The sequence below is a fragment of the Apodemus sylvaticus genome, chromosome 3 (genome assembly GCF_947179515.1).
Source record: "Apodemus sylvaticus chromosome 3, mApoSyl1.1, whole genome shotgun sequence".
In the NCBI taxonomy this organism is placed as follows: domain Eukaryota; kingdom Metazoa; phylum Chordata; class Mammalia; order Rodentia; family Muridae; genus Apodemus; species Apodemus sylvaticus.
The window spans coordinates 134118623-134368016 of NC_067474.1; the positions used below are offsets into that span (position 1 = coordinate 134118623).

The following is a 249394-nucleotide window of genomic DNA, read 5'->3' on the forward strand; positions in this document are numbered from 1 at the left end:
GTGAGTTCCAGGATAGCCAATGCTACACAGAGAAACCCTATCTCAAAACAAAAAACAAACAAACAAACAACAACAACAAAAAAAACAAAACCACTCTCCTTGGGTAATACATGGAGAATAATCGTTGGGTCAGGAATGGAGAGAGACAACCAAAGCGGTGCTCTTGAATGATCAGAGGGAAAGGAAGAGGGCCTGGGCCTGGGCCTGGGCCAGACCCAAGCAGGAGTGGTAATGGCTTAGATCAGTTCCACAATGCCAACAGGAGGTTGTCATGAGGTATGAGCAGAAGCGTCTGGAAGTTGAGCCTCTAGATGGGGACCCCGGGGCAGAAGGTGAAATTCAGCAAGCTGCTGGAGGAAGGGGACTGGAGGAAGCTGGGTTGCTGTCCTAAGGGTGAGACTGAGGGGCATATCGCTGGTGTCTGAAACCAGAGAGGTACACAGAGAAGTTAGAAGACATCTATCTCATCTAGAAGTGCTTTGGAGAACAGCAAGAGGGGTGTGTTCCGGCCCTTACACAGGCATTTCAAGAGGAAGTGAGCAGTGTGTTAGGAGTGAGTGTGCACTGTGGCCCTGAGCACAGCCATGTCAAAGATCCAAGTGCCTCAGACCCATGGGAGTGGCAAGGCCTGCTCCCCTTGGTCCGAGTACAAGTGGCAACTGGCTGACCTCTAGCTAAAACCAGTACCTGCAAGAAGCAACAACTGCAGATTCCTCATTCTGAATATTGACGGTACAGAGGGTCACCCCCAGAGTCCTTCTCTGAGGTGGCTGTAGCAGGAGACTGCTCCCCTGCAGAGATCCCCTACCAGGATGAGCTAGCCTGCCCTCTTCCTCCTTGTGCTGTATCTAATACATCAGCTGAGTTTCCAAGCCAACCATCAGAGAGCACACAGCTTACTGAATCCCAGGTTCTATATACATGCGTCTGTCATTTCTTCATCCCCTATTTCCCCGGCCAGGTCAATCCCAAAGCCATGCAGATGACAGCAGTGGTGACAAATGGTGTCCAAAGACGGAACAAGCTGAGGGTGGAGAGCCTGGAGTGACAGTCCTTGCCTGTACTTGCCTAGCACTTCAGAGGTGCACAGAGGCCGATCGAAGTTCAGACTTGACCACACAGTGAGTCTGAGGCCAACCCAGTATACATCAGAGGAGAACTGAGGATCTACTTCTGTATTTGACAACAGGGAAGTCAGACAGAATTTCCCAGAGATGTTTTGGTGAGGTGGTATGCACAAAAGATGGCCGAGAGATAGAGTTGGAGGAAGAGCTTGGTAGCTCTTTGCAGGAGTTAGCTCGGTGCAGAGGCAGGGGGTGAACTGGAAAGCTAAGTAGACTGTCTCTCAGACTGAGATAGCGCGCCAGTAAACTGATTCACCACAGGCTCACTGCTGCTGTAACCATTACTGCTTCCCTCTGTCAGACCTGGGTGAAGTACTTGCTGTCTTGAGGCCTAGAGGATACATTAAAAGGCCTCAGAGCTGCCCTGGGCACTGGTGCTGAGAAATATTCCTGAACTTGAAAGGATGTGACCAAGTTGTCTTCTCACCAGGACAGAGAGGTAATTCATGTGCTGAAGCCAAGATGCCCAAGAATACTTGCAAAAGAATTCTTTTTCTTTTCTTTCTTTTTTTTTCCTTTTTTTTTTTTTTTTTTTTTTTTTTTTTTTTTTTTGGATTTGGTTTTTTTCAAGCCAGGGTTTCTCTGTGTAGTCCTGGCTGTCCTGGAACTCACTCTGTAGACCAGGCTGGCCTCGAACTCAGAGATCCACCTGCCTCTGCCTCCCAGAGTGCTGGGATTACAGGCGTGCGCCACCACCGCCCGGCAGCAAAAGAATTCTTATACAGCACCTGACACAGTAGAAGCAATTCCACATTACAGAACTCAGCACTGGTCTTACTGGTGTTTCAGAAGTTTCTGTATCGGGGCAGATGGCTTTTATGATTTCTTTTTGTCTGGCTGGTTGGTTGGTTTTTTGAGACATGGTTTCTCTACATGCTCCCACCGTCCTGGAACTCTCTCTGTAGACCAGGCCTGCCTCAGACTCAGAGATCTGCCTGCCTCTGCCTAGGATTAAAGGTGCACCATTTGTGCCCGCCTGGCTGGCTTTTACAAATTCAACACATGCTAACAGCATGTGTTGAGAAACAGCAGACCGCCTCTATTGAGCTCCCAAAAGGTAAGGTGTTTTCAGTGACAATAGGACAAGGTAAATGTATGTAATTAGGCTAGGAGGCCCATTCAGAAGCAGTGGATGGTGGCAGGGTCCCAGCTGAGACACAACTGCATGTGCTTGGTCTGTGTTTAGGAAAACATGTGATTGTACAGGTCAGCAATAGGAGGAAACTAGCTTAGGATGGAGACAGCCTGTAGGAGTGTCACAGGGCACACGGAGCAACTCAGCAAGCCCAGGGCAGGTATGAGCATTACTCTCTGGTGCTCTGGGAAGGTGCAGATCTGGGGTAGGAGTAGGGGTGGGCACCAGAGACCTGTGTACAGTTTCCAAGGAGTGAAGACACCTTTGGACTGCCCCTTGCACTGAGAAGTGTTCTTGCCCTGGTTAGACTGTGGAGACACCTGAGACTCCTGGTGCAGCCTTGCATTCCTTATGGGCCTTGGGAAGAAAGAAAGCAATTTGCCAAGTGCAGTGGATGGGAAGATGTAGAGGATTATGGGATTCCACTTTGGCCGTTCAACTATGCCTGGACAGGCAGAGCAGTTTGGGGTGGCACAAGGCTGGGCATCCTGCTTTCTTCCTGTGTGGCCCAAGGAGTCATTTCTGTCTGGAACCTGTGGTTGTGTGGGAACTTAACCCAGTTAGGGGTGGTAAAGCTGGCGCCACTTCTGAGCCTCTGACTTCCCATCCATCGCAGCTGTGGGAAAGGTAATAGATTGCAATGGACTGAGGCAGACTCTCTTAATCAACCATGAAAAGGGTGGGGGGCCAGTCTCTGGTAATTCATTACAAGAGAGGCAAAACCTATGACTCTTCATACCAACTCATCAATGATCAACACATCCCGACCAAGGCCGCCCCTCAGTCCAGCAAGATGGTGAAAGAGGTGGCAGCCAGTTCTCGCCCTTAAGCAGTCTGCCATGGCAGGATGAAGTGAAACCAGGGAAGGTTCCACCCTAGAGCCAATACCTTGGGAACAGTGTGGATCAGCCACAGTTCTGACCATTTATGAGCCTAAGAACCTCACGAACCAGATAGGAAATTGGTATCGCCGCCATTTTTCAGTTGAGGAATCAGACTAAGACAAACTGAGGACCTGCCTAGTGTCACACACTTTGCAGTAGCCAAGGAAAAGCCAGTGCCTTCCGGAAGTGAAGGCATTTGATTGATTGATTTTTAAACTGTGACTTGCGTCTACCCCAGGCAGTTCCCATCAGCTCTGAGGAGAGGCCGGGTAAGGAACCCTGAGCCGCATGCCTGAGAGTCACTGGGCTGTAGAACCACCGAAAACTGTGGCTTCCCTGGGGCAGAGAAGCTATGCTGGCTGCACTAGGGAACTGTAGCTTCAGGAGCAGGTCTTGAATTCCAGATAGCTTTGAAACATTGACACAGGAAGGCTACTGGCGAAGCAGAGAATGTTCAGGAAGAACAGACCCAAATCTCAAATGGCTACGGAAAAAGCAACTGAAAGAGCTTCCGGGGATGATATAAGAATCGGGGAAACGTAGCCCGGCGGTGGTGGGCACGCCTTTAATCCCAGCACTTGGGAGGCAGAGGCAGGAGGATTTCTGAGTTCGAGGCCAGCCTGGTCTACAGAGTGAGTTCCAGGACAGCCAGGGCTACACAGAGAAACCCTGTCTCGAAAAAGCCAAAAAAAAAAAAAAAAAAAATCATGGAAATGTACGCTGCATAGTGGTAGATTAACCCAGCACTCTGGAGGCAGAGGCAGGTGGATCTCTTGAGTTCCAGCCCAGCCTGGTCTACAGAGCTAGTTCCAGGGCTACACAGAGAAACCCAGAGAAAAAAAAATAATGGAGGCTCTGGGTTTTCGGTGTCTGGGGATGACCTGAAGGGAAGTTCAGACAGACAGGCTTCCTGCTGCCCCTCGGGCTTCATATCTGGGACACATTAGCTCTGGGGACAGTGACCATCATCCCCTCTACCTCAGCTCTCACATGTCTGGAGACAGGAGTCACAGCTAGTGTTCAGTGTGGCCCTGAGGCTCCAGAACTCAGGGATCTGACCAGCATGCCCAAGGTCAGAATGAGGCCTGTTTCTTCCTCAAGAGAAGTCTTTGCCAGAAGCCAAGGCTCAGCTTTGTGAGAGAGGGCCTTGTCTGGCCTTTCCAGTGGCCAGTGTAGAGTTGCTACCAGTGCAGACCCTCTGCCTCCCCTAAGCTTCATGCCAGCTTGGTGAAACAGTATCTCTTTAATGACGAAGATGCTGCCCCTCCACTGATTAGTAGGGAGCATCTTACGAGGCACTCCCATCCCTACCCCACTCCCTCCAAAAGGCAGAAAGGCAAAGACGTGGGAGGAGGCCATAGGAACCAGCACCGTACACATCCCAGCTACCTGCCTAGCCAGAAGTTCCGCCTTGAGGTTATCCAAGTCTTACTGCCCCCAGGAGTCTTTTGCTTGTATCTCCTGCCTCACTCTGGGCTCTGGTCATCTCCTCTGTTTCCTTTGGTCTTATCTTTCATGGCAGGAGAATTGGAAGTCTGAACCATCTGCTATGTCACCCTTCTGGACCCCACTGGTATTCTGGGGATTGGCAGGCTACTCTAAGAAGCAGGTCCTTGTGTACACAAGAAGTCAGGGGGACCCAGTGTGTAGCACTGTCTACCAAACAGCACTTGCCCCTTACCCAGCTTCCCCCAGGGCCCTGGAGCTCAGAGCTGGAGCTGCAGGCCATACCAGGGGCCCACGCCCTGAGCAGGCACATAGGCTGGCCATTGTCTGAGAGTGCCAGGCACCCACGTGAAGAATGCAAGGCAGCAGGCTGGGGGTTTGTCCTTGCAGTGGGGGTTGAAGGTGTGGGGGAGGAAGCTGGCCATGTCGCAGCTCAGGAAAGGCAGTGGGATGGATGCAGGGGGTGCAGAGAGGCGGCTGGGAGGCTGGAGCAGGAGCAGGGGTGTGACATTCTGCCTGCACCCATGCCAAGCCTGTGGGGCTGAAATGAACGTGAGAGGATTGCTAATGAGACCCAGGGGAGTTAAATATTCCCTGCTCCTGAGGGCTGAGTGAGAAGGGGCGGGCAGGGGTCTAGGAGCCTGCACCCCAGGAATGTGCAGAGGCCACTGCCCCTGCCAGGCTGCTCTGGAGCTAGGGGCCAGGGCCTGCTGTCTCAGGTCCCAGCAGGAGCTGCTGCACCAGCCAGCAAAGGGATTAACTCGCTGGGCAGTTCTCCTTTTGGGACAGATGCTGGCGCAGGTCTCCCCAGCTCCCCACCATAGAGGGAGGCAGGCAGGCAGCTACCACTGGCCCAGTTACTGTGGGTCCCTCTTCTGACTCCTTCCCCAGTTTGGCCTCCCCTATTTTGATAGACATGACTGCCAGATACCCAGGACTCTTCTTCCCGCAGCTCATATTTAACGGAGTTTCTGCACATCTGGCCTTAGAGCCCTGACCCAAAACTAACTCTGTCAGTGGTAGAGTGCTTCCCTAGAATGTACAAAGCCTGATTTCCATACTCAGCACACACACACACACACACACACACAGAACTCTATCATTTTTCCTGCTACAACTAAAATTTCTTTATTTTTCAGTCCTCAAGTCAGTGGGCAAGAAACCCCTGGTTCAGATCAGTCACCAAAGCACAGCAAAGTCAGGCACTGAGATAGTGCTTTCGGAAGGGATTAGGAAAATCCTAGGGCACTGGAATCACTCCTGAAGGGGTTTCCCTGGTTAAAGGGGGGAGAGTGACTCCTCCTAGCCCCTCCCTTAATTACTATTGAGGGGGGCAGGGGTACGCCAGCTTGGACTCTGGGTTCCGCCCTCCACTCCCAAGAAACTGGGCAAGGCCTCTGCTGGGGACTGGCTGTGGGCGGGTTTGGGCCTTTTCCAGCCCCAAGGCCGCCCCCTGCATTCTGGAATCCAGCAGCCACTGCCTTTGCTGGTCAGCCAGCCATCCCCTCTCCCCCTTTCCTCCTCTCCTCCTCTCCTCCTCTCCTCCTGGGCCCCTTAGCTCCCCTTCTGCAGCTGCTCCTCTCACCATGACCACAACGCTCCTCCAGAGCCTGGCCCATCTCTGAGTCCTGAGCCCTCCAACTCCTTCCCACCCGGGGCCATGGCCAACTCAGGCCTCCAGCTACTGGGCTACTTCCTAGCCTTGGGTGGCTGGGTGGGCATCATCGCCAGCACTGCCCTGCCACAGTGGAAGCAGTCGTCCTATGCAGGCGATGCCATCATCACTGCCGTGGGCCTCTACGAAGGGCTGTGGATGTCTTGCGCCTCTCAGAGCACCGGGCAGGTGCAATGCAAACTCTACGATTCCCTCCTGGCCCTGGACGGTAGGCCTTCGGTGGGAGGCAGGGAGGGGGCACTGACCGGGGGCTGGGGAGGTTGTGGGCAAGCTTTCTCCCAGCCTGTCCTCAGTGCTGGGTGGCACACTCCAGCCCCTGTGGGATTCCCTAACTTCTGTCCTGTGTACACCAGAGAGTCCAGGCCAGCCAGGTCTCTAGGCTCTGGGGAGGCAGCTCCCGGTCCTGACACCCACTAACCCAACCCTTGCTTCCTAATGTTCTCTTGTGTAACCAGGCCACTAATACACAGGGCATGGGAGGGTGGACTGAGAGGGTCTGGCTCTATAAGCCTGTTAACATTCCCCACTCTTCTCTCCATATTCCTTATTGACAGACATGTTGACACACACACAACCAGGCATATACACCTCACACAGCTGGACACCACACACATACACACACCACACAAGCACTAGAACACAACCATGTTCACAAATGCACACGTGCACACACACACACACACACACACACACACATGGTCAGACATCATCACAGCTCTGACCTTGAGGACCATCGCGCCTGCACTCTGACAGGGCTGGAAGCAGAACTGCCCACCGGCCAGTCCCACTCACACTGGCCTGCCTCCCTCAGGGATCTAAGTCTCCTGAGCTGCCTGGGGCCGAGAACTGATCAATCACTCATAAGGAAGGAGGGATCCTGCTCCAGGGATGATTGGCAGCTGGGTTTAGCTGGTCCTCACACACTTTCAGCTCTTCCTCTGGTAATCCTGAGTGGTGGTACTCTGCCCCGACTCCTGCTGCTAGAGGGTGTGTCAGGCCCAGGGGAAAGGAGCAGAAGAACAAATTCAAACAACCCCATCACTCAACACCATTCTGAGGAGCCAGTAAGGGCCGGTGGGAAACGTGGTCAGCAGTGACAATGACCTCACTCCCCCATCTCTCCTCACTCTTGTCTCTTCTCACAAGCAAGCAAGTGCTCAGGCCTCTTCAGGCTTCTACCAGAGCCCTTCCACACCGGCTTCCTTCCATTTCAGGTCTAACACCTCCATTTTGCACCCCCACTCACCCTACCACCACCCCTCTCCAAGTTCCCCACTCCTGCCTCAGACCCTTCTCAAACTGCCTCAGGTCATATCCAGTCAGCAAGAGCCCTGATGGTGGTGGCCGTGCTCCTGGGCTTTGTGGCCATGGTGCTCAGTGTTGTGGGCATGAAGTGTACTCGGGTTGGAGACAGTAACCCTACTGCCAAGTCCCGCGTGGCCATCTCCGGAGGTGCTCTCTTCCTCTTGGCGGGTGAGTGCCCGGCTCCCTCTCCCCTCTTGACCATGCAGCTAACCCACCTCTTGTGACTGGCTGGGCCAGGCAGAGCTGAGCACCCCTACTTGGTCCTTAGGTCTCTGCACTTTGACTGCTGTCTCCTGGTACGCTACCCTAGTGACCCAAGAATTCTTCAACCCCAGCACGCCTGTCAATGCCAGGTGAGTTCTGGAGCTGGGCCTCCTCCCTATCTGTCCTACCCTGGCCACGGGCTGTCCCTTGGAAGAGGAAATAGGGAACAGGGCCCAGCTGGTTTCTAAGAAAGGAGAGCCTGAAGTCTAGCTCAACATTCTCACTGGGTGACCTGGATCACTTGTGACTTAACCTTTTCCTGTCAAAACCAGATCTCCTGTGGTTGTGAGGACCCAAGAAGTGATGAGGAGAGGGACTTCACCTAGGGCTCAGAACACCTGGGCTTGTTTTGCTTCTGCTGGTGGCAGCAGGCCAAGATGGCTTCCTGGAAGAGGAAGTTGAATTGGATAGTCGTGGGGGTGGGTGGGAACAGGAGACAGGAGAAGATAGCTAAGATAAGAAGAGTTTGCCCCTCATCCTGGGTAAGGCTGCCGCTGCCCTCTGCTGTGTGCAGAAGAGCAGGGAGGACAGTGCAGCCTACTGGCTGCTGCCTTGTCTCCAGCAGGGGGGCTCTGGCTGAGGGAGGTAGCTTTGGGAAGCAGGCCATTTGTAAGACCGAAGTCATGGGTGGCTGGGGGAACCGGCAGGGGATTTCAGAAGGGCCTGACTCTACTTGGTTTTTCCCTTCTTTTCAGTTCAGGCAAGAGCAAAGAATGATAGTTCCCAGGCCAGATGTCCTGCTGGCTCTGGGGTGGAGGGAGATGAGAAACCATGCTTGGGCTGTTTCCATGACAAGGGACCATGGAGAAGACAGAGAGGAGAGTTCAGACAAGAGAGTTGTACTCTGGGTGGGCAGCTACAGCACCAAGGCCAGCCATACGAGGTCTAACCCAAGGAGCCAAGCTGGGACTGAGACCATCTCTTCAGGACTCTCAGGGCTGCCTAGGCTGGGTCTCGAGAGCGCAGCTGAGCCTGTCTGCCCTCCAGTGCAGATTAAAGAATCCTCCTGCTGTGTGTGTGTGTGTGCATGCAGCATGTAGGGGGTGAAGGGGAACTACAAGACAAGCTCCTCAGTCAGGAGGTTCTATATGAACAAAGAGCTGGAAAGGTGTTCTAAGGGAGGAAGGCCTGTGCCAAGCCACAGAGGTGGAGAAACCCTGGGAGAGTCAGGCTGGCAGGCAGGGATGTGGAGAGAGCAGAGGGCCAGGCAGAGGGGCAACCATCTCCAGAGGGCAGGTAAGGAGCAGCCCTGGCTGGATGCTGTTCTGTAGGCCAGACCACAACCAGGGGAAAAAGAGACAACAGGTTGTTCCACTGTGTCCATCTGATCTCTGCATCCACCAGATGAGGAGATGAGCGGAACTGTCCGCCCGAGGCTTGAGCTGTGTGGTGTGGGCTTGATGGTGAGGGACACAGGGTGAGCACTCACCCTAATTTATGTGGAGAAAAGGAACAGACCTGTGGGGCTGGAGAGATGGCTCAGCGGTTAAGAGCACTGACTGCTCTTCCGAAGGTCCTGAGTTCAATTCCCAGCAACCACATGATGGTTCACAACCATCCATAACAAGATCTGACTCCCTGGAGTGTCTGAAGACAACTATAGTATACTTACATATAATAAATAAATAAATCTTTAAAAAAAAAAAAAAAAGAGCTCTGACTGCTCTTCCAGAGGTGCTGAGTTCAAATCCCAGCAACCACATGGTGGCTCACAACCATCTGTAATGGGACCTGATGCCCTCTTCTGGTGTGTCTGAAGACAGCTACAGTGTACTTAATCAATCAATCAATCAATCAATCAATCTTTTAAAAACATTTTTTAAAAAATAAAGGAAGAGGCCTGTGAACCTGTGAGCTCCTCTCGGTGTGACAGGTGCTGAGTGTGGGAGAGAGGACCCCGAAGAGGCTTGGGTGCAGGCAGGACAAGGATTTGCAGCCTGATACAGTCCTCTCTACTCCTTACAGGTATGAATTTGGTCCGGCTCTGTTCGTCGGCTGGGCCTCTGCAGGCCTGGCCATGCTAGGTGGGTCCTTTCTCTGCTGCACATGCCCAGAGCCTGAGAGAGCCAACAGCATCCCACAGCCCTATCGCTCCGGACCCTCGACGGCTGCCCGAGAGTACGTCTGAGTCTGCCTGCCCTGCCCAGCCCCTTTGACCAGCAACCCCCTTGCCCAGAACTCAAACCAGACTAAACAATACCCTGGGCAGGGCAGATGGGGTATGGATCCCTTGAACTCAGTCTGGGGCTCCAAACACGTGGTCCTCAACTGGGGCTCTGAGTCCCAGACTCAAGACACTCAAAGAGAGATAAGAGGCAAGGCCCAGTCCACACGTGACCCAGTAAGGACCAGGCCTGTTCTGTTTACACCAGAATGAGTACCAGAATCTATACACTAGTTTAGCCTCCGGCTCCTTCACTCGTCAACTTATTTGCTGAAGGACCTGATATAGGTGGGCCCTGAGAGCCTCCCAGCCACAGAAGGATCTCGGTGCCCAGCACTTTGGGCCAGCCAGCCTGCCATACCCCATCCCGTTCTCACAGCAAGCACATAGAAGTCCTCTGGGCTAAGGACTGCCTCCACAACAGACCCAAGGACACTGAGCTTCAGAGACCTGGAGGCACACGGCTCTCCAATCTGTGAGAGCAGGCCTTAGCCTCTGGCAGTCAGTTACTGCCCATACAGGTCACAGGGTCAGAGGTCAGACTGTCACCCCTACCCCTAGAAAGGGGCCCCAGGCAGGGCTGCCATCAGAATCCTGTTCCTGGGCCTGAACTCAGCAGCCTGGCTCCTCAACCTTCGCCCATCCCACTAACCAGCTCTCTCTCTTTTGACTTGCAGACCCGTTGTTAAGTTGCCCGCCTCGGTCAAGGGCCCCCTGGGTGTGTAAAGGCCAGGGTCCCAGCCAGGCCCTGCCCCCTACCACCTCTAGACTGTGTGTTTGATATTTTTGGAAAGAGAAGTGAACATTCAGTCCCAAGTGTGATGTCATCCTATCTGTTCCCATGCGCCTAGGGTGTGGCCCAGACTAGAGAGGCCAGAGCCAGTTCTTGGGGCTACTGAGGTGGGTTCCAGGGTACAGGCAGAGCAGGAAACACTTAGGGTTCCTGCTTTGTATCTCTGCCTGCCCTGCCTTGGAGTCTGGTACCAGAACTTCCATGAAGGACGATCACAGCTCCCTTGGAGGCCTACTAAAGTCTGGCCTAGTAAGGGAGAAGGACCCCAGGGTGAGGGAGGCCCTGGCCTGGAGACCATTCCATAGGTAGAATGTTCTAGGCCCTCTCTTGGAGCCCTCCTGAGGGAAAAGACAGTCTCTGTGAGGCCCAATTGGGGTCTGGGTCAAAGCTGAGTGAGGGAAGCCTGTAGGAGCTCCCTCAGTGAGGAAGGGAATGAAGAGGGACATGGCATGAGGCCGGCCGGCCGTGAGCCAACTCCAAAGCCCTCAGCTCAGCTCTCACCGTACTCCTGCAATGACCGTAGCCAGATGGCAGGGCTTCAGGTCCTGAAGACCAGGTATGACCTACTAGGAAAGGTTAAGTGCTTTGAGGAACTGAGGGGAACCAGGCCAGGTAAGCAATGGGTCAGCAGTGTCCTGCATCCTCAGGCCCCTATCCAGAGAGTGCTGGCCCCAGCCGTCACTCGAAGGCTTTTGCCAGACTCCATCCACGTCTGTGCGTCTCCTGGGACGAGGTGTCCACCACCATCTCTTGCTTCCCACATGCTTCCTAGCTGGTCAGCTAAAGCTGGCCTTTCTACTTGCAGCCTCTATCCACATCTCCAAGTTACTGAATCTCCAGGAGTCAGCTCAGCCTCTTGCTTCTGTGCAGTCTTGAGGGGCGACAGTGGGGTGGGAGGCAGCCAGCAGGTGCCCGAGAGCTGCTATGCTCAGGCAATCATATATCAATTAATCGTCTGGTTAATGGCAGCCTCGGCCCCCAAGGTCACTTCTGATCCTAAACAAGTTTCCCCGAGTGAGAACCACAAAAGAGCCCTCTCCTGATGCCTGAAGCCACCAGGTGACCCTTGGCCTTGGGCGCACATTGGAGTCAATTAGAAGCAGATGCCCGGCCTCCACCCAGACACAATGACCCAGGTGGTCTCCTGGACCCAGGCTTCCAATTCACAGAGCTCCTTCAAAGTGTGTGGTTCATATTCGGGGTAACTCCTAAGGCCCATACTCCTGACCACTCTGAGGGATCTGCAGAGGGTGGAAGGAGCCTGCCAGAGGAGGGTGGGGGAGAGGCAAGACTAGAAAGGAAGTCCCATCCACCTCCTGCCTTTCCGGAGTCCAGGCCACTGGAGGAGACGCCTATATCCTTCCCATCAATGTCCCTTTGTGTTTAATGACTTTGAATCCTGTCCCGTGTAGCCTGACTAACCCAGAGTTTGAAACCTGTGAACCAAGTGTGACACAGATATCCCCTCCCCGGGTCTGGTACTTAGCAGTCCATGGTATTTGGTTGTGAGGCTGGCAAGAAGCCTCATGATTCCTCTTCAGTCTGAGGGTTGGGAGGCTTGAGATTTGGTGGGCGGAGGCGGGTGTAGAGGCAGAATGTGCTGGTTACATCCTGTGGCTGTCAGGAGCAGGCTTGAGAGTGCAGAGTTCTGTGCAAGCACAGGACCTGGCCGTGGGGTGGCATTGTCTGCCCCACTATTAAAGAAGCTCATTCACCCATACTGGAGACTGGAAGGGCACACAGTCACACACCTTTGATGATTTTCACAACTAGTATACACCCTGATTAAAGAACATGAGGTACCGGGGGTGGGAAGGAGAGTGCAGGAGAAACCGAGGGAGTTTAAAGCTAAGTTTGTGGACTGGGATCTCGCAGGCATCTCGTGAAGCAACCCCATTCAAATGTCCAGTGTGTTGTTTACTATTCTAATCTCAAGGCGGAAGGATCCAGGAAAGACCTGGGAAGAGGAGGCTCAGACTCAAAAGGGATGGTTCTAAAGCTACCGCCGTCACTTTTTTAGTCCCAGAAGTGAAACTGGCAAGACATTTTGATTCTAGAAGGACCATAGCTACGTGTTCAGTTCCTGAAGTCCCAGGCCCTGGGGGAACGGACCAGGAAGCCACAGCCTGGGAAATGAGTATGACCTATAGCCGAGACAATTTCAAGAAGTGATTACTTTCGTGTTACATAACACGGTAACTTCGTGTGATAGTGATGCTGAATGTAGGCTTTTTGATCCTTATCTGGCAGAGGTCCGCCTAAAAGGATGGCTGGATTTGCTTTCACCTCTTAGAACAGGTGATTCCTGGGCAAGGAAACTATGATGTTGGGAAGAGCCAGCAGCTGGCAGGCTCCACTGTACCTGTTTGTATGTTTGCTAATGAAAGAAAAATAAGAAATAAAAAAGTTTTTAAAGACGCCCCAGTGTTTGTTGGCTGCGTCCGTCATTGTCCTAACTCTGACCAAGGGACAGAGACTTTCATGTCTCATGCACCTCAGGACCCTTCACTGTGCCTCTCACCATCTAGGTCCCCACCCAGGTCTACCAAGTATGACAGGTGACAGCATGTGAAAGTCTGAGAAACACTGATGCGCACTGCAACATGGGGATTAACTTTGTTATACATAATGAGGTGGCTTCCTGTTTGATTTTTTTTCCTTTTCCTTTTTTTTGAGACAAGGTCTCACTATGTGGCCCTGACTAGCCTGGAACTTACACTGCAGACCAGTAGGCCTCAAACTCACAAGATTCCCAGCCTCCCAGCTGCTTCACTCACTGTCTTGCTAGGCAGGAAGACTTCAGAGCAGCCAGCAAAGGCTTCTGGAGAAGCCTGCACTTTTCTTATTAAAATCACTGACACAAGAAAAAAAACTGTTTTTATTTTTATTCGTGTGCATGTGTTTTCGATGATGTACGGCATGTGAGTGCAGATACCAACAGAGGCTGGAAGAGGGTAGGGCAGTAGAACCGGAGTTTATAGGTTCAGTTGCCAGTACCCAAGAGAAGTGGGTGCTGGCAACCAAACTTGGGTCCCCTGGCAGCAGCAGCCAGTGCTCTTAACCACTGACCCATATTTTTAGCTCAGCCAAATTTTGAGATGGGATCCAAACACTTGTGATTATCCTGTCTCCACACCCACATGTTGGGATTTTAGGGATGTACCACTACACCTGTTTGATGCAGTGCAAGGCACTAGGGACCAGACTCTGGGCTTTGGGCATGCCAGACAAGCGCTAGGCCGACTGACCTGCATTCCCAGCTTCTCCACAAGAAATGTCAACATTGTCTTTGTGTGAAAAATGGCTTTGGGATTCTGATGGGGATTGTGATGATATTGGACATGTTGGACAGGATAGCCATTTTCATACTTTCATATATGCTTCCAATCCATGAGTGCAGGGAAATATCCCTTATTCTATTGCCTTCGGTTTCTCTGTGTTTTAAAGTTTTTATTGCACTTGTCTTTCCATTCTTTGGTAAGTGGCCCTGCTTTCCTGATCTCTTTCTTGGCAGGCTTTTATGTATTTATTTGTATACAGGAAAGCTACTACTTATTGTTAGTTGGCTTTGTATCCTGCTACTTAGCTGAACTGTTTTCTGGGTGGAGTCATTGGTGTCTTTGTTTCAACACAAATGCTACTTCGTGAAAGCAGCCTTCCTAGCCCAGGATGAGACGTTAGCTGAGACTGCAGCCTTCTGCAGACTCTCAGGGAGCTAATTTTATCTTCAGCTGCCCTTACCCTCTAAACTTGCCTGTTGATTTTTCTTTAGATAATGTATTTTTCTGATTACAGATGTTCAGCTGGTTCATTTCTCTACAAGCACTGTCATGTTCTGAGTTATTCTTGAGGGTTAAGACCCAGTGCATGGACACAGTATAGCTCCCACACCTGCCACACTCTTCTGGTTCTCTCTCCTTGCTGGTTACACAATAGCTTTGTCTTCTGACATTGGTATCTTTCGGAAATCCCATGACTCCTTTTCTAATGTTTTTTCCTACTGGGCCTAGTCCATGTCTTTTCTCATAGGTAATGCCATGCCATATGTATGTATCTTTAAACTGGTGCTATATTTGAAAAATAAAATTTATAGAGACAACATATACCTAGCACAACACAATTTTCATTCAGTAACTTGCTTTTTCAATAGGTGCCTGAAGGCAGGAGCAATTCAGAAACATCCTTATTAAAAATTAAAGCTTGAAAAAAAATAAAAAAAATGTAAGCTCCTCAGCTCCTCGGGCCCTTGGATGGCACCACGTTGAGTATCAGCTTAAATGACTAGCATGGAATGTGCATATAGTCCCTAACTCAGCTGGTTTACAAGGCTTGCCGCATTGGTGAGCCTGTATCTGAGTTTCTCCCTCCTCCAGACCAATAACTGGGGTTCTCAGTGGCCCCTGAGAGATGACCAGCGTGTCTAGGGTGAAGCACCTGGAACACCGGTGTCACTTCCCTGTGTCATCATGTTCCATGGTCTTTTTCATTTTTTTATTTTTGGTTTTTTTCAAGACAGGGTTTCACTGTATAGCCCTGTCTGTCCTTGAACTTACTCTGTAGATCAGGCTGGCCTCGAACCCTCGAACTCAGAAATCCACCTGCCTCTGCCTCCCAGAGTGCTGGGATTACAGGTGTGTGCCACCACCACCTCTCTCCTTCCTTCCTCCCTCCCCCTCCCTCTCTCTCTCTCTCTCACACACACACACACACACACAGAGCATATACAAGGTATCTTAGTGGAAGGCAAAAACTGACTCTTGCAAGTTGTCCTCTGACCTCCACATGCACTCGGGGTACATTATCTGCCACATACCCACTCACCCAATCACTTTAGTAAAAATGGTATTTACAGTGGAGCTGTATGAGGCCATCTTAATCTGAAGAGTGAGTCAAGAACAGACATGGCTACAAAGAGAAACCCTATCTCCAAAAACAAACAAACAAGCTTGTATTTGTGAAACCTTTTGTCTGATTTCTTACTTATGTCAGCAGAGTTGTCTCAGCAGTGCCGGAGCTAAAGCCAGGCACTGGTCTTTCATCTGGACATGGGAATCCCGGGAAGCCCTTAGGAAGCTGAGGTTTGGGTCCCACATCGAAAGTCCCAGGACAACTGGGCTACATACAGAGTGAGTTCCTGCCACAAACAAACAAATGAACAAAGTCTGGTGTGGGACATGTGCCTATAATTCCAGCACGTGGGAGGTAAAGGAAAAAAAAAATCTGAAGTTCAAGACCAACCTGAGCCTCTTCTGCTTACTCAGTGGATTTAAGGCCATGCAGGCTCCAGGAGACCCTGCCTGTCTCAAAATCACCACCACTACCACCACCAAAGGAGGACAATGAGAACAATGACTGGACAGGGCTCAGGTTAGAGCATGTGCTGCTCCTGCTCTTGCTAAGGATACAGGTTGAGTCTCAGCATCCACAAGGTGGCTTACAACCATCTGTAACTCTAGTTGCCGGGGATCTGATACATTCTTCTGACCTCTGACAGGAACCATGCACACACATGATGCACATGCATATATGCAGGCAAAGCACAGGTACACAGAAAATAAAAATAATACCCCCCAAATAACAATTATTTAATTTAAAAAAAATAGTACCAGACAACTTCAGAATACATTTTAAAATTATTATTCAATTAGAACAATTTTATTTTCCTCTTTTGTATAACAATTGTGCATTACAATTCAAACCCACAGAACTCTTAGAAATTAAGATACCACCATAATCAGGTTAATATATCACCTCTTAACTTTTAATTTTCTTGAGACAAGGTCTCTCTATATAGCTCTGGCTTCCTGGAATGCACTGTGGACCAGGCTGGACTTGATCTCGGAGATCCACTTGCCTTTATCTTGACTGTATCTGGTTGTCATTTTCTCAGTAGCTATTCTCAATTGAAACAGAATCTTGGAAGTGGGTTTGCATTTCCCTGATACCTAAGAATGTCTGAGTATTTACTAGCTGCTGTATTTCTTTTGAGAACAGTTTATTTAGTTCATGTCTAATATTGTCAACTCGGGAGACTCTGGAATCTCTTAGGAGTCAAGGATCATCTACATGAGGTCATAGGTCAGGTAGGAGGACCCACCATGACTGAGCAGCGACATTATCCTGGCTGTGGTCCTGGACTCGTAAAAGAGGATATGAGCCCAGCACATGCATTCTTCTGTCTTGGCCTCTTGAATGTGCACACAGCGTCAACAGCAAGCCTTCATGTCTGCTCCAGTTACGGCCTCAGGCTCCTCCCTCCATGGCGTGTTGTAAGATGTGAGAAGTAAACCATCCCCTTCCTCGGTTGGTCAGTGTTTTATCTCGGTATTGGAGAGCAGACTAAAGCCTGTCACTCTGTTCAGGTGCTTTGTTGCAACAATGAGGAAAATAATCTATATACTTTGTTGGCATAATTTTTATAGATCTTTATGCATGTTACAAATGTTCCTTCTGTCCTAGGATTAGCTGACAATGCTGCTTCCCTCACCCAAGTGGCTCTTTCCTGTTTATATCTTCCTCATTATACATTTTTCCTATTATTTATTTTTGGTCTACCAGACAAGGTTTCTATGTAGCCCTGGCTACCCTAGAACAAGCTTTGTAGACCAGGCTGGCCTCAAACTCAGTGATCTACCTCCTACATGCTGGGATTAAAGGTGTACACCATTTTCCAGATTCCTTCCGGGTTGGAGAGATGGCTCAGTGGATAAAAGCACTGGCTGCTCTTCCAGAGATTCTGCATTCAATTTCCAGCAACCACATGGTGGCTCACAACCATCTGTAATGGGATCTGATGCCCTCTTCTGGTACTCTTATACAAAAGATTTCTTTAAAATAAAATTCCTTCATAAAATCTCAAAATTTCATTGGAATCTCTAGAAACATGTTTTGTTTCTAATTTTATTAAATTGGGTCTTCTCTTTCAGTTAATCTTACATTCTCAAGTCTTTATACTACTTTTATTCCCATAACTCCTGCCTTGTTTCTTTCTGCTATCCTCTGCTTCTGGGTTGGACTGTTAGGCTTTTAGAACGTGGGGATGGACCTGGGCAGTTCTATGGGGAAGAGTACAATTGCTAGTGACCACATTAAAAAACTCAGTAAGCCGGGAGGTGGTGGCGCACGCCTGTAATCCCAGCACTCTGGGAGGCAGAGGCAGGCGGATTTCTGAGTTGGATACCAGCCAGGTCTACAGAGTGAGTTTCAGGACAGCCAAGGCTACACAGGGAAACCCTGTCTTGAAAAACAAACAAAAAAACAAAGAACTTCAGAAAGCAGGGCTGAGGCAAAGTTTACCACGCAAGCGTGAGACCTGAGTTCACATGGCCAGCACCTGCAGAGAAAAAAGCCAAGTGCAAGGATTCACGTCTGATATTATAAATGTTTATGTTGGGGTATATGTATTTTTGTTGTGTGTCGTGTGCAAATGTGTGCTTGTTAAGATCAGAGGCTACCACTGAGTTATCTGTTCCTCTTCACCTTAGTTTTTGAGACAGGGTCTCTCTCAAACTGGAACTCACTAACCTGACTAGATTGGCCAATAAACACCAGTGATCTTCCTCCCTGCTCCCCAGATGTGATCCCCCTGGCTTTTCTCTCTGCAGGTGCTGGCCATCAGAACTCAGGCCTCACACTCACAACTGTACTTTCCTCTTAGAAGGGCCATGGCTGTAGCAGGCTGTTCTCACTTGGTGTATATTTACAATCATTACAACTCCCATCAACTACTCCCTTTATTATCATGTAGTGAGTGACTTTATCTTCTAGTTTTAGTCGTCTTATCAGCTAGGTAAATCAATTTGTTTTTTAATGAGGTTATTATTGACTTCTTTTTAAAAAAAATATTATGTATACGAGTACACTGTAGCTGTCTTCAGACACAGAAGAGGGCAGCATTACAGATGGTTGTGAGCCACCATGTAGTTGCTGGGAATGAACTCAGGACACCACACCTGGCTCCTACTTTCATTTGAGTTAAATATTTTGAGTCTTTCTCTTGGTGTAAATCGTATGTCCCCCCTCCCCCCCCCACCCGCCCGGGTTTCTCTGTGTAGCCCAGGCTGTCCTAGAACTCCCTCTATAGACCAGGCTGGCCTCGAACTCAGAAATCTGTCTGCCTCTGCCTCCTAAAGGCTGGGATTAAAGGCGTGTGCCACCACTGCCAGGTTCAGCCTGGGATTTATGAGACCTTGTCTGATAAGATGAAAGATAAGTCGTGTGTCTTAAAAAAACACCACCAAGCAGCTATTCGCATGGGCTTAGGTAGCCTGGATCCCAGACAATGTAGCACATTTCACAGCAACTGGACTTCCTTAATTATGTTCCCTGTAGTCAGAAGCCCACATTCCCTCATGAGACAGGAGTCACTTTAGTCCTAGCTGAAATAGAATTCTATCTGTAGACCAGGTTTGCTTGAAACTCACAGAAATAAGCCTGCCTCTGCCTCCCAAATGATGGGATTGGAGTGGGCCACTTCCCCCGGCTCTGTATTTGTCATTTTTATAGCTGTACCTGTTTACAACAGCCAGCATTTATTGAGCCCTAACAAAATGTGAGCTATCATATTAATTCTAGAAATATTCTTTCACAACCTTAAGTAGCTTAAGACTGGGCAGTGGTAATGCCCACCTTTAATCCTGGCACTCAGGACAGAGCCTGGCAGATCTGAGATCTATGCAACCCTAGACTTTATGCAAGTTCTAGATAGGTAAGGCATTTTACAGAGAAATCCTGTCTCAAAACAACACCAGAAATAGGTGTTTCAGTGCTGGACATGGTGACACAGACATAATGCTAGTTTATAAGACAGAGGATGGAAGGTTTGAGGCCAGCTCCTGCTACATAAGACACATTCAGTCTCAAAAAGCAGAGGGCTATGGATGTAGCTTGGTGAGGAAGCACTTGTCATCACATCCATGGCCCTCAGTGAGGTCCTAGCATCACACATATAACACGTACTTGGGGATAGTGGCGTATAGCTTTAATTCCATCACTTAGAAGGTAGCATCAGCAGGTTTGAAATTAGCCTGCTCTATATGAGTTCCATTAAAAAAAAAAAAAAAAGTTGAGCTGGAGAGATGGCTCAGCAGTTAAAAGAACATTGACTGCTCTTCCAGAGATTCTGACTTCAATTCCTAGCAACCACATGGTGGCTCACAACCATCTGTAATGGGATCTGATGTGGGATCTTCTGGTGTGTCTAAAGACCGCATGAGTGTACTCATATATATAAAATAAATTTAAACAAAATCAAAAAGCTACCAGGCAGTGGTGACACATGCCTTTAATCTGAGCACTTGGGAAGCAGCAGGGGTAGATTGAGTAAGGTCAGCCTGGTCTACAGCATCAGTTCCAGGGTAGCCAGAGCTACACAGCAAAGTCTTAACTCTAAAGATGACAAAAGTTAATTTCCCCCATAAAAAGCCTGGAAGTAGTTTCTAATAGAGGCTAACAATGTCAAGACTTGATCTAAATTCCTGTAGTTCTGGCCTTTGTCAGGGTGTCTGTGGTACTCCATCCTGAGAGGGAACAGAGGCTTTTATGTGAGCATTATTTATTGTCATCATTTTCCATTTCTTACCTACCAGGTTTTCTAGGTCATAGGACTAACTCTAGCTGCAAAGGAGTCTAGTAAAGCAAATTTCATGTCTATTGGGTTGCTAGCCAAGAGGTCGGCCACGGCATTCCAGTTCAGCATTCAGTTACCTCATTTCAGGTGACTGGCTGAGCAAAACTCAGGTTCAACTTACTGTCACAAAATAAGTTATGAGCCAGGCATGGTAGTGCATACCTTTAATCCCAGCACTGCACTGCAGAGGCTGGGATCTGAGCTCGAGGAGGCAAACTATACAACACAGTAGGTAAATTGTGTTGTAGTGTTCCTTCACCCCTTTCAGATTGAATCCCCAGTGGCCAGTGTGTGAGTACTTGGTGGTGTTTGGATGCACGTGAGCCTTGGATAATCAAATGCTTCACTTAGCTACATACAAACATAAGAGATTCAATACTAAGTACTGTCTCCCCCCAGCTCTCAGATGACCCACTTAAGAATATGGTCCCTTTGGGTACATTCCAGATCCAAGCCATGGCAGGAAGCCATTTGATTTGGATGAGGTCATAAGGGTGGGCCCCTCAAAGTGGAAGTGGTTCCTCTGCCCCGTGGATACAGGGAAGGTAACCTTATGACTGTAAGCTGTATCCCAAGTCTTACACTGATCGTGGACTAGCCAACCTTCAGAAGTGCTGCTTCTGGCATCTGGTCCATGGCATGTAACAGCCCTGAACTGCAACCACACTGCTGGTCTTCACTTTCAGCTATGGCCCTCACTCCACTCCACTTCCAAACCCATTCAAGGTTATTATTGAAAGAAAATAATAATAGGTTCAATACTTTGTTCTGAACTCAAGCAAACAAACCATAAAACCACCCGCCTCTAAGGAGCTTATGGTCTGTCTACTAGGGACAGACAGTAAAATAAAGTAGTAGATGGTGATCTGCTGTTAGGAATAAGCTCAATTAGAGCAGGAATCCAGGAGACTATGAGAACTTGCACATTGGGAGAGGATGCTACATCTAAACACATTAGAAATGTCTTTCCTAGACCGCAGGCTTTTAAAAACTGAGGGAGAAAGACATTTGGTTATCTGCAGGAACAGTTTCAGGCAAGAGGAAACGCCTTGTGGTGGGGACGGGGCCTCACATGTTCCAGGAAAAGGAAGCTGGAGCAAACAGTGGACACAGGAATGGAGCATGATAAGTCTCCTGTAGGACAATGACTGAGATTTGAAGTCTCCAGACTAGTTTTCCTTTTGAGGCAGGGTCTATGTAGTCCTGGCTGGTCTAGAGCTATGTAGATCAATCAACCTGGCCTCCTAAGAGACCCTTCTGCCCGTGTCCTGAGCACACCACCAGAACTTGGAAGGTCTCTTGCACTAATGTGGCACTTGGGTCTCCAGCTGGCAGTATGGGGATCAAAGTATCACCGGGAATGGGTTTTGATAGCAAGACTTGCAGCCATTTTTGAGTTTGTAGTCTCACTTGTGAATTGATGCAAGCTTTCACAAGGTGAGGTGGCAAATGCTTTTAGTCCTAGGTTAAAGTGAACCTCAGGTAATTCATTCAAGTCTGGTCTCTACAAGTGAAACTATAGAAGTCTATTCTAACCCACTGATACTGTCCAATGCCTACTAAACATTTCTGTTGTAATAAGCAGAGTAATCCCACCCCTTTTCGAGACAGGCTTTCTGTGCAGTCTTGGCTGTTCTTTAAAACTCATTCGAGGCTGGCCTCAAAACTCAGAAGGTCTGCCTGCCTGTCCTCCAAATGCTGGGGGTTAAAGGTCAGCGGCACCACACCCAGGCCACAGCAACATACTCAAAATTTTTGGTTTGGGTTCAACTTCAGAGTCTGAGTTCCCTTTTGGATTACATATTTTTCTGATCACCATTTATGTCCTTGTCTATCAACTTGAGTAGCCACATCTGTCACACAGACTTTCATCAGCATGGATTATGTTTCCATCACGTGTCCAAGCTGGTCTCTGACATCCGTCAACTACTCATTTAATCCCTTCCTATGTTGTATTAAATCATTCCAGCACAGCACACTGTCTCCAAATTCCTTCACCCCCTATTTCCATGTCTACTGTTGATACATATCTAGTTTTACACCCCTTTCTTCTAGATTTCTGTCCCATGTCTCACCTGGACCTCTAGATTTGGTCACTAAAGACTTGGTATGCGGCCTGGGGTGGTGGAACACACCTGTAATCCCAGCACTCCGGGAGGCAGAGGTAGGCAGATTTCTGAGCTTGAGGTCAGCCTGGTCTACAGAGTGAGTTCCAGGACAGCCAGGGCTACACAGAGAAACCCTGTCTCAAAGAAAAAAAAAAAAGTCTTGGTATGCTGAACAATTCTACAATAGTAACCCCTGGGTCATTCTTTCTAATTAGATTAGCTTTTTTGGGGCTGGAGAGATGGTTCAGCGGGTAGGGGCACTGACTGCTCTTCCAAAGGTCATGAGTTCAAATCCCAGCATCCACATGGTGGCTCACAACCATCCGTAAGGAGATCTAACTCCCTCTTCTGGCATCTAAAGATAGCTATAGTGTACTTAATATAATAAATAAATTAAAAAAAAAAAAGGATTAGCTTTTTTGTTTGTTTGTTTTTGTCAGAAATCCTCCTGCCTCTGCCTCACAAGTGGTGGGATTAAGGTGTGTGCTGCCACCCCCTCACCCCAGCTTAGATTAGGTTTACATTTACTATTTTCAGCATTACCATAGGAAGTTCCCCCCAAATGTAGTCCAGGCAGATAATGAATTAATTTTTTTCACTATGCTCTTGGCAACAGAGTATTTACAGTAGTCACCATGGCTGGTATGAGCTAACACATGTCTCTCAGTATGTTTGTTAATAATAGGACTGCTGAAGTCTTCCATCAATTCCTATTAGTTTCTACTACAAAGAATAGCCCTAAAAAGTTGATGGAGAGTAGCCATTACTCTCCACTTCAGTGCAATGTCAGTATACTCTGGAGTTTCTCTAATAGCATGGCCCTACACAGGAAACTTCTCTATCCCTTTACTGTGCAGCAAAAGAAACCCTTCCTACTCAAGCCTCTATAGCGCATTCCAGACAGTCTTTGAACTTAAGAAGTGCTGCTGTTCCCAGCGGGTATCACCAGTGTTACCTGTTATCCTGAAAGTAGGAGACTACTCAATTATGACAAGACTAGACAGACATTATTATTTAAGACCTTTATTAACAGGTGCTTGCAGTTTGTTGACTTTTTTGAAAAAATCAAGTTGTAAACTTTATTACAAATTAAAAATGAAGTTCTTAAAAATCTCAACTTGACCAGATATGAAACAATTTAAAAACCGTTAAAGGTGTATTGAGAAAAACCAGGCCTTTTTTTTTTCTTAAAAAACACTTTGTCATTACCAAAAAGAGACATCTTTAGGTAAAAATAATAAAAACCCCATGCTGCATAGATGATGCAGAGAGTTCTAATGTTATCTGGTCAACGGGCAAAAAGCAAGCACTTAAGGTCTTCAGCTCCAATCTTTGTTCATTTCTTATTGCTGGAATTTCATATTCATTTCTTCTTGTTGGATGACCAAACTGCAAAGAAAAGACTCTATTTACCATCCTGAAGTCTTCAGATCATGGACCACTCACTCGTAGTAGCCACATTTTACCCACCTTCTTGGCTTTAGCTTAAAGGATGATTTACATACAACAGAAGTGGACACCAACATACTCTGGATACAAGCAGATGATCTGATACAACCCCAGAACCACAGCAAGTAAAGTCAAATAAATGTAAGCTAAAGCTAGGCATGACAGACCTCAGATTCCCCAGCTGGCTTCATGTTCAGAGATCTGCCTGCCTGCTGCCTCCACACTTGGATTAAAGATGGGTACTACCAAACCTGGTAACCCAAAGTTACTTTTAAAACCTTCTTAAAATTCACAACACTGTCTTCAGAGCACAGGAAGGCTTTGTTAGCTTTCTGCCAAAATCAGAAATGTAGGCAGCTCATATTCAAAATGTAGTATCTTAATCTATCAGTTTCTTTGGCACTAGAGCTCAGAGCAAAGGAAGCCAAAGGGGCTTACTTACCCGGATGATGGTAGAGATGGTAAGCCGGCATTTACTCAGCCCCGCCCTGCTCAGCCTCGGGAGCGGACGAATTCTCAGCTGGTGGATCGGCTGCTTTTGTCTCTTTGCCATCTTGTGGTTTAGGGTTCTCTGGGCGTCTGCGTCGGTAATTGAAGTTGCGGCGATACCGACGTTGAGGTGGCTGCTGACCCTGGGTCTCATCTCCTTGATTTTCTTTGTCCTCTTCATTGCCATCCTCTCTTGGCTGTCTTTGGCGAGGAGGGCCCCTGAAATGAATACTACATAATCTCAGAAAACACAAACAGCTTTCTTCCTTTAGCCTAACCACAAGTAAGACTTGGTACTTGGGTGCACAGCCTAGCAAATATATAAGTTACTCTTAAAAGCCAAATGTCTAAGTATATTATCTTTCATTCACATAAGTTAAGATCAATAAAGCTGAGTCTGCTGCTCAAATGCTTGGAAACAGAACCATCCTGGTGCCCTTTGACTTTTCTTGCCAGCAACTATTCTCGACCCCATTTTCTTACTTCCCTCCTGTCTTAATATTTCCTTTTATTTGTTCATGAACAAAAAAATTAGAATTTTTCTCATCATGTGCTTATGAGTAGCACCATGTCTCATTTACTACAACACTTAAACCAACAAGCAATCAACTGAGAAGTGACCAATTTGTGGCAAGGTTGGAAAACTCCTATACTTTGTGCAAACTTTAAAGTGAAATGTGTTACCTACCATAAAAGTAATTCATGAGCTGTAAAGTTAAGAATACTTGTTTTCAGAAGCCCAGTGTTTGATTCCTAGCACCCACATGGTGGCTCACAACTAACCCCAACTCTAGTTTCAGGGGAACCCACAAGCTCTTCTGACTTCCATAGGCACCAGACATACAAGCAGGCAGACTTCATACATATATGGAACAACAAACAAAAACTTGGCAAAATAATTTTAAAATTAGATATATTAGCTGTAACAAATCATAAAGCAAAAAGGATCAATAACTATCTTTATAAAAGACAGACATACAACTAAAAATACCACCAAAAGATATTTGCTCAAGATATCAGAAAACTAGGAAGAGATCTTGAAAGCTCTATAGTATAGTATATTAGTATAGTACAGTATAGTATAAAGGCAAACAGAAGATTTGGTTGTTCAAACCTATAATGTATAGACTGCTATAAAAGCATGCTTTATACTTATGCTATAATAGGTATAATATTAAAACACTCAGAGCCATCAACATAAAAAAATGGACAATAGGAATTGAGCATAACAAGGATAATTGAGGATAACACAAGAAAATAATGCCCTTCCCCTGGGGGCTGTCAAGACACCCACTAGTGAAGAGTTCCTGGGTTTTTTTTTCTTTGCTAGGTTCTGTTCTCAACATTCACAACTGTTCTTAACCTCAATACTAAAGGTGCCAGTCATACATGCGTTGGGCACACATACACACAAGCAAAATATACAAATTAAAATAAATCTAAGAAATATATAACCATCCTCTAGGGGGCTGGAGATGGCTCAGCAGTTAAGGGCACTGGCTGGTCTTCCAGAGGTCCTGAGTTCAATTCCCAGCAACCACATGGTGGCGCACAACCATCTGTAATAAGATCTGCTGCCCTCTTCTGGTGTGTCTGAAGAGAGCTACAACGTACTCACATAAATTAAATAAACAATTAAAAAAACAGTGCTACACAGAGAAACCTCGGGGGAAAAAAAAAAAATATATATATATATATATAAAACCAACTATAGTGAACCATCAAAAGGTCCCTAATAATCTTAAGAACACAGGACATTGAGCATGTGCTTTTAATCCCAGCACTCAGGAGGCAGAGGCAGGTGATCTGGATCTGAGTTTGAGGCCAATCTGGCTTACAATGAGAACAGTCAGGGCTACATAAACTTGATCTCAGAACACACAGGGCAGTAAGCATGATGGTGCACACCTTTTAATGCCAGCCCCAAAGAGGCAAGCAATTTCTAAGAGTCCTGGGCCACACAGAATTACCAGGTAAGACACTAACTCAAAAATAAAATCAAGCCAACACACAGAGCAAATAACATGCTCACAGGCACTGCCCACACTGGGTGCCAAGGTAATTTTGCCTTTGATTCTAGCTATTCAGGTCAGGCAGGAAGGCTGGTAGTTTGAGGCTGGCAGCTCAGGCAACTTAATATTCTCAATCTCTTTTCTTTCTCTCCTAAAGAAAACAAACAAACATAATACAGGGAGGAGCTGGGAAACGCCTCACCAAATATAAGTATCACTAATACTATATAAACACTTTGTGGTGATGCCAACACCAGGGTTTCAAAGCAAGGGCTCACTGCCCAGCCAGTCTAGCTCAATCAATAAACTGCACACCCATTAAAAGACTTATTTTAAAAACTGAGGGGAAAAAGTTTAAGAAAGATCACAAATGTTGACACACAAACACCACACACATACACACAATTGGAGGTGGGAGGGTCAGAGTCAGGAGGGTACTCACAAGTGGATCCTGGACAAGTGGACTTACAATTCCCAAATTCTGGGGTAGAAAACTAGCTGCTAATGTAGTCTCCATCTGTAGAGGCACACATAACTCCTGTATCCTCATGGGGTGGTTAACCCCTGGAGACTGGTGCTCCCGGAGCATCCCTCACTGTCCCAGTAGCCCCTTTCCCTAGAATACCTACTACAGTGCTTTCTGTACGTGAGAGTGGGTAGACAGGTCCTACCTGGGTTCATGTATGCTGTGAGTTAGCAGATGCCCAGTACTTACAAGATCAGCCTTACCTTCTTTCTCCCCTAAGAAAGCAAGCTTTAGATATTGTTTGAACTATCCTTACCTTTTTTTCAAGAATAGAAAAATTGTGATTCTATCTATACTCTTGCTTAAGAAATAAAAATAAAGAGAGCTTTAACTACAAAGCAGTGCCAAAATGCAAAGAATACATTCTCTCAGACTGCTCACTTCAGGAAGAGAATGTGTCAGGGTTGGGAATTTAGCTCAGTGGCACAGAACTTGCCTAACAAGGCCCTGGGTTCAGTCCTCAGCTCCGGAAGAAAAAAAAAGAAAAAAAAGGAAAAAAAAAAAAAAAAAAAGAGAGAGAGAGAATGTAAAGATTTAACTCACGAGAGCCCGAGCCGCACGATGCTGGAGAGCTCTAACATCTGGCTGAAGCACCTAACAGAACAGGCTCTGACGGACATACCTGCGGAACCGTGGTCTGTAACCCCGGTACACACTCTGTCTCACTGGTCTACCTTGCTCTCCCGCACCCTGGTTGTCAGCACCCTGGATGGAAGACATCAGAAATTAAAGTCTATTTGATCAATAACAAAATCCCAATCAGGCAAAATCAAACTTTTGTTTCTTTGTTTTGAGACTAGGTCTGTCTACAAAGCCCCTGGCTATCCTGGCACTTCATACATGCAGACCAGGCTGGCCCCAAGTCAAGAGTTCCACCTGCCTTTGCCTACAGAGTGCTGGGGTTAAAGGCACACACCACCACTGCCCAGCTAAACTCCAACTCTTGAGCACAAGACATCTAATAATTATGGTCACACCATACAAGCCTGAAGGTTCGTCACTATCAAAAAAGTGCATCCTGTGGGTAACAGGGTAATTTAGGAGAAAATTTCCAGGAGACAGTCAAGATACAATCTTTCTCAAAAGTTCTATTAGTCTGAGGAGTGTTGATTACTCAGCACTTACTAGCATCTTCAAAGCCCTAAGGTTCAATTCCCAGGACAAGCAAACAAGACTGTTGTTACACTCAGTGTCAATCCTCTTCCCTTTGACACTTACCTCCATCACTTCTCCTTGCACAGGGGGGTTGGAATACTGTGGTCGACGCGCATAGGGTCTCCGCATGTAGTAAGGTGGGAACCTTCGCCTGCGATAAGGCCGGCGTTGTTGGGCCTGGCCTTCAGGAGCGCTTTCCGATCCCTCATTCTTTTCCCCACTCTCACTATTTTGGTAATTTTGCTGGTAATTGCGTGGAGGACCCCTACGACGTGGATAGCGTCTATAATGGTTACGGTCTGCTGCGTATTTACTGCCTTGAACTGGAACTCCACCAGGGCCTGTAACATTTGCTGCCTCCGCACCCTACAAAAGTCATTATTTATTGACAATAACAAAGGAAATCCAAATATTCAACAAATTTCACAAAAGACGGGGAGGGGGGTAAAACAAACCCAAGAGAAAACAAAATGGAGGTCGTGTGCATGGACAAAGGGTGCATAGGAATGACTACATCAGCTCCTCACTGTTCTGAAGAGACTGCTCTCTAACTGCAGCCAGCACTTTAGGCTCGATGCACCTGTGTTCATGTAGTCACTAGAACACATCATCCATCCAATTAGAGCCACCATCCTGACGGATGAGATCTCCACATGATTTCCATACCGAAGTCAAACCTTTACACAAAAAGCATCCTCACCTTTTCTCCTTCAACAACATCAAACTCCACAGTCTCTCCATCTCCTACACTGCGAAGGTACTTCCTGGGGTTATTCTTCTTTATGGCAGTCTAGTAACATCATTCCAAAAATAGATTAACAGGGGAGAAGAATGTGCTTTTTCATTTAAAATGTACCAGCGTCAACATCATTTTTACCTTGGATATATACTTAATATTTGCTTTACTTAACACCAAACTGTCAATAGTTTAGAAAAGCAGGGACCAATGATACCCCCAACCTCAACCACAAGACTCCACTCTTACAAGGCCCCAGCATTTTACCACTATTTACAAAACTAAAGTAATTTAATACTCAAAACAGACACAACAATGTGTAAAATAATGTGCTTTTTGGAAAAGCATCACATGAACAAAATGAGGCCTCCATCTATCCCCCAAAGACTGCACTTAATAGCAGAAGCCAGCCCAACACACGGCCAGTTTAGATGACAGGCGAGTTTAGTTTTTACATGCTTCAACTTTGACCATTAACAACCCTTGTCCCTTGACTATATCAAACTCAATTACAAATGTCAACCAAAATTCCTTCTAGCCTGTCTATGATGAATACTTCCATGGAAATGCATTTCACATATTATCTATACCACTCTTTTTATTTCTCTCTGTCCGGGACTGTTGGTTATTACCTCCCCAGAAAACAGTTAAGTCTTACATTATATAGGGCTTTAAAAAATTATGAAGCCCAAGGTCACACAGCTATTAAGTGGCAGGGGAACTTCTCTAAATCCAGGTCTTGGGACTCCAAATCCCATGTTCATTCATTCCACATCACAGCAGTATCCATTACAGGATCACTCATGCATTTCCATTCCAGAGGAGGCAGGACAACCAACAAAGCTGAGGCCAATTAAGCTCCGGTGCCCAGAACTGCAGTCTACTTGATACACCACCACGACCTGAGCAGCCAAGTCCCAAGAACAACTCCATGTTGAAACCACTTGCAAAATAAGTAGGAAAGCATATTGGTGACACTGTGGGGTGATACGACTGGGTGAGCTGAGTCAAATAATTGATCTCATCTGTCATCTGAACCGCCGTAGTTTTGTATCTTTTATACATAGCCAACTCTCAATTATTTGCAGTCATAGGGGATAGCAGAAGCATGCAATAAAATCCCCAAACACATTAGTATTCGTCTTTAGCCCCTTCTAATCTTTCATGGTTGCCAGTGGCAGTAAGACTAATAATTAGCCTTGTTGCTTGTCTGTTCAAGTCTGCTTATTATTTTCAGTGTGTAAGAGGAAAGGTAAAAGTCACCTTACCAACAAGGACATTAATCTTTTAAAGCATATGAGCAGTTAATTTACATTTAGAATTTAAATGTTTGCATACTTATATTCCATAGGCTTTTAGAATCTATACAGGGATTCTGCTGAATCTCATTTCTAGGACATTTGTAGACGCTACAAAAATGCTAACCTGTTAACCTCCCCTAAGGAGGATGCTGCCACCCAAGCTCTTAAGTTAGCAGAACACTGGGGAAGACAGATTAGGATTCTAGGTCTCTAATCCCTATCACTTAAAAAAAAAAAAAAAAAAAAGTGGTTAAAATTTAAAATAACCTTCACTATAAGTGGACACTGACAGTCCCAGTGAAAGGCTGACCAGGCAGCGATGCATTTTCTAGCCCATTTCATGCCGGTGAAGACAAGATTGATGGGAGCAATGGAGCACTCACGTGACAGCATCTTACTTTAATAAGTCTCAATTTCTACTCAAGATGCAGTTTCTGCTTGGCTAAATTTTCTCCTCCAAAATCACAGGTAGCCAATTAAAGTTATTTACTGAACAATCACAACATGGCTACAATGTTTTCCACTTAATGTTAAATCACTGAGTATATAAATTTCTAGTCAATTCAAAGGTGAAAATAGCATTTAAAATGCTTTATGACAAATGACACCAGTCCTGCCTTACATGGTGCTGGCTTCCTGTTTTCCCAAACAGGCAACAGTTCTGTAGCTCTATCCCATGAGGATTCACCCTCACTAAGGTGGACCTGATGCTACAGTGTCTGCAAGTGTCTTGCCAATGCTCTATGTATTTATAGAAACACTATTCAGGTCTAAGCTTATTGTGGGTATTTGTCTAAGCGAGGGGTGAAAACTGAGTGCCATCAGTTGAACAGACTCAACATTTCATTATTTAAAATTAATTGGGCTCTCTCCAAAGCAATGCTTCACTCTACACTTTAACCATGGTATTACTCTCAGGTTCAGAACTAAATTCACTCATTCCTGGGCTTAGCAAATCTGAGAACATGCTTCTTCTCACAAGTTTTGAGCCAGAAGTGCAGACAATCTATATAAGCACTCACCTGGTGTACAAATACGTCTTCCTTGGTGTCATTCCTGTAAGACAGAAGAGAATAACAAGTGAAGAAAGGGAATGCAAGTGTCACTGATTGAAAAACCAAGCTAAATGAATTCTCTTCAGACTGAACTGTTACAGTGATAAGCCACTCACTACCTTTGAGAGGATAAGCAAACATTTCTAAGGCAATGTAAAAATGAGCCATAATTCAAAGTATAGACGTGACAAGCAACGCCTCGCCCTGCCCCTGCCCTATTAAACATTAACAATGACCCAGCCACACGCTTTATCTACAGTGAACATTACTAACAGTAGAGTCATTTCCACTTCCTCCTCACCACTTCTAACCTCCAGAAAATGCAACAGAGAACACACAATGTAAGCTATGTCCCCCTCACTTTCATGCCTAACACCATTTCTCAAGCACTCCCTTTCACCTCCCACCAGACTCTACAATCCTTAAGCAAGTGAAATTTGCCAAATATATCAGCAAAACTTTCTATTTTCTGATAGTTTCAGTCTCATCTTGAGCTTATGAGCTCTGCCTCAGCTTCCACAGTACTGGCTGCCATTAGTTACAGGGGTTTACCAAGAAAAGAGACAAAGTCTTTCATTAGAAGAATGTGGTGTGATAAAATTTACTGCATAAATAGTGGTTGATTGCCAGGCGGGGGTGGCGCATGCCTGTAATCCCAGCATTCTGGGAGGCAGAGGCAGGCGGATTTCTAAGTTTGAGGCCAGCCTGGTCTTCCAGGACAGCCAGGGCTACACAGAGAAACCCTGTCTCGAAAAAAACCAAATCCAAAAAAACAAAAAAAATTAAAAAAAAAAAATTGTGGTTGATTATAAGGACCTAAATAAGCTGAGCCCAGCAAATTAGGTCAAAGTTCAAAGTTCAGATAGGAACGAAGACATTTAGGCTATCTTTCTTGTGACAAAAATGGAAGAAACTGAAACTAATTGGGAACTGGAAGTGAGGATTCATTAGGAACCAGAAGCACTGGAAAAAGACTTCCTTTCTGTTAGTAGCCTACTCCACCCTCTTCACTACCAGTAAAGCCAGAGAATTCCTCAGTATTAGTTCTAATGTTTTAAATTAATGACCAAAGACACTAGTGGCACACTGCTAAGAAGCAAAGAATGCAAAGAATTCATACAAAATGACTTCAATTTTGATCACAAAGATACATTATCACAACTGGAACCAAACAATTGCCAAATCTTAAAAAAAACAAACAAACAAAAAAAAAAACTCAAATCAACCGTCGATCATGATGTTCACCCATCTGCAATTCCACAAGGCACCTCAGAGACAGGATTAAGAATAGCATTAATCTCATTTGCTCCAGCAACCACTTCAAATCCAGTCTGTATGTAAAGCACAACAAATACTGGTGTAGGGTAGACAAGTCTATAAAGAATTAGGAGGCTGCATTGCAGCACACTTAACTACTGTTCTAAAGTCAGGCAACTCAGAACCAACAGGGGTAGAAGTGGTACTAGGCTTGTTGGATGGCACCTAAAGGTTCAGTACCCTGGCTGGACATGGTGGCAGGGAGAGGTAGAGCCAGGTGGATACCTGTGAGTTCCAGAACAGACATCATCTCAAACATCCCCTCCCCATAATCACTAGTCTACTAGGTTTTTATATTAAGTAAACTTAGTATGTGAATACTAATTTTTTTAACCTAATTAAAACTGTTGTCTATTGCTTGTGTATGTTTGGACAGATAATCTCAATATGCAGACCTCAAGTCAAACCTGGGATTAAAGGTGTGTACCACCTCATCCATATTTGCTGTTTTGATAATGCTGTTATTTAAAATGATGGGGGCCAGTAAGATGGTTCAGCAAGTAAAGGTGCTTTCTTAACAATCCTGACCATGTGAATTGAATCCCTGGAACCCACACAGGGATAGTTAACTCCTGCAAGTAACTCTGACCTCCAAATGTTTCCAATCTCTCAATAAATAAATGCAATAAAATAATGAATGAGCCAGGAGTGATGGTGCAAACCTTTAATCCCAGTACTTAGGCTGATATCTGCATTTGAGGTCAGCCAAGGACGGACAGACGGACGGGGACACACACACACACACACACACACACACACACACACACACACACACGACATAGAGGGACCCTGTCTCAGAAAACAAGAGTATGCTTTAAGTTCCATGGAGGGTATTTTTTTTTTTTTATTAACAACTGCTTCTGGGTTATAAAGGTCATGTATCTAGTCCTAAATATAGTAGGATAGTGCTGGCAATAAGACAGTATTATTTCCTAAGAAATAATTTTGTGGATACACACTGGCTAAAAGCACTTGTTCGGTCAGAGCCAAGCTTGGAGATCAGCACCTACAACCGACACTCCAAATCCAGGAGGCTCAATGCCCTTTGATGGGCTCTGTGGGCATGTGGTGCACATACACACAGCATCCTGTATTACTCGAGATGAAGTGCTAAACATTATACTAGGTTACTTACTATATACACAAGTTAGCCCTCACAACTTGATCATGGGGGCATCACTAATCCCTACCATCTCCACAAAGCACTGAACTGAAAATACAACCTGTGGCCATTTGTTCACAGCACAGATGCAGCTTCCCCCTTTTATTACTACCTGTGCCTCATACTACTCAATATGCTAAGTATTCTATTAGACATCTAAAACATTTTTTTTGGATACCTATCATTCAAACTCTAGCTCCCTACAATCACCAACAAAGTTCTTAAAGTTAAAAAGCAAACTAACAGGAACAAAATGACTGAACTAAAAGAACTGAGCCTTCTCAAAGAAATCATGGTGGTACTGGGAAATGACAAACAAAAAAACCTTAGACGTGTTTCACACACATTACTGCCTTAAATAACACCTACTTAAGTTTAAGAATATCCTCAACAAATTGCTCCACATCTTACTAGAACTACTAAAATCAATTACCAAGCCTTTAAGTTTACCCTAAAATCACAAATCCCACTTAATTCCTTTTTAAGGGTCCAGACAAGCCTGACAGAAGGCCTGGAGTCTATCTGACTTCAACTAGTCTCAGTATAAGGAAAACACACAAGGCTAATGAATGCACTCGTTGCCTTTTCTAAAACATTTTAAGAGTAAATGATTCTACCTGGCAAAAAGCGGGAAAGAACCACAACACGATGATTCTATTCCAAGTTAGTGACTGAGTTGACTTCAGTCATCTTAAGATGGGTGCTTAGTTAATGCAGGTGTACAAGCTGAGAGATCTAGCATTCAGTCAACCTCTTGCAAGTTCCTTCCTTAAACAGTCAAGGAGTCCTTGGGTCTTCTTGTGCAACACCAATTTTAGCAGTATTACAATAGACTCATCTAATTTTGGGGGGATATCTTCTGATCTTTCCTTCTTGCTTTCTCACAGGGGCAATAGAGATGCACTAGCCACTTAAAGGGTAAGTGGACTCTAGGAATGAATGCCACCATTGCATGATCCTTTGGGTCACTGGGCAAACCAAAAATCACCGGGGCAAAAAAGCTGCCATTTTCTTGTTGTTCTTGATGAGCTGGACCCAGCAGAACTGCCTTTGCACTTGAAGCACCTTCAAAGTGGTTAGTCTTCATGGCTGTGCCCAAGTGGGCTTTCTTGTTTAATGTGCCACCTTTGGTCCTATTGGTGACTAAAGAGATTAAGACACCTACCCATCCCATCAGAGTGAAACTTCAGCTAAGTGTTTAATACACAGAGAAACCCTGTTTCAAAAAACTGACCAAGATGACACCACTAGGGTCTGGTGGCACACATTATAATCTCACCAAATCCCTGAAAAGACCCATTCCCTTACTACCTCAAAATTCAAAACCCAAAAAGATTGAGGAGGTCCAATATTTTCTCCTTTAATTCCTCAACTGCATCTCAATTTTAGTAAGGGATAGTCTCACATACAAAGTCTTTAAATAGCTAAGAACAGTCAGTCAGTCATACCCTAAAAAATGATCTGTAACTGTGTGAACAAGCTTCAAACTGAAAATGGCTAGTTTCATACAAATACTCCAGAATAGTTAAGTTCAAATCCTGCTCCTACTACTTCCTGTTTTTATAGGACAAATCACTTAAACCTATGTTTCCAAGGAATAGTACCTAAGTCTCCAAAGTTTTTAAGTCTTAATCACTTAACAAACCTTGAATAAATACTATTCACACCACTGTTATTGCAGTAACTAATTACATACAGGGAAACTCCAAAAGGGAAGACCTCCCCCCAAAGGAAGACTAACACTGACAGCATTAAGTTCTAAAGATACAAAGCTAAGCATGCAACAGTCTGGATCAGGGAAGATGGTTCACCTGGAGAAAATGCTTGCAATGCAAACCTGACAATAGAACCTCCAGAAACCATGTAAAATCCAGATGCAGTCTGTCTTCTGACCGGCACACAAGTGCTTGTAGCAGACAAGCCCTCACAAACTTGCATGTAAACTTTAAGTAACAGACTGGATCAAAGGGAAAAAAAAGGGAGATAAAAGTAATGATTTCTATGTAAAAGCTGAGGTTACAAGTCAAACCTCTGTAGTGTTCTGAATGCCTAACTCCATCACTGAGCCACAACCCAAACCCTAACTTTTGCCATCATAAAAGACACATTCCAATGAAAATTGTTCTGGATTCATGCTTTTCCCTGATTAAGTGTTTCAATATTAAGAATCATTCTGGGGATCTGGGAAAGGGGAAATCATTTGGAATGTAATAAAAAAATATAGAAAATAAAAATATTTTTTAAAAAAAAGAATAATTCTCAACATTTAATAAACTGAAATATTTATTTGCAGAAGGGATGAAAATAGGTTAAGTTACACGCTTTCTTTTTTGTCAACATAGTATATGAATTGATAAAACATAATTTTTTCAATTCATAGATTATTAATGCCTCTATGGTTCTTTTGTTTTTTGAAACAGGGTCTCTGTGGAGCCATGGCTGCCCTTGAACTCTTCTGTCCAAGTGCAGGGATTACATGGGTGTCCCACCTCCTCAGGCATTAAACTTTTTCAAGAGGGTGAGGACAGGGTCTTGATTTGTAAGCCAGGCTGTCCTTAATTCACTTGTAGCAGTGCATGACACCTGACATCCTGCCTCCTGGGATTGCATGCAAGCATCACTGTGCTTTTTTATTTTATGTAGTGTTATGGATCAAACCCAGGACTTTAGGAACACTAGACAAACACTATACCAAATCCAAAGGCGTTACATCCCCAATCCCTTTATTTGAAAAATTTACAACAAAACCAGCATTTGAAAAAAAAAGCCTTAGGACAAAAAATTCTGACCAAATTACAAGAATTCACTACCATCAACAAATCTTCCACATAGATTATAAAATAGCTAAAGAACCTAGAATATATAATCCAGAATTCAGAGCACTGCAATACTTTATCTCCCATTTTACATGGGCTGACCACCTCTGGAGTCAAGTGTTCCCAGTGTTTGGTATTCTATTCATTTCCTAACTAGGACAAACCTTTAGTTCACCAGAACCAGAATTTACAGTGTATCTCATTTTTAAACCACAGCATTAATATAATAATGGCCTGCTTAGAAACAAAGCACATTTTAACCAGTTAAATCAGTAATTGAGGTTAAGGCAGTCTAACAAAGAGTCATCAAAAGCCAATTACATTTAACTTGCCCGGGAGGATGAGCAACTAAGTTGATATTAAAGACATGGTCAAAGATCATAATCTTAACAACGCACAATACAAAACGACCAAGGTATACTCATCTTGGATAGCTTCAAAAAATGTGACAAGCCCAGGAAAACATTAAAATGTAGTAAATGCATACAAAAACTACAACTTACCTAACTGGAAGGGCTGTCAAGGAGGGCTGGCTAGCTAGCTACAGTCGGCTAAGGGTTAAAACTGCCCTTTGGAAGCTGAGAGCAGACTATTCTCAGCATCACCTGGGACCATCAGGATGGAAACCTCAACCAAACCACGAATAATGATCACTTTAAAAGTCACCAGGAAATCAACCACATACACCAAAGCATTACATTTTCTTCTCTGCTCACTAGTAACCCACTGGGAAAAAAAAAACATGGAAAATGTAGCCTAGGTCAGGAAGGCAAACAGCCGGTGACAGGAGGAATCCTAGAGTCCGGAAAAACAAAATGTTTCCCTCTAATTGCAACTGTAGAGAACAGACCATTAAGTGATTGTAATCGCTTTTTGCTTGAGTGTTTCCACGACTGTGTGTGGTTCATCAGTGATCGTTTTTCATCACTCCGTTATTTTTAAAAGCCTAGCTAGCTGCCCATTCAGAAGCGTTCTTTTCCCTCTCTACTTATTTAACGCCTTCTAAGCAAGCATGTAAGAGAGAAAATGCTGAAATGGCGCCAAGTCTCACAGCTGTACGGCCAGGATTGCTGCTGGCACTCGCCGTGCTCTACACCCATGCAACTGCACTAGCCTTGGCAGCCATCTTGAAAAAGATGCCGGGCTCACAAGGGAGCCCAGAGTGCAGGCACTGCCTGCACTTACCACCGCCGTCTATAAACCCTTCTCTGGATCTGTGAAGATGTAGTTTACAACTCTAAGCCAAATACGAGGAAGGCTAACTTCCCAAGGACTTAAGGCCACTCCAAAAAGCTATAACTAGGCTTTAAAAAAATTGATTTGATCAGCATGATTCCCTGACAAGGAAGTAGGAGAAATAAAAAATGAGGAAGAACCATTTCCTTTCCGATGTATTACTTGCCGTTTGGACAAATAAGAGCCCTCTTTGGCTAAAGAAGGTCTATAGAAAATGTGTTCGAGGTACTAAATGAACTGCATATTTAAGTCGTCTAAACAAAGGCAACATAACCTTACAGTACAGATAACATCTCAGGCAATTGACATGTCAAATCACGTTCCCAGAGAGGTTAACAAGGTGAAAGATCACCTGTATGTTAATTAGTGGGTCACATTCTTACATAGCAATTTCAAAGAAGCAGAAAAAGATGTCAAGGTTAAAAGCGTGCTTAGCCTGGAGTTGCCTCGGTTTGATGCAAGGTAACTGTTAAGGCATGGCTCATGCGCCGCGCTTGCCTTGACCTGCTTTGTGCCAAAGCTGAGGCTGGCTCAAGATTGGTACTTAACGGCAACACAAAGCAAGTCTACTACGGACCCACTAATCCCGTCACTCAAGGAAGAAACACGAGGTCCCAATCCCCCACCCTGTCATGCCCGTGGTGGCTCCGGCCCATGGAGATTGCCCATGCAGGAGGCGGACCCGAGCTTTCTACACCGGCATCTCACCTGTTGATGAAACCGTATCCGTTCCTTACATTGAACCATTTTACTGTTCCCAAAACCTTCGTTGCTGGAAAACAAAGCACAACAACGTCCAATCACCATCTGGCCCTGGAAGTCGGTCCAGGATCCGGCCCCAGGCCCGGGCCGCCGCCCTCGCCGCACACGTGGGTGCGCCGGGTAGCGCGGGTCCGAGGTGGGTGTGCGCCCTGGAGGCTAGCACGTGAGGGCAGGGAAAGCAGCCCGCGCTACTCCGGCTGCGTAGGCGGCGGGGCGGGGACCCCGAGCACGAGGCCCCGGGGCTGGTGGGCGCGGGGGAGGGGCGGCAGCGGCCGGAGCAGCGGCGGAATCCCGGTGCGCGCGCGCCGCGAGCCTCGGGGGGGAGGGGCGGCCGCGTAGTCGGTGGTTCGGGCCGCGTCGCCTAACGGTCCGGCCCGCGGCCCCATCCCCGGTTCCCTCTGGCGCTCACCGATGACCTTCTTGTCCCCGCCGGCGGGCGCCGCCGATGTGAGGCCGCCCTGGCCGCCACTACCCGCGCCGCTGCCCGTGGAGCCGGGCTTGGTGTCGGCGGCGCTGAGGGCGGCGGCGGGGGCGGCGGGCGGCTGCTGGGTCTCGGCCTCGCTGCTCATGGTTGCGGTGATGGTGACTGGGGCCGGCGGCGACGGCTGCGGCTCCTCCCGGGTGTGATGGTGACTAGGCCGGCGGCGGCGGTGGGGCTCTCAGGGCTCTCTGGGGTCCGCTCTCCGCTCCCGCTACCGATCGAACTAGCGAGAATGGCGGGACGGGCGGGATAAGCCCCACGGTAGACCCGCCCTTATCCTCCCCCATTGGCCTCCATCGTTGTCCATCTCACCACCTGACCGGGTCTCTACCGCCTATTGGCTTACGCTCCGCGGCTCCGGCGCTTTCATTGGTACCTTTAGCGACTAATTCGTCCGACCCACAGCTTCTCCTGCCTCCGCCGCCATAGAGACCGGAACTAGAATGAGAGCCTCGGCCGTGAGCACCATAGAGTACCGGGAGGACGCGCAGAGGGAACGTTCCCGTACGGGTCGGCTCTCGTCGCGCACGTGGGCCGCGGCCGCAGGGCCTACTCCGGCCTCCTAGAAGGGGCTTCTTCGCACGGCTGGGTGAACGCCGGGGCCTCCTTAATGGGTCAGGCTTTTAGTGATCCAGTCACCTTGGAGGGTCCACGCAAGCGCTCGAGCTGCCACGACTCAGCGTGTTCAGGGCGGGGGTGATCGTTTCTCCCGCGCGTACCAGGAATGTATTTCATTCTGGCTACAAATCAGATTTAATTTCATCCCACATTTATTAGATGTTAGGGTTTGGTTTTTTTTTTGTTTTGTTTTTTGTCATTATTAACTAAGCAGCACTGTAGACCAGGATTGCTATCTCTGTTTTTATACACTATAAAACACACGCTGCTTTCTAGTCCTGAAGTCCTCCGCCTACCTTCATTCATTCTTTATTAAGCATCTACTCTTGACTGGAGATTGAAGTAGTTTGCCAGTGACTTTCTGCTTTCTGATGGAGGAAATTTAAACGCCCAACACTTTCTTAGTTCCATGAGCACACCGTTTAGGGAGTGGAAGAGTTGAGTGGTGACATTTCAGGCAAAGGTAGATTTGTGCAAAGGCCTAGAAAAGGCCTCAAGGAGAATGCTAATCCAATCCAATCGAAGTAGGATTTAGAGGGGGGCAGAGTCAAGTAGGTGTTTTTAACGTGAGAGTCATCCTGGACTCTCCAGTGCGGGAGTGTAGCTTTAGAGTTGTAAGGTGTAGTAGCATCGTTAAAGAAAAGGCTGCTTCTTGGAGAATGGGCTGAAGAGAGAGAAGGGATGGGAGTGGGGGAAAAGTGGGGGTGGGGGGGTGGGAGGGGGACCTGGGACGGCTCCGTGTGTAAAGGCACTTAACACCTGAAGACCAGACCTGAAGACCAGAGTTCTTTCTCTGAACTCCACGTAATGGAAAGAGAAAGATAACCTCTTTCTGTAGCTTGTAGTTTGACCTCCCCATGAGCACTGTGGCATACTTCGCCTAGTTCCCAGTAAATAAATACATGTAATAGAAATACAAAAAGAAAGCTAATGCAGTAATTCTTGGACCTGCCACTCCATTTGGTAAAGACCTTCCTCAGTCAGTTCTGAAAAATACGATCATGAAGCTATTCTGGCTTTTCTGCCATTACTTTTCGTGATTGCCATTGCTTAGAGCAGAACCAGCAAAAAATTTTTTATAAGGGCCAAATATGAAAAGCTCTGGGCTGCTGGGTCAACTTTAGGTCCCAAAGCAGAGGATACCTGTGCTAAGAATGGTTTGTCTCCCCCCCCCCCCCCCAACACACACACACAGGGTTTCTCTGTGTAGCCCTGGCTGTCCTGGAACTCACTCTGTAGACCAGGCTGGCCTCGAACTCAGAAATCCACCTGCCTCTGCCTCCCAAGTGTTGGAATTAACGGCGTGTGCCACACCCCCCACCCCACCCCACTTGCCTTGGTTTGTCTTTTTTAACAGAAAACAGTGTTACTATTTTTATTGGGGATGGGGGGGGCACTGTATGCCATCATGTATGTTTACGCTGGCGAGGAAGTAAGTCAATTCATAGTCCTGGGGCACGGACCTGCGCCTTTCTTGCTGGTGTCAGTATCAAGCACCTTTAGGAGTCCTATCACTGGCTCTGAATTTACTCAGTGTCTCAATCAAACCCAAGGTTGGATGGTATGGTTAGTATTGTAGGCCAGCTTGTTCTGGGGGTCCAGACTCTGCCTACCCCATGTTGAGACAGGGTCTCACTTGGAAGCTCAGGCTGTCTGATAATCATAGTCCTGTTCTTGGTAGTAGCTTTACAAAAATGTGCCTTCGTGATGCCCGACCTTCCCTGGAGCATCTATGCCTAACAGAGAATGTTTCTTAGATTTTGTTTGGTTTTATTTTTGAGACAGGGTCTCCCTATGCCTGGAATGCACAGAGATCTTCCTGCCTCTGTTTCTCAAATGCTGGGATTAAAGATGTGTACTACCATGTCAAGCAATGTAACATTTTAATATATTCTTGTTTCTGTGTTGCCAAGGGTTAAAGTTAACCATCTGTTTAATTATACAGTGTGAAAAATGAATCAAAGAAGTGATTGTGGCTACTGGGCCATCTGGGCAGTATTCCAGGTGAAAAGGCTTGGGGCATCGATGTGCAGCGAGGAGGTGGGTACCAGGGCTGCTGCTGTTCAGGGGTCCTTCCTCACCGTGTCCTGTAGATTGAGATTTCCCCAAAGTTATAAAGACACTTAGAAAATGACAGCATTAGCAACAGAATGTGGTAGCCACCTGTACTCTCCCAGAAGCTGAGAGGATGACGCAGGAGGATCTCAGTGATTCAGAGGCCATCTTGGGCTATATAGTAAGTTCCAAGCCAGCATAGATAGAACTCTTAAGAATAAATGACCAGAGGCTGAAGAGATGGCTCTGTGGTTAGATCGCTTGCAGTTCTGATGGTAAGATTGGAGTTTGGATACCCAGAATAAATGCTGAGTAGGCATGGTAACCCTCTCTTGGGATTTCAGCCTGGGAAGGCAGAGTCTGGATCCCCAGGACAGGCTAGCCTGCAATACTAACCATACCATCCAGCCTTGGGTTTGATGGAGAGACTCTGCCGCCATGAAAAAGGTAGAATAGCTAAGGAAAGTGATTCTGGACATCAGCCTTGGGCTCCACATATGTACATACACATGCAAGAATATGCCCGTGCACGCCACATATAAGAAATGTGGAAGGAAAGAAACGTTGCTGTGGAGAGATGCTGTCGTGAGTTGAAGTACCAATTCTGTCCTAGCTGCCTTTGTTGCCTACGAGTGTCCTGACTTTCTCATGGGGCACTCATCCACTTGCCTCATGCTTTGGTATAATTATAATTTGGTATAATTTGGTATAATTTGGTATAATTAGAATGCACTGCTGCAAACACCTTTACTCTAAGCATACAGGAGGCAGAGGTAGGTGGTCTACAGAGTTGTGCCAGACAACCAGGGCTACACAGAGAAAACATCTCAGAAAACGAAAAAAGCACCTCAGGATCAAAAAGTCCAGTTGAAATTCATTTCCTGTTACAAATTGGGGACTCTCTACTTCTTTCTTCTAGTCACCCCTCCCCACCACCACCTTGGGTATTTACACCTGATAGTATTGTTTTTGTTTTTTTGGATTTGGTTTTTCAAGACATATAGCCCTGGCTGTCCTGAAACTCACTCTGTAGACCAGGCTGGCCTCAAACTCAGAAATGCGCCAGCCTCTGCCTCCCAAGTGCTGGGATTAAAGGCGTGTGCCACCACCGAAAGGCTTTCTACTTTTAAGGAATGCTAGGGGACACATCCCAGGAATGTCCTTTGCAAAATAGCTTCCTCTTCTCCCAACCCCCCACCCCAGGCTCTGCTTTAGAAACACACCCTGACCCACCCTAGCATCTGCCTTAACCCTAGTCAATACATCAGCATTTACATCACAGTCAACTCTTCCAGGCCTTTGTGTTGAAACTGTCTCACGAAGTATCCCTGAATGGCCTGGTACTTTGCAGACAGGGCTGGACTTGAACTCAGAGATACACTTTCCTCTGCTTCCCAAGTGCCTTCAAAATTTTAGTATTTTTGTGTATATGGTGTGCATGTGTTTATGTGTGTGTGGGTCTAGAGCACCATGGCCCCATTGTCTGTCCTCATGTTACTGATGCTGAGAGCTTCTCTCATGCTGCATATTTCAGGTTAGCTGGCTAGCAAGCTTCCCTGGACTGTAACTTCCCATCGTGTTGTTCATGCACTGGGATTATAAGCACATCTGGCTCTTAGATGGATTCTGAGGAGCTCAACTCACACCATCACACGTGTCCAGGAAGCTTTTATTGGAGGAGCCATACCCCTGTCCCTGAAAAGCCCCTCCCTGTTCCAAGTTATTTTAATTTTTAAATTTAACCTCTTCTTCTCACTTCATCTCTCCACTCTACCTGAACCTCTGGTTCATGTAACATATATATTGGACATATATCCAATCTGACTATATGTCCCAGATGTTAGGGACACAGCAGTTAAACAAAAATCCCACTAAAACTAAAGACAGCAGACCACACTTCCTGCCTTTACCACCTGCTTGTCTCTTGTCGTAAGCATAGGCCACACCTTACTCTTCGTACGGCTTCAGCAGAGACTGGCAGGGCAGCTGTACCAGGTGTCAGTGAGCTCAGCTGCACAGCCCATCACAAGAATTCCAGATGGGCACAGCTGCTTTCTCTCCCATCTCATGACAATCCCACCCTGTCCAGTCACTCACAGCCCTCTGCTTAGCATGAATATTTCTTATGCTCTCTGAAGTCTGTTTGCATAGCTACAGGAAGTTGTTTAGGGCTTTTTTGTATTCCACCACCTTGTTCCCAGTACACAGAAAGGGCCCTTTAAGACAGGTTCTGTTCTAGAATTTGACCTGGTTCATCTGCCTATATAGTTGAGTAATCTCTGACCATGCGACGGAAGAAAAAAGAATGGATGGGCATGGTAGCACATGGCTGTAATCCCAGCAAGCAGGAAGAGGCAGGAAAATGCAGCCTGGTCTACATAGTTCCAAGCTACTCATGGCTACACAGCAGACCTCATCCTTCCAAAACAGAAATGAATACAACAAATACCTCATGAAAGTTGCGTCATACAGCTTTCTTTTTGCATGCATGTTTTTGAGACAGTGTCTTGCTGTATATCCCTGGCTTTTCTGGAATTCAGGTTGCTCTTGGAAAGTCAGAGAGCCACCAGAAAGGCATGCACCACCACACCCGCTTAGAGCAGCTCTCTCACCCTGACATTATGATCCATAAAGGGAATCTTTCCATGTTGTATTATTCCCTTTTCAAATAATTTCCCGGTATGTTATTCATATCTGTCCTCTGTGTGTGCTTGTACTTTGAGACAAGGTCACACATAGCCAAAGATAATCTTGAGTTCCTTCTTCTCCAGCCTTCACCTCCCAAGGGCTGGGATTACAGGTGTCACCACACCCATCCATTGTTCTCCTCAGGATCTCATGATATAGCTCAGATTATCCTTGAATTTACTATAATGCCCCAGACTCAGACTCCCTAGTGCTAAGATAACGTATTACTACAATGCCTTCCACTAACCCTAGAGGTAACTATATGACACTGTTGTTTTACTGAGGAGAAAACTGGGATCTGAGGGAATGATAAACTTCCCTTGAGACCTTCATGGCTCAGGGCTGGAGAGATGGCTCAGTGGTTAAGAGCACTGATTGCTCTTTGGGAGGTCCTGGGTTCAATTCCCAGCAACCACATGGCAGGGAATCTGATATTCTCCCACAAGCAGGCAAAATACTAATTCATGTTTATAAAAAAAAAAAAAAAAAAAAAAAAAACTCCATGGGGACCTGGTAAAGATTATTCTACTCCATGATTCCTACTTGATCAAAACACATACCACCAGATGGTCTCCTCCCCTTGAGCAGTGGTGGGCCACAGCTAATGAATCTTAAACCTGCTGGGATATCCTGGACTATCCTGCTGCTACCTTTGTCCTTCAGTGTGAATCAAGAGGACCCTGAAAGTTGGAGGCTCTGATATATACAGCACTTGACTCTTTATGCTGGCTCCAGAGAGCTAGTCCTAGCTGAAGCAGAGGAAAGGTGACAGGATAGCCATTACAGCTGTGCAGAAGCACACACCAATGCTCCTGAGGTTTGGCTGGGCCTGGCCCCGTCCTAGGCCTGACTCAGACATGGCTTTCCTTCTGTTTTCTTTTGAATGCAGGCCATGACCTGAGTCTGCTGTTGCTTCTCCTGGTATTTTGGATTTCCTTAGTTTTTCTCTAAAGCTTTCCACTTCCATCTACCCATTCTCCACAGGAAATGATTCTGTAGGGGTTTATTGCTTTCTCCTCTATTCTTTGAGACAAGGACTCACTATACAGCCTCCGTGAGCCTCAGATTCACAGGCCTGCCTCTGCCTCCTGGTGCTGGGATTAAAGGTCTGTGTCACTAGCCATCTCTGGACGCTTTTCATTTAAACTTAATTTGAATAAACCTTGGCTTTTCTTGACTTTAAACATGAGCAACACAGAGCTGGAGAGATGGCTCTTTGGGAGGTCCAGAGTTCAATTCCCAGCAACCACAAGGTGGCTCACAACCATCTGTAATGAGATCTGATGCATTCTTTTGGTGTGTCTGAAGATAGCTACAGTGTACTCATATAAATAAATCTTTTTTAAAAACGAGTGCTGGGCAGAAGTGGTGCAAGCCTTTAATCTTAGGCAGGTGGATGTCTGAGTTCGAGGCCAGCTTTGCCTACAGAGTGAGTTCCAGGACAGCCAGGGCTACACAGAGAAACCCTGTCTCAAGGAAAAAAAAAAAAAAAAAAAAAAGAGCAACACAAATAGCAACCACAAAACCCATGCATTAAAAAAATTCCTTTATTTACAGTTCAATATTTAAATAGGATTATTGGTTCTGATCTGTGCTACTTCCAGGTTCTGGGTCACAAACTGTGGATACAGGAAGCAAACACAGAGGCCAGTCTAGCTTGTCAGACTTGAGAATGTCACACCAAAACAGCAGAGGACCTAAATGGTAGAGACAGGGCTGTGAGGAGAAAGGGGTAAAGGGACAGGAAGGGGATATTCCACAGGACAAATTCTCCCAACTCTTGACTCTTTTCCCTAGACTTTTGGGTCCCCAGGATCATGTGAAGAGGAATGTAATATTTACCTCTCCCTACTCCATGTAGCATTTATTAACTTTTAAATACATTTACTTATATATGTGAGGACAGGCTCATCATGGAGTTCAGTGGAGTTGTGTGAGTCAGCTGTCTTAACCATGTGGGTCCTGGAGACCCACCTCAGGTATCAGGCTTGGCAGCAAGTGGCATTCATTACCTGCTGCATGGGCTCACCCACTGGCTTGCATGCACTGTCTCCATGCAAAGGGACCACAAGAGTTCCAGGAGGATTGATGACTTGACTAAGGCCACAGTGTTAACAGTGTTGGGGTTTTCTGCGTAGTTCAAGGTCTGTGTCCTCACTGGGCTTTGATGGCTTGCTACACACAGCCTTCTAGGCTACCTGTCCTCAAAGAGGAAGGCATGTCTACACAGGTATCACCACTGTCTTTCTCCTGCCAGTCCTCTTATGGGGCACACCCCTGCTGGGAAACAGTGAGTTCTGGTATCACAATGTAGATTCAGAAAGTTTATCCTAGGCCCTCAAAGTGTGTGAGAATGAATAAGTGCACTGTAATCTGCAACAGGGACAAAGGTCTGTGACACCAGGAACTGTGTTCTCAATATGGTCTTTGCTTCAGGTATTTTCAATCGAGACAAAACCAGACATCTATTTGTGACAGATACACTGTGTTAAGTGCTGTAAGGGTCCCTGGTGGAAACACTGAACAGACTGAACTCAGATGAGCTGGAGGAACACAGGCAAGAATTCTAAACTGATATTAATTCTAAACTGATATGCTTCAGGAGGGAACGTAAAGACTTGGGATATATACACATATACATTCAATGTATGTTTCTATCAGAAGATGTAAGCTCAATGTAGGCAATTCAAACAGAAATAGGACATTAACTAAAAAGAATGTCTTTGCTGTCTCTACTCAGCAGAAGTATCTGCTATTAGCGGTGTGCTAATAGTATATTTATTACTAGCTAATAGCTAGTAATTATAAATAGCTAATAGCTATTTATATATAATATATATTTATATATATTTATTATAAATAGCTATTGGCTATTATAAATAGCTAATAGCTACTTATTTAGCTCCACACAAGGTTCTGAACTGTTCAACAGAGTACTGTGTCTGGCAGCATACTGCATCTCAAGAGTCACTACATTTGGAAATCTTGCCAGTACACACGGGTCCATTCTTTTCTTTTTCATGGTAGAGCTGTGAATGTAAAGACAATGCAGGAGCCTGTCTCTGGACTGAAGCCAGACATTCTACCTCTCAGGTGGCAGTTGCCCACTTTTTGCAGGGGATAGTGCCACATGCCCAACAGGCAGGTCAACACATGTGGTCACACCTTGCAGGTATCTAGGGTGCTTGTCTCTTTTCTGGCATCATTATTATACTTGCTATATTATAGTGTCAGGCAATATCATACAGGTTCAACTACATGATAAAGCAAGCCTGTGAGCACCGGGGTGGCATTTCCTCCTTGGCTGGGTTTCTTCATGAAAGGACACACCCTGTAATGCTCCTTGCTGAGCCTTGCCACTCACTATTACTGGTGAAAATTCACCAAAACCAGCTAACAAATTCTTCTGGGGATTTGAAGTACATTGAAGTATGAGAAAGAACACTCTGCACGGCAATTCATGCCTGCAATTTGGATGCTCAAAAGGTCGAGACTCTGTCAGAGCCGGGCTCCGCTCCCCTCAAAATTCAACTAGACAATAATTGCCTAATAGGTCCTAATATCATCTATATGGCTGTTAACAATTATTGCAACCAAAACAAACCTGAGGTATAATAAAAAAACAAAACAAAAAAACACTTCGGGGTGCTGCAAAGATGGCTCAGTGGTTAAGAACACTCACTGGCTGTTCTTTCAGAAACTGGGTTCAATTTCCAGTTGCCATGGCTCTAATGTCATCTTCCAAGCTCCCAGAGCACCAGGCATGCATGTGGTGCAGACACACACTCATGCAATACACACATATAAAATATTAAACAAACACCCGTGGAGCTTAGAGAAGCTTGCACGTTTTCACCTGAAAAGTAACAGGCTGCTGCTTATTCCTTAACCCTAACCCTAACCCTGAGTTCAGTTACCAGTACCACATAGAACAGATGTCATGATATACACCTGCAATCCCAGCACTCGGAGGGTGGAGGCAGGAGGATCAGAAATTCAAGGTCATCCTCAGCTACATAGCAAACCTGAGGCCAGACTGAATTACATGAGACCTTACCTCAAAATTAAATGTATCTGAGCACAGTGATGCATGTTTATAATTCCTACTTTCAGGAGGCAGAGACAGCATTGTCACAGAGTTTGAGTCCAGACTGGGTTACACAGTGAGTTCTTGGTTTGCCAGGGCTAAAAAATAGCATTTCAAACTCCTTCCTAGCCTATAAGGGGCTAAAACTCCCACACTCTCAGCCTAGCCACAGCAGCGAAGTTTCACACCCTTAAACATCCCTGGCTAACAACTAGCTCTAGTTTTAAGGCACAGTCCCAGCATTTCCATCACTGCAGACAGGGCTGTCCACTGGCCTGTCCCAGTCTAGTGGACCTCTGGAATGTGAATAGCCACTAAGGAATTTGTTCCCCTTGGGCTACAAAAGGAACTTTGACAGAGAAAGATGTAAATGACTTTTGCTAATAGTAGGGAGGCGGGTTAATAATTCATAGAGCCCCACCAAGGCTTTCCAGTTTGTAAAGAACTGTACTAAAAGCAGGCTCCAATGGAAAGACAGGTTTTGGCTTGTGATGCTAGGCACTGAATCTAGGATCTTGTGTCAGACAAACACTCTATCTCCAAGGTACAATCCCTGTGCCCTGAACATAGAGTTCCTGGGCAAACCCATCCCACCCCCAAGCCTCTCCTTCTGAGACAGGGTTTCTCTATCTAGCCTTGGTTGTCCTGGAACTCAACGGTGTAGACAGGCTGGCCTCAAGCTTAAAGAGAACTGCCTGCTTCTGCCTACTGAGTGCTGGGATTAGAGGTTTGTACAACCACTTCCGGTTCCCAACAAGTTTTTAAGTGGTGAACCCTCATGGGATTGAGAGTGGCAACAGCCAAAGAGAGCACTGCAAAACACAATCTCCACAGAGCACTGCAAAACACAATCTCCACAGAGCACTGCAAAACACAATCTCCTCAGGTTTGGCCAGGGACCTAAGTTTTTTTTTTTTTTTTTTTAGATTTATTTACTTAATGTAAGTAGCTCTCTTCAGAAGAGGGCATCAGATCCCATTACAGATGGTTGTGAGCCACCATGTGGTTGCTGGAATTTGAACTCAGGACCTTTGGAAGAGCAGTCAGTGCTCTTAACCTCTGAGCCTTCTCTCCAGCCCCGGGACCTAAGTTTTTAGGTAGGTTATATGATATTTCTTAAATGGTTTTTGAGTCTTTTTGTAATCTTCTATATCTCGTGATGATCAGGGGTCAGCTTATGAACTCTTCATTAGCGACATCGAAGAAATGAGTGAGAACAGGAAAGAATAGCAAGGAGCTCTTGAAGTGGAAGCAGGCTGAGCCCAGGGGAGCCCCCATCGTGACAGAAAGGCTCATGGTATCCATTCAGCCTGAGAAGGAAGCATCTGCCTAGGCACGAAAGGCCCACATGTGCTCCCAGCATGCACTTGTGCTTTCCTGCCTCAGCACTGCTCACTCTCATCCCCTTCCTAAAATGCCTGGCATTCTCTCTCCAGCACCTCATGCAGTAAGTTTTACTGAATGCCTATACACTCCAGATGCTCTGAGCACAAGCCTGTCACAGGTGATGATGAGACGGTCACTGAGGTTGTTTGTATTTGACTAGATCTCTATGGAAAAAGAGACCGGCAGCCCTGATGGAGCATGCCTTCTGTCTCAGCAGGCACGAAGCAGACAGGGCATCCATATCCAGGAGCTGGAGACAGGGTAGACAAGGTAATATCGTGAGACCCTGGCCAACCTCCCTTCTAGTCAGTCCTCCACCCACCAGAGGCAGTAGACAAGAAAGGTTATTAGGTTATGGGGGAAGTGGACTTGTTTAGAAATGGTTCTTTGGAGCAAATCCAATCTGTGTTGTCAGGATATCATCAGTTCAATTCACAAGAATCAGCAACAGAGCTAGAGATGGTTCAGAGGTTAAGAGCACTGCCTGGTCTTCCAGAGGCCCTGAGTTCAATTCCCAGCAACCACATGGTGGCTCACAGCCATCTGTAATGGGATCTGATGCCCTCTTCTGGCCTGCAGCACACATGCAAGCAGAATGCTATATACATAGTAAATAAATAAATAAATAAATACATAAATACATAAATAAATCCTTTCTTTCTTCCTTCCTTCCTTTCTTTCTTTTTGGTTTTTTCGAGACAGGGTTTCTCTGTATAGCCCTGGCTGTCCTAGAACTCACTCTGTAGACCAGGCTGGCCTCGAACTCAGAAATCTGCCTGCCTCTGCCTCCCAGAGTGCTGGGATTACAGACGTGCACCACCACCGCTTGGCAATAAATCTTTTTAAAAAAGAAAGAAAGAAAACAATCAATCAGCAACGGCAACAGAGAGGCTCTGCTGTATTCAGTTTAGAAGTAGTTCCTTGGGACGATTTCAATCTCCAATTGTCAGGATACCAGCTGCCCAGTTCAGGGTAGCAAACACAAATCAGCAGCTATGGCATAACCCAGCAGAAACAGCCAGGCCTCCACTGAACTGGCATTTGAGTCAGCAGGGTTTACCAGAGCTGGCAGGGACATCAAGCAAAGTTCTCTGCCATGCTTCTCTCAACACAGTGAAGATCAGTGAAGACAAAAACGTGTTGCAAAGCTAGCTATGCAAGCCCACCGTCACTGTCCATTAAGTCTTATTTATACTTCCTCCAACAATCAGGTGTCCTCCCACAGAGTTCTGGCTTCAGCAAAACACCACGTGAGTCAGTATCAGCTGACATCACTCTGCCGTTCTGCCCAAGTCCAAGGAAGCAGGAAGAAGCCGCCAGAACCCCACCAGAAGGTTTTTGGTGTATTTCTTTCTGTGCCTGCTTCAGCAAAACACTCTTTCATGTGTCTGTTTAGAAAACATCCTTCTACCTGTGTGCCCCAACAAAACATCATTTGACAAAACTGACTTTCCAAAGAAACCAGAAGTTCCACTTCACCTGTAGATGCTTTGCATTCCTGAGCAGCCCAGCTTCTTTTTCTCAGTAGCCAAGAAGCGGCTGCCCTGGCTCGCCTTGAACTTGTGGCAATTTTACCTTAGCCTCCAAATGCTGAGACTCTAAGTACAACCCTCCACACCCAGCCCTTATAAAACAATTACATTCGTTTATTTTGCACATATGCATACAGTTTCGTGAAGCCACAACATATGTCAGAGAACACTTCGCAGGAGTCGGTTCTCTCTTTCCTCCACGGGGTCTTGGGGATCAAACTCTGGCCCACAAGCCTGGTACCCAGAACCTTTATCTGTCCTCTCTTACACAGAGTCTAAGTTGCCAGGCTAGCCTTGAATTCATTCTAAAGTCCAGACAGTCCTTAATCTTGTCAGACTCTTTTCCATCTCTCCCTGGCTGGGATTACAGAATTATAGATGTGTAGTAGTACCACACTTAGCAAAAAAAATTAAAAAAAATTTTTTTGTTTTCCTGTGTAGCTGTCCTGGAACTTGCTCTGTAGATCAGGCCAGCCTCAAACTCAGAGATCTTATCTGCCTGCTACAGCCTCCTGAACGCAGGGATTGAAGGCGTGCCCCACCATATCTAGCTAGGTGTGGTAATATTTTACCTCAGCAACAGGGAGGCTGAGGCGAAGAACTAGGTATGGGTGGAGAGATGGCTTAGTGGTTAGTGGCACTGACATTCTTACAGAAGAGCCAGTACTCAGCAGCTGAAAACTCCTAGGACAAGCTCTAAGGAGGTCCATGGACTCACACGCACACACCCCCAACCCAGACACATACACAATAAAAAGAAGGGGAAAAGAAGCAAGAGGAGTACTATAGCATGATGTCATTTAAGAAAAAAAAATCTTCCCCAAAACAGACTGACAAAGGTGAACACACCTCACTGACAAGTGACTTCTGGGAGGAAGAGTGGCTTCTACGTCATTATTTTGGTGTTGAAAGTTTTCACTTGGAAATTGTATTGTGCTACTCATGCAATTAAAAATAAACAAGCAGGGGCTGGAGAGACGCCTCAGTGATTAAGAGCATTTGCTGTTCTTACAGAGGACCCAGGTTCAAGTCCCAGCACCCACACAATGGCCTATAAGCACTTATAACTCCAAGAGAGCTGGATGCCCTCTTCTGGTTCTGTCGACACCAGGCATACAAGTGTTACACAAACGTGCATGCAGGGAAACATACACATTAAAACAAACAAATGAAAAAAATCAAACAAGAAAATACAAGGACTTTGGTGGAGGGTTTACTCAGGCTGTTCTCTAAACCTTCTCCGGTGATGCCCCTGCCTCAGCCCTTCAAGTGGCTGGGAGTAGGGGAAGTCTACCAACATGTCTGGCCAGGGTACCTGCGTGCATATTTGCGTCCATCTACAGAAGCGGGACTGAGGGTGCAGCACAGTGGTAATGTACTTTGCTCAAATGCACAAACTTGATTCAGTCCCTAGCACTACAAATAAAATTTGTTTGATTTAAAAGTTAGTCTGGGCCGGGCGGTGGTGGCGCACGCCTTTAATCCCAGCATTTGGGAGGCAGAAGCAAGCGGATTTCTAAGTTCAAGGCCAGCCTGGTCTACAGAGTGAGTTCCAGGACAGCCAGGGCTACACAGAGAAACCCTGTGTGTGTGTGTGTGTGTGTGTGTGTGTGTGTGTGTGTGTGTGTGTGTGTGTGGTGTTAGTCTGGAATATGTACCATGTATTTCAAATGTCATTTTGTTTATTTAGGACAGCCTCACGTTTAGGGGCTCCTTGTGAAGTGCTTAGGGGTGAAGTGTCAGAGGTCTGTAGTTTGGGCATGAGAACAAAAGCACTGAGGGCAGGAAGTTAAGGAGGAGAGGATGTGGCATGGGAACAGAGGGAGGAGACAGGATGTCCACAGCAAATGTCAACCACTGGTCACTCTAGCTGCACGCTTGTGGGTGATTAATCAACATTTCCCCAACATTTCTGTAGGTTTGAAAAAAACCGTAAAAGGCAAACGAAACGCCAGGACTCTTCCCAGAGGTGGACTGACCCATCTCCCTAGTGAGCTCCAGCACACAAGTCACTTGCATTACTAGCTTTCACCTCCAAGAACCCGTCTTCTCTCCCGGGAGTGCTTCTCAGTTCTTTTTCAGAAAGCCCCAAGGCAAAGCAGCCAGTGGAGTATTAGGAGGAAGGCCCTGTGAAAGCAGCATATGAGGCTCACACCTCCAAGGCTGGACACGGTGTCAGTTCTGAGGGCAGCCCAGAACATGTCTCCTGGCTCCCCAGGTTGGTCCCAGTGCAAGGGAGTCCTTTCCAGGGTTACTCTGTGTGAACCAGTAAAAGGGGAGTACTGCCAGTGTCCATCCTTTTTTGCTTCTCACAATGACCCTACGGCTGACATCCTCTCCTGACAGTTGAGAAAGCTTGCTCTAAAGGAGTGCCTGCTCCCAGCACACATGCAGAGGAAATGGACTCAATCCACGTCTTTGAGTGGTTAAGTCTCCCTGAAGCCATGATTCCTTTTCCTAGCCAGGAAGAAGAGAACACTTACCTGGTTCGGTCTTGTCTAGATTACATTTCCCCACACTGGGAGATCACCACTGGCAATTTGGGCTTATTGTTGGGCCCTGTGGGAACATTCTAGAAAACAAAGCACAGATCATGAAATGCACTCAGGCACTTACCCAGTGCCTCATAGAACCTTTCATCCCCTATGGAAAGGCCCAAGAACAGACTGATGTAAGGATCGTGTCCTGACTGACAGTAAAAGATAATAGATCAAAGAGAAAGGAACACTGAGGCCGTAGTCCTACAACGGAATCACGCAGCACGTCAGAAGAACACTGAAGGGACCCAGCTTACGGAGGGGTAGCCACAGAAGAAGGGGCATCTGAGCTGGGCAGGGACAGCAGGTAAGATCCCAAGAAGGAGTTCTTTAGGTAGAGAGAAGCACTGGGGCCCAGGCTCAGGGTGCAAAGCGCAGGAGGCAGGCACCTGTAGGGCCTCCTTAGAGAAGATGCCACTGGACTAAGGAGACAGGGGCTAAAGGTGTCATGGAGGGGCAGGCAGGGTACATGCCACAAAGGATTCTGAATGCAATGTCAAGAAATGGAATGGGTTTTTTTGGTTGGGTTGTTTTTTTGTTTTTTGTTGGTTTTTTTTGTTTTTGTTTTTTTTGGATTTGGTTTTGTTGAGACAGGGTTTCTCTGTATAGTCCTGGCTGTCCTGGAACTGACTCTGTAGACCAGGCTGGTCTCGAACTCAGAAATCTGCCTGCCTCTGCCTCCCAGAGTGCTGGGGTTACAGGCATGCACCACCACCGCCCGGCAAGAAATGGAATTTTATTTAGTGGGATCAGGATCTGAGCCAAAGCCCCAGTAAGTGCTGGGCAGGTTAGTGAATGGGTCCAAGCTGGACCTCTCTCTCCCAAAAGAGCCTGGAACTGTGAACAGTGACAGATGGTCTAGAAGACCAGCTCCTCAGTAATAAGCATGAGACACCTGACCACAAAGACTCAGAGGACACCCCCAGGACCTACCTCGATCTTCCTCATCACTAGAAGTCCATCAATGATTTTTCCTGCAGAAGAACATTAAGTGAGGCTCCCTTCTTGGTACAAGCACAGTGTTTTCCAGCTCCCAGTGACCATGTTCACTCAGCACCTCATCAGATCTCCTTACAAGGTAAGGAAACTACGGTCTAGTGAGGTGAGCTGACTCTCCCAAAGTTACAGGGAATATACACAGGGAACTAGAGTACAGGCTTGAATATGAGTAACCCCCAAACCCCACTCCCTGATGCTGCCTCTGGGGCATTTCTTATTTATTTCACAAGTATTTATTGGGATACTTTTGTCTTTCCCCTGAGTTCTAGCCAATCCCCATGTCCACCTGTCCTACCATCCCCACCATGTCCACCTGCCCAACCATTCTTACCATGTCCACCTGTCCTACCATCTCCACCATGTCCACCTGCCCATCCCCACCATCTGTCCTACCATCCCCACCACATCCTTATGCCCTAGCCTAGAGCAGCCACAGTGGCTGAGCACACAGTGGGTGTGGACACTGTATCCTGTGGCAGGCCCAAGTGATGGATGATGGAACAGGAGTAAGACTTACCAAACACTACATGCTTTCCATCTAGCCAGTCACACTTAGAACACGTGATAAAGAACTGGCAGCCATTTGTACTGGGACCACTGTTGGCCTGATAGAAACAAAATACACCTACAGTAAGTTTCTCTGGACATTGTAGGTGATTTCCCACAAAGTCTGAAGCCCTAACCACAACCTAACTGAGCACCTATTATGAGCCCAGGCCTAGACAAGGACACAGGATGAATAGGACAGAGTCCCCACCCTGAGAATCTAAATGTTTCAGTCAATACACAGTCATCTTAGTGTCAAGTCTTGTAGGAGTCAGGTCTCTCCTCCCAGCACATGGGTCCTGGGGACAGACTCAGGCCATCAGACTGGGGATGAGCAGTCAATGCACAGTCATCTTAGTGTCAAGTCTTGTAGGAGTCAGGTCTCTCCTCCCAGCACATGGGTCCTGGGGACAGACTCAGGCCGTCAGACTGGGGATGAGCACCTTTACCCACAGAGCCCCGTGTGAGGTTTGTAATAGGGATGACTGCTCAGCTAAGCAAACACAGCATTTACTGAAGTTTTTAGGCTAGCATACAAAGTAATAGCTTTAATTATATAAACATTATATAATGTGTATATATACATATTAAATATATACTATATAATAATACATATTATATTAATATTCTGCTCTTATTTACTCTCTTGCGCTAGACCCTCTCATCTCTCTAGCTGGTACCTTTACTTTTCCTCAAATGGTTCCCTCCCTTTTCCTTTTCTCTCTCTCTCTTTCTCTCTCTCTCTCTCTCTCTCTCTCTCTCTCTCTCTCTCTCTCTCTCTCTCTCTCTGAGACAAGGTTTCTCTGTATAGCTCTAGCTATACTGGAACTAGCTCTGTAGTTTCTATCTGGCAAACCATGCTGGCCTTGACCTTCATGACACCAGAGATCCACCTGCCTCTGCTCCCAAGTATTGGGTTAAAGATGTGTGCCACCACCACCTGGCTCTTTTACATTTTTTAAAAGCTGTGTGCTTGTGTACATGTACCTGGTATATGAGGTTAGAAAATGGCTGTGTGGAGTTAGCTCTCCACTTCCACCTTGCTTAGGGCTAGGACAGAGCTTGAGTTCTCAGGTGTGTGCAGCGGTGCCTTTCTTTCGTCTTTACTTGCTGAGCTATCTCACCATACCCTTTTCCCTTCTTGCAGGACTTGATATAGTTAGTTGCAAATTAGTTACAACTGGACTGTACTTACAAATTAGTTACCAGCTAAGGAGACACATTACCTATGAAACCAACTGTTTAAAGTGGTTCTGCAATGTATTAAAATTTATTTACTTGTATATGTGTGTGCCTGCGGTAACTTTGTCTGCACCACATTCATGCAGGATCCTTGGTAGCAGTTGTTAGCAGCCTGACATGGTGCTGGGAACCAAACTTGGGTCCTCTGCAAGAACAGAAGTAATCTTACCACTGAGCAATCCTCCCAGCCCTGCTCTGTCCCAAATCTTTCATTGCTGAATTTTACTTTTTCTTTTTATTGAGGGGAGATGGGGTTGAGACAACGTCTCATGTGACCCAAACTGTCCTGGTCCTCCTGCCTCAAGTGCTGGCTTATGCACCATGCTTACTTCATGCAGCTGGAGACCAGTCCAGGGCGGGCTTCTGGCAAGCTGCTTGGGCACTCAGGCAACTGAGCCCCACCCCAGCCCTGCTGAGAATCTGAAACTTGGTAGCCACATCTCTTCCCCTTTCTTTCCTAGAAACTCTGTTCAGAGACAGGCTCATTTTGTTTTGTCCCCCCGCCCCCCCCCCCAACAAATAGGGTCTCATTTCTGTAGCCCAGGCAGGCACCAAGCCTTCAAACTTGTGGCAATCAGCCTCCTGAGTTTCAGAGAACGAGCTTCCATGACAGCCTTGCCCCTGTATTTTGTGGTACTTAAGGCCTCATTCACACTGGGCAACACTCTACTACTGACTATATGCCCAGTCCTGAGACAGAACAGAATTGCCCTCAACTCAAGATCATTCTGCCTTAGCCTCACAAGCACAGAGATCAGGTATATGCCCCATACCCAGTTTCAAAATACTCTTTACACTAGTGTACTCAATAACATAGTATAAACGAACAGGCTGTAATCACAACTGCCTTTTGCTAAATCCACTTTCATACCTCAAACCTATGGTGAGCTCCTGCAGTGCTGCCTTACAGTGTCTGTGTAACTACACTAAGATTTCAGGGGGAAAGAGACAGGAAATAGAAAGTGAAAGTGCTATCACTCAATGGAACACAAGGCTGGGCATAGGCCCCCATGACTATAACCCCAATATCATGAGACCAAAGGAAGAGAAGCATGAGTTCAAGGCCATCCTGGTGGTGAGGAATAGGTGTCTTGGAACACTTGGAACTGTGGAGACTTCAATGGCAGCCGGGGGTGGGGGGTGGGGGGTGGTATTGACAGGACAGATTTTACAAAACACCACTGCTAAGGCAAGCGCAGAACTCACACTGAATGGGGCACTAGCTTTAATCAAATGCATAATGAATCTGAAACGGCTAGTTCTGTTTAAGCACTGGATGCAGTGGATGTCTGGGGTCACTTCTAATCTGATATCGTATATATCTATATCGTATATTATACTTTGGAAATCCCTGTGATCTTTCTTTTCTTTAACCATGCTGGGAAGTGAACTGGGGCCTTCACACATGGCTATTCAGGAGACAGAAGCAGGAGGATGGAGGCGGACTGAAGTCCGTTTAATCTACGGAGCTTCCAGGTGAATCAGGGCTCCATGATGAGATCATGTCTCAAAAGAAAACGGATGAAAAGAGGAACTCCCTCCTGCCCGCCACAAGCCAGCTAGAGTAGTTTCCTGCCCAGGAACGGGCACACTTCACAGGACACACATTCCATCTACCTCTACTCTGCTGTTCCTACAGATTCATTTGCTAGCACAGACACAGTAACAGTCATACAACACATCTGTGTGGCTGAGGGACCCTCCTGTTCCCGTGGACACATCTTTATCTTCCTTTCTGGTGGTGCAGCTTATGTTCAGGGCCTATCCCTGCAGCAGATGACACAGATTAAGCCCCAGAACTCTATCAGTGGCCGTGTGATCTCAGTTCACTGATGCAGCCTGCCTGTGCTCAGTTTGCTCATTATCTCAAAGGGAGGGGAGGGTCAGTATTAAAATGAATTACGACAGGTAAGGTGCTGTAAGCACCCAATAGCTTTTAGTTGTCATTCTCTGTTTTGTTATTAACTGTTCCGTCGCTCCTCTGAGTCTTTCTGTGGCAGGCGAGAGGGCCTTGAGGTCAAGTGATTTGTCCCTGCCTTTGAAGAACTCACAAGGAGGAGGAAGCCAAGACAACTATGCTACAGATGGTTCTGGTGCAGGCCTGTAAACCCAGCTCCTTTGGAGGCTGAGGCAGGAGGACAGTTGAGCTGAGGATCTCCCTGGGATACAGAATGACTTCCAGGCCATCTTAAGCAGAGGAAGAAGCAGGCAGAAGCTGAGGGGCTGGCCAGAGGGTCAGAGGGCAAAGGCTCCCTAAGCCTGACAGCCTGAGCCTAACCCCAGAATCCAGGAGGAGACAGGAGACTTTCAGAATTGACCTCTGACCTCCACATACCCACACACTGGAACTACACCCTCACCATCATGCACGCCTGTCAACTCACGATAATAAATAATCTGGGTGTGGTGGCCTCACAACATAAAGGCAGGTAGATCTATTTGAGTTTGAAGCCAGCCTTGTCTATATACCAAGTTTCATGGCAGTCAGTTACATGGTCAGGTGCTGTCTCAAAATAAAAAGAATAAAGAGTTGCAAAGGGCTGGCAGGCTATAGCCTATCATGCACGGGACCCTAGGTTCAATCTGCAGCACTATAGAAAGAGAAAAGAATCAAGAATCAAGCTAACGTGACCTGTCCTATCCCTGACTATACCACTGTGTTTCTGTGTGGGCTGGGATTTTTGCAGAGTATATCCACTAGACCTGAACCGCTTTCCTCGTAAGGAGTTGAGTACAGGATTCCTGTAAGGACTCAGATCTTTCTCCACTAGGAAGGCTTCCTCTAGGCCATTAGGGTTCTTTCATGTACCCTGAGGTGCCCTCACTCAGCGCACCGATGGTGTGAACTATTATACACTGGGCTGGTCACCTGCAAGTGCATTTGCTGTTAGACACTGAATGTCACAATGGCTGGTCACCTGCATGTGCGTTGTCTGTTAGGCACTGCATGTCACAATGGCAGGGATCATGCTTACGCCCTTAGGCTCTGCCCAGAGGTCTGACACAAAGCAGCTGCGATGGATCATTTCATAAATGCCTGAAGATGAGTGCAGAGTAGGTGAGCAGCAGCCTCGGAAGCCCACTCAACACTGAGGCTAAAGCCCAGTCTTGGTGCAAACAAAGGCACAAGTCAAGAGTTCATTTTGTTTTCCATAGCTGTTAAATCCTGCCCAACAAAATCAAACCACACTAAGGAAGGAGGGGCTAGGTGCAGGTGAGGCCTGATTCCAAGGGACAGAGCTGGGCCTCAACAAAGCACCAGAAACCAGCCATCAATCTTACCCCAAATCTTGACTGAACCTCACTTACCATGGAAAGCAGGCCTGGAGCCGAGTGTCTAAGTTTAAAATTTTCATCTGCAAATGGGCCCCGGTAAATACTGGCAACTCCAGTACCATCGCCCTGAGTAGAAAAGAGACATATCAGAGGCCTGGAGTGTTACGCACCCTGGAAAGCAGATGAGAAGGCTGGGAGAATGGTCCAGTGTGTAAGGGGAGCTGGCCAACCAGCTGTCCTAGCACAACCAAGCAGCTTCTCATCTAGTGAAACCTTGTCTCCAGGCAGTAAGGTAGTGACTGACAGAAAACACCTGATGTCTTCCTCTAGCCTCCACATCCATGGGCTTGTACACTTGCATGCTCTTAAGCACACACACACACACACAGACACACACACAGGCACATACATACTGGATGCATGGAGAAACACTGTTGCACTTTAAGCCTAGCTTTTTTTTCCTTTTTAAAATTCATTTATTATTATTTAAAAATTTATTTTATATTTTTTGGGGATTATAATCACATCACTGCTCCTTTGCTTTGCACCCCCAAACCCTCCCATGTACCCCTTATTGTTTTTCAGGTTCATGGAGCTGGAGTTACAGATGGCTATGTAGGTGCTGGGAATCAAAGCTGGGTCTTCCGGAGAGTCAACAGGGTTAACTGCTGAGCCATCTCTCCATCCCCAGATTTGCCAGTACCACATAGCTGAAAGGCTGCCTAAGTGAAAACAGGATTCAGCCTAAAACCTGCCACTGCAACCTCGTGTAGGAGTGAAGATCTCTAAAGACTCACAAAAATCTAACTAAATGTACATCTAATGAGTAAGAGCATCTCTCAGACAAAAGGAATTAGTAACATACCCAAATAACAATGTTAACAGTAAGGAAACCGCATGCACAGAGGTGGGTAGGTAAGGAAAAAGCAGTTTAAGAAAGAAATATTCTGAGGCTGGAGGGATGGCTCAGCAGTTAAGATCACCGACTGTTCTTCCAAAGGTCCTGAGTTCAATTCCCAGCAACCACATGGTGGCTCACAGCCATCTATGAGATCTGGTGCCCTCTTCTGGCCTGCAGGCACACATGCAGGAAGAACACTCTGTACATAATAAAATAAATCTTAAAGAAAGAAAGAAAGAGAGAGAGAGAGAGAGAGAGAGAGAGAGAGAGAGAGAGAGAGAGAGAGATTAGGGGCTGGAGAGATGGCTCAGTGGTTAAGAGCACTGACTGCTCTTCTGAAGGTCCTGAGCTCAAGTCCCAGCACCCCACGGAGGCTCACAACCATCTGTAAGGAGATCTGATGCCCTCTTCTGGGGTGTCTGAAGACAGCTACAGTGTACTTATATATAATAAATAAGTCTTTTTTAAAAAATGAAAGAAATAGTCTAGCTTATTGGCCACAACCCAAGTCTAGGATGGGGACCCAGTCAGTCACGGTCTTTTTTGCAAAGAATGGATCTACTGGGTTACCTCAGCGTGTACAGCAAACTGTTAAACCTCCAGTCTCTCCTGACCTGATCCCTTGCTTGCTAACTAGCTTGTGATTAAAACCTTAGCTTCCAAAAGAAAAAGAGAAAGACCCACAAAAGCAACCAAACAAAAAACTTGAGTTTTTAAAACAGTGACAGTAGAAGTGGAAGGAAAAACAGGAGACAGAAGCAGACAGCTGCTTTTTAAGGGAAAAATTGCAGGTAATTTCCAAGTTTTCTGTGAACAGTGAGTGTGAGCCGTCTCAGATCGCCTCTAGGTGTGCCAGCAAAGTCCAGGTTCTAGTTACAAAAAGCTAGGGTTTGGACAATAGATGTTTATGATTCAAGTTGAGTATTGTGATGTGTTCTACAGACACAGTTAGTGATAGCCAGCAACTCTACAGAACACCCCCATGCCCATGCTCTCTCCTAACTTAGCTACTGTTCTTAAATCTCAAGACTAGGGTCCTGCTGGAAAAAAATAACAAAGAAAAGAAGCAGTACTTACATTAACAAAATCTCCACCCTGAATCATGAAATCCTTTATGACCCTGAAACAGAGTTAAAAAAAAAAAATCCTGAGGAAAAATCCAGTGGTTCAGTCACTGAAGTGGTAGATGAGCATTTATTCTGAAGTTCACTGTTTATCACTGAAGCCTAGAAAAGGGTGAGCGAGCACAGTTTTAACTCAGGGGCACCTTTGAGTGTTGATCTTAGGTATATGAGTTAGCACCTGACCATCAGAACGGGGCTGACACCAAGTCACCAAAGCAAAAAATTATGTCAAGGGCTTAATGCAATTTGGGGGAAAAGAACAATAGCAAAGCTATGTGAAGGGACTGCTGCACACCCAGAGACTCGATGGTGTTAGCTAGTACACCAGGTGTGGCCTGTAGCTTTGCTCAGCCTCCGTTTCCTTCCTTGAAAACACATACTACTTGACAAGAATGCTAGGGAGGATTACAGACTGTGGCTTTAAAGCCCTTGACATGGGAGACACGGACAGTTTCAGGATTAGAATGGAGCAACTTGCCAGGCAGTGGTGATGCATGTCTTTCAGAGACAGGCGTATTTCTGAGTTCGAGGCCAGCCTGGTCTACAGAGTGAGTTCCAGGACAGCCAGGGCTACACAGAGAAACCCTGTATCAAAAAACAACAACAACAAAACAACAACAACAAAAAAAACACCAAAACAAACCAAAAAGAATGGAGCAACTTCTGTCAAACTCTAACAAAAATAAGTAAATATAGAAAGTCGGGAGATCATGAAAGGCAGGTTCCTACAGACTGCCCGGTAACAGTAATTACTGCAAAGCCTCTGCTAAAGTCATAACCTGGAGCCAGGGAGATGGTTCAGTGGGTAAAGTGTTTGCTGTGTAGCCTAAGGATCTGAGTTTAGAGCTCCAGCACCGACATAAAAACTGGGAACAGGAGCCATGTGGCCACGCACCTGCTCTGAACAGGTACAGCACACTTTCCTTGGTATTGTTTCTACAATACAGTATTACATAAAGTCAGGGATAGGTAAGGCACTGTGCACAGGCTATGTGGTGCTGAGTACAGAATCCAGGGCCTAATGAATACCAGACGAATTCCCTACCACGAAGCTACAACCTCAGCTCTGAACATTTAAACCTAAGCCATTTAAAACAAGACTTAATCCTCCGCAGGTTTTGTACTCAGGTGTACAGGACTGCCTGTACAGATACCAAGGGATGACTGCATTTCCAGTTTGCCAAAAACCTTCCTTACCTGTGGAAGGTGCTACCTTTGTATCCTATCGGAACGCCATCTTTTCTGTAAAGGAAAAGGAAAGAGACTTGGAATGATGAAAAACAATTGTGGGCCTTTCCCATTTAGGGGCTAAAAGGACTCTCATTAAGATCTGGATGGGAGAAGAGAGATAAAGAACACATCCAAGGAGTCACCCTCTCTCTGCATATCATCATCTTCCATTACTCAAGACCTGTTCATGGTTCTCCAATACCCTCAGCAAACGTTCAGGGCACCCTTCAGGAGTAGGCGGAGAAGTCAAACACATCTGAGACTGACCTGAACTCTCCAGTGCAGAATTGCCTAAAAGGAAACAAAGAGCGAACGATTCAGCCACTGAACCATCACCGCTAGGAGACACTTCTAATCTCTGGGGAGTTCACACACTGGGGCCAGCATGTCCACTAACTAAATGATCGGGCTGGGGTCAGGGCATGTAGACTAGTGATATAAATTGATAAAGAATCGGTCAAAGTCGATTTGGCCAGTGCAACAGCTATTTGGCCAGTGCAATACCCAGACCACAGAGCTCGAAGGCAATGAATAGATGGATAGGGCCAGACATGGCAAAGACTGATCGGAAGGCCAGCTTCAGGCTCAGCTCTGGTTCACTTGAAGTAGATCCTTACCTAAAGTTCTCTGCCGTCTTAGGCACCACGTCTGCAAAGAGCTCGATCTTCATGCGACCAACTTCCTGCAAGAAACGGGAGACGCAATACTCAGCCCACGACCGCTGTCCACGCAGCTCGGAAGCGCCCACCTCCGCCGCCTGGCCCAGCCTGTCTCGGGAGGGCTAGAGGGTCCCCTCGGCTGCCTCCCTTACCCCAGTCCAGCCAGCCCGCACAGACCCGCTAGGTCGCCCGCGCCTCACCTGGCCGCCAATGCTGACATCAAAGAAGACCACTGGATTGACTGGACTTGAATTTGCCACCGCCATGGCTTTGGCCCGGAAGTAGAAGCCTGGCTTCCGGTGCCGGGTCCGAGAACTTCATCCAAAGCGCAGACGCAGTGAAAACAGATCGCGTTTGCGCCCCGCCCCGGAAGTGTGGCGCACGCTGAGGTAGGTGGGAATGGTACTTTTTAGCTGTGCGGGTCGGAGCTGAGGGAAGGAAAGGCAGGCATCTTTGTCAAAGCCTATGGGCGCCTCACTCGCTTGACTATACTCGTGCGATAAAATGAATCTTCTGCAGACATTTCCTGAGCAGTCACACTTGGTGTCCCCTGCCACAGCCCAGGAGAATAGGACCCTCTGTGTCACCTTCCATGTTTTAAAATGGTTTACGTAGCCTGGCTCAATCGGGATGCTGGAAATGTAATTTTATTTTATTTGTGATTGTAAAATTTATTAATTTTTAATTTATTCACTTTACATCCCCATTGCTGCCGCCTCTCCCGGTTTCCCCGTCCCTTCCTTCCCTTTTTCTGAGTTAACCCTCCACGCTGGCACATCAAGTCTCTGAAAGGCTCATCCTCCCACACTGAGTCCAGAGAAGGCAGCCTAGCTAAAAGAAACGAATTCCACAGCTGAGCAACAGCTTTTGAGACAGCTCCTACTCCAGTTGTTCGGGACTCACATGAAGACCGAGTGTATGTGTGTGTATTTATGCTGGGGGAAGGTGTGTGTGTGTGTGTTTATGCTGGGGGAAGAGGTGGGGAGCTAGGTCCCGCCTATGTATGCTCGTTGGTTGGCGGTTCAGTCTCTGAGAGCCGCAAGGGTCAAGGTTAGTTGACGCTTGGTTTTCCTATGGAGTTCCTATCCCCTCTGAGGCCCTCAATTCTCCCCCCAGCTCTTCCGTAAGAGTCCCCGAGCTCCATCCAATGTTTGGCTGTGGGTCTCTGCACCCCTTTGAGTCAGCTGCTGGGTGGAGTTTCTTAGAGGACAGCCATACTAGGCTTTTGTCTGCAGGCACAACGGAGTATCATTAATAGTGTCAGGGATTGGTGTTTGCCCATGGGATGGGTCTCTAGACTTCATTTCTGTCACAAGCTTCCAACTCACTTCCCAGAGAGATGCAGGTTTTAAAAAGACCTTTGTGCTAGTAAATAGTGTGGGGCTTTGCCTATTTAAGACAAGCCCACCTGTGTATTCAAATTGCTATTTGCCACTGCTGGTAGCAAAGACCAGAAAGTAGAGGCTGGCCACTACTTGGCCTCATCTCTCCCACCAGTCTTACCAATTAACCTTTTGGCTCTGTTTTGGAGGTCATTCGATTGCTACACCCTTTAAGGTCTTTTCTGAAACATTTTTTTCACCTTAATTTTTTTTTTTTTTTTAATTTTGAGACAGTCTGTGTACCATAGATTGGCTTTGAATTCACCAACTTCCTAACTCGGCCACCCAAATGCTAAAATTACATACGTGGATTGCCATATTCTTTTGGAACCAGAGCTGGAGAGATGGCTCAGGAGGCCCTGAGTGTCCTAACACCCATGTGTCAAACTGGGTACCCTGCACATGCCTCCCACCCAGCTTCAAGGAGGGTGGGTGCTCACTGGGGTTTCCTGGCTTCCAACCTCTCGGAGAAAATTGGTTGAGGGAGAGACTCTGCTTCAACATAATGGGTGGTAGATGACAGAGCAAGTCTTTTGACGTTCTCTTCTGGCCTCTGGACTTGCACAGGTGTACATACCTACACACATGCATTTACAGAAATAAATATTAATACTAAAACTACAGAATTTGAGAAAGGTATTCAACGCCAGACCTCACCTCTACATGAACATTCACTCTCAAAAAATGTATTTAAATGAATGTTTTATTGCCAGACTATAATTCCAGCTGGGACATGTCTATAATCCCAGAACTCTGGGGGCAGAGGCAGGCAGATTTCTGAGTTGATCTACAAGACCGGGTTCCAGAACAGCCAGTCTGGCTGGGTATTTAAAGTTTTTTTTTTTTTTTTTAAATTCTTCGGGCTTGGAGAGATGGCTCAGCAGTTGAGAGCACTGGCTGCTCTTTTAGAGGACTCAGGTTTGATTATCAGCACCCACACGGAGGCTCACAACTGTCTGCAACTCCAGTTCCAGAGGATCTGATACCCTCACACAGACACATGCAGGTAAAACAATGCACATAAAATAAAAATAAAAATCTTCTCAGGGCTGGAAAGATAGCCCTACAGAGAACTGGGGTTCCATTAGTAGCACCCACATGACACAGCTGTCTACAACTCCAGTCTCTGGAGAATCAATGCCCTCTTCTGGCATATGCACAGAGTACATGGACACACACGCAGACAAACCACCAATAGATATAAAAATTTTAAAACTCTTATCAATAGGTATATCACACAATAATTCCATTTTTGAAAATTTTTGACTGTTTAATAGGCGATTTTGAAGAATCCTTGTTGATGTCCAGGGTGTTCTGTGAGACTTCTGCACCTCAGTTTGCACCTTTATATCCAGGCTCTGAGTTAGTAGGCATGATTAGTGTTGTTGCAGATACCAGTGAGGTCATAGTTCTGGCTTTTGGTCCCCTTGTGTGTTGTATGTCTCTTTTAGAGAAGTCACATTTATATATCCACTTTCTGAATCCTGTGAGCGTGAAAGAGGCTCGGGGGACTTGGGGATTGCTGTTGTGCCTTCCGATTTGTGCAGCTCAGTCTCCTGGAGATTTTCAGCTGACAATACCAATCCTGTCCCTGAGAAACTGAAAAAGGCCACGTATGAGAGCATCAACATACATACAACTTCCTGGTAGAAGCTTAGGGCTATGAGTCTATGGCATTGCTCGGACTTTAGCACTTTACAGCTGTCAGATCAAAGAAAAAGACAAAAGTTACCGGAGGCCTGTGCTTGTGGATTATCGCTGCCTGAGACCGGTATTCTGTAGGACTGAAAAGCCGGTGAGGGCACAGACTGGGTACAGACTCAAAAGCCAAATGTAGGGAGAAAGAAACCCAAAATACCAAAGCTGTGTTCTTTCAAGACAGCCACTCTGAACCAGTAAGGAGCCATCTCAGGTGTGCAGTTAATGACAGTCTTGATGTATGTAACTCACCTGGAATTTTGTAAAGGTAGTATCTTTTTGAGTATTTCAAATGCAGCGTTGTCAGTAATTACTGTTTCCTAAAAGAAAATTATATATCTTTAAAAAGATATAATTAGTTTTGCTTTGTGTGTATAAGTGTGTGTGTGTGTGTGTGTGTCTGGGTGTATGTTATGTGTGTGTGTGTGTCTGGGTGTATGTCATATGTGTGTGTGTGTGTGTGTGTGTGTGTGTGTGTGTGTGTGTGTGTTAGATCCCCTGGAACTAGGGTTACAGAGGTGGCTGTTGAGAGGCCAAACCTACTCCATCTTGGGACCGACCTCCATCTTAAAGAAAAAATGCCTGAGAACTTGACCTGCAGCAGAACCAAGTTGCACCCACACACCAGGAAGGACCCCACGGCTTGTCCTTGGCCAGGGTTACTCACTAGCTACTTCCTAGCGAGTAACAGTTAGTCAAAGATCAGTCTGATTGTTTCAGATGCACTTTCAGACCGTTTATGATTATATGTGGTCTTGCTTCAGAGCACCACCTGTTGGCTTACAACAGACATTCAGTTAGATACTTGTCAGGATAAATGCCCCCCTCACTTACTTCCATTTCCTATAAAACCTTGACCTGCTGAGGATTCGAGACTGCTCCACCTTCCCTCCCCATCCTGATGTGTCTTGGAGAAGAACCCAAGCCTGAGCATGTAATAAAGAGACCCTAATGCTATTACATCGGAAACGGCTCCTTGGTGGTCTTGGTGGTTCGCGGACGCTTCCTGGCACAACACTGTGAGTCACCTGATGTGGATGCTGGGAAGCAAACCCAGGTACCCTGCGAGAACAACAATTACTCTCATCCGGAGCATCCATGGGGGTGCTCCAGCCCTGTTCAGTCTTTAAAATGATAAGCCACTGGCAACAAGATCCTACAATTTATGGTATATAGGTAAAGATACATAAAACTGATTTACTGTCATCAACAGCACAACATACTGCAAGCAATATAAAGTATAAAAGGGTATGGAATGAATACCTGCTCTCCCTCCTTCCCCTGCCAATATTGCCCCCTTTTCTCTCACCTCTCCCCTTTCACCCTTCTTTTCCTCTTTCCCTTTTCTCTCCCTTCTCCCCTCTATCTTCTCACCCTGTTGTCCCATCTCTCATCTCTTTCTTTCTCCCCTGTTTATATATATGTGTGTGTGTGTGTGTGTGTATATATACACACACACATACACATACATGTTCTGCATGTTTACTGCCTTTATTTCAGGAGACTGAGGCAAGCAGGTCTCTGAGTTCAGGTCCAGCCTGGGGCAAAGCAAGTTCCAGATCCAGGCGTGGTGGCACACACCTTTAATCGGGGCCACACCATCTGCTGTAGGCCTGCATAGGGATGTTGGAAGAAGGGAGATCTGCTCTTCTTTATCTAATTGGACTTAACTTGCCAGCACATCTGTTGGAACCTAATTCCAGTTTATACAGATCAGCTGAAGCAACTAGCCTTGTGGGGCTGAGCAGCTACTAGCTTCTTAGACTCCCTGTTCACAGCGGCCCACTTTTGGGTTACTTGGACTACAGACTGTTAAGTCATTTCAATGAATTCTCTGAATATATAAAAACATTCCATAAATTTTGTGACTCTAGAGAACCCTGACTAATACTTATGTATATACTGCTGGGGAGCAAACTGAGAGCCATGTGTGTGCATACCACATAAAGCACATATACCAACTATATCCCCAGGTAAAGCACATATACCAACTGAACTATATCCCCAGGTAAAGCACATATACCAACTGAACTGCATCCCCAGGTAAAGCACATATACCAACTGAACTGTATCTCCAGGTAAAGCACATAAACCAACTGAGCTGTATCCCCAGGTAAAGCACATATACCAACTGAACTGCATCCCCAGGTAAAGCACATATACCAACTGAACTGCATCCCCAGGTAAAGCACATATACCAACTGAACTGCATCCCCAGGTAAAGCACATATACCAACTGAACTGCATCCCCAGGTAAAGCACATATACCAACTGAACTGCATCCCCAGGTAAAGCACATATACCAACTGAACTGCATCCCCAGGTAAAGCACATAAACCAACTGAACTGTATCCCCAGGTAAAGCACATATACCAACTGAACTATATCTCCAGGTAAAGCACATAACCAACTGAACTGTATCCCCAGGTAAAGCACATATACCAACTGAACTGTATCCCCAGACCAACACTTTTTAAAATTTTTTTAAAGATTTATTTATTTTACTGTCATTGTCTTCAGACACACCAGAAGAGGACATTAGATCCCATTACAGATGGTTGTGAGCCATCATGTGGTTGTTGGGAATTGAACTTGGGACCTCTAGAAGAGCAGTTGGTGCTCTTAACCGCTAAGCCATCTCTCCAGTCCACAACACTTTTTTTTTTTTGACAGGGTGGGAGGGGTGGGGAGTGGTGAAGATTGAATCAGGGCTTTGAGTATTCCAGACAAGCATCCTACCACTAATCTATTTCCTGGACTTTCTTGATTTTGCCCTTTCCCCCACAACATTTATTTGTTTATCTGTTTCTGTATGTAGAGGTCAGAGGCTATCTCATTGGAGCATGTTCTTTCCTTCCGCCATGTGCATCCCAGGATGGAACTCAGTTATCAGGCTTGGTAACACGCATCGTTACCCACTGAGCCATCTTGTTGGTTTACTGCTTGATTTCTTTTTCATATACGTCAATGTTAGGGTACTGAAATATTTGATGTCTATGTTGCATTCCTTTCTTGCTCTAATAGAATTGTTTTAGTGGGATTATGGAGTGGTTATTGTTTTCTGTATGCAAGATCATATCAGCTCACAATGACAATCTCACCTCTTCCTTTTCTGTTTGTAAGCCTCTGTGTCTTTACCAAATTACACTGTCAGGGACTCCCAGCCCTTCCCTGAACACAAGTTGGTTAGACCAGAAATGTCTTGTCTTGTTCCTGACCCTGGAATGAAGCCTTTCAGCTTTTACCTCCGAGTTCCATGTCAGCTGTGTGTTTGTCAAACATGGCCTTTATCGTATTGGGTGCATTCCTTCTTTGCATGTCTTTTGTGTGTGTGTGTGTGTGTGTATGTGTGTGTGAGCGTGAGCTTTATGACTTTACACATAAAATGTCTTCCCCCAGAAAAACAGATTAAAGCTTGCCATGGTGGCTCATGCCTATAATCTTAACATTCAAGAGGCTGAGGCAGGAGGATTAGTGTGTGCTTGAGGTTCATCTGTCCTATACAGTGTGTTCCAGTCCACCTATGGCTATAGAGTAGGGGGCTTTGTCACAACCCTTCCCCAGACCAGTAGAGCCAATGATGGTGATAATGATGATGATGACATCAACAAAATAAAAACAGAGATGAACATAGATCAAATTTTACATGGGTTTACTGGCTTCCCTGAACAGGACCACAACTTAACCTTTGATATAGACCAAATAATTATGCAAGAAATTTCCAGGGGGCAGGAGAGATGGCTCAGTGGTTAAGAGCACTGACTGCTCTTCCAGAGGTCCTGAGTTTAATTCCCAGCAACCACATGGTGGCTCACAACCATCTGTAATGGGATCTGATGCCCTCTTCTGGAGTGTTTAAGGACAGCTACTGTGTACTCATATACATAAAATAAATAATTCTAAGGAAAAAAGGAAATTCCCAGCAATTCTGAGGGGAATGATAAGTTTATATATTTTTTTATGTTTTTATTTTTATTTTATGTGCACTGGTATTTTGTAAGTGGAGTGACAGACAGGTGTGAGCTGCCATGTGGGTGCTGGGATTGAACCCAAGTCCTCTGGAAGAACACCCAGTGCTCTTGACTACTGAACCATCTCTCTAGTTCCTCATTTATTGTTTTTGTACAAGAGATAAGATGTTCTAAAGGGAAGAGAAACATGCCATCCTGCAAGGAAGTGCTTTAAATTTAGGGCTTAAACAACCCATAAACTTCAGGAAGTCCCTAAAATTGACCAGATTCACTAGTCTCCTTAGTCTTCAAGAGGATACACTAGAAAGGACTGGGAAGAGAAGCAGTCAGAGCAGGTGAGCTGCCTGGAAGGGACTCTCCAACCCGTTGAGTTGTCTGCAGATTATGTGTTCCAGGTGTCCAGCTTTCATGAGCTGTCACCCACGGTGGAATGGCTTTTGGTGATGCAGATGTCTTTGAGTCATTTCTTCTCCTGGAAGTAACTCTCAACCATGCTCCTATAAATAACCCTAACAAACTCATTGGTTCACTAAATGGACACTGATGGTATCTGTTCTTTGGTCTGTTGTTGATTCCCTTCTGGGATTGTAACAGAACCCCATACCTCAGCACAACTGACTCCATGACAGAAGTGCCATTCAGGCCATAAAAGCCAACATGTAGACAGCACCACCTGCCTAAATAGAAACAAAGGCCTAACCATCACTGTTCATAGTTCTGGGGAAGTGTCAAATGTACTAACCTTGCCTTTTAGCTTCTGTTGTTCCAAGCACAGCTAACTATTCCTATTAACTGACATATGTCAACTGAGGACATGGTTTTTGTGCTTAAAAGCTCATCCTGAGAAAGGCTCAGTGCTATACTGGGATCCCAAATACCCAGTGTAGTTGCCAGCTGGCTAATAAATCCATTTTTTAAAAACTGTTGTTGGAGTGTGGGGTTGTGGGTTCAAGGCAGAGTTTCTCTGTGTAGCCCTGGCCGTCCAGGGACTCATTCTATAGACCAGACTGGCCTGGAACTCACCAACATCACATGGCTTTTTTTTTTTTTCAAGTTAAAGGACTTGGTCCTTTTCCTCCCCCATGTGGATTCCAGGAACTGAACTCAGGTCATTCTTTAGGCAAAGGCTACCCTACCAGTCTAGCCTTCTTGGTTGTTGTTGTGGATGTTGTTGGGTTGCTGTTGTTGTTGTTGTTATTGTTGTTTGGTTGAGGCAGTCTTATGTACCCCAGGCTGGCCTTGGAATTCTTAAGTAGCAGAAGTTAGTCTTGAACTCCTAACCCTCCTAGGTTAGTCCTAACCCTCCTGCCTTAGCCTTCTCCGTTTTGGAATTACAGGTTCGAGCCCCGATGCCCAGCCTCCATATAGTCTTCTGACTTGTAATCCTGCCATGTTCATTCATAGGTATGCAATGTATGCCTTTCTACTGGAATGAAGATATATGAAGACACAGACTCTCTTGATGTTCCAGGACCCAGTCCAGTTCCTGGAGTTAACGGTTGATGAGTGAGTGAATTGAATGAGAAAGGACTCACTCAAGCAAACAGAGAAACTATTGGCAATCAAGCCACACAAACCGGCAGTTCTGCTTCTGGTGACGACTGGGAAACACCTCATGTAGCTTAGAAATAATTACCTTTGTGAGAATAAACAAGATGCAGGTCTTATAGCAGTAGAGCCGATAACCAGATCGGTGGAGAAGCATCTCCTGAAGGGACACCTTGCAGGTGATCACACCAGGGAAAGGAGGAAGTAGTCTCTACCGTGGATCTATCATCTGATTCTGCTTACTGAAGTCTCACTGTTCATTAGCCAGGCTCTGGACCTTGACTGAGCCCATACTATCCCCTGCAATTCTCCTTGGCTATTTGTCTGTTTGGACTTGGAACATCCTTGTTTTTCTCTGACTCAGTTGTTCTCCTCAGTCTTGACTCATTAGCAGACTAAACTGGCTTCACTCAACCTCTCTGAGCCTCAGATTGCTGTTCTCTCTGTCCAGACAGGGCTAAAACAATATGCTGCAAACCAGGTTGTTCAGAAGGAGACATTTAGCACCCATTTATTCTCAAAGCATGAGTCTGTGGATATGGTCAAGTATGAACTATACTTGTCCACAGATACAGTCATGTAAGAGCTATGCCAGTCCCCAGATGTGGTCACCAATGAGCTAGAGTTCTTGCTCTCTGAGACCGCACTGCTAAGTTACTGATTTAGAGAAGAAAAAGGATGACTGCATTTAGAAAGATGCTCAGAGGCATATATAGATGGCTTTACCATCACACAGGATAAAAGTGTTCCAAAAGTTAACCCAGTGATGAGCAGCACTCACCAAGATCAGTCACAGGTCTGCTGTCCCAGGTGCCCCCAAGGAGCCAGCCACTCTGCCACAGCTCACCGTGCAGCCAAGCGTGGGCTGTGGCGGGGGAACCAGCGAACCAAACCTTAGAGTCAGGACCCAATATGAAGTGCACATTTTACCTCTTCCCTGCGAATCTGGATGCTCCTTATAATTTGCTCCAAGAGGCCAATTTGCTGCATGAGCCGGAGGCAGTTCTCCTGCAACTGCTGGTTTTCTTTATCCAGTAAAGACACCCTAAACATGGCACAGATTGGAGGCATAGCTAGACAATGCTTCCCTCCCTTCCTCCCTTCCTCCCTTCCTTTCCGTCTGCCAGGATCAAACACAAAGCCTCATACATGCTAGGCATGTACGTCATCACTGTTACACAACTCCACTAACTACACACTCTTTTCTCCTCTGTGACACTCTCTTTGATACCACTGTGGCTGAACACAGAAGACAGCAGAACAAGACTGACAGGATGGCCAGCAGCACTCCGAGTCTCTAGAGCCACCCATGCCCTAAGTGGGGAGACCCTTCCCCCTGGAGCTAGGGGGCCCCTCCGCTGCACGTACTTGCTCTGGAATGCAGATATTGTAGATTTGTTGCTGCAAATCAGTTCTTCTTGATTTGTGACTTGTTCTAGAAGCTTCCTCTTTTCTAGGAGGAGGATGTCATTTTGGGTCATGATCTGGCCCTGGAACACTTTCTCCTAGGAAGCAAAAGAAGGACACAGAGATGTAAGAGCTTCAGCCCAAGTCTTAACAGTCACTCCAGTAACTCCTGCTTTCTCTTTTTCTGGCCCCCAAATCTGTTGGCACCTGTTTGGCACCATCCTTGATTATATTAGATGTCTCCTGTGTGTGTTGTTACTCTAGGGAATGCATACATTCACAATTAAAGCTACCTTGGCACTCAGTCTCCAGGAAGAAACAGTTGTCTTCCCCGTGTTTTAATTCCAGCAGGTATTAAAACATCAGAAAGTGCAACAGAATTCTGTGCTCAGCATTGGTATCTTCTCCCCAGACACACTTCTATCTGCTTTGTGGATATGTGGTGGTTGTTGTTTTGAACAGAGACTTGTTATATATCCGAGGGTGACACTCTTGCCTCAGACTCTTAAGGGCTGGTGTTACAGGATGTGCCATGGTGCTCTACTCGATGTGTTCTTTTCATTCATTCATTCATTCATTCATTCATTTTTAAACAATTATGTTGGTGTGTACTGCTTGTATGCAGAGGTCGGAGTATAAATTGCAGGAATCAGTTTTTTTGAGGGCCTATGGGTCCTGGGGGATTAATTTAGGGCCAACAGGTTTGGCAGCAAGTGCCTTAGTACCTTTACCCACTGAGCTATCTGGCTGGTCTGTAGTTATATTTATTTTTAGGCAGAGGGGGAAAGATAAGAACTTAGCTTTTTTACCATACCTTACACAAATCAAATTATCAAGTACCTAGTGGCTTTGCACAGCAGGAGTTTATTTTATCACAGTCCTAGGAGGCTAGAAGACTGGAATCAAGATGCTGCCAGGGTTAGTTCTGGGGACCAAGAAGATGTCCCTGTCACACACTGAGGCCGAATCAAGGGCCTTGTGCATGTTCGGCAAGTGCTCTAGTGCTGGGCTACACCCTGAGCCCTCCCAGGGACTCCATTCCAAGCCTCCTCCTGTCGCCTGGCTGCCAGGCGTCCTCCGTGTTCTCTGGCTTCAGACACATCCTCCCCTCTCCGCCTCTGTCCTCATGGGCTGTTCCTTCCCACGGGATGTGTCCTGCTCTCTGCTTCTGCCACTCCTCTTGCAAAGATGCAGGCATATCGGACTTATATTATCAATATATTAATAATATATAATAATTATTATTGTATTGGACATATTGAGTTCACTTGCATTCAGGACAACCTTGTTTTAGCTGACTACACCTGCAAAGACTGGATTTCCAAACTGGCAGGTTGCATCTGATATTCTACAGAAGGACATGAATTTGAGGGACACTGTCTAACCAAGTTCATGTACACAACACACAAAAGTCTATTTTTAAAAAAGGTTTATTTTTAGTGTGTGTGTGTGTGTGTGTGTGTGTACCACATGCATAACTGGTGCCCAATAAAGCCAGAAGAAGGAGTCAAAACCCCTAGAACTGGAATAAAGGATCATTGTGAGCTACTACAGGGTTCTGGGAACCGAACCTGGGTCTTCTGTAAAAGCTGCAAGCGCTCAGGCACCAAGCAGTTGCTGGGATTTGAACTCAGGACCTCTGGAAGACAGTCAGTGCTCTTGACCACTGAGCCATCTCTCCAGCCCTGCTGCAAGTGCCCTTAACCCCTAAGCTATCACTCCAGCTCCAGGACTGATGTTTTCCACTTGAAGGTGAGACAGTTATAAATCACTACTGAGGAATATCTTCAATATCCTATTTGGGTTAGCAACCTTAAAAGTCTTGCAGGTCCTTAAGAGACTGCTCACATTCGGGCTGGTGGGGCTAGCTCTGTTAGTAGAGCGCTTTCCTTTGTAAGCACCAGGCCTTGAGTTTGATTCCCCAGAAGCTGCCTAACAATCCTGAGCATGGCTGTGAAGGTTAACCCCAACCCTGGGTGGTGAAGAGGTAGGGATCCTAGAGGTCAGTCAGTTACGTCTCATTGGTGAGCACTGGCCAGTGAGAGAAGGGAAGCAGGCCCACGGTGCTGCGGGATGACCCCTGAAGCTGTCTCCTGACCTCCACATGCACCTGCATACAAGCAAACACCCCCCCACACACATTCACACCAATGTGCACACACACATACACATGCTTTAAAAATAAAAAGAGCCGGGTGGTGGTGGCACACGCCTTTAATCCCAGCCCTTGGGAGGCAGAGGCCAACAGATTTCTGAGTTTAAGGCCAGCCTGGTCTACAGAGTGAGTTCCAGGACAGCCGGAGGTACACAAAGAAACCCTGTCTCAAGAAAAAAACAAATCCAAAAAAAAAAAAAAAAGAATTCCTCATAGGAAGGGTGGAAGGTGGTAGGAAAACTGAAGGCTGGGAGAGAGAAGCCAGGAATGTGAAGAAGAGCGGGTGCTCAGACTGCTGACCGCCGGCGAGGTCACGGTGCTCTTTTTTTTTTTCTCACTCTCTCTCTCACCATTTCAATTTTCTGTTGCAGTTTCCCAGTTTCATCTTCAAGTTCTTTAATCCTCTTATTCCGTATTTCTAATTCATGAGTTAGACGGTCCTTGACCTTTTGAAGCTTGGCTTTGTGACAGTGGTGTTTGTCTTTGTAGTTTCTATAAAAGCAAGATTCAGGATAAGCACGCTGGAATACAGGTAGGACCTATTGGTCTCCTTTGGATTTGACCTATGGACCTTTAGTGTGGTTGCTGGCTTGCCTCGCATCTCCTAGAATCATCCCCTCTTCAGCCAGCCCTATGAACTCAAGCCTCTGGCTTACCTTGGTTTGAACTGATGACTCTTTAGTGTCTGAGCTTAATTTAGGAAACTCCTGGGCTTTGGGTCCCTGATGTAGGAATTCTGAATCTTGCCCCACTAATGACAATTTTTATTTCTATTTTTCTAGTTCCTGGCTATACTATTTTGTTTTGTTTTGTTTTGAGACAGGGTCTCACCATGTAGCCCTAGCTGACCTGAATGAAGCTTTCTATGTAGACCAGGCTGGCCTTGAACTCATAGAGATCCACCTGCCTCTGCCTCCCTCCCAAGTGCTGAGCCTAAAGGTATGTGCCACCATACCCAGCCTAAGCTCTTTGCATTAAAAAAAAATTATTAGCTGGGTAGTGGTGGCACACACCTGTAATCCCAGCACTCTGGGAGGCAGAGGCAGGCGGATTTCTGAGTTTGAAGCCAGCCTGGTCTACAGAGTGAGTTCCAGGACAGCCAGGGCTATACAGAGAAACCCTGTCTCAAAAAAACCAAAAATCCAAAGAACCAAAAAAAAATTATTATTTTTCCCACAACATATATGTGGAGCTCAGAGGACAACTTTCAGGAGTTGGTTCTCTTCTGCTGCCACGCGTGGGTCCCAGGGACTGTGAGCTCAGGTCTTCAGGCTTCCTGGCAAGTGCCTTCCTTTGCCAGCTGAGCCTAATGGCTGGCCCTTAAGTTTCTTTTTATCATTACAGAAGCCATGAGATTTGGCCAAGGAAGGCTCATCTTGTAAAATAACTAAATTATTTTTCCTTATAGCTAGATTTTCCTAGCTTTCCTTGTGGCAACATATATCCATGTACACTTTAGCTAACAGAATGTAAGGGGAAAAAGTGTGCCTTAAAAGAAACCAGCATGCGCCTGCCTTCTCTCCCTGCTTACAGACTGAAAGGTGGGGACTGCAGTGACTTCTGCAATGTGGAGAAGTTCCACCTGTTAAAGCTACAAGATGCAAAGCCAGGCGGCTGCGGCACTCCAGCTGGGACAGAGTTCAAGGACAGTCTAGTCTGCAGGGTAAGTTCCAGGCCCACACCGAGAAACCCTGTCTAAAAACAAACAAACAAACTGAGCCAAACCAAACCCTGAAACTAAAAAACCAACCAATCACAACGACAAAACAAAAGACTATGGGATGCAGGAGCAACGGCAAGACAGCAGGAGGCTCGGCTTCTGACACAGGGCCCTCCATGTCGGTCATGAACTGCTCATGTCTGCGCTGTCAGGTAAGAGAGAGACGCTCCACATACTGCATGCCTCTTCTTGGTTCTTTAAGGCAGAGTCCCACTGTGGAGCTTAGACTGGCTGGGGACGCACTATGTGGCCCAGACCGGCCTTGAATTCATGATACCAAGGCTCAGGTTATAACAGGTATATGTCACCATGGCCAGTTTTATATTTCCTGCTTTGTGTATGTGTGTGTGTGTGTGTGTGTTCACAAGTATGTGCATTATGTGCAGGTGTGCATGTAGATAAGTATGGAGGCCAAAGGCCAATGCTTGAGTGTAGTTCTCCACCTTGTATTTTGACACTGAACCTGAAGCTCACCCATCTGACTAGGCTGACTGGCCGGTGAGCTCCAGGATCTGCCTGTCTTCCCCCTCTCTCTCAGCACCAGGGTTACAGGCATGGATTCTGGGGATCTGAACTCAGGTCCTCATGTGACTACCAACTGAGCTGCCTTCTGGCCTCTGAAGCCATTTATATTCAGGTTTTCACAGAGTACCCTAACTAATGGCACTCCCTATAGGCAGCTACATTCATAGACTTGCCACAGACTCATTTCAATCCGAGGCCCTTGCACAGCACCTACTACACAGCGTGAAACACTATTGTGAACTGTAAATTGTTTTCAGTTCCTGAGAAGATGATTCCCTCCCATGCCCTGGGGATGCATGGTGGGAGCTATGCCTGGGTATCAGCACCCTGAGAAGCATCAGAGATGGGGCATCTCATAGTACATACAACCCTCCTGTCCTCCTCTAGGCCTCCCAGGTGTTCACAGTGATGCTGATGGATTTTTGATTTTGAGACAATTTTCTAACAGAGTGGCCCAGGCTGGCTTTGAACTCATGATCCTTCTGCCTCCACTTCCTAAGTGCTGAGATTATAGGTGTGTGCCACCACAGCCAGTAAAATCATGATTCATTTTTTCTAAAATATCGTTTCTCTTGTAGCCTAGGGTAGCTTTGAACTTGGCTGCATATCTGAAGCTGACCTAGGACTTCTTTTGCTCTCCTGCATCTACTAATCAATAGCTAAGGTTACAGGTCTGTGATACCACACCCAGTTATGTTCTGACATCACCTGCCACACAGCACAGACTTTCATAAATTTTTCTGCTTATCCTGGCTATCAACTACCCAGTCTTGGACTGGAGAGTTGGCTGAGCAGTTAAGGGCACTTGATGCTCTTGCAGAGAATACATGTTCAGTTCCCAGCACCCACAGGACAGCTCACAGCTATCTTTACCTCCAGTCCCAGGGGATCCCATGCCCTCCTCAGACCTCTGAGGATGCCAGGCATGCATGGGCTGTACTTATCTATATGCAAGCAAAATACTCACACACATAAAATAAAATAAAAACTGAATTAAAGTCTCAAATCTTTAGCTTCCCAACCAAAGAGCAGCCACCTTGCCACTTAGATTAACTAAAAAATTATTTTATTTTGAAAGAAAAGGGATAAATTATAGAGAAACTGGAAAAAATAGCTGATTCCCAATGTTTAGTATTGTCATCTTTTCTGTCTAGTTTATAAAACTGTGCATATGTATATCTATATGTGGGCTCCTGCACACATGATGCCTGACAGCCAGGAAGAATCCAGAGGTTTCCCTGGCTACTGCTGTCTGGCTGCCTGGCTTAGATAATGGTTTAGTCGGAGGCACTAGGTCTGCTTGCCCAAAGAATGTGCGGCTTTTCTGACCTGAATGTGTTAGTCACCAGCCTCATGAGGTAGCACAACACTTAGGGGAAAAATTTTAGCTTGTGTCTAAGTAAAACCTGATTGCTTATTACTTGAGCTTCAAGGTGAAGAATTTGTTCCTCTGGAAAAGCAGTTGGGAAAACATGTAAATATACAATATATCTGTACAGTTCAGGACTGGGATCAGGGAGTCAGACATGAAAAGGAACCTTGTGCTTTGACCTTTTCTTTCATTGTCCTTCACAAATCTGTGACCTTCAGCTCTGGACATGCATTAAAACTGTATGGTGTACTCTGGGAAAACACTGGCTGTGTTTCATAGTCTCCATTAAATTCATGTATGTGAGGACCCACGCACATGCAACTGGGATTGGAGCCATTTTTCTAAAGGTCATGCATAAATAACATGGGGAATTATTCATCCCTGCAGCCGTAACACACACACACACACACACACACACACACACACACACACTCAAAATCCAGTGGAAAATCCTAGCCGTAAGTACACATGTAAATAACGGAATATGTTGGGCTCTTGCTCAACTCAGGCATGAAAAGAACAATGTGCAGAGCCTACTTAGAAATTCCGGGGAATGCAGACAGCACAGCAGTGGTTGCCTGAGGAAGACACAGGGGATACAGCTACTGACTGCACACAGGCAGGAGAGACTCGAGCAGTGGGGACGTGTTCTGCATCACGACTGAGGTGGTAGTTACATGTATATACATGTTTGTCAAAATGCACTGAATTGTCTATTAGTCTTTTGGACATGTATTCTATCTAAGTCAAAAGCAAGAATGTTGGAGGGCGTTTTCCTCAGGATCCCTTCCCCCTTCAAAAGGGACATGGAGAAGCAGCAGCTCCTCCATCACGGTAGCAGCAGTGGAGGGATGCTTCTGGACGTTTGCCAGGGCATTAACGATGCATAGTACTGTTCAATCACGGACCCTGGAGCCATTCCAAAGGAAATCAGGCCTGGGGTGGGCTGACTGGCCAGCCTAAGCTTTCCAGACTGCATTTTTGTTCTTTGTGCTCTCTGGCGCCAAATGCTGGTCAAGGTATGAAATTACATGGAGTAAAATTGCATAGTTTCACAACCACCCTGTACAGGAGTTCTGCAGCAGGTTGGTACCAGTATGTTGGCACTGTTTGTCCATGGCAGTGAGAATGGAACTTGGGTCTGGCCTCACGGAGGTCCCAGGAAGGCTCTGCTATCGAGGCAGGTAACACTGCAGTGATCAGTTAGGACTTTTGCGCACCCTGGTTCTCTGGTGTCTGGAGTCTACATTGTCCAGGCAGAGGGAAGGAAATATAAGAGACAGATCAATGCTTAGGCACCCTTGTTGCTCTTCCAGGGGACACCATTTCAGTACCCGGTACCCACATGGTGGCTTACAACCACCTGGATTTAACTCCAGATCCAGGGGATCTGACGCCCTCTTATGACCTCCAAGGGCTCCTTCCTGCAAGCACATGAAACACATGTAGGTCAAAACTCATATACATAAATTAAAAAGAAATAGTATCTATTAAAGAACATAGGGGAAATCCTTGAAGACAGTGAGAGGGTATACTTGTGGAAAGCAAAATACAAATAGAGAGTTCTGTAAATAGTTATATCCCTCTTCTTGGGAAGGAATTGGTCCCCACATCTTCTTTGGAACTGTGTAAACGGGACTGGGAAATCGCACTGATGGCCCCAGCAGTGTGATTGCTCTGGGGGATGCCAGCAGATGAGCTCCTGTATTCTATTTGTCCACAGTAAACCTGCCTTTTTTTTTTTTTTTACCTCACGTGATCACCAAGTTGCTCCAAAAACCGCCCATGTTCTTGCCACAGAGCTTCCTTTTCTTGCTGCAAGCTAGATAGTTTCTCTGACAATTCCTGGTTGCTCTTGACATACTGAAAAACATGGTGGAGAAAAAGGACTAGTCTGGGTGTGTGCAGCCAAGTCCTCCCATGAACTCCAAAGGGCAAGATTTGATGGGCCTTAGACACTGTTTGGTCTGAGGTTCTAGGTCTAGCAGGGAGACCTGTATTCTTTCACGTGCTGGGAACAGGCTCCCTATGACCTCAGGGAGACAGGACCCTTCCTGGCCTCATCCTATGTGTCCCCTTGTCTGACAGCTTATTTCTAGTCTTTAAAATGACCTTTGTAACAAACCAGGAAACAGGAGTATAGTGATCCCCCTAGTTGGTCAGGAATTCTGCAGGCCAGGCTGGGGGTGTGGCTCAGCTGACAGAATGCTTGCCTAGCACTCCCTCAGTCTTGAGATCCCCAGCCTTGCACACACCCACATGCAGTGGCACTTATAATCCTAACAACTGGTCAAGCGCGTTTTCAGCTACATAAAGAGTTTGAGGCCACCTGGTACTATGTGAGACCCTGTCTCAAAGAAAGAGGGGAAGAAAAAGAAATAATTCCAGAGGCCCAGCCCCTGGGTCTGAAGTCTTGAGGGACCAACTCCTACCTAATTCCATGAGGTCGGATGAGATAGTCTCCAGGTCAATTGTATCAGAAATGAATCAAATCAGAAGATACCCAGCTTCTGGTCACCCAGAGGCATTGCTGGCTTGCCCATAGGCTTCTGCACATTTTCGGGGTCACAGGAGACTCCAGTGTTCACTGGTGTGTGTGAGTGTAGAGGAAAAGGGAAGGCAGCTTGTTTTTTTTCTCTAAGATTTACTTGTTTTATTTATATGAGTACCCTGTAGCTGTCTTCAGACACACCAGAAGAGGGCATCAGATCCCATTACAGATGGGTGTAAACTACCATGTGGTTGCTGAGAATTGAACCTCTGAAAGAGTAGTCAATGTTCTTAGCCATTGAGCCATCTCTCCAGCCCCAAGGCAACTCTTATAAGAATAACATTTACTTGGGGCTGGCTTACAGGTTCAGAGGTTCAGTCCATTGTCACCAAGGTGGGAGCATGGCAGCACCCAGGCAAGCATGGTGCAGGAGGAGCTGAGAGTTCAACATCTTGTTCCAAAGGCAAACAGAAGACAGGCTTCCAGGGAGCTAGGACAAGGGTCTTAAAGCCCACACCCACAGTGACACTTGTCTTCCAATAAGGCCACACCTACTCCAACAAGGTCACACGTCCTAATAGTGCTACTCCTTGGGCCAAGCATATTCAAACCATCACAGATAGGTCCTTGCAATGTTACACATCGAGGTCTATAGCTCCTGAGCTAAAAGCAATCTTCCTGCTTCAGCATTTACTGAATAGCTGGAGCTACAGGAATGTGCCACCGTGTATTTAGCTCCAAAAATTTTAGATTTGGGAGTGTTTGGATTTCTGAGTTTTGGATTCTTAATCTGTAGTCTGAGTTCAGTGTTACTAAGCACCCACAGGAAAAGGCTTGACTACCTTATCATCGAACTGCTGCCCATAGGGAAGTACTTTGGAAGACCATATGAAATACCCCCACCCTAGAGCAATTCTCAACCATCATAATGCTGTGAGCCTTTAACCCAGTTGCTCATGTTGTGACCCCCACCATAAAATTATTTTCATTACTACTTCTGTAATTTGCACTGTTATGAATCATAATGTAAATATCTGATATTCGGGATATCTGATAAGTGACTCCTGCGAAAAGTTGTTTCATCCCAGTGGGTCATGACCCACAGGTTGAGAAACACTGCTCTGGAGGCTCCTGTCAGAGGCCTGGAGGCTCCTGTCAGAGGCTTGGTGGCCTACTGATGGGCTTTGGGGAAACTAACTGGATCCTGAGTCTTCTGAACTAAATAACAGATTAACCCCTTGCTGGATTCACTGAGGTAGGGCCTAGCTAGAGGGGACTTACCCAGACATGGCCTGGAAAGGTATTCAGCCTTTCCCCTTCCCCTTCCTTTCTCTGCTTCCTGGCGGCCATCAGGTGAACAGCGGCTCCACCAGGTGTTCCCTACCATGATGCTTTGCCTAAGGCCCTGGACAGAGACCTCTGATAAGGTGCCTCCTCAGGTCTTCTCATTCAACTAGCCGTGCTGTGATGGAACTGAGAATTCTGGGGTCTGTGGGGTAAGTCAGACATCTCTGACCAAGTCAATCAACGTTTCCAAGAAGAACACTTCCAACCTAGGAGTCTAATTATTGGACCAAGCTAGAGTCAGAGGACCACAGGGGTTAGATGAGATTCTTAACATAGCCTCTCTTGTAGCTAGAAAGCCAGTGCATAACAAAAACAAAGTCATTTCAAACAGATGGCAGGTTGACAGCACAGACTGATGTCATGGCCTTCTTGTGTTTTGTGAAATGCAGGGCTCAGAGACAGCCAGGAAGATCGATCGACATCTGACAGGACCTCGAATCCCATGGCGCTTGATGTAAGCAGCAGCTCCCTGCCACCCCCCCCCCCCCCGAGTCTGCAGAGTTTAAAATCCGTGCTCTGGGCATCTGTATGAATTGCGTCTTTGGCAGGTACTTTGGAAGAAGAAGCCTGTTGCTAGAGATGTGTTTTTGTTGGCAGAGGGCTTGCCTAGCAGGTATGGAGCCCTGGGTTTGATCCCCAGCATGGCACAGACCAGGCATGGTGACAGTGACACAAGTCATTCAAGTACTTGGGAGGTGGGGACAGGAAGATCAGAAGTTCAAGATCATCTCAGATACACAGTGATTTCAAGGTGAGCTTGTTAGGCCAGGGCTACACAGAAAAACCTTGTCTCCAAAAAAGGTGCAGTTGTCCTTAAAAGCCATCTGATTATGACAACCACCACATCTTCCTGTCTATCCAGTCATAACACAGAGTTAGACGCTAACACACTTTGGGAGAGAAGAGGCTGAATATAGGCCTTGACTTACAGAGAAATACGGAACATGGGCAGGGTTTGGCATCTTACAATGCCAGAAGCTTGAGGCATCTGTGGAGGAATGGATTTCCAGGGGGCTAAGCGGCGGAGGAAGGACTGTAAGACTGAACAGGACAAAGTTATTGAGATGGATGTGCTTATTGGAGCTAGAATTTAAATTTATCTAATAAGTGTGTGTGTGTGTATGTGAGTGTGTGTGTGTGTGTGTGTGTGTTTATGCACATAGGTATAGGTACCTAAAGAGGCCAGAATATGGTGCTGAATCCATTGGAGTTACATGTGGGTTGTGAGCAGCCTGAGGTGGGTGCTGGAAGCTAAACTCTGGTCCTCTGTAAAAGCAATTAGTGCTCTTAACCACTGAGCCATCTCTCCAGCTCTGGGATTTAAAATGCTAATCTGAACCTCTAGTAGTAGTTAACCTCTCTTTAAGTAGTTGAGTCTGTTGACTGAAACCTGGACTCAATAGCTACCTGTGTTAAGTAGCATTAGGATGTTTGGGGTTTTTGAGTCTTACTATGTAGTTCTGATTGGTTTTGAGAGATTTGCCTTCCTATGCCTCCTGAGTACTGTTTAAAGGTGTGTCCAGACCTCAAGTTCACTGTCAAATAAAGCTGTAGCGCTTCATGGCGATGCCAGTGGACTGCAAGAGCAAGCAAGTGTGGTGCCTCCTCCCATACGCTGTATCACTGCTGCCATCCATTGTCCTTACACATAAGCATACTATATGTGTACAAAAGAACTTACCATATAATTCTGTAGTTGCTATCATGTTTAAATATTTTATTTCTATTCATGTGCATTCATGTCTGTGTGAATGTATGTGCAAACAGGTGCCCTTGGAGGTCAAAAGAATACTGACAAATCTATGGGAGTTGGAGTTACCAGTGTTTATGAGCCAGCCTACATGGGTGCTAGGAATGCACCTCAGGCCTCGGGAAGAGCAGCAGGTGCTCTTGACTTCTGAGCCCTCTCTCCAGTGGCCTCCTATCGTTATTTTGAACAAACTATACAAGATCAATTAAAATAAAATTATTTTTACTTAGTTTTTCTCTGATGTTCTTCCTTTCTTTTTATTTTAAAGATTTATTTATTTATTTTATGTATATAAGTCTTCCTTCAGCTGCCTTCTGCAGCTGTCTTCAGACCCACCAGAAAAGGGCATTGGATTCTCATTACAGATGGTTGTGAGCCACCATGTGGTTGCTGGGATTTGAACTCAAGACCTCTGGAAGAGCAGTCAGTGCTTTTAACCACTGAGCCATCTCTCCAGCTCCCCCTCATTCTTTCTTTCTGAAATATATTTTATTTCTCTCTCTCTCTCTCTCTCTCTGTGTGTGTATGTGTGTGTGTGTGTGTGTGTGTAAGAGCATGCGCCTGCATATATGTCTGTGAACCATGTGTGTGTTCGTGCTAAAGAAGTCAGAAGAGGACAATGGATCCCCTGGGACCTGAGCTTCATATGGTTGTGAGCTGCCATGTAGGTGTTGGGAATCAAACTTGGGTCCTCTGTAAGAGCAGCCAGTGCTCTTAACTACTGAGCCATCTCAGTGGTTAATAAATATGTATTTATTGTGTGTGCATGTGTCATGGGATGCTTGTGGAGGTCGGACGACAACTTTTAGAAGTCTGAAGCTTGGCCGCAAGATCCTTTACCCACTGGGCCATCTGGCTGGCTGGTTTCTGTGCTTTATGTAGATTCTTGGCTTTTTGTGGGTTTTGTTATTGTTTTGTTTTTCTTCTGTGTTTTTCTCTTGTCTAAAGAACATCTGTTAGCACTGCTGGCAAACCACCCAATTTTTGTCTGAGGAAGTAATTTATCCCCGTGTCTTCTTCCAGGATATTACCCTTATTTGACCTTCACTTTGGGCATCAGAAGCAAACATGAGGTTCCTTGGTACCTTGCTTGGCAGTGCCTGAGCTTTCTGAATCTGAGGCTCAGCATCTGACTTTGGACATCCTCAATCTTTATTCTATCAAGCAATTTTCTCCTTCTTTTACCTTGGTTTTCTGCATTTGCACCATGCATTATACATTCTGTATAGATTATCTGCTCTTTTCTCTTGTTTTCTTTTTCCTTTTTTTAAAGATTTATTTATTTATTATATGTAAGTACACTGTAGCTGTCTTCAGACACCCCAGAAGACAGAAGTTGGAGTTACCAGTGGTTGCTGGGATTTGAACTTAAGACCTTCGGAAGAGCAGTCAGTGCTCTTAACTGCTGAGCCATCTCCCCAGCCCCTGCTCTTTTCTCTTAAAGTCCACTTTGTTTGCTGCTTTTAAGCTTTCTGTTGCGATTTCCAGGATCCAGGATTCTCCCCTCAGCTGTGTGCAGTCTGCTAAGAGCACTGTCACAGGCTGCCGCCACTTCTGCCACTGTAGTTTCTATGTTGTGCATTTCTGTTCTCCCTTAGATTTTCCATCTCTCCGTTTCTCCTTTTACATGCTACCGGCTTTGTTACGATCCGCAATGTATTAATCACAGGTGCTTTGCATTTCTGATAATTTCAATATTCCAATTGTGCTGGGGTCCTGAATCCTTCTTTCTTTCTTTCTTCTTTCTTTCTTTCTTTCTTTCTTTCTTTCTTTCTTTCTTTCTTTCTTTCTTTCTTTCTTTCTTTCTTTCTTTCTTTCCTTCCTTCCTTCCTTCCTTCCTTCCTTCCTTCCTTCCTTCCTTTCTTTCTTTCTTTCTTTCTCCTCCTCCTCCTCCTCTTCGTCTTCTTTTTCTCCTCCTCCTCTTCTTCTTCTTTTTTTCCTCCTCCTCCTCCTCTTCCTCATCCTCCTCTTCTTTCTTCTTCTTCTTCTTCTTCTTCTTCTTCTTCTTCTTCTTCTTCTTCTTCTTCTTCTTCTTCTTCTTCTTCAAAATTATTTATTTTACATATGAGTACACAGTTGCTGTCTTCAGACACACCAGAAGAGGGGGCATCAGATCCTACTACAAACAGTTGTGAGCCACCATGTGGTTGCTGGAAATTGAGCTCAGGACCTCTGGAAGAGCACCTTTTAACCGCTAAGCCATCTCTCCAGCCCCAGAGTCTTGAGTCTTCAGTGTTACTCCGATTCTTCATGTTGTGTCTTAATATGCCTTGTGAGGTTTTCTTTACAGCCAGACACAAACAGGGATGTTAGGGATGGAGATTTAGCGTGTGCTGCCACGGCAAGGGGGATGGATGAACTACGTTCTCTGCTCAGACGAGTAGACCGTCGTCTTTCAGTTAGCTTCACCTTTGAGCCATGGCCCTTACATGTGCCTCTTTCCCTGCCTCCATTTCTTCCCCTTAAAATGGGGATGGAGTGGGCTGATACTGCAAGTTTCTCTTGCCCTGGTTCAGTCAGCTTCTGACAAAGCCCCATCATGAACTTCGAATGCCTCCTTCCCCTCCCCTGCACCCCTCCACCAGGAGCCCAGGGGGAGATTCCACACCGAGTCTCATTGGTTTCGGTGCAGGATTTCCTACCTGGTTCTCACCGGAGCTTCTTCCTGATGCCGTGTTAGTCTCTCTGACCTTGGGCAGCGGTGACCCTGTGACCTCGCTTCTCTGATAGGTCAAGAAGTATTGCTTAAAAATTTCAGCTTGCTTAGCTTTTTATTGTGGTTAGAGTGGAGTAGGGATCGCTTCCAAGTTCCTTTTGTATAAAACCCTGAGCCAGAAACTTCCATAAAATTCCGTGAGGTTAGGAATTAGAGAGCTTGTGGGTTAGTGAACATGTGGAGGTGCAGGCTGGACACATGAACTCTGGGTCACGTCCCACATTCCTGGGCATCACTTCCTTCTGGCTATTTCTGGGTGGCAGCCTGTCCTAATAATGTGGTAACCAAGTAAACACTTTTGAGACTTTTATGTATGTGTGCATCTCTGTGTGTAACACCAGCAGAGGCCAGAAGAGGGCGTTGCATGCCTTGAAGTCAGAGTTGTAGGCAGTTGTAAGCTGCCGAATACGAGTGCTGGGACCAACTCTGGTCCTCTGGGAGAATGCTCTTACCCTGCCTGCCTTGAGCCATTCTAAGCCATCAGGACCAAACCAGATAGTGTATCACAGCAGCTTCAGATTTACAGTTGATCTCCAGAAACAAAGCTGGGAAATCTAGACCAATAACTGGGATGGTCCTGCACAACAAGCCCTTATTTTGTGGGATCTGATGCTGTCTCCAGGCAGACGGTGTCCACTGAGTTAAAACTTTGTACACTCTCCTGGTGCCCACACAAGATTGCTTTGTGTGGAGGAAAAACAGACAAAAAATAACAAACAAGAACAACAAGAACCTGCTCGTTTGGCTTCAGAAGTGAAGTACTGACGTGGTGTGGGCTCACAGGGAGAGCGCAGGCTTGTCTTTCCCTTAGTGTTGCCTTGAACACATGGTCAGAGACTCGGGCAGACAGCAGGCAAGACATCTTTGGTCCTGGAGGAGGCAGCTTTCCTGTGAGCTCTGGATCCTCTGGGTTTGTTAGAAACCCACAGCAGTTCCTTCTGATCTCCCATCCAGCATGTTCACAACCATTTTCCCCTATGTATTAAATACCTTCTTGTTTGTTTGGGAGCTCAGGGTACACAACCCCAAAACCACTGAATCACTGATCAAGATGTACAATGTGTTGGCTAGTTTTATGTCAACTTGGTGAGAGCTCCAGTCATCTGAAACAAGGGAACCCCAATTGAGAAAATGTCTCTATAAGGTCCAGCTATAGGCCACATTCCTTCCTTCCTTCCTTCCTTCCTTCCTTCCTTCCTTCCTTCCTTCCTTCCTTCCTTTCCTCTTTCTTTCTTTCTTCTTTCCTTCCTTCCTTCCTTCCTTCCTTCCTTTCTCTCTCTCTCTCTCTCTCTCTCTCTCTCTCTCTCTCTCTCTCTTTCTTTCTTTCTTTTCCGAGACAGGGTTTCTCTGTGTAGCTCTGGCTGTCCTGGAACTCACTCTGTAGACCAAGCTGGCCTCAAACTCAGAAATCCACCTGCCTCTGCCTCCCAAGTGCTGGGATTAAAGGCATGCACCACCACCGCCCCGGCGTAAGGCATTTTCTTAATTAGTGACTGTACTGGCTAGTTTTGTGTGTCAACTTGACACAGGCTGGAGTTATCACAGAGAAAGGAGCTTCAGTTGGGGAAGTGCCTCCATGAGATCCAGCTGTGGGGCATTTTCTCAATTAGTGATCAAGTGGAGAGGGCCCCTTGTGGGTGGTACCACCTTTGGGCTGGTGCTCTTGGGTTCTATAAGAGAGCAGGCTGAGCAAGCCAGGGGAAGCAAGCCAGTAAGGAACATCCCTCCATGGCCTCTGCATCAGCTCCTGCTTCCTGACCTGCTTGAGTTCCAGTCCTGACTTCCTTTAGTGATGAATTGCAATGTGGAAGTGTAAGCTCAATAAACCCTTTCCTCCCCAACTTGCTTCTTGGTCATGATGTTTGTGCAGGAATAGAAACCCTGACTAAGACAGTGACTGATAAGGGAGGGCCCAGTCCATGGGGAGCGGTGCTATCCTTGGGCCTGTGGTCCTGGGTTTATAAGAAGGCAGGCTGAGCAATTCATGAAGAGCAAGCCAGGAAGCAGCATCTCTTCCACGGCCTCGGCATCAGCTCCTATCTTCAGGTTCCAGGCCTGCTTGAGTTCTTGCCCTGACTTCCTTCATCGATGGACTGTCATCTGGAAGTGTAAGCCAAATAAACTCCTTCCTACCCAACTTGCCCCCCTGTCCCCTCCAAGATAGAACTTCTTTGTATAACCTTGACTGTTCTAGAACTAGCTCTGTAGACCAGGCTGGCCTCAAACTCAAAGAGATCTACCTGCCTCTGCCTCCCCAGTGCTGGGTGTAAAGGTGTGTGGCACCACTGCCTGGCTCCTACTTGCTTTTGGTCATGGTATTCCATCATAACAACAGAACACATAACACCTCTTAGGTGTTACCTCTTAGGAACAACACCTCTTGTGTACTTCCTTAGTGTGTTTTCAAACTTATTCTGAGAAACTACAGACATGAAAGCAGCTCGGAAGAGATATCTTTTGTAAAAGAAATTTACATCTATCCAGGAAATGTAGGTCAGCAAATTTCTATGTCAGGAAGAGGGCTTTATATGCGTGTGTGCGTGTGCATGTGTGTGTGCGTGTGCATGTGTGTGTGTGCATGTATGTGTGTGCATGTATGTGTATGTGCGTGTGTGCCCGAGTGTGCACCCGGGCATGTATACACTCATATGTGTGATGTGGGTATATATGTGCCACAGCTGTCATAGAGATGTCAGAGGATGATGTCATTCTCCCTGTCCTCTGGCCTTTAGATGAGGTCCTCTTTGCTTTTCTACACTGTGCTCCCCAGGGTCCCTGGGCCTTGAACTTCCAGGGATTCTCCACTCTGCCTCCTATTTCCCCATAGGAGCACTGCGATACTAGACACTCACACTGTGTTGGGCTTTTACATGCGTGCTGGGGATTCAAACTCAGGTCTTCATACTTTCACAGCAAGTGCTTGGCCCACTAAATGATGTCCTCGGTCCACATTGGAGAGACTTCTATCTGTATCTGAGATGACCCCTTCCTCACCTTACAATTTCTCCCCACACCTTCTACAACTTTCTTCTACTGTGCTACAGAGGTCCCAGGGCCCTTTCAAGATAGCTCAGGATGCTGTCCAAACTATGATCTGTTTTAAGTCTTTTGTTTTGTGGGACACAGATTCATATCAATGTAATAAAAATTGTTTTACTCCTATTAATTTGCCCTATGTTGATTAATTTTTTTAAAAAAATAAATACATATATTTCATTTTATTATAAGAATGTTTTGCAGGGCAGTGGTGGCACATGCCTTTAATCACAGCACTTAGGAGACAGAGGCAGGTGGATTTCTGAGTTTGAGGCCAGCCTGGTCTACAGAGTGAGTTCCAGGACAGCCAGGGCTACACAGAGAAACCCTGTCTCGAAAAACCAAAAAAATAAAAAATAAAAAAGGGGCTGGAGAGATGGCTCAGTGGTTAAGAGCACTAACTGCTCTTCCAGAGGTTCAAATCAGAACTCTTCCTGAGTTCAAATCTCAGAAACCACACAACATCCGTAATGAGATCTGACGCCCTTTTCTGGAGTGTCTGAAGACAGCTACAGTGTACTTACATATAATAAATAAATAAATCTTTAAAAAAAGAATGTTTTGCCTTCATGTTTGGCTGTGTGCCACACATTTGCTGCCTGCAGTGTCCTGATCCCTTGGAACTGGGGTTACAGACAGTTGTGAGCTACAGTGTAGGTGGCTGGAATTGAACCCACATCCTCTGGGCAAGCAGCCAGTGCTCTTCATCAGTGTTCCTATTAATTTACTTTATACCCTAACCCAGCCCAGATAATACAGGGAAGCCTTATTTCCTTCCCCTCCACTTGGAGATATATCTATAAAATGTCTGTAATCTCCATTGTTTGTATATATTTGTTTTCCCAGCTAAGTTCAGTAGGTAAAGTGCACTCAGTGATAATTAGCTGAATAGCAATAGCTAACGATGGAGACTCATTCCAGTCTGTGAGAACAGGAAACCAGGGAACAGCCCCCACCCTCCCCACCCCATCTGCTACTTTTCTTACCTCTTCACACTTTCTTCTCTCCCTTTCCAGCTGCTTTCGGAGAGCTTCCTGTTTCTGGGAATTGGCTGCTTCCTGCTGTTCCTCCTTATCCTGCAATGTTCTCACTTGTCTCTCGAGCTCATTTATGTCCTGGTCGAGGAGGATCCTGAGGACAAGCAAAGCACAGCAGGTCACTCTGTGGACTGCAAGCGATTCCTAGACCCAAGCTTCTGGGCCAGCACGAGGGAGTTTGTCGTTTCAGCAGAGTGAGGTAGAGTTATATGTCTGCAAGGTAAGGGGACCTGTGCAGGGAACCTCCTACGTAATAGAAGCTCTTGCCACCAAGACAAACCCATGAGGAAGAAATCAACTTCCCCATGGCAGAGATGACTAAGGTGTGGCACCAAGAACAGCCAGGGCGAGGCTGAGGTGTGTTTGGGGGCGGAGTCTGCTCTGGAGTCCACGCATGCACTTTCTCCCCGCCTCTGTGGTACAGCTTAGCCCGCAGTCTTCTAGCTCCAAACATTGCTGACGCTGGCCCTGCTGACAGCCTCAGGAACCGACACATGCTGCGTGATGGGGAAATCCGTACTTCCCGGTGAACTCCATCAGTACCCGCTCTTTCAGACAGACTTGTCAAACTACAGTTCCTGGAAAGACTTACTGAGGATTTCAGACGGAGATTCTCTTCATCCTGGAGATTCATCTTGAGGAATATGGCAACGGGAATGATGAAATAGCATGGATGGGCAAAATTCTCACCTGCGTGCCAGGGCAGTAAGATCCTAAAGCTGCCCAGACAGCTTTGTGCTCTCCAATCTAAGCATTCTAAGCAACCGATAGGTTACTGGATGGTAGACTCCGAGACACTGGCTCAGGGCTCTGCCGGCTCCCTGGGCTCTGCTGGGTCTCGGGGCTCTGCGCCTCTTCCTCTTAGGATCTTTGTATGCAGGCTCAGGCACACTAAAGATTACTGGAGCTTAATTCTTCCCATCACACCTAACCCTCCACCAACTTCCTCGCTGTGGCTTCTGCTTTATCTAAATCTCTTATATGCATATCTGAGAAAGCATGTCTTCTTTATGATTCTGTTAAGTAACCAATTAGAAATTGGCAACCTTAGAAGACACTTGGGATGGACCTTTTCTTCGTAATCAATGGCTTAGAAACTCGAGCATGGGAAGAGTAGTACAGGACAGGGGAATGGCCCCGAGTCCTATCCCTGGCTCTATGAGAAGATGGCACCCTGATAACAACTATCTAAACTGATCTCAGCAGCCCCTGAACCTCACATGATCACTGAATAGCAGGAGGCACTTTGGTAAAAAGTAAGGGCACATACCATGGCATTCTCCCTGGAAGGTCAGCCAAACAGGCCTGTCAGTCACCTGGAGACTTCAGACACAGAACAAATGCTGCTTAAAATGCAGCTGGTGCAATGGTCCCTTGCCGGTGCTGTCTTCTCTGTTCTCTAATAACCTGCCCGTCTTCCACATTACGTTCTGCAGGTCTCATCTGAATCTTTCCAGCAGACATTTCACAAGTGCTGGGGAGCTGAATGGTGAGATCCAGCGACAGCTCCATTCTTAGCTTTGGTTCAAGGGACTAGATGAGAGCCAGGCCCTGGGACTGAGGGGATGCTGAGCTGAAGAACTGAGAAGACCTGGGATCATCTACAGTGCACTCTGGAAGTTCAAATGGAAACTGACAACTAGGAAGTCTGAATGGGAAAGAAATCTTGGGGATTTGCTGGAGGCGACTAAATAAGACAGACACTTCACACAATGCATGGGTTCAGCAACAAAAGACAAGCGGGGCTTGAGATTGACAAGATCCAATGAGATCCTCTTTCCCTGTGGCCTGAGTCTCTGCAGCCATCTGTGTACAGCAGGTAGCTTTCTGCTTGAGTCACAACAGAATCCCAGAACTTCCTCCATTGTTTGTGGTGTTGACAGCTGAACACAGGGTCTCCTGCCTGCTAGGCAAGTGTTCTCCCACGGAGCTACATGCCAAACTCCACATTCCCTTTAATAAAATCCTCCAGTGGTTGCTGACCAGGTGATGGGTGGTGGCAGCACCTTTAATCTCAGCACTCAGTGGGCAGAGGCAGGTGGATCTCTGTAAGTTCGAAGTCACCTTGGTCTACAGAGTGAGCTCCAGGACAGCCAGGGCTACACAAACACTTTGGGGGGAAAAATTTGTAAGTGGCTCCCCCTTGCTCGTATGGTAGCCACCTCTGTGTGAACCAGGCCACCCTGCTTTCTGGACCCATTTTTCTCAGTGCTCTCCAGCCTCAAACATTTTCTTCCAGCTAGGGAACTTAGACACTTCCTCTGTCAGATCTTCTTCCTCAGGGATTCCGTCTGCTCCTCCCACTCTGCCCAGTCTTTCCCCTTCTTTCTTCCTCTGCCCAATGGTCACCTCTCAGTAACCCCAACCCTCCAGCCACCCACTCCTGTTCTAACTGCTTCATTCTCAGCTTAAATATTGCTGTTACTAAGGAAGGCTCTCCCAAGCCCTCAGTCCACAGACGGCCCTGCCAGGTGCCTTCAGAGCTTCCTGAACTTCCTTTAGCTTGATGGGAGCCGCAGATCGATACAGTTAAAGTACCTCAGGACAGAGGAGTTCATCATAGCAGTATTCAAATCTTCCCTTCCGGTGTTTAAATTCCATCTGTTTGTGTGTGAGTGTACCAGATTTACACGTGGAGGTCAGAAGACAGCCTGCAGGGGTTGATTCTCTCCCTCTACCACGTGGGTTTCTGGCACTGAACTCAGATTGTTAGGCTTAGTGGCAAGGATCTTTACCTGCTGGGGTATCCCACGGATCCTCATATTTCCTTTTTTTTTATTATGGGTGTGTGTACATATGTGTGAGCATGTACATGTGTGTGTATATGCATGTATGTGGATGCACCGAGGCCATGGGATGTGTGTGAGTATGTATGTGTGTGTGTACACGTGTGTGTTGTGTACGTGTGTGGGTGCACATAAGCCAACTAGTTAGGATCTAACTACACTATGATAGGCTATCCCATCATCTCTGGAGACATGGCGGTGAGGCAAGGGCTTCCCCATGGCTTCTCATTGAGTGTATTCAGTCTTCCTGCATACAAATATCCAGCCAGTCTCTTACTCAGACTTTAATTCATTCAACAAATATTCACTCAGAGGTGTTTTGTGACAGGTCCTAGCACAGAAGTTCTAGCTTTAGCTAGAAGTAAGATTCTGAGCTACAAAGGTGAACACCTCCGTGTGTTTTGGGTGGATAATTTATCATTCTCAAAATATATATGAATCATTCTGAACATCATACAAATGAGAAGCACCCATCACCGAGGTTCAGAGCCTCCAAAAGAATGCTTTAAGTCAGAATCATAACAATTATTTTAAGAGGAAAAATCGATAGTTCTTATTTGTTAGCAGTTTCTTGATGTTAAAGATGCTGATAAATGATCCAGAAGTATCTGGAAGAACATTAGCTGATGAATAAAAAAATACAACTTCAATGAGGCCTGAGTCTGCACAGATCACTCCAGAGCTAGGCTAAGCCTGAGTCTGCGCTGATGACTCCAGAGAGCTAGGCGAGGGATGTGTCAGACTTCACGGGGGATCCTGTTAAGGCAAGCTGCCAGTGTCCCACGCCCTGGCAGTTGGTCAGTCGGTCCTTACCTCCTCTGCTGCTCCTCCTGGCACTGCTGCTGCAGCCTGGCCTCGAGGCTCTTTGCTTCCTTGATCTCTTCCTCTAGTTGTTTCTTACGCAGCATGCAAACATCTGAAAGGCAGACTTGTCGTGCGTGGTCTAGTTTCTGCTGCAGGTCCAAAATCTTGGTGGAAAAGGTAAAACATTATGAAGGGTGTGACCCTTTTCCAACAACAAACTCTGCACTTCATTGTAGCAAGTACCTGTGGTGGGAGATGGGGCTGGGGGGGCTGGGGGAGCTGCTAGCGGCACTTTCGTATTCCACGTAAGGTATCCTCACGCTTCACACTATAAAAAGGAATCTGTACATGCATGTTGGCAACTTAGCACAAACATGCTGTTGATGGCGTGTGTGTTCTCAGTTAACCATCCCCACCCGCAGTCTAGGTGATGATGAGGAAGGAAGCAAGGATGACGAGGACAGAGTCTCAGAAGCGCGGCTGAGCGCCCAGGCAGAGGGGCCAGCCTGACTAGCAAGTGCCACCCGCTTGCCTGCCCGTCCACCCTTGTTCTGCCTCTCCTATTCCCTATGTAACCTGCTGGCTCGAGGTGAGACAGAAGATGGGTTTTTCAGACATGAATCCACTGTCTTCTAGGACTACCAGCTCTCTAAATAAAAGTTTTTCTGTCTTCTTGTGTAGTTGGCTCAGAACTCACTCTGTAGACCAGGCTGCCCTTAAGATTCACAGAGATCCACCTGCCTCTGCCTCCCAAGTCCTGGGGTGGAAGGTGTGTGCCACCACACTTGACATAAAGTGTAATTTTAAGATTTGATTTCCTTCTTTCTTTCCTTTCTTTCTTTCTTTCGTTCATTCTTTCTTGCTTTTTTTTTTTTTTTTTGGATTTGGTTTTTTTCGAGACAGGGTTTCTCTGTATAGCCCTGGCTGTCCTGGAACTTACTCTGTAGACCAGGCTGGCCTTGAACTCAGAAATCTGCCTGCCTGTGCCTCCCAGAGTGCTGGGATTACAGGCGAGCGCCACCACCACCCGGCTTGATTTCTTTCTCTTGTTCAATGGCTTCTGCAAGTGACAGTGATGAGTTACTGGTGACCTGGTTCACACCCCTCATTCACTGCTGAGGTTACAGCTACCCTGTACGTATACAGCAGCTCCCCTGCATCCTGTGGCAGTGTACAGTGCTTGTCTCTGCTTTTATGCTGTGCAGAATAATGTCTCTCTGAAGAGGAGTGCACTCTCATTTCCTGACATGCATATGCTATTTAGTAGTTTCAAGACAGTAAGACAGACAGCAATAGAGGGAGACATGTACATACACACACACATACACACACTCTCGCTCACTTGCTCACACACATAACTCATATACTATTGATACCTTGTGGTAAGCAGTTCACAGCACAGAGCAATATTTGAAAATTGCCAATTTCACAGCAAAAAGTACTTTCTTAAAAGTATAAAACAGGGCTAGGCATTGGTGGTGCTCGCCTTTAATCCCAGCATTCTGGAGGCAGAGGCAGGTGGATCTCTGAGCTTGAGGTCAGCCTGGTCTACAGAGTGAGTTCCAGGAGAGCAGGGCTACACAGAGAAACCCTGTCTCACTCATTCCCTCTAAAAATTCCAAAATAGGATTGAAGAGATGGCTCAGTGGTTGGAGCACTTGGCTACTCTTGCGAGCAACCTGGGTTCAGTTCCCAGCACCCACATGGCAACTCCATCTGTAACTCCAGTTCCAGAGGACCCAACACCCTTTACCGACCTTCTCAGGCACCAGGCACATGTGGTGCACATATGTGGGTCCTGAAAGACAGTCTGTGTTCTGGTTGAGGGAGGCTTAACTTCGGAGACCCCACAGATTAATTCTGCAAAGGACGGACCTGTTGGCCATGCTCCTAGACACTAGGCTTCTGACACAAGGCCCTCAGCTCCATAATTCTGTTGCTATCAGTAACGTAGGGCAATGCCCCAAGCCCTTAGAATTCTAGGCAAGGACACGACCCAGCAGGAGCTCACCCCTGCCTCTTGGCCCAGGGCCAGATCCCACCTCCCGGAGCCCTGCCCAGTTCTCAGCTCTTCTGAGACATTGAGCCCAATCTGGGTGTCCAAGACTGAGGACCTTTCGGCCTCTCTGAGGCCCAAGGACCCATGAGCTCCGCCCTGCCGGCTCCCTGGGCGACCCTAAGGACTGGTTCTCATCTCTTCCGAGACATCCAGCGGTGTCTGGGATGTCCAAGACTCAGACCCCCAAGGACTGCCCTTTCCCCGCTCCCGGAGCAGGGTCCCACGGCTTATGAGTGCAGTCCAACTACCTGCATCCTACTTGCCCAGCAGCACGAGCTCTGGGTGGGACGCGGGCCATAATCTTTAAACCCACACACATACATACATATATGCAGGCAAAACACTCATGCACACAATAAAATAAATAAGTCTATGTTTTTAAGATAACAAAATAAGTCATATAAACAGTCAATTCAAATAAGAAAATACATTCTTTAAAATTAAAAAGTATAAATATCCTATGGCTTCAATCAGTTTTAAGTTCATAATACAGCTTTAATTAAATATGCATTTGCATATAGAGAGGAGTATATGTGTATGTGCACATGTGTATACATGATAAGGGGTATCCTTCTCTGACTCCCTCCACCTTATTTTTTGAGACGGGGTCCCTTGTCGGCCTGGGGCTCACCATTTCAGCTAGGCTGGTTGACCAGCGGGGTCCAGAAACCATTCTGTTTCTATTTCTGCAAAGCTGGGACTGCAGGCATGCACTGGGGGGTTCTGGGGATCTGAACTCAGGTCCTTGTGCTTGTGTGACTTCACTGATCCAGCCATTTCTCCAGACCCGGAAGCTTACATTTCTAACTTCATGCAGTTTTCAAAAACGTACAAGGTTTATTAGAATGGTTCGGGCAGATGACATAAAATTATTAAAGAGGAGAAGACGGGGGAGGGCAAAGAGAAAAGATTAGCTGTCCCCATGCCTGTACACACCTGTCTTGTAAGGCCCCGGGGGCAGGGCTCCAGCTGTGCGCACTGCTTCCTGAGCTGAGGGAGGTTAGTTACCTTTTCCTGTGCTTCTGCCGCTTTGGTTTTCTCCCGAGCCAGCTTTTCCTGTAGGCCCTGCTGGGATTTAAGGCTCTGCGTCTGCCTAAGTCCTTCCAGTTCTAGCTCCTTGACTTTCTGCTGACAGTGCTTCCACTCTGCCGTGAGTGAGGAGTGCACTCTGGCGTTGTCTAGTAACTTCTCCTGGGCCTGCTTGAGTTCAATTTTGATCTAGAGTTGGGCATAAGTAAAAATAAAAAATAAAAAAAAACAGGGCTGAGGATGCAGTTACATGGTAGAAAGTGTTCCCGAGGCACCGGGTTTGAAACCCATAACATACGAGTGTGACACACACACTCACACTCACACACACACACACACACACATACACACACACACACACACAGGAAGATAAAATTCAACATGGAGGCTGGCAAGAGGGCTCAGCCAGCAAAGGAGCTTGCCACCAAGCTTGAAGACCTAAATTCAATCCCCCGGATGCTACATGGTGAAAGGGGAGAACTGACTTCCAAAAGATGTCCTCTGATCTGTGTGTGTGTGTGCCATGGCATGTGCACCACATCCTTACACATATATCCCACATGCAGTAACATTATAATGAATGATGATAATGGTAATAGACTTCATGGAGTGATCACTATACATATATACTAGATTAGCATGTAAGTTCTGCAGTGTGACACTTCTAAGAACCGGCAAGGAAATAAATAATGCTAACTTTGATACCACAAAGGCAGAAACAGACCAGGTAAGTGTGTGTATAGCCTGGGCACCATCCCTAGAGTTGAACGACCCCACTTTGCTCTCTTCCCAGAGAGTTCCACTTATGTACATTCACGCGCACAGCGCGCTGCGCGCGCGCGCACGCACACACACACACACACACACACACACACACGTTGCTGTACATGTTGGTGTTCTTCAAAAAATAGAAAAACCAGCCAGCAACGCTTACTGTTTATACTACCTAGGAAAGATGCTTCACCTGAGTTGGACATACCTGAAATAATGGGCTCTTATTAAATTTCTAAAGACCAGAGAAATGTTATCTCCAAGGATGTTAACAGACACACACACACACACACACACACACACACAGAGAGTCAAGCCACATGGAGAAGAAAAAAAAAGTATCAAGAAATTACAACTAGCAGCTGGGCAATGGTTGCGCATGCCTTTAATCCCAGCACTTGGGAGGCAGAGGCAGGCAGATTTCTGAGTCTGTTTACAACGTGAGTTCCAGGACAGCCAGGGCTATACAGAGAAACCCTTTCTCAAAAAAAACAAAAAACAAAAATCCCCCAACCTGTCTGCGGAGAGCTTTTGGGGCTGCCTTCTAGGAATTTGGCATGATTTGACTTTGGGCATTGACAAGGAAGCAGGCTCCAGATGAGCACAGCTGAGGAGTGTGTTCTCTGTATCTCGATGGGTCGTGTTAAGACCGTGTTTATGCTTTGCTTGTTCCCTACCTACTCTGTTTATGCCTTGTTTGTTGTGCCTTGGCTAATTTGTTGATGCCTTATGACTGACTATATTCTTTGTATGTACCTAGAGTGATATATAAGCAGGCTGGAAAAAAAAAATAAACCCGCTTCAGCCTCAGCACTGGCTGGAGTCATGTGATAACATTGTCCAATTGTCTTTTCTTTCTTTAATCTTCACTCCCTGAGACCCTGTTGACTGACTGAGTTGGCTTGGTTACCTGTCATTGATGGGTTAAAGGTCAACAGGAAATGAGTTACCATTAGCTGTGTCTCTATGATAAGGTTGAGAAGAAATCCTAGACTGGGCATTATAAACTTCCCAATTCCCAGTGAACACTCACTTTTCCCTCCCATTAAACCAGCCCAATGCCTCAGAGTTCTGCACATCTGGTGCTGAAGCAGGGGCAATGCCTTTGGAGGGCTGGTGGTGCTTTTGAAACATTATTGACAAGAACAAATCTGGTTTTGGCTCATTTCTTCTCAAAAGGAACTCTGGCCTATCAGCAAGCCTAGAGTTCTCATTTTCAAGTACAACCTTATGGCAAGAAAACAATTGCAATAAATTGCAAGAACACACACACACACAGACACACACAGTCCCTGCGTTTGGAAATCTAAGGTCCCAAAATGACAAAATGACTCCGGGCTGAGGAAAAGTGCACTGTGGAAAGTGAAATGCACTCATGTTTCAATTCAGAGTCTACAGTCCAGTCCATCAGCTTTGCGACTCTGCGGAGGTTGATGAGTGAGGAGGTCAAACTGTACATGATACTACTACACGACTGGCTCTAAGAGAGAGGCTTCAAACAGTAAACAGCATCTTCTCTCTTTATGAAGAGATCATTTTTTCCATTTCTGAAAGATTGCCTACTGAATACATATTTATAAGGGGCCAATTAGGATGTGTGTCATTCTGGTCATTGTACCAAAAGAAAGACATAATATTGCTTGAGTATGTCCAGAGCTAAGTTGGATCCACGTGGTGATGTGTGCCTGTGACCTCCGCATTGGACATGTGGAGACAGGAATAAGATGAGGAGTCTTCATAGGAATAAGATCAGTGTTGGCTTCACAGTGGATTCAGGACCAGCCTGGTCTACAGGATACTGTCTCAGAACCAACAAGCCACTCTAAGCGGACTTCCGGTTGACACTCCAGGCTTCTGCTACCTGGAGTTTGGTGGTGCTGGGGACTGACCAGAGGCCTCCTGCATTCTAGGCATGCACTCTCCCACCTGAGCTACATCTCCAGTCCCTGAATAGTGACATTTGGAGCCTCATATAGTTTCTAATATATATAAGAAAACAAGTCTGTAATGTATATTTATAGAACTGAATTGTATCTTGAAGAATACGTTATTAAGCTATACAGAGAAATCCTGCCTCGAAAAAACAACAACAACAACAACAAAAGAATACGTTATTTATATGGTACCTTGTTCTGACCATTTGTGTTTCAAAAAACTGTGAAACATCTGTGAAACAGTCCCCCCTCCCCATGAATACATTTACTGGGGAGAAATACACCTGGCTATATGCAACTAATGCAGGGGGACCAGTCACTGAAATTAAATTAAAAGTTAAAACATTTAAGATAAGGGACTCAGCGGTTAAGAGCACTGACTGATCTTCCAAAGGTCCTGAGTTCAAATCCCAGCAACCACATGGTGGCCCACATCCATCTGTAATGAGTTCTGACGCCCTCTTCTGGTGCATCTGAAGATAGCTACAGTGTACTTAAATAAAATAAAAAATAAATCTTAAAAAAAAACTTTTAAAATTGTTTACTTCTAAAAGGAAAGAAAGAGAGAGGGGGGAGAAGGAGAGAGAAAGAAAGAAAGAAAGAAAGAAAGAAAGAAAGAAAGAAAGAAAGAAAGAAAGAAAGAAAGAAAGAAAGAAAGGAAGGAAGGAAGGAAGGAAGGAAGGAAGGAAGGAAGGAAGGAAGAAAGGAAGAAAGAAAGGAAGAAAGGAAGAAAGATTAGATATAAGGATTTCAACCGAAATCCTTATATTGTGTCACTATACCCTTTTTGTGTTTAGGGACTGATAGCATCTGCACCCTGTCGGCAGCAGGAGAATGACTGAAGTGGGGAGTTAATGAGTAATGCCAAGAGCTGTGATTTAGCTCTCCAGGGAAGGCTGTGCCTGTCGGAGAGTTACCTTGAGATTCTCCTCCTGCAGCAAACTGTTATGCTGTTTCAAGTCCAGGCTCCTGCCCCGCTCGTATCGCAGCTCCTTCTCGGCCGAGTTGCACAGGATCTGCAGGCGGTGCAGGTTCTGCCGCAGTTCCCGCAGTTCTCCTTGATGTTGGTAGCTTGCTTTCTCTCCAGATGTTAGATACTGAGGCAAACATTTTAAGAGAGAAATGCGCTTGAGAGAGCACCACCACCGGCGGTGCGTGGGGACCTGGGACTCACATACGAGGACTTCCGGAGTTAGTTCCTTCACCTACAACAAACGATGCTTCTACACCGTGCTCCACGCTACATCCATGGCTGCTTGGTGGTGCTCCTGTAATTCAAAAGCTTCTACACTGGAGTGCAAAGGCCAGCGAATTATGGGAACAAAAGCAGCCGTGCATGGACGATTAACCTTTCAAATTCTATTATCAATGAAAGGCAGACAAAAATAGAGGATTTTTAGTGTAAAACACTCCGTTTTGAGTCTTAGAACTATAAAATCCTTTAATAATGAAAACAACCAGGGACCCGCACTATTTTCTGGTTTTCTAAAAACAGTTTAAAATTGTTTTATGTTTATGGGTATTTGGCTGCATGTATGCCGTGCACCCCTTGTATGTCTGGTGCCTGTGGCAGTCACAAGAGTGGCAGGTCTCCTGTAACTGGAGATACAGAGAGTTGTGGGTGCGGGGAATTAAACCTGGATCCTCTGGAAGAGCAGACAGAGCTCTTAATTGCTGAGCCACCTCTCCAGCCCCACATTTAGTGTTTAAATTTTTATTGCATTTGTGTGTGCATGCGTACGTGTGTGCGTGTTCATGTGTGTGTGTTTGTGCATGTGCACACATGCATGCCACAGTCTGGCAATCAGAGGACAACTCTCAGGAGTTAGTGAGCCATATCGCTAGTTCAGAGAAAGAAAATTAATAAAATAACGATTAAATACAAACCAAGGAGGGCTCTGGGGAGCCAGTTCGCTATTCTTCTTTGGGACAGACAGTGAGAACTGTTCGCTTTCTGGGGTCTGTTACCTGATGGAAGCCATCAATGCAGCAGCCGAGGATGGAGCTCTAGGTGGGAGAGGTTCTCAACCTTCCAAATGCTGCTGTGGCCCTTTAATATTCTTCCTCACGTGCGTGACCCGAGCTATATGAATATTTTCATTGCTACTTCCTAACTATAATTATGTTACTGTTACACATCCTAATGTAAATCCCTGTGTTTTCTGATGGTCTTAGGTGATCCAAATGAAAAGGTTGTTTGACTTCCAAATGGGTCGAGACCCACAGGTTGAGAACCACTGCTCTATAAGCTGTAGACCTGGGTTTAATCACTTCTGCCACATGGACAAGTACTATCTACCTTGTTCCTAACTAAAACCTCTGCTTCTCCACCTGTAAGTTGGACAGATTATATTCCTATACCATCATATCACTTAATGAACATGGTGGTTTAGTGCAGTACCCACAGCACAGCAATATACCCAAAACGTTAGAAAAACATTTTAAGCCTATCAAGTCAATACTGCTTCTAACTTGGTTCAAGAATAGTAAAAAAGAAAGATCACCTGGGCTAGTGTAAACCAGACCATCAGCACCCACAGCTGACGTCACAGAATACTTCGGACTGATACAGCGCTCAGTCTTGCCCATGTGAGAGGCTACCACAATTCTTTCCCTATTTATAAACATTCGGAAAGATCTGGCATCTGGCCTGTCTCTTGTTAGAACTGTACATTTAGGAAGATTAAGCTAGGGGCCTGGAGAGGTGGCTCGGCAGTTAAGAACACTGACTGCTGTTCCAAAGGTCCTGAGTTCAATTCCCAGCAACCACATGGTGGCTCACAACCATCTGTAATGGGATCTGATGCCCTCCTCTGGTGTGTCTGAAGACAGCTACAGTGTACTCACATATATAAAATAATTTAAAAAAGATTAAGCTAATATAGCACTGTACTAGATACCACCAGGGGTGAACAACACACACAGACACACAGAAAGAGAGAGAGAGAGAGAGAGAGAGAGAGAGAGAGAGAGAGAGAGAGAGAGAGAGAGAGAAATAGTCATCAGTGCACAGATCATGACAGAAATTGTCCAAACTGCACTTGCTTCATTGCTTCCTCACTTCCTTGCGGTGAAATCGAGGGGCTGGAGAGATGGCTAATGGTGAAGAGAACCAGGTTCAATTTCCAGCACCCCCATGGTGGTTCACATCTGCCTGTAACTCCAATCCCAGGAGGTCCGACACCCTCTTGTGGCCTCTTCCGGCACTGCATGTGATTGGTACACAGTCATACATGCAGGCAAATACACACACACATTGAAGAAAGACTGTGCAACAGCTGATGTGGGAGACAGGAAGTTCAAATAGAAATGATCAAGGTGTGGTGGCGCACACCTTTAATCCCAGCACTTGGGAAGCAGAGGCAGGTGGATTTCTGAGTTTGAGGCCAGCCTAGTCTACAGAGTAAGTTACAGGACAGCCAGGGCTATGTAGAGAAACCCTGTCTTGAAAAACAAGACAAAACAAAGCAAAAAGAAAAAAAAAGAAAAAAAAAGAAATGATCAGCCTTCTTTGAGCTCCACGTCTGTCTTTTTTTCTCTTTTATGACTGAGAAAGAGGGGCTTCCTTTCCATACATCTTAGTGTTACACCTGGATATTTGCATACAAGACCAAGGTGGACCCTTTCTTGTAACACACACAGTATTTAAAAAATGGATCCAAGGTTTAATTATAAAGCTAAAAGTATAAAAATAGTTTCAGAAGAAACACGAGAACAAAGCCTTCTCATGCTCATCTAGATAAGATCAGGAGACAAACATTAAAATAGTGTAAGTGGATCTGGGCGCGGTAGTGCACACCTTTAGCCAAGCTCCCAGGAAGCCGAGGTTGGTGGATCTCTATGAGTTTGAGGCCCGCCTGGTCTACAAAGCAAGTGCAGGGCAGCCACAGCTACACAGAGAAACCTTGTTTCAAATGACCAAAAGAACAACCCCCACAAACCCTCTTCCAAACAAAAACCAAACCAAACCAAACCAAACCAATAACAAAAAACAAATGGGGCTGGATGTGGTATTGTACACCTTTAATCCCAGTATTTGGGATGCAGAAGCAAGCAGATCTCTGAGTTCAAGGCCAGCCTGGTCTACAGAGCAAGTTCCAGGACAAACAGGTTTACACAGAGCAATCCTGTCTCAAAACAAACAAACAAACAATTGTAAATGGGGGGCAGTGCCTGGGAGATGGCTCTGAGGTTAAAGCACTTGCTACATAAGCAAGATAACCAGAGGTCAAGTCCCCCAAACCCACATAAATTGCTGGCTGGGTGGGTGGAAGAGGCAGCTTGCCTGTAATTCTTGCCTTGGAAGGCAGAGGCAGAAGATCCTTTGAACAAGCCGATTAGTTAGACTATCCCTATCAGCCATCTCTGGGTTCCATTGAGAGGCCCTGCCTCAAACGTGGAAGACTGATCAAGGATGAGTCCCAACATCCACCTTGGGCCTCCATGCATACATGTGTACATAGGTGTCTGTACTCACAAGGAAGCAAACAAGGAGACATACACCACACACACACACACACACATGAATGCATAGAAAGAAAATTCATAAATGGGTGTTTATATAATAAAAACATATGGATATCAATGGACAGTGACAAGAAAATGAAGAGACAGTTCATTGAGGGGCTATAATATTTGGGTATCAAATATCTAATAAGGTATATATAGAATAAATAATAAATTTTTACAACAGGACAAAAATATAATCCAATTAAAACTAGGGAAAGGAGTCAACTAGACATTTCTCTAATGACAATGTGTAAGAGACTGTAAAAACACTTTAAAATACATCATGTCATTATACTCATTATGAAAATAAAAATCAAAGCCATAATGAAAATATGACAGGGATTAAAATGACCATATATATTAAAAAAAAAAAAAAAAACAAGAGAAGCTGGGCAGTGGTGGCACATGCCTGTAATCCTAGCACTTGGGAGGCAGAGGCAGGCGGATTTCTGAGGTCAAGGCCAGCCTGGTCTACAGAGTGAGTTCCAGGACAGCCAGGGCCACACAGAGAAACCCTGTCTTGAAAACAAAACAAAACAAAACAAAACAAAAACAAAAACAAAAAACCAAGAGAATAATAGTTCTGGCAAACATGAAGAAGAAAAACTGAGACTATGTACAGTATTTGTATGCCCCCAGTGATTTTATTTTGATGGTAATGATGGTATTAGGAATACACAAAGAAGCCGGGCAGTGGTGGTGCATGCCTTTGATCCCAACACTTGGACGACAGGGGCAGGCAGATTTCTGAATTCGAGGCTAGCCTGGTTTACAGAGTGAGTTCTAGGACATCTAGGGTTACACAGAGAAAACATGTCGAAAAACCAAAAACCAAAAACAAATAAATAAACAAACAAACAAACAAAAAACAAACTGGTGCTGGGGAGACTGAGTCAGGAAGCTCTGGGGTTGGGAGCCACCCAGCTGAGGCTCTATAGAGATGCTGACTCAAAGATAATGACAAACAAAGCAGCAATAAGCAGCCTCCAAACCCCAATCAAAGCATGAGATGGATATGCATACATTTCCATAGCATCGCTATTCATAATAATCAGTCAACAACTAATGTTAAATGCGGCCTAACCATAAAACAGTAATCAGCCTAAAACGAAGGATGAGTACTGACCCAGGGCACCATCTGGAATAAACTTTGAAAACAGTGACATGAAAGGCATCAGTCGCAAAGGGTCATCTGGTATACCATTCTAAATAGATGGGGAAGACCCAGAGCAGACAAATCCACGGCGACCGAAAGTAGATTAGTAGTTGTCTAGGGAAAGGGCAATAAAGGAAATAGGGTGTGATGTAAGTGGGAGTGGCTTAGCTTTAACTGACAGTTTGGCCCAGCCCAGAGGCTTTCAAAGAATTCCACCTGAGGAATGGATTGCAGCTGTTTTATTTTCTGACATCTCTTGCTTTCAGAGACCGGGCTTTTGTCTGACCTTGCAGCCAAGTTAATGATATGTCTGGAGATACTTTAAAACTATGCACTTAGCCTGCTGTCCTACTGTGTATTCAACCGAAGTATACGCTGCCTTTAAGAGAACAATATAACCAACCCTACTATGTCTTGGGTTTCCCATGCAATAAACTTTTACTACCTAAGCTAAATGCACAACTTTAATTTTAAGTTATAAACTTTTCCATACCTTGATCTAGAATAATGTTATGGAATGTGTGTGTGTGTGTGCGTGTGCACGTGTGCATGTGCGTGTGCATGTGTATGTGTACGCCACACATCTTTCTGGGAGAGATATGAGAGGAACAGCCTTGGAAAACAAGGAGGGAGCTCTGGCCAAAAGTGAGTTTGCAGCCTTGCCCAGCTGCCGACAGAGATATCAGCACATCCATCCTACCACCAAAGCCACCAACTTCCGGGCAGAGGTGTGGCGTGGGAGCTGGTGTCTCGGTTTTAAAGCTTCAGTGAGGAGGGCTTAGTTCCTGATCTTGCTTTAGAGGTGCCTCAGCTCTCTAGATCATTTTCAGACACTGAGCTTCCCTAATGCACGCATGCACGCATGTCACACAACTCTGGGCTAACAAATACTTGCAGGCAGATGATAACAGCTCTATGGTTTGCTTGGGCAATCTAAGAGGGCTCTGCGCTCACACATACTGATGAGGAACTTTTCAACTTGGGGTAATCTTCAACCCTCTGTGATGTCACCTCCACACTTACAGACTTTTGAGTTTTCAGAAAAACTTAGCATTGACAAGTGGAAAGAGGAGATCTGCTGGACCATCTGCAGCCATCTAGGTGGGCCAAAGGCACGCACGCACCCCATCAGCCTTATTTATCGCGTACCAGGTAATTCATCTTGGTTGAAAAAATAAGGACTCCAACTTTTTTCAATAACTCATGGTCATTAGGGGGAAAGAAAACCTTACTGAACTACTCTAGACTTTCCTGAGGCCCCAGGAGGCTCTGTGGCTGTAAAACTATCTGCCCTTCCACAAAGTGACTACACTCGAAATGTCCTTAGAATTTTTGCATGTTTTCCAGTCAAACTTGCTTTTTGTCATTACTGTGGGGGTGTTCTTGGATTTGTTGTTTGAGAATTCCATACATTCGCATAATATGTTTTGATCTACCCGCCCCCATCGCCTGCCCTCTGACCCTTCCCCCCATCCTCCCTCCACCTCTTCCCAGTTTTGTGCTTTGGCTCTAGGCATTGACTAACAAGGGCTCTAAACAAAGGGGGAAGATAAATTAGACTAACAGATTAGTCAGGAATTACTTTTCAGATGCTACATGTAGGCAAAATTTTATACTCTTAGCTGAGCATGGAAGCGCATGCCTGTTACCCATCAGTCAGGAGTGAGGGCAGCCTGGGCTACATTCTGAAGTTTCGGTCCAGTCGGGTTGCAAAGCAATACCCTGACCCCCCAAATCAAACAAATCACCACCAATAAAGCCTCAAAGGACAACGATGACTTTGTAATTGTTAGGTTTCTCTTTCCACAACTTCCCAAGCCTCTGGCCTGGTGTCCAAGAAGGGGAGGGGGTGGGGGTGGGGAGATAGGGGGTGGGGAGGGGAGGTGTCTAAATGTGAGTTCTTGGCATTTGAACTCACACTCTTCTTTGGGCTTCTGAGCCAAACAAGGTCAGAGTTTTGTATGTGTGCTCTTGTATAATCTCTCTCTCTCTCTCTCTCTCTCTCTCTGTCTCCCCCTTTTCTCTCTCTTGATCTCATTCGGAAGCACAGGCTGTCTTTGAACTCCTGTGTAGTTCCACCCTCTTCAGTCTCTGAGTCTCCTGTGAGTCAGACAGCATTTTTCAGTCTGTGGGTTGTGAACATCGGAAAACATATATTTCCAGTGTTCTTAGGAACCCAGACACCACTCAGTAGCAAAATTACAGTTATAAAGAAGCAATGACAATTATGGTTGGGGGTTTTTAAGACCATTGGGAGTATGTGTTTCCCGATGGTCATGACCTGCAGTTTGAGGAGCACTGGTCTGCAGTCACGAGCCATCAAGCCTGGTTGTATTTTAATTACTATGGCTTCTTCAAATGTTAAATTCCACTTCCAAATCTATGTTTGCTTTCTTCCTTCCCCGCTTCTCATGCTGGAGTCCACCCAGGGCATGCTTACATCTCCAGCCCTTGACTTACATTTTTTAAAAAAAAGAAGACATTTTTGGCTGCTTATGGTGTCCATGCCTTTAATCCTAGTACTCTGGAGAGACATGTAGATCTCGATGATTCAGCCCAGCCTCGACAGACCAGCCAAGATTACACAGTGAACCATGGTCTCAAAACAAAGTGATAGATAATAAAATTAAAGCTCTCTCTCTCTCTCTCTCTGTCTCTCTGTCTCTCTCTGTGTGTGTGTGTGTGTGTGTGTGTGTGTGTGTGTCTGAGCATGTGACTTTGGGTACTCTCACAGGTCAGAGATGTTAAAACCCCTTTGATCTTCAAGCAGCTGTGGGTTCTGGGAACTGAGTTCAGGTTCTCTGTAAGAACAGTGCTCACCCTTAACTGCTCGGTCAACTCTCCAGCCTTCCTTTCCTTAAAGCACACTCTTGACCTCTTTCCCAACATCTTTTTTTTTTTTTTTTTTTTTGAGACAGAGTCACTTACAACCCAGGCTGGCCTCAACATCACAATGTAACAATGTGACTCTTGATCCTCCTGCCTCTACCTCTCAAATTCTGGAATAGCAGGAGAGCACCTGGCATTTTGTCAGCCCTTTGAAGGTGGCTTACTTGCAACTACAATAGTCTTCTAACAATCTCAAAATAATTTCTGGAAAGGCGTTTACAGAAAAATTTTACTCCTAACAACAGAGTCCTGTAAGACTAAGAACCAAACTGTTTCTGGGAGCCGCCCCTTAACTCTGCTAAGGCGGAGCTGCAGGAAACAGCAAATAGCAAGGGCCGCATTTAAAGCAATCTCTCTGAAGCTGGCTTTTTAAAACCTAAAATGAGCACTTGGTTCACTGAGCTCCCTAGAACAGGAAGGATGGCGCATACCCCGCCACCCCTTTTTCCCCATCTGAGGCAGATGTGTTCTTTCTGAGCCTGCCTTGAGCTTACAGCTCAGCGAGGGCGTCCATGCTCAAAACACACAGGAAGGCAGGAGGCAAGAAGCAGCTCCACAGACTTGTGCTGCCCCATCCCCATAATGCAAAAATAACAAACCTTCAACAATAAAGTGAATCAGCAGGTTCAGACTTTGGTTGTAATTTTATTACCTCTCAAGCTGTAACGCTGTATAAGAAACATACTTTAAGAAAGAAGGTTTTTTTAAAAAAAAAAATCGATGCTTATCTCCAGGGCTAGTCAGAAGGAGAGGACCCAGAGCGTGCGTCTGCAGCACCTACCTTGGTGCTGCTGCCATCTGAACTATCACCACAGCTCTGAGACTGGAGGCTTGGCTCGTCTTCAAGCCTCCCAACTTCCTTGGGCTCCACGGCCAATGGCTGTTCATGGCCTCGCATCTGCTGTGACTCCTGCCTCTCTCTTGGGAAAGTGGCCGCCTTCACTGACTCGTCTGGCATTTCCTCCTGTTTACTTTCTCCTAATTCAGAACTTGGTACAAATATAACAACAAAAAACTATCAAACAAATATTCTGTGGCAGAATTGTGAAGAAGAAGAAGAAGAAGAAGAAGAAGAAGAAGAAGAAGAAGAAGAAGAAGAAGAAGAAGAAGAAGAAGAAGAAGAGGAAGAAGGAGAAAGTCCTACATCCTAGGATATTTCCCCCTCAAACTTGAATTGTACAGCAGTGGAATTGTTCTTGTGCATTGTATACCGATGGCTCTTTTGCCCCCCACTCATTCAGGGGAGATGGCCTAGTGTATATTTTCATGTACAGCCCAATAACCAGTTTAAATGATTTTTCTCCTCTCTGGACTTCCAGTATTGCACTGGGCAGATTTGGGTCATAAAGATTTGCAAATGCCGCCACGCGGTGGTGGCGCACACCTTTAGTCCCAGCACTTGGGAGGCAGAGGCAGGTGGATTTCTGAGTTCGAGGACAGCCGGTCTACAGAGTGAGTTCCAGGACAGCCAGGGCTACACAGAGAAACCCTGAAAAACAAACAAATAAAAAAAAAAGATTTGCAAATGCCACTCAAAAGCAGTAGGTGTCTCAACAGGGGCCACAGTGGGCTTGCAAAAGGGTTTATAATTGAGAAATAAAGATGAGTGGATACTAATCAGGCTGAGGGGCAGTATATAGCGTGATGACTCATTGACTGGAGCTAAAAAAGGGACAATACTAAAAGTGTACATAGATTTTGGTAAAGATGAGATCATGGCAAAACAAAATATCCCACAATGGTTTAACAAATAAGTTCTGCAGGGGCCAGCAAGATGGCTCAGTGGATGAAGGTGCTTGCTGCCAAGCCTGATGACCCAGTTCAGTCCTTGGGACTCAGGTGATGGAAGGAAAGAATCAAGCCCTTTGTTTTGTCCCCCTCTGACCTCTTCAAGGGTGCTGTGGCATGATTACATCTTCCACCCTCCAGCAAGTACATTTTTGTTTTTAAATAAAAAAATCACGCCAGGGAAACTGGATGAGAGGCTGTTGTCTCTATCCACGTAATAAATACCAGGCGTGGGAACCGGGATGGGGTCTGGAGAGACTTCAAGGTTGGTGGTCCTGACATTCCTCATCTGTCAGGTGTGGGGGGTGGGAAAGAACAAGGTGACATCTGGATTCTGACTGGGGCAAATGTGCAGATTAATACGGGGTGGACTAGGGAAGCAGGGTATGGATAAGAATGGAGACACGTATGAGGTGAGGATCCCAAGACAGGAGAGCAGGGTAGAAACCCTGCACTGAAACCCAGACACACGGAAGGAGGGCTCACGGAGGAAGGGCTCATCATAGACAGAAGCCAAAGGCTTGTAAAGAGCAAGCAGCATCGCTTGGAAAGCCAGAGAAAGAGGAGAGGGGCTCCTTGAGACTTAAGTCATAGAAACAGGAGGAAGGGCACACCTTCAGCCACCAGGGAATGTGCTGAAGAGAGAGCGCGCGCGCACAAACACACACACACATACACACACACACTGAGTGTGGGGGTGCTGTGTTTTGCTTCTGGTGTCCTTCTTTATTGGTAGGCTGGGGTGGAACTCGGCATGCCAGGTAAGCTTCTGGCCTCTAATCTGCCACTGCACCCTGGTCCCACTTGTACTTCTAGTCCCCCAATCTGAAGTTTGTTTGGGGTTCCTTGGAAGCCAGCCTTGCATGCTCCACAATCGTAGCTACTATCCACGTTCAAAAAGGAGCTGGCATCACAAACGAAGAGCCATGAGGAGGTTAGACTCTGAGTCTGGAGAGATGGATGGCTCAGTGGTTAAGAGCGCTGATTGCTCTTCCAAATGACTTGAGTTCAGTGCCTAGCTGGCAGCTCAGAACCATCTGTAACTCCAGTTCCAGGGAATCTGACTCCCTCTTCTGGCCTCTATAGGTACTGCATGCATGTGATGCACAGACATGCTCGTGGGCAAAATACTCATACACATAAAAACAAACTGTAGAGTCTACAAAAATTGTAAACCATGAATGTAGACTGTCCTGTGGAACTGCAGGTGCTGCTCTGTTGAGCTGTGATGTAACCTGTCTCCACTGTAATAAAATAATTCATAAGAAAACAAAAAGCTCAGTGTGCAATGCTGCTTGTAATTTTATTTAAGACAGCAGCAGACAGGGCTGGTGAGATGGCTCAGTGGTTAGGAGCGCTGACTGCTCTTTCAGAGGTTGTGAGTTCAAATCCCAGCAACCACATGGTGGCTTACAACCATCCATAATGAGATCTGATGCCCTCTTCTGGGGTGTCTAAAGACAGCTACCGTGTACTTACATATAATAAATAAATAAATAAATAAATCTTAAAAAAAAATAATAGACAGCAGTGGACAGAGACAAATAGTTCTGACTTGGATATGGCTTTGTCATTTTCCCCAAGGGGATCCCCTGTGCAAACCTTGTTTGGGCACACAAATGCCCACCTGCGGGCACATGGGGACACGCTCACATGCTCACAGGCTCACACACAGGGACAAAGACAGAAAAAAAAAAAAAAGGACTGAGTTCCCCTTCCTGGCTCATCGGTTTCCAGACTGGCCATATGGTATGACCCCTTCCTGCATGGGTTTCTTCTGCCCAAAGGCCCTTGACAGAAATTTGGGGGCATGCTTCTGAAGCCCCAGGACCATGAGCTAAAGAAAACTCTTGAAGAATTCAGCCTCAAGTATTTTGTCATAGCAAGAGACATGGTCCCCAAATCAGCAAATGAAACAATCAAGCTGGAAGTCAAGTTATTTTATTTATTTATAATTTGTATTACATTTAAATTTGTGTGTGTGTATGTGTGTGTGTGTGTGTGCTCTGTGCATGTGTGACAGAGGACAGCCCGTGGGAGTCAGTTTTATTCTTCTGTCAGGTGTTAGAGATCAAACTTGGGCTTGGAGGCAAGCACCCTCACCTCCTGGGCTATCTCACCGATGCTACCCTTATTGATTTGAGATGGGGGTCTTTCACTGAGCCTAGGCCTTACCAATTTAGCCTGATGAGCTAACTTGTGACTTCTGGTGACACTTCCACATCCATATGCCAAACCAGTAGAGGAACGGGTGGACAGGCACTAGTGATCTGAACTTGGGTCCTCACTCTTGCTTGGCAAGCCCTAGGCTGCCTGAGCCATCTCCCTAGCCACCTCTTATGCTACTTTTAAGCCTCTTCCCATACTCCAGCTACTGACTACTCTAACGTCTTCATCCTGATTATAATCACTAATCCCCAAGTCCTGCTTATTTATGTAATGTTTTGCATATACCAGGCAGAGTGGTTTTCCTAAAGCATGAACCTATTGTTTTGCCAGGCTGCTAAACTCTATAGGAGGTTTGTTGTTGTTGTTGACTTGTTTTTGTTTTTGTTTTTTTATTCTGTAAGCTCCTAACTAGGGTTGTGGGCACAGCTCAGCCCCATGTTTGTTATGGCAAACAAACATCTCCCTGATAGAGGCATCGCATGTGCAGGATCCTGCCTGCATCTCTTCATCTCCCCCCTTCCCTAGAGTTCTTGTTAACTACCACACACAAACATGCCCCTTGAACATCACATCCTGCCTCTCCCTCCCATCTCTCTCTGTTTCTGTCTGTCCCCCACACCCCTTGATGGATTATTGAGACAGCAGTGCCTTGTTATACTGTCTTCTCCCATCAGACCATGGAGACTATAAAGTAAACCGACCTCTGCCCGGGACACCTACCCAGTGGACAAATGGCTACTCTTGAATGTGGTTGTGTTCCATCCAGATCTGACTGATGTGAGGCCATTAGAGATGGGGGAGAAGGAAACAAGTAGCAGATACATGGAGGGAAGATACACGTCAATCCTTTCTGTGACGAGACCTCTGACTATCACATCCCTACAGTCTCTTGTTCTGGGTCAGTGTTTATTTGTGGCTCACAATGAATTAACTGTCCTGCCTGTCACCTTCTGTCTCCACCAGAGGAGATGCTAGAACAACTTCTCTTGAAACCTGTCACGCTATGCCCCGTGTATTCTAGGGTTAGTTTTTCCTGATCCCTCCAGAAAACCTGAACATGGTGATCCAGCTTCTCAGTTCCTGGCTTTGGGCTCACTGACAGAGACACCCTCCATCTTTCCAAAATGTCCTTCCCACCCTGCCCATCACCCCACCATCCCTCTAAGATGCCCTTCCCACCCCACCTATCACCCCACCATCCCTCCAAGATGCCCTTCCCACCCCACCTATCCCTCCACCATCCTTCCAAGATGCCCTTCCCACCCCACCTATCACCCCACCATCCCTCCAAAATTTGTTCCTACCACACATCTCCATTTCCTGGTTGTGAACCTTGGACTCAGAGCTTACTCTGAAGTTAAATTTTTAAGAGAACACAAAAACCAGCAGTGCCAAAATTGGCAAAGCAGTATCTTAGCATACTGATGCAGAAATAAATTTGGTGACACCAAGACTCAGTCTCCACGGTTTGTGGATGAGGGTGTCCTTTTTGTGGGTGTCTGTGGAGCACAGGCGTCTACTGTTTCCTTCTCAGACCTTTAAGCTTTTGCCCACAGCAAGTAATTTGTTGCTATTAACTTTTTTTATCAGATTAGAACAGATCATTTGCCCAAAGTCCCCAAGACTTCTGTGAAGGATAATTGTGGTAAAAATGTGTAAACACAGAGTTAGGGAACAAGATTAAACAAGTGAGAAGAGAAAATGCTCTGAAAACTCAATAATCAGATATAATGTTAAATAAAATCAGCAGAGCAGAAAATTCTTAGAGCACTGCCTTGGATATGTAGAAATAATTTACCTGCAGATGTATGTGCCCAGAGGAGGGATGCCTGAGTGTCTCTCCCCAAGGACAATTATGGGTTATTATAATCCAGTTTTACATGCTTCCTACACTTCCACTCAAAGCACATGGAAGCTTTCAAAGGCAGGAGGGGAAGTTTCACATGTAATGTTAATGCCGCGTCAGGAGGTACCACAGTCACTGCCCTGTCTGCCTTCTGCCCTCTTCCCATGTAATCAACATACAACTGTTTAAAAAGAAAACAAACTCTAGGAAATGCTTAAAACTAATTTTTTTCCCTGGATTACATCTCTTGAAAATGAATGTCAGACTCTTGGGATAGTCAACCCAAATAAACCCTCTAGTTACTGTGCTCAGATTTTCTCAAATTACCAGAAAGCCTGTCTGTCCTCACTCGGGCTCACAGCCTCCACTTCCAAAAGTGGCCCTTTAGACACCAGGTCTTCACAGACGTTTTCACTTGTCATCAAATTAGCAGTTCTGTCCCCTACAGAGCAATGTTTTAACAGTTCCAGTTCTTGTGAAAGCTTCAAGACCTGTGAAGTTAAGTGAAAAAGCAAATGCTCTATTTTGCAGATTTTTATGTATAACTGTGAAAAAGGAACATTGACTCCACCACATGCTTAATTACTCCCTTGAGCTATCTAAACTGCTCCCCTATTGGAAGTCTTATTGAGATTTGGTTAAATACTTTTCAGGTGTCATATAACTAACCCAAGTTTACAGTAGACATAAGGGTATGTAACTTCATGGTTTAACCAACCAACCAACCAACCAACCAACCAACCAACCAACCAACCAAACCAATCAATCAACCAACCAACTAGCCATCCAGCCAATCAACCATTCAACCAAGCAACCAAACAACCAACCAAACAAGGAGGTAGTCTGGTCTTCTGATGTTGGCAGAACATCAGATTGCTATTTATAATTCAGTTGTACCTTTAAACAGGAACAAAGAAACAAAACTCCAGTGATCTCTAAGATTTTACATGATTACCACACACATATGTCCTAAGTTTTAACTGAGCTTAATCAATTCCTAAAAGGAGTAATATATCATTGCCTTGAGAAAATATTAGAATACTACAAGCACATTACAGAAAGGAAGTTTCTTCCAGTCTGATCCTGTTTGTTTGAAAACACTTGAACTTGTAAAGGTACTTTGCTGTGGTGGTTTGAATAAAAATAGTACCCATAGGCCCATAGGGAGAGGCATCTGTTACATGCAGGTGTTTTGAGGCATACTGCATTACGAGATCTAGCAAAATATTCACTTTTGTTTGTCTGCTTTCAGAAGATTTTGTAGATTTGCCATCCTTAAAAGGTTACTTGTTTTTATGTATTATGGAACCAAAGCATATCTCCTTTCAGGAGTAGAAAGTTTGGTTGGGAAATAGTTCTATGAATAGAAGATAGTTTCCATCACAGGACTGAATTAAAAACAAAGAACTGTTTGTCTGAACGGAGAGTTCCTACAATAACTGTGCTTGATTCCAGGGGCCATGGGATTCATCCAAAGCTTGGTTTCAATTTACTTGAAGAGATTCCTTTGGTCTCCGAAGACTTTTCCTCTTGAGAAACTACAGCGAGCGAGCAGTATAAACTACACTCCACATTATCTCTGTTCCATGATGGACCTTGAACTGGCCTTGGAAGACCGGAGGCTGTGGGTGGCGTATTTGAATGGCAGGGGCCGAGTGGTAAAAGACACAACTGACTTGAGTTGTCCTGAAGAGGGAGGAGGCAACAAAATGAGGAGCTAAAGACTGGGGGGGGGGGGGGGGGGAATAAGCAGTGGGGGAGGGGGGATAAGCAGTGGGGGAGGGTCTTCAAAGACAGTTTTAAAAATGGATTTGCATTATTTTTGCAAGCAGGAAAAAGATTCCAAGATGCTACTTAGTTTCCGATTTTTAGTTATTTTGAAAATGCAAGGATTACACAATGATATTAAATGCTAGTTTTTAAAGAGAAGAAGACAGTGGAGCTTGGATTCCATGCTCTAGCAAATTGAAAGCAACAGTAACACAAACGCCAAGCATTTTTTCAGGACCCACATACAACCAACAACGCTGGAATGTCTCTGAAGCAGGTGGAAGCTTTCCTCTTTTTTTTTTAATCAATCAATCAACAGGGTTTCTCTGTGTAACGGTCCTAGCTGTCCTGGAACTCACTTTGTAGACCTCAGCTCACAGAGATCTGATTATCTCTGCCTTCCAAGTGCTGGGATTAAAGGAGTACCACCACACCCAGCTACATTTTTTCTTTTTAAAATTATGTGTGTGTGTGTGTGTGTTTTCGTGTGCGCTTCCACATGAACAGGGTTGCCTGGAGGAGTCCAGGAAAGGAAGTCAGATCCCCTGGAGCTGGAATACAGGCAGTTGTGAGCTGGGATCTGAACCGGGGTCCTCTGCAGGAGCACACAGGTGCTCTTAACCTCAGAGCCGTTGTCTAGCCCCGAAGATTGGCCATTTACAATGAAGAAAGTTATGCCCATTGGCCCTTCCAGGACCTGCTAGGTGTGGGAAAAGGCCAGTTTGCATTTGGCCTTAGTGATAATAGTTCAGTCTAATCATGGACAGAAAGACCACAGGCTGAGAAACTCCACAGAACTTGGCAGTAGTTCAGTCACCCAGGGCCCCTGAGCTCCTGGTGTAAATCGATGGCCTATCACACCTGTTTCTGCTACAAATTACATCACAGAACAAGTGACAAGTACATCACAGAACAAGAACAAAGCAAAACGTCTTTGAAATCAGCAGTTTTGGCAAATCCATCCAGCAGAGCCCACCTTCCGCTGAGCAGGAGGTGCCTTTAAGTGTAGAGCACCTGGTGTTCTGGAGAGAAGCTGGAGGGCTGGTCAAGATGCAAAGGCCCACACCAATCTTTTCATGAACAATAGCTTGATGGACAGGAAAACAGCATCCCAGAGAAGCCATCCATGACATGGTTATCATTGTGAAGGGAAACTTGATTAACTTTACAATGGAGAGATCCAACAGAGAGCACCTCAACCAAACTGACATTAACACAGCAATGACTCTATAGCTCAAGACCTCCAATAAAATGTGTCAGGAAGGAAAGATGTCATTTCAATAGGACTCCTGTCAGGAACAATGGGGACACACCAGACAAACCCAACCTGAGAGATATTCTTCCAAAGAAACAGGCTGTAATTCTTTCAAAATCCATTTAGTTTCATCAACTAAATGAAACCCTTACCCTCAATAAAGCAGTCTCAGGAGGGGGCCTTAGGAAGCAGCTGGATCACACGGTGGAGAGCTCATGATGACACTGGTACCCTTGTAATAACCACTTGGGCTGAGGAGATAACTCACTAGGTAAAACATTTGAATCAAAAGCATAGGACCTTGGTTTTGATTCTCCAGAACCCATGTAAAGCCAAATGCCATAGGAGAATGGAGTTGGGGGTAGGTGGCGGGGTGTGTGTGTGTGTGTGTGTGTGTGTGTGTGGGTGCGTAGTAAGGCAGAGACAGGAGGCCAAAAGCTTGTAGACCAGCTAACCTAGCCGAGTCAGTAGCAAAAAATAACCCTGACTCAAGCCAACTGGAAGGCCACCCGAGGTTGACCCCCACATGTGCTGTGCCACCCTCACATACATGAACGTTCATGTGCACAGATATATCATGTGCATACATACAAAGATTAAAGAGGAGGAGGAAGAGGAAGAGGAGGAAGAGGAGGAGAGAACCAAGAGAAGATGGTTATCTGCAAACCAGAAAGCGGCCTTTGCCAAGCTTGGGATCCACTGGCACCTTGACCTTGGCCTCCCCAAGCTGCAGAGCTGTGAGCAATGAATGCTTGTCACTTAAACTGCCCAGTCTATGGCATTCTGTTAATGCTGCCAAACTAATAACACTTCTTCCAAAACGTCGCAGACAGACAGATAACTGCTGTAGGCAGACTCAAGGACTTAGAACGCATTATAGAACCTTATAGTGTATCTTGGACCAGAAATGTCTTGAGTTGTTATTATCCCCTTCCTCTTCATCTCCTCCATTATTAACCCCTCCGTCCTCATCCTCCCCTTCCTCATCCGCCTTCCGCTAAGGAGTGGGACTGAGTGTTCAGCGTGCTGACCCTCATTAACAAACTCCCATAGACCAAGGCTACTTGTAGACCATGCCCCACACAGCTCCCTGTATTCTGTACGGTTCCTTCCCTGCATCCCATACTGTAACCCATACTCTGGGTGTTTCAGCTGGTAGGAAGCTGACTTAAGGTCAGGGTCAGACACCGACAGCAGGATCCTGAAGACCAGGTGCTGGCTGAAGGGGGAACGTTGCCCTGACGAGTAACCGCGACATCCGTCACCTTCATTATATGCTAGTGAAAAACTCTGATTTCTAATTCTGTTACTTAAAAGTTTCCTGTTATTCTGTCTACATACAAGGCGTGTTAACTATTGAACACTCAAATAATCAATAATTCAGTCTCACCTTGGCTTCTAGTTCAGAATTCTCTCTCAGCAGCAGGTTATATGCTACTAAAAACTGCTCTCTGCCCTCAGCCCTTGGAAGACTCTGAATTTCCTTATAAAGGCACAGGAGTTCTGACTTTGACTTTTGGAATTCCTGTTTAAGAGATCAAGATATTTTTGTGATCAAAATTTTTTTTAATTTAAAAATTGTTTTAAATAAAAAATTAAAATGTAAAAAAAACAAAAGAATTTAAAAACAAAAACAAAAACATGAAGCTATTTTGGTAGGATAAATCAAGCCTATTTTCCTGCAAAGGAATAAAATTTCTAAAAAGGATTCTTGAAATGGTCCTAACAAATTGTTCAATTTTAGACATTAACCGAATGCTTCCTTCTTAGAATTTACCTTTTCAGCTGCAAAGCCTGGGTGTCTACAGTCATTCCTATTTCAAGCAAAGCTTGGATAAATGTAAGATCTTCCCCAGCTCCCGTATTAAATATTTATTTGCCTGAAAAATACAAGGCTGGCAAGATGGCCCAGCAGATGCTCCAGCTCACCATGCACACCTGCTGAGCTAAGTTGGATCCCTGGAGTCAGGGTAGAGGCGAAGGCGGAGACTAGGCCTGCACCTGGGAGCTCTGCTATGGCTACGAGGCCATGTGGCTGATGAGAGTACACTTAAAACCACATCTCTTGGCATTTGTCATAGAACACTGTGCTCCGTGGGACATAGCTGTAGCCTACGGCATTCTTAGCTACTTCTGATAGTAGGGCTGGACAGAACTTAAACACTAGAGAGCTTAAAAAAGCTGATCCCCACGTCTGTTTAACTTCAGGCTCTGCCCTTAACGACAGATCCTGACGTTGTCTGACAGTGTGTATTCAGTGACTCAGAGACCAGCACATCCTCAAATCCTGAGTATCTGTTTCCACCCAGTTCATATATGGTTATATATTTTCCTCACACTTTCACACAGATCACATAGCTATGCAATGGCTGATGGGCAGTCGATGAGGGAATGATAGTTTGCAGTACCCAAGAGCCAAGAGGTCACACGACATTTACTTTAGGAGAGGGGCTACTTGATGTCCTCTGAAAGCCTTGGAGTCAAATGGAAGGTGGGGGTGGGGCTGTAAAAAGGCAGCAAGGGGTAGGGGGATCCCTAAATCCAACCTAATTAAGAGCAAAAGGGTGGAGCCCTGGCCTGACATATTGGGCCACCCAGAAGGTGGCTTCTGTGTGGCCAGGACATCCCAGCCTCCAGGATGTAAGGAAGTAGATTTCCATCTTTTAGGCCAACTGGCCAATGGTACTGAATCGGAGTACTGCAAGCTAAGTTATATTTTTTATTGTGTTGTGTGGCTCATACATGAGAGTGTAGCATGGGTGTGCGGAGCAGGACATTGGATGTCTTCCTCTGTGGCTCTCTGTCTCTTCCTTTGACTGGTTCTCTCGCTGAATGAATGGAAAGCTTCTGTTTCTGCTGGGCTGTGTGGCCAGTAAGTGCTCTTGATTGTGTCTTAGGCCCTCTGTGCTGAAATTTCAGGCCCGCTTAGACACACTTAACTTTTTGTTTTGTTGTGTTTTGTTTTGTTGGTTTTTTGGATTTGGTTTTTTGGAGACAGGATTTCTCTGTATAGCCCTGGCTGTCCTGGAGCTCACTTTGTAGACCAGGCTGGCCTTGAACTCAGAAATCTGCCTGCCTCTGCCTCCCAGAGTGCTGGGATTACAAGCGTGCACCACCACCACCACCACCACCACCATCGCCTGGCCACACTTAACTTTTTATGTGATGCTGGGTATCTGATCCCAGGTCCTTATACTTGCATAGGAAGCTAGCTGTCTTACCCGCTGTGCTGTCTCCCCAAGGCCAAATAGAAACAAATGACCATGTCAAACCCTGAACTGGAAAACCAGGAAGAAACCAGCAGGGGGGATGTGATACCTCACTATTCACTTGCAAGGACTTCTGAATCGCAGTGAAAGCTGATGTCAGATGCTGTCTCTTCTCCCTCTCTTCTGACAAGTCACTGTCCAGTACTTTAATATTTTCTTGGCCCATTTTCAATATCTGTAAAAGTCATTTCCCATGATTCACTTTGTGAAATATTGTACAATAGGCACTATTACCCATAAAATTTAATAACAAGAACTTCCAACTTAACTTAATGTTAGAGTCATGCGGGATATGGACACTTAGAAAAACCAGTTCCTAGGGCACATTTTCCCCTCTATGTTGGTAGATGTAATGGCCACATGTAGTGAGCCTTGTACTTCCTACAGCATAGCCACCAATGGCAGGCATCACACGTGGTTGTGACGACAGCTAAGTGTGTACTAAATATATTTAAATTGTATTATTTGTTTAGTGGGAGGAAGAACACTCACATCACTGTGTGTGTGTGTGTGTGTGTGTGTGTGTGTGTGTGTGTGTGGTGTGGTGTAGAGTCAGAGGACAATTTGTAGGAGTTAGTTTTCTCCTCCATCACATGGGTCCCATGAGTCAAACTCGGTTGTCAGGCTTGGCAATTTACCCTCTAAGACAGTGGTTCTCGGCCTGTGAGTTGTCCCCTTCGGGTGTTGAACGACTCTTTCACAGGGGCTGCCTAAGACCGTCCTGTCTATCAGAGGCATTACTTTATAATTCATAACAGTAGCAAAATTACATTTATGAAGTAACAAGAATAATTATTTGTGGTCACTACAGTGCGAGGAACTGTATTAAATGGTCGCAGCATTAGGAAGGTTGAAAAGGGGCTGGTGAGATGGTTCAGCAGGTTAAGAGCACTGATTGCTCTTCCAAAGGTCCTGAGGTCAAATCCCAGCAACCACACGGTGGCTCACAACCATCCATAATGAGATCTGATGCCCTCTTCTGGTGTGTCTGAAGACAGCTACAGTGTACTTACATATAATAATAAATAAATCTTTTTTTGTAAAAAATGGAAGGTTGAGGAGCATTGCTCTAGCCATTTCCCCAGGCCCCAGATGTAAGGCATTGATGGAATCTTCCCAAATGAAATGCTAATGACAGTTGGGGTAATGGTGGTAACGGCCTGTCCTGCAGCAGACACTATGGTGAAGACTTTACATGAGTTAGCTCACTCTGTTTCTGAAGGAACACTATGGGGTAGGAGTGTAACTATCATCACAGTTTCCCTTCAGTGGGGATGAGTGACGCTCAGAAGTTACATCATTTCCCAGGGTCACAGTTACTGCTGACTTCCAGGTCCACATCTCCCTTACAAGCGCTGTGGTGACTTGACTATACCTGGTCCAGGGGGTGGCACTATTACGTGGTTTGGACCTGTTAAAGTAGGTGTGTCATAGTACATCCATGTAAATTTTTTAAAAAGATTTGTTTATTGTATATATATGAGTACACTGTAGCTGTATAGATGGTTGTGAGTCATCATATGGTTGCTGGGAATTGAATTCAGGACCTCTGCTCACTCCGGCCCAAAGCTTTATTATTATATCTAACTACACTGTAGCTGTCTTCAGACACACCAAAAGAGGGCATCAGATCTCATCACAGACGGTTGTGAGCCACCATGTGGTTGCTGGGAATTGGACTCAGTACCTTCAGAAGAGCAGTCAGTGCTCTTAACCGCTAAGCCATCTCTCCAGGCCCCCTGTACATTTTTTGTTGTGTAATAAAACCTGCCAGGGAATCCGCCTAAAACTCTAAGTGAACACTGAGTAATCGCCTTGTAATGATCTGTGAGGAGAAATGGCTACCAAGGGTGAACACACCCCGTAGGACAGAGCCATGCTTCCAGTGTTTTATCCCCAGTGGTATAAGAGCTGGCCTTGTCATTATTCTTAGCCTCAGTTTCCCCAGATGAAAATCAGGGATAGTGGTGCCTGGACATATATAGACTCTGCTTAGAGACAATAAGCTATTTTGTTCTAAACCCTGGAGAAGTTGGCTTGGTCATCCCTATGGTTCCCACAAGCCTCGCCGACTTCTCCAGGGAGGCTTTCTATAACCTTTTCATCCCAGTGAGCTGGAGCAGGGCCATTCCCAGAGGTGCGCATTCTCCCTATGCCTGTTTTCAGTATTTTGAGCGTCCTTATGTGGTTTGCCTCACATGTATTAGGGAATATAGCTGAAGAATCACCTTTTCAAGCTAGATGTGGGAGGTGGAAGCAGGGGGATTACTTGTTTGAGGGTAGCCTGGCTGGATGAAACCTGTCTCAAGGCAAAGTGCCATCTTTTATTTTCACTTTCTTACCTCGTTAAAATCTTGTACTTTAATTGTCTCTTGGTCTTTCATTCTGGTGTCTCTTCAGTTCTCCTAGGTTAATGAAAACTCAGGCTCGAAGATGGGAATCTCAGTCCACATAAATCACCAGTTAAAAAACCATACAAGTGCCACTAAAATATCTTTAAAATAAGCTATGCTTGTCTAAATTTTAAAATGATTACTCTCTCTCTCTCTTTCTCTCTCTCTCTGTGTGTGTGTGTGTATGTGTATGTGTGTGTGTGTGTGTGTGTGTGTTTATATGCATAAGGTATATGTGGGCACACTTGTAATGGATATGTGGAGGACAGAAGACAACTAATGTGGAGTCTTTTTTTCCCTCCTCCTTTTATGTGGTTCCAGAGTTTGAACTCAGGTCTCCAAGCTTATATGACAAGTGCCTTTACCTTGTCTTGCCACACCCCCAAATAGGCTACATTCCTTTTCATTTAAAAGATATATGTATTCTTTCTTTATGAGTATGAGTGTTTGTCTTTATGTGTGTATATGTGCCACATAGATGCAGTGCCTTGGTGGCCAGAAGAGGACATAAGATCACCTGGGACCTGAATTACAGACAGTTGTGAACTGCTATGTGAGTGTCGGGAATCAAACTTGGCTCTTCTCCAAGAGGAGTGAGCACTGTTGAGACATCTCTCCAATCCCGAGCTATGTTTCTTAGTTATCTTTTCCTGAGGCAAACCCTAAGAAATGTCTCCCAACAAGTTTTACCTTCTTTTTCAGGTTAGACCAACTGTTCTCTCTTATAGTTCATCTTAATTATGCATTGACTTATTATGGGTTTGGGCGTTTGCTATTGGGCAGTGAGCCAAAGCGGACAAGCATTAGAAAAGCGCTACAGCATCCTGTTATGTTAACCAAGTTACTATTTATAGTCCTCGTGTTCAAGGTCCAGAACACAGGAAGCGCAATCTCAGACTGATGGGGTGGAAAGGAGGTGGGATGCTGCTTAAAAAAACAGACACAAAGACTCAAAGGTGGGTTATAATCCCTCCTGACAGCAGCTGGACCAAACACTGAGAGTTGTGTCAACTTACAGCATGGTCCAGGGACAGGAGCAAGGATAGAGTTTTCCCTCAAAGCATCTTCTCCCTTGCCACTATCAACATCTGTCCTGTGAACACTTTGCACACCCGTACAAGACGCTCTGAAGCATCCAGCAGTCAGGATGTTCCTTAGCCATGCCTGCATGCACCTGATGCTTTAATACAAGGCAGGAGAGGCAGACACCTCAAGTCTTAAAACTAAGGACACCCTACATGTCTTTCTGTCTGTCGTCTGTCTGTCTAGCCATGCGTGTATTTATGTAACAACAACTTAAAAAGAGGCCATGAATATGAAAGAAAGCATGGTAGTGGAAGGGATGTACATGGGAGGCTTTGGAAGAAGAAAATGACATAATTAAAAAGTTATGGCTGGGCATGATGGCACATCCCCACAATGGAAGGGTTGAAGAGACAGAGGCAGGTGGATCTCTGAGTTGGAGGCCAGCCTGGTCTACAAAGTGAGTTTAGGCAGTGCTACACAGAAAAATCCTGTCTTAAACAAACAAACAAACAAACAAACAAAACCAAAATGAAACAAAAATTTAAAAAACTACAAACAAAAAAGTCATCTATTTTAACTTTCACTTGAGAGAGTCTCGCCATCTATCTTTGGCTGCCTGATCTTACCGTGCAGACCAAGATGGCTTTCAACTCACAGAGACTTGCTTGCCTCTGACTCCCAAGTGCCAGGATTAAAGATGTTTGCCATCACAAATGGCTATTTTAAAGATAGATTTTAAAAATGTTTAAGATAGCTTTTTCAACTAATATATTTGAAAACTGCAAAAATAATTTGAAATTTATATTTTACAGCAACCTGATTCAATATAGCTTATCTTATATTTGAAAGATAATATATTTGAAAGCATTTGAATAAATTCTACAAATATGTGTTAAAATTTACCATAACATATGGCACATTAGATACAGTTATGCATCTGGGAAATTCACACACTTCAAAGTTTGAAGCTAGAAGATGGGTGTGCAGGATGTGGGGAAGTTGGGGCTACAGAGCTCCCTGGTGGCTAAAGGAGCTCCCCTCACCCGTCAGTCAGCAGCAATTGATCGATCGACCAGGAAAGCCAATGGGCTTGTTGCAGGTTACCTCCCTCACAAGGGCCAGCTGCCAAGGACTTTGAGAAACAGTTAAACGGCTCAGAACGTGGCACTGTCAGAGTTCTGTCCGGAAGGCAGGGCTCACATAACACTGAACTTAACTGTGCCTCCTGGGCACAGATTGACAGTCTCTCTGATGTCACCTCTCCCAGTCACAGACGGCTGAGGGCATCATAGAGGATGAAACAGACCACTCACCTATGGGGAGCAGTTTCTGTACACACCACTGGGCATGCTATGACCTCTATAGGCCTCTCTATAACTTCCCTATATGACTCTCTGTAAGCCTCTACCAGAGTTGGAACTGTGGTGGACAGTGAACTCTAGGGCCAGATAAGGCTGCAGCAGGCTGGCTAACTCTCGCTTTGTTCAAATCCCCTAAAGCTCTCTATGAAGTGGGAATACTGGTGTCTGCTTTGAGGAAGTCTGCCCCAATGATCAGGAGAGGTGCTGCTGTGAGAACCCTGCACGAGTCATGTCATGGGGCTTGATAGACACTTAAAACAGTGACCACTGTCAACCCTGATACATAGCTCACATTTCTCCCTTTCAAAAAAAAAAAAATCATGTTTCTATTTTGTGTCTGGGGGTATAGTTTGTGCATGCCACTACCTGTGGAGAGCAGAGGGAACTTGTGGAAACCGGTTCTCTCCTTCCTCTCAGTGGGTCCTGAGGACCAAACCAGGTCTTTAGCTTGGTGGCAAGTGTCTTTACCTCTGAGCCATCTCATCTTTTCTTCCATTTCTTTTTAAAAAGTGTTTTCTCATGTGGAGGGAGAGTAGCCTACTTATTGATGGCCATCAGAGACACCAGCATGAGTCTAGGAGTCTGATAAAAGGAGGCTTTCTGGATTATTCCTTTAAGAACCAAAGAATATTTTTATTTTCAAGGGCCTTCTTCAGGGACAGGCTGCTACAGAGTACCCAGAAGTGAAGGCTGCTGGGATTGGTGTGGAAGAGGATTGGGAGCTTTGCCTGTGTGTAGTACTAAGGACCACAGCGACAGGGTTTGGGAGGTTTGGGGCTCTGCAGTCAGGCTGAGCCATGACACCGTCCATGGCTGTGACAGGTATGAATCTGTAGCCTTGGTTCCCCAGCCAGGCGACTAACTCCTGCCTTTAGGATTTCTGTTAGAAGTAATGGTAGCGCACAACTGTAATCCCAGCTTTCTGGAGATCGGGGCAGGAGACTAGAAAATCTGGGGCCAGTTTAGGCTATAGAGAGAGACTTTGTCACAAACAAACCAACAAACAGCTACATAACCAGACAAAACAAGAAAACTCCATGATTCATGCAAATCACTAATAGTTGCTACAATATTGCTGATTCTCAAATATCAGCTTCCTTCTGTATTAGGGCTCTCCAGAGAGAGGGGGTAATGGGGGGAGGGGCAAGAGGGGATGAAGGAAGGGGAGAGGGAGAAATTCCCTTCCTTTTTGTTCCATTCATTCCCTCCATTAGATGAGGCCCACCATGGGGGTACTAACCTCTATCTGCAGACTGAAATGTTATCCTACTTTGCAAAGGTAGTCACACCTAGGAATATGTGAAGCCCATTCAGGTCGACATAAAATAGACCTGACAATATCCCTTTACTTCCTTTGTCAGAAAATATAATAAGCAGTGGTCAGGAAAGGACAACTGCCCACCTGAAGGCTGAGCAGTCATGACAGGCACGGAGGGCGCAGCATTCTTGGCAGGCACGGGGACACCGGCTCAAGGCTAAAAAGCAAGCTCCTTGTTAACAGCTTTGCTGCCCTGCTGACCACAGCATGCAGCTGACCAACCCGGTTCCTCTACTGAGAGTGATCCTGGGTTAATAGTTATGGACAGCTCATCATCTGGCTGCCAACCTCAGCTGTCAGTCCAGCCTTTATTTTGTGAAAGAACTTTGAAGGGGGAAAAAAAATCCATGTTCAGTTATCACCCTTCTTCAGGAATTACCTTTAAAAGTCTGTAACTCAGGGGTTGGGGTTGGGGGCTCAGGGGTTAAGAACACTGATTGCTCTTCGGAAGGTCCTGAGTTCAAATCTCAGCAACTACATGGTGGCTTACAACCATCCTTAATGAGATCTGATGCCCTTTTCTGGGGTGTTTGAAGACAGCTACCGTGTACTTATATATAATAAATAAACAAATAAACAAATCTTTTTAAAAAGAAGTCTGCAACTCACATTAGCCACCGTTCACTGATAATGTTTCTTAAGCACTGAGGCATCTCTTTAGCTCCAGGAGGGAATTTTTAAAAAATGGAATTGTTAGAGGACAAAAAAAAATCTTTCTGAAATGGGTAATACCTTGGACAATATAGAAAAAATAATCTTGAAGACCAAATAATAGAAATGATCATGCTGGAGAAACAAACTGGGTTAAAATAAAAAAAAACAACAAAAAACAGAACCTTGAGTATGACGCCAAGGGACCCAAGGAAGATTCAGGCAGACCATTGAAGTGGGGAAACATTCTTTCAAGCAGAGACAATAGCTGAAACTCTCCCACATGTCATGAAAAGTGTCAGCAACAGGAATAAGAAGCCCCATGGTCTTTGTGGTTAGTTGTTATCTTTGTCTTCTTTGTGTTGCTGTGATTAAACATGGAGCAAAAGCAACAAGGGGAGGAAAGGGTCCATTTGGCTTGCAGGATACAGCCCATCACTAAAAGACAAAAAGGCAGGAACTCAAGCAGGAACTGCAGTCGAGGTCACACTGGAACACTACTCACTGGCTATGGTGGGCTGGCTGTGCCTGGCTAGCAGTTTTCTTTCAATTACATGCAGGACCACCTGCCGTGTAGAACCGCCCACAGTGGGCTGGGCCCTCCCACATCAATCACTAATTTAGAAAATGCCCCACAGACTTGACTATAGACCCACAGATTTCTTCTTTCCATCACTCCAGCCCCATACAATTGATGTTTGAGAAAAGTGTCAATGTAATTCAAGAAAGAAGTAGTTGTTTTCAACAACTGCTTCTAGAAAAACTAGATACACTTTAGGAAATGAACAAGAATCTGGGCGGCAGTGGCGCACACCTTTAATTGCATCACTTGGGAGGCAGAGGCAGGTGATTTCTGAGTTTGAGGCCAGCTTGATCTTCAGAGTCAGTTCCAGGACAGCCAGGGCTTCACAAAGAAACCCTGTCTTGAAAAAACAAAACAAAACAAAACAAAACAAAACAAAAAAAGGAAATGAGCAAGACTCAACTCTTCCATCACTGTATAAACAAAATATTATCTTTACTAGATTGTAAACCTAAATATGTAAACTAGAACTATAAGACACTTAGTAGAAAGGACAAAAATCAATTTGTGGCCACAGAGCAGAGAAAAATTAAGTGGCCATATTAGATTCCGTCACAAACCTCATGTGTTCTTCATAAAGCCCTGGAAAGAGAATAATGAGCTGGAGAGTCGCCCGCACTATCCTGAGGACCAGAGTTCAGATCCTAGCACCCTCATAATGAGCTACAAGTTCCACACATCCCTGTAATCTCAGCTCCGAGGGGACAGAGACAGAAGCGTCACAGAGGCTCGGGCTGTCAAGCCTAGTCAAGAAAACAGGAGCTCTACGTTCAAGGAGAGACCCTGCCTCAAAGAAATAGGAGAGATAGATGGAGAAGACATGTGGCCTCCACGTTAGCACAGTCGTGGGCATCTGGCAGACAAATGTGTGTACACATTCACACAAACATACATGTAATAAGTAAGTATATTTAATAAATAAATGTCTTATAAGAAAATGGGGTTTAGCTCAGTGGCTGAGAGTACTTGTCCAAGGCTACACAGAGAAACCCTATTTTTAAGAACCAAAACAAACAAACAAACAAAAAGCACTGGTTGTTCGAGGTGGTGGTAGATCACACCTTTAATCCCAGCACTTGGGAGGCAGAGGCAGGAAGAGTTTGAGCCAGGCTAGTCTACAGGAGTTCTAAGACATCTTTATCCAGTGGATCTGACACCTTCTTCTGACCTCCGTGGGCAGGCACTACATGCAAGGTGGTGCATAGATATACATGCGGGCAAAACATCCATACACATAAAAACAGCAGCAAAATAAACAAGTCCTACATGTATACAACAGCAACAATGTTGCTGTTCAGGGCAAATGCCTAAAGTGAAACAGTAACATTGGCAGGTGTGTTCAAGTTAAAGCTCATCATCTTTGTATCCTGACACGCAACAATTGTCAGCATCAGTTCTCAAGGACCAACTTAGACAATGGGCAGGCTCACACTGCCTGTTGCTATTGGCTACACAACAAGTAAGTTCCAGGGTTAAGCACACTGACCATTTCTCCAAGCACTTTTTTCTCAGAGTCAAGGGATCGAACCCGGTTTCTTAATGCCAGAACTTCCTCGTCCAGCCTCTGGTTATGTTCCTTTGCTCTCTGTAGGTCAGTTGTACCTAAATAGAGAAGAAGGCAGAAGGCAGTTATTCCTCTGGGCCAGTTTTACTTTGGGAGGCACTGGTTCCAAGTGCTCATGAGTGCCAGTCTCTTCTGCTATGTGGCTTGCTGCACAGGACAGCTACCAAACGAGTGTTCTACTCATCTACTGTAACAACACGGGCTGTGTGTTTCTCACACAAGCCTAATGAGCATTTGGAGTATAAAGTTTCCAACAATACAGGTTCTCCTAGAAATGTGAAATATTTCTTTATTTTGTGTGTACATGTGTGTATGTGTACTGGCTGGGTTTGTGTGTCACTTGCCACAGGCTGGAGTTATCACAGAGAAAGGAACCTCCCTTGAGGAAATGCCTCCATGAGATCTAGCTGTAAGACATTTTCTCAATTAGTGATCAAGGGTGGGAGGGGAGGGCCCACTTTGGGTGGTGCCATCCCTGGGCTGGTAGTTCTGAGTTCTATAAGAAAGCAAATTGAGCAAGCCAGGGGAAGCAAGCCAGTAAGTAACATTCCTCCATGGCCTCTGCATCAGCTCCTGCTTCCTGACCTGCTTGAGTTCCAGTCCTGACTTCCTTTGATGATGAACAGCAATGTGGAACTGTAAGCTGAAGAAACCCTTTCCTCCCCAACTTGATTATTGGTCATGATGTTTGTGTAGGAATAGAAATCCTGACTAGGACACTGTGTGTGTGTGTGTGTGTGTGTGTGTGTGTGTGTGAGAGAGAGAGAGAGAGAGAGAGAGAGAGAGAGAGAGAGAGAGAGAATGTATGTGTGAGTGTGGTGTGTGCAAGAGTGATGTGTGCGTGTATGTAAGTGTGTGGGGTGAGAGTGTGACAGGGTGTGTGTGTATGTGTGTGTGCATGCATGTCAGAAGACAACTTACTGGCATAAGTTTTCCCCTTCAACAGTATGTGTCCTAGGAACTGACACAGGGTTTCTATTCCTGCACAAACATCACGACCAAGAAGCAAGTTGGGGAGGAAAGGGTTTATTGAGCTTACACTTCCAAGTTGCAGTTCATCACTAAAGGAAGTTAGGACTGGAACTCAAGCAGGTCAGGAAGCAGGAGCTGATGCAGAGGCCATGGAGGGATGTTTCTTACTGGCTTGCTCAGCCTGCTCTCTTATAGAACCCAAGAGCACCAGCCCAAAGGTGGTACCACCCACAAGGGGCCCTCCCCCCTTGATCACTAATTGAGAAAATGCCCCACAGCTGGATCTCATGGAGGCACTTCCCCACCTGAAGCTCCTTTCTGTGATAACTCCAGCCTGTGTCAAGTTGACACACACACCAGCCAGGACACCAGGCTTGGTGGCATTTAACCCACTGAGCCATCTCAATGTCCCAGGAACTGAAATTTCAAAACAGTTGTGCCTAACTTTAATGATGGAAAATTTTCTTTGGCCCTGTCTTTTAGGTACTTTAGACATTTCTAGACTCCTCCACTTAGGAGTCTTATTAACAGTTTCGAGAAGTTCACTAAGCAATCACCGACCAGTCTATCTTGGTGAGTGCATTCAATTTGACCACCCAACGAGCTGTTTGTATTTCTACATTCATCAGGGATATTTGAGAATACCTGATTTTGGTGTACAGTAATGCTGGTCTCTTAAAATTTGGAAAGTATTCTTTCTTCCTTAACTTTTTGGAAGTGTTTATATAAAACCTGTTTGTTAGAATTCACTTGTGACACTGCTTGACTCTGGAACTTTCTTAATAGATTTCTTTCTTTCTTTTTTTTTGTTTTTTTGTTTTTTTGTTTTTTTGTTTTTTGTTTTTTTTGAGACAGGGTTTCTCTGTGTGGCCCTGGCTGTCCTGGAACTCACTCTGTAGACCAGGCTGGCCTTGAACTCAGAAATCCACCTGCCTCTGCCTCCCAAGTGCTGGGATCACAGGCGTGCAACACCACCTCCCGGCTTCTTAATAGATTTCTAACGACAGACTCAACATCAATTTTCCTGCCTCTGCCTCTGCTTCCTGAGTGTTTGTTTGCTTGTTTAGTGTGTGTGTGTTTGCACACACGTGTGCACAGGCATGTGCGTGTGTACATGTCAGTGCAGGAGTGCAAGGGAGGAGACCGCTCTTTAGGAGTCACTTGTCCCCTCCTACCTTATTCTGAGGCAGGTCTCTGCTTGTCTCTGCTCCTCTCCTGTGTGTGCACTGTTCCACAAGCTTCCTGACAGCTTCCCTGCCCCTGCCTCCGGCCTCCAAACAGGATTGCTGAGATTACAGAGCACCACCGCACCTTGCTTTTCAACTTTTACTCGGGTTTTTTGTGGCAAGCACTTTACCTGCTGAGCCATCTCCCTTTTTTTCCCCCCTTCTTCCTTTTTGAGACAGGGTTATTAAGTATCTCTGGCTGGGCCAGGCTGGCCTTGAACTCACAAAGAGCTACTTGACTCTGCCTCTTGGCTCGGATCAAAGGTGTGTGCCACCACCCTTAACTGGGTATTTTTTTTTCTTTTTTTCCAGAGTTGAGGACAGAACCCAGAGCTTTGTGCTTGCTAGGCAAGCGCTCTACCACTGAGCTAAATTCCGAAGCCCCCTTAACTGGTTCTTAACTCTTATTTTAATAGTTTCATCCTTCTGCTGGTTCACATTTCATTTGCTTTTCTTATTCTGAATTTTTAGGTTGCTTTATAACTTATTTGATGTCTAGTGTAAACATTAAGTACCGCCAGAGTCCCTCAAGCCACTGATTTATCCCTCAAGCCCCGGATTTAGTCCTTGAGCCACAAATGTGGAAAAACTGCTAATTAAGGTCAGAGTCCGCCATGACCAGATGACTTCTGGAGTCCACGAAATATGGGAGACCCCCTTCTTTAGCAAGTTTTCTCCTCTGACCTTGTCTGGAGAATTCTAAGCTCTCATACACACTTCTAACTGAGGAATGTCACGTAGCCTCAATTAGTTTATAGGATCAATTTCCTTTCTCCTGACAAAACCTGTTCAGCCAGCACCTGAGATTCCTGAAATGCTTCCCCATGCTAATGAGAAATTCCAGGTACCCTAAGCCCCCAGCCAATGAGTGGTCTTTGCCCATCCTGGATGTCCCTACCTCTGGTCCCCCAAAACTTTATAAGCCTTCAATAACTCTAAGAAAAGTTGATCTGCCAACTGACTGGGGGTCCTGCGGTGGTTTATTCAACCTGGGTACCCACAGGGCTGATGAACCCCCTGTTCAACATCTCTGCTTCCACTGCCCTCGTGGATTGAATCGGCCTATGATCTGTAAGAGAGGGGAGACCCATACACAAATATCGATAAAGTCATGTTTCCATCTTTGCCAATTCAAAATGTTTCCTGTTATCTCTTATGACATTTTTCTGATGCCAGCTGCCTATATGGAAGCATCTTCTTGACTTTCTAAATGTTTGGGAACATTTTAAAATATATTCCTGCCCCCGACTTCTAGTTTAATCCTGTGTGGTTGGCAATGGGACTTGTCTGATCCTAGTTAACACCATTGTTTGACTTCCTCGGAGTCTTGGCAAATAGTTCATAAGTATGTGAATAGTGTATGCATTCTAGTGTTTCCAAAAGTGCCAGCCAGATCTTCTGTAGTCTTACTGATCATTCTAGTTACCTGATCTGTGGGTTGCCATAAGTAGTTTTGAGTTTATAATCATATTCCTATATGTCAAAAGGAAAGAATAACTAATTTTGGAATTATTTAAAACTGATAAAAATCATTCTGTGAATTATTTTTGTTGTGACCATTGAAAAATATGCTAGGCAGTGGTCGAGCACACCTTTGATCCTAGTACTTGGGAAGCAGAGGCAGGCAGATTTCTGAGATTGAAGCCAGCCTGGTCTACAGAGTGAGTTCCAGGACAGCAAGGGGCTACACAGAGAAACCAAAAAAAGAAAAGAAAAGAAAAGAAATACTTAAATATTGCGACTGCCGGTAGCATTATTAAATAAACAAGGTAGTGTCAGACCAACTCATCAACACCATTCCAAGGCTATTGGCTTCCCAGTGAGCACACGTGAGGTGTTGCTGAATGGATTGCAAGGGCCTTCACTTCAGTGGTCTCAGGACGGTCTTTGTCCTGGTGACAGGTTTTGGAATTGGACATTTAAGAATTCATACATCAGCTGTGATATTTTTTGTAGTTAATGGTAACTCAGTTACCCTTGCCATGACTCAGCGTCCTTATCTATGAAATAGGATGAAAATATTCCCTACTTGATTTGTTGGTAGTCACAAAAGGTTCCTAGCAGAGCAGCAGCTGCTCTGTATGCGGCAAGTGACACCGCAAGCGTGGCAGTGGCTGTAGGAGTGGCACTTGTGATTTTCATTATTGGAGAAGTTTTAAAGATTGTATTATTTTATTCATGTGTGGGTGTCTGTGTACATGTATGCAGTGTCCACAGGGCCAGAAGAGGGTGTCAGATTCCCAGGAGCTCCAGCTACGGGTGGTTGTGAGTTGCCCCATGTGGGGGTTACAACCAAGCTCAGGTCCTCTGCACAGACCTTTATTCTCGAGACAGGGTTTCTCTGTGTAGCCCTGGCTGTCCTGGAACTCACTCTGTAGACCAGGCTGGCCTCCAACTCAGAAATCCACCTGCCTCTGCCTCTCAAGTGCTGGGACTAAAGGCGTGCGCCACCACCTCCCGGCTCTCTGCACAGATCTTAAGTGCTAAGCATGCAGCCCATCTCCAGCTCCCAACTCATATTTTACACTATATATGTCATGCTCTTGTATGGTTTATTATTATTCATTACTATATAAGCTATGGACTCACCACTTTCTCTCAATTTTATCAGATTATCTTTCAGTTTTTCAATTTCCAGTCGGGCATTCTCAAGTGCATCACCTAAAAGAAAAAAGAAAGAAAACATATGTACAAAAAGTAAATGAAGGGCTGGAGAAATAGCTCAGTGGTTAAGAACACAGGAGAGGACTCCAGAGGTTCACAGGAGTTCCTCCAGAGGACTCAGGTTCAGTTCCCACTATCCGCATGGTAGCGAACTGGGGGTCCAGTCTGAGGGGATCTGACACCTCTTCTGGTCTCCTCGAGCTTTGTGCACTTGGGGTGCACAGACATACATTGTAGCAGGATTTTCCCTGTCCAATTAATTTAATTATTAATACAAGAAGCCCATGATTGGACAGGGAAAAGGGAGGCAGAGCAAAGAGTTGCAGAGACAGGGAGCGACACAGGAGAAGAGGTGAAGGAAAATGGAGGACAAACAAGACAATTCAGATTCCATGTGGCTTTAAATAGCCGCAGGTAGCTATAGTATCATATAGGGATAGAATAATTGGGATAGGGTGCTGGAGAGATAGCTCAGTGGTTAAGAACACTGACTGCTCTCCTGGAGGTCCTGAATTCAAATCCTAGCCACCACATGACAGCTCACAACCATCTGTAACAAGATCTGACTCCTTCTGGAGTGTCTGAAGACAACTACAGTGTACTTACATATAATAAATAAATAAATCTTTAAAAAAAGAGAATAATTGGGATAACTTGTCTAATCTAGGTGTGCAGCTTGTATCATTATCAATTGGCTTTGAAATTATTATGTGGGCATCTTATGAATTAAGAATTTATTGATATGTAAATCTGATTAATTATAAAATTCTAGACTTTTGATTTTACCGGGTTACTGGCAATTGTGACAGCTAACTGTGAGGTGGGCAGTCATTGCATGGGGCTGGAGTGGCAGCAACCCTCCAAAGGAACTAGATAGTTGGGTGGAGACATCTCGGGGGAGCTCTGGGCCAGAGAGTTTGCCAAGATGAGAAGACCCTGCTGAAGCCATGTAGCCCGCTGATGCCTGCTGTAGCACGGGGACTTGCTGTTCTTTTTAAATATTTCTTGCAACAATATATCAGGAAAATATTCATACACATAAAAATAAATACTCTCCTCCCTGCCAAAAGCAAATGAGCTGAGCATTGTAGTATATCCCTTTAATCCCAGATCTCTATTAGTTCGAGGCCGTCCTACACAGAAGGACCTAATGGCCCACATAACGATCAAATTTCATACCTTTTTATTCTCTTTGAGCGGTCGATACAGAAACAATTCTGCAAGCTTTCCTGAATTCCTTTCTAGTGTTCCTACCACATCCTATGTTTACTCCTGAACCTCTGATCTCAAACTTGCCATTTCCTAACCATTCTCTTTTAGACTACATGCTGAAGAACTTGGACCACGAATGTTACAAGGAGAGATGGGTGTTTAAGGCAGCCCTAAAACAGCCATGCCTCACTTAACACTGGTGGTGGTGGGGGGGATGTTTGGAGAAACTGTTGCTAGGTAATCTAATCTCATCAGTGTGTAAACATCACAGGACACACTTGCATAGCGCTGAACTGCACACATGAGCAACCACCATCGCAGACACAGAACTCAAATTCTCACACTAAAGCCAGTTAGCGCCACCTTATGCTCACCATGACAGGCAACACGAGTAAGACTTCAGCAAGCATTGCCACGGAGTGTGGAGCAACCAGAGCCTCTTACACTACAGAGGATATCTTGGCCACAAAATGAATCTGATCCACTGTCAACCTTATACAGCGGCGAACCTACAGGGTATATCACCTGTAGCCATCTCAGCTCCCATGTGGCAGCTCAACAACTGTCTGTTTTTTGTAAGCACACTATAACATTCATGCAAGAAAATTGTTCAATGACCCATTTCCCAGAATGACTCCCCAAGGTGGCACATGACTGCATTTTGGAAGACCAAAGGAGACCGTGCCCTCAGTCTCCAATCCAGAGACTTCACTCTTATCAGGATTAGAAATATGTAGATACCCACATGGTAAGTGTGAGAATTTTAATAGCAGCAGAATTGATGCTAGCCCCAAGTGGACACAGCACAAATGCACATCAGCACAAATGCTCATGCAGCCTGGGGCGGGGAGGGGGATACGATCAAGGCAGTAGACTGCTACACAAAATGGTATGAGACTAAGCAGAAGGACAAACTGAATGAATGAAGATTACAGGCAAGACGGCCCCGAGGACAGACCAGCCTCCAAGCTAGACAGCTTGAGTCCAATGGTGGTGGTGACCCACAGGGTGGAAGGAAATGTTCCAATTCCTTCAAGTTGTCCTTTGGCTTCCAAATGTGTGCCTTAGCATGTCGCCCACAATCGAAGCACACACAGAATGAAAGTTTTAATGTGATTTTCTTGTTTTCCTTTTAATTTTTGTTATTGCTTATTTTGTGTTCAATGGTACTTGTCTGTATGTCTGTCTGTGTGCAGGTGTCAGAAGCCCTGGAACTAGAGCTACAGACAGTTGGGAGCTACTGTGTGGGTGCTGGGGAGTGAACTCAGGATCTCTGGAAGAATAGCCAGTACTCTTAACCACCGAGCCACTTCTTCAGCCCTTAATGTGATTATTTATTTATTTATTTATTTATTCATTTATTTATTTATTTTTGAGACAGGATCTCTCTACATAGCCCTGGCTGTCCTGGAACTCACTATGTAGATCAGGTTGGCCTCAAACTCAAAGATTTACCTGCCTCTGCCTCTAGTCTCCTAGAAATGTCACCTGCCTCTGTTCTGAAACTCAAGGTCTGCACACCATGATCAGCTATTTAAAATTTTTTTACATTTTATTTTAACAACGAGGGGTTAGAAAGATGACTCAGGCTCAGTGGATTAAGAGCTCTGGCTGCTCTTCCAGAAGACCCACTTTCAACTTCTAGCACCCCTTCAACACGGCAGCTCACTACTGCCTGTATGTAACTCTGGTTTCAAGAGGTCAGTTATTCTCTTCTGGCACCAGGCACAGACATTGTACACAGACATATATGCAAGCAAACCACCCATACACATAAAACAAAAATAAACAAAATAAACTTTTAAATAAATGATAATGCATGTGGCCAAAACTCAGAAATAGTATTCCAGGTAGAGTGGTGGTTAGTTTTGGTGAGGAAGATGGATGTAGAAGGAAGAAATGGGTAGTTTGGGTGCCCGGACTCTTAGTGGGGAGTGGCACACAGTCTGGGGTTGTGCACTTGGGGCTGGCCAGGCAAACCTGTGTTTCCTGAAGACCTGGGGACCCAGTAGCAACGAGTCTTTTACATGTTCATCTTTGAACCATTTCCCTGTGGCATATCCTCTCAGATGACCCCACTATAACCACAGCGGAATGGTTGTCTGAAGCCACGACTCACCTAACTTTCTCTGCTCTCTGTCCTCCTCCGGGGGCTTCTGGGCTCCCCTGTGGATCTCCTCCAGCGAGGCCTCCAGTTTCTGTGCTATGCACTCCACTTCCCTCATGAGGCAGTCCTGAGGCACTGCATCTTTACTCTGGTCTTCATCCTGAGGCTGACATGAAACTACAGTTAGCGACACACTGACAACAAGAATCCTCAAGACATGAGGCTCCCATCCACGTCTTAAAAAACAACAGAAAGGCAGCAAACAGCATTTCCACCCATGTGCATGTCTTTGATTAAGTTGAACCAAACAGAATCAGGGGTACTTGGGGGTGGTTTTATTTGTAAAACCAATTCACATGGTGCCATCTAACACACTAAGATTAGGTTTATGTGATCACCAAAAACAAGTGTGGTGCCTCTAGTATGTATTGTCAGCCCCAATATGTATTGTGCATCAAAGAGTTTGCAGGATGCTTCCCTTGGTCCATTAACCCCAAAGTATGTGTACTCTTTTAAAGAAGAGTTACTTTTAATATTTTAATATTAATAAATACTTAAGTAATTGTGCATAAGTGTGTGGGTTGTGTGCACAGCCATGCAAGTGCTTGGAAGAGGCCAGAGGCCAAAGGAGTCCACTGGAGTTGGAGTTACAGGAGGTTGTGAGCTAACCATTGTGGGTGCTGGGAACTGAACCCTGGACCTCTGCAAGAATATTATATGTTCTTAACCACACAGGTATCTCTCTACGTGCCCTCCAACTCCCCCAAAGTATATGTATTTGTTTTGTTTTGGTTTATTCTGAGACAGGTCTTACTTTGTAGCCCTGGCCGGCCTGGAACTCACAGAGATACCACAACCTCTTCTTCCTGAATATCTGGGATTAGAGGCCATAATGTCTGGCCCAGCAGGATTCTTTTCAGTACGGGGGCAAGAAACCCAGGCTTTTTGCATGTTCAGGGCAAGCACTTGTTCACTGAGCTACACAACCAGGCTTCAGTGATTTTTTTTTTTTTTTAGAAGATGTAACACACATTGTTGAAAATTTTGATCTATTTAACAGAAGCCTCTGTTTCTTGATTTTGTTAAGGTAAAATTTGAGAAAATCTGGCAGCCTTTGCAAAGAGTACATCAGAGTTACCAGGAACCTGGGTAGCAGTCTAAAAAAATACCTTGGTCAAGTAAAAATTAGATCCCTTTACCTAATAAATGTAGCTAACTATAAGTCATCTTTTACCTAATTTCTGTGTGAATATATTCAGATATGTTTGTTCCAGGGTTGGAGAGATAGCTCGGTAGTTAAGAGTACTGGCTGTTCTCCCAAAGGACCTGTGTTCAGTTCCTAGAACCCCCCATGGTGGCTCACAGCCACCTGTAACTCCAGTTCTAGGAGTTTCACCCAACTCTTCTGGTCTCTCTGCATATTTGTAGGCAAAGCACCTATACACATAAAATAAAACCAAAAAATAAAAAAGATATGTGGATTAATAGTTTAAGATGGATTAAATTATGCATTAAAATATTAAAAACATTATAATAAGTTGGGAAAGATAAAAGATCACATAATAGGTAGTCTTTATTAAATAGATCAAAATTTTCAACAATGTGTGTTACATCTTCTAAAAAAAAAAAAAAATCACTGAAGCCTGGTTGTGTAGCTCAGTGAACAAGTGCTTGCCCTGAACATGCAAAAAGCCTGGGTTTCTTGCCCCCATACTGAAAAGAATCCTGCTGGGCCAGACATTATGGCCTCTAATCCCAGATATTCAGGAAGAAGAGGTTGTGGTATCTCTGTGAGTTCCAGAAGGATCCTGCCTTCTGTGCAAGCACAATTAGATCCTCAGTACCCACATTAAAATCAGGGCTGGCAGCAGGCACAGGCAGATCCCTCAGCACACTGACCAGCTGCCTAACCAAGTCAGTGAGCTGCAGGTTCAGGGAGAGACCCCGCCTAAAGGTGGAGAGTAAGGGAGATACCAACACTGATCCCTGCTCTCTCTCTCTCTCTCTCTCTCTCTCTCTCTCTCTCTCACACACACACACACACACACACACACACACACACACGATGCCTAATTTTAAAAATAGTTGTGCAATAGTGGGATACAAGAATTTCAGTTTATTCTGCTTCTCACCAACACAGACTTGCATACCATGTGGTTTAAGTGTGAAATGCTCCCCCACTCTGCTCCCTGCCCCCAAGTTCATGTATCTGAACACCTGCTCCCCAGCTTTGGTGCTGTCATGAGAGGCTTCAGAACCTTTGGGGCATGGCCAATAGTGGACAGTCTGGGAAGACACAGTCATTCAGATCTAGTTCTTTGCTTCCTGGTCTACCAAGATGTGGCAGATGCTGCCCTGCCCCCTATGCTCAGCTGGCACTGCTCTAACTGAGCCTTCCTGCTGGGATGGATGATACCCATCAAAATCAGGAGCCAAAATAAACCTCTTCTCCCTTAAGTGGCCTCTGTTGGGTATGTGATCACAGAGTGAGGAAAGTAACTAGTGCACGTACACTAACTCATTTCATCCTTACAGCCATTCCGTGCAGGAGCTGAGTTCATAGGTCAGAGGCCAGAGCAGGTCAGATTCACGGGTGAGGTGATTGTGTCTCATGAAAGTCAGCCTGTTCATCCAGGAATGAGTCCAGGAGTGGCCCTGGAAGGGACAGTTACAACATGGCTTCCTGCCTGTGGAACAGAACCACCAGGGCATGGGCCCCCCTGAATGTTGATGGCTGATGTGGATATAAGGCTTGTTTGTATAATAGTGTACATATTTTCATGTACCTCCTTTGGAGGAATGTCCCCTCTGCCAAGGTCACTGACTCCATGATAATCATCTACGGCATGAGTCCAGGGAGCAAAGGTAGGCCTATGCCTCAGCAAATCATAGAATGCTGAGACCTTCAGGACAGCTCTTAAGGCTGTGGGAATGAATGCTGAAAACATGAGTTCAAAAATATATACTTTCTCAACTATGCAAAATATAAGGATGCAATATGAATTGTATAAGGAGCTTCACAGATATTAAGGAACAGAGGCAGCTGCACTATGAGCCAGCTGCTCAGAAAGATTTAGGTCCAGGCATGGTCAACATGGTAATTTGAGTGTGGGGTCCCACCCAGCTATCTTATTGTCTCTGCTTGTGCTTGCAGTCTTTTTCTAAAAAGCAAGGGGCTGGGGTCATGGGATGCTGATTCATGGGATAATTAAAAGGGAACTGGGGGTAATGACTAAATCAATACATAAAATAAAAGACTTTTCTGGTTTGCAAGCTATCTAGAGAGTTTTTAGAATAGCATGAGAAAGCCTCCTTGTGCTGAACAGAACATAGAGAAAGCGGTCTGGAAAGCTCTCTGGAGCAGAACCTAGGCCACCAGTTTGTAACCCACGATTTAACTTCTTTTGTTTCACCCTCTCAAACAGACCTTCTCTCAGAACCCCTCTCCAAGGCAAGGCTGGTCCTCGGCAAGTTCAAACGCTTACAGCTGGCATCCAACTACAAAGGAACGCCATCCAACTACAAAGCTGTATTCTGAAGCATGTAAATGGGTTTCCTGATACTTTAGTGAATGGTCGACTAGATGAATAATGGGGCTTCAGGGGGCCTGCATTTTCACTAATTTATCTAGTTAATTCTAGATTACCTGGGGAAATTCTTTCTGTAGGCTACTGCTTGTATGTCTTCGAGACTCCAGCGTGGAGTCCACAAGTTCCTGGGCCTCTGCCAGTGTCCTCTCTCCCAGTGAGCATGCAGTCTGTTTCCTGGGGCTGCTCAGAGCTAGTCTGGACAAGCCTTCTTGACACATTTGGTTGGTTTCCCTTATTTGGGCTTCTGTTGGGAAGAAATAACAGGAAAGTATAAAAAGAATTGTAGGCAAATAGCTATTGTTTTATAAAACACCAAGAAAATTCTCACTTAGAGTTTAATAATTAATAAAAGTAACACCGACACTGTCCTCTCCTCCCCATCCCACAGGGTGTTTGAAAACTTTCAGAAACAATAACATAAGAGTGGTGGACACAGCAGCACATGCCCAATCCCAGCACTTGAGAAGTAGAGGCAGGAGAATCGTGAGATTGAGACTAGGCTGGGCTACATAGTGAGAACTTGTTTTAAAACAGAGCACTGGGGAGATTGCTCAGTGGTTAAGAACACTGATTGCTCTTCCAGAGATCCTGAGTTTAATTCCCAGCAATCACATGGTAGCTCACAACTATCTGTAATGGGGTCTGATGCCCTCTTCTGGTGTGTCTGAAGACAGCGACAGTGTACTCACATACATGAAATAAATAAATAAATCTTTAAAAAACAAACAAAAAAAAAAAAGAAGAAGGAAAATGGGCTGGTGAGAAAGCTCAATGGCTGAGAGGGCATGCTGTTCATCCAGAGGTCCTGAGTTCTGTTCCCAGCACCTATATAGGGCTGCTCACAACTGTTGGCATCAGGAGCTGGCTTTACAGTAAGGAACCAGCTCTGAATCCAGCAATGATGGTGACGTCACTCCTAGACAACCCGAAAGGACCCATGTGTCTGTTGCCATGGCAACTGCCATAGGTTCATCTGCCCACCCTCACTGCACACTCAACAGTGCGGAGCTATGCATGCAATTACATCACAGGCCAAATAAAGAGCAGAGCTCCCCCTGACCTCCTCTCTCTTTCCTCCTCCTTCTTCTTTGCTGTTCCCTTTTGTCCTCCCCCATACCCCCAATAAACCTCTCTCATGGAACTGTGCTGGCCTGGTGTGATCTGTCCAGATCAGCTGCAATTCTAACACAACAAAACCTTGTAACTCCTTCTTAGTAGTTTAGATAGAGCTTAGATTCTGGCCTCGATTGGGGCTCAAACACATGTGACTGGCACATGTGCACACACAAACACACTAACAAAAGTAAAAATAAAACCTTTGAAAAGAAAGAAAAGAAAGGGTAGAAAGGGAAGGAGAAATGGGAAAGGTGAAGGGAAAGTGATAGAATGAGGGAGGGAGGAAGAGGAAGGATGGCAGGAAGAGGAAGGAAGAAAGGAAGGAATGAGGGAAGGGAGAAAGGGAGGAAGAGAGGGAGGGATGGAGGAAGGGAGGGAGGAAGAAAGAGAGGGATGGAGGGAGGGAGGGAGAAAGGGGAGGAAGGATGGCAGGAAGGGAAAGGAAGGAAGAGAGGAAGGGAGGGAGGAAGAGGAAGGCAGTATGGTAGGAGAGTCTTTGGTCCTCCCTGCCCACTGTCACACTGACACAGCAGTAACAGTGTGGAGCAGCTCCCACTCCATAAACACTTCATTGCCACTACAGCCTGAAGTAGAAATTTCTCATTTCTTTGGAAAGTCAGTTATGTCATATGATGTTTTGCTGGGGCAGACAAGTGAAGGGATGTTTTGCGAAGCAGACACATGAGAGGATACATAATGTTTTTAAAAAGAATATAAAAATGACCCCACAGACAGTGAGCAGGAGGAGGCTCTGGTATTGGTTTACCATACTCCACCTCCCTAGCCTTTGCTGCTGATGCTCTGGTATCGGTTCGCCTTGCATTGCATTGCTGATCTTCGCATGTTGTAACTTCATAGAGTAACTCACAGACTCAGGTCAATTGATGGATTTTTTTTCTGGATCAAACTTCTGTTGAGATTCGTGAGTGCTGATTGCCCAGTGGGCTGGACTGCAGCTGCTGACTGGTGTTGGCATTTTTTGCTAGAGGACTGGACTGCTGACAACAAACATGGGAAAATCCCCCAAAGAACTATTTCTAAACAGGTTCACAACCCCCGTTTGCTATTAACATTTCTTTCTCACTACTTCTGGTGTGTGGTGGGCTAGAAGGGAAGCTGAAACACTTACGAGCCCTTATTAAAGAAGGTTCTGAAAAATCGAAGCCAACAGCAGCTTTTGAAGAGCAAGGTTTTGCACCTTTTAAGGTTTACAGGGACTCGGGTCAGAGTGAGTGCACAGTTATGCTGTTTTCTGAGCACCTACTGTGTGGCAGATGAACTTCACAAGTGGTTCTTTCCATCGTACTGACTCCAGTGACAGAGCAGTAACACCCGTCCTTAAGACATGAAGACTTGGCGAAACAGGAAGCCAAGTGACCTGCCCAAGGTCACTCGACAAGTCCTGACATGGGCGCTTCTTAGTGCTGACAGACCTGGTACACTAGCTTCCCAGTCCTCCAGCAAACCCCACAGGCCTGGCCCTCCGTCCTATTCGGCCTTCTGTAATTTTCTGGCTCTTCCACTCCAGTAAGAACGGCCTCTCACCCGTCCATTCCCACATCCTACCAGGATCCTCTGATCCCTTCCAGGATGCTTCTAGTGCAGTTTCAACCATAGAAATTGTAACACCTGCCAGTTCTCATTTACTGAGTCAGGGTCTCACTATGTAGTCCAGGCTGGCCCTAAACTCCCAGTCCTCCTGCCTCAGTCTCCCAAGTTCTGGGACTGCAGGTGTGTGCCCACATCTCGGCTCTCACTCACTTTCACAGTTTAGAGCCAGGCTGTCGCTGTAATCCGTGCCCCGGGAACACGGCTGTCGCTGTAATCCGTGCCCTGGGAACACGGCTGTCGCTGTCATCCGTGCTCCGGGAACACGGCTGTCGTTGTAATCCGTGCCCCGGGAACACGGCTGTCGCTGTAATCCGTGCCCCGGGAACACGGCTGTCGCTGTAATCCGTGCTCTGGGAACACGGCTGTCGCTGTAATCCGTGCTCCGGGAACACAACTGTCGCTGTAATCTGTGCCCCGGGAACACGGCTGTCGCTGTAATCCGTGCCCCGGGCACACGCTCCCCCTCCCCCACACACTTTGTTGCTTCTGCTTTAGCTGCTGAGCAAACCCTGGTTCTTTTCCTCACGACTCCCCATCTCCTGCCCTCCCTCCAAAGCCAACCAGGGCTGGAGAGCCTTGGCCAGCACTGCTTGGTGTCAGGAGTCTGCTCACCCCCAGTGAAGCCTCACTGCGGCCCAGCTGTCGTCTGGCTTCCATTCCCTATAGAACTAGACCACACCCTCTCTCCCAAGCCTCCATCACCTCCCCTCCCACTGTCACCCTGCTTCTTGCTCCCCAAAGACCCTCCACACTGCCTTACCCACCCACCAACTCCTGCGTTCTTTCCCCTCGAGAAACGAATGAGCTGTCCTTATTCCAAAGGCAAAGCCCCGAGGACACTGGATCCCACCTTTCATTTTGCTGTTGTACAGAACGGTCTATTTCATTTTCAGAACACTAAAACTATCCCCAACAGAAAATCTTTCCTACACTATAATGCTTGACACTCCACAGCCCACAGCAAGCACCTCTCTTTGTCCTCTAGTTTCTGAGGAGTCAGAGTGCCCACTGTAAGTGTAACCATGGGTAACTTCTCCTTGGATTGGCCCATTCCACTTAGCTTCTAGCCATCCCCACCTCAGCTTCTGTCCTCTAGCAATACTCCACGTTCTGCACATAGTAAGTCTATCCATTCATCTGCTGATGGATACTGAGTAGCTTCTATCTTTGCACTATTGTGAAAGATGCTGTTATGGACATAGGCATATGAGCATTGTTATAAGTCCTTGCTTTCTGCTCTTTGGGCTTTATTAACTAGGAATAGACTGGTTATATATAATCCTTTACCAATCATCTACTATAATGGAATCATTTTATTTTCCCATCAGCAATGCAGAAAGGCCGGTTTCTTTTCTTTTTCTTTTCTTCTCTTTTCTTCTCTTCTTCCTTTCCTTCTTTCCTTCTTTCCTTCTTTCCTTCTTTCCTTCTTTCCTTCTTTCTTTCTTTCTTTCTTTCTTTCTTTCTTTCTTTCTTTCTTTCTTTCTTTCTTTGTTTCTTTCTTTCTTTCTTTCTTTCTCTGAGACAGAGTTTCTCTGTATAACCCTGACTGTTCTGGAACTCATTCTGTAGACCAGGCTGGCCTCGAACTCAGAAATTCGCCTGCCTCTGCCTCCCAAATGCTGGGATTAAAGGCATGTGCAACCACTGCCCAGCTAGGCCCCGAGTTCTTATTTTTATTAAACCTCACCAATATTCCCAATTATCTTGTTCCTTGTCCAACCATCCTGAAAATATCAGTCCTGGGAAAGTTTCACTAATCTTTATCTACTTTAGGTTTCTGAGTGCTGGAAGAGAAACGCCAAACCAGCACACAGAGTTAAGCTGCTACAATTAATTCATGGTCTCCATCTTCTAGGTCACTCTGTGTGTTGGCAGCTTCTACTGGAAATCCTGGCTCTTATTCTTGACAGATAATCTCATTCTCCACCCTAGGAAAACAAAGCCCATCTTCTTTCCTTCCCACTCCCACACAGAATACTTCATCTTTAGATATCCTTATCTCTCCTTCCTCAGTGGAAAAGATGTTCACTGTCCTGGTTTCCTTTCTGTTGTGACAAAACACTCGGACCAAGAGCAACTTCTAGGAGGGAAGTGTTTACCTGGAGACATTTCCAGATCAGTCTCACACTGAGAGAAGTCAACACAAGAATCGAAGCAGGAGAGAGGAACACTGCTTGCTGGCTTCTCTTCTAGGCTCCTGCTTAGCTAACTTCTTTATACAGCTCACCACCAGGGCATGGCAACGCCTGAAGTAGGCTGAGCCCTCCTGTTTTGATTATTAATTTGATTATTAATAATCACAGCAATCACTCACCCACAGTCATCCCCACAGACCAAGGTGACCTGGGCAATTGCTCAGTTGGGGCTCTCAGATGATTCTAGGCTGTGTCAAGTGAACAATTAAGGCTAACCAGGACATTCATCCTCTTGACCAAGATCAGTCCTTTTACCTGTCATCTGGGTCCTATTCTCTATGTCTTTTTTTTGGGGGGGGGGTTGAATTTGGTTTTTTTGAGACAGGGTTTCTCTGTATAGCCCTAGCTATCCTGGAACTCACTCTGTAGACCAGGCTGGCCTCGAACTCAGAAATCCACCTGCCTCTGCCTCCCAGAGTGCTGGGATTACAGGTGTACGCCACCACCGCCCGGCCTCTATGTCTTCATTTTCCTTTCCAAACGCACATAATCTTCCTCCCTACTGATATTTGGCCAAGCTCAAGACAACCATGATAGTAAAAATAAGGATATAGGCCTGGGAGTATAACCCAGTGACAAAACAAGAAAACACCCCCTTCTAGCGGTTCAGTCTAGTCCTTTCCAGCTGTTGTCCTCTTGGACAGCATCTCTCTCATACACACTGTTTGGTTTTGGACAATGTACTCAGACTAGCAACTAATCTAGATGCTATTTATCTAGGTGTTGCTATCTAGATGTAATCTGAAATGTTACATCCAACTGGACAGTTTCCTGTTCTTACAGGTGACTTCTATTCTCACCTGTTCACTCTTTCATGAAAGCTTTCTTTAGCTGCACTGTGATGTCACGCTGTCCTACCTGCACTCCTGCCTAGCCTGTCTTACTCAGTGTTCTTCTGGGTTTCTCCTCCTCCTTTTTTTTTTTTACTGGTATTTAAATGTTTTCATTCCCATGAACCCACTTTGACTCTCTGCCCTCCTCTACTGTGATAACAGCTTGGCACAGCTGCTACCCTTGGTTCAATAGATGTCTGCATGACCCTGTGGATGTTGGAGCAACACTGACGTTGGAACAAACACTGGTGTGTGGCTAAGATGTCAGGTGTCCTTTAGTTATGACCTGGATTTTTCCTTCTTTCTCAGAAATAAGGTATTACCTAAGATATTACCTGTAGCAATCAAAAAGCTGCCCTTCATCACTGCTAGCCATATTCCTGTGACCAAGTTCTCACCAAGAGGAGACAAATGGCATTCTGCCCTGCGTCCCAGAATCCCTTTTCCTTCCCTCTTCCTATATCTATTGTCTGGAATTCAAACGATAGCTGAAACTTGAGCAGCCAACTTGATGCCATCGAATGGAAACCACCTGACAAAAATAAGCCAAAAGAAGAAACCCGAACCTCTCACAATTTCAAATACAGCCTACAGAGTACAGGCAATTGCCTTTTTAATTTTTAAATGTTTGTGCGTGCGTGCGTACGTGCATGCGTGTGTTTGCGCACACACATACATGGATTTCATGTACGTGTGAGGTGATCAGAGGACACCTTTGTCACTTCTCTCCTTCCACCCGCCTGAGGCTGTCTCTCTTCCTCACAGCTCTGCATACGCTAGGCTTGTCAGCCTGTGAGCTTCTGTTCCTGTCTCTGCCTCCCATCTCACCATATTACTGCCAGGATTATAGTTACCAGCCACGGCACCCAGTTTTTTGTGAGTTCTTCGGATCACACCTGCCAAGCCATCTAACGCCCATCTATTCTTTTAGACTAAGTGTTTTCCCCTGAGAATTCAAACACGTGAATTCTATTATGGAGCTGTGGTCCCCACCTACTGAAGCCATTATTATTTGAGCATGCTGTTACTACCAGCCAGTTAATTCCTTATTTCCTCAAGAATGTTACCGAAAGAATAAGATGTAAGGTCAGCAGGTGTCATGGTCCACATCTGTAACCCTAGCACTTAGAAGGGAGGAGAAGGTTCAGGAACTCAAGCTCAGCTGACCCTGAGTTCCACATCTGTCTGCTTCTAAGTGCGAAAGGTCTGGTCATGAGACTTACTCTCTCTCTCTCTCTCTCTCTCTCTCTCTCTCTCTCTCTCTCTCTCTTTCTTTTTCTTTCCTTCCCTTCCCCTTCCTTCCTTTCCTCCTTTCCTTTCCCCTTTCCTTTCCTCCTTTCCTTTCCTTTCCTTTCCTTTCCTCTTTCCTTTCCTTTCCTTTTTCCTTTCCTTTTTCCTTTCCTTTTTCCTTTCCTTTTTCCTTTCCTTTTTCCTTTCCTTTTTCCTTTCCTTTTTCCTTTCCTTTTTCCTTTCCTTTTTCCTTTCCTTTTTCCTTTCCTTTTTCCTTTCCTTTCCTTTCCTTTCCTTTCCTTTCCTTTCCTTTCCTTTCCTTCTCTGTGTAGCCCTGGCTGTCCTGGAACTCACTCTGTAGACCAGGCTGGCCTTGAACTCAGAAATCCACCTGCCTCTGCCTCCCAGGTGCTGGGATTACAGGCGTGCACCACCACGCCTGGCTATTTTTTTCTTAAAAAATGTTTTGTTTGTTTGTTTGTTTGTTTTTGACAGGATCTCACTAGCATGAAGCTCCCTGTACAGACCAGGGTAGCCTTGAACTCACAGAGCTCTGCCTGCCTCTGCCTCCAGTTCTGAGATGACAGGTGTTCGCCACCACATCTGGCTTCCTAATGCACGTCTGTCTGGGTTTCTCTGTGAATATGCCCCTCCTCTTGGCAGGATAGTCTTTGTTTACTGCTCATCATCGAGGCTGACAACAGTTCCTCAAGCCCCAAGCCTACACATCCTTTCAGAATAGGCCAATGCTTGGTTTCTCTTGGCTCAATCTTTTGAGACCTTTGGTTCATTAATCAGGTCTCAAGGACTTGGGCCCTCCTCCACGTGGATAGCTCTCAGTCAGTGAGATCAGTCCATGTCCAGTTGTCAACTGAACAGCTTGGCTTGATTCATCCACCATTTTCCCCACTACCTTCTGGATTCCATAGTAATAGTCACCAGCGACCCAGCCTGGCCCGGGGGGGGGGGGGGGTCATCCCTGACTCCTCCCTAGTCATCTTCCCACCACACAGTGCCCAGGGCTGTAGCTGCTTGCTCTTTCCTCACTTCCTGATCATCTCCCAAGCTCGATGGCTTAGTGTAGGCACTCACAGTGCACTCTGAAGAGCGAGCTGGCTCTATCCAGCCCGTGCTCTGTCAAGGCCCCCGGAGGCTCGTTTCTCGAATGCAGATCACTTGCTGCTTAATGTTTGCATTGCTTTCAGGCACCGTTCAGAGTCCTTTGGCATTCGAAAATTCTCCGCAGCCTGGTTTCTGTCTGCTTCTCTGAGTTCATCTTCTGATCCTCATTAGCCTTAGGCTCCCAAGTCTGATGACCAATGCTTCCATTATGCTGCTGACAATTAATTCCTTGACTCTGCACACCCAGGTCCTTCTGCCTGGGATGGTGTTAGAGCATTCCAGAACAAATTTTCTCCCCAGTAGACTCAGACTTGGTGGTTGGGAAACCTTAAAAATCTAATATAACAGATCTCAAGGTGTTTGAGTTATAAATTCTCTGATATTTAAAGTGTACCTAAAACTGCCCCCATTTGACAAAGTTTATGAGTACAGTCTTCTCTCTGAAGCAGATACTGAAGAAATGGTCATTTAGCATCTTAGCAAGTGTAAACATGGTTTTCAATCAAACTTCTCACATCTACAGGGTGAGCTGGTAAGTTGCAGTGTCAACGTAATAACGAATTGTAGGTGGAGAGAGGACAAACAGCATTTCTGCTCTCAAGCTACAACAGAGGGATGGTTTTCTGGCTCTGAGGAAGGGACTGGTTTTGGATCACGTGGTCTATAAGTGATGCTAAGGAACAAACAAATACGAGGCTACAAAACTGGAAGACACTCATGTGACTTTTCACCCTAATTACCCTTCCTTCTACAGAAATATAATTCAAACACACATAACCTTAAACATAAGAATACGATTCACAGGTTGTTTCAATTCCTAAATAAAATATACTTTTAAGAAGGTAGCAACATGAGAAAGGCTCAACATAAATGAAGAGAAAAACTCACAGCATCTATATGTAAAATGCACCCATGTGAACAAGGACTCATAGAGTACATGAAGTCACTGTTGGTTATGTTAGGACGTTTCTTAGCTCTGGCACTGTTTGCACTTTAGGTGGGACCAATCTTTGTTAAATGAGATGTTTTGTATGTGGAAGGATGTATCATGAAAGCCCTGGCCACTACTGACTAGGCGCTAGCACAACCCACGACTTCATGTGACTCCATGCCTTGCAAAGGTCTCATAAATCAAACTCTCCTCACTCCATCCTACCCCACCTCTGCTTTAGGACTGTTAGAGGAGAATAGGAAAAGACAATAATTTAATCTTGTCATAATTTTTGTCTAATACTTATCAGAGGAGGAAGCACCTCGTAAAACAAAACCTAATTGCCTCTGTAGTTTGCTCTCTTTCTTCTTCTTCTTCTTCTTCTTCTTCTTCTTCTTCTTCTTCTTCTTCTTCTTCTTCTTCTTCTTCTTCTTTTCTTCTTCTTCTTCCTCTTCCTCCTCCTCTTCCTCCTCCTCCTTCTTTTTCTTCTTCCCTCCTCCTCTTCCTTGATTCATTTTTCAAGACAGGTTTCTTTTCTTTCTTTTTTTTTTTTTTCCTCCGAGACAGGGTTTCTCTATACAGCCCTGGCTGTCCTGGAACTCACTCTGTAGACCAGGCTGGCCTCGAGCTCAGAAATTCACCTGCCTCTGCCTTCAGAAATTCGCCTACCTCTGCCTCCCAGAATGCTGGAATTACAGGCATGTGCCACCACCGCCTGGCTCAAGACAGGTTTCTTTCTGTAACAGAGTTCTGGCTGATCTGTACTCAATTTGTAGACCAGACTGGCTTCAAACTCAAGAGTTCCCCCTGTCTTTTCCTCCCAAATGCTGGGATTAAAGGAATGTCCCACCATGCCCAGCCTCAGTATGTTTTTTCAAGAAATTCTCCTTAATTTTATTTGATATGAAAAATTAGAAAAGCTTCAGAACACTGTCCTTTCTAACTTAGTACAGAGAACTGAGCTTTTCACCGTTTGGAAATTAGAACTGACCCTCATCATGAGACATCTGAAATACTGCTTTACTTGGTCTGAGAGATCATAATATTATAACCCTCAAAGGACCTGCTTAAAATGTAAATTCACTGCTCCTCAGACACAGGCTTACACTTAAACCCAAACACTGAGAGAACAATATTAAGAACCAATACAGAATGCATATTATGAGACCAATGTATGACTTAAATAATACTTTCCAGGCTAAAATAAAATTTCACTGGCTCTAAATGAGTCCATTTTACACTTTAGAACTTCTGGATTAGTCTTTTTTTTTTTTTTTTGATTGATTCCCTTCACCAAAAGTGATTTCTAATTTAGAAACTGAGATGAAAAATAAAGAGACACACTAACAGTTTCAAGTATCCCCACTCTGGCAAATCCCACAATTCCCGGGTGTTGGATGTACTTTGGCCTAAAAGTCAAAATTCGACTCTATGGTCATTTTCCAACGACCATAGTCTATGGTCATTTTTACAAGTATGAACATATTGCTTAAATTTATATCTAACATACTACTTAACAAGGAACAGAACTTAAACTTTCACATATGGTATGTGTGTATACGGCTGACAAGAAGTACAAAACTGACATTTAAATTTTTTCTATTTTCAAAATACAATAGGTTTGCAACAGCCTAATGTGTTCATTTGCAACGTTTACTTCATCCATCTCAAGTCACCCAAGACAGAGAATTTGCAACAGTGCCGAGAAACGGAAACTCCTTACAGGGGCTGCAGGGCTGAAGGATGACAAATGTGCAATCATGCAAAGCCTCGCTGGAGGGAAGCGGAAGGAGGTGGCCTATAGGTGACAGAATGGTGAAGACATTCAACAATGCACAGCGTGGACAGGGAAGGGTGAGATGGTTGTGGGGTAAACAGGATAAAGGGGCCGGTGCTCGGAGGGTGAGAGAAGTGGATGGAGTTGAAGGCTGAAAGGCAGAAGGCAACTGACTTGATGTCCTCGGATGCTGGTGTCCTCAGAGGCCTGCAGAGCTTCATCCAGATGCAAGGTTGCGCGTGCCGAAGGTAGCCCCGCAGTCCTTTCCCTCGGCCCGCGCGCAGGGCACAATGGTGTTTCTGGGGCCTTTGTGGCTGTCGGGACCTTCGGGGACAGTCACGAGTACGTTTCTCCCGGGCGAACCGTTACCGGGCCGGGCACGCAGAAGCCCGCCAGTACTGCGCGAAGGAGCCCACCGGGGATCCGAAGAGATCTGGAATGCGCACACGGGAAGAGCAGGTCCGTCCCGGGGCAGAGGTGGGATTTTCCTGAGAGAGCGCAGAAGGAGCAGGGGTCTCTCAGCTCTAGCCGCCCAGTCGCTGTCATGGCAACCACGCTCACCGGGAGACGCGCAGGCGCGACCCGGCGGGAGCCATGGAGACCGCACACACTTTGGGTGCTCGGGGCCGTTCTTCCTGTGATGGCAGTGATGGCAGTCGTTACAGCGCACACCATTGGCTTCCAGGATCTACAGACTACCCCATTGGCTCCGGAGACTGCAGTAACCATGACAACAGTGTACCGCGACCATATAACTCACAGGCTGCGAGTAGACATGGGGTTCTAGTTCTCAAATTGTTTCCAAGTTCAACCTATCTCCTTGTTTTTCTGGATGTGAGAGTCCACACATATTAGGGTGAGGTATAATTGAGTTTGGAGCCAGCTAGTGTTATACAGCAGATTCCAGTCGGTCCCCCCTAGGCTATAGAATGAAACCTTGCCTTTAAAAAAGAAAAAGAAAAAAAAAAAAAAGGCAGGATACTGTGCATGTCAGCAGTTCTTTAGGGCCAGAACTTGTCTGGAGTACCTAAGATAAATTTCCACACTTTGGACTCCACTAATTATTGTGACATGAATTACCATGTCACTTGGAGCACACGGTTGAGATGAACTTCAGGGCTAGTTGGCAAAACTTCCAAGGCAACGACAGGCATCGCCATTGGTACAGTGCTGGAAACAATTGACTTTCCTCTCTACACCCACAGCCTTCGGGGCTGACTCATCTGTACCGTGGGATCTGTGCTGCTAGAACTAGGTGAGCTTTGCAATAATATTCATGAGGGATCCACTTCAGATTGTTCTATTAAAGCTTGCCTGGAAAGGCTGGAACCGCTAAGAAAGCTTACTAAGCATTGGTAATTGTTTGGCTTCTTATAGAATGCAAAATAAATATTTTTAGAAGATTTATGTGCATGTAGGTTTATGTTGATAAGTTAATGTGCATCACATGCATGCTAGAGCCCAAGGAGGTCAAAAGAGGACACCAGATCTCTGGAACTAGAGTTATAGTTTAACCTTGGGAGCCTTGTGGGTGCTAGGTGGGAATGGATCTTGGTTTCTTTTCTTTTCTTTCTTTCTTTCCTTTCCTTTTCTTTTCTTTTTTTCCCCCCAAGACAGGGCTTCTCTGTGTAGCCCTGGCTGTCCTGGAACTCACTCTGTAGACCAGGCTGGCCTCAAACTCAGAAATCCACCTGCCTCTGCCTCCCAAGTGCTGGAATTATAAGGCGTGTGCCACCGCAGACTTTGGTTCCTTTTCAAGAGCAGCCAATACTAGTAACTGTGTCTTATTCCAGCCCCAGGGTATTTTTAATGATACATTTTAGGACAGGCTCAACTTAAATCTTCAGATGTTCTTTTTTCAAGATTTTAGGTGCTTGTCAGAGCTGGGTGTTTGGAGGCTTCTGCTTTGCTGGTATCCAAAACACCACTTACATTTCTTGATCTTATTCTAGCAGCCAGACCCTCCTGGATCATCTGGGGACCATCATCTGAATAGCATCCCCTTTTTTCTGTTAGTTCTTCCTTGGCCTTGAAAGTGTTTCCCCCTCTCTAAAATGCTTACCTCCATCACGACCCACACCCACTGATGAGTTTCAGCATCGCCTCCTTAGGAAAGGTTCCTTGGTCCTCCAATCCATATCAAATGCCTTGTTTCCCTTTGCAAGCATTTTCACCTGCTAACACATGCACGAGCCACACACACACACACACACACACATCCCTGGAAATGGGTAAATACTGTTTTTAAGCTCTCAGAACAGACAATAAACTGAAGAGAGAAACGTCAATGAGTCCATAAAATGAGCGATTGTTTGGGGGCTTTAATAAAACAACCTGAAGTGGATTCCACTAGCAGCACAGATCCCACGGTACAGATGAGTCAGCCCCCAGGGCTGTGGGTGTAGAGAGGAAAATCAATAGTTACAGCACTGTACCAGTGGTGATGCCTGTCGTTGCCTTGGAAGTTTTGCCAACTAGACCCAAAGTTCATCTCAACTGTGTGCTCCAAGAGACTGTTTTCACTCCTGGCTGCAGTGATAAACCATCTTGTGCTGGAGGCCACACATCCCAATTTCACTGTTTCTACTTATCTTGCCACTTCTGCTTGTATCATAACTGAAATTCTCTGTATCGTCCCGTCAGGCTACCCTTCCAACTCCATGATGACCTGTACTGTAAAACAGGTTTTTACATCACTCTGAATCATACCCAAGGCTTGCACATGCTAGCCAAGTGCTCAACCACTGCATTTTACCACCATTCCTAACTGAAATTTATGTAGAACACTACTTACTTCTACATAGGTAACAATAGCATTCCCCGCCCCCACACACAACTGTGTTCAGGACTATCCTATGGCTCACTTACTGGAGATCTTCCTGCATTAAGTATATACTCGTACTCCAAAACAGGATAGTGAGAACTTAGGGATAGTAGTGAGTTTCTGAGGGACAGAGTGATCAAATGTGTTGGCCTGATCCATCGAGAAAACGATAATTGCACGAGTATATTGGCTGTAAAGTGCTAGACAGGAGACCAATGAATGCTCTATCTTCGCAATACTGTTTATCCCTACACTGTAGATAATGTAAACTGAGATTAAGTCAAGGGCCTCATTCATGAAACTAGTAGAACGCGGAGCTGGCCATCCAAACCCCACACTTTATCACACTGTAACAGTTCCCTCCCGGCAGAGCAATCATTTAGTTCCTGCCAGGGCCCAAGTAGAAGCCGGGTTATTTACCTGAAGAACAGTTTTTAAATATTTGAAAAGTGTTGCTAAAGGTCTGTGATCTGCAGACTATCTTTAGGGAGGTATTCTGTTTTAGTAAACACATTTTTCTTTTTAAAAGACTCAGGTTTGATTCACTGGCACCCACGTGAAGGCTCACAGCTTCTGAGCCTCCAGTTCCAGAGGATCTGATTCCCTCTTCTAGCCTCCAAAGGTACTGTATTACCATGGTGTATAAACATACATGCAAGCAGAAACACTCAAACACAAAATAAATCTTAAAAGAAACAGTAACAAAAAACCAGAAACCCACCCTTTCCAAATGTCCCTTTATGGGCACACACTTTATTGCACATAAATTTCTGCAGATCCAGTTCCTGAATGAGGGATATTCATTCATTTTCAGACCCTCACAGCTGACAAAGGCCCTGGCACATGGTAGGCACTTGATAAATGCTTCTTCAGAGCAACCATTCATGCACCCATGACCTTACTCCTGTACAGTAGGCTGACAGACAGCAGCTCCAGTCCCGTCTGCTCTGCAGAACACACAATCCCACAGTCGTATTTGTGAACTCTCGTTCACTTCCCAGAGCAAGGTGAGTGTCAAGTGTTTCACTCACAGAACTAAAATCTAGCAGGCATGTGCCTGCACACCACTTTTACTATTTCTTCATTGTATTTATCCGTAACAAAGGATTGGTCTTAGTTCCTATCAGTGGTTAAGAACCCTGGTTTTTGATCCCAGAGGAGCATTTCCTTCAGTTTTTGTCACATATAAAAGCTGTGTGTCGGGACTGAAGGTCGTCTACTATCTTCTCTTCTATCACCATGCCTTTTGCTACCTCCTCCTCGGACAGCAGTAACTTGGTCTCTGAGTCTTTGGTTACAATAATCACAAAGGATTTTATTGACTCCAGGATATTGGCCACCACTACTTGATGCTGGTAAACTTCCAAAGCATTCCGAGCCCTACTAATTATGATATCCGGGTCTGTCTCCAGCTTAAACGAAACTATAAATGCTTTGGGAGCCCAGTCTTTAACCAGAGGAGAAAGCATCTTTGGCACCATCTTCATTGTGATCTGTGTCAGAAAAAGCAAAGTTCAGTAAGCAAACACTGGTCAGTCCCTGCCAGGGACCCAAGCAATCAAAGACTGACTTTTGCCCAAAGTTAAGTGGGCTTTTTTATAGTGTGAAAACTTCTTGCAGCATACTAAATGCCAAAGACTGGGTTCTGTAGGTTTACTTAGGTTTATATTGAAGCCTAAATTCAGAGTCAAACATCTACTTGTATAAGGTTTAATCAAGTTTATTTAATACTGCAAATTTTTTACATTCAGGAACTGGATATGCAAAAATTTATGTGCAATAAAGTGTGTGCCCATAAAGGGACACTTGGAAAGGGTGGGTTTCTGTTTTTTTGTTATTTTGTTAAGTTGGGGAGAATTTTATAATACATTGTATTTTAACCATATTCATCTCTTTTATTTTCTTTAAAGCAAATCTAAAGATAACTATAATCTGTTCGTGAAAAATGTTACTTTGGCAGGAGTCCCGTAATACCAGGTTTAAACCTCTCAGCCTAAAATATGTTGTATGCTGGTGGAGTGGCTACCTATTTATATATATATATACTTGGTCTTCACTTGATTAAACCTTATATAACCAAAGGGGAATACTAAGTCATTCTGGATATTTTCAAGGAAAAAAAAATATGGGATAAACTGGAGATCCCAGGATTTTTGAAGAGTATGAGCTCGGTCTGCAAGTGCGACAGAAAGCGCACACAAGTTCCCACTTGCTCTCTCTTCTTGGCATTTGCCATCTGTGTGCACCAGGGATTCCCCTGCAGACTGAAAGCAACACCAGCAAGTGCTGGCGCATTTCTCTTCCACAGTAACACTTGGCACACAGTAGGTACTCTGAAATGTGTAACTGAATTATCCAAAAGGTGCCCCTCAGATACTTGTTTCATCAATAACCACTACTGATATCAGCCAACCAATGTCTATGATTCCCTCAGGTCCCAAGACACCAAATCACCTTCAGTTCTCAGCAGTGATTCTCTTCTCCCGTTCCTCTGCCTGAAACACAGCAACCCCCATTTATCCCTCTACTTCCTAGTTCCAAAATGCTAGGATATTCTGTACAAACAAAGCCTTTTATTTATTTACTTTGAGATACTATCTCACTGTGCAGTTCTGGCTGGCCCGTAATTCACTAGGTAGACCAGGCTAGCCTTGAAATGACAGAGCCCATCTGTTGCTGGACGGCTGCATTTAAAGGTCCTTGCCTCTGCATCCAAACAAGTATTGTCTTTTCTTCCACCTTTGTGTCCCTGGCCTCCACAGGATACAGTCCAAGGATCTTAAGAAATACAAAGTTTTTGTATACAAAGAGGGAGGCTGCCTCTGCAGCCTTACCAAAGCACTTTGGTTCACAGAATGCTATCCAATCGCAAATTCCAACTTGTAACGCCACTTAGAATAACCCTCCCCATTTGATCAGGCCCTGTGCCCATCTTTTGATGAGTCATCTCCATCACCCTGACTCCCCCATCTCACTACCCCGGGATCTGACTGCACTTTGTACATACCTCCACTACAGCATTTATCATTCTGATCTGTGATTATGGCTGGTGTCCAGGCCCTCACTAGATTGTGAAGTCCTTGAGGGAGAGCAGTGTCTTATTCATCTCTGCATTCCCAGTGCCTAGCTCATACAGAATGCTGAAAGGCCATCCAGATCAAGAGGAAAGTAACCCAAGGTTGGTTATAGGGGGTCAGATCTCTGGAAGAGAAGAGCCCATCACCTGCAGTGGGCCACCAGATGAGTGGATCTTGTGTTCAGGCATTTCGGACACAGGAATATAGAAATCTGACACTGCCGCGGCCAGGTAAAACATCGCAGAAGAGCCTGTGAAGAAAAACGGAGTATAAGAAATCGGGGAAGAGCATGGGATCTTTTCTTTTCAACTCGGGTTCCTTGGCTGTGGGGTTGGCAGCAAGCCTGAGGGAAAAGAGGCTAGGGAGAATGACTCTACAGCCAAGAAACCTTTGGATTCCTTAGAACATTCACCTAATGGATTGAGAGCCAGGGCCGCAGCCTGCAGCAGATGCAGGTAATCCGCCAAAGTGGTAAATTCTACAGCCAGGAAGGTGCCAGCAGCAGCTGCCTCTTGGTAGCTCTGCAATGCTGCAGCAAAGCCCGGGAGTGCATTCTCTTCGGCCTCCAGACTCAGCTTGCCCGACTGGGCTGGGCCAGAGGGCCGAAGGGCTGACAGCCAGGCCTGGGGCGGGAAGCGGTGGGCATAGGGGAAGGCCGAGCGCGCTCGGTACAAGAACAGGACTCCATAGCCGGCAGCCAGGAAGACCTCCGCAGACGCTGCTCCGCGTCGCCCGCTACTGAAGTTGTCCAGAAAGCGCACGGCTCGCGCTTCCAGGGGGACCTTGGTGCCTCCAGATGTGACCAGCACCACCCGCCGGCCCTGCTCGCCCAGCCTGGCCGCAAAGCGAGTCATAACCTCGGCCCAGCGCGCAGCACCCGCAGGACGCGGCAACTCAGCCACCAAGTCCATTTCCGCCATCTGCACCGTAGTCACCTCACGCTGGAACCGCGGCGCCCGGGCACGCCGGGCCGCTGGCGCCACGCCCCCTTCCGGATACCTGAGCTGCGCGCAGCCGCAAATAAGGACTGTGGTCATTCCCTTTCCTACGTCCGCCAGTAGATCATGACCTCACCGGGGCTTGAAATGCTTGGCTTTTCGGACAGAGCCCTTCGGAAAGCGTCAAGAGGAAGAGCCTTTCTCGAAAATCCGAAAAAATGATACTTCCTATGGGTTTCCTAGTCTGGAAAATGAAATGGTTGTTTTTGACCTATACCGGTCACCGTACAGCACTCCCCAAGCTCGTGCTACATAGCAATCTAGTTCTGGCCATTTAACCTTTGAGATTTAGTTTGTGCTGTCCCCTCCCCAGTTGTCGCTGTTAGTCCCGCCCCTCCCCCTTGCCCTTGAAATCCTAACATCCCGGCTGGCCCGTGGTTGTCACGTGACACCTCAGACTTGCGTCTACTAGCCAGGCAACCGTCCTAGAGACTGACGCCGCTGGCGGCACGATGAACGTGATCTACCCGCTAGCGGTGCCCAAGGGGCGCCGGCTGTGTTGTGAGGTGTGCGAAGCCCCGGCGGAGCGGATGTGCACCGCCTGCACAGTCACTTATTACTGGTAGGCCCTGGAACGTGGTGCCTGGTGCCTTTGCTCCCTCCCTGTCTCCCAACCATAGGTCTGGCCTTGTGTGTCAGTTGTAGGTGGCCTTTTCTGCCCAACCAAGTAGTCCTGAGCAGGCTTGAAGACGCGTGTCTAAGACTTCTGTGGCTTCCTCTGCGTCTTCTGCGATGCTGGGTTTTTTTTTGCCGGATGTTTTGCAGGGCTCCTATTGTTACCATGTTGCAAACCGTTCCTGGTGCGGAACATAATGGGGCCATTTCTGTAGATCTCCCCTCTCAAAGCTCGAGCAGAGCTCGGAAGGCAGAGAAGTACATAAATGATAATTCAGGGAGAAATGGCAAGTCAAAGGAGATGGGAGGAGAAATTGAGCAGACAGCTTCTCTGAGAGTAGATGATTGGTCTCTTGTTAAGGAGCTGAAGAGCCAGTGTTCTTGCCCTACAAAGGGCACAGGTAGGGTTCTTAAGTAGGAAAGACTTGAGTCCTTCAGGACTAGAAAGAAGACTAATTGGCCAGTGCACAGCTAAGGGACTTTGAATGTGGGGGAGGTAGTAATTCAAGATGCGAGGAGGTTATATGTATTCACATCAACACCACCCCCACCCTTTTTTATAAAACAGGGTTTCATGTACTTGGTCTCAAACTCACTATGTAAGCTAAGGCTTGAACTTCTGAACATCGTACCAACACCCCTCAAGGACTGGGGTTACAAGTGTGTATGGCCATGCCTGGTTTGTGTAGTACTTAGAGATAGAACTCAAGGCACTGTGCATACTAGACAACTACCAACTAAATCACATCCCCTGCCCTGGATTCTGTTTTGGGCCTCGCAAAACTAGGGTGTTGACCTTCCAAATTTAACTCACACTGACTTTTTCTTTTTAAGCCTTTATTATTCACTGTACATGCTAAATACTGTCACTCCTAAGCCCTGAGACTTCTGAGGAGGGTAACATGGTGACTGGGGCAGTATCTAAAAAGGTTTCTCTGAAATAATATTTGAGTTGAGTATTGAGAGGCCTCTACGGGTTTGCTTTGTAAGGATAGAGAGGAAGGGTAGGTCTTTCCAACCATACAGCACTAGTTTGGACAAAGGGGGAAAGACCTTGGCTGAAAGCTAAGTGGGAAAGAAAGCCTCGTGAAGGGCAGCCAGTGATTTCCACATTTCACACTGGGATGCCGCAAATAACTCACAAGCTGTGTTTATACTATGTAAGTAATGTATATTCATAAGATGCATTTCTTCCTATGAGTTGAGTCAAAACCAGTTTAAAAGTCTGATTGGTTAGGAGGAGTTTAAACCAAAAAGATGCAGGTTTGGGCCAGGCAGTGAGACAAGATGTAGAGATTTGGAATTTATCCTTTAGTGAGCCATGTGGGTGGTTTTGAGCTGCTGTGATACCTGTGTTCATGAAGATGGCAGGCAGCAACAGTGTGGTACAGGGGAGGGCAGACCCTGCCTCACCAGCAGAGGCTACTGGTCATGCTGAGCCTCCCTTTCTCAGGCTGTTCCAGGAGCCCTTCCTCCATGTTGATACATCCATCCTCAGTCTTGGCAAGTAGGCGTGGCCTCGAGTCCATCGTCCCACCGCTCAGTAAAACAGCCTGACATTTGTGTGACATTCTATTTGCTTCTGAGTATTTATGGTATAAACTATGAATTGTAAATATGATCCAACTATATCACCCTATTACTATAGGGTGATATAGGTCATTAAAAAGCAAGACATTTATTTATTTAATTGTGTGTGTGTGTGTGTGTGTGTGTGAGAGAGAGAGAGAGAGAGAGAGAGAGAGAGAGAGAGAGAGAGCACAGTTCAAAAGACAGCATTTAGGAGTGAGTTCTATGTAGCCGTAGGCTTTACCACATTTTGTTCCCAGAAATACTGACTCTAAGACCTAGTTACATATGAATAAATGCCTAGGTCAGTATCTTTGGCTTTGTTCCCCAACTAGCTTGTATCTCAACAATCCAATTCATCCACCCTATGAGTGCCACAAGGCAAGTTGCTGCTCCTTCAGCCTGATGCTTCTGTCTCCATCAGCAGTGCTCGGAGAATCTCCTTCTCGCTCCTGACTGTCCTCAAAATCCTCAATCTATATCAGAACTTTTACCTCCCTATTTCCTGCCTCAGCTCACAGGCCAATAGCCTTTTATTGAAGCTTTCACACATTGGACAAAAGATTCCCTCTATAGTTCTGTTTCAGTGTGCAGGTTCAAGTCCAGTTCATAAGACTTGGTGGGAAGAAATCTTGTTGGCCTGGAATAAAACATTGTTAAGAAGGATAATTTTACAAAAGTGCACATAGAAACATTAATAGTAGATCAGAGAGCCCTTAGTTCGTAGTACAGCAGATCATAGCATATAGATAACAGTAATTTGCAATATGTTCCCTTTAATTGAATGTATGTGATACAAACTTAAAGGCCTTCATTGGTCAGCAGGGAGAGATGTCACGTGATATTTAATGACAAGAAGCAATGGCGGCGATGGGGTGCAGTGGCTCATGCCTGTAACTCCAGCACATGGGAGGCCAAGGCCAGAGGATCACTATAAATTAGGGATGGCCTGGGCTAATAATAGTTCAAGACAAGCCTGGGCTACAGTGTGAATTGTCTCAGAAAGAAAGGAAAGGAGGGAGAGGGCGGGAGGAAGTGAAAGGAAGAAGGAAGGGAGAAGGAAGAGAAGCTTCAGTGGCTGCAGGATGGATGCCTTTCGTGAGACCATCCAGAGGGAGGGTAATAAACCTGCTGATGCCTGAACACAACATGTCTGCCTCATAAACAGCTTCATTGTGATCCCAGTTCCTCCTTTATATCCCAGCCTGTTGTGAATGTTTGGGTGAGCAGCTCAATCTTGATGGTACCAGAAATGTATGAAGAAAGCTGTTTATTTAGAAAGGCAAGCTATGTGGTTTACTATCAGTGGAACAAAGGTCAGGAAGTTGGATACATTACCTTTTCCATCATTCACAGTGACTCAGCCTGTCTGTCCCTCTGCTGTGGAATGTGACTGTTTTTTGATTCCCAGGGAAGTATTTTTGTTAATCTGTTTTCAGTAATTCTCTAACTCACCCCCACCGTTAAACAACAACAACAACAACAACAACACCCTTAAATGCTTTCTATCACTTTCTATGGCGGTAGTATAGTTTGTAAATTAAATACTTGGCAGTATTTCTGTTATCTAAAGAGGAGGAGGGAGAGAGAGTGGTGGCTGCAACCGTGTAGTTCCCATGGCTGCTTTTGTGCTGCATCCAGGAGTTTGAATTATTGCACCTGAGACCTTGGAGCTCCCAAAACATACAGTAGATGTTGTCTGGCAGCAAACTAGAAACACACTGGCAACCTTTCCCCTAGATTGTAGTTACCAATTTTGAAATATGTATAATGTATAACAGAGTCCATAAATGTCTCATGCATATGTGAAAATGTGTCATTAGCAGAAGTGCAAAAGCCAGTAACTGTATACCCTTAACCAGAGCCTCAGAATACACAGAGCTAAAGCTGACAGAGGCAGCTTTATATTCAGGGCGAAATAGTCAGGGCAATAACAGTAACTGGAAGCTCTAATATTCTACCTTCGGGAGTGAATAGAAGCACAAGGCAGAAGATCCTTAAGGAAATGTAAGACTTGGGCCACACTATAAATTAACCAGGCCCAACCAAGTCTGTAGAACACCCTGATGACAGAATGTGCATCCTTTCCAGTGCATATCAAAAGTTCTTCATATGTTAGGTCATAAATATGGAAGGAATAAAATCACAAAAGGTAGGTTAGGTTATGGTGCAATGAAAGCAATAACCAGTAACAGAAGGAAATTTGGTACGTTTACATTCAGGTCAAAAATAACACTCTTTAAAATCCAGTGGGCGAAAGGGAGACTGAAAAATGCTTTGAGAGAAATGAAAAGGAAACAACAACATACTAAAACCATCCTTACAGGGGATCGCTGAATGTGTATTCCCTATGAGTTCACAGCTGTTCTCAGATCAGTAACTTAGTATTCCATCTTTTTTTGGGGGGGGGGGTGTTTCAAGACAGGGTTTCTCTGTGTAGCCCTGGCTGTCCTGGAACTCACTCTGTAGACCAGGCTGTCCTCGAACTCAGAAATCCGCCTGCCTCTGCCTCTGCCTCCCAAGTGCTGGGATTACAGGCGTGCGCCACCACTGCCCAGCTTAGTATTCCATCTTAACCTATTAAAGAACAAACAAAAAATATATTTGTTAACCCATTCATGCATGGCTCTGTGTTAGATGTAGATATGCTAGAAGAAGGAGCAGAGGTGAATGAAATGGAGAATAGAACAAAACTGTAGAAAGGATAAACATCAGTTCTGTGACAAAAACAACAAAGCTGACAACCCTTTAGCTAGAATGGCTGGAAAAGAAGATTCAAATTACTAACATCAGAAATGAGGTTGGTCTGTTATTGCCAGCCTTGCAGAAATAAGAGGAATTATAAGAGAACACTCTGAATACCTGTATATCAAGAAATCAGACAACAGGGATGAAAAACAGACACATTCCTAAAAAGAAACCAAACTGACCTAAGAAACAGTGTCTGACTAGATCAGTAACAGGTGACAGAAACCAAAACCAGGTAACACAGGCTGGCCTAGTCTTTCACCTCTAAAGGAAAATGAGCACAGATTATTTAATTTGTTAAAAGAGTTTCTAACTTATTCTGTAAGACCCATAGTGTCCCAGTAATAAAGCCAAATCAAATATCACAAAATTACAGAACAATATCCCTAATAAACAGTAAAGACTGTAGAAAGGACAAACAGATGCGAAAGGTCTCAACATTTTAGCAAAACAAACCTGTCAGCAAATGTGAAGGATTACATTTTAGGCAATTGGGATTTAGGAATTCAGGATAGGTTGAATATACATATATCAGTCAGTATAAAACACCACACTAACAGAATAAAACACACACATGTTTCATGTGCACATAGCTCTACACACACACACACACACACACACACACACACACACACACGCACGCACGCAATGTCTCACTAGATGCAGAAGAACCATTCGGTAAAATCCAGCATCATAATAAACACACTGGACTTGGGGTGGGACATGCAGGAGTGGGGGGAGGAATTCCTGTTACTAAATAAAAATGACAATGTGTGTGTGTGTGTGTGTGTGTGTGTGTGTGTGTAGAGCTATGTGCACATGAGAACAGGTGTCCAGAGTACAAAGGAATCAGATTCCTCCGCACATGGAGTTACAGGGGGGTTGTGAGCATGGGCTTTGGGAATCAAACTCGTGTTCTCTGGAAGAGTAACTACTGTTGTTAACTGTTGGGCCATCTCGCTAGCACCCATTGTACATTTGTATGCTCAGTATTAAGTGAACCAATTCCTATAATAAATATTGGTTTCCCCTGGAGGACCCTAACAGGCTTGTAATATAGAAACCATAAAGAACTTAGAAAATTATATTAAAACTAAGCAATGAACACAGAAAGACTGCAGGATACACAGAAGTAGTTACATTCCTATAAACTAGCAATGAACAATCCAAAAGTGAAATTAAGAACATTACCTTATTCAAAACAGGATAAAATATTAGAGAAAAACTTAGTGAAGGAACTGCATAGCTTATATACTGAAATACCACAGAAGATGAAGCAGGGGTCAGTGCAGAAAGAAAACTGATGCAATCCTTTTAAATAAGTCCTCCTCTGCTGAGAGGGCCCTGAGGCGAAAGGGAAAGCATGAGACATAAATAATATGATATATAGACATGTAAATATGATGTGGCCTTAAAACAGCCTTTTTCTTTTAGGCCAAATCCTTAAACAGTCCAGAGGTGACTCTGACCAGTAACCCAGACAGAAGAAAGGCTGGCCTTTATAAACTTCTAGGGGTGGCAGGAAGTTCATGTGGAGAAGCCATGTGCCAGAAGTTAAGAGTTGCAGCACAGACTGCACAACAAAACACTATTGAAAGAAATGAAAGACACTGAAATGCTTCTTATTAAGATAGCCACAATCCCCGGATTATTCTATAGACATGATGCTGTCCATCTAAAATTCCAGCTGACCCTGTCCCTAAAATTCATATGGAAACTGACCCTAAAATTCATATGGAAATTTCAAAACTTATTACTGTGCTATACTAATTTTTAGAAAATCTATTTTGCTTTATGCATATAGGCATTTTTCTTCCATTCATAGAAATGGGCATCGCATGCATGTCTGGTGTCATGGATCCTCTGGAACTGGAGTACAGACAGTTGTGAGCTGCTTTGTGGGTGCTGGGAATTGCACCCAGTGCTCCTAACAGATGAGTCACTTCTCCAGCCCCTACAGTGCTCCTGTTAAGGACAGTACAGGAGTGAGACGCTGTGATAAGCCCATAAATGTTTATTGAGAAGTGTTTATTGGTGCTGAGTCAAGCAGATATCCACATGGAGTAAGATGCACTTGGTTCGCCGGGCAGTGGTGGCACACGCCTGTAATCCCAGCACTCTGGGAGGCAGAGACAGGCGGATTTCTGAGTTCGAGGCCAGCCTGGTCTACAGAGTGAGTTCCAGGACAGCCAGGACTATACAGAGAAACCCTGTCTCGACAAAACCAAAATCAAAAACAAAAACAAAAAACAAAAAACAAAACAAAACAAAAAAACAAACAAGATGAACTTGGTTCCTTACCTTCTGCCTCGTTCAAAAGAGTAAGCATATACAAAAGATGTTAACGTTAGCTAGGAAACTTAATAGCAAATTCATGTAGTTTCAGATTTGACATCAAAGCAACCAAAGTGAAACTAGGTGAGTTAGACATCATCAAAATTTAATTTGTTTTCCATGATACACCCTTGCTGTCCCAGAACTCTGTATGTAGACCAGACTGTCTTCAAACTTAGAGATCCCCCTACCTTTGAGAATAAAGGTGCAACACTGCATCCAGCAAGTCTTTCAAAAGGAAAAAAAAGAAAGAAAGAAAGAAAAAGAAAAACCAGTGCTGCAGAGAACATGAGCGGAGAGCTAGGGGCTGTCTGTGAGTGCAGTGTGCAGTGCAGCTGCCTGTGAGGGAGTAGGCAAGTCTGACCACGTGAGGGCAGTGTTGGGAACTCTGGTGGCCTCCAGGGCTGGCGCAGGTGAGAGAGGGAGTCTTTGTGGTCCTGACTTCAGGACTCCTGTAGTTGACACAATCATCCCAAGCCTGTGGCCAGGCTCACATAATGGAGAAATACATCACCAAGCCACAGAAACAGCTTGTTCCAGCAAGAAAAACAAGGCAAGTGTTTGGAAACCCAGTCACCAGGGTTCCCCACAACACAGTGAAGAGTGGAAGAAACAAGGCTCCGCTCATGCTCCCTCTCAGGAGCCTCTTTGGGGAGCCATGGAAAAGAAGCAGTGTGAGGAGTGCGCACTGCCCCTGCAGGAGCCGCTGTTAGACACAGCCTCACCCCACTCTCCACCAGGCACTGAGAACTGCGAGCCTGCTATTGGACTGGTACTCTTCAGCACTGACCATTCCTTCCCGGTCACTGTGTGCCTGGAGGTAACTTCTTTTTCACCATGAAGTATATGGTCACTGAGAGATTAAAATGCCAACAGATACTGGTGCCAAAGAGACTGTCTCATGAGCTAGAAACTTTTTATACCAAGGACCAAGAGGAAGCACAACACACACACACACACACACCCTGACCTGCTACTGCTGTTGGAAGCAGGAGAGCAGAGGGTCTGGGAGGAGCCCAGGCCTCTGTACGCCAAGAAACCATATGAGCCACTGCCTGCCTTGAAAAGTCCCAGTGAGTTAAGTTGACTTCCTTTTTAAGGAAAAAGCAGCATGTGTGTCACCCACTAATCACTTCAAGGCTATAATGGGCTTCCATGCCCCCTGACTGGGGGGGGCGGGGGTCCTCCAGGAAATTCAGCCCCAGTCTTCTCTCAGCTTGGGGTACATTTTTTGATATTATAAAGAGAAGCAGTTTTAGTATCAGGAATGATATATTAGAAAGTCCTCACTCAGACTTGGGTTCTGTGATATATCACTTCCATTCATTAAAATTGTTGCCTTTAATCCCAACACTTAGTAGGCAGAGGCAGGCAGCTCTCTATGAGTTCAAGGTCAGTCTGGTCTACATAGTGATTTCCAGGCCAACTAAGGGTTATATGATGAGACCCTGCCTCAAAAAATAATAAATAAATAAATAAATAAATAAATATTGCCTAGAAGAAAGGAAAAGAAGAAGAGGAGGAAGACAGGAAGGGGAGGAGAAACCCATAGGATGGGAGAAAAGCATACATCTGACAAGTGTCTTATATCCAGGTTATATTCTGAATTCCTAACAATAGTAAAAAGATCCAGTTCTTTTTTTTTTTTTTTTTAAGGAACATAGGATTTAAATAAACCTTTCTCCCAAGGAAGATATAAAAATGACTAATTAGCACAGGAAAAGATGCGCATTAGTCTTTGGGTAACTACAAATCCAAACCACCAAGAAACCCTGTCAAATCCATTAGGACATAAACACGTGTTAGCAGGGCAGGATGCAGATATTAGAGCCTCATACCATGGAGGCCGAGGCAGGAGGATTGCCATGAGTTGAAGGCCAACCTGAACTACATTGTGAGTTCCTCCCTGGGCTACAAAGTGACACCTTGTCAAGCAACCAACAAAAATACATGTATTTTAAAAAGTCTACAAACAAAATTGTCACTATCCTTTCTAGAACACTAAAGACATTGGCTTTGGGGCTTAAAACACCTCCTCTCTTTTTGCTACCTTCTTAACTTTAACAAGATCAAACAGATTTTGTTTTATTTTCAGAGTCAAGTAGTTACACTCAAGAGCATCTCTGACATCACAGCGACCAGTGCAGTCTGCGAGTGCTTGCCCCATCCCAGCTAGTCTGAGGACATCACTAGTGATCCTTTCCATGACACTGACTATAGAAAAACATATGTTTATGAAGTCTTTCTTAGAACCATATCATAGGTAAATTCCTTTCCCTTCCCCAAGAAAAAGATTCTCAAATACAACAACTTCAGTCCTCAGACGTCTCCAGATGACCCTAGAACAATGTAAGGTTGTCTTTGTTATTATTAACAGATGAGCCACAGCAAAAATAACATGATCTGGTGACTATGAAAAGATTCCTTCACATGTCCCCTCCCCAAGCCCAACAGTTTTTTTTTTAAAGATTTATTTATTATATGTAAATGCACTGTAGCTATCTTCAGACACCCCAGAAGAGGGCATCAGACCTCATTACAGATGGTTGTGAGCCACCATGTGGTTGCTGGGATTTGAACTCAGGACCTTTGAAAGAACAGTCAGTGCTCTTAACCGCTGAGCCATCTCTCCAGCTCCAGCCCAACAGTTTTTTGTTTGTTTGTTTTTGTTTTCTTGTTTTTTTGTTTATTTGGGGGGTTTTTTTTTGGTTTTTTGTTTTTTGTTTTCAAGACAGGGTTTCTCTGTGTAGTTCTGGCTGTCCTGGAACTCACTCTGTAGACCAAGCTGGCCTCCAACTCAGAGATCCACCTGCCTCTGCCTCCCAAATGCTGGGATTAAAGGCGTGCGCCACCATCGCCAGGCTTAGCCCAACAGTTTTTATTTGTTTAGTTTTAAATATTTTTTTGGTTAGCATACAAAGAAAAGGGTTTTCTTGTGACATTACACACACACACACACACACACACACATGCGCACGCACACATTTTACTTTGTTCTTTTTCATATCACCCACTGCCCTCTCCTACCTTCCCTTCACTTTCTGCTGGTCCCCTTCCCTACCCCAAAGAGTTCCTTCTGCTTCATGATATATATATTTCCATCACCCTCTGCCGTTCTTCCTTCACTTTAGATACCCTCCTCTTCATTCATTCTGCTTCCCTTTTATGGTGTGTGTGTGTGTGTGTGTGTGTGTTTAAGTATGCATTACAGGTATAAGAAAATGTACTATTTGTCTTCCTAAGTTTGGCTCATTTCATTTAACATAATGGTTCCATCCATTTTCCGTAGAAAGCCATAATTTCATTTTTCTTTGCAGCTAAATAAAACTCCGCTATGTAGACATACATTTCCTTTATTCATTTGACTGTCAATGAGCATCTAGGCTGGATTCATTTCCTAGCTATTGTAAATCATACAGCAATAAACATAGATGTAAAAAATCCTCTTGGTATGTGGACTTACTATCCTTCAGGCGTACGCCAGAGCGGGTATAGCTGGGCCACACTGAAGTACTCTTTTTAGATTAAACATTTAAAATACTTATTTATTTCGTGTTATTGTAAGAATGTTTTGCCTCCATGTAAGTTTGTGCACCACGTGTGTGCCTGGTGTCCTCAGAGCTCAGGAGATGGCATGGATTCCCTGAAACTATACTTATGAATGGTTGTAAGTCACTATGTGGGTGCTGAGACTCAAACCCAGGTCCTCTTAGCAAGTGTTTGTGACCATGGAGTCGTGCACTGGCCTGCATCCCCATCAGCAGTATATAAAGGTCCATTTCCCTACATAGTTCCAGCATGTGTTGTCTTTTTTCTTCTTTCAGATTTCTTCCTTCCTTCTCTTCCATGTAGCCCTGTCTGTCCCGGAACTCGCTCTGTAGACCAGGTTGGTCTCGAACTTCTAGAGATCCACCTGTCTCTGCCACCCAAATGATGGAATTAAAGGTGTGCACCACCAACCACTTCCTGGCCACAGTGCAGTTTTTATCCAAGTATAGACATGAGAGAAAATAGACTTCCATCTCAGAAAAGGCTTTAGGCTCCTGCCAGGTTTGGGTTGAACTGACTTTTCTAGAATTTGGAGCTGGAAGGAGGCAAAGATCAAGCTAACACAGTGTGTTTCTGTTGTCAGCGGTCCTGTGCATCAGAAGGCTGATTGGGGCAGCATCCATGCGAAGATATGCCAGCTGCTAATTCCTCTGCGCACCACCATGCCCTTCTACAACTCAGAGGAAGAGAGGCAGCATGGTCTGCAGCAGCTGCAGAGGCGACAGGCAAGTCCTACAGCCGGTAACGGTGAGGGCAGGGCCTTGGTCTTTACGTTCCAGTCTGGGTCGCTTCCTGTGGTTTCACTGAACACCCACTGGACTGGTTTGCTTGGGTGGCCATAAGGCCAAGCGTGCTACAAGCCACAGACGCTCATCTTCTCAACTCTGCAGGAGACTGAAAGTCCAAGTGGAGGTTTGCACCTCCCCCTCCCCTCTCATTCCATCCTCCCTTGTCCTCTCTCCCCCACCCACGTCCTTCGTCCTCCCCCAGCTCTGTGAATCTTTGGGTGCACACATATGCTTGAGTTGCAGATGGATGCCAGAAGACAACCTCAGGTGTCCTTCTTCAGGAGCTATTTACCTTGGTTTTGACTTTTTGTTTTGTTTTGTTTTTTTTGGATTAGGTTTTTTTTAGAGACAGGGTTTCTCTGTATAGCCCTGGAACTCACTCTGTAGACCAGGCTGGCCTCAAACTCAGAAATCCACCTGCCTCTGCCTCCCAGAGTGCTGGGATTGCAGGCATGCACCACCACTACCCGGCTTGACTTTAATTTTTTAAAACGGTCTCTGACAGGGCTGGGTTTTACCAGGCAGGTTAGTCTAGCTGGACAGTGAACCCCAGGGCTCTGCCTACAGGTGCCCCTTCAGTGCTGGGAGAGCAAGCGTGCCCACTCTGCCTAGCTTTTTTACATGGTTTCTGGGTATTAAATTTGAGTGTAGTTTTAAAAAACCACATTACTGCGGTCTTTGCCCCAGAGCTGCTTTGCTACCAAACCTCCCTTCCCTCCTGACCCCCCACCCCACCCTCCCTTTTGTTCCGCCTGGCTTAGCTCTGGGATTGATCACAAGCAGCCCTAACCCAGCTTTCTTTTGAATCTGGGGATAAAAAATACACTTTGTTACCTTAACTTGCCTGCTAGGCACAATTGCTGGGCACAAATATCTTACCAATTTATTATCTCTGGCTCTCCTTCTGCCCTAAACATAGTAGTAGCTTGTTCCAATTAGCCCCTACCAAACATCTTTGCCCCCCCCCCATAGTAGAGGCTTCAGATCCTAGCTCTTCCCAGGCCTACATGATTGCTACATCCTTATTTCTACAAAGTGTGGCAGAGAAGCCCCTTCTCTCCTTCCCTGCATCTCCTTTTTCTCTTGGGATCCAAAAGTCCCACTTGTACCTTTCATCCAGCAACTGGCTCCTGTCCTTCTTTATTGACAAATCAAGCACCAATTAGGGAACCAGACCTTAGTATCAGAACCTCCCCTTACAGAACTCAGGTGCCCATGCTCATGAGACTTTACTGACCAAGCCATCTTTGGAGACCCAGATTTGGTGTCTTCTGAGACCTCTCTTCCTGGATGATGGATGGCTACCTTCTTGCTGAGTTCTCACTGGGTCTTCCATTTGTTGTACACATCACTGGTATCTCTGTGTCTGTCCGGTTTCTTCTTATAAAGACAGCAGTCAGGGCTGGTAGGATGGCTCAGTGGGAAAGAGTTTTCTGCCGAGCCTGACAACCTAAACTTGATCCCTAGAACCCACATGATCAAAGGAGAGAACTGATTTCCAGCTGTCCTTTGACCTCTACACATGCATTGTGCTGCACATGGACACACACAAAATGTGATTAAAATCCTAATTTAACCACCTCTTTGGATGGCATTTTACCCAAACTGCCATCAAAGCCTGTAGGATTAGGGTTTAAAGCTTCAGCACACGACTTCTTGTGAGAGACAGTTCAGTCCATAGAATCCATGTGTCAAGTACAGTGATAAGACTGTAGAGGAATTTTAATCCAGGAAGATGGTTGCTCTGATGAGGGAATCATATCCAAAGATATGATCTGGTTGGAATGCAGACATGCTCCACACCTTTAATTCCTCCAGCTAGAATATAGACATACCTTTAGTTCATATCTTTGATCCATCTGGCTGTAATACAGACCTGCCTTTAGTACACCCCTCTAATCCTAAACAATCTTGTCTTATTGAGGGTCAGACAAAGTGATGAATCAGAGAAAAATATGACAGAATGAGTCAGAGAAAGTCCAACTCTCAGGAGAACCGATGGGAGAGGCTACTTAAGAGCAGCGAGGGGGAAACAGTTCGGTTCAGTTCAGTCAGTTCAGTTCTGAGCAGTTAGTTTGGTGCAATTCAGAAGCAGTCTTTTCCAAGGAAAGCAATTTAGTTAGAAGCCAAGAGAAGCCAAGCTGAATCAGTCAGCGTGGAGAGGAATTTTGAGCCAACCAGAGTTCAGAAAGAACTAGAAAAAGTAAGTTTATTCAGCAGTAAGTCTCACAGGCTGAAACATTCTAGGCCTAGGTTAGCAGACAGAGGCTGGAAGCTGAAGTCTTCAAGGCCCTGACTCGCAGGAGATTAGATTGGACAGAGCCTAGAGCCTCCAGGCCTAAGCCTAGGGATAGATGGGAACACTCTGGGCTCGACCTAAGCCGTGTATTCATAAAACTTGGGTATGGCTCTCAGCTTATCACTTTCTTTGAGGAAATAAAAGCCACCCCTTTGGCATACCTCTGTCTCTAAAAATATTTACATCATGATTCATAACAGTAGCAAAATTACAGTTATAAAGTAGCAATGAAAGTAATTTTATGGTTGGGGGGGTCACCATAACATGAACTGTATTGAAGTGTTACAGAATTAGGAAGGTTGAGAACCACTGCACTGGCATAATCAGATACTTAAAATATGAGTGAATAAAAAAGACTATATTAGGGTATAAAGGCATTGTCTTGTGTTATCTATAGCTTTGCTGAATTAAAGTTTTATTGAAATTAGTCCAGGATGTACGTTAGTTGGTATGGGCTTGGCTAGCAGGCATCAGGCCTTAGGTTTGAGCTTTGACATCACGTAAAACTGGGTGCTGGCACATGCTCACCCACACAGTGAGTTTGAGGCTATCCTGGACTACAAAGGACTCTGTCTTTAAAAAGTAAAGAAATACAACAATGAAAAGAACTATAGGATTGACGTGTGCTGTTCATCTGAGAGCTCGTGTCCAACACTCCTGTTTGCCGAGTTTTGAACTATAATGAAAGATGTCTGTTTCTGGACCTTGGCCTCACTGTCCCAAGTCTGCATTTTTATCCACTCCACCCCTGACGCTCATGCCCACCTAGTACAGGCAGGCTCACGAAGTCCCTTCAGCCCGACATCAGCTTCACCTGTGTTTCCACCTTGCCTTTTGCCGAGCCTCAGGATGCCTGTTTCTGCCTTCCACAGAAGCACTTGATTGAATTCTGCTACACCGTGGCCCAGAAGTATCTCTTTGAAGGACGACATGAAGATGCTGTGCCTGCGGCTTTGCATTCCCTTCGCTTCCGCATGAACGTGCACGGCCTGAGCTCAGTTGAGCTCGTGCCTGCTTACCTGCTCCTGGCTGAGGCCAGCCTTGGTGAGTGGAACAACTTTAGACCCTGGAGCCTGTTGAAGTGCTGGATTGATCCTGGACAGGGGCAAGACACCCTTTGTGGATGAGGAGGGTTGGGGTGAAGGCTGGCATAAGGGCGTGAAGGCTATGGACACAGCTGACAGAAATCCACTCAAGCTGGGCTTGGTGTCATTCACCTTTAATCCCAGTCCTGGAGAGGCAGAGGTGGGAGGCCACCCTTGTCTACATAGAGAGTTCTAGGACAGCTTGGACTACATAGGGAGACTCTGTCACAAACAAAACAAAACAAACAAACAAAACAACAAAAAGAAATCCACTCAAGCTGACCGGGTCAAAGGGAAGACGGCAGTTAGGTTGTTGGAGTGTCCCTGGGGTGGGTGGGGGTATAGGAAATTGGCTGGGCTCTCATTCTCTCTCCTGTGTCCCTTCTTTTCCCTCTCCTTTTTAAAGTGCCCCTTACAAAAGTCAGGCTGACCTCAAACTCACTAGGTAGCTTAAGGGGTGACTTTGAACTTCTGATTCTCCTGGCCCCCCCCCCCAAACTCTTCCTTCCAGTGCTGAGATTTCAGGCCAAAACTATGAGCCCAGGTCTTCATACATGGTAGGCCGACACTCTACCAACTCAGCCACACCCCAGCCCTCTTTCTTGTCTCTGCTCTGCTATATGTATCTATTTCAGGGTACCTTTCTGTAGAACAATATTAACATCATCTCCTCACTGCAGGAGACAGTTATCCTCAGATATCAGATCTAGATACAGCTGCATGTTCTCTGGATTCAAGTTGAGAAGAAGAGATGGCTTAGCATCTGATTTCTCTTACAAATTCCCAGAGGACAGAACTTTGTTAACTTAGTTGGAATGTAGCATCTACCCTTGTTCTCTGGGGTCAAAGTCATAGTTTAGAAATGGGGACCCGGCCGGGCGGTGGTGGCGCATGCCTGTAATCCCAGCACTCTGGGAGGTAGAGGCAGGCAGATTTCTGAGTTCGAGGCCAGCCTGGTCTACAGAGTGAGTTCTAGGACAGCCAAGGCTATACAGAGAATCCCTGTCTCAAAAAAATCCAAAAATCTAAAAATCCAAAAAACAAACAAACAAAAATGAAATGAGGACCCGCCATCCTGACAGTGAGAGCACAGGCTTAGCAGGCACCTGCCTGGTGGCCACAGATGAGCATCTACAGTGTCTTAGGCACCATGTACATCTCTGTGTAGCTCCGGCTGTCCTGGAACTCACTCTGTAGACCAGGCTGGCCTCAAACTCAGAAATCCTCCTGCCTCTGCCTCCCAAGTACTGGGATTAAAGGCGTGCGCCGCCAACACCCTGCAAGATTAATTATTTATTATTATGTAAGTACACTGTAGCTGTCTTCAGACACACCAGAAGAGGGCATCAGATCTCATTACAGATGGTGGCTTCTGGGATTTGAACTCAGGACCTTCGGAAGAGCAGTCGGTGCTCTTAACTGCTGAGCCATCTCTCCAGCCCCCATGTACATCTTAATAGATATCATTTTGAATATCATTCTCCAGACCAGGACTATAGCTCAGCAGCAAAGCATATTACCTAGTATACGTAGAGTACTAGGTTCAAGTCCCACCTTTGAAAATAAAAAGTGAGGTCAAGCTGTTGTTAGTATAGTATAAGTGCCCTGTCCAAGCCTTACAGTAAACTGTCAAGGGGTCCCTGTGTCTGGAACTCTCTAGTGTACATTTTCCATCAGACTCCCCTATACAAGCACAGTAAGCCTTCCAATCAGGCTTCTCCAAAAGTATGTTTATAGCCCCCGAAGTTATAGAATCCAAAAGAGTCACAACTCAGACACATTTCCTTTCTTACTGCCATTGGTTAAATCTTTCCTCTCTTGGTTAAATCTTACTGCCATTGGTTAAAATAGTCTCTCAGCTTTCCCTTGGCTCTTTTGACATTCAGAGACCATTGGCCAGTCATTATTTTACGGAGCTGGGTGTTTCATCAGCAGGCATGTTTGTCTATTACTCATATTCCTAGTACCCGAGAGTCTCTCTGCCTGGGTCTTCTCAAGGTGGCAGTGCTAAAGAAGATCTCGAGGCTGCGCTGCAACTGCATGTAAACAAACATCAGTCCTGAAGGAAACAGCATGCTGGGGAGAATGCACCACAAGGCTTCGGGTTCAGAGAGCCAGACTAAATCTATAACTAGCAACGGAGTGAGCCGAGCGCTCAGGAAAAGCAGGACAAGAGGAAGAAGTTTCTGAGTGCGTGACTTAAAAAGAAATGCAGAGATGGGCGGTGGTGCACTTGGGTGGCAGAGGCAGGCAGATTTCTGTGTTTGAGGCCAGCCTGGTCTACAAAGTGAGTTCAGGACAGCCAGGGCTGCACAGAGAAACCCTGTCTCAAAAAACAAACAAACAGACAAACAAACAAACGAGATGCAGAGATAGCTCAGCAGTTAAAAAGACATGACATACCCAAAGCAAGACACCCTGAGGTCTATCTCTGGGACCTACACAGAACTTAAGTTTCTAGTGACCTTGTTAGATGTCTCATAACTGGTTGTAGTTCCAGAGAATTTAACATCATATTTCTGTCCTCCCCAAGAACCAGTATGCAGTGCACTTACCCCACCCCACATACACATAATCAAAATAAAATAAATCCTTGTAAAGGCCTGGCACACACCTGGCCTGGTGGTGCACACCTTATTTCCCAGCACTGAGGAGGCAGAGGCAGGAGGATCCCTATGAGTTCAAAGTCATTCTGGTTGACACAGAGTTCAAGACCAGAGCTACAAAGACCCTGTCTAAAGCAAAGCAAAACAAAAAGCCACCTAAATAAATAAATAAGTAAATACATATTGAAACCCTAGTCTCTCTCTTTCTCTCTCTCTCTTTCTCTCTCTATGTTGTGAATATCTATAGAAAGAGAGAATTCACAGTCTGAGAGTTCATCCTTTTAAGGTACAATGTAATATATCAGAAGGTTATATATTCAAAAGGTTGTATAACTCACTACTATCTAATTCCAGAACATTCCATCAGCTTTAAAATTCCATATAATTGTTCATAATTGCTCCTTCTTAATCATGCACACTCCTTCCTCTCTCTGATGTACTCCCACAACTAAGTCCCTTCCTTCTGTGTGTGCCTGTTCTGGACATTTCCCATAAGTGGAGTCTGACAATATGTGACTTTTGGCGGCTGGCTTCTCTCACTTAGCATGCTGTTTTCAAGCCGTCCTCTCTGTAGCGTGTATACAGGCAATATTCTTTTTATGACTAATCACAGTCCACTCATGAGTAAGGTATGCTTATCAACTGATGAGCATCTGCTACAGATGGATTCCTAGGAACATTCATGAGCAACTTTGGGCACCAAAAAATATTTATATCAATGAATGAGCCAATGTATGATAACCCACATATCATCATATATTTTTTAGTTAAAATATGCATTTTATTTATTTATTTATTTGTTTATTTTTGGTTTTTGTTTGTTTGTTTTAGATAATTTCTACAGAGCCTTAGCTGTACTGGAACTCCAGGAACTCCTCCTGCCTCTGCTTCCCCAGTGCTGGAACTAAAGGCATGCACCACCATGCCTGGCTTATACTTCTTTACTAACTGACTTTTGGCAGGTCTGGGCCGGATAGTGCAGGCTGAAGAATATCTATCCCAAGCCCAATGGACAGTCCTCAAGTCAACTGACTGTAGTAACGCCACCCACTCTTTGCTGCATCGGAACCTGGGCCTTCTCTACATAGCCAAGAAGAACATGGAGGAAGCCCGGTACCATCTGGCTAACGACGTGAGCGAGCTCACTTAAAACACTGGGGTATTTCCAAGAAGGGCTCTGCTTAGTGCTTCTCTTAGCTGAGCATTTTCCTAGCACCTACTGCTCATACTGACCATCTTGGAGCAGCAGCAAGAACTCAGCTCTAATGACCCCAGTTCAAGCCTTTCTACCTCCTGGCTATGCAAATGTGGCTAGGCTCCATCTCCCCCCCCCCCTCGTTGTCTGAGGCTAACCAAAAAAGACAGAGCTGCACAGTGCTAAGAGAAGGGTTGTGCTTCTGTTTCCAGCTCTGCTAGTTCTGTGACAAATTATTTAACCTTTCTCATCACATGTAAGACACAAATCATAAACCGGTTCCAACCGCATCAGCACGTTGCAGAGATTAATAATAGAATATTGTACGCACTGGACTTTGTGGCTATTTGTTAAAATAATATTAACGTCTCTTCTTCAGAGTGTGGTTATTGAATTTAAATGAGCTAGATCTATAAGAAAGCACTTACAATCTATAAACTGTACAAATGTGAGATGCGGGAGTCAGGTGAGCTGTTCTTCTGAGTTAGGGAGTTCCTAGTCGAATTTTGAGGCTGGAAAATAGTATCAGACAGAGCTCCTGCACCTGATCCCAATTAGGCGGGTCATGCTGCGCTCCCATGGGCCCTTTCTGGTCTCCACAGTCACCTCTTCCAGGCAGGCAGCCTTCCTTCCCTCTGGCTGCCTGCCTCTGCAGTTGCCTTAGACTCTTCCCTGTACCTCGAGGCCACCTGTGTGCCACCCTGTGCCCTAGGAGGCTAACCTCCACGGTTGTCCTAGATGCCATCTGTCTGACTTTGCTAGGGATTGCACAGCAGGGGACAGGCATGTGGAGACACAGTGGGGGAGGGGCGGGTGGACCCACCCCAGTTCTGGCAGAAGCAGTCAGCTTTCCTCTTTGGATAAAGCTCCTGTCTGGAGGCCGCGGCCCCAGCTCTGGCTGGTCTCTGTTACCTGTGCTGACTCGGCTGGTTTTCTGAGGCACAGGGATGGCAATAGCTCCTTGCCATTGCCCTTCTTGGTGCTCCATTGGCCCTCTTGCTTTTGTGACTTCCACATTTGCAGTCACTCTTCCATTAAGTGACTTCAGGCAGCCCCATGTCATCTGTTTCTATCCAAGCTCTTAACCAATACTTTATTATATAGTCCTGGAATTTGATATGATGACCATACTGGCCTTGAACTCAAAGAGATCTGCCTGCCTCTGCCTCGGGGATGCTGGCCTTAAAGGCATGCGTGGCCATGCCTGGCGACTTTTCCTCATTTATGTTTGTTCTCTACCCTGCCCCCACATCCTTCAGTTAAATAAGTAGAGGCACATTCTGTCTTGTGCTGACCCCACAATCAGAAATTAGATCAAAACCTCAAAACCATGTTTCCTGAGTACACACACACACACACACACACACGTGCACACACACTCACACTTGTTGTTGTTTTCTTTTTAAACAGGGTCTCACTATGTATCCTAGCTGACTTCAGACTCATAGAGATCCACCTGCTTCTGCCTTCTTAGTGCTGAGATTAAAGGTGCATGCTACACTGTCTCTAGACATCTTTTTGAGACAAGATGTTATTATATACTTCAGGTTGATCTTGAACTCAGCACCATCCTGCTTCCGCCTCCTGAATGTTGGGATTACAGATATTTGATATCACACCTATAGTTCTTCCTCCTCCTTAAATGAACACTTCACTGACACAAACTATAAAATCCCCCATTTTCACGTGTCAGCTTCAGTGAGTTTTAGTGCATTGACAGCGCTGCACAACCAGGAGCACATTTCCATCCCTCCAAAGAAGCCCCTCATTTCCCTTTGCAGCCACTGCCATTCAAATCCCAACCCCAGGCAGCCAGCCTGTCTCCATGGGTCTTCCTTCCTTCCTTCCTTCCTTCCTTCCTTCCTTCCTTCCTTCCTTCCTTCCTTCCTTCCTTCCTTTTTTCTTTCATTTCTTCTTATTTATCCTCCTCCTCTTCTTCCTCCTCCTCCTTTTGAGATGGAGTTTTTAGTGTAACCCTGGCTATCCTGAAACTCACTATATAGACCAGACTGGTCTCGACCTCCCAGAGATCTGCCTGCCTCTGCTTCCCGAGGGCTGGGGTTAAAGATGTGTGCTACCACAGCACGTGGTGGCGCATCTCCTTATAGAGGGAGAATTGCAGGCAGAGTCTAGAGTCTCTGACTGCCCTCACCCTGCATAGTGCTTATAGACCATCCACTGCTGAGCCACAGCTCATGTCTTCTGCTGTCAAGTGGCAGTCTATCTTGACTAGGGCACAGGTCATTTGTCCACTCTTGAGACACTGGATGTGTATGCTGTTTCTGCCCTGGGACTGTTAAGAATGACTGTGACAGATGTTCATGAACCAGTCTGTTCACACGTGGACATGTGTGCCCATTTTTCTTGGGAAGGTACGAGTTCCTAGGCCACAGGAATTCCATGTTTAGCCCTTTGAGGATCTGACTAGCTGCTGGCCAGAGACGCTAACATTTTCATCCGTCCCAGCCATGTGTGGGCTTTTATTTCCCCAGCTGTCTTGCCAGTTTCCTTTTGAAGATAGCTGTCCTACTGGCTATGAAGAGGGATGAGACTGCTGTGATTTTGTTTTGCTTTCCTTGAATGACAGTCAGTGTCTCGCACCTGTCACATGCTTATTAACCATCCATGTGTCTCTTAGAGAAACGTCTGCTCAGGTCCCTAGTCCATTTTCACATCAGGCTGCAATTAAGGCTTTTTCTGTGTGTTCTGGTCACAAACCTTCTTTTTCTCCTTTTTTCTTTTCACCAATTAAATGGTTTTCGAGGGACTCAGGTGCCTTCTCTTATTCCTGTGATAGATTTATTTTGCCAGTTGTGCATATGGGACAGAAGATGTCAGGACCTCAGGAGGCTATTTCCACCTGGCCAACATTTTCTATGGCCTTAAGAAAATGGAGCTGGCTGACACACTGTATACAAAGGTAAGCTGGGGGGAATGTGGGACCTTAACCCTGGCACTCATGCCCGGCCACTGCGGAGAAAGCTACAGCAGAGATGCTCAGAGGCTGACCTCAGTCAGCTTACACAGCCAGTCCACGAGGTACTTTCGCTCTGTCATACCCATACGGCCAACAAGGTAGGCATATGGAGGGATACAATAGAGAAGGAAAAATTTAGCTGGGCAGTGGTGGCACACGCCTTTAATCCCAGCACTTGGGAGGCAGAGGCAGGTGGATTTCTGAGTTGGAGGCCAGCCTAGTCTACAGAGTGAGTTCCAGGACAGCCAGGGCTACACAAACCCTGTCTCAAAAAACCAAAAAAACCAAAAAGCCAAAAACAAAAAACAAAACAAAACAAAACAAAGAACCCCCCCCAAAAAAAAAAACCAAAAAAAAAAAAAAAAAAAAAAGGAAAAACTTGATTTCATTTATTTTTAAATTTCACTTTGTTTTTCCAAGACAAGATTTCTCTGTATATCCCTGGCTGTTCTGGAACTTGCTTTGTAGACAAGGCTAGCTTTGAATTTCCAGAAATCTACCTGCCTCTGACTTCCACCACTGTCTGGCCAAAGGTAGAACATTGAGACGATAATGGCCTCTCAAAAGGTCAAAGAACAAGAAAATATTTTAAAATTCATTGTGTGGAATGACTCTACGGATAAAGTATGGTGCCCCCAGGTCTGACCCTGAGTTTGATCCAGGGCCCACCTGGTAGAAGGAAAGAACCAACTCCTGAATGGTGACCTCTGACCTCCCCATGCATGTTGCAGCACCTGCACCCCAGCTCCCCACCCCCTCATAAGTAAGTGTAGATTTAAGTTTTTAAAATTATGCTTTTTTATAGCGTCTATTCCAAATACTCATCGTGTTTTATGTTATCCCTTAGGAAAGGGATTGGGATATATAAACGTTTATAATACTTTGTGAGTATTTTATATTGAATATAGTTAAATATTGTTTCTTTTTTTTATTTGATATATTCTTTATTTTCATTTCAAATGATTTCCCCTTTCCTAGATCCCCCCTCCCTGAAAGTCCCATAAGCCCTTTTCCCTCCGCCTATTCCCCAATCCACCCCTTCTCACTTCCCTGTCCTGGTATTCCCCTATACTGCTGCCATGTAAAAATAAAATAAAATAAAATTATGCTTATATATATATATATATAATATATATTATATTAACTGTTAGTGCCTGTGCGCATGCTCTATGTCACACTGAAGTTTCCCCTCCCCCATGTGGGCGGGAAATGGAGTTCTCATGATCATACTTGGCCGCAGTCACCTTTACTGTTGAGGCTCCTTCCTAGCCTCCTGAGTGTCTGTCTATCTGTCTGTCTGTCTGTTTACCTATGTATTTTACATTCCAACTGCAGTTTCCCCTCTGTTCTCTCCTCCCAGTCCCCCCTCCCTGACCTCCTCTTCCCCATCCACTCCTCCCTTTCTCTTCAGAAAAGGGCAGGCCTTCCCTGGATGTAAAACAGCCATGGCAAGTCAAGGCAGATCCTCTCCAGTTAAGTCTAGATGAGGGAGCCCTGTATGGAGAAAGGTCAGCCCAGCCGGTCTCAAAGGCAGACAGACGGCAGAGTCAGAGACAGACAGTCCCTGCTCCCACTCTTAGGAGTCTCACAAGCAGACCAGTCTACACACCTGAATCATGTGCAGAGAGCCTGGATCAGCCCATGCAGGCTCCCTGCTTGGCTCGGTCTCTGTGAGCTCCTGTGGGCCCAGGTTAGTTGACTCTGTTTGGTTTTTTGTATATTATTATTATTATTATTATTATATCTCTAGTTAGTCTTGGCTGACCTAGAACTCACTATATAGACCAGGCTGTCCTTAAACTCACAGAGATCCCTCTGACTCTACTTGATGAGTGATAGAATTAAAGCCTTGGACCACCACACCCAGCATAAAATGTGTGTGTGTGTGTGTGTGTGTGTAGCTGTGTATGTTTGTATGTAGAGGTCACAGTCCTGCCTTAGGTGTTATTTCTCAGACACCATCCACAGGGTTTCTCTTACCCAGTAGACTACAGTGGTTGGCCAGGAAGCCCCAGGGGTCCTCTAGTCTCTGCTCCCCAACACCAACATTTACAAGCTTGTGCCATTGCACTTATTTTCAGTGGGTGCTGGGATTTGAACTCGGGTCCTCATGCTTGCACAGGCAGTACTTTCTCAGCTGAACTTTCTCGCCTGCCTCCAAAACTCTTTCTATGTAAAAACTTTCAGTCTCTGAAACACCAGTTATCCATTCAGTAATTGTCACTTAGGTGGCAACCATGTCTGTATGGGATGGAGGCCATCATGCTGTGACTGTGGGTTTCTATTTCTTAGGAAAAGGTGCTTTTTGGTGTAGCTGAGCACCAGGGAACTTTGGAGCCAGACAGGACTGGGTATGCAGCCAGGCTGTGCCTTTGTCTGCTTTTCCCTAAAGTTAAGTGTGTTGGTAACTTCTCTAAGCTTCCATTACGTGTAGATAGAAGTAATAAGTACGTGCTTCACAGTAGGAACTGTCCATTGCTGTGAACCAAGGCATCTCTCATAAAGGCAAACATTTACTTGGGATTGGCTTAGAGGTTCAGAGGGGTTCAGTCCATTATTACCATGGAGGGAAGCTTGGCGACATCCAGGCAGACGTGGTGCTCAAGGGGCTGAAAGTTCTCACATCTTGATCCAAGGGCAGCCGGGAGATTAGAATTCCTCACTGGACAGAGCTTAAGCATTAAGAGACCTCAAAGCCAACCCCCACAGTGACACGCCTACTCAAACCAGGCCTCATCTCCCACTGTGGGCCAAGCATTCAAACACATGAGTCTATGGGGACCGAACCTAATTGAACTACCACAGTAGCCATTGATCCTAACCCAGGCAGGGCTGCCCGGATGAGCCTGTCTAGACCTCGTCTGGACTCCCAGGGCTCCCTCTGCTTCCAAGCACAGTAAGAGTGAGAACTGTGAGTTTCAGGAAGCCTGGCCTTGCTCAGCATGTTCCCAGCTGGCTGGTTACTGGCTCACGCTGACCTGACCTGCTGGTCTGATCACCCTGCTTTCCCAACAGGTCTCAGAGATTTGGTATTCATATCTGAACAGTCACTATCAAGACCTCTTACAGGCTCGTTCCCAACAAACAGATTTACTGGGCAAACAGTTTGTGAATGACACCGGCTTGGGTAAGTGGCAGGTCTAGCGAACCAAGAGTGGCTTTTCCTCCCTAACACTCTGTTCTCACAGAGCCTGTCGGCACCACTTTCCCCATTGTAGAGGTGGAGAGAAGATGGAGACATAGGGCTCAAAGAGTTTGAACCAATGTCACACATAATCAACCCTCAGCAGGCTGGTAAGGGCAGACTTAGAGAAAACCCTGGTGGTTTCTGCCTAGCATCTGCTTCTTCGTTTTCCCTCCAGCGTACACAAGCCCAGTGAAGCTCTGCAGAAGTCGCCTGGTTGATTCCTTCTGACAAGGTCTCCCTCCTTTTCAGGGTGTGAGGTCCTCAGTGTCAGGGCAAGACTTGAGCCATCCCCCCACACCAAGGCCCAGCAAAGGGCTGCATATTGGTAGCACTGTGTGTGGCCATTGCCCTCCAAGATGGTAAAGAGAAGGGGGATCTAGTTCCACTCACGAGCCACCCCCCTCCTGGTACAATGATGACACAGAGCGCATTGGCAGCACAAAGGAACAAGTCACAGGTACAGATCATAGCAGGTGTCCCAGAGTGAAGACGCAGAGATCTGTGGGTGGCCCTGAAAGGGTGACTTTGAAGGCAAGACTTTAAGCTAAGGTTTAGAAAGTTAGCAACCTGGTTCAGTTTCCTCATCAGGAAAGTGATTCACATTGTAGTAGAAACATAGCCACACACAGGTAGCCACACACAGGTAGCCACACATGGGTAGCCACACACGTGTTAAGCCATGTTAGCATCATGGGTTTGTGCTGTTTGCCTTTCTCTCCGCTTATTACTTACACATGTGCTCTTCAGTGCCAGCCCATAACGGCTGTACAATAATTGGCTGCACAGAAACAAAAGCTTCTGGGAAGAAGTTGTTTATAATCCCAGCATTTAGGCAGGGGCAGAGGTAGAGGGATCAGAAGTCCAAAGCCAGCCTGGGCTACATAGCAAGTCTGATACCAGTCTGGGTTACATGAGACCATGTTTCAATAAAATATAAACAAACAAGAAAAAAGTCTCTGGGGCTGTTGGTCAGCTGTCTTGACCTTTGGAGGAGGAATTAGCGGGGCTGCAACTGGAGCTGGGCTGAAGGATCCCAAGGAATCTGACCTGACCAATTCTCTGTATTAGAAGCTCAGGGGGGCTCAGCCTCTGAAATAGAAACCTTAGCAGCTTTGGGCGTGGTCCAATACTGACCTGCTAGACAGAGTTCGAGAGCTAAAGCAAGGACAGGGGTGTTAGTGTGTGTGTGTGTGTGTGTGTGTGTGTGTGTAGATGCAGCCTGTCCCATGCAGCCAGCTCCAGCAAGCCTATTTCTGTTCCTGGGGTTACAAGCCATACCTGGTTTTCTGAACTGGGGTCCTCGTGGTCACATTAGCAAGCTTTCTTACCCAGTAAACTACCAAGCCGCCCCCAGTTCGCCCCGCCCCCACTTCGCCCCGCCCCCAAGCCTGCAAGACTTGTGTTTCTTTTCTCCTCTTCCATTGTAGATGAAGCCCAGGAAGCCGAAGCCATTCGGATCCTAACTTCAATCCTGATCATTCAAGAGTCTACTTCCACCAAAGCACCCCAAAAAAGCATCCTTATTCTGAAGACCCTGAGCATACTTTACTATCTGATGTTGGAGTTTTCAAAGGTAAGCTCCCCCAAGAGCAGCTCCTGTCTAGATGGAGATAGCGAAGCATCTAGAAGTTCCATTCAGCTATGCTTTGCCCACTGCCCGGGTCCAGGTTTCACTGGTTGTGTAATGGACTCTGGATTTCCTCTCTGGGGTAGGGGGAGGCATGTTCCAGAGCTGCATGGAGAAACTGAATTGGGGGGCAGTTCAAGGAGGGGACATCTGCATGCAGGAAAGTTCTGAGGATCCTTGTACAGGCTGAAGTGGCAGCTGTGTACCCAGCTCCCTGTTGCTGTGAGCATTTAGGCAGACAGGAACTCCCCTGCAACTGTTAAAAAGGACGCCAGCCACTGGCCAAAGCCCTCTGCATGGCTGGCATGCTTAATTACCATCCCTTCTTTATAGATAAGGAAACTAAAGCACAGAAAGGCTTGGTTATGTTCCCAATATCTTATAAACAGTAACTGGTCTATCACAGGCTATTGATTGATTCATCCATTCAAGTATTTTCTGAGCATCTACCACTTAAAAGGCTTTCTGCCCAGAATGGAGCAGACGGTAGCAAACAATGAGACAAATCAGTTCTCTGTAGAATTTAGGACTTTTGGAGGAAATAAGCTACTATAATTATACATGTAAATGTGTACTATCATCTCAGAAAGTAAAAAGTGCTATAAAGAAAAATAGAGGAGAAGCGGGGGTAGGGGGTATATGTATGGGGTGGGGATGTGTGAGGGGGTGGGGCTGTGTGAGGGGGTGGGGGCATGTGTGAAGGGTGGGGGCGTGTGTTGGGGGGTGGGCCATGTTGAGGGGTGGGGCCGTGTTGAGGGGGGATTGGGGGATGGGGCCATTTGTGAGGGGTGGGGCTGTGTTAGGGGTGGGGGCATATGTTGGTGTGTGTGTGTGAGAGGTGGGAGCATGTGTGGGGGTGGGGAGTGTATGAGGGGTGGGGGCATGTGGGAGGGCATGTGTTGGGGTGGGGCCGTGTGTAAGAGGTGGGGTGTGTGTGAGGGGTTGGGGGCATGTGTGGGGGTGGGGCGTATATGAAGGGTGGGACATGTGTGAGGGGTGGGGATGTGTGAGGCCTTTCTGTGTGGGCAACATGGGGAATTCCACAATCTCCTCACAACTTCATCTCTTCCCTCCTTTTCTTCAGCAAATTTTGTTAAGCACTGGGAACCTGGTGCTCTGTAAAGGGTCTGAAGGAGCTCAATATGGTCACAAGAGTGTGACAGTGAAGCTCAGGGCACTGTGGGAGCACAGAAGAGGGGTGTGAATTCTGGAATTCTGGGAGACATAATGAGTAAGAAAAGTGTCCAACAACATTTCAAATTAACATTGGCTAATAGCCTTTTCTACAGGTCAGGGTCCACCTGGGGGAAGCCATCACACCAAAGCTTGCTAAGGATGTTAGGTTTATTGACAGTGCTTAGACAAAAGAGCCCATCTGAAAATTGAGAGTCAACACCTCGTTTCCTCTGGGTCTAAAACCATCACTATCTAAAACCTCAAAGTCCCCGCCCTCTTTGTTTGATTCCTGTTGCTGTATCAAAGCACCATGACCAAAAGCAACTTGGTGGAGAAGAGGGTTTTTATTTCAGCTTACACCTCCAGTCACAGTCTATCTTCGAGGGAAGTCAGGGCAAAACTGAAGCAGAAACCATGAAGGAATGATACCTCCTGGCTCATTCCCTTCTACAGCCCAGGCCCACCTCTTCAGGGATGGTGCTGCCAGTGGCCTGGGCCCCACATCAGTCCCCAATCAGAACGGTCTCTCACAGGCAGGGCCACAGGTCAGTCTGACCAAGGCCATTCTTCACCTGAGCTCCTCCCTTTTCAGGAGGCCCCAGGACACTCACTACCACCTCTGCACGTCAATGTCTCTTTCCACTTTCTCTGGTTCTCTGGCATACATGAATGCTTAAGGTTCTGTCATAAGCGGCTGAGTGTGGCGGTGCACACATGTAATCTCAGTTCAGGTGTGGGTCCTGCTTCGCTCCTGCCCTTGGAGTATCCAGGCACCACTGCGGGCCTGGCCAGAGTGACAGGGACAAGGCTTGTCTGGGCGGGGGACTTCATGGGACTTGTTCCAGCCCAGTGAGTGTCTAGGAGAGAAAGCCTTCTCCCCGAGGATTCTCAGGGTTACAGCTCTTCTCTACAGTGGGACGTGAAACAACTCTTCTAGACATTCTGTGAAAGTTCCTCTTGACCTGCAGATAACAAGGGCTATATAAACCTTGGGGAGGAGGTAGAGTTTTCAGGGAGATTGTATACATTATTAGCCGGGGCTGAGGTGCTGGACATGCTTTATTCACATGAAGAGCGATTCCAGGTAATTTGGCCAAGGCTGAGTGGGGGGTCAGTAGGGCTACAGGCCCCCCCAGGGGCATGCAGGCCTAGATCAGCTAGGGAGTGGTCCTTACTCTTGCTGGTCTCAAGATGACACTGGGCATATCTCAACCTCACTCTTGCTTCAGGCCCATGTTGTGCCCACCTGCCACCCACTCCCACCCCCCATCCACGCCACCTTCCCACCCCCCACTCTCCCACCTCCCATCCACCGCCACCCTCCCAACCCCCACTCTCCCACCACCGTGCTCCCCTAACCCAAGCTTCCTGACTCAGGAAGTAGAGGCAGTAGGACCATTAAGTTCAAGGTCATCCTCAACTATACAGTAAATTTGAGGCCAGCCTGGGCTATGGGAGAACCTGTCTCAAAACAACCCCCCAGTATCATCATGTTTTTCTTATTCACTGTGCTTATTGTCTTTCCTGCTCTGTGTAAGTTTGCAAGGACACAGGTTTCTGTGTATGTCGGTCCCTGGCAGGCAGCAGACAGCTGATAAATAGAAAGGGCAGAGAGAATAGAAACCCAGAGGCTGCCCTGAGACAGACATCCCATGAAGCCTCTGTCCAAGTCAGAATTCTGGGCCCCAGGGGTCTCTGGGATATTTTACTTGCGGCACCAGTGAGCCGTCTGCCTCTTGGCCCCGGCCCACGGCCCATGGCCCACCACTATCCCGCTATCTCTCACCCTGCTAAGGAGGTGCGCCTGTGTGTCCTTTTCTGGTCAAATCAGGTGAGAGTTCCTTGGCTGGGGAGGGAAGGTGATTTCTTCTCCCCAGTTTCTGAGCTAAACACAAAATCAGTTTCTCATTGTTATTCTTTCCTGAGGCTGCTTCCGCTTAGCACTGCAATTGTGTTTCAGGCGAAGGAATACTCCATGAAAGCCCTCAGTCTAGCTGAAACCTACGGCAGTGGGGAGGAGCAAAGGGCTATTCAAGAGTTGCTGAATGTCATCTCAGCCGAGGAAAAGCAGTTCATGACCTAGAGAGCACCTTGCTGGTGCTGCTGGGGGCTGTGGAGCTGCTCACAGGTCCTCTGGCCTGCCCCCACCCCTCCCCGGGGGACTTCTGAGGGACTGTGATCCTATTAGTGTGTGATGTATAGAGCTTTGGGCACAGTGTTCAATAAAACTGCTGTTTATCATGACCTTGCCCTGGGCTTTTCATGCTTCTGACGGCTCTGGGTAATAGATTGTTACACTGCTGGATTGGTGCTTGTAATTACACTACAAACAGTTCATCATGCTCCCTGCAAGCCCCACCCCCACCCCCAGAAGTGTTCTTCCTAGTCTTTCTCCAAGTGAGAGGATGAAGGGTAGATTATATTGGAGCAGTTTCTCTGTCCCAAAATTAAGTTTGCATTAATTCAAGCGGACTGTGGGAAAAAAAATATCCATTATAATCCCTAGAGCAATTCTTGAGAAGGTTCAAAATAGTTAAGAATTAACAAATGGATTAAAACAATATACTAGAAAAGTATCTACTTAGTGAAAGTGGAACAGAGAGATAAAAAATATGTGAAACAGAGAAGGAAGGACAAATCATAGGTGTAAGGGAGTTCCAGGGAGCACTGGCGAAGACACCATCTGAAGCAGGCACAAGCCATCTGTATCTTCTAAAGGAGAATTAACCTTCCACCATCCCACCCCCACCTCCGCCAAAGACCTGGTAATGCAGAAGACAGACTGGGTCTCCACACCAGGCATGCCTAATTGTAAAGCTCAGGTCTCTAGTAATAGCTTTCTGACATGCATGCACAAATACACCTCTTGAGGACTTTGGACACAGCCCATCCTGGCTTACCTCCTTTGTTAGAGTCTACAGTTGCCTGGCATAGTGGTCCTCTCCTTTAATCCCAACACCTTGGAGGTAGAGACAGGTGGATCTCAGTGAATTCAAGGCCAGCCTGATCTGAAGAGAGTTCTAGGATAGCCTGGGCTATATAGAGAGACCTGCCTCAAAACAAACAAAAACCTACTAGGCTTAAATATCTGATCTTACTTTATGGTTCTTTTTTGTCTGATAAATTCTGTTTTTCTCTTCCTTTTGGATTGATGATTTTTTCCTCATTGCATTACAAAGGTGCCATTTTGCTTTACTCCATCCTCGGTCGGTTTGTTGTGTTTCTGGGTTTAGTGATTACCCTCAGAAACCTGCGCACTCACCTGAGTCCTGTCAAAGCCTTGCTCCAGGGCTGGGACGGAGCACAAGGTAGGCTGCTTTCTTGGCCCTCGGATACCCCGGGTTGAGATCCTCAGAACCACGTGAACGGGGCAAGAGAGCACACACCTGCCATTAGGAGCATCAGAGGTTCAAGGTCATTCTCAGTTACATAGAAAGTTTGAGGCCAGCCTGGACTATATAACATTCTGTCTCAAAAAAAAAAAAATTAAAATCTGGTCTGTAGAGATGGGCTGGAGGTCAAGGGCACTTGCTGCTCTTCCAGAGGAGCTGGGTTCAGTTCTCAGCACCCACATAGGGCTTCTCACAACTGCCTGTAACTCCAGCCACAGGCATTCAGCACCTTCTTTGGATTCGGCAGGCAGGGTGTCTTCATTCCATTGCTGTGAAGAGACACCGTGACCACAGCAACTTTTATGAAGGCAAACATTTAATTGGGAGTGGCTTACAGTTTCTGGGGTTTGGCCCATTATCATCAAGGCAGGAAGCATGGCAGCATCCAGACAGACATGGTGCTGGAGAGAAGGAGCTGAGACATCTGATCCATAGGCATCAGATGGAGACTGTGCACCACACTGGACATAGCTTGAACATTTAAGACCTCAAAGCCTGTCCCCACACAGTGATACACCTCCTCCAACAAAGCCATTCCCCCTGATAGTGCCACTCCCCGTAGGCCAAGCATTCTTACAGTCTATAGGGGTCATTCCTACTCAGTCCACCACACAGGGCATGCCTGGGGCATACACTTACACAAACATGCATGTAGAATAAATAAAATTATTTTTTTCTGTTTTTATGAGATAAGATCTCACTATGTAGCCCCGGTAACCATGGAATTCTTTATGAAGACTGGCTGGTCTCAGAATCACCATGATCTCTCTTGAGTGCTCGGGTTAAAGGCCTGTGCCAGCACACTGGGCCCCAAAACAAATCTTACAAAAACAAAACAAACCCTTAAACTTAATCATTTCTCCTGCAACATACAAAGTCTTTACAATCTCTGAGCCACATTTACCACCCCACTTGTATACTGATATTTACCTTAAATAAATCTTAAACCCACGGCCTTATTATTATTTTATAAAGTCTCCAGATTCTTGCTTTTCCTGCTTCCTGCCTGGGCTCACATTGCTGATGAATCATTTAGTATTTCCTATAATGAGGTCTCTGATGGCAAATTCTTAAGTTCCCTTTCCTAATCTGAAAGTGGTTTTCGTTTGCCATCATCTCTGGGCTCCTCAGTGAAGATGCACCTTATCTTCATATGTGATATGCTGATACCTAAAGCGCCTAATTCCTAAGAGCTTTGTCAAAGGTGGTTTACTTGATCCCAGACTATACCAGGTTGAAAAGAGTGTGCTCTCTGGTGATACAGGGACCCTTCATCGAGTGGCTAAGCTTCCCACCAGGCCATCATGTCTTTCTTTTGCATTGAAATCGTCACAGTGAAATTTAATGTTTTCAAAGGCAGGACTGAGGTATTATCCCTGAAAGCCCAAAAGGCAGCCTTGGGTGGGGCGGGGCATTCTCTCTCTGTTGCAAGCACACACTTGGGGTTACAAATTACATCATGTCTGGGAACCTATGTTTATCAAAGGTCATTCTGAGGAGGTGACCTGCGTTCTTACATGAGTAACACTTTAATTGTGAATCCTGGACTGGTGCTGTTTCAAAGGGCCTCGGATGACCACAAGTCTCCCCAAATGGCTCCACAACCCCTAGGTCTCACCATGTCCTGCTGCAGCTCCAGGCACAGATGGGGTGACTCTGTGTTCACAATGACTGCGAGAAACGTCATCCTTCAAGCCCAAGAGCTCACATGAAACAAACATTTGGCAAAGATGTGTTTCAAAAATGATGACGCAGCATGATTTGAGTGACAAACTTGCCTCCGTTTCACTCGATACAGTGTCTGCCCCAATCTATCAGATCAATGGCAATGTGGTGGAGATCCGTATTTTATGTTTGTTCATATTCAAACACAGATTCAATGGCTAATGAGGTGGGAGTGGTAGACTGGTGCATGGTGGTAAAGGCACTTGCCTCCAAACCTGACCACCCGACTCCTGTCCCCAGGACCCACACAGTGGAAGGACACAACCAATTCCTCCCACCACCACTCCTCTACACACACAGTTCCTTAGTGTGTGCACCATGGTATGCGCATGTGCATGCACGTGCACACACAGACACATACACACATGCACACACATGTGTGCACGCACGCGCGCGCGCACACACACACACACACACACACGCAATGGATGGGTGAATAAATGCAATTTAAAAAGTTTCAAAATAGCTAATATATAAGTGTGCAACCAGTCATAACTTTTAAAATCATAAAAACAAGGTTATTAATTGAGCCACGACTAAACAGTACCCATGTTGTTATTTGCTGGCTAACTTTTGTCAGGTTTTTAGATTTCCCCAGAGATCTTGATAAATAGGGTTGGGAAAAGGGAGAGGTAACAAAAGAGCTCATAGTTTGACAACTAAATCTCACTACAAGAAACACAGTTGTATGTAAGGGGGCAGCAGGGGAAAATAAACCGAAAATGACTGCTGGGATTTTTTCCCCTGGCTTGAGCCAGCTGCTGGCGTTGTGCACCCAGGTGCAAAGCCCCAGAGAGCAGGGGGAACATGGATACTGTTGGGATATAGTGACTTGGAGATGCTTATGAGACAGTGGGGAGCTGAGAGGCAAGTAACTGGAGATTTAGGAAAGGAACCAGAGTTCAAGAGAGAAATTTGAGATTGTCACGTGATTGGTCATGAATACCTTGGAAATAGAGATCACATAGGGAAGGAAGAGAAGAAAGCCCAAGTGAGGAAACTGAACCCATGTTGGAGCTGAGGCAGAGAGGCCCTGGAGGCCGACACACAGTCTCAGAACTCCCACGATGCCTTGCTTCCTCCCAGCTCCCCACTCCCTGTTCATTCTACCACATAGGCTTTATCGTTTTCTCTATACATCTCTACTCTTTTCTGAACCTTGAAAGTAAGTTGCAGATATGATGCCATTTTAGCCCCCAATATATATTTCTAATAAGAAAAAACAAGTGCATTGCCTTGGTCTCATCAGGCAATTGACATTCCAGTCCAATTATCCTAGCCATGTCTTTGATAACAAGAAATACCTGGTTGTTGTATTTCTTTGGTTATAGACTTTGGGATCAACAGGGTTTTGCTTCTCAAATGTTCTCTTGCTTTGAGGATTTCAGCCAAGCTAGTCTAAGAAAGAAGTATACAAGGAAGGCTAAAGATCTGAGTCACTGAGCTAAACCATCCTATGCTTGGTTGAAGAGCATGAGGCATGGGAGAAGCCTGTTCTCTGAGTTAGGAAGTGTCTGCAGTGACAGCAACAGCCCATGGAGAAGCAGTGGGTATCCGTGATAGGGACAGGTGGGACCAGGAACAGGAAGCAGCTGGGCGGACCCAGAACACCACAGGACACCAGGAGTCAAAGGAGAGGCAGTCTCAATGTCTTCCAGCTTAGGGATGTTATAATCAGCCCAAAGATCTCTCCACTGGGCCCCACTTTACCCATTTTTGCCAGACAAGGTGGCCAGGCGGCAATCACTACCTTTTCCTAATACCTCTTGCCATGACAATCCCGCTGGCCTACTATGGGGCTCTGTGGAGTTCTGGGTGCCTGGGCTAATCAGAATATGGACTGAGAATTAATGGTGTCAAGGCATATTGGTAATGTTGCCACCCACATGAGACAACAGCATATGGAAACATTTTTTTGAGATTTTTCTTTCTTTTTTTTCTTTTTTCTTTTTGGTTTTTTGGATTTGGTTTTTTTCGAGACAGGGTTTTTCTGTATAGCCCTGGCTGTCCTGGAACTCACTCTGTAGACCAGGCTGGCCTTGAACTCAGAAATCCGCCTGCTTCTGCCTCCCAGAGTGCTGGGATTACAGGCATGCACCACAACCACCCAGCTGAGATTTTTATTTCTAATTTATGTGCATGAGTATTTGCCTGAGCGTTATGTCTGGGTACCATGTACAGTGCCTGTGGAGGCCAGAAGCAGGTATTGGATCCCCTGGGTCTGGAGATATAGATGGTTGTGAACCATGTGGCTGCTGGGAACCGAACTCAGGTTTCTTGCAAGAGCGGTGGGTGCTCTTGATGATGAAGACATCTCTAGCACTCCCATCCCTGAAGGAGATTCTCTCTAGGTAACTAGAGCTAGGAACCAGCGAGGAGAAAGTAGGAACAGAGAGAGGGACAGCATGGCATGTCAGAGGCAGAGTGGATAAACATAGCTCCGTCCAGACCCTACAGGGGCAGAAGTGGAGAGCTGCTCCTTTAAGTGCACAGACCCTACAGGGGCAGAAGTGGAGAGCTGCTCCTTTAAGTGTACAGCAGACAGACTGCTCTCTCCTGTAGTCCCTCTTCTGAGACCCAGGCCCATCTTGTAAACTGTAACTTGAGAAAGTCACATTCTTTGGTCTTTGTCACTTAGAGTCCACTCGTCCTAGCTACTTTATTCTCTGGTCTGTGCTGGTAACCCATAAACAACAAGAGCCTCAAAGGAAGTCCCTTGTTCAAACAGAACTTCCAGATAGCATGTCAGATTAGACACCTAACTGGTGAGACTTGGTGAAAGAAACTCTGGGCAGTAGATATAACCTCTGTTCCTGTACGAGACAACTGTAGTGTAAAGGAACTTAGCAAGCCAGGTGAGCTTCTGGGAATCCCATCCGGTTCAGTCTTAAACATCTCCAGGGAGGTCAGCGATTCTCCACACACTCGTGCTGCAGGCAGCCTGACCACTGAGGACTGGACACAAGATTGGTGGTGACATCCCAGAGCTGGACACTTTGAAGCAGATCATGGTAGGTATGTCTGGAGGCAGTAGAAACCTCCAGACTGCAGGTGGCACCTTCTCGTCCCCTTCATACACTGATGCTGGCGAATACCCCAGGGAAGAGATGGGGGCTGGCTGGTCCAATGGTCTCTACACCTCCATGGGCAAAGAGTAAGGGGGTTGACATTGGGATTGGGGCAGGCTTAGTGGAGAACTGCAGCAAGGGCTACCTTCACCTCCCCTCCAGCGGTGTTGTCAAAACAGAGATAGCATCAAAAGGAAGGAACAGAGCCGCATTGCTCGGCTCTGTACAGTTGTACCGAAAACCACATTCTAAGCTAATTGTCATTACTACGTTTAACTCCAGGGAATCTGATGCCCTCTCCTGGCTTCTGTGAGCACTACACTCACATGGCATTCATTCGCTCAGATTATATACATCTATAAAATATGTGTATGTAATATATACATATGTATATATACATATATAAGATGTATATATACATCTGTATAAGATATTATATGCATATACATAAAAGAAAATATATTTTTTCTTGAAAAAGGAAAGAAAGGCCACTGAGCCCTTGGGGTGAAGGTGTCTTTGGCTGCAGTGGCTGTCGCTGGCCCTGCTTCTCACCTTGGCTTGGACTTCTGATCTGCCCGCTGCTGGGGACAGCGGTAGTTCAGGGACTTCAGGTCTGTCACTCAGGACATTCCTATCACAGCTCTTTATCCAAGAAGCCTTTTGAAATGTTAGGCAAGAGCCACGATGGTCCCACTGGCCAGTCAGAGTTCTTTGGGAGGACGCAGAGCCTATCAGTCCTGGGAGACTCCTGTCTGCACCAGGCCGCCATTTAAAACAGCTTTTAAGTCTCCCTCGTGGTTTGAATTTTAATTGGCGAGTCAGTGCAGGAGAGCATGGCCTGAAGCCCAGACAAGCTCTCACCATCTGCAACAGTGTTTCCCCCCCATCAACTTGACAACAGGGAGCTGTTACAATTCAGACAACACTCTGGGTTTGAAAGGAAAATTATGGTTTTTTTTTTTTTTTCAGAATGCAGCTGGCGCACCAGTGAATAGGATGGCGTCTCTCTGAAGTGTCCCCCTCATTTTATGATATGAAAATTATAAAATGGAGACTCAGCATGTGACTCTTACTTAAAAGGGTGTCCAAAAGCCACAGCACACAAAGGCGAATGAAGCATTCTGGTCTGGAGTAATAATCTTAATAAGAAAGCAAAGAAGAGCTCGTCATTTTAAACTGACTTCTTCCCTATTGGGAGAGTTAACTCTGTTGTTGCTAGAAAACCCGCTTGCAAATAAGCTCTTTAGTTTTCCAGTTAATGGCTGTTCTTTCTTTACAGCACACTCTCAGTTTGCCAGTTGTGGGAGGGAACCCCGCAGTGGGCTCTCCCCCCCAGGGAACTAGCTTAGGTGTGTCCCACAGGGGAGACTGAGTCTCGCCATCCCTCCCAAATTTCCCAGGCAAAGGAAACAGATTTTTTTTTTCTCCATGTGAAAAAGAGAAACCAAAGAGAACCAGCAGAAAGCAGAGTTGGCGAGTAGTCTGCCTGACTTCACATGAATCACACACGAGCCTCCAGGTCACTGGCTTCCAGGAAAGCCTTCACATACCTACACACCCTACCTCCCTGGAACTGAGGCCCTCCTGGGCATATACGTGTTTTCTTTCTCTTGTCACCCAGTGGCACTGCTGCACCAACCCTTGAAGGATACAAACATCATCTGTGGTGCTTGCCCATCTCTGTGGTACAGATACCTCCACCACAGTGGATTCCAAGCTACCCTGTGTGATATCACTGAACCGTGAGATTGGGAAGGGATGTGGACTGGCATCCTATTATACCACAGTTCCACTTCACAAATACAAATGACCCAAGAATACAAAAGAACAGAGAAGCAACCGTGAGGTTTTGTGGTCTTCTTCTCCTCCTCCTGCTCATCTATTTGGTTTGTTTTGAGACAGGGTCTCCCTGTGCTTTCCTGGCTGGTCTGGAACTTGCTATGTAGACCAGGCTAGCCTTGAATTCATTGAGATCTGCCTCAATTAAGTTTTTAAGTTTTAAGTGTTTACTTACTGAATTCAAGGCAGGGTTTTTCATGTAGCCTGGCATGGAATGTGGCCCAGGATGCGTTAAAACTTCTAGTCCAACTGCCTCTACTTCCTGGGCTAGGATTACAGGTGTGGGCTGCTGTCTGTTTTTCTCCAGTGCTGGGGATTGAACTCAGGGCTTCCTGTATGCTATGTGGGCATTTTAGTTACCAAGGAAAACACAACCAACTCAGCCTCTATATGAAACATAAAAAAGTCAGAGACTGTAGGGAAAATGAGTGGGGCCACGTGCCCGTGTAGGGGTGGCGGGTGCCTGTGTGCCTGCTGAGGGAAGCTGCCAGGCTAGCAGGGAAGAGGGGAGACCTTGACCAGAAGGCGGGGCTGTTCTGGCATGGGCCCCGTGTACCTGTAGAGGAAGCCTGGCTGGGAACAGTCCTGGGTCCTTTCTGGCGGCTGGAGATGCTGAGGCCTGTTTCACGGCTCCTACACGGTGGGTTTTGATAAGAAGAGGCAGCTCATGGTTTCAAAGCTTTATTATGGAGAAACAGGAAAAGAAAAGAGATAGAGAAGTAAAATGAGAAAGAAAAGATAGAGGGGTGTGAGCTGGCCATGACCACATGGAAGGAGGGGAGAAGAATGGGGAGAGAGGGGGAACAGGGACAAGAGCAAGGGCAAGAGAGAAGCAAGAGAGCTGGGAGGGGCCTGGCAACCCCTTTTATAGTGGGCTGGGTTACCTGTCTGTTGCCAGGTAACTGTGGGGTGGGAAAACCTGGCTGTAGCCAGGTGACTGTGGGGTGGAGCCAGCCAGAACACTAGGGGCCTGGCCCTACGTGTGACTGATGGCCACAGGATTATGTCCAACAATAGACTTACACAATTTGATCATACTTGGTGACGTGCTTAATAACTACCTCATAAGACTCTTGAATAAGAAGAAATCTGTTCTTGTGGGCCAGAACTGGCCAGCTCTGACATATTTCTGCTCTCTGGAAATCTCTAGGTAAGACTAAACACAGGATGCACCTGGCTAGGCTTGCCTTCGCAAAAACCTTACCAGTTCTCCAGTCATCCAGGGTCCTTCATCCTCTCTTTACGAAAAATCAGCACTTCTCTTACATAGGAGATCCTGGGAATTCTGCCGAGGACCAGCCTAAGACTGCAGCGGCTTAGTCTGACTTCACAGCTGTCTTCGACGCCAAGTCCAGATGGTGTTATTGTACTAGCAGCGTTCTCTGCTTGGCCCCTTCCCCCTCCCACACTCCCCTCCCCCTCTGCTTGACAGGTTTAATGCAACTCCCTGGCACCTCCTCTGTCCATGTGATGCAAAGCCAGCAAATCGAAGACGGAAGAGCCAAGAAAACCAGGCGCTAAATCACGCAAGGTCAGGCTTCCCGGCAGCTTCCGGCCTCCCAGGGTTCCAGGAGGCTTTCCGCCAAGATTTTCATAAGCCATATACATCCCCCACGGCTTGCACTGCTGTCCTGCAGAATCTCAAGGATGGAAGGAACCTTCCAGAGACATTAAGCCTGAACAGCAGTCTGCTCTTGAAGCCGCCCCGCTTCATCCCCTCTTTCTCCCCGTTGTGATGCTGCTGTGTGCCAGCTTCTATCCCTTGGCCGCGATCCCGGGAAGGTACTGCGTATGAAAGCCAGGCCTGTGGTAAAGTGTTTCCCTTTAAGATGGTGGTTATTACTTCCACTTATAGCCAAGTTGGTAATGTGTGGTGGCTGTGCTTAGAGTCACACAGGTTATCTGGTTCGAACTAGATCTGACTCACAATGGTACTATTTAGTCTGTCACCATCCATAAGTGCACCAAGAGCTAGAAGTACAAATGGTTGCTATGATACTAACCAGGGCAGTACAGTGAGAATGAAGTATGCCACCTTCAGATATGACATTCGGGTGCACCGTGGGGGAGGGAGAGGACTATGCTGAATAAAATCCCCTTTGAAAGCCACCACAATTTAAGGTGAAATGATGACAGGAATCAAGGTTAGAGAAAGGATGGCTATATGTGGGAACAGATCTGAGTTGTTCCGGGGAATGGAGACAAACGGCACATGAGAGAAGAGTGGATGGAGAGTCCCCTGTGGTCTGTGAGAACATTCTGTGTTGCTAAGCCTGCACTGCTGCAGCCTCTGATGGCCCCTCCCACAAAATACACACACACACACACACACACACACACACGCGCGCGCGCGCGCACAAATACTTGTTGCTGGGTATCAAAATGCAGGAAGAAACGGAGCTTTATGTCTTAATGGACACAGTGTGGGGACAAGACAACACTGTCTTACAGCAAGGGCAAGTGCTGTAAGACACAAGGCCTTTAGAAAATAGAAATAGCCGGACAGTGGTGGTGCACACCTGTAATCTGGTTTCCTGGTTCTCACAGGGCAGTTGCCACTGGCACTGGGCTAGATTAGGAAGAATCTCTACCTAGTGTCTGACTGTAACGCTGACACAAACAAAAGACAGGGGAAACTTTTGACATAACTGCTGACAAGTGGAACATATGTTACAGGATTTCCCCCTCCACTGAGCCTGATAGAAATTTACAAATTTCAAATCCTTCATCGCCAGGACTTCTTGCAGCGAGAGTCATCAGCCAAGCTGGGACACAGGAGGCCTTTAGTCAGCTTGGCCTGAATCTTCCCCTTCACATCCCATCTCCCAGTGTGGGGTGAAGCAAAATACTCATCACTGGTCCACAAAGGGCCCAGACTTCTTAGACCCTGCAAACGTCACTCCTGCCGACCTATACACGCACACGAGTGCAGAGCCTCGACAGCCGGCTCACCGACACCGGCGTGCTTGAGAACAGCAGTTCATTGGGATGGAAAGGCCAGGTGGGCCAGGGATGGCAGCCAGCACGAGCTGTGTTGAGGAAGTCACCTCAAGCAGTACGCTAGGTCCAGCCTCGCTGAGGACGGACTCCGTGTCCTTGGCTTCTGGAACGCCAATCCCCTTTCCCAAGATACGGATTACTCTCATCTCATCTAGGGCGACCTTTCTAATATTACTTGGGAACCTCAGGGGTTATGGAGGTTACCAAATGGGACTGAGAAGCTGGTTTTGCAGTGGTCCTACATGTTGGTGGCACAGGAACGGCCTTTTTAGGAAGCACTAGGAAGACTTGAAGGGAGTTCAGACTGAGCTGTGTGAACCTTTGGAGAGGAGGCTTCAGGGCTCATAGATTTGGAACGGTGACCAGCCTTGTAGGAAGCAGTTAGAAGAGCTGGTCTTCAAGAATGGTCCTTTAGGGAAGACCTTACTATGGTTTGAATGAGATGCCCCCACCACCACCCCATAAATTTCAGGCATTAAACAACTGATCCCCAGTTGATGGTTGTTTGGGGGAGGCTTAGGAGGTATAACCTTGCCAGAGGAGGTCTGTCACTTGGGGTGGACCTTGAGTTTTCGTTTTGAGTATATTCTGCTTCCTGTTTGCAGTTCAAGATGAGACTTTTCATCTGCTCCTGCCACCGTGCTGTGTGCTGATACTAGCTGTCACACTTCCCTGCTGTGACGGTCCCTCTGGAACCATAAGCCCCAAATAAACTCCTCCTCCTCTAAGTTGCTTTGGTCATGGTGTTTTATCACAACAATAAAGAAGTAACTAAAGCATCTCATAAAGCAGTTATCTAGGTGAACCGAGTCCCTAAGCCAATGGCAATGCCTGGACTTTTGTTTTTCAGTAACTCTTCTTTTGTGTATTTTATTTTCTATGTGTATGGAGGTTTTGCCTGTACATACATATGTGCACTGTGTGCACGCCTGGTGCCCGCACAAGCCGGAAGAGGGTGTCAGGTCTCCTAGAACTGGAGTTATAGTTGTAAGATACCATGTGGATCCTGAAAAATTGATCCTGTGTCCTCTGAAAGAGCAGCTGCTACTCTTCACTCTCAAGCTCTCTCCAGCCACACCACCAGGTTTTCTGTCAGGATCTAAGCACATGAACTCTGAGGGCAGTGACAAATAGACGCTGCTTGTGTCTTTCTTAAAACATCTGCCCAGACTACCACCAAGCAGAGGCCACACCTGTGAGCACAGGGGACAATGTCCGCTATGCCTGATAATGGAGTCACTCTCCGCTTTAAGATTTGTAGATGGTATTCAGCGACTTGGTTGGTCTTAGAACCTCCCTTGTCCCCCAAATTAACTTCCATCTTTCCTATATATGTAGGCTGTTGTTACCATGACTTAAGCCATTTTCTTTCCTTTCCTCTAGAGTCCCAAGGGCTTCTGATATCATCTCTGCCACAAAACTATCCCAGGCCTTTCCCCTCCATTCTCCTCCCCACCCTGGCCTGTTTGACTGGCCCAGGACTGGTCAGGAGGGATGCTGAACCCACAATAGCACCACGTCTCAAACTCTAAGGACCCGAAGTCTCCAATCCACCCTCCATCACTCCCCCCCACCACAATTAACCAGACAAGACACATGAAGATGTTTTTCCCAAGTGCAGAATCATGTATATTCTGAGTGACTGAGCTATTCACATTCAAGTTTTGACCAGTTTCAAGATGTTGCTACCAGACAGTGGAAGGACCACACACACACCCTGAATCTGTATTACGGAGGAAGACTTGGTGTTGGCATACATGAGTCAAGGGTTTCAGGCTATGCAGGGTACATCCAGAAGGCTCTTTGGGTGCCTTACTCCTTTCAGGTCGTAAAGTACCTGTGGCTGGCAGGAAGGCCTCTAAGAAGCTGCACTCTGTATTTTGGGGGGCCCCTACTACTGTTGAGCTTGCTAAGGCCAAGAATTCATAGCCTCTTCCTTTCTTAACTCCCTCAGGAGCGACGAGAACCAGAACACTACACTGGGAGGTGTCTGTTGCTTCCTCCCACAGACAGCCAGCTGCGCTTCATAACTCACTTCAGTCTCAGAGTGCACCACGAGGTAAATGAAATAGGCCGTTTTCCCGGTCTACAGAATGGAAAGACGGAGACACAGCGCTCAGGTGCCCAGCTGTGTTGGGAGAGCCAGGGCCATGTTCTTTCCAGCAAGTGTAGGCAGCTGTGGCAAGTATGGCGGGGCCACAGAACTGAGACACAAGGAAGCGCCCATGGCCAGCTGTGGTATGGAAATCCCAAAGTGGGGTAGGATCCAGGTGAGAGTCAGCTTTCTCTGCCTCTAGGCAGGGTTAGTTCTGGGCAATAACACCATTGGCAGACATCTCTGCCAGCTGGGAAATGGCCTCCTTTGGCAAAGGAATCTGGAAACACTCCGAGCAGCTCGGCTCAGGTAGGGCCTAGATGGACTTAGATCAACCCGAAGAGGCTTGGGCTAAATGATGGATATGTGTCAGTGTAGCTTCCAAGAGGCCAATCCGGGCTCACATCTGACCACTTCTAGCAGGAACAGATTGTAACTAGCCTTCTTTTAAAGCCACCCGAGTGCTAAGGAGAAGATACAAATCTTAGTCTATAAGGGTGAACTGTCATATTTCAATGGTACAGACACACACTCAGGTTACAGTTCAGTGGCATGCACCCAGGGGTGAGACTGCATAGGAACTACAGCTGTGAGGCATGACTTCTGTCACGTGGCACCAACATTTTCAGGTATGTGACTGTCAAGTTGGTGTAATCTGGTTCCAACTAATTTTAAAGGCCAGTTTCTATTTAAATGTGTGTTGTGAAAAAACATTTATCATTTGGCTTTCTATACACTTTATACTTAGAGTACAGGAATTGAGTGTCCATTGGGTGGTGGTGCCTTCAAAGTAGATACCTTAGGAAAATGTATGTTTACTCCAGTGTAGCTGACCCAACTCACATTTCTAGAACCTTCCTTGGAAACTGAACTTAAATGCTTTCTCAGAATGGGCAAATCTTTGTCCTTTATGATAGGTATATAATTTCTAATAGCCAAAGAGCATTATGTCTGGTAAATACAATGGGTGGTGGAACTTGGCACTGCCTTGGAAGGTAGCAGGAGTTATGGGGAGTGGGGGGGGGGGGCGTAAAAGAAACTAAACAAGGCCTGTTGATAAAGTTATGAGGCCTCTTTCCTCTGATGGCTACTGAAGTAATCCCAAAGAAGAATCCTCAATGTTCTCGGCACCTGCCCTAAAACAGCTGAAGAGGATGGGCTTCCTAGTGAGTATAATGAGGTAACTCTGGGTAGATTTGGTCACTGCTTGTTTTCAGTTAGACCTTCTATAAGCAGAAGCAAAACTGTCTCTACTATTTCTTCCAGGGGAAAGATCTCATCTACTGCTTAAAGAGTTACAAAGGAAAGCACTTGATATCATGTCAACAATAGCCCACTCACCCCTCCACAAGTACCCGAGTCTCCCCAATTTGGAAAAATGGGTAAGGACGGGTTCCTGGTGTCTGGATAACAGGAGCATGTCCAGAGGAAGCAGGGGGAAGAACAGTCATCGCCCAGTAACTTTCTGTGGTAAAAATCGCACTGGTTTCCACAGGAAAAGTGAGCAGAGTCCACTGAAAAGGAAAAGTCCATGGTGTTGAGTTCCAGTGCACAAGGAACAAAGGGTGTGGCCGTGGCTCGTCAGGTGCATTTCCGGCTGAGGCCAAAGGCAGCAAAGGTGCGTGAAGCTGCTGGAGCTGACATCAGGTAAAGCAAGGGTGTGAATTCTGAGAGACAAAGCCATCTGGAGAGATTCCCTGTTATGAAGCAGGACATAGGTCAACCGGCCAGTTCAAAGAATGGTCCACCTCACCTTCTACACAGCACTTTGGTGAGAAGCTGAGGAATGTGGTGAGATGGTGACTGGGGAAGCATCCCACCCACCTGCACACACCTCCGTCTCCAGCATGTGAGGACGGTGTGTCCAGGAGCCAAGCTCATGTTCACTGCTGCTAAGGACCAGCGACAGCAACATGGACTCACCGCCTTAAAGCCCTACCCTTCCATCAACGTGCTTGCGATAGATGTTGGTCTCACATGGATCATTCGGGAAGTTGTTCTCCATGAGTGTTTTTTATATGAGTCTTTACAAAACCCACAAAGCTAGGCTGTTTGTTCAAACTGTTATTAGAAAGGATGCTGAGTGCCCGGATGGGATTTTCTAGTTTCTGTGCAAATGAAATCATGTTAGTCCAGATCTAATTCACTGAACACTACTCAGGGAAGCAGTAGCATTTGGTTTAAATGCTGCCAACAAAGCAGGAATTCACTGGAATTGTGAAGCAATCCTGTTAATGCTGTAGCCAGGCTCGGGCGACATGGGCAGGTGGGGCCCCCACTGTTTTTGCTGAGGAATCCCGGACCTCTCCCAGTTCAGGTTCACTCTCACTAGAGGTAGACCCATTGGTGATGGCATAGACACTCTCTGCGACTCCCTGAGCTGAAACACAACCGTTTGGCTCGTTCTTCTCCCTGGGACTTGCCAGTCCTGGGAGGATGGCCATCTTCCCAGTCTGCCTGTTTGGCAGCAGGGACATAGCATAGTCTGCAATGATTGCCCCCACATCTAAGTTGCATGCCTGGTCGAAGGCCAGGAAGCCGACATTGGCGTTGGCCTCACACACCATGAAGGAGCCGTCATCCATAATGAGAAGGTCGATGCCACAGAAATCCATGCCCAGGATGTTGGACACCTGGATAGCCAGCTGCTTGCCTTGCTCTGTCAGTGGGCACTTGACACCCACACCACCTGGAAAGAAAGCACAGCAACTTGAAGGTGACAAATGCCACTCACCGATGAGGCTAATGACCTTCACGAGAGATGGGACCGGTGACAGAGAAGGAGCGAGACAAGTACTGCTGTTCACAGTGCTATTTAAAATTTCAGAAGGTTGGGGCAAGAGAGATGGCTCAGGGGTTAAGAGCACCAGCTGAGCTCCCAGGGGACCCTACTTTGGTCCCCAGCACCCATTTCAGGTACTCACAACTGCCTATAACTCCAACAGATCCGATGTCCTCTTTTGGTCCCCACAGGCACCTACACACCTGTGGCATACACTCATACTTAAAATGTTCATTTTTATTTTTAAGTCACAGTGCTTAACACACAGTATGTTTTCAATAAATGGTTGTTAGAAAAATGAAAAATGATAATCTACTTATCATATAGTAGATAGGAACAACATACTTTATAACCAATGATAATGCTGGGCTGGGCATCAGGGTCAGCACCTACTCAACATGTACGAGGCTCTGGGTTCAGTCCTGAGTACCAGAAAATTAAAGATGATAATAACAACATACTATCAACCTTGGGTATCCGGGCACCATGAACACCACCCACAAATTCGAGGTTCCATACTGCGGCTCTGCTCATGGCTGCCGTGTACGTGAAGACAATCTCTGAGTACTCAGCACAATGTGAGACTTAGCCCAGAATTTGCTTGCATGGCTGGAGTATCTCACAATTGCCTGCACGATTCTGGGCCATGTGCTAGCCCAGGGCAAGAACCGCCTCGCAATCCCGTGGTTCTCAACATGTGGGTCACAACCCCTTTGCGAGTGGAAGGACGCTTTCACAGGGTTCCCATATCAGATATCCTGCTTATCAGATATTTATATTTTGATTCTTGATGGTAGCAAAATTACAGTTAGGAAGTAGCCACAAAATAGCTTTATGGTTGGAGGTGACCATACCATGAGGAACAGTATTAAAGGGCGGCAGCGTTAGGAAGGGTGAGGACCACTGCTCGTAATCTCCGTCGTCCCGGCTACCCTGCAGATGCTGTGGTTCTGCCTGGAGACCTTTAGCCAAACAGGCCCCGATCAGCAAATGAACCTCTTTGTAGTCAAAGAACTTGACCCACGCAGCTGCCGGGTCAGGAAATGGCTCTAGGGCTTTTCTTTTTCTTTTTCCAAATTACCAACATAAATTCATTCACCAAGCATGACCAGAGTTTTCTGCCATTGGGGACAAGGATGTATCCCTATTGGGCTGTTTCCATTCCCCATGACAGAGAACCAGCTTTCTGGGTGGGCTACAGGGACCGGATTCCCTACATTCAGCTGAAATACAGACTGCAGCTTTCTGGGAGTTTCATGCGTGAAAGGAAATCAACTAAAATGTGAGAGCAAATATGATGTTTCCCTGGCTTTGGTTCAGGGCCTGGGTGTGGCAGTCCTTTCATGACTGACATGACAACACGACAAAGTGCACACTTGAGGACTATGCAACCAAGTCTCACAACACCCCTCAAAAAATTGCAAGATAAAAAGTTTTAATGTTTTAAGTAAGTTTGTGCTTTTGTGCTGGCTGTGTTCACAGCTCTCTGGGGGCATTCGGGTTACAGGTTAGACCCACTTGTAAGGCCTTCGGTAAATCGACTGAGGGGATGCAGTTTTCAAGTCTAACTCCTCACCTGCTTCCTTATGCCATCCATGTTTTATTCAGATAGACCTTTGCCCAAATGCTGGTCACTCCCTTGTTAACTCCTGACTGCTGAGTCCTAACATCTACACAATAAGGATTTACACTTCAGTGCCTTGACACCAGGACCCTGTCTTCTGGCCTAGCTCTTGACTTCCCGTCCCTCTCTGGACTGCCAATGGGCATAATTCTCATTTTCTGTGAGGTCCCCTCCCCAATTCCCCCACCCCAAGCCTTCCCCGGCTCACCTAGAAAGCAGTTGCTTTGCATGCGACCATCTGTGGAACAGCGCAGCATGGAGCCAATCACCTGGCCGCCCACCACCACCACCCGGATGTCCTTTCCGTGCGACTCCTTCACATACTTCTGAAACAGGTAGGGCACATCATGGCGGACCAGGTGGCAGATGTCAGAGAGGTGATGCTTGTCTCTGGCCAGAAAAACAGCTTTTCCTTCAAGGAGAAAGAGGGCAAGGGAGACCGCTGGACAGGCTGTACGCCTGTTTTACCATCCTACCTCCTGAGCCTGTCTCCCTGCCCCAAACAGGTATCACTTTCTAGAACTTTCTATATATCGACCCTCCCATTTCTTTGATGAGACTCTTTTGTCTTAGCAAAAAGCACTGAACCTTCTTTTCTTCAGATTTTAACCCCACTGTCTCTCTCCCCACACCTGATTTTTGTTTGCTTGTTTCTTGAAATAGGGTCTTACTCTGCATGTACTCCACGCTGCCCTAAAATTAAAAGCCAGATCCTCCAATCCTAACTTCCCAGAGTGCTGAGATCAAAGAGTGTGTCCTGTGCCTGCTTTTTTATTTATTTTTTTTTTCCAAAATGAAACTATAATGTAGCCCAGGAACTCAGATAAGGAGCCGAAGAAAGATTCTGAGACTCCTAAACTAGTCAGGAAGCGCCTCCTTCCCACCCAAGGTGCTACAGGTACTGTCTGTCTGTCTGTCTGTCTCTAAACTCCATCCATACTGGGCTTAGCATATATGGCAGACGCTCATCTTTGTTTACAGGACACAATTAAATGAACAGAGTTTAGAGGAATTGTGTGTAGATATGGAGTTTCAGAGGACAACACAGTAAGAGGCCTACAGGTCCTCACTGCTGACACAAGATGGCCTGTGGCCTGTGGGCTCACAGGAGGGGACCTGACAGACACCCTCCTAACTTCCATTTTTGTGTGTGATATGTGCATATATTCACATATATGTGAATGTAGGGGACATGGAGGACAGAGATCAATGTCAGGTGTGTGTGTGTGTGTATGTGTCATACGTATGTGAACATCTATGCATCCATGCATACAGGTGTGGAGGCCAGAGCAAGATGCTGGGTGACTTCCTCTATCAATGTCTGGATTGGTCACTGCCTGGATACAGGATCTTTGAATCTGGTTGTTCTTGCTAGCGGGCCAGTCGGCCCGCTCCTAGCACCCACTGGTCTCTACCCACTCTAATCAACACTGGCTTGATTAGGTGCACATAAATCACACCCAGCTTTTGAAAAGGGTGCTGAGGTCTCCAACTTAGGTCCTTACGCCTGTACCGGAAGTGTAGTATCCACTGAGCCACCTCCACCATCTCCTCAGCTCCTCCACATTATCATCATCATCATTATTGGTTTATTGAGACAGGGTTTCTTTGTGTAGCCATGGCTGTCCCAGAACTCACTGTAGACCAGACTGGCCTTGAACTCAGAAATCTGCCTGCCTCTGTCTCCCAAGTGCTGGCATTAAAAGCGTGCACCATCATTGCCTGGCCACATTATTTTTTTGACACAGCTTTTCTCACCAGGCATGCACTACCACACTTAGCTTTTTTTTTTTTTTTTTTTTTTTTTTGATTTGGTTTTTTCGAGACAGGGTTCTCTGTATAGCCTTGGCTGTCCCGGAGCTCACTCTGTAGACCAGGCTGGCCTCAAACTCAGAACTCAGAAATCCACACTTAGCTTTTTATGTGGGTGCTGGGGAGTCAAACCAAGATTTGCTTACTCAGCAGGCATGCTAACAGCAGAGTCATCTTCCCAGTTTCCTGTTTCTTCCTCCTCCTCATCCTCATCCTCTTCCTCCTCTTCCTTCTTTTTTTGAACTTTTGGATTTGGTTTTTTTGAGACAGGGTTTCTCTGTATAGCCCTGGCTGTCCTGGAACTCACTCTGGTCTCGAACTCAGAAATCTGTCTGCCTCTGCCTCCCAGAGTGTTGGGATTACAGGTGTGCACCACCATCGCCCAGCTGTTTCTTCCTTCTAAATGAATGAAATTTACTATTTGGCCATCCTCACTTGATTCCACAGAGAATGGCTCCCATCCTGGGGCCCTCTGGGAGAGCATTCCTCTGTGATTCTCAAATTCCCATTTGCTCCGGGAACCACCTGTGCGCCTGCTGCCCTCCAGCATCTGCTCTCTAATCATCCAGTGAACAGGTCGGCGCGGCATTCCCAACAGGTTTGCCCTGCAAATCTGGCATGAACATGCATGACTGAGCATTCTCTTAGGCAAAAGTGGAAAAGAAATGTTTTCCCTAGGTTTCTTGTCAACACCACGAGGGAAGTGGAACAGCTCTGGAATCTTAAACATAAAATAAAAATGAGTAAAATAAGTTAGGGTTGAGGGTAGAAAGGCAGTCTGTAAGAGCACTTGTGCAATCCTGAGAATCTGAGTTTGAATCCCAGCACCCACATAACAGGCAGGGATCCTGTGCATATCTGTAACTCCAGTTCTAAGAGTGGTGGAGATTGGAGGATCACTGGGTCTGCTGGCTGCCAGGCCAATTGAAAACCTTGAACTTTCTGATCAGCCTTAAAGTTGTAAGGTGGGGTGTGACAGAGGAGGGTACTGTCGCCTTCCCACCGGCTCTACACATACAGACACACACACACACACACACGCACGCACGCACGCACGCACGCACGTGCACATACACACAGAAGATTTAAAACTGAAAAGCCACTCTCCAAAACATAGCCAGCGTTCAGAGCTGGGAATATAGCATGATGACCAAGCATACTAAAAGCCCTGGCTCCAGTCTTAAGTACCATAAAAATAAAATAAAATAAAATGTAACATTCAATCATTCCTGAAATGATGGAATTCCAGACACCCAGTGAAATTTGAGGACAGGAAGCAAGTTATTTGAATATGTCCAAGTGGCAGGTGACAGGAGGCGTATAATCAATGTCCACTGTGGAGTATCTAAGTTGTGTGTGTGTGTGTGTGTGTGTGTGTGAGAGAGAGAGAGAGAGAGAGAGAGAGAGAGAAAGAGAGAGCGAGAAAGAGAGAGAGAGAAAGGGAGGGAAGAGAGAATCTTATGAGTGTGGTGTGTTAATGGAATAGAATAGCCCAGATTTAAAAACAGAAATGAGGAGAAGTGGTTCAGTGGTTAGAGAAGTAGATGGTCTTGCAGAAGACCCAGTTCAATTCCCAAACCCACATCATGGTGGCTCACAACTGTCTGTAACTCCAGTTGTGAGGGGTATGGACAGTCTCTCTGACCTCCTCAGGTACTACACACAAGTGGTACAGACCTATATGCAAGCAAAACATTCACACACATACACATATCAATGAAATCAATGAAAAAATTTTAAAAGTTTGAAAACAGAAAAGAAAAAGGTTGCGTGAGCTCCCGTGTTCTTCAGGCTCAAAGGAGCTCGTGGACATCGTCCATTCACGAACCCTGCAATGGGATCCTTTGCACTATCTAACATGTGAGCTTGAAAGCACTGACTGTTCTCTGAATGTCTACATCAGACCGTGCATCACATGTAGGGGTCAGCATGTATCTGTTTAGGATGCTGCATTTTGCTCCAGAAGCCTTGATTCCAAGTGTACTCTGCATTTGAGTTACATACCACTACTAGAGGGGGACTACTCTCTCATGCCGAGATCTCTGCCACACCCCTCCTCTGCATTGAGCACCATAGCAGGCCTTATAACAGTGGTTCTCAACCTGTGGGTAGAGACCCCTTTGGGGGTCACCTAAAATCAGTGGAAAACAGATATTTACATTACGATTCATAATAGTAGCAAAATTACAGTTATGAAGTAGCAACAAAAATAACAGTATGGTTGGGAGTCATCACGACAGGAGGAACTTTATTAAAGGGCCGCAGGGTAGGAAGTTGAGAACCACTGCCTTATAGAGTCAGGTGCTCAGGACCTGGTCCCTACCCTGAGCATCATTTAAAACTAGAGCTGTCAAGCAGTGTAGCCCTGTACTAGAAGAGCAAAATGCTTCAGAAACAATAGGGAAGAATGATTTTGTCTGAAGAAAAAAAAAAGGGAGGAAGACCAGGAGTGTGTTGATAGAAGGAATGATGTCAGGAGCTGGCCTGAGAAGATGAGCAAAGACAGAGCACCAGTGAAGTCAAGAGAGCAGACGGCTATGGGGTAGAGTGTGCACGGCGTCTGGGGACTAAGGACAGCCTGGGATGAAGAAGGCTGTCTGCACAGACCATGGCGCCTCGAGGAACACGGGCTTGGTCTAGCAGGTAATATGGGGACACGGGAGGGTGTTCAGCAAGAGAGAGCAGCTCTGTTTCCGAGAATCTACTAAAAAGAGAGAGAAGATGCTCTGGGGTGGACTTGAGACTCTAAATCAGCTCAGGGGAATGTCTGCTGCAGTAGCTAAGGAGAGGTAGGCGTCTGACAGGACAGAGGAGACTGAACAGAACAGCCAGAACCCTGTGAGTGTGCAGAGCGTCCCTGTGCGGCAGAATGGCAGTTACACGCACTGACTACCCAGCGAGCCCAGTAGGACCACTGACCCCGGTGTCCCCGCGTGCTCTTCACCACCACTGGGTAGCCCAGGGGCTCTGCTTCATCGATCATTTTAGAGAAGTCTTCGTGCCCACCTGCCAAGAAAAGGCGAGAGTCAATAAAGTCTTAGCAGTGGGGCAGAAGCTGGCCCAGCCCTTGCCCATGTAGAATGTGCTGATGAAATCAATCCAAATCCATCCAAACCCAGCAGACATGGACCACACCTATAATGTGCACGGTGGGACCAGAGAAAGGCAACTACCAGCGTCAAGCCCCTGTATCCACAGGAACGTCACACCAGCTGTGGTAATGCTCATGGCACTCTTAGTTAGGTCCTTCGCAATGGCTGTGGGAACAGAATTCCAGGATGGCCTACTAGACTCCTACCTATCCCTCCTGGTGAACTCCTTTATGGAATCCCTTCTGTTGAGTGGGAGAGAGGCCATTGAATTTATGGGAACATAGATTATCACTCGGGATTACATTAATAGTCTGTTAACTTTGAGCCCATCAAAGGTGAGGAGGACAATGATTCTTGGTGGGCCTGTTCTAAACAGACCACTTTAAAAGGAAATAAGTCTTCAGAGCAATTTCGGTTGGCCGTGAAGGAGAAAAATGCTGTGCTGTGGAGAGGGCCAGGTAGCAAGGAGCAGTACGCAGCCTCTAGGACCTGTGATTGACATGGCCAACAAGGAAGTGGGAACCTGTCACCTCCTCGGAGGTCTCATACTATCAGAGCATTCCTCTTCAGTTCTCCTTTCTACTTCCTCTGTTCTAGCTTCCTCAGATGCTCAACTCACTCTCATCCTAAACAAATGGAGTCCTGCTGCTGGGCCCTCGCCTCCCTTGACTCCATTCTGTAACCCACTGACAAGCGGCTTGGAAGTTACAGATTTCAATCACTTCCCCTGGCCTTCACTTCTGTATGCCTCCTATGATGGCTCCTCTCCTCATCACTGAGCAGAAAGCAGGCTTCTTGCCCTGGGGAGCCACGTGGGGCTTTGATCACTCCATCTTTCCCACTGGCCTCCGTGGCACCTCTGTTCTCTCCTCTTCTAAAATCGCATTGGCCCAGTTCCTTTTATGGGCTCTTCCTCTTCCATACCCTAAAAGATTCGCCTCCCCTATTTTCATTTTATGTTTTATTCTTTTGTTTTCTGTGAGATGATCTAACTTTGTAGTTCAGGCTGACCTCAAACTTACATTATTTCTGCTTCTACCTCCCAAGTGCCAGGATTACAAGCATGCATTACAGCTCACTTTTGAGCTTTGCCAAGACATGGTAAGCAGTCCTTCATATTTCCTGCTTCACAAAAAAAAGTCTGTCAGATATTTCGGGCCAGAAGGCTGATGATGGATGTTCCAATTTTACAGAGAACTTTTGGGGGACTGTCCAGGCAGCTGGCTTTCTTGGTCATTGCTAAAGTTTTGGAAGCTGATTGCCTACATTTCTTGCATACTCAGGTAATAATTATTCCTTCTCAAGTCTCCAATGGGGCTGGAGTCTGGATCATTATAGTCTCACAATTAAGCTTAAGTTGTTTAGGATTTCAGCATAAGCACTCACAAGCATTCTGTGGAAATCCCTTTAACTGGACCCTTTAGACCTCTGCTCTTTCTTCCTGCATGTCCACACTGAGTAACTCCTGTGCCTCTTACTGCACTCAGCTTAAGAGGGGTTTCTAAATCCTCTAAATCCTTCTAAATCCTTGTCCCCAGCCTTTTGGAAGCTTCAGGTTCATTGTTCACTGCTTCCCAAGCATTTTCCCTCACACAGACTGTAAATGTTGTAAATGCACCAAGTCCCCACTGAAATCATCCCCCTGCCAGCCACTCACCCTGACATCCAGTTTACTTCTTCCTCTTGACATCTACTGACCCAAGCCAGAACCTAGTCACCTTGACTCCTTCCCACACTCCCTATACACAATCAGTTGTTCTGCTCGATCGCATCTGTTGTGCTCACAATCCCAGAATCTGCTCACGTATCTACTGGCTTACGATACCATTCCTTCCTCACTGAAGACGCCTACCACTCACTAGTTTCACTACACTGTCTCTAGTTTGCCTTATGTAACTCTCATGTGGTGGCCAACATGATCTGCAGGGTGACTTTGAATAGGCACGTCCTGATCAGAAGCCTCCTGTTAGCCTTGTGATACCGAAATCTTGTTGGCTCTTACCTTTCTAATCATCAATGCTCTCGTGCACCCTTAGCCTTCTGTAACTACTGGCGATACCAGGTCCTCCTCCCCCCCCCCCCCCGCCCCCTGCCTCCACAGGCTCTCTTTAGCTTAGATGATGATGTGACTTCTCTAAGGACGTTGTCCTCAATGTCCAATCACTGCACTGGAAGCTCTCATATGAACTCTTGTACTACCCAAGGTTCTGAACATTGACCACACTGAGTGGAAACTGCCTGTATATTCGCAGCCCTTTGTTTCTGATGCCATGGGAATGACTGCCTTGGGGGCAGGGCTGTTCTAGGACTATTCTGTGGTGGTTTGAATGTCTCCTCATAGGTTCATATATTTGATGTTTAGCCCTCAGTGCAAGAATTTCTTTGATAGGATTTGAAGGATTAGGAAGTGTGGCCTTGTTGTCACTATGGTAGGCTTTGAGGTTTCAAAACTCCATTCTGGGCCCAGTCTCTTTCCCTGCCTATGGAACAGGATGAAGCTCTCAACTACTTCTCCAGTACCATGCCTGTTGACATGGTCCCCACCATGATGACAATGGATTAAATCTCTGCAACTGTAAGCAAGCCCCTAATTAAATGCTTTCTACTATATGCTTTGGTGATGGTGTCTCTTCGCATCAATAGAACACTGACTAAGACATCCTCTTACAGTGGCTGGTCCATGTTTATCAAATGACTACAAACAGAGAGTGGCCAAGACAGTTCACCCAGAAGGACTGGCCAGCATTCAATATGTTAATCCCACCCAAAGGTGAACAGACTCACAGGGAAAAGCAACCAGAGACACGGGAATTTTCTTGGAGAGGGAAGAGAGGCACCAGTATTTTGGGAAGGAGTTATAAATATATTTTCAGAAAACTCACCATAAGAGAAGGTGTCTGGCATAGGGACCCCATGTCCAGCCAGCTCTTGGAATGTCCAAAACTTGTTGATGCAGTTTAAGATGCTCTGAGGACGGTTGACCAAGCGACAGCCCAGCTTCTCCAGGTGCCTCAGAATGGTGATTTCACTGTCCGACTGGACAGAGGGCGTGGAGACTCGTACGACCACCACGTCGGGGAAGGTGGTCAGGGGTTTCTGGCTCAGCTGCAGGCCTGCAAGCAAGGGCTAGAGTGAGCTCAGTGCTCACCGGTGCTTCCAGAGTTCACCTGGCCAGAAAAGAGCCTCATAACTACCACACGGCCATGGTGGTGTATGCACATGGTAGTGTATGGCGCAAGGAAGCAGCAGACAGCACCATCCTCCGGCAAATGGGCAGAACGTGATTATGATACAAATAACAAACAGAGGGGAAGAGAATGTAACGCACAAGTTAGAAGAGTCCATGGCACAGCTGCAGTCAGGCCCTGCTTCCCCTGGGGCAGGGACTGCTCTGGGGCTGGGAGGGCAGCAGTGCTGCCTGCTTTTGGAATCCCTACACTCTTCCATGACTGGGCCTCGTGAAAATCTACTGGCTAGAGCATTATGTGTGACAATTTCCTATTACTGCTTGTTTCGTTTTGTTTAAAATAGGATCTCATGATGTAGCCCTGACTAGCTTAGACTCACGATCCTTCTGCCTCAAGGGCCTAGACTCCAGGCCTATGCTACACCACACCCAGCTAAACAATCTTTATGAACAGTTACATTTTGTATATGCAAATGTCAATGTTAAATGGAGGAACAGGACTCTAGATCTGCTATGTAAAGTGTTTACCTGACACGTGCAATGTCTGGGTTCAACTCCCAACTTGGCATAAGATTCAAAATAACTAATTCACTATGGTCTCAACTACAAAAATAGATGCAGGTTGGGGAAAAAGAAAAGAAATACACATTTTAAACATTGAGAATAGAGTTACAAGTATTCTCTCCCCCGCTCTTTCTCTCTCTTTCCGCCCCCTATCTCCATCTCTCTGTCTCTGTCTCTGTCTCTCCAGTGTCTTGCTATGTGGACCTGGCTCCTCAGCACCCCTAGTGACAGAGTTATAGACATGGACTCCTATGACCAGACCTTTTTTTTTTCTCTTTATCTAAATTTTCCAGGATTTTTTTTCACGTGTATATTATCACAAAACCAAGGTTTAAAATGTCTACAAAAAAATCAATTCAATACTTAACAAATATTGAACTCAATATTCATTAAATAACACTTATTAAAAGACACTGTCATGTATACAAGTGGAAAGACTCTGGGCTAACCTCAACTTGATGTAAGGACTGGGAGGACCCTGAGTAGCCTCATATGACTGAAGGACTTCTGTGCAGGACTTCTGGCCTGCCTCGCATGACACCAAGAGGAGGAGCTAACCACCAAATGCTTTTTGTCTGTTTTGTGCTGACTCCAGTCCCTGGAGCAGTGTCTGGTGCCTAGTTGGCACTTGGCAGTTGTTGAATTGGACAGAAGGGGCAGGAAGATGGATCTGGGCTTCACCAAGTTCCGTTACCCTTCCATACCTTTAGAATGGTGCAGGCACTGGAACATGGCACAGAGGGAATACCAGGGTAGAGGTGGCTATGCACACTGTTTGGTGCCTCTCAGCCCTGACACCCTAGGGTTTATCTGACTCTAGACACTGAACATCTACAGGGCACCAGGCACCTGGGATGGAGGGAGGGAGGGAGGCGGGGCACGGACTATGTGAAGCAATGAAAATTGGATTTCAAGACTTACAGGGTCTATTTTTACCAACCTCAAAGCATCTCCCAAATGCTCTAAAGAAAACCTTAAAGTACGGTCCACAGGCCCACCTTATGGGCTTAAACATATATAAAAAAACCAAAAACCAAGTGCAAGTGAAATCACTTTCTCCAGTGGGGATTCAGGTGTGGGGCACTGCTCAGGGCTAGAGCACGAGGGCTGAGTTTAAGGTCCTCTTACGCTTGCACAGTGCCACATGGTGTCTCCTAAACCAGGCACAGGAACACACACCTGCCTTCTCATCCCTCGGGAAGTAGTAGGATAAAGAGTTCGAAGATTGCTTGGACTACATGGTAATGATATCATGATTATATCAATATCGAAGTTCTGAGCTGAGAAAGAAGAAAAATCTCAAAAACAAACAAATAACAAAACCCCTACCAAACAGAAAGTAAGCCACCCACAAAAAAGACTACGTGGCTCTAACTTACAAGCCAGCTATCCCAAATAATTTACTGGTTGTAAAGGTGTGGATGTAGAGGGACAGTTATTAAGTCACATTTTTTTTTTCCTCAGCACTTCTGCTGACGCTGTGAGCCCAGCATGTAGAGGTGTTTCAGGACTCGTCGGTAAAAAGCAACCCAGTTAGGTTCATTTGGCCACTAGCAGCAGGACTGCTTAAAGTTGCCCTTCCTGCAGTTTGAAAAAAATCCCCTCTCCCTTCAGCCCTGGGAACAAGTATGAGAGAAGTGGGGACAAGGCAAAGTTGGAAGAAAAGGAAAGGTAACCACACTGATCAAAATGGCAGACAAACAGGGAAGCCCAGCACATCATCACACGGTGAGACAGGGATCAAAGATGCTTTAAAAATCAGCCAAATGCTACACACACACACACACACACACACACACACACACACACACACACACACGGCACTAACACTGTCACGGCACAGATATTCCAAAAAGCAAGGTAGGACTTTTTTTTTTTTTTTTAACTACTCAATGAGAAAATAGCTTGGCAACAGAAAAGCAATTTAGAGAAGCAAGAAGCAAGAGACGCATTCAGCTTTCAAATCCCAGCACAAGCCACGGACACACAGACGTCTACACAGGAAGAACAGAATTCAGTCCATCTCTGGGAATACGGATCACAGTGCACAGAGAGAGAGCTCAGCCTCTACAAGCAGCAGCACAGACACCTGGGAAGTCTTACCAGGACTTCATCTCTCTCCTCCAATTGTAAATCTTTGGGCCTGGCTCATCCCCACTGAAGCCTTTAATAAATGAAGAATGCAATGGGTTAAAGTGGAACCCCAAAGGCTCTGCCAGGCCTGCGCACAGGTCAGGTGTCTGCCTAGGCTGCTGTCTAGCCCTATACAAGAAGGACATGTTGGGTTTGGGGTTGTACCAGCTCTGTATATCCACAGGTTTCACATCAATGGATCCAGCCAACTGCAAATAGAAAGTACTAGAAAATCTTAATTTATGTCCATATTTAAAATGTTCAGGCTTTTTCTTGACATTACTCCTTAAATAATATGAATACAGTATAGCAACTATTTCCAGGGCTGGGGATCACTCACCAATTATACAAAAGGCCCTGGGTTCAAATCCCACCCACCTTAAAAAAAACCTATAAAGAACCCACAATTATTTATACAATGTTTATACTGCACTGAGTATTGCAAGTGATCTGGAGGCATGCAGAAGTACAGGAGCATAGGTGCAGGTGACACGTTAGGGCCTGGAGCATCCTTGGCTTTTGATATGGGACGGAAGGCTCTAGACCAATCACCTGCAAATACTAAGGGATGGCCATACATCTTGCCCTCTGACATCTCTGACACTCCTGCTCTGGACCACTCCCCACGTGCTTGCTCGGTCTCTTCACACTGGCCATCGTCATACAGTTACAATGTGACCTCAGGTAGAGAAAGCTGCTTCTCGCTCTGGCTTCAGTAAGAGCAGCAGCCACATGGGGCCAAGAACAATTTGCTCCCCGGGCTGGCTCCTGAGACCTTTACCCACATAGGTAATTTCCACCAGTGGACTCCCAGGTAGGCACCTGCTAAGCCTAGTGCAGGAATACAGCTTACTAAACATGTCACCTTTCCCAGGATCTTTCTTTCTTTCTTTTTATTTTAAGGGTTTATTTATTTAAAGGTTTATTTATTTATGAACACACTGTCACTCTTTTCAGACACACCAGAAGAGGGCATCAGATCCCATTACAGATGGTTGTGAACCACCATATGGTTGCTGGGCTTTGAACTCATAACCTCTGGAAGAGCAATCAGTGCTCTTAACCGCTGAGCCACCTCTCCAGCCCTCCCAGGATCTTTCATGTTCTCATCATGGTTTGCTGGCCTCAAGCCAAGGGAATGGAGAACCTGTGTGAACTGGAGGATGGACTCTGATTGGCTGTGGTGATGGGGAGGAAAGCCGCCCTGGCCCTCAGATGGCCCAGGACTTGATATAACTATCACCCTTAAGCCAGGGAGGTGGGGAAGGACGTGAGCCGCTTCTGGGCCCCTCCATCCCTTGGACGCCTGGCTGGGCTGGAGAGTCTCTATGGTTAGTCTCCAACCACGTTAAAAAAATCAACCAAGAAGTGACCACTCAAAGAAGTCAGTAGGAAGTAGGAGCAAGTATGAGACGTCAAACTGGCTCACGCAACGACCCGGCGAGGACAAATGGGCGTTGTGGAGCAGAGACTCATTCCTCCGTCTTCTGCGTTCATGGGTGACTGGATCCCAGTTTCCTCCTGGATTCTGTTTTCAGATATTTTAATGTTTGGAGATATTTTAATGCACTTGGTGCATGCCTGTTGTATTAGCTTGCTTTTCTGTTGCTGTGATAAACCAAACAACCACAACCGAAAGCAACTTTGAGGGGACAGGGTTTATTTCATTTTGTACTTCTGTATAACAGCGGATCACTGAGGGAATCCGGGACTAGAACTCAAGGCAGGGAACTGGAAGCAAGAACGGATGGATGCAAAGCCAATGGAGGAAGCTGCTCACTGCCCCACTCCCTGAGGCTCGCCCAGCCTGCTTTCTTGTACCTCCCAGGGCCACTGGGATGACCTGCTCTGGGGTGGTACCACCCAAGATAGGCCACGCTCCACATCAATCATTAATCAATACCCCACAGACTCGCCTACAGGCAATTTGATAGAGACCTGTTGTCAACTGTGGTTCCATCTTCCTGGAGGGATACTCCAGCTTGTGTCAAGTTGATACAAAACTAACTAGCATACTTGTAATCCCAGCATTGCAGAGGCTGAAGCAGTAGGGTCAGCTTTGGGGCCAGCCTGGGCTACAAAGTGAGCCTTACCCAACAATAATCACACCAGTCAGAAAAGTAGAATAACCTCTTTAAAGAATCAAGTCTGCTTCCATAACCTGTATTAGGATGAGTTAAATTCAGCAAGAGTAAACCTTTTCATTTATGTGTGCAGTACCTTACAATGGAGATATAGTACTATTCCATATACAAACAAAAGCAATAACCAAATCCTGGTTCCAAGGTAGATGTTTAAAACTTAAAAACAAACAAACAAAAAACAAAACCAAGAGCCGGGAGGAGGTGGAGAGGATGGGGCGGTGGGGTGGGGGGTGCACGCCTGTAATCCCAACACTCTGGGAGGCAGAGGCAGGCAGATTTCTGAGTTCGAGGCCAGCCTGGTCTACAGAGTGAGCTCCAGGACAGCCAGGGCTATACAGAGAAACCCTGGGAAAAAACAAATCCGCCCCCCCCCCCAAAAAAACCCAAACCAAACAAACAAACCAAAATAAAAACAAAAAACAAAAAAACCCTACTCTCCATGACCCACACAGAGGAAGGGCAGCATGGGCACAAAAGAGCCATCAGTCGGACCTACCTCAGGGTGGCACTTTCACTGAACATTATCTGCTCTGTGCTGGGACGCCCTAAGAACGTCCACATAGTTTATTCACTTAGAAGGGATTTGATCACAAAGTTCTGGCGTTTACACAAAGGGGATGGACTGGGGTTTACCGGTCTCCTACCCTGCAGGAGAACACACACACACACACACACACACCACCTGGCTTCACAAAAGGAAATTTCAACACTAACCTGGATCCCAGCACACAGGGAAACAAAAACCTTTCATGTACAAAGCAAACAGCAGAAACAGCCGACTCCGAGGACCGGAGCAAGGCAGACCCTCAGTGGCCCTTTCAAGTCTATGGTATTTTCGCAGGATCCTGCCACTGTGGCTAGCACTGAAGTGCCAGAGCCAGTCATTCTGGCTGTCACCCTCTGCATGTGTGCTGTGTCAGGAGGAACCCATGTCATCAAAGCACAACAGGCATCTGTCCCTGCCTGACTCAACTCCTCCATGCTCTGCCCCACCCCCACCCCCTGTGCCACCTCTTCTGAGGGAGTTCTATGGATTCTGGGGGTAGATCCAATCACCACTGTGCTTATCCTTTTGAGGTTCAAAGAAATCTCCCCTCCATCTCACTGCAACCCAGTGACTTGTGTGGCCTCTTCCTTTCCCACACACTGCTTTCCCAAGGTCTCTAATTCAGTGCAGCCTTTGTCAACTGTTGGCCTGAGGCAGACACACCTACTAAGCACAGCACAAAGTTAAGCCAGGCAGCAGCCTCAGCTCTCCCAGAGCTCCCAGGAAGCTGAAGTCTGACTCGGTGCATGCATTACCTTGTCCTCCTTCAGAGGTATTTTATTGGGTAGCTTCTTTGAGTGAATCTCAGTTCGGGTTTACCCAGGACACACTGAGACCACAATCCAAGCTCATGTAGCCAAACAGATCTCAAGAACTGCTGAGAGAGGAGCCTGGGAAAGGGGTGTGGGAGGTAAGACTGTGTGATCAGTGAGCTGGCATCCTCTGGAGGGGAATCCTTCAGCACTGAGTAAAAATACACCCACCTGAGGGGAGGGAGAAAGCTGGAAATGGTTCTCATTCTCCATTCCTTATTGGGGCTGTGTGTGTGTGTGTGTGTGTGTGTGTGTGTGTGTTATCATAATGGGCTCCTGGAGGCACAAATGGAATCCAACAGTCAAATGGTTTAGAGGGTAAGGGACCCACTGGGAGGGCTCCAGATAGCTGAAGAACAGCCACTATTCTAAGGAGAGGGCAGTGCGACAATGTCCTTGGGGTGTAAGAAGAAAGCCAACACAATTGCTGTCAATGCCTAGGGTGTCCTGTACAGAGCATGTGTGGCACAGAAGACAGGGGAGCTTTGGGATGGGGGAGACCAGAGGACTGCTTCAAACCGGACACGGGGGCTCCCAGTGTGTCTGGGCTCAGAAGGAAGATGTGAAGCTAATGCGCATCTTCTGTCTGAACAGAACTAGCACCAAGGAAGGGCTTAGAAAATCTTTCCAAGAAGTTGTCATGGAGGCAGAATAGGCCTGGCCTTCACGCCAGAGCCCCAGCTCAGCTGTTTGCTGTGACTCTGGACCTGTCTCCCCTTCTGTGAAATGTAAAGAGTCCCAGAACTTGGCAAAGCTTCCCATTGTCTATCAATACCAGCACCTCACCAACATGGCCTTTCTAAAACTAGGAAGCAAGTCTTACCAAGTCCTTCACTCAGGTACTCGAGGCCCATATCATTTCCCTGACTCCAGACTCCATGGCTGCCCACCCACTCCACCCCAGCTGTGTGACCCCCCAGGTGCTGGGCAAGCACTCAACCACTGAACTCCTCTCTCAGCCTTCACAGTTTCTTCTGTCCAACTGTCTGTCCCGTCTCATCTTTGCTGTATCCTCTCAGACCACATGGGCTCTAAACTCCCTTGTTAGCCTCTCCTGGTGAGCCTTCCTTTCTGTGCCAGCTAATACATTATCAACCTGTCACAAGCTAGGGTCATCTGGAAAGAGGGAATCTCAACCGAGGGAAAAAAAAAAACCCTCCATCGGATTGGCCTGTAGGCAAGTCTGTGAGGCATCTTCTTCACTGATGATTATGTGGGGGGCCCAGTCCATTGGGGGCGGTGCTACCCTAGGCAGGTGATCCTCAGCTATGGAAAAAGCAAGTGATGGAGCTGGAGAGATGACTCAGCAGCAAAAGCACACACCGTTCTTCCAGAAGACTAGAGTTCCATCCCCAGCAACCCCGTCAGGCGGCTGACAACTGCCTTTAATCCCCCCTCCTGAGGAATGCAAGGCCTCTGGCCTCTGTGGGCACACACGCACCTGTGCATGCTCACACAAACACACAAGTGCAAACAATAAAAGCAAATCTTAACAAATATTAAGATAATGGCAACAACAAAACACTGAGCTGAACACACCCTGGAGAGCGACCCAGGAAGCACCTCCGGGCTCCTGCCCTGAGTTCTTGTCCTGGCTTCCCTCTGTGGTGGACTGTGACCTGCACCAAAGTGTGCACCAAAGAAAGCCATTCCTTCCCAAGTTACTTTGGTCGTAGTCTTTATCACAGCAAATGAAAGCAAAGTAAGACATTTTCTTTCTTTCTTCCAAGACCAGCAGAATGCCTTTCTCTTCTCAGTGACTCTGTTTTCCCATTTGCCCTCCCAAGCCAGGCTGTTTTCTTGACTCTCCCCTCAGGTCACCGGCCCTAGACACAGGGTTGATGTGTTCGCTGCTCCTCATTTTAGCTTCTAGGGCACATGTCTTTCCCCCTGCTGGATGGAGAGATGCAGTGTCTCCCTCTCCACTGAATCACAGGGACCAACCTATAAGTGAGCCTCCTCTACAGGTAAAGCCCCTCGTCCTTAGCTTCCCCTTGACTCCTCTCCACTTTCCCCCGCCCCCCAGCCCTTTACAATGTCTTGCAGACTGGTGTTCTCACTGTGTTCCCTGCTCCACTCAAAAGGCTGCAGTGGACCTCACTGGGAGCTGTCATGCAATGCCCCATCCCCGCCCTTTCTCTGCCATCTCCTCCTCGTCCAGACTGAAACCAATGTCGGTCATGGACCCACAAGGCCCCTGTGTAGCTGCTCATCTCGTCCCCACCCCAACCCTCAGCCTCTTTCCCTCTGCCTCGCACTCCCTCTGTTCTTCCACACTGGCCTCCTCCGCACTCCTTCCTCCCTGGACAACTCTACTGTCTACAGCTGAAGAGTGAACTTCCTGGGGAGGGAGGAAGTGGGGAGGATAACCCAGAGGGAGAGGGAGGACAGAGATCTAAATGACATTGAGGATGTTTCCATAGGGAAACATTTATTTTATAAACTTACCTAAAAACACATATATAACCCATATGGTTCAAATACATAGGGTGATAATGTCTGCCCCTCCCCTGTAGGAGCCATAGTCTATTTAGCCAAAACTCCAGTGTCAGACAGGGGAAACCTCCCTTCAAATGATAGTCAGGGGATTCCAAGAGACCCCTAAACCAACACAGGCTATTACCATTGCCCTGCCAGAACTTGAAGGTAAGACCTGATTTCTGATCACCTCACACAGGATTTGGAAGAACTAAGCTGGAACTGACTTGCACACCTTCTCCTAGAGGACTGACTAGCTCTCGTGATATTGGAAGGCACCCTGTAAGCTGCCAAGGGAGAAAAGCCACTGACAGTCCTGCCCCGCTGGAAAGCCCACGAAGCACAATGGGCAGGCCAGCAAGTTAGCCCGAGGGTGAGATAGCACCACTTTATCTGGGGGTAACCAACAGCTGTCTAACTGGACGTAAGGCCCGCTAGAATGGAGGGACTTCCTGGCTGGTACTGTAAACGTAGCCATGGTTAGAGCGGTCATAGCCCCTCAATGAAGAACCTACACTTTCCTAAACCAGTTACTTCCTAACTATACCTATCCTTACACCCACAGGGAAGTGCAGCTCTCGGCCCTCCTCGAAGTGCCTTCTCTAAAGCAAGCTGTGTGCTTCCTGCCTTCCTCCTGTTCTGGACCAGAACACGCCCGTGGGCGAGCATCACCCAGTTATCTTCATATTGCCATTGTCCATCTCCCGCTTTCTTCCCGTCTTAGAGTTTCTATTGCTGGGAAGAGACACCATGACCATGGCAACTCTTATAAAGGAAAACATTTAATTGGGGCTGGCTTATGGTTTCAGAGGTCTAGTCCATCACCATCACGGTGAGAAGCATGACACACAGGCGGATGTGGTGCCGGAGAAGGAGCTAAGAGGTCTACATCTTTTTTTTTTTTGGTTTTTGAGACAGGGTTTTTCTGCGTAGCCCTGGCTGTCCTGAAACTCACTCTGTAGACCAGGCTGGCCTCGAACTCAGAAATCCGCCTGCCTCCGCCTCCCAAGTGCTGGGATTAAAGGCATGAGTCACCACTGCCCAGCCGAGAGGTCTACATCTTGAGCCATAGGCAGCAGGGAGAGGAGTGTGAGCCACTGGCCTGGTTTTGAGCTAATAAGTCCTCCAAGCCCATCCCCAGTGACACACCTCTTCCAATAAAGCCACACCCACTCCAAAAAGCCACACCTCCTAATAATGCCTATGGGCCAAGCATTTGAACACTTGGGTCTATAGGGGCCATTCCTGTTCAAACCACCATTTCTCCCCTTTAGTTTTTTTCAGAAATGTTTTGCATCATTTACTTACCTTGTTTATATTCTACCTCAATATGGAATGTAATCTCCTGGAGAGGCAGTGATTTCTGGCACTTTTATTCAGGCACCTAGAACAACACCTTACAAGCCGTGAGCAGACACTTGGTGACAGATCACATGACACATAAGTTTGTCTGCTCCTGTCTGACATTCTACATCTCCAGAACATGTCAGGGCATCCTGCTTAGTGGATACCTGCTGAACAAACTGGGCAAAATGGAGAAATTGGATTGTCGTGAAGAATAAAACACGTGTTAAATTTTAATGATAAAGGTGAGACTGTAAAGACCCATCATCCCTATTCAGTCCTCAGCACAAAATCACTGAATTATTACTTGCTGCTGGGGAAGTCTTGAGGAACTCAGTTTGTAGCCCTGGCTGACCTGGAACTCGTTATGGAGACCAGACTGGTCTCGAACTCACACTGACACACCTGCCTCTGTCTCCCAAGCAATGGGATCAGCTCCAGCCCCAGCCCCAGCCCCAGCCCCACACCTGGCTCACTTTCCTTTTGAGACAGGGTCTCAAATAGTCCAGGTTAGAAAGAGCTTGAATTCAAGGCCAGCCTAAATTGGAAACAAAACAAGACTAACTTAAATTAAAAAATAAAAGACTAGTCACATAGCTCAGTGGCAGGGTGCTTTGCCTTAACGTGTGAACAAAACCCTGAGTTCAATTTTTTTTGTACCACAAATAAAAGAGAACCTGACCTAGAAAGCACTTTACAGCACTGGCACTGTACCCAGGGAGATCACTACCTGCCTAGCCTGTACAAGACCCTGGCTTCAATCTCCAGGACTGCGTGAACATAAATAAATAAACAGATCAGGCCACCAAAGCTCAGGCTCAGAGAGCTGCGGGGCGCTGAGTCATGCTCTTCCTGAGACAATGCTCACAGGGCAGCTCTGCCAGCTCACACAGTTTCTCTGTCTTGGATTATGACTTTATAACGCTCCCTTTCTCTTGAGTCAGTTAATAATCCTGTCCTGAGGATGGTCAGAGAACTTAACTGTCATTCGTAAACGTATCCTCACAGAACAGCTCACTCCAAACACACACACACACATCTAATCATGATCTCCCAAACACAGTCACTAACTCCACAAAAGCCTTGTGTACTTTACAGGTTAAGACTCAAGCTTCAATGTAGCCAACAAACATCACCGAAGGCCTACCATGTACTCATGGTCATGGAAAAAAAATGTTTTTTCATAGAATCCTAGATAGGGTAGGGGGCAGACACATGCCTTGTTCACAGATAAATTATAGTAAGAATTCAATGGGTGCTACTCCAATGTTGTTTGGTAGCAGGTGGAAGCCGTCTACATGGGGATAGGGAAGGGAGCTGAGGAATGACTCCAGGACACAGCAGTGACTTGAGCGAGATTTGAGGGATGTAATCTAGGGATTTGAGGGATGAAATCTTCCATCTGGGGGGAACCAGATGGGGACCTCAGACTGATATTTTAGTGGAAGATCAGGAATGACAAGACGACCATGAAGCCAGTGTTGACTAACGCTTGAAAAGCCAGCAGGATCCCGAGTACGCTTGTAACTCCCCGCTGCTGCTGGTCGCATAAGGACCTCACTGATGTTTATGAGTATTAATGAGTAAGAACAGAGCACACACCACGCATAGGCGTGAGGACCTCTGACTATGACTCCGTTATTACTGTTGTTACTATTAGTTACATGTGGTTTGGTCTTGTGATCACTTCTGTTTAGGGAAATAAACACTTGCTGAATGATTAAAGAACTTGCTTTGTTTTGTTCTCAAAGGGAACAAAACAAGGTAGATAAGATGTTAAGCCAGCAGCCATCCCCATCCAGATCCAGGTTGGTTAGGGTAGATCACCTAAGTTAAAATAACCATCACAGAGAGGGTGTGGTGGCATCTGACTTTAATCCTAGCACTTGGGGGCAGAGGTGAGTGGATTTCTGGGAGTTGAGGTCTACACAGCAAGTTCCAGGCCAGCCAAAGCTACGTAGTGAGACCTGTCTCCGATAGATAGATAGATAGATAGATAGATAGATAGATAGATAGATAGATAGGTAGATAGATAATCAAATACCCAAAACCTGTCTTCGGTTTTGTACTGGCTAGTTTTGTGTATCAACTTGACACAGGCTGGAGTTATCACAGAGAAAGGAACTTTAGTTGGGGAAGTGCCTCCATGAGATCCAGCTCTGGGGCATTTTCTCAATTAGTGATCAAGGGGGGAGGGCCCCTTGTGGGTGGTACCAACTTTGGGCTGGTGCTATTGCATTCTATAAGAGAGCAGGCTGAGCAAACCAGGGGAAGCAAGCCAGTAAGAAACATCCCTCCATGGCCTCTGCATCAGCTCCTGCTTCCTGACCTGCTTGAGTTCCAGTCCTGACTTCCTTTAGTGATGAACTGCAATGTGGAAGTGTAAGCTCAATAAACCCTTTCCTCCCCAACTTGCTTCTTGGTCATGATGTTTGTGCAGGAATAGAAACCCTGACTAAGACAGGTTTCTTCATTGATCAAGCAAGCATCTATATAGATTTTCTTGTAGCCAAAAGGAAATGACTCGTTTGTGAACGCAGACATTTTCACACATGAGTTCCACTGAATTGCTTACATGCTTTTTGAATCACTGTGATTTAATTTTCACTTTTCTTACAATTGATTCTTAAAAATGGAGTTTGAGACATACAGAGAGAGCTTTTTCAGAAGTGTTGATGTACATGTAAAGACTGACAAATGATAGGAAAATCTGACTACCACCTCTTAAAAGGACATTTTCACAAGCTGTAAAATAAACAAGCAAACTCATCTTGGGAGTGGAAAGAGGTATATGGTAATGACTTGATTTAAAGCACCAAAATATAACTGATCATTCCAATTAAATATGAACCCCAAAGCTTTTCAAGTTTGGAGAATCTCAACTTAATTCAACTTAATCATGACACACACGATTCAAAGAGATGGGGCAGGAGAGAGGGTTCAGTGGTTAGGAACACTGGCTGCTTTTCCAGAGGACCCAGGTTGGATCCCTAGAACCTATGTGGTTACTCACAACATCAGTTCCCAGAGGATATGATGCCCTCTTCTGGCTTCTACGGGTACTGCATGCACACGGTGAACAGACATACATGGAGACAAAACACCCATACACATAAAATTAACCGTGAAAAGGCAAAACCAAACCAAATCCTAAAATCAAAGTCAAAGTGATCTTCACAAATCAAAACCAAGAAATTTGGGGGGGGGGGGGAAGCGGTAAAAAGAATCAAGTTCTTCAGTTTCTCTGTTCAGAAATGGCGTTCACTGTTAACCAATTGGGAGGGTTTCAGCAACCCAAGCTTGAGAGATAGTATTTTTACACTTAACCACACCACTTGAAATGTGGAGTGTCTAATGCTTGCATATACTACTCCAAAAGTATATGCAATTTGAACCTAGGAAGGTTTAAATGCACTTACGGATGAACAATGTACAACTGCGCTATTTCACTTAGGGACACGCACTCAAAACCTCACTTGTAAGTAGTCTGTCCAGGATGTGGAATCCCTTCCTAGGCTGAAGGTACTCTACTCAACCAGATAAAGATAAAAATGGATACCATTCCAAGAAGCACCAAAGAGGGCCCAGCCCTCCTCAGCCCTGGTCCCCCTGAAATAGCTGGCTACCTCGGAGGGCTTGCTGAGAACACAAACTGTAAGCCAGTGAATAAGAGTTTCCAAAGTCATGATAATAGCTTTGCAATACATAGCAGGCATGTATTGAAGATAATAATAATATCTGAAAACAGAACGCTTTGAATAGGCAGTCAGGGATAATCATGCCCCCCTCCCCTTCCCCCAATTCCCCTGGACCCAGCACTGAAGGGACCAGTAAGGTCTGGAGGTACTTGATTATTTTGGAATCAGAATTTAACATCCGTTGGAAGGAGGACGAATTAATGGAAATCATCAATCGTCTCCTCTTGCCCCTTCCCCTCCAGAGGGAAGCCCAATATTTCTCAGCTGTCTCCCATAATTAGGCTCCCAGTTTGAGAACAGTGTTCTATCTAGGGCGTTCGTCACTGGAGCATACATACCACTGGAAAAGTTTCCCAAACATCTGCCTAAGAGCAATTTTGTGAATTCTGGGTTGGCTCTTTAAATTTCGGAATCCAACCTAGAAGGCCACCTGTGCTAGGAGACTCTGCAACGTGAGGTTTGGTGCCTTCAGCTTCAGGTGAATGTGAATGCTCCATTAACTCGTCTCCTAAATGAATTAAGCATCTTCTCTACTCTTGGCCTCAGGGTGCTGCAAAGAGGGGCTGCCTCGGAATGGGGCTTGGTGAGGAGAGCCACTGGCTCACGGGACCCCCGGCGCCCTTCCCTTCCTCCCTCCCCCTCCCTCTCTCGCCAGGCTGAGCTCACCTAGGTGGCCGCCGACAACGGTGACGGCGATCTGGTCCAGGAACACCGCCCGGAAACCCACGTCCTGCTCCGAGCAGCGCTGGCGGAGCGCGCGCAGGATCTGCACCTGCGGGTAGTCCTCGCGGATGAGCCGGTCGGTCAGCAGCCAGACCTGCGCGCACATGGCGACCGAAGCTGCGGCCGCTCGCCCGCCCGCCGGCCCGCGCGACCCCCTGGCGCGTCCCAGGCGAGCACCGCGGCTCTGCTTGCGCCGTGCGCCAAGCGCCTCTGCAGCCCCCGCCGGCGAATGCTCCCGATCGCCCAGCGCCGCCGCCGCCGCTGCTGCCTCCGCCGCCTCCGCCCAGCCAATCAGCACGTCGCGCCGCCCGGGAGGACGTGGCCCGGAGCCTGCGGAGCTGCGCAGCCTGCGGCGGCCGGGCGGGGCTGGGGCGACCCCGAGAACCGGTGGGCCACTGGCGGGGTAGGCGCGGCGCTGCTCCCCCAGAGAAAAGTGTGAGACTCAGATGCTCTACCAGCCTCTTCCAAAGACAACTCCCAGCCTGGCAAGGTCACATGGCGGGGCTCTGCAGCTGGACTTGACCCCTGAAAGAGAGATCTGTCTGTCCCAGTCCTGGCCTGCAGCCTGGCTGGGAGGTAGAAGCAGTTGGGTCTTAGCAATCAGATAATTCGTTTAGATAATTCGGAGATCCTTTTCCTTTTCTCCGGGTCTCATTTTCTTATACCGAGCATCCTCTCCCCGTTTGCACCATCGCTTGACCATCATAACCCCAGTGTCATAAAAACAGATCTAAGACCGCCCATATTGAGTTAGGGAGACCCCTGGGGTGTGTTTCTTCGTCCTAGTACACACCTCACTTCCCCTCCGCCCTCCAGCTCAGTCCTCTGGACACACTGTCTGTGGTCCTTGCCGTTTGCAATTTCTGCCTGCAAACAATAGCGTGAAACCTGGTATTCAGTTCTTGAAAATAAATTAATTATACTTCTGTTTATTTCTTGTGCACAAGGTGAGCGGGTGGCATGTTACCACGGCTTGCTTGTGAAGGTAAGGACAACTCTCAGGAGCTGGTCCTCCTGAAACCCACGTGGGTTCCAGGGATCAAAGTCAGGTCGTCAGGCTAGGCAGCAAGTGCTTTTACCCTCTGAGCCATCTCAGCGGCTCCTAGATAGTCACTTCTAAATAACCATGGGTTTGACTTTAGCCATTTGTGTTTCCAGCTCTTTAAAACATCTTTTTGAAGTCATCATCATCATCATCATCATCATCATCATCATTTTGGTTTTTCCAGATAAGGTTTCTCTATGTAACTTTGTCGCACTGTAGCCCTATCTAGTTCCTGTCCTGGAACTCATTCTGTAGACCGGGTTAGTCTCAAATTCATCACAGAGATCTGCCTTTGGCTCCCCGGGTGCTGAGATTAAAGGTGTGTGCCACCACCACCTGGTTTAGATGATGTTTTGTGCATCTGTGACGTGTGTTTGGAGCGCGGGGTCATGTGAATGCCACAAGGAGCTTGTAGAACAACTTTTGGGAATGGGTTCTCTTCATAGTCGGCCTCTGAGATGAAATTCAAGTCACTAAGTTTGTCCAGCAACACTTTTACTTGATCAGCTAGCTCTCTTGCTTTTCCTAAAGCATTTCTTCTTTCCTTTCTTTTTTCTTTTTATTCTTTTGCAAAAGAAATTTTACAGTTTTAAGCTCAACTCAGCAATGACATCTATAAGTGGGCAAGACATCTCTGCTAAGGTGAATGCTCAACTGCAAATACACCTGAAAATACCCTGTCCACTAAGATGTGCCTCTGGGGAAATTCTGTATATAGGAACTTCCAAAAAATTTTTCGAGGCAATAATGTTACAAAAACATTTCTCTAGTCCCCGGATGCAATTTCTTGGTGAACAGTAACCCAGTGCCTTGTAATTAGCATTTTCAAAGAAGGTGATTTAACCACAGCTCCACTCGAAGCTAGATGCCTTCTCCTGCCTTTACTATTGAGGTTGCGTGGATTTTGAGGATGGGATGGGATGGGATGGGAGGTACAAGGGGTCTTATTATGTAGCCCTGGCTATCCTTAAATTCATAGAGATCTGCCTGCCTCTCCCTCCTAAGAGCTGGGACTAAAGGCATGCCCAACCAATTTTCCATGGCTTTTGGAGACCAGGTCTCATGTAACCCAGACTGGCCTAGAACTTGCTACATAGCCAGGGATGACTTTAAATTTCTGATCTTCTGGCTTCTACCACCTGAATAGTGGGACTGAAACCAGCTGCCATGCCTGGTTTTATGCCAGCTAATGGTATGTATTTTGTGTAGCCTCATCCCTAAAGGCTTTCTACAAAAATCACCCATCAAATATGATTAGGAGTCAGAAAACTTTGAAATGTAAGAAAAATACAGGCAAATTCTTTCCTAGACCTCCTGGCCTTGTAACGTCCATAGCCCTTTCTTCCTCAAGTCAGGTATAGAAACCAGAATTATTTTTCCTAATACAGGCTATAAAACCTGGAAGCCCTCTTCCCAGAAGCCAGCTGTAAAACCTAAAAATGTACCATATTCCATTATAGGTGTTCTACTATATCATGAAAATTCCTTAAGCACAGAAGTAGCTTTCCCAAATAAGACACAGTTTTCTAAAATGTGTAAGATGTGTGATGCTGTGGTTTGCATAAGTGTCCCCCTGGAGACCTATGTGCCTTGAGGTCTTGGCCATTGGGAGATGGTAGAACACCTAAGATATTGATCCCAGTGCAAGAAATTGGGTCACTGGAAAAGGAGGCATTAGATGTCAGCCCTTCCTCAGTTTGTTTCCTGTCTGCCATGCTATGAGAGCAGCCTTCTCTGCCAAGTGTCCCAGAACATACTGTCTTGTCATAGGCTCCAAAACAGCAGGTCAACCAACATTGGATCAAAAACTCCAAAATTATGATGAAAATAAATTTTTTGCTTTATAAGCTAATTATCCCAAGAGTTTTGTCATTGTAATGCCAATTAAAACATATTACTTAAGTAATGTTTCTTTGCAGATGATTTCTAAATTCAAATCCAACACTGATATCTCCTGAACTTCAGCAATACAATAGGATGCTGTTTACTGCCGTGTCTGAGTTCCTACCGTTAAACCCCTCCATTCCAGGTCCAACCTTCTTCAACAATAAAGGGAACGTATTATCTCATATCAAAGAAAACTGGGGGTAAATGACGTCTACAATCCATTCGTTTAACTCCTCACTAAAAGCAGGGACCATATCTTTTTCCACATTGTTCCTTTGGACACCCATAGGATGATACCAAGTCATAGTCACACAGCATCCAGCTCAAGTCAAGACTAACTCTTTCCATGTGGCTTTTTAGCATCATGAAAACCTTTCTCAGAAGGCCTCAGGCAGATTTCCCACACCCAAACCAGTCAGTAGTGTCAACATGAAATAACATCTCTCTGCTTTCAAGGATACAGGAACATCGTTTATTTTACCATGGCCTGGGAATACAGACTTAAGTCATTCTGAGCGACACAGAACAAGATCCTAAGCCAACACACTTATCATATGCATTGGTAGAACACTGGAGTCTATAGTTTGTTATACTTTAAAATACACCCCCATGGTTTACCTAATAGTCACGAGAGTTTTACATCATGTACAGAGGACCAAAGTATATAAAAGGCCTAAGATAGTCCAAGAAAATTTTGGCTTTCAACTTGCATCGTTTCTTTCTCTATAAATGTGATTGGTGCTCCATTCTACTGAGGATTGAGAGTTTGCAGGATTTTAAACAGAGACGTGGCTTCCTGGGAAAACTTCAGCTTCATGGTAGGAAAGAATGAGGATCCATCAAGCATAAGTTAAATTAGTGCTGATTCTTCCAGTGACTGGGAATTGGGCTCCAATCCCTATCCACAGGGCCTTGTAGAGGTGGAAGGATACTGGAGCAAAACTAAGGCCGTCTAAGGAGGATTGAAGGGAGAAGAGATGTCAGGAACACAAACTCTATGTCTGGAACAGTGTCGGCCTCTTATGGAAGAGGAAAAGCAGTCAAACCACACACTGATTTTCAGTGCCTTTGCTGGGTGTCGGATCTTCTCAGAGCTCTTCACCAAAACAAGTGTCTGGAAAGTCTGATGTCATCACCATTGGGGTAGGGAGGAGTAACCCTTCCCTTGACAGCAGAAGAAAAAAAGAAAGGCAAGAAATTGTGACCTATACTCCAATCTGTTGCAAATTCTGATTTGTCAATCATTTCTCTTCTCTCTAGGGCTCCTAAGGAAACAGCACACAAGAAAGAAATGGGATAGAAAACAAAAGGCTGGGGCTGGGGAGATGTCTCAGTCAGTAAGATGCTCTCTTTGCAAGCTCAGGTCCTAAGTTCAGATACCCAGTAACCCATGTAAAAAATCCAGGTACAGCAGATTCACCTATTATCCAGGTGGGGGGCGGGGCAGTGACAGGAGGGTGTCTGGGGCTTGCTGGCCAGGCAGTCTAGCCAAACTGGGAAGCTCCAGGTTCAAAGATTGTATCTCAAATAAGCTGGGGATCAATTGAGGAAGATGCTTGGCACTGACCTCCAACTTCTGCATACATGTGCACAGAGGAATACATGCAGTAATAGCACACATGGGTGCATGTGCACACACATACCAAAAGATCCTCTTGTTCTCAGCATACCTAATAAACAATAACCTGGAGGGCAGAATTCAGCCAAAAGATTGAGTCCTCTCAGAAAGCAAATTTGGGCACAGGATATACACACTAGACTGCCTACAGGAAGAGAGGAATACTTATCCAGTCTGCAAAACAGACTAGATTCTTTTGGTTTACTCTTGAAATGTGACCCCTCTCATGTCACCAGTCTAGTCTCAGACTCTTGGATCCAATGAGATCCTCCTACCTTGACTCCAGGCATAGAGTAGTGACACACCCTACAGGAGCTGTCCCGCTTTACACAGTACTATTTGGAGACCTATTTTGTGTGGTACAGAGAATGATCTATCATAGCCATAGTCTCAGTTTTAAAGTGAGCTCTTAAGTATATAGCAAACCAAAGTAAAAGAAAAAATAACATGTAGCTGGCGGACAGACAGACAGACAGCAAAACATCATAAAGTGTGTTGGTCAAAGCATCCAGAAGAAACCAATTGAGGAAGCCCCATTGAGGAAGCCCCGCAGTTCCCAGAAGTCTTGGGCAGAGTGGCTCATCCCTTGTTCCCTAGGGTGAGACTTCCAACTAAAGGAAAGAACAGCAGCAGTAAGAATTAAGCTCAAATTGAGTGCTCACAGCATCCTAGAGAAACTGACTGGGGAAGTTGAAGCAGTCATCCTGAGTTCCGATTGAGTTTGCTGTGGTTGGCCTGCCCTTGGCTGGATTTCTCTTTCTACCACAGGCACTTCTGTATCATGAGACAAACATTAGAAACTTCTAGAAGTCTCTGTTGGAGAGAGCATCCCTTCGAGCTGCTCTCAAGGGCACACTGCTTTCACTCTTGATCTTTTTCCTCTTTGCCGCAGAGTTTGCAGGGCCAGCCCACCCTATACAAGGGGCCTGGGAAGACATCTAAGATAGATTTGCTTGGGTCTGAAAGTGGGAGGGGCAACCCTGCTTCCAGGGTCTGTTTCTCGGTGAGTTAGAATAGCACATAGTTTACAATACAAAGGGCATTGTGCTTGGACTGGGTTTTCACAGCAGGAAATGGGCAATCGCCTTTTAACACAGTGATACCAATTCCTAGGAAAAATGTGGACTAATTAAGTATATATGATGATGTGATAAGAAGCATATTTGAGGAGCCAACAAGATGACTCAGAAGGCAAAAGCACCTGCCCCAAGGCTGACAATAGAAGTTCAGTTCCTCTAAGCCACCTGGTGGAAAGAGAGTCTACTGCAAGTTGTCCTCTACCTCCCCACATCCTCACTATGGTACACACAAGCTCCACACCACATCAGCACGTAACATAGTAACAACAAAACCAAACTCCTATTGCAGTCTTTGTTGTAGATCCCAGATACTCTTCCTAAAGTCCTTGTAATTTATTAAGTGGTAGGAAACATCTTTGGGTGCATTTGACTTTTTTTTTCCCCCAGACTCTGGAGTCAGCCTCGGGGGTGAGAAAGGTGAGGAGAACATAGGTTGCTGCTCATAACAATTTATGTTAACGAGGTGACTTTTGGAATGCCCGATGTTGATCTGGTTACCAGAGCAATCAATATGATATGATTGCTCATATGGTTAGAAGGTGGGAACAAGCAACCCCACCCACATCCATCCCTAGGAGGAAGAGGGAGCTAAAGGTTGAGTGTTCGCTGGCTGAGGAGATAACCAGCAATGCCTACTTAATGAAGAATCCACAAGACCCATGAACATCCTTAGAGTTCTGAGCTGCTGAACACAGACGGATGGCTTCCTTCCCTCTTTAGGGCTCCTAAACTGGGTCCTGCATAATAAACTGGCAACTGTGAACACGATGCTTCCCAGAGTTCAGTGGGCTTTTCTTGCAAGTTGTCAGTCCTGATGACCGAGTGATTGGGAATCCACAGTCTATAGCCAGAGTCATGATTATAGGAAGTAACTTGCACCTGAAGAGATTTCAGCCTTGGGGACTGAACCCTCAACCTGTGGAATCTAATCCTAACATCAGGTACACAGTGTTAGCATTGAATTGATTTGTGAGACACCCATATAGTAACCACAGAGACTTGGGTAATTGCTTGTTGTAGAAGAGATATGCACATGTAGTATTGGAAGTGTTGTGTGAAGCCACATGTGTACTATATGCATGCCTTTCTAGTACCAACGAGGCTGAGGAAAGGCCAAGGGCAAGCTAGCCTACTTAGACAGATCCTGTCTCCGACATAAAAACAAGCAACAAAAAGTTTTGTGAGTACAGGGAAAGCCTTTACCTGGGCTCTAGGAGATCAGATTGTCAACATCCTCTCAGCCAGGCTTGGTGCATAATTGTAATTTTAGCACTTGGGAGGTAGAGGGATAAGGATCAGGAGTTTAAGGTCATCCTCAGCTACAAACAAGGGTTTGAAGCTGGACCCTGTGGTTCTGGAGAACTGGCTCAGAGGACCACAATTTGACTCCCAGCATCCACACTGGGTGGCTCATAACCAATTGTAACTTCAGCTCTAGGGAATCTAATACCTTCCTATAGCTTCCCTGAACACACACACACACACACAGGCACCCACAGACACATACACACAGACATAGACACAGACACACATAGACATAGACACACACAGACACACAGAAACAGACACACACACACACCCTGGGTTCTGGTGTCATCATGAAGAGCAGAGGACACAGTAGGAGAGTTGCAGCCTGGACACACCCAGTGACTACCACTATCTCTGGAGGACTGGTTCCAGGACCCTTCCAATTTCTATAGATGCTCAGCCTCTTGTATAAAGTGACATAGTGTTTGCATACAGCCTGCATGCAACCTCTGGTATATCCTAAGTCATCTCTAGATTACACACACTGCCTGTGGCAATGAAGGAGCTATATGAATAGTTTTGACCCTATATTGAAAACAATGAACAAACAAAGATCTGTATAAACCATTTTCCCTATCATTTTCAGTGCTCAATTGGTTGAATTCATTGACTCATAACCTACCACTTTTGGGGAGGAATGGGGGGATGGGGGCCAGAGCTTTTTACAACCAGAAATTCCAGGCAGGATCTCCTCTTTAATTTCCAGCATTCATTATGCACGGTCAAAGAAAATTATTGAGATGAGGACCTGGATAAAGCGGGGAGAAAGTGAGTCTTTATAAAAATTACCAGTGACCCCAAATGAGATGATTTGCCAGATGTACAGCGAACCAAATTTTAATCATGTCAAAATAGACTATAATAAACGGAGAGTGGTCAATCTAAGGAGTGAAGAGAACCACACATGCAGACTCAAGGGTAGCCACAGGAAGACCTAGTCAGGAAGAAGGGCTGGGCTTAGGCAGGCAGTGATGAAAGGCACAGAGCGTGTAAACCGTTGAAGAATGCTCTGTGAGGCCTGGAGGATCAAACGAGTCCTCGAGCCCTCGTGATATCAGAACCAAGGCCACAGCGCCTCACATCTGTATTTTTATTGATATACATTTTTGGGGGCAGGGGCAGGGGATTGACACAGCTTTGCAAGGTAGGCTGTGAGGAAGAGATTGAGGTGGTTGTGGCAGCTGGTAATATTTGTAGCCCTGCCCTGAACTCGTTTGCTGAAGCAAGCTCTTGCAGCTCCATAAGCCCAGTAGGCCAGTGGCTCTCGACCTTCCTAAGGCTGCAACCCATGTTTTTTAAACATTTATTTATTATTATATGTAAGTATACGGTAGCTGTCTTTAGACACACCAGAAGAGGAAGTCAGATCTCATTACAGATGGTTGTGAGCCACCATGTGGTTACTGGGATTTGAACTCAGGACCTTTGGAAGAGTAGTCAGTGCTCCTAACCACTGAGCAATCTCACCAGCCCGCAGCAACCCATTAATACAGTTTCTCATGCTTTGTTGACCCCAGCCATAAAATTAATTTTGCTGCTACTTCATAATTGTAATTTTGCTGTTAGGAATTGTAATGCAAACTTCTGTGTTTTCCGGTAGTCTTAGGTATCTGGTGCAAAAGGTGGTTCAAACCCCTATGGGATCACGACCCAGAGGTTCAGAACCACTGAGGAAGGCATTTACAGCTTTCTAGGGATTTTTCCTTATTTCTCCTGAGGCAGACCCAGGACAAAATGAAGAATAAAGAAATGTTTTTAGGCCAGGCAGTGTGGGCACACCCTTTTAATCCCAGCACTTGGGAGGCAGAGGCAGGCAGATTTCTAAGTTTGAGGCCAGCCTGGTCTACAGAGTGAGTTCCAGGACAGCCAGGGCTACACGGAGAAACCCTGTCTCAGATTTAAAAAAAAAAAAAAAAAAAAGTGCTTTTAGGAAACAAGTCGGCTTGGGGTATCAGATGGCAAGTCTGGACACTCTTGTCAGCATCGAGAAGTTGGGTTGATCCTAAAAGAAATCACTGGCTCCTGCGACCCCATGCTTACCGTTAAGAGATTAGCATGCCTTCTGATCTGTTTGTTTTCAGGATGGTTTTGAACCCCCTGGACTGTTTGTTGCTAGAATGACCCCCAAAACTGAAAGCGTCGTCTCCACAGTCTCCATCTGTAGCTCCATAAGCTCAGACCGTGGTGCAGCTGCGCTGATACGGAGAAGCTGCGCCTTCCGGTGAAGATCCACTGATCCGCTGTCCCGCCCCTCTCAGCCTGAGGTATATTTCAGTGAAGGCAGGTAGCTGGGCTTCTCAGAGCAGAGAAGCAGTTTAAGAGCAGAAAGGTAGAGGAAATCTAGAAAAGAACCGTCTCCATACAGATGTATCCCATGGTGCGAAGGGAGAGGGCACAGGACCCAGGCATTCGCTTATCCAGCGATTTCCACCGGGTCTTGAACAGCTGGGTAAACCTGTACAGCCATCACTTCCTGCAGGAGTGAGGGTATTTCTTTTAGAAAACCTGGCACTGACTATTTCACAGTGAGGGGAGTCCCTGTTCAGCAAGTGTGGCAGCCCTTGGTTTTGATAACAGAGCCAGTCACTCACCCCTTCACTATTGGTTATTTCCAAAGGTCCAACACATCACCGAATGGCAGACCAAGTTTCTCACACCGGTGACCGCAAGGGAGTTAATTTTGCCCTTGATTTGCAATGTCCTGTTGATGCACTTGTACGTGTAACCCAGCTGCTTCTGCTCAGTAATGTCAATCACCAGGCTGGAAACATTCTCCTGGTTTTCCTGATAAAGGCACTTCCAGGATTCTTATGACAAAGCATCAGCAAAACCACATGTCATCCCAAAATACTCACAAATGCCTTGATCCAGTTCACATGTTTCTTACCACATCTTTGTACCCCTTGAACCCCATTTGTGTAAGCATCATTCTTTTTTTCCCATGGAAGGTAGGTTTTGGATACTGGACATAAAGAAACAGCTGGAGATCAGAGCCTGTCTGGCCACATCTAGGGAGGCTGTGACTAGCCACAGCTGCCCAGCTGTGGGATTGGACGCTTCACTGGTGAACAACTTTCTGCCTCCTTCTTCTCTGGAAGGTTTTCACGTCTGGGATCTCCTATGGATGCCAAGAAATCAAAGAACTTGCTGACTGTGGCTGCAAGCAGGAGAGTTCAGCCTTGTGTGACTGGGTCTGGAGTGTTCCCTGTTGCTCCAGTGCTGCTGGAAGAATGGTAGTCTCACCAGCCCTGAGACAAGGTGGGTTTTTTTTTTGTTTGTTTGTTTGTTTGTTTTTTTATGGTCAATCCAACTTCTTTTTAAAAAATTTTATTTTAATTTTTTACTTGTTCACTGCCCCTTCCTGGCCATCTCCCATACCCCCCTCCCCTTTTCCTCTGAGCAGGTGGGGTCCTCCTGGCTATCCCCTCACCTCAGCACTTCGAGCTGAAACAATGTCTTAATGCAAGTTCATGTTGGTCTCAGACTCTCAATCCTCCTGCCTAAGCCTCCCCAGGGCTTGGGTTGTAGACGTGTGCCCTACACATGGCCTATGATATAATGCAGGTGGTGATACTCGTTAATACAGTCTTCAAAAGCTGGGAGTAGTGACATGTACAGAAAATCCCAGCCCTGGGAAGACTGAGGCAGAAGGCAAGTTGGAAGCCACCCTGGACTACATAGTGAGACTCTGGCACTAAATAAGTAAATAAATAATCAACTTCTCCATAAAACTTACTTTGGGGGGTGGGCAGGCAAGTCTTGAGCTGGAGAGGTGGCTCAGTGGTAAAGAACAACTATTTCTCTTACATAGGGCTTGAGTTTGGTTCCCAGAATCCATGCTAGGTGGTTCTCAATCATCTGTAACTCTAGCTTCAGGGACTGTCGCTCTTCAGTTTCCATAGGTACCTGCAACTCATGTGCACATCCACACACAAGGACATGCACAAAATTAAAAATTAAATATATCATTTTTTTAAAAGGTCTCAGTTTTCACCCATTCTGCATGGTGTCTTCCTCGTGGCAATATGCAACAGGCATCTTACATTATTCTTGTGGTTGTTTTCCTAGTTTAGCCAAACCATCCCTGAAGAGGAAAGGCTAGAGCCTTTATCCAGGTTTACCAGTTCATGACAACTCTCTAAGCCTGTCCTCCACATCTGTAACCGCTGCAACCTCATCAGACAGGCACATGATGAACACCACAGAGCAGAAAGGTGAATGTGCCTAGCTCAAGGTTAAAAAACTGTGATTTTATTTTCCACATAGAAAAAAATGGAAGAAACTGTATCTTTAAAAAAGTTCTTTATTAATTGTCCTGAATATCACCACCTCCCTTTTGCCTGTCTACTGGCACAAGCTAGAAGACAGACAGCAATGCAAATAAGAGGGAAGACAGTTAATGTTAATAGGAAGAAAGCAGAGCCAGGAAACAGCAAATCACACCTCGCTCAATAATAGCTCATGGCGGTTTTTCTAGAACTTCATGATGTACACAGCTAGTGTAGAAGTATTTCTCTAGTTACAGTGCTCTGTCACTCTATAGTTTAGACAAAAAAGATAAATAACTTTCCCTGAGTATGCTGGAGCTAGCTACAGTTTCATCAGAGGATTGAAGCTGCCTCTCGAAAAGGCATTGCTCCCATCTTGTAAACGAAAAATGGGCTCCTGGAGGGACACGAGTAGATACATCTGAATATGAGCATCTTAATAGCTGTATGATTTTATGATTTATTCATTTATTACTTTAGTATGTATGGGTGCTTTGCCTGCATATGTGTTGTTTGTGTACCATGTGCATGCCTGCTGTCTATAGAAGCCAAAGGAAAAGGTTGTCAGATCCCCTAGAACTAGAATTACAGATGCTTGTGAGCTGCCATGTGGCTCTGGGAACCACACTTAGGTCCTCTGCAAGAGCAGAAAATGATATTAACTGCTGAGCCATCTCTCCAGCCCCTGAATACATCACTTAATTGAATACATTGGATTAGTTGGGTATAACATTTGCTTGAATGTCATTTTTAAAAAAAGATTCATTTTATGTATATGAGTACACTGGTGTAGCTGTCTTCAGACACACCAGAGGAGTGCATCAAATCCCATTACAGGTGGTTGTGAGCCACCATGTGGTTGCTGGGAATTGAACTCAGGACCTCTAGAAGAGCAGTCAGTGCTCTTAACTGCTAAGCCATCTCTCCAGCCCGCTTGAATAAAGCAAATTAAATACAAGGCCTGATCTGTCCCCCAGCGCTGTGGTGGCTCCTTGGTCATGGAAATTCCCCATTCCTCCCTTCTGTGTTCCTGCAGTCGCAGTCAGTCAGATACGGACTATGGAGCTGGAGCCTTCTCAGCAGCAAGAAAGCGGATGAAGATGTGAAGGACTGTCACCCCCGCCCCAAAAAACCCCTTCCCAGTGTCTTCTGCTTACACTGAATTGATTAATCTCTAGGAAAAATATGAACTGTGGCTTTCCATCTGGGCACATGGCTTAGAATTTGGAAGGAAGGCATCACAGGCTGAGCACAGTGATGGACATGCCTGTGACCCTGCACGTTCATGGTGTCTGTCTTCTGTCATAGAACCACTACCACCATTGATCCAAGCCGGGCCCAAGGGTGCATTTCTTTGGCTTCCTTTGCAGTGAATTGAATCTTTAGACAACAGGAAGTGAGCTGAAGTATTTGTAGAAAAGCCCCGTCCTTCATCTTTCATCTCCCCCTGCCCACAGGCAGTGCACTGACGTGGGGTGGAAGGGTCAGTCCTTGTCTATACATAAGGACAGCACCTTGGGTGACGGTGCCAGACAGAAGGTACTGCTTCCGGGTAACTTGGGTGGAGTTACCACTCTGGATCTTCTGTTTGTCTCTGGTGTTGTTTGAGAGAAATAAGCCCGCACCTTTTTAAGTCTCTGTCCTTTGAGATCCTTTAGTCATGGTGACCTTGCTCATATCCAAATATATTCTTTCTTTACCTCGCTTTATTTTTTTGGGTAAGATGGCAGTGATGTGATGCATTCTACTGAGTTATTGGAAAGATTAGAACCAAGGTAGCATCGGGGTGTGAGTATGATACGCCCCAGTCTAGACATCAGGAAGCTGGTTCTAACTTGTTTAGGAAGCATGCAGCTCGCTTTCCAGTCAGCAGAATGGAAGATTGTGGCTTCCTGTCTGTTTGGGTCCTTGATTTAGAAAAGCGTGAGAATATAAATGTCTTAGGCTTAAACTTAAGTCTAAAGCCAATAGTTGAGATCAGAATGCATGCTGGATTCACACGCCCAACTCCCCTGGGGGTTAATCAAGCGAACCGTGCACACTTTTGTTGCCCTGAGTCTGGCAATCTGCAAGTGAGCCTCAGGGTGCCTGCCACCTCAGGCCTGTCTTCCGTGTGACCTGTTAGGAATTGCCCGTTTTTCCATATGAGGAAGGACCGGCATGAAGAAATCATGATCTTTGTTCTTGAGAGTTACGAAACGGAACACCATCTCCTGGCTAGGTCTCAGAGTACTGCATCCTCTTGGCTCATCCACTGTCAGAAGGTGTCCACCAGTCTGGAAACATCTGCGGCACACATAATCACTCCTAAATCACCTCATCAGGAAGACAGATGGAAAAAAAAAGAAAAAGAAAAAAAAGAAGAAAAGCGGCCGGGTGGTGGTGGCGTATGCCTTTAATCCCAGCACTTGGGAGGCAGAGGCAGGCAGATTTCTGAGTTTGAGGCCAGCATGGTCTATAGAGTGAGTTCCAGGACAGCCAGGGCTATACAGAGAAACCTTGTCTCGAAAAACCAAAACCAAAACCAAAAACTAAACCAAAAATAAAAACAAAAAGGAAGACAGACTGTTGGTAAGTGTCCCCTGACTTCTGCTCCAGCGGGCGTTTAGAATAGTCAACTTCTTTGTCTCAACACATTTCCCAACTTAATTGCCCTGTTGTTCAATAAACATTCTGATTTGGTTCCAGTAATGCGCAAGCGGGGGTATTTTTAGAGGAGCTCCTCCGCAGTTTGGGTTACATCTCCACCATTCTCCTGCCTGCACTGTTATTGTCTCAGAATAGAACTCAGCAAGTACCAGTGAGGAAGAAAACGAGTCCTTGGGAGAGGACTCTCCAAAATTCAAAAAGAAAAGAAACAAAATCTATCCTTTGAGAGTGTGTTCGTGAGTTGGAGAGTGGGAGGCAATGAAAACCTGATTTGTGGGAGATCTCCAAACATAGCTGGCATCTGCTTCCATTTCTTTGGAAGCTGGTGTCCACTTACTGTTTTTCAGGGGAACAGATCCAGACCCCTTAGAACAATTCTGCACTGGTCTTGGGTACTGAATTAAGTTTGAGGGCGGTAGCAATGCCAAGAAAAGAAAGGTCTAAATGTAGTCATGTGTCAACGCCCCCCCCCCCCCACGCCAATCCACCAACAACAGTGTTGAGGAGAAATCAGTCCCTTGGGTCCCTAAGGGGACAGAGAAGCACTCATGAGGATTAAAAGGAATGCAGGGGTGATGGGTCTCAGTAGTCAAGCATCAGCATGGTGGTGTGCACCTATAGTCCCAGCTACTAGGAAGCTGAGATAGGGGGAGTGCTTAAGCCCAGGAGTTAAAGGCCAGCCTGGGAAACATGCTGTGACTTCATTAAAAATGGATACACAAAAGAAAAAGGTGGACTGCTGGAGCTAGCTGCCCCTTGGTTTACATCATCAGTTGGACAAGGAACTTTTTTTTTTTTTTTTATGGGTACAGGTGCTTTGTCTGCATGTATGCCTGCAGAGCAGAAGGCGAAGAAGGCATTGGATAGTGGATTGGATTGTTGGAACAGAAGAAGGCATTGAGGATGCTGGGAATTGAATTCAGGAGCTCTGGAAGATCAGCCAGTGCCTCCCCCCCCTCCCCCAAGACAGGGTTTCTCTGTATAGCCCTGGCTGTCCTGGAACTCACTTTGTAGACCAGGCTGGCCTCAAACTCAGAAATCTGCCTGCCTCTGCCTCCAGAGTGCTGGGATTACAGGCGTGCACCACCACCGCCCGGCCAGCTACTGCTCTTAACTGCTGAACCATCTCTCCAACCCCAATCCATTTTTTTCTGGTTAGAATTTGGGGGAGGGAGCAGTCCTGGTGTTTGAACCCAGAGCCTTGAACATGCTAGACAAATCCCCTTCCTCTGATCTACATCTTGGGACAAGGAACTTGTTAAGGAAGGCTTGAAATTGGGGATAAGGGTATGACATACAGCAGGAAATATGGCTCATATATACATATACATACACATATACATTTTTTCTTAAGCAGTCTTTAATGAAAATCCTGTATGCAATGCCTCTATTCCTGCACCTTCTCCATCATTTCTTCCCTGTATTTGCCCTTCTCCTGTCCTATTTGTCAGGACTTGGCTTTCCTCTCCAGGATCTTCTTTTGGTCCATGCCTGGTGACACCCACCTTGCTGGGTGGATGTTCACATGTTCAGTGTGCCATGGGCCTTCTCTCGCTGAACTCGCTCAGTGTACATGACCTATTTCTTCCTGCACACTTGGGCCATTTTGCCATCTGCTGGCCTTTGTAGTGTCCTCAAACAACCTGAACTTCATCATCCTTTCAAACGGGCATAGACTGGACATTATACTTGTCTCAGCTCTTTGGAAAGAGGGGAAGACATGATCTTCCTCCACATGTGAGAAGGTGCGAGTTGAAATGTAGTTTGCAGTTCTTGCTTTGGTCAGAAGTCACAAAGGGATTGAATTTCATTTTAGCGGCTTCGATCCAGCAATGTCCACAAGAGGAAAGGGCTGTTTTATTTTTAATCATGTGTACCTGTGTACATATATGTGTGTGTATGTGTCAGCGTGTATACGAGTGCATGCCATGTGTGGGGGTGCTCATGGAGACCAGAGGTGTCAGATCCCCAGAGTTGGAATCCCAGGTAACTCACTAGATAATTGACCTCAGGTCCTCTTGAAGAGCGATACATGTTCTTAACCATTCTTCCATCTCTCCATCCCCAGGAAGTATGACTTTAGAACTAAATTCAATTTAAACACAGATACAAAACCACCCTTAAACCATTTTTCCTTGTGGGAGGTAGGACTCCTCACAGAAAGTAACAAGTGTTTTCTTCTTTTGCAGATCTGAGTCATGATATCTCGAGTTTCCTCGTATGTGCACAAAGCCTATATTTTAAAAAGAACATGAATAGGTCAACAAATGTATGAGCACAGACTTCAAAGTCTTAATGAAACATTGGCCAAGTAACCCATTAGGAAAGAAAAAAAAAGCCACGTCACATCAACAGCAGGAAAGGTATTAGAAAACTTCTACCAGCAAACCCCAGGAAGTTGATATCAGAAAGAAAAAGGTCATCAGATACCTTGTAGAAGTTTCAGGTAGAAAAACAACAAACAAACAAACAAACAAGAAACCCTAAAACAAAAGCACTGTATGCTTCTCAAGCTATTGTCCTCTGGGCTGCAGTCAGTCCTGAGTCAAGACTGTGTCTATGGCTCCTATCGACCTAAATGAAAAATATTCAGAAAAAAATTGCATGTTTCCTTAATGCACATACATTTTTCTGGTCACTATTCTGGAAAGTATGCTGCTTACTTTTGGCTGTCAATGTTACTAAATTGAGAAACACCTTAGGAAGTTAACCACGAACACTTCTATATGCGTCTGTAATGGTATTTTTCAGACAGGATTAGATCTTTTTTTTTAATTGAATATCATCTTCATTTACATTGCCATGGTAAAACCTTTCCCAATTTCCCCCCTCTCCAAAGAACCCCAACCCCTCCTTCCTCCCCCTGCCTCCACGTATATGCCCCTCCCCCCGACACACTCCCCCCTCCCCCCTTGGTTTCCCTTTGTTGGGGCCTCTGTTGAGCCTTTACCTGACCAAGGACCATTCCTCTGACCTAGCCGGGTGGTGGTGGTGGTGGCGGCGGCGGCGGCGGCGGCGCACGCCTTTAATCCCACCACTTGGAAGGCAGAAGCAGGTGGATTTCTGAGTTTGAGGCCAGCATGGTCTACAAAGTGAGTTCTAGGACAGCCAGGGATACACAGAGAAACCCTGTCTTGAAACAAACAAACAAACAAACAAACAAAAACAAAAAACAAAAAACAAAACAAAAAAAAAACCTCTGACCTCACGGACAGTCCTATATCTTAATAGATTCATAATATGAGGTCTGTGTTAGGAGGTGGCGAAGGATAGGAGAGGGGGCCTGGTTGGAGGAAGTAACTGAGAAGGGTATCTTTGGGTGCCTTTCAACCCTGGCCTTTTGTTGGGTTCCATAGCTGCCTGCAGCTATTACGAAGTGGGTTTCTGGAACAGAAGCTGAGGGATAAATAGGGAAGAGGGGCGAAAAGAAGTATGGCTAAGACAATATTCACTGATCAAAGCCAGAAACTTTAATGGCGCCAGACCTTTTAACAGTTTGGGCAAACCCTTCCCCCCCAGACTCCAGGCTGAGTTCCGGTGGAAGTTGTCTAGCTTCTCTTGGAGGTCCTCGTCTTGACTGCTCCGGCAGCTGGGTGGGTCACCTGCTTAATTCAGGAATTCCTAGACCTGGAGGAACAATGAACTTAACCTTTACTTCGAGCACTCGGCCCTAGGTGGAGCAGGATCCTGGCTATCTGGGAGAAGTTAACCTTGACCAAATTCAAACTCTGACCAAGTGCATGACTGCCCCAATATGACTCTGTACAGCCTTTTCCATTATTTCCCTGCCTCATGTCAGCCATGAGATGAGCACCATCTCCTAGACAAGCTCCCGACACCATGATGTACAACCACATGGGGCCAAGCAACTAGCACTAAACCCTCCAAAATATGGACAAAATAAACCTTTCATCCTACCAGATAAAAGGCAGGGGTTAGGGGTGTATGGGCGGGGCATAGGTATGTGTTGGCAGGACCTGGGTGTGGATGTAGGCAAGGTGGTGTGAGTGTGGGTGGAGTGAGGAAGTGGGTGGAGAAAATTTCTCTGGAGCACTGCACAGGTGCTATAACAAAGGTTGGAGAGATGGCTCAGAGGTTAAAAGGACTTCAGCTCTTCTAGAAGATCAGAGTTTGATTCTTAGCACACACATGGCAGCTCACAACTGTCTGTGACTCCAGTTCTAGAGGATCTGACAACTTCTGGTCTCCTCAGGTACTGCAGGCATGTGGTATACAGACATATATGGAGGCAAAACACACACAAACACTGAAAGCAAATTTTTTTTTTTTGAGAAAGATTTGCTAGGGGGCTTGAGAGGTGGCTCAGTGGTTAAGAGCACTGACTGCTCTTCCAGAGTTCCTGAGTTCAATTCCCAGCAACCACATGATGGCTCAAAAAAATCTGTAATGGGATCCAATGTACCTTCTGGGGTATGTCTGAAGAAAGCCACAGTGTACTCATATAAATAAAAATAAATAAATATTTAAAAAGAAAGATTTGCTAAAATTTGCTAAAGTATTGTTGAAATCTCTTAAAATTATTGGTAGTGTCAATGATGAATTCTCTAAGTTCTTAAGTGTGAGCATGCCTAGTTTTACTTTCTGTCACTAAGGAAACTTTTGAATAATAGAGCAATGTGACCCTCTATTGGCATCTGTTAGACTGTTCTTTGATGCCCCAGCCATGGTGAGGAAAAAACAGGCAGCCAACTAGAGTACCCTTATACCACCAGAGAAGGAGCACTTCCCTTGATGGCCCAAGAGAGGAGCTGTTGTGACTGTTGCTAAAGAGGCAAGGTACTGATGTGTACAAACCCAAACTTGATTTCCCTCCATTCCTATGCAAAGCGTGCTGTGATTGGTGGAAACACAAACCTTCATCTGCTAGTGAGTTGTGCTGTGATTGATCCAAGCACCCATTCTGTTACATAAAGTTCACTTAGACAGCCAGCTTGGGAGACATCCTCCTCCACTGCCTCCTTGGGGACACAACGTCAAGGGCTCATCTCTAGTGATCTCTTGACCGCTTTTTAGCAGCACGGGCTGGGCTGGTAACACGAAACAGCAGAGACGTATGGTGATCTAGATCAGCAGTGGCGATGCCACTGGCTAAGTAGTTGCCAGCCTGAGTTGCAGGAGTGGCAGGGCAGCCTTCAGCTTGACAGCTGAAGGAAAGACAGCACTGAGTGGTCCAGAGGCCAAACTGCGGAGCTGTGAAGTGTTTTGCTGCTTAACAGCTGAAGGAGAGACACG

The 249394-nt window shown here is 46.0% G+C and overlaps 8 protein-coding genes and 1 pseudogene across 17 annotated transcripts; 2 read left to right on the forward strand and 7 right to left on the reverse strand.

The window, feature by feature from the left end:
- The first annotated feature begins 6102 nt into the window (after positions 1 to 6102).
- On the forward strand, positions 6103 to 13171 carry Cldn19 (claudin 19). Its single transcript, XM_052177195.1, has 5 exons — positions 6103 to 6472; positions 7573 to 7737; positions 7838 to 7922; positions 9799 to 9951; positions 10675 to 13171. Exons 1-5 carry the CDS (start codon positions 6250 to 6252, stop codon positions 10721 to 10723), a joined length of 675 nt encoding a protein of 224 aa, XP_052033155.1. The 5' UTR covers positions 6103 to 6249; the 3' UTR covers positions 10724 to 13171.
- Positions 13172 to 23533: 10362 nt separating this feature from the next.
- Ybx1 (Y-box binding protein 1) lies at positions 23534 to 39259 on the reverse strand. Of its 3 annotated transcripts, none has more exons than XM_052177196.1 (8): positions 38952 to 39259; positions 38489 to 38552; positions 31217 to 31250; positions 28858 to 28947; positions 28221 to 28523; positions 27625 to 27707; positions 24418 to 24695; positions 23534 to 23915 (listed from the first exon to the last, which is right to left on the reverse strand). In XM_052177196.1, the coding sequence occupies exons 1-7, from the start codon at positions 39109 to 39111 to the stop codon at positions 24449 to 24451; spliced, it is 981 nt and encodes a 326-aa protein (XP_052033156.1). In that variant the 5' UTR covers positions 39112 to 39259; the 3' UTR covers positions 23534 to 23915; positions 24418 to 24448. The 3 variants fall into 3 exon arrangements, with proteins under 3 accessions (XP_052033156.1, XP_052033157.1, XP_052033159.1); XM_052177197.1 differs by having other exon boundaries at positions 24418 to 24683; positions 38952 to 39258; XM_052177199.1 differs by lacking the exon at positions 28858 to 28947.
- Positions 39260 to 41507: 2248 nt separating this feature from the next.
- On the reverse strand, positions 41508 to 64214 carry Ppih (peptidylprolyl isomerase H). Of its 5 annotated transcripts, none has more exons than XM_052177202.1 (10): positions 64104 to 64214; positions 63862 to 63926; positions 63512 to 63535; positions 63212 to 63256; positions 61968 to 62010; positions 60023 to 60115; positions 55443 to 55530; positions 54860 to 54900; positions 53873 to 53961; positions 41508 to 41728 (listed from the first exon to the last, which is right to left on the reverse strand). In XM_052177202.1, exons 1-9 carry the CDS (start codon positions 64167 to 64169, stop codon positions 53893 to 53895), a joined length of 534 nt encoding a protein of 177 aa, XP_052033162.1. In that variant the 5' UTR covers positions 64170 to 64214; the 3' UTR covers positions 41508 to 41728; positions 53873 to 53892. The 5 variants fall into 5 exon arrangements, with proteins under 5 accessions (XP_052033162.1, XP_052033161.1, XP_052033163.1 ...); XM_052177201.1 differs by lacking the exon at positions 41508 to 41728 and adding an exon at positions 45914 to 46081; XM_052177203.1 differs by lacking the exon at positions 41508 to 41728 and adding an exon at positions 45914 to 46100.
- A 2218-nt stretch (positions 64215 to 66432) lies between these two features.
- Ccdc30 (coiled-coil domain containing 30) lies at positions 66433 to 154204 on the reverse strand. Its single transcript, XM_052177206.1, has 15 exons — positions 153749 to 154204; positions 142816 to 143003; positions 139182 to 139335; positions 135776 to 135847; positions 130911 to 131026; positions 102359 to 102538; positions 98716 to 98925; positions 95658 to 95812; positions 92008 to 92152; positions 81432 to 81544; positions 76415 to 76556; positions 73871 to 74007; positions 73433 to 73547; positions 67236 to 67303; positions 66433 to 66884 (listed from the first exon to the last, which is right to left on the reverse strand). Exons 2-15 carry the CDS (start codon positions 142975 to 142977, stop codon positions 66689 to 66691), a joined length of 1965 nt encoding a protein of 654 aa, XP_052033166.1. The 5' UTR covers positions 142978 to 143003; positions 153749 to 154204; the 3' UTR covers positions 66433 to 66688.
- On the reverse strand, positions 110732 to 124476 carry LOC127681191 (coiled-coil domain-containing protein 30-like). The gene is made up of 5 exons (XM_052177200.1): positions 124435 to 124476; positions 122142 to 122267; positions 120214 to 120348; positions 116126 to 116289; positions 110732 to 110984 (listed from the first exon to the last, which is right to left on the reverse strand). The coding sequence occupies exons 1-5, from the start codon at positions 124474 to 124476 to the stop codon at positions 110732 to 110734; spliced, it is 720 nt and encodes a 239-aa protein (XP_052033160.1).
- A 2917-nt stretch (positions 154205 to 157121) lies between the features above and the next one.
- Ppcs (phosphopantothenoylcysteine synthetase) lies at positions 157122 to 160469 on the reverse strand. 3 transcript variants are annotated; one of them, XM_052177207.1, is made up of 3 exons: positions 159888 to 160469; positions 159622 to 159725; positions 157122 to 157891 (listed from the first exon to the last, which is right to left on the reverse strand). In XM_052177207.1, the coding sequence occupies exons 1-3, from the start codon at positions 160393 to 160395 to the stop codon at positions 157568 to 157570; spliced, it is 936 nt and encodes a 311-aa protein (XP_052033167.1). In that variant the 5' UTR covers positions 160396 to 160469; the 3' UTR covers positions 157122 to 157567. The 3 variants fall into 3 exon arrangements, with proteins under 3 accessions (XP_052033167.1, XP_052033168.1, XP_052033169.1); XM_052177208.1 differs by having other exon boundaries at positions 160333 to 160428; XM_052177209.1 differs by lacking the exons at positions 159622 to 159725; positions 159888 to 160469 and adding an exon at positions 159406 to 159614.
- A 415-nt stretch (positions 160470 to 160884) lies between these two features.
- Positions 160885 to 190392, forward strand: Zmynd12 (zinc finger MYND-type containing 12). 2 transcript variants are annotated; one of them, XM_052175660.1, is made up of 8 exons: positions 160885 to 161035; positions 171872 to 172013; positions 175248 to 175419; positions 179029 to 179198; positions 182059 to 182181; positions 185254 to 185365; positions 186853 to 186998; positions 190189 to 190392. In XM_052175660.1, exons 1-8 carry the CDS (start codon positions 160926 to 160928, stop codon positions 190309 to 190311), a joined length of 1098 nt encoding a protein of 365 aa, XP_052031620.1. In that variant the 5' UTR covers positions 160885 to 160925; the 3' UTR covers positions 190312 to 190392. The 2 variants fall into 2 exon arrangements, with proteins under 2 accessions (XP_052031620.1, XP_052031621.1); XM_052175661.1 differs by lacking the exons at positions 160885 to 161035; positions 175248 to 175419 and having other exon boundaries at positions 171884 to 172013.
- Positions 190393 to 202868: 12476 nt separating this feature from the next.
- On the reverse strand, positions 202869 to 230418 carry Rimkla (ribosomal modification protein rimK like family member A). Its single transcript, XM_052177210.1, has 5 exons — positions 230231 to 230418; positions 215540 to 215770; positions 212485 to 212571; positions 207962 to 208165; positions 202869 to 206036 (listed from the first exon to the last, which is right to left on the reverse strand). The coding sequence occupies exons 1-5, from the start codon at positions 230391 to 230393 to the stop codon at positions 205579 to 205581; spliced, it is 1143 nt and encodes a 380-aa protein (XP_052033170.1). The 5' UTR covers positions 230394 to 230418; the 3' UTR covers positions 202869 to 205578.
- Positions 230419 to 245528: 15110 nt separating this feature from the next.
- LOC127680081 (60S ribosomal protein L26-like 1) lies at positions 245529 to 245952 on the reverse strand (annotated as a pseudogene).
- Between the last annotated feature and the right edge of the window lie 3442 nt (positions 245953 to 249394).

What these genes read in the sequence shown, in the direction of transcription:
- Cldn19 (XM_052177195.1), top strand. Translation starts at nt 6,250, where the DNA reads ATGGCCAACTCAGGCCTCCAGCTACTGGGCTACTTCCTAGCCTTGGGT. An exon ending in TGCTCTCTTCCTCTTGGCGG is followed by an intron (nt 7,738 to 7,837) that starts GTGAGTGCCCGG and finishes CTTGGTCCTTAG; the next exon opens with GTCTCTGCACTTTGACTGCT. An exon ending in CCCTCGACGGCTGCCCGAGA is followed by an intron (nt 9,952 to 10,674) that starts GTACGTCTGAGT and finishes TTTGACTTGCAG; the next exon opens with ACCCGTTGTTAAGTTGCCCG.
- Ybx1 (XM_052177196.1), bottom strand. Translation starts at nt 39,111, where the DNA reads ATGAGCAGCGAGGCCGAGACCCAGCAGCCGCCCGCCGCCCCCGCCGCC. An exon ending in TGCAAGGAGAAGTGATGGAG is followed by an intron (nt 27,708 to 28,220) that starts GTAAGTGTCAAA and finishes TCTTCCATCCAG; the next exon opens with GGTGCTGACAACCAGGGTGC. An exon ending in TACAGACCACGGTTCCGCAG is followed by an intron (nt 24,696 to 27,624) that starts GTATGTCCGTCA and finishes GAGATTATGTAG; the next exon opens with TATTCATTTCAGGGGCCCTC.
- Ppih (XM_052177202.1), bottom strand. Translation starts at nt 64,169, where the DNA reads ATGGCGGTGGCAAATTCAAGTCCAGTCAATCCAGTGGTCTTCTTTGAT. An exon ending in ATGTCAGCATTGGCGGCCAG is followed by an intron (nt 63,927 to 64,103) that starts GTGAGGCGCGGG and finishes CGTTTCTTGCAG; the next exon opens with GAAGTTGGTCGCATGAAGAT. An exon ending in AAGACGGCAGAGAACTTTAG is followed by an intron (nt 63,536 to 63,861) that starts GTAAGGATCTAC and finishes GTTTCCTTTTAG; the next exon opens with GCAATTCTGCACTGGAGAGT.
- LOC127681191 (XM_052177200.1), bottom strand. Translation starts at nt 124,476, where the DNA reads ATGAAAGACCAAGAGACAATTAAAGTACAAGATTTTAACGAG. An exon ending in AAGTACAAGATTTTAACGAG is followed by an intron (nt 122,268 to 124,434) that starts GTAAGAAAGTGA and finishes TGACTTTTACAG; the next exon opens with ATATTGAAAATGGGCCAAGA. An exon ending in CCTTGCAAGTGAATAGTGAG is followed by an intron (nt 120,349 to 122,141) that starts GTATCACATCCC and finishes TCTCTTAAACAG; the next exon opens with GAATTCCAAAAGTCAAAGTC.
- Ccdc30 (XM_052177206.1), bottom strand. Translation starts at nt 142,977, where the DNA reads ATGTGTCAAGAAGGCTTGTCCAGACTAGCTCTGAGCAGCCCCAGGAAA. An exon ending in AAAAAGTGCTTGGAGAAATG is followed by an intron (nt 102,539 to 130,910) that starts GTCAGTGTGCTT and finishes TGTTTGCCTCAG; the next exon opens with TATCTAACATCTGGAGAGAA. An exon ending in ATATCTGCATTCCAGAGCAA is followed by an intron (nt 73,548 to 73,870) that starts GTACGTGCAGCG and finishes TGCCATGTTTAG; the next exon opens with GGTGTCTTTACTGGATAAAG.
- Ppcs (XM_052177207.1), bottom strand. Translation starts at nt 160,395, where the DNA reads ATGGCGGAAATGGACTTGGTGGCTGAGTTGCCGCGTCCTGCGGGTGCT. An exon ending in CCTGGCTCTCAATCCATTAG is followed by an intron (nt 159,726 to 159,887) that starts GTGAATGTTCTA and finishes TTTTCTTCACAG; the next exon opens with GCTCTTCTGCGATGTTTTAC. An exon ending in CATCTGGTGGCCCACTGCAG is followed by an intron (nt 157,892 to 159,621) that starts GTGATGGGCTCT and finishes TTTCTGACACAG; the next exon opens with ATCACAATGAAGATGGTGCC.
- Zmynd12 (XM_052175660.1), top strand. Translation starts at nt 160,926, where the DNA reads ATGAACGTGATCTACCCGCTAGCGGTGCCCAAGGGGCGCCGGCTGTGT. An exon ending in TGCACAGTCACTTATTACTG is followed by an intron (nt 161,036 to 171,871) that starts GTAGGCCCTGGA and finishes TTCTGTTGTCAG; the next exon opens with CGGTCCTGTGCATCAGAAGG. An exon ending in CCTGGCTGAGGCCAGCCTTG is followed by an intron (nt 175,420 to 179,028) that starts GTGAGTGGAACA and finishes GACTTTTGGCAG; the next exon opens with GTCTGGGCCGGATAGTGCAG.
- Rimkla (XM_052177210.1), bottom strand. Translation starts at nt 230,393, where the DNA reads ATGTGCGCGCAGGTCTGGCTGCTGACCGACCGGCTCATCCGCGAGGAC. An exon ending in CGTTGTCGGCGGCCACCTAG is followed by an intron (nt 215,771 to 230,230) that starts GTGAGCTCAGCC and finishes CCTTGCTTGCAG; the next exon opens with GCCTGCAGCTGAGCCAGAAA. An exon ending in GAGCACGCGGGGACACCGGG is followed by an intron (nt 208,166 to 212,484) that starts GTCAGTGGTCCT and finishes TTCTCCTTGAAG; the next exon opens with GAAAAGCTGTTTTTCTGGCC.